A 288,358-nucleotide genomic window follows, 5' to 3' on the forward strand; every position below is an offset into this window, starting at 1 on the left:
GTATGAGAGAGGCTATGTATGTATGTATGTATGTATGTATGTATGTATGTGAGAGGCAGTGTATGGATGTATGAGAGAGGCTATGTATGTATGAATGAGAGAGGCAGTGTATGTATGTATGTATGTATGTATGAGAGAGACAGTGTATGGATGTATGGATGTGAGAGGCAGTGGATGTATGTATGTGAGAGGCAGTGTATGGATGTATGTATGTATGTATGTATGTATGTATGTATGTATGAGAGAGGCTATGTATGTATGTATGTATGTATGTATGTATGTATGTATGTATGTATGTGAGAGGCAGTGTATGTATGTATGTATGTATGTATGTATGAGAGAGGCTGTGTATGTATGTATGTATGTATGTATGTATGTATGTATGAGTGAGGCAGTGTATGGATGTATGTATGAGTGAGGCAGTGTATGGATGTATTTATGAGAGAGGCAGTGTATGGATGTATGAATGAGAGGCAGTGTATGGATGTATGTATGAGAGAGGCTATGTATGTATGTATGTATGTATGTATGTATGTATGTATGTGAGAGGCAGTGTATGTATGTATGTATGTATGTATGAGAGAGGCTGTGTATGTATGTATGTATGTATGTATGTATGTATGTATGTATGAGAGAGGCAGTGTATGGATGTATGTATGTACGTATGAGAGAGGCAGTGTATAGATGTATGGATGAGAGGCAGTGTATGGAAGTATGTATGAGAGAGGCTATGTATGTATGTATGTATGTATGTATGTATGTATGTATGTGAGAGGCAGTGTATGTATGTATGAGAGAGGCTGTGTGTGTGTATGTATGTATGTATGTATGTATGTATGAGAGAGGCAGTGTATGGATGTATGTATGAGAGAGGCAGTGTATGGATGTATGTATGAGAGAGGCAGTGTATGGATGTATGGATGAGAGGCAGTGTATGGATGTATGTATGAGAGAGGCTGTGTATGTATGTATGTATGGATGTATGTATGTATGTATGTATGTATGAGAGAGGCAGTGTATGGATGTATGGATGAGAGGCAGTGTATGGATGGATGTATGGATGTATGTGAGAGGCAGTGTATGTATGTATGTATGTATGTATGTATGTATGTATGAGAGAGGCTGTGTATGTATGTATGTATGTATGTATGTATGAGAGAGGCAGTGTATGGATGTATGTATGAGAGAGGCAGTGTATGGATGTATGGATGAGAGGCAGTGTATGTATGTATGTATGTATGTATGTATGTATGTATGTATGTATGTGAGAGGCAGTGTGTGGATGTATGTGAGAGGCAGTGTATGAGAGACAAAATCAAATAGAAAAAGATAGGCAACTGGGTAGGGTGCCAGGATCTGGGAAGGGGGTACCCATCAAATAATTAAGGATGTCTTTGAGAGATACATCCTTGTTGTAGTCAATGCAGTCAGACGACTGAGAAACGTATAATACTCTGCCTAATCACTTTCACCTTACTGACTGGGAAAGTGGGTAATTGATAGTGTTGGGGGGCAGTAGGGAGATGTTTTGCCTAGGGTACCAAGAAACCTTGCACCGGCCCTGCCTGTAACACAGTCTGTTGAGATGATCATTTCTCTCCGAGGCTCTGACTGTCTAGTGGTGGGCAGATGTGGAGGCTGTTACCTGGGAGTTACTGAGCTTCCTCAGTGGTAAATGTATTATAGCGCCACGCATTGTGTCACTATAACACTTCCCGCTTCACGTCATTACCGAGACGAAGCAGGAGGGGACATCGGCCAGACGTATAAACAGTTTGCCTGCTAAAGCGCGCTACCCCCTCTGGCGATGTTCCCCTGAGCGTACAGCTGACGCGCTGTGTCTCCCTGCCGGGCTGGCACCACTGTGCATGAGCGGGCTCTCGCTACTCACGCGAGATCCCCTGCGCAGTCTGTAGCCGGCGCCCGCCACAGCCAGGGACAGCTCTGCCACTGCTGTGTTGTATGGGCATTGCCACCTGCAGCTGTTGATGTCAACACATACATTACATTACATGCGCTACAGTTAGGGAGCCCCTGGCAATATCGCTGTCACCTTTGCTGCATATGACCGCTGCAGCCCACCGTACCGACCAATCAGCTTCTAACTGCCATGTTACAGGCTCTGAACAAATAGAAAATATTCCACTGCGCTTAAAGTCTCCCAGTTGTAATCAGGTGTTCTAATATTTCCACAATATATAAACAACACAGGAATTGTTATATAAAAATATTCCTTTTACTTGGTATAGTCAAATATACATATACAAATGGAGCCACACTCATCTAGCCTTCTCTGCTGCACCATGGTGCACCAAGGCTAATTAGCATAAGGCTTTCATCTATTGTTCTCAGCTGCAATGCAATACAGAGAGAACAATACAGCAGGGGATTAAGTCATTACAGCAGGGGATTAAGGGGGTCATTCCGAGTTGTTCGCTCGCTAGCAGTTTTTATCAGCCGTGCAAACGCATTGTCGCCGCCCACTGGGGAGTGTATTTTCGCTTTGCAGAAGTGCGAACGCTTGTGCAGCAGAGCGCCTGCAAAATCTTTTTGTGCAAAACAAGACCAGCCCTGTAGTTACTCTTCGTGTGCGCTGATTCTAATGATGGAGGGACGGCTTTTGACATCACACACCTGCACAGCGTTCGCCGAGCCACACCTGCGCTTTCCCCAACACGCCTGTGTTTTTCTAAGCACTCCCTGAAAACGGTCGGTTGCCACCCAGAAACGCCCACCCCATGTCAATCTTCCTGCATTCGGCCGTGCGACTGAAAGCTTCGCTAGAACCTGTGCCAAACCACGATGCGCTTTGTACCCGTACGTCGCGCGTGTGCATTACGGTGCATACGTATGCGCAGATTAGCCGTTTTTTTTCACTGTTCGCTGCGCTGCGAACAACGTCAGCTAGCGATCAACTCGGAATGACCCCCTAAGTCCGACAGCACTGGTTCAGATAAACCTAATAAATGGATAGATAAGCAGGGCTCCATCTGTATTAAAAAAAACACACACAAAAATATATAAAAAACAAATCAATCACATAGGCACATATATGGTATTAAAATTCTTTTGAAGATATCTTTCTTACAGCGCTGTTGTAGTATCTTTATAAAGTGGCTTATTAGTGCAGCATACTGATTCTGAACATATAACACAGTCCCAGGTATTCCTGTTTAAATGGTCCTTTTATTTTTCACTGGCGTCTCAGTGTAATGATATAACTTTTAAACAGTCACATGGGCTCTTATAAAAAGATAAAGGCTTTCACTTAGGGTACTTATATGGAGAGTTAGCCTGTACTGTATATGATCGCCTTTTGTAAATGACCCCACAATCATACCATTGGTGATCTCACCCCTTTGCATGTGGCAGTCCGGTTTCCCAGCCAGAGACAGATTACTGCCTGGGCTCCTGGATTGATGTAAATAGGTCCGGGTGTCTGCTCGTAGCTGGTAATGTCAGGGGTTACCACAGTGTGAAGATGGTTGTTTATCCGGCGTGATGCACATTTAACACTGGAGCTCTGTCCCGGAAGTGACTGGTGGAAATGACGTATTAACGCGTTTTGTCTCCTAGTAATGGGAGACCTTCTCATGTCTTGATGTATTAATGCATTTCATCTCCTAATAACGGGAGACTTTCTCAACGCCGGAGCTCCGTACCGAAGTGACAGGCGGAAATGACATATCAACACGTTTCATCTCCTAGTAACAAGAGACTTTCTCAACGCCGGAGCTCCATACCAGAAGTGACAGGCGGAAATGACATATCAACGCATTTCATCTCCTAGTAATGGGAGACTTTCTAAATGCCGGAGCTCCATACCAGAAGTGAAAGGTGGAAATGACATATCAACGCGTTTCATCTCCTAGTAAAAGGAGACTTTCTCAACGCAGGAGCTCCATGCCAGAAGTGACAGGCGGCAATGACATAACGCATTTCATCTCCTAGCAATGGGAGACTTTCTCAACGCCGGAGCTCCATACCAGAAGTGACAGGCGGAAATTACATATCAACGCATTTCATCTCCTAGCAACGGGAGACTTTATCAATGCTGGAGCTCCATACCAGAAGTGACAGGCAGAAATGACATATCAACGCGTTTCATCTCCTAGTAACGGGAGACTTTCTCAACCCCGGAGCTCCATACCAGAAGTGACAGGCGGAAATGACATATCAACGTGATTCATCTCCTAGTAACGGGAGACTTTCTCAACGCCGGAGCTCCATACCAGAAGTGACAGGCGGAAATGACATATCAACGCATTTCATCTCCTAGTAACTGGAGACTTTCTCAATGCCGGAACTCCATACCAAAAGTGACAGGCGGAAATGACATATCAACGCGTTTCATCTCCTAGTAATGGAAGACTTTCTCAACGCCGAAGCTTCGTACCAGAAGTGACAGGCGGAAATTACTAATCAACGCGTTTCATCTCCTAGTAACGAGAGACTTTCTCAATGCCGGAGCTCCGTACCAGAAGTGACAGGCGGAAATGACATATCAACGCATTTCATCTCCTAGCAACGGGAGACTTTCTCAACGCAGGAGCTCCATGCCAGAAGTGACAGGCGGCAATGACATATGAACGCATTTCATCTCCTAGCAATGGGAGACTTTCTCAATGCCGGAGCTCCATACCAGAAGTGACAGGTGGAAATTACATATCAACGCACTTCATCTCCTAGCAACGGGAGACTTTATCAATGCTGGAGCTCCATACCAGAAGTGACAGGCAGAAATGACATATCAACGCGTTTCATCTCCTAGTAACGGGAGACTTTCTCAATGCTGAAGCTCCATACCAGAAGTGACAGGCGGAAATGACATATCAACGTGTTTCATCTCCTAGTAACGGGAGACTTTCTCAACGCCGGAGCTCCATACCAGAAGTGACAGGCGGAAATGACATATCAACGCATTTCATCTCCTAGTAACGGGAGACTTTCTCAATGCCAGAACTCCATACCAAAAGTGACAGGCGGAAATGACATATCAACGCGTTTCATCTCCTAGTAATGGAAGACTTTCTCAACGCCGAAGCTTCGTAAAAGAAGTGACAGGCGGAACTTACTAATCAACGCGTTTCATCTCCTAGTAACGAGAGACTTTCTCAACGCCGGAGCTCCGTACCAGAAGTGACAGGCGGAAATGACATATCAACACATTTCATCTCCTAGTAACGGGAGACTTTCTCAATGCCGGAGCTCCGTACCAGAAGTGACAGGCGGAAATGACATATCAACGCATTTCATCTCCTAGCAACGGGAGACTTTCTCAATGCCGGAGCTCTATACAGAAAGTTACAGGTGGAAATTGCATATCAACACATTTCATCTCCTAGTAACAGGAGACTTTCTCAATGCCGGAGCTCCGTACCGGAAGTTACAGGTGGAAATGATATATGCGTTTCATAGTAGTAACGGGAGACCTTCTCATGTCTTGATGTATTAATGTGTTTCATCTCCGAGCAATGTGAGACTTTCTCAATGCCAGAGCTCCGTACCGGAAGTTACAGGTGGAAATGATATATCAACGCGTTTCATCTCCTAGTAGCAGGAGACTTTCTCAATGCCGGAGCTCTGTACCAGAAGTTAAAGGTGGAAATTACATATCAACACGTTTCATAGTAGTAACGGGAGACCTTCTCATGTCTTGATGTATTAATGTGTTTCATCTCCGAGCAACGGGAGACTTTCTCAATGCTGGAGCTCCATACCAGAAGTGACAGGCGGGAATGACATATCAAAGCGTTTTGTCTCCTAGCAACGGGAGACTTTTTCATGTCTCTTGACGCATTATACAGGTACAATGTTTGAATTGCATTTCTTGGGCCATAAAGTTTCTGAAGGTGATCAATACATTTTGGACCTTCCCACCAGCTAGGCGTATTGCATATATATTTCTTTTTTGATTGTGGTTATTTAAAACTGAATGCAACTATGGATGTTAGGGAATAATTTAGGTACAAGGTAAACCATCGGTCTTAAGGGCTTCTGTTTTTTTTCCAGATACCATCAGATTGTGGGGGGCATGTATGAATCCTTGGAGAGAGATAAAGTGGAGAAGAGGCCTCCAGCAGCCAATTAACTTGTACATCTGTCCCGTTTTCTGTGCTTGCTGAAAGCCAGTGGCTGCATCCTTGGACCTAGCGTCACCTGGCACGGACCCGTATCAGCCCCATTGTCACTGGTAACAGAACACCTGTGTGGAGTTGCTTGCTGGTCTCATCTAGCCCAGTAGTAATTACTACTACCCCCCGAATGGCAAACAGGAGCCAGACATGGCCGTAGCGTGTGGCGTCTTGTGGCGCGTGCGCTGTATGGAACCTTACAAGGTGGCGTGTACATTCGCCCAAGGGTTTTCGTCTAGTGCGATAAGGGTCGGGATGTACTAAGGTCAGAAATGCTGGCCAAATTGAGTTTTCAGAGTTTTGGTCACATTTCCATATGTACCAAGCTCCGGAATGCGATAAATTCTGGAGCTTGGACCTGGCAAGCGACATTAACTGTAGCCTATGGGCTTCTTTTTGCATTTCTCTCTGGGAGGGATTCAATCAGATCCCTCCCAGCACCCCCCCCCCCCCCCCCCTCCCCTGCAATGCCTGTGTCATTTTTCGCATGGACAGAGATGCCGCTGGGTCCTAAACCCAGAAGTCCAGTGATCGCAAAGGGCAGCTATTATCGGTAGACCTTTCCTTTGTGATACTAATCATACCTCTAGGTGCATACCGCCATTATCGGCACCTGTGTGTACGTGGCGGGATGCAGGTGAATTGTTCCCTTTTTTATTTTCTTTGATTAGTGTTTGCGGCAGCATTGAGAGCCCCTTGTACCTGCGGACGCTGAATATAAGATGCTCTCTTTGTTTAGGAGCTTGGCTTTAGCAGCCGTGATCCGCCACTTGGCGACCGGTCAGACTGGCAAACGAACAGTCCCCTCTGACCAAGGTGTAACAGAGACCACTGTCGGAGAGACACATTCTGGGCAGACGAGGAACTCCGAGGGAGACCATAAATGTAAACAGAGACAGCCACTGGGGGGAAGGGGGGGATGATGCCTTCTGAGTGTCCCGTCAAACTTTTATAGGCCAATTCTGTAATTTATGTCCCGAGAAGAGGCTTAGCGGCATCCTGTCGTAACAGTCGCCCATTAATCCGTCTCCGTCCTCCTGTTTCTGGAACATCCCGCAGGAGGCGCCTGGCTTCTTGTCCAAGTGACAACTGGTCATCGCCATGTCCTCATCTCCATTCTTTCAGGGACGTGGGACTCACCAAAGGAGTCCAGATGAAGTCAGGACTCCTGGAGAGAGAGAGAGAGGGGGGAGCAAGCCATTTCTGGTGGCACTTGGAACAGAGGCGGCTTATAATTCTTAGCAGGTGTGCCGAGGCGCTTGGCAGGCCGCGCTCCTTCGCTTCTGTTGGAGCTGCCTGTCTTGTATTCCTATTTACCAGCTCTCCCCATGAAAGGGCTGCTGTCAGCAAGGATCCTGAAATCACGTCTTCTCAGAGTAGTCAGTGCTCCAAGGGGCCGGGAGCCAGGGGCTGAGTAGTAGAGTCGCTTAACGAGCTCTCTGTGTGATTCATGTTTACCCCCAAAGACAACTAATTAACCTGCGCGGTGACGGTAGATTTGCAGCCAAAGACAGTTCTCTTTTTAACGTTTAATTATGCAATTTATAGAGTGCTTTTAACAACATTATCCCAAGACATAACGGCCATAAAACACACACACACACACACACACACACACACACACACACACACACACACACACACACACACACACACACACACACACACACACACACTCTTTCATTACATAGAAGGCTTAAAGTCTAGGAAAATTGGCCACAGCTCGGTATGGTTCAGCGCTATGATGAGGTTCAACAATGCAGAGAGAGAGAGAGAGAGAGAGAGAGGGAGCAGTCTCGTAGCTGCTGGGAATGTATCATGCGGAGAAGATAATTGGTACATGTGTTACCCATCACGGGGAATGAGTTGGTGGTCTCATTCCCAAATCCACATAAACCAGATTATGCGTATGCAGCACTTTATAAGAATTAAAGGTCTACCGTCCATTCACTGACACCAGCCAATCAATATCCGTACATGGGGGATATGTATCAAGCCTTGGAGAGAGATAAGAGGGTCATTCCGACCCATTTGCACGCAGCGGCTTGTCGCTGCAGTGCGAACGGGTCTGGAATGCACACGTGTCGTTGCCCGGTGACAGGGGTCGCCGGATTATGTCACGCTCAACGAAGAAAGCGGTCGCAGAGCCGACCGCAAGAAGATTGACAAAAATAAGGCGTCACCAGACCGTTGACGGCCGTTTTAGGGGAGTGTAGAAGAAAACGCAGGTGTGGCCAGGAGAACGGAGGGCGGATGTCTGACGTCAAAGACGGCTCCAGCATCGCAGAGATCGTCGCACAGGGCTAGTCATGTATTTCTTGAAAATTTTTTAGCTTAGCAGGACTGCACAACTGATCGCACCCCTGCTAAGCTAAAATACACTCCCCCATAGGCGTGGACTAGTTGATCGCAGCAGCAGCAAAAAGTTGCTGGCTGCGTTCAACTCAGAATGACCATCAAGGTACCAGCCAATCAGTTCCTAACTGCCACGCCACAGGCTGCGTTTGAAAAATGACAGTTAGGAGCTGATGGGTTGGTACTTTATCTCTCTCCAGTTTATCTCCAAGGCTTGATACACCTCCCCTTCAAGTAATTTGGGTGTTACACATTCTGGACGTCAGTTTTAATAAATGTTGTTTTATTTGTCATGCTCATTTACAAAAAGAAAATCAAATAAAGTCAGATAAAAAAAAATTATAATTTTTTTTAAAGTTTTTTTTTATACTTGAGAAATAATTGAAATACCGTAAGCATGCGATTCCCACACCAAAATGTGCAGTCGCAATGGGCGCTGACCTACAGAGTCTAAAATTATTTTTATTACATGTCACTATGTTCTCAATATGTTTTTCTATTTGGCTGAATAGCGGGCAGGAGCCAACATCCCTTTGTGAATTGTGATGTGCGATTGGGATTCCCAAGCTTTTGCCTACCTACAGTAGTGATACATAAGGAGCCACTTTCTTGTGCTTCTCTAAAACGGCAGTTGTCAATTACTGTATATCTAGTTTTTTGTGGTTTTTTTTTTAGCATGTTCCGTTGGTTCTGCGTTTTTTCCCAGCACAGCGCAGAAGGGTCGCCGCACTCAGAAACCCCCCCTAAGTGCGCCACTGTACAGTACAGTTATGTATTACAATAATAAGAGTAGTGGATGTAGGGCCTAATTCAGAGCTGATCGCGCCTCTGTGAATTTGTAGAGGTCTGCGATCAGATAGTCGCTGCCCAGACAGACTGAAACACCAGCCCGTGCAAGTCTGCGTACGCCATGCAAAAAGCTTTGCAAACGCCGGTCAGCTGCAAATCCGTTCGCAACTCACTCACCATCTAATTATTTTTCCAGTCTGTGCAGTGTGTGCGTAGCCCAGGACTTACTCCTACAGTGCGATACAAACACAGGCTGATCGGGGCCGGAGCTGACGTCACACACCCGCCCTGAAAACGCTTGGGAACGCCTGCGTTTTTCCCGACACTCCCAGAAAATGGTCAGTTACCACCCTTATACGTCAGCTTCCTGTCAATCAACCTGCGTACGAGTAGCATTCAAAAAAGACGCAGGAATTTTTTGCAGTTTGGCCTAACGCCTGCGCATTACAATCCGTACGCATGCGCAGTTGTTCGATAATCAGACACAGAGACGGAGAGCAAAGTCAGAGAACAAGCTTGGTCAGTGCATTGAGAAGCAACAAGGAACTAGGGGGAGATGTATTAAGCCTTGAAGAAAGATAACGTGGAGAGAAATAAAGTACCAACCAATCAGCTCCTAACTGCCACGTTGCAGGCTGCGTTTGAAAAATGTGCAGTCCAGCCCCCCCCCCCCCCCCCTTTTTTCTACTATATTTGTGTATATATTGTACACTGGAAGGCAAGGCTTCCTTCCTCTGGTATTGGCACTCCTCCCATTCACCCTCAGGTGATTTAATTAGCTGGGCTCCTGCATTTCAGGTCACACATTGATAAGGCCCTATTTAGAGGTAAGTCCTGTATACATTTATAGAATGTGATAGTATTAGGAATGTTAGGGACCCATGTGATGAAGTCACCAGGTCGCGGTACATGGGCCTGCATATTTGCGCAAATGTGTGCTAAGAACTTCAATTATACCACATGTTAATTGTGAGGATTTATTTAAATTATTTTCACTTTCAGTGTTGTTAGTGCTAGGAGTGTGCGTCTGCATCTCTCTTCCCCCAGCATAGTATTAGAAGCCTCAGCATGATAGCGCCTCTTGATATCTTTAGTAATAGGATGTGCAGTCCAGGTCCCCCCCTTTTGCGTTTGAAAAATGACAGGAGCTGACTGGCTGGTACTGTGGGATCTATGGGGGTCATTCCGAGTTGATCGCTCGCTGCCGTTTTTTGCAGCACAGCGAACAGGTTACTACTGCGCATGCCTATGCACCGCAATGCGCACGTGCGTCGTACGGGTACAAAGCAGATCGTTGCCGGGCGATGGATTTAACGAAGAATCCATTCGCACAGCCGATCACAAGGAGTTTGACAGGAAGAGGGTGTTTGTGGGTGTCAACTGACCGTTTTCTGGGAGTGGTAGGAAAAATGCAGGCGTGTCCAGGCGTTTGCAGGGCAGGTGTGTCGTCAATTCCGGGACCAAAAAGACTGAAGTGGTCGCAAGGGCTGAGTAAGTCCAGAGCTACTCAGAGACTGCAAAAAACTTTTTTGTCCCGCTCGGCTGCACACGCATTCGCACACTTGGAAAGTGAAAACACACTCCCCTGTGGGCGGCGACTATGCGTTTGCACGGCTGCTAAAAGTAGCTAGCGAGCGATCAACTCGGAATGACCCCCAAGCCTTGGATGGAGATAAAGTGGACGGTGATAAAGTACCAGCCAATCAGCTCCTAACTGTCATTTTTCAAAACACAGCCTGTAACATGGCAGTAAGGAGCTGATTGGCTGGTGTGACATAGGGAGAACCTCTCAAATACGCCCTTTGTACAGTTCCAGTACTGCGTAAGAGAATGACGCTTCCTGGCAGTGACGGGACGCTTATATTAATAGCACCTACAGGCCGGGGTATGATGCGCTGAATGTCGGCTGAAGGAGTTGTGTAACTCGGGTCAGGTTTCCAGGGCTGACGTAACCGGCGTTCTCCGCATGCCAAGGAAGTGTCACAGGGGCACTTGTCTCAAGCAGGGCCCCGCTGACAGAGTGGGCGCACTGACTGACATGCCATCCCAGCAGGGTATGATGTATAAAGGTCACTGAGTAAACTTCTCCCCCGTCACGTTACAGCTCTGCCCGTGTGCTGCCAGGGTGATAAAACACCTGACGGCTTGTTCCCAGCCGCATAATGAGCCCTTTAAGTGAGGCTGAACATGAACATGAGATGTGTGATGCGTCTGTGCACGCCGGGGAAAGTGATTCATGGGGGTATTTTGCTGAGAACCGTCTCTTCTACAGTCTCGGGGGTGTGAGGGGTCTATGAAATGGTCGCAACAAAAATCTGCGGATTAGAAAATTCAAGAACAATAACAGACATTTATTATGTCCGAGTGGGAAACAATTGGGCATCAATTTGCGGCCAATTGCAAAGTGGCGACTACCCTGTGCTATGTGCCGGTTGGCACCTGCCGCAAACTGTATACCAATACAGTACAAAACGCAAACACTAACACTCAAAACACACTCAAAACACCAATCGGCGTTCATCAACATAATCATTTTACGCAATTTGCACCTACCCCTTACCAACCACAAATAATTTAGGGGGTTATTCAGGTCTGTCCGCAATATTTAGAAGTGCGCAGTACAGAATACCGATGTGTCGCGCATTGCCCAACCGTCGGACCTGTACTACCACTGGGGTCCGTTGATTGACAGTCTGCAGCTGCTTGGGGGCGAGAAGGGGGCGGGCGACGGCAGCCGTTTCACAAAACACAGTTGCTTCGCATTCGTTTTGTGGGAGTACCGAGGCCAGGGTCTCCCTCCTTCAATTTATTTTAAATAGTAAACCCCCCCCACAACATCGATTTGGCGCCACTGACTGTTTATATGCCCCAATTTGCTTTTGTTCTCAACTGCGCCAACACAACCCCTTACTGTACTCAACCGATGTTAGAACACCCCATCTCGCCCCTGTCCGGACGCTACAGATGCGGGCCGGGGTAAGCGGCAGGACCAACCTGCCCTGCACTGACATTTCAGAGCACACGCAGAGCGTATTTTCTCTTCATCATGGCCTCCGACTGTCATCCTGCGCTTTCTCTGCGTCCATACCTGGGTTAGGAAAGCTTGATAGCTGTATATTCCATTATGCTGCCACAGCCAGTTCTCCTACACATCCCGCCTAATAAGCATGGAGGAGAGATGGGCGGAGTTGAAGCAATATTTGATGTGGATCCCAGGCAAGTGTCTTACAGAGGAGCAAAGTTGCACTGACAGAATCTATGAGTGACGTGTGTGCTTTGCTTTATGTCCTGCGCACGTAGCTTCTTTGAACCTGGGGTGGGGACACCCTACGATGCCAAGAAGTTGTTTCTAAACGTTGTTCCCATTTATTTTGTATATCTTTTACATCAGGGTGTAGTGCGTACAGGACTCATCCGTCTTCATACTAGAGATTTACTGATCAGACCATCAACATGGCAGATGTACCATCAAATGGTCTGATCAATAAATCTCTAGGATGAAGACGGGTGAGCGCTCCCATCTTTATCATGTTTATATTGGAGGGGAATCATTCTTTGGATCATTTCCACATTGGATGTCACCCCAGCCAATAATTTATTATTATTATTATCCTTAATTTATTTGGCGCCACAAGGGTTCCACAGCGTCCAATCACAGAGTACATAAACAAATAATCAAAACAGGAAAACAGTGACTTACAGCTGAAGACAATATAGGACAAGTACAGGGTTAATAAACATAGCTACATCAGCAGATGACACTGGAATAAGTATCCAGGGCCGGCAAGAGAAATCTTGGGGCCCGGTACACCAATTTCTCCGGGGCCCCCCACCCTGCCTTGACTCCCCCCCCCTTATAAAGCACAAAGTCGCTGTAAAAAAATTATATATATATATATATATACAAATAGAGAATTCAGCACTCACTATAGCAAGCTCACTTGTCCTCACAACATCAATAAATAAATGATGGGGGTTTAGTTAGTGAATTGGCCAATGCACGGAAGCCTGCATACCGCTCCACGGTACCCCACCTACATGCAGGTCCTACACTATCACAAAGCCTTAAGAATTAAAACCTGGCAACTGTATCACATAATATAACTGCAAATATGCCCACTAAGTTTAATGTATGCCTGTCACATGGGTTCACTACGGGTGGCCGGCGGTCGGCTCCCGGCGACCAGCATCCCGGCGCCGGGAGCCCGACCGCCGGCTTACCGACAGCTTGGCGAGCGCAAATGAGCCCCTTGCGGGTTCGCTGCGCTCGCCACGCTACGGGCACGGTGGCGCGCTACGCGCGCCACACTATTTTATTCTCCCTCTATGGGGGTCGTGGACCCCCACGAGGGAAAATAAGTGTCGGTAAGCCGGCGGTCGGGCTCCCGGCGCCGGTATACTGAGCGCCGGGAGCCCGACCGCCGGCAAACAGAAGACCACCCTGTCACATATCTAGTGGCTTTTAAAGGCATACTAGTCACCTGACACAGCCGGTAAATTACTAAGGAGCAGCTGACACAGGTTTAGAACAATTGAGATTACACAGGGGTGCATGAAAAGGCCTGTGACCATGGTTAAAAAGAGTTAACCAAAGATTAACCCCATAATAGTGTAGTGTAGGACCTGCATGTAGGTGGGGTACCGTGGAGCGGCATGCTCCTATGAGTGGTGAGTGCAGACACTGCACCCCGCTTCTGGGGTAGCGAGTGCTGTGGTTTTCTATATTTGTTTGTATATTATGGGGTTAATCTTTGGTTAACTCTTATTAACCATGGTCACAGGCCTTTTCGTGCACCCCTGTGTAATCTCAATTGTTCTAAACCTGTGTCAGCTGCTCCTTAGTAATTTACCGGCTGTGTCAGGTGACTAGTATGCCTTTAAAAGCCACTAGATATGTGACAGGCATACATTAAACTTAGTGGGCTTGCTATGGTGAGTGCTGAATTCTCTATTTGCATGTATTTGGGTAGGTGGCCATGGGCTGCATGCACCCCACCCTATGAGTGGTGAGTGCAGACACTGCACCCCGCTTCTGGGGTAGCGAGTGCTGTGGTTTTCTATATTTGTTTATATATATATATATATATATATATATATATATATATACACACGCACGCACACACACACACACACACACACACACACACACACTGTATATATATAAAATATACAGTATATATATTATAATTTATACATATATATATATATATATATATATATATATATACACACATATATATATATGTATGTATATATGCAATAAAATGGACTCCGGCACTTGGATATGTCCCTTGCACGGGACTGTCTTGCTCAGGTGCCCTCCTCCGTGGACAGCGTCCACCTTACATATGAACAGTGAAAAACGAGGCGGCACTCAGAGGCTTCAGAAAAGCAGCAAACTTTGTATTAGTGCAGATCAACGTTTCGGGGTCTCCCCCTTCGTCAGGATTAGTGCAAATTGCACTAATCCTGACGAAGGGGGAGACCCCGAAACGTTGATCTGCACTAATACAAAGTTTGCTGCTTTTCTGAAGCCTCTGAGTGCCGCCTCGTTTTTCACTGTTCATATGTATATATATATATATATATATATATATATATATATATATATATATATATATATATATATATATATATGTGGTCCTTGTATGGGCGGCATACAAGGACCATATACACAGATGCAGATCTGAGGGGAGGGCACCGGAGCAAGGTGAACGGAAGTCCGGAGTGCCAGGGACATTTTTTGCATATATATATATATATATATATACACACACACACACACACACACACACACACACACACACACACACACACACACACACACACACACACACCTCACCATACACACATTTATATAGAATAATATGGCAGTACCTTGACATAGTATACAGTATGACGGGCTGTGAGGGTGCCATCCAGGCACGTAGGGAGCAGGGTTGGACAGAGGTAGTGCTGCGGGCAGCTGCTATAAGGAGCCCTGACTCACACAGTCAGTGTAGCCTGTGTTTGCTGCTCTGCTGCCCGGCTCTTCAGCGGCAGCAGCAGCAGATCGTCAGACAGGGACGGGGCGGCAGAGAGGCATGCCGCAAGCATAATGAAGGCAACAAAGCGAAGACCAACCAGACCAAGCAAGTGATGGGGCCCCCCTGAAGCTCGGGGCCCGGGAGGGTTGTCCCCTTTGACCCCCCCTATCACCGGGCCTGTAAGTATCAGGTGGCAGAAGACTGATGGATTTGATGCAGTTGAAGATTATTAAAGTTAGAAAAAGGATAATCAAATGAGGGAAGAGGGCCCTGCTCGTGAGGGAAGGGGTAGGCAGACAGGGGTGACACAGATGGGGTACATAGAGAGCGTGGAACAGAGGGTTAGGATGAGATTTGGCTGGGTTTGGTGAAGAAGTGGGTCTTAAGAGCCCGTTTGAAGTTCTGTAGAGAGGTGGAGAGTCTGAGGGGGAGAGGTAGGGAATTCCAGAGTAAGGGAGCAGCACGTGAAAAATCTTGGAGGTAGGAGTGGGAGGAAGTAATCCGTAGGCAGGAGAGGCGACGTGCATTAGCAGAGCAAAGAGGACGGGTGGGAGAGTAAAGGGAGATAAGGTCAGAGATGTAGATGGGAGAGGAGTGGGTGAGGGCTTTGTAAGTGAGTGTAAGAAGCTTGAATTGGATTATGAAAGGGAAGGGGAGCCAGTGAAGGTCTAGTAAGAGAGGAGAGGTAGACGTAGTGCATTTGGAGAGGAAAATGAGCCGGGCAGCAGCATTGAGGATAGATTGGAGTGGAGAGAGGTATCTGTCAGGAATGCCAGTCAGGAGGAGATTACAGTAGTCCAGTATGGAGATGACCAGTGAGTGGATAAGGGTCTTAGTAGCATCCTGGGTCAGAAAGGGTCTGATCCTGGAAATAATTTTTAGATGAAAATGGCAGGTTTGTGAGAGGTGCTGAATGTGTAGTGTGAAGGAGAGGGAGGAGTCAAGGATTACTCCAAGACATTGCACTTGGGGGCTAGAGGAGATAGTAGTGCCATCAATAGATAATGAGATTGTAGGAGGTGAGGTTATGCAGGAGGGAGGGAAGATGATCAGCTCAGTCTTAGACATGTTAAGTTTAAGAAAGCGCTGGGACATCCAGGAAGAGGTAGCAGAGAGAGAGAGTTGGAGATACGAGTGAGGAGAGCCGGGGAGAGATGAGGGGAGGAAAGGTAGATTTGAGTGTCATCAGCATAGAGATGATATTGGAAATCAAAAGAACTAATGAGCTTACCTAGTGAGGACATATAGAGAGAGAAAAGAAGAGGACCAAGGACAGAACCTTGGGGTACACCTACAGTTAGTGGAAGTGAGGGGGAGGTGGAGTCATGAGAAGAGACAGAGAATGAACGGTCAGAGAGGTAGGAGGACAGCCAAGAGAGGGCAGTATCACCCAGACCAATGGAGTGAAGGATTTGCAGTAGGAGAGGGTGGTCCACAGTGTCAAAAGCAGCAGAGAGATCAAGAAGAATAAGTAGAGAGTAGTGGCCCTCAGATTTAGCAGCATGGAGGTCATTGCAGACTTTTGTAAGGGCAGTTTCAGTGGAGTGGAGAGAACGGAAGCCAGACTGGAATGGGTCAAGCAGTGAGTGTGAGGAAAGAAAGGACGTAAGGCAGTTGTAGACAATACGCTCAAGGAGTTTGGAGGCAAAAGGGAGAAGAGAGATGGGTCGATAGTTGGAGAGGGTGTTTGGATCAAGGGTAGGTTTTTTTAAGAACAGGGGAGACAAGAGCATGCTTGAAGGCAGAGGGGACAGTGCCTGATGAGAGGGAGAGATTGAGAAGGTGGGAAAGATGGGAACAGGCAGAAGGAGAGAGGTAGCGGAGGAGGCGGGAGGGAATAGGGTCAAGTGGGGAGGTGGTGAGGGGAGAGGAACGAATGAGAGCCATGACTTCCTCACCAGATGCATGGGAGAAAGATGTCAGAGTTGGTGAGAGGGACAGGGAGGGGTGGTAAGAGATGGGAGAAGGCTTGTTGCTGACAGTCTGGTGTACTGTGATGTCCTGACGTATGGAGTCGATTTTGGATGTGATAACATCAAGCACCTAGCCGTGCAGTCTCCATTTGCAAACATTTGGGATACAAAATGGGTCATTCTGAAGAGCTCAGTGACTTCCAGCGTGGTACTGTGATAGGACACCACCTTTGCAATAAGATGTTTCATGACATTTGTTCGCTTCCCTGGGGATGTGCGGTGCAACTAGCTACTTCATTAGCTGGGCTCCGGTCACTGGCATGGAGAAGGCACCTGTCAAATCCCATGTTGATGTGTTCTGGGATTGAGGATTGAGGATGTTGCCAAGGAAACCCAGCGGCTGCAAGGTACAGGCCACCGGGACCTCAGCACTGGTGAGCGCATGTTATATTGTGACGCACAGTGAAAACTCAAATTAAAAGTGGTCAGGGGATACTGCTGTTCAACAGGTCGTCAGATGCATTTAACAATCTGACCAAGACATCACATCTTCTTTCCTCATTGAATGGACCTTACTCGGGATTTAAACCATCAGATCCATGATCTCCCCAATTAAACACATTACAGGTTTCTGGGGAACATGGGGCGTGGCGGATGCTCCGGCAGTAGTTGGACCTATCAGTGTGGGACATGGGGGGGTGAGCTAACCAGGCCGCCAATATCAGATGTTTGCAACTTGGTGGAGCTGGGACTTGGGGCGCCTATTTTTCCAACTTCCCTTATGGAAAGCTGGCTACGCTACTGCTTGGGGAATGTCTCTGGTAACGCCAGGCAAGGCAGCAGGAGAGAGAATCTTCTACGCAGCCCCTTACACGACAGGTGAAATCTTCAGAAGAGTTCATTTTATGTTTGGTCTCATACATCAGACTGTTTATTTAGGGAAGAATGACTGCGAGTGACGTTCTCTTCTACTTTGAAGTACAGTCAGGTTATATTTCGTATATTAATGCACTGCATCCAGTGGGGAAATGAACAAATCTAATATTAAGTAAGTCATACTTAATGAACAGCGATCCTTATTAACCCTATTATTCTGTAGAGTATTGCAGTGCTACTAACGAATATGCCATTGGTATTTAACATTATTTACCCTTACGATGTCCAGAAACGTCTTCCTCCTCTCCGGCACCATCCACACTGTTACTGAAGGCCAATGTCTGCCAGCCACAGGCTGTTGTGTCATGTGCATGTGCAACGGCCAATCTACAGCCATAGGCTTTCATCCGGAGGGGACTAGGCAACGCCTGCCTGTCTAGGCTGAAGATGGAACTCCTCTTGGTGGGTCCCCAGTGCCACTTTATCACTATCACCATCATGGGACTGATTCTGACCTGGGAACAAGTCCAAATGCAGATGGATCCCGCAGATGGAACTGATCTATCTTCTGGGAATGTCATGGGAGTGTGGCCCGACTTCTATGCTCACGTGTGACGTGCAGACGGAGATGCGCTTAGACGGATCTCCTGAACAGGGGCGTAAATGGAATGTAGTGGACCCCATAGTATAATTTTCAAAGGTCCTCTGGTTCCGACCTGCCACGATCAATGACTTCTGCAACTGTTACTAAACGTCTGACACGGCATGATTCAGAGATGGACAGAGGTTCAGTGCCTCATGCAAGCAGCATTGCCTTTCCATCCCATCTCTAGGAGGGACATGCAGGAAATGTCTCAACGATGGCTTCACCCACCTATAGTCATCCCTGCTTTCCTATTTATTGGGCTATAGGCCAATCAGAGCCTGGGAGCAGTGATTTGCGGGTGTCGGGGGAAGGGGGATGAAGCTGTGCTTCATGTCCTGACACCTAGTTGAAAAAAAACAACCTTTGGCTGGTTTTGTACCATGGATGGCAGGAAACCATCTGGTTCTCCTACATTAATGGTAGAAGTATTCACCATCGGGTACATACCATCGACGACTGTTTTTTTTTTTTTGTTGTTTTTTTACTTTGATGGTCAACCCTAATTAGCGGAAACCCTCACGAGCTTACTTCGCTCGCCACGCTTCGGACACGGTGGCTCGCTGTGCTACTGATGCGCTTGAATCACCCCTTTGTGATCCTGCCCCGGGGTCAGTACTTGTTACCCCAGATGTATGTCATCCACAGGGCTATGGAATGGAAGCTGGCTGACGGCTTTTTCTACATGACTAACGGGTGTTTGGACCACCTCGTTTTCTTGTTCCAATTCTAATCTCTCTTCCAGTCTAAACTGGGAAATAGATGTTTATTATTGAAGCTGCCCAGAAATAGTTGACTGGTTGAACCCCGTGGTCAGACAGAGACTGTGCAGAGGACTTGGGTTTGGGGTTTTTACTGGCACCGTGGACTTGTTCCTTGTTGCAGGTAACATAAACCTATAACTCTCCCTCTGTCTCACACGTGGGGCGAGCCGGCCGGCAGTAATGAAAGGCATGCATGCAACCAGCGACTGGTGTGGGCTGGACCCATCTGGTTTCATGTAAGAGGAATTTATTAGGCCTGGCTGGTATATGGCTTCCCTTAAAATCAGCAGGATGGTTATTAGTCTGGGAGGAGGTATTTTCAGGCTTTAGTTAAAGAGGGTTTTGTATTGAGTCAATTAGACAGTGATCTGTTTTCTCTGTTCTCTCCATAAAACAGAAATACTAATGAGCAATGGACACGGCTTCACCTCTAGTTATAGCTCACGGTGGTACAGTGTTTGTTTTTCTTATCAATACACCTTACCAAATGCATGATATAGCGCACACTGGGAGCGTCCCTCTGGGAGAGGCCCATCAGAGCAGGTAGGTTACACTGATGCTCACAGTGATATGCATGAAGACTAATAATATAATTTATGGGTTAGACGCCATAATTTATACTCGGAGCTCCATTCTCCCGCACGTGTGTCTGCCTGTACAATGGCCCTCATTCCGAGTTGTTCGCTCGCTAGCTGCTTTTAGCAGCAGTGCAAACGCAAAACCGCCGCCCTCTGGGAGTGTATCTTAGCTTAGCAGAAGTGCGAGCGAAAGGTTAGCAGTTCTGCTATTAAACATTTTCATGCAGTTTCTGAGTAGCTCCAGACCTACTCCTACCTTGCGATCACTGCAGACAGTTTAGTTCCTGTTTTGACGTCACCAACACGCCCTGCGTTCGGCCAGCCACTCCCCCGTTTCTCCAGGCACGCCTGCGTTTTACTCTGACACGCCTGCGTTTTTTAGCACACTCCCGGAAAACGGTCAGTTACCTCCCAGAAACACCCACTTCCTGTCAATCACTCACCGATCAGCCAAGCGACTGAAAAGAGTCGCTCGGACTTGTGTAAAACTGCATAGTTTTGTGTGAAAGTACTTCGCGCGTGCGTACTGCGGCCCATACGCATGCGCAGAACAGCCGAATTTTAGCCTGATCGCTGTGCTGCGAAAATCGGCAGCGAGCGATCAACTCGGAATGAGGGCCAATGTCGTTATTCACTGGACAGATCTGCATTACAGAACACATTATCCAACAACCAGCATAAATATAGTCTACCTATTACTGCTACATCTACTATAGCGGCTACCTACAGATGTGTCCTCATACAACCAGCCTCAATACACCATGTAATGCCAGACGCCTGGAGCCAGTGAGTCGCCAGGTCCTATGTGACTGTCTGCGCCAAGCGTCTTTTCAAATCTGTTTACCTGAAAATGCGTCCAGAGACTGCACAGATTAATTTGATAATGTGACAGTTGTGTATCGTTGTGTGACTGGGTCTGAACATGGACTATAATGGAACTTGGCGTGGAAAGAAGCCACAGCCTCTGCGTTGTAGCCCTTCACATACTGATTCAGACTCTTTCCTTTAGCCTCTCCCTCCTCCCGTCACCCCCTCCCTGTTTCACGGCCATTCTTACCAAGTGCAACTTTTACCCTCTTGGCCAACTCTTACTCTCCTCATACCTCTCTCCCACCACCAACCTCTCTTGCACCCATCTTTCTCCATCTACCACACCTCCCTCACCTCTGCCCTTGATGCTGGCTCCTTGGCTGTTCTTCTCCTGCAGCTCAGTACTTCCTCGCACTAAACAGCCTCTGAATACTTCCTTTCTCCCTCAAATTCATCCTCCTACTTGGCATCCAAGATTGACACAATTTGCAAGGACATCTCATCCCTCCGACTATCCATCCCTTACCAAATTGTCTTCCTTCTCCCTCACCACTAAGAAAGTGTAAGTCTGTGTTTTTGATCACCTCACATTTCCACTTTCTCCATGGACCCCTCAAGCCTGCTCTCATCTGCCAATTTGTTCAACCTGTTCCTCTCATATGGCATTACCCCCTCCTCACTTAATCACACAGACTTGATTTACTCATCCTTAAAAAACCTTCACTTGACCCCAACTCTCTTTTTAAACCCAATCTTTCTTCACCTTTTTGTCTCCATGCTCCTTGGGAGGATTGTTTATCTCCAACTCACCACATTCCTCTCTTCCCATTAACTTCTTCCCATGACCCTCTTCAATCTGATTTCTGTCCCCCTTCACTCTACAGAAATCACTCTTACTAAGGTCACCAATGACCTTCTCACTGCCTTGTCTAAAAGTCACTTATCTATTCTCGTCCTTCTCAAGCTCTCTGCTGCCTTTGACAAAGTCAATCACTTGCTTCTCTTTCAAACTCTCCATTCTGTTGGTCTCAGTGATTCTGTCCTCTCCTAGTTCGTCTTACTTCACTGAAAGTTATTTTCAGTCTCTACCTCTATCTCCGTCTCCCCCTTCCGCTATCTGTCACTGTTTCCAAGGTAGGGACTTTTACCAGAGAGATTATGTAAATGGGCATGTGGTACAAATCTGTGAGGGTGTAGACTCTCAGGTAACCATCCAAGCATCACTCAGTTTTGGCAGGAGTCCAAGGAGATGCTGCCCCCCAACGCTTTTCACAAATGTGTCCGGAGGAGGAAACATTCTCAAAACGCGATGGAAGCAACAACTCCTTGGACTTCTAAAACTGAGGGACTATAGTATTTTCCTGATTAAATGATGACTGGATGGTAACCTGAGAATATGGAACCTCAGTTTTATACCAGATACCCGTTTACATCATCTCTCTGGTAAAAGTCCTTAGTTTGGACAACCCTATTACCGCACTGATACTTGACTTGTATTGGATTGTTTATTTTACTTTTTATATAGGTTATTGCTGGTTATTTCCTCCTGGATGTCCCAGCGCTTTCTTAATCGTAACATGTCTAAGACTGAGCTGATCATCTTCCCATCTTCCTAAATACCCTCACCTCCCACAACTTCATTATCTATTGACAGCACCACCATCTCCTCTACCTATGAGTGCGATGTCTTGGAGTTATTCTTGACTCCTCCCTCTCTTTCAAACCACACATTCAGTACCTTTCAGCAGTTCTGCCATTTTCAACTCAAAAAATATCTTCAGGATCAAGCCTATTCTCGCCCTGGAGGCAACAAAGGCCCTCATCCACTCACAGGTCCTCTCCAGACTGATCTACTGTAACTTCCTCTTATCTGACCTCCCTGCCTCCGACCTCTCTCCTCTCCAACCTGTCCTCAATGCTGTTGACCAGCTCATCTTCCTTTACAAATGTACTACGTCGGCCTCCCAGATACTCCAAGCCCTACACTGGCTCCCCTATCTCTTCAACCCAACACACTCAATTACAAAGCCCTCTCCCAATTCTCTCCTATGCACACCGCTGATCTCATCTCCCACCCACTTAGCTCCACCCATGAATGCCGACTCTAATGCCAACTGATTACTGCCTCCCACCTCCAAGATTTTGCCCAAGGTGCTCCTCACCTCTGGAATTCTCTACCTCTCCCTATCAGACTCTCCACCTCTCTACAAAACTTCAAACGGGCTCTCAGGACCCACTTCTTCACCAGTGCCATCCAACTCTCATCCTAACCGACTGCTCCATGCTTACTGTCTACCCCATCTGCGTCACCCGTTTGTCTTCCTCTCCCCTCATATGCTTTTCCTCCCCCTACTTATATCATCATCTCCTCCCCACTTCCTACAATGGCACCTAACCCTTGGGTTCTGCCACCATGCTTCTTCTTTGGGTACTATGACCGCTGCTGCAGAAATGTTTATAAACCATGACCATGTCCTGCCTTGTTCTGTACTGTAAGGCACTTTGGACCCCTTGTGGTGCCATATAAAGGATAATAAATAATAATAAAAATTTTATTTTTCATCTTTTACTATTGTCTCATAGTGCATGTACAGTATGGTTACATACTAAAGTAGATCTGACCAGAAAAGTGTCAGCTCCCGCAAATCTACATATATATATATATATATATATATATATATATATATATATATATACACATTACAAGCCTCTGTACGGAACCACTGTCCGCGACACTCCCCAGGCGCCACGTTAGATATACAAGGAGGTTCAATGGCGTTAACAAACCTATTTATTTCCAGATACGCTTCTCCTGTGGTGAGTGGTTAAATGACCCGGAGTGTCCAATCTCACGGTGAAAACATCCCGTACGGTAGAAAGTGAAAACATCATGCAATTAGAATAGATTAATAGTTACTTTATTATAAATCCTTTAGACAAACACAACATTCATAAACGAGAAAAAAAATTATTCAGAAAATATTTTAATTAGATCTTTTCAGACAGAAATAGATATCAAAATAAATAGATTTGCTTTGTCAAGGTCGGCTAGGCACAGTTTGTTTTCTAAAAGACTGGAAATCCAGCACAGCGGCCAGTGGCGTCACCTACGTCTCCACCTGGACTTTCCTGCAGCCGCCTCTCCCTCAGGAAGTCCCCCTCTCCCACCGGTATAATGTAGTAGGTGATGTTGGTTACACATATACATCTGAGCTTGGGACACTGTACAGCAATGAAGAACACACTAGCATGACTTTATCCAGGGGCACCCAGGCTCCAGACACAACTGTTGGTCTCCAAAACCGTGGGGGATTCTCGCTGTGCGCTGTACTGAAGTGTGGCATATACAGAGAACCTTTATAGATTTGTATTTTTTAAATGTTACAGTGCTTTGCATGGATGTCAGAACGGCCATTGCTTCCGCAGGAAATCACGTCTTGGTTACTCTCTAGAGGCTGACATATATCTTATAAAGTCTTCTCCACAACATAAATCATTGATCGGTGTTAAGTAAATCAACTACCCTTAGAGCATATCCATTATTAGGTCTCCTGAAGAAGGGCACCCACGGGTCTACGCGTAATAATATTACTTTTACAGGGGGATCAGAAGTGCATGGCTCGAGGCAGTAGGAGACCCCCTAACTCCCCCCCCCCCATCCCTTAGGCTATCACTGGGGCTCTTTGCCATCCTGATGAATTGGGCTAAGTACCAAGACTGGGACACCCACATTTATCACCCAGTATAATAGATAAGAGGCAGCTAGTGTATTCCTTGATTCAATCTTGTCTAATCAAAACCCATAAATTTAGATCCACCCACACACTAGGAACGACCACCATGAGATGATCTGGGGGTAACCCGGACCCCTCTACACCACCGCACGCTGACTGCTGGCCCACTACCGAAGGCAACACAGCCCCCGCATCCCCTGTGATCCTAGCATAATACAGTATATGTCACATACATCAATGACCCGATATAATCGCTTTGATGGAACATAAAAGCATATGAGAACATACCAACATACCCTGCACCAATGTTTGGTACTTTTATAAAGAGGGACCAATGGGGAAAATATGTTTTGAGAACGTATTTTCATTTGAAGGGCCCCATCCGTCCGTTATGAAAACCAGTCAGATATTATATCCGTTATATGTCCCGAGCCTGGTAAAAGAACAGACACACTTTATTTACACTCATTTTAAGGTGGCCACTGTGCTGTCCTATGGCAGGAGAGAAGGTTCTATTATATTATATTATGGGGCGTACTGCTGGCAATGACTCTCACAGCCTCAGTAAAGGTCTCTTTTGTGCTTGATAATCAATACAGTGCAGCATACATCTATACTGAGCGTTAGTGTGTGCGGTATTAATATCAGGCGGGCGATAACGTTCTTGTGTTGGGTTTCCCCGCGGGAAGGTAATGTTATAATTCTGCGATAAGCGGATACTGCGCGTGAAGTGAGAGACGGTAACTTCACCTTATTTACAAAGGCACGGCTGTGTGGCTAAGACATTAGTAGGTCGCTTTAGTTGAGCACCATAAGGTAAGGGCGCCACTGGGAAGTGCGCGGTCAGGGTCCCGCCGCTGGAACCTGCTGTGCGCTCTGCGTGGAGACGCGTTACGATGAGCACAATTGCATTATGTATAAATATTTATATCTCCCAATTCCAGCTCAGCAGGAAGTCAATAGAAGCAAAGGTGTCCCCCCCCCACCCCCACACCGGAGGAGGAAGATCTGGAGAGGGCACACATTGCAGGGGGCACGGACTGTTTCCAGTAACACCATCCTCTTACTCCCAGAGTATCTGGCTGGACCGCAGTCCCTTTTGGTCTCTGGTAAAGTGACCCGGTGTCAGGACGGCAGCCATCTTGTTGCGCTGCAGCCTCTCTGTCTCTCTGGGGTCTGACCGCCTGGCATGTCGCATTGGGTAATCTTTTGGCAGTAGCATTTCTCATCTCTTCATTTCTGGGCTGTCTGGCGTTGGTGGAGGTTCCTGTACCCGCTACAAGGCCTCAGTCTGTATCTCGGAGATCTCCGTCATGTTCAGATCAGGAGGCTGGGGCCTGAAGATGTTCCACTGACCTGGCCATGGAGAAGAAAGAAAGTCACTTGTAGTATAGATCTGGACATAGGGTGCAAGAGCCAAAGATGTCTCTGGTCGCATTCTACGTGTGCGGCCCTTTCTGTATCATGTGACGCAAGCACGGGCCGGCCGAACACAGGAGGGGTATACGCAATAGCCTGCAGGTTGCAGGCAGCTGCCAGATTTCTGAGGTTTAGCTGCTATAACAAAAGCTGCAATTTTGTATTTTTTTTTTTTTTTTTGGGGGGGGGGGGGGGGGGAGGGGAATGGCCACCAGCGTTCTTTTACCATCTTTTTTAAAAAAGTGCCACTTAAAGTATGGCGGCTAGACCTCCGAAATCTCGCAGCTGCCTGCAACTTGGGGCAATTGCATTTAATGATTGAAATTCATTTTAATGTATGATGTGCATTAATCCTTAATTCGCTTTGGGAAGTGCATCGCCATTATTTTCCTAACCCTACGCTCATCTGTACAGACTAAAGGACTGATGCAGCGACGGTGCACATGCGTCCAAAAATTACCTTAAAAAAGAGTCAGACATGTTACGCGACGCGTCCAGTGCTGCGTCACCACGGGACGTGCCAGGTTTACCTCAGGCGTACTCTCACCCACATACGCTGACACCCAACCAGGTCATAAGCACAGGGGAAAAAAATGTTTAATATTTGCTTTAATAGCGAAACAAAAACACCTCTACCGTACAATACAGAAGATGTGATCCTCCTTATTGTGAATGAATGAAAGTTGCAAAAAAATTCCCTCCCCCCACCTCAAAATCATATAAATATGGACCATGAACGCATGAAGACAGGGCCCATCAGCTTCTGAGGTGAATCTGCAATCAGCCAATCAGAAGCTAGCTTGTGCCGGAGGCTATTATCAGTGTGAATGTGCAACAGCCTTCAGGCAACACTATGGGCATAGCTATCGCGGGTGCCGTTGCTATGTGGCCCCGAAGCTTACTGGGCCCCAGAACCAGGTCATAAAGCTTCCTACCAAGCTCCCTGAATTGCCCACTAAGGGGCACTGTAACGTGGCACAATCTGAACTGGGCACGGTAATGTGGAGTAACATGAACTGGAAGGTACTGTAATGTGGCAATATGAACTCGGGCACTGTAATGTGGCAATATGAACTCGGGCACTGTAATGTGGCAATATGAATGGAGGGCACTGTAATGTGGCAATATGAATGGTGGACACTACAGTGTGGCATAATATATAACTGGGGTTACCATAATGTACCATATTATGTTTGGGGGCACTTTATTGTGGCATAATATACACCGGGGACACTGCTTGGCGTAATATGAACTGGGCGCGCTGTGTTACATAATGTGCACTGGCAGCACTACCATGAACGACTGCTGTGCGGAGAGGTGTCTCTTTAGAAGCCCCTTCCTGATGTTGCTATGGGGCCTGCAATGTTGCTATGGGGCCCGCAAAGTTCTTGCTACACCCATGGGTAGCGCCCATCAATGCGGCCACTGGCAGGTCCATCTGCGTCTCCGTGCTGGCCTGATTTTGCTCGCAGTCATGCGGACACACCCTTACTGTACTCAGCCTATAGGAGCCCATCCCATCTCAGCCGTTCCCCAGCCTGGTGAAAGCCGGTGCAAGCGCCAGATGCTAACCAAGGGGAGAGTTATCAAAGCTTGGAGAGCGATAACCAATCAAATTCTTATTTCTGTTTCAGACATGCTCAGTGGCTGTCGCAGACCCTCCCTGCGATCTCTCCTTGTCCCTATAATAAGGAATCCACAGAGGGGATCCAGTGGATTTAGGTAGCTCTAGATGGTATGGGCCTTTGCCAGAAGATACATATAGTGCGACTTATATTTTATAGTCTCTTAATGAATGTCTCTGCCTTCGACCCGGCTCGGGTTGCCATGCACATTCCTGCCACGGAGCCCCAGGCTTGAGTGCCCCGAACCGAGGGTGTGCACAGGGGGCAGCCTGAGCAAAGGGGAGTATAGCATACCGACTGACCCTTTACCGCCCCATTTGAAGAAAAAAATACAAATGATACTCTGGTGCGGAAACTAAGAGGAACCTGTAACGGAAACGTCTGCACATGATCGGAACTGACATGAGGTGAAAAAAAAGCCTCTCCTGAAAAGATATATCCGTATGGGGTGCAATGGGACAGGAAATAAAGGAGAGGGGCAATTAAAAACAAGATTTGTGGTAAGAACATGCCGTTGTTAAATCTCTTTCTGCGAGGTACACTGGGTTCCACAGGGAATAACATTGGGGTGTAGAGTAGGATCTTGATCCGAGGCACTAACAGGCTAAAAGCTTTGACTGTTCCCAGAATGCATAGCGCCGCCTCCTCTACAACCCCGCCTCCATGCACAGGAGCTAAGTTTTGTTAACCAGTCCAATGCAGTAGCAGGTAAAAGAGATGACAACCGTTAGTAGCCACATGCACCACACTCTCACGACAGGAGAAGGTGTCAGCGGCTAATGCCATACAAACCCAAAGAAGCTAAGAGCGTCAGGGTGGGCGCCCTGTGGAACCCAATGTATCTCGCAGAAAGAGATTTAACAAGGGTAAGTTCTTACCATAAATCTCCTTTTCTGCAGCGGGGTACACTGGTATTCCACAGGGAATAACATCGGGGATGTCCTAAAGCAGTTCCTCATGGGAGGGGATGCACTGTAGCGGGCACAAGAACCCGGCGTCCAAAGGAAGCATCCTGGGAGGCGGATGTATCAAAGGCATAGAACCTTATGTGTTCACTGAGGACCACGTAGCCACCTTGCACAATTGTTCAAGGGTCGCACCACGGCGGGCCGCCCAAGAAGGTCCAACAGACCGAGTAGAATGGGCCTTGATAGTCGCAGGAGCTGGACGACCAGCCTGTACATAAGCATGTGCAATCACCATTCTAATCCATCTGGCCAGGGTCTGCTTGTGAGCAGGCCAGCCACGTTTGTGAAAACCAAATAGTACAAAGAGAGAATCAGACTTCCTAATGGGAGCTGTCCTCTTCACATAGATACGGAGAGCCCGTACCACATCCAAAGACCGCTCTTTGGAAGACAATTCAGGAGAGACAAAGGCCGGAACCACAATCTCCTGATTAAGGTGGAAAGAAGACACCACCTTAGGTAGATACCCGGGAAGTGTTATCTGAAAAATCAGATAGGGGGACCTACAAGACAAGGCACCCAAATCCGACATCCGTCTAGCAGAGGCAATAGCCAGTAGAAACAATACCTTAAGAGAATGCCTCCAGAACCACCGACAAATCCCAAGGAGCCACAGGCGGGATGTAAGGAGGTTGAATCCGTAACATACCCTGAGTGAATGTATGAACATCGGGTAGAGTCGCAATTTTTCTCTGGAACCAAACCGACAAGGCAGAAATATGAACCTTGATGGAGGCCAAACGAAGGCCTAAGTCAAGGCCCTGTTGAAGAAAGGCCAAAAGTTTGTCCGAACTATACTTGTAAGCGTCATGATTGTTAGTGGCGCACCAAGCAAAGTAAGAATTCCAGACCCTATGATAAATCCGAGCAGAAGCCGGTTTACGGGCCTTCAACATGGTTTGAATAACCTCCTCAGAAAATCCTTTGGCCCTCAGAACCGATGCTTCAAGAGCCACGCCGTCAAAGCCAACCGGGCCAAATCCTGATATACACAGGGGCACTGAACGAGGAGATCTGGGCGCTGCGGAAGTAAAGGGGACGCTCTATCGAGAGACCCTGAAGATCTGAGAACCTATGCCGTCTGTGCCATGCTGGAGCGATCAGAAGTAGGATTCCTCCTTCTTGCTTGAACTTCCTTATTACTCTGGGCAGGAGGGAACATGTATGGCAGCCGAAAGTTCCATGGAATTGCCAGTGCGTCCACGAATGCTGCATGAGGATCCCTTGTCCTTGCTCCGAAGACCGGAACCTTGTGATTGTGTCAAGACACCATCAGATCCACATCTGGTAGGTCCCACTTCTCCACTAGGAGTTGAAATACTTCTGGATGGAGGCTCCACTCTCCGGCGTGTACGTCCTGACGACTGAGGAAGTCCGCTTCCCAGTTTAGGACCCCCAGAATGAAAACTGCCGATAGGACTGGCAGATGGCTTTCAACACACTGAAGAATCCTTGATACTTCCCTCATTGCCATGCGGCTTCGAGTGCCGTCTTGATGATTTGTGTACGCCACCGTGGTGGCGTTGTCCGACTGTACTTGAACAGGTCTGTTCTGTACTAAATGCTGGGCCAAGTTCAGTGCATTGAACACTGCCCGCAATTCCAGAATGTTTATCGGGAGGACTCCTCACTGGTCCACCGACCCTGAAGGGAGTGTTGCTCCAACACCGCGCCCCAACCTCTCAGACTGGCATCCGTCGTCAGAAGGACCCAGTTGGAGATCCAGAAGGGACGACCCCTGCTCATTCGGTTTCGGGACTAGGAACAGCGGTGAATAGTACCCCTTACCTCTCTGAGTCAGAGGCACCTGTACCACCACTCCTGTGTCCAGGAGGGACTGTACCACCGAATGAAGAGTTTTTGCCTTCACCTGATCCGAAGTTTGTCAGGCAATATCAAAGAGGGGGACGATTCTTGAAGGATATGGCGTAACCGTGAGTGACGACTTCCCGTAGCCAGGCGTCGGAAGTGGTCCCTAGAAGTCGGCCTCCCACCCTGGGCTCCCCCAGAGGGAGGCCCGCCCCGTCATGCAGCAGGCTTGTCAATTTTGGAAGCAGGCTGACGGGCAGCCCAGGCCCGTTTAGGTTTGGACTTAGTGGTTTTGGAAGTGCAAACCTTTTGCTTTACCTGAAGGACGAAAGGAGCGAAAGGAAGTACTCTTAACCTTCGGCACCGAAGGAGCAGTACTAGGTAGACACACTGTTTCAGCAGAAGCTAAATCAGCCACTATCTTGCTGAGGTCCTCTCCAAAAAGAATGTCTCCCTTAAAAGGGAGCACCTCCAGGGTTTTCTTTGAATCCAGATCCACAGACCAGGACCGTAACCAGAGAATCCAGAGAGCCAAAATGGACGTAGTAGAAGCCTTGGCCGCCAGAATACTGGCATCAGAAGCCGCCTCCTTAATGTAATGAGATGCTGTGACAATATACGAGAGACATTGTCTAGCATTATCAGAAAAGTTGGACGGCAGCTCCGCTTCCACCTCCTGAGCCCACGCTTCAATAGCTTCAGCAGCCCAAGTAGCTGCAATAGTGGGCCAATGCACAGCTCCTGCTAGGGTGTAAATCGCCTTTAAGCAACCCTCCACACGCTTATCCATCGGCTCTTTCAGAGAAGTGACGGCAGTTACAGGCAGAGCTGAGGATACCACCAGCCACGCCACTTGCGAATCCACCGGCGGGGGTGTTTCCCAATTTTTACTTATCTCCGCAGCAAGGGGATAGCGAGCTAGCATCTTCTTGTGAGGTGTGAATTTCTTTCCCGAATTTTCCCAGGATTCCTGACGTATGTCAACTAAATGATCAGAGTGAGGTAAAACTTGTTTAACAACCTTCTGATGTTTAAACCTGTCCGGTTTCTTAGAGGTAGCATCAGGCTCTGGGTCATCAGTAATTTGAAGAATTAGTCTAAAAGCCTCCAATAAGTCAGGAACATCCACCTGTGAGACAGATTCCCCATCAGAAGTATCTGGATCAGTGTCTGTGGGGTCAGTATACACGCCATCCTCATCAGACAAGGTGTCTGGGACGTGGGTGGATTGTGAGGAAGTAATGGGCCGCTTAGAGGACCCCTTGGTCTTAGGCGGGCGAGAGTTAGCTTTCTGTTTAGTCAGTGAGTGGTTCAATTGCTGTAACTGAGTGGACAGGTGATCTGCCCATGGCGGATTAACCACAGGGACAATATGCGGTTGTACCGGCACGTGCGGTCCCATAGGGGGCGTAAGTCTAGTTAACAGCGTACTTAATAATGTGGAAAAAGTAGCCCAAGGTGGTTCATTATGAACCCCCGTTGCTACGGTCCAACTGGGGGGTAAGGAACCCCCAGAACCTGAACCGTCTGCTGCTATATTTTCCTCAAACGTGTCTGCAGCGTCACCACCACGCACTGTGGGATCAGCCCCAGCTCCGTCGCCCCTTGTAGCTGACATATCTGAAAGCTCAATTCAAGGCAACCCAGTACAATATCAGCAGTACAACACCTGACAAGAACCCCCTGTGTAGTGTATTAGCACAAACAGAGAGTTCCAGAGGTATATGGTGACTACAAATCACAGAGAAAAATACACAATAAGTATATCTTGTGAAACACCTATATTAAATAATAACCCTGACGCACTTAGCCCCCTCAGGTTACAGAATACAGGGATAGCAATCTGAGTGAGATACACGAAATGGAGGTCACACAGCAGCTATATGCACACACATAGTCACATTGTACAATGCAGAAATTATGACATGCAATAAAACTGCACTGTACTAGCAATACAGAGTAATACTAAGTATAGCTATACACTCAATAGATATAACATTGCACAGTAAAGACTGGATGTATATCACAGGGTACTTGTACTAAATAACCCTAACTAAATGCACTCTTTCTTAATTAACACTGGGGGTCATTCCGAGTTGATCTCTAGATGTTTTCAGTCGCTGCACAGCGATCAGGCAAAAAATCGGCACCTCTGCGCATGCGGCGCAATGCGCACGCGCGTCGTACTATTACAACGAAGGATGTAGTTTCACACAAGGTCTAGCGAAGCTTTCAGTCGCACTGCTGGCCGCAGAGTGATTGACAGGAAGGGGGCGTTTCTGGGTGTCAACTGACCGTTTTCAGGGAGTGTTCGGAAAAACGCAGGCATGCCAGGAAAAACGCAGGCGTGGCTGAGCGAATGCAGGGCGTGTTCGTGACGTCAAAACAGGAACTGAATACTCTGAAGTGATCGCAAGCGCTGAGTATGTCTGGAGCTACTCTGAAACTGCACAAAATTATTTTGTAGCCGCTCTGCGATCCTTTCGTTCGCACTTCTGCTAAGCTAACATACACTCCCAGTGGGCGGTGGCATAGCGTTTGCACGGCTGCTAAAAACTGCTAGCGAGCGATCAACTCGGAATGACCACCACTGTCAGCAGACATGTAGAATACTTAAGTGTCCTGTAAAATGCACAGCGCTGACATGCAGGCGACTTTACAGAGGAGGATTTGCCCAAACAGTCCCAGGATCAGCTCAGCTTGTCTTAATGGCGCCCAAACGCTGACAGGGAGTGAGGGAGAGAGAGATGCAGCTTCAGGGTGGGAACATTTACTCTAAATGGCGCCCTGGGGATGGGGGAGGGGCTACAGGTCAAAGCCTTATCCCCTTGATGGACTTCACCACCGGGTACTGTGGGCCATATAAAAACGTTTTTTAGTAAAACCGACCTGTGCCCTTGCCCTGGTGGTCTAGTGGGGTCCCTGTACTGCCACAGTGTCCACACCAGCGCGCGCGGTCCGCCTACCACCGGCCGCGCCCGATCGCAGTTACCAGTGGGTCCCGCCTGAGGGACCCTCTTACCTCCTCCCTAAGTGCGGCCACGCGATCCAGGAGAGCTGCGGTGGTGTGTGTGTGCCTGACTGAAGAAAACCGGAGCCTCCGCTGTAAGTACCCGGCAACCAGGCCGCGGGAGTATACAGCGCCGCTGGGGAAGGTGATGGAGCTGCAGCAGGAGATGTCAGAATGACATCTAACACAGTCAGTGTCTCTGCTGCAGCCCTTGAAGTCTTCAAATTTCACTTAGAAAAGCTCTTCTGAGGGCCGCTGGAGCAGCCCTGCCTATTGTATGCCTGCACTGCAGGAACCAACTACAAAACTGAGCTCCTGTGCACGGAGGCGGGGTTATAGAGGAGGCGGCGCTATGCATTCTGGGAACAGTCAAAGCTTTTAGCCCGTTGGTGCCTAGGATCAAGATCCTACTCTACACCCCGATGTTATTACCTGTGGAACCCAGTGTACCCCGCTGCAGAAAAAAAAAATTGCCATGAGATCCTAAGGTCTGATTCTCGCTATCCGATTCGCTCTGTATATTTGGATAACTGCACAGTGCTACCCCTATAATATCTTCGGCACATGTTACCCTGTTGTGCAGTTGTCATTGGGTGACATGACATTGAGAAAGAGGGGCATGATATGGTACAATAAGACGTAAAGGGGTCCGGGGGTGGTTGAAACCTTCTTCAGTTACACACCTGCGTTCCAGCAACGAGAGTATTTATTATTATTCAGTGAATATAATCCCGCGTGCGATCTACAGTACATCTAAGACAAGCACACTGGTTTTTTCATCCCGCTATGTGACTTGGCAGCTCCGGCCCCACCAGGCCTGGCACACAACCGTCCGCATCTAGGGTTTTTTTTTTTTTTTATGACTTTTTTGGCTGCTAAACATTTACAAGTCGTGTCATGAAATTCTCACTCCGTGTAGCCAGAGCTCCAGTAAAAAAAACAGAGTCTGATTTATGAGCGGCAGCAGAGAAGACTCCACACTTAGTCCAGACTTCCTTATACTTCATAAGGGACCAATAAAGCTCTGCGAAGAGGACTGTGGTTACCCACCATAAATCAGAGCTCTGCAGCGCGAATGATGTCACTTCAAAATCACAAACATCACCGCGCTTGGTGCTCAGAAGAAGCAGAATAGGTGTCCCCAGTCCGCAGCGCGTCACAAACCATCGCAGCCCAACCGCGCTACTAAGCCATGGTTTGGCAATGCCCAATGGCCTGCATCACCCCAACCCCTGGGCTCTGTGATGGACCGATTTCATCTGGCAGGTGCGGCGGTGCACTTCACTTTGTGGAAGCAGTGCAGAGCCCGCCTTGCATTTTATGGTCCGGACACGACTCTTGTGGTGGAGAGGGCACATATTCTGGGGTGTGACGCACAATCCTGGCCGTTGCTCCAGCGCCATCCCTACTGTTCATCACCGCTGTGCCTGACGCAAGTGTGTGCGCAGCAGCGTATAGTTCTACATGAATAAGTAAGACGCACATTTTGAGCGAGAAAGACACTCGGGGGCGGCTGAGTCGCACAGAACCTGGCGCACCGAGAGGGGCGACCCCAGCTGCCGCCAATCAGTAAAGACAACTTCCAGGGCACAAAAAAAGAAATAACATGTAACGCCAGCCTCCAGCGCAAACAGGCTTCCCTGTTACTGCGTCACCTGATTGGAGATGTGCCACGGCCAATCAGCTGCTGCGTTCACAACTCTCCCATCCGTGGCGCAACTAATACTGCAGAGTACCCAGTCCTGCAGCGCCTCTCGTTTGTTATAAAATAAACCCAAAACATTGGCTTACAATGAATATTCTATGCCCGGGCAATAAGGGAAGCGTCAATGGTGCCAATCACAAGTAGATCACCATGGCCCACTGGCACTTTGCCCATATGCACCAACTTTGTCCCCCCCCGCAGGCGCATGTTCGCAAATGCAAGAATCTCGCCCTTACTCGTAGCGTATGTTAGAATGCCGGTCTCCCCCCCCCCACGCTCGCTTGCTCCCCTCTCCCATCCCCACATCTGCATGTGTCCCATAATCCTTCATGCCTGCCTTGGCGCACATGTAAGCTCCTGCATTTCTGAGCATCTGCAAAAACGATTTCAGAGCCGCCGCGATAACTGGCGCCATTACTTCATTGTGCGTCACCCCACAATCTACCTAATCCGCAAACATACCTGTACACAGGGGGGGTCTGCAGACACGAAGCAAAGGATATTGGTGGTCATTCCGAGTTGATCGCAGCCAGTAACTTTTCGCTGCTGCTGCGATCAACTAGTCCACGCCTATGGGGGAGTGTGTTTTAGCTTAGCAGGGCTGCGATCGCCGCCCTCCATTCTCCTGGACACGCCTCCGTTTTCCTCACCACTCCCCAAAAACGGCTCCAAACGGTCTGGTGACGCCTTCTTTCTGTCAATCTTCTTGTGGTCGGCTCTGCGACCGCTTTCTTCGTAGGACGCAACGTAACCCGGCGACCCCCGTCGCTGGGCAACGACGCGCATGCGCAATGCGCCCACCGCGCATGCGCATTCCAGACCCGTTCGCACCGCAGCGACAAACCGCTGCGTGCGAACGGGTCGGAATGACCTCATCAGGCGGCACAAAACTCATTTCCAGCAGATCACGGGTTAAACTGTGACAAATACCTAAACGCCCAACTCAATTCAAAAGTGTTACTTGCGTAAGAAACTGGACATATATTTATCTATGAAAGGGCACGGGGGAAAATAACAGCGAGGAGACGAGGGAACATAAACTAATAAATGTGGTAGGAAAAGCCAAAGGACATCGGAATCTCCACACTTGGGAGGTCTCTTCTCACCGCAGGGTGATAAACATTCCAGGCGGAGAGCATCATCGTAACAAAGGATTGGGGGGTACTGCGGCTCGGGCCGCTCCACACACGGGGGGCGACTGGGTAGAATAAGGAAACCCGGAGGTACAATCACCTCGGTACCTGTCTGCTTCGCTTCTTCCTCGCCGCAACCAACAGCCCCCTCCTCACACGCCGTGGCCCCAGAATATCAGGCTGGGGTGGATTAGGAACGGGACTGGTAGAATCTTCCTGATCACCCATACAATTCAGGGCGGGGGTGGGCTGGGCAGGGGGGCAGTGTGCCATCTGCCCCCTGGGCCAGTGCAATTTAAGTGTTCCAGGGCCATTTTTGCATTGTATTCCCAGTGAAAAGCTGGGCCACTTCCTTGAGTCTGCCCCCCCAGGCTGAAAGTTGCCAGCCAGCCCCTGATTCAAGGCAGGGAGGGAAATACCATACAATCTGCCCCACAGTGCACGGATTGCCCCCTCCCCACCGCTCTCTCCCATGCAAACAATCCTGTCCCACAAAGTACAATCTTGGCGCACTCATCTCACACTCAGAAAGGTAGGAACAACCCGAAGTGGCTCAGCACCTCCCATCGCAGGGTGTGCCTCCCTGTAAGCCTGTGACATCTCCAGACAGCGTTTATCTTTTAAGAACTACAGATGGGTCCTCCGTTATATTGACTGTTTCTGAACCTAGACGGAGGTGTAGGTTGCTGAGTTTAATCACGGACAGGCGCGTTGAGGCGCGACTAGATACTCAGCATGCAATACACATCTCCACCACTGGGTGGCTAATGCTCCACTAATCCAGTATTTTAGTTTGAATAGCGGCGGATTGATCTACAGTACAAGCTCTGGCAAATGGTCAGTGACGACTGTAATGTTAATATACAGTCCTGTACTGCATACTGTACACACAGATGGTGACCAATGGTCAGACGGAGAGAGTAAAAAAAAAAAAAATAGTTTATTCAGATGCAAACGAACGTGTTAGGTGTATAGTTATAGGTGACCAATAGGTGGTTTATAGAGAAGCACCCCAATATATTACTAATCTGTAACCCATCAGCAGAGGGCGCTCTGCAAGCAGGTCTACTTATAGCAACCTATTAACGCGCTGGGTCAACATGAAATAACAGTGTGGTGTTCTCAGGGTTTAGGGCCCAGAACATCTGCCCACCCCCCCCCCAAGGGCCTGTCCCATCCTGCCCTCTTCTGGCGCACACCCAACAAGTCATGTTTTAACCACTTAAATGGCTAATATTTTTTCCAAAAAACATTCAGAAATTTTTTTTGTTTTTTTCCTGACATATCCAAATAATTTTATTTAAAAGAATTTAGTAACTTTTTAAAAAAACAGAAATCGATACAAACAGCAATGGGCGATATAGATATCGGACCATTGATGATCGGCCCATCGGGTGAGGAGCTGCTTTTTTACGTTTCACCAGCGGCTGCTAATCTCTGGGACGCCCGGGTTGGTCGGTCCAGAGCTTGGCAGGCAATGGGGGAGGGAACCAGGAAGCAGAAGGGCCAGGGGTCACTCTGAGAGTGGCAGCTGCCGGAAGGCTGTCTTCCAGCAGCCACACAGTGGGCGTTTCTGACTGGTCGCATCTGATGGTACACCGGACTGTGTTTATTACGCGTGGCCCTTCTATATTACAGGTGCCTGCCAAAGTAATTAAATTACACAACAATGCCTCATCGCCGGGTTCTCCAAGGTGATAGCAACATCAAGTTTTGTGATCAACTGAACTCCTCCCTGATTCCGCCACATTGCACCCCATAAAATAAAATAATAATAAAAAAGACGTCACAAAACAGGATTTACGCTGCGATTTGCACTTTTCTACGGTTGTGAATGAGCCCTGATATGCAGATTGTAATTTACCTTCACTAGTTCTGGTCACCAGACGGAAGTGCTCCGACTCTTGTTTGAAGTCCTGTTTTGCCACCTTCTTAATCTGGATTAGATGGAATATCCCTGTAGGGAACACCAGAAAGAAGATGACTATGGGATGACAGTGGATGTACAATCGCTCACAGACTGTAGTGTAGAATTATCTGGAGGTGGATGAAGAATGAGGGATGAGGGGAAGGGGGGCTGTATCAAGCCTTGGAGAGTGACAAAGTGGAGAAGTTCCCAAAAGCAACCATTAAGGGTCTAACTGTCCTTTCAAAGACTGTGCTAGATAAAAGGGTTTTATTTAGGAATCGTCAGTTCTACAACCCGGCACTTCTAATATAATCCCAAAATGAATAGGGCAATGCTTTCACTAGCGCCCACGGGATTAATAGGGCAATGCTTTCACTAGCGCCCCCGGGATTAATAGGGCAATGTTTTCACTAGCGCCCCCGGGATTAATAGGGCAATGCTTTCACTAGCGCCCCCGGGATTAATAGGGCAATGCTTTCACTAGCGCCCCCGTGATTAATAGGGCAATGCTTTCACTAGCGCCCCCCGGGATTAATACGGCAATGCTTTCACTAGCGCCCTCTGGGATTAATAGGGCAATGCCTCCACTAGCGTCCCCGGGATTAATAGGGCAATGCTTCCACTAGCGCCCCCGGGATTAATAGGGCAATGCTTTCACTAGCTCACCCGAGATTAATAGGGCAATGCTTTCACTAGGCCCCCCGGGATTAATAGGGCAATGCTTTCACTAGTGTCCCGGGATTAATAGGGCAATGCTTTCACTAGTGCCCCCGGGATTAATAGGGCAATGTTTCCAATAGCGTCCCCGGGATTAATAAGTCAATGCTTCCACTAGCCCCCCCGGGATTAATAGGGCAATGCTTCCACTAGCGCCCCCGGGATTAATAGGGCAATGTTTCCAATAGCGTCCCCGGGATTAATAGGGCAATGTTTCCACTAGCCCCCCGGGATTAATAGTGTAATGCTTCCACTAGCGCCCCCGGGATTAATAGGGCAATGCTTTCACTAGCGGCCCCAGGATTAATAGGGCAATGCTTCCACTAGCGCCCCCGGGATTAATAGGGCAATGTTTCCAATAGCGTCCCCGGGATTAATAGGGCAATGTTTCCAATAGCATCCCCGGGATTATTAGGGCAATGTTTCCACTAGCCCCCCTGGGATTAATAGGGCAATGCTTCCACTAGCGCCCCCGGGATTAATAGGGCAATGTTTCCAATAGCGTCCCCGGGATTAATAGGGCAATGCTTTCACTAGAGCCCCCGGGATTAATAGGGCAATGCTTTCACTAGCGTCCCCGGGATTAATAGGGCAATGCTTTCACTAGCGTCCCCGGGATTAATAGGGCAATGCTTTCACTAGCGGCCCCAGGATTAATAGGGCAATGCTTTCACTAGCGCCCCCCGGGATTAATAGGGTAATGCTTTCACTAGCGCCCCCGGGATTAATAGGGTAATGCTTTCACTAGCGCCCCCGGGATTAATAGGGCAATGCTTTCACTAGCATCCCCGGGATTAATAGGGCATTGCTTCCACTAGCGTCCCCGGGATTATTAGGGCAATGTTTCCACTAGCTTTCCCTGGGATTATTAGGGCAATGTTTCCACTATCCCCCCTGGGATTAATAGGGCAATGCTTTCACTAGCGCCCCCGGGATTAATAGGGTAATGCTTCCACTAGCGTCCCCGGGATTATTAGGGCAATGTTTCCACTAGACCCCCGGGGATTAATAGGGCAATGCTTTCACTAGCGCCCCCAGGATTAATAGAGCAATGCTTTCACTAGCGCCCCTGGGATTAATAGGGCAATGCTTTCACTAGCGCCCCCGGGATTAATAGAGCAATGCTTTCACTAGCGCCCCCGGGATTAATAGGGCAATGCTTTCACTAGCGCCCCCGGGATTAATAGGGCAATGCTTTCACTAGCGCCCCCGGGATTAATAGGGCAATGCTTTCACTAGCGCCCCCGGGATTAATAGGGCAATGCTTTCACTAGCGCCCCCGGGATTAATAGGGCAATGCTTTCACTAGCGCCCCCGGGATTAATAGGGCAATGCTTTCACTAGCGCCCCCGGGATTAATAGGGCAATGCTTTCACTAGCGCCCCCGGGATTAATAGGGCAATGCTTTCACTAGTGCCCCCGGGATTAATAGGGCAATGCTTTCACTAGCGCCCCCGGGATTAATAGGGCAATGCTTTCACTAGCATCCCGGGATTAATAGGGCAATGTTTCCACTAGCTCCCCGGGATTAATAGGGCAATGCTTTCACTAGCGCCCCCGGGATTAATAGGGCAATGCTTTCACTAGCGCCCCCGGGATTAATAGGGCAATGCTTTCACTAGCGTCCCCAGGATTAATAGGGCAATGCTTCCACTAACGCCCCCTGGATTAATAGGGCAATGTTTTCACTAGCGTCCCCGGGATTAATAGGGCAATGCTTCCACTAACGCCCCCGGGATTAATAGGGCAATGCTTCCACTAGCGTCCCCGGGATTATTAGGGCAATGCTTCCACTAGCGCCCCCGGGATTAATAGGGCAATGTTTCCACTAGTGTCCCCGGGATTATTAGGGCAATGCTTCCACTAGCGTCCCCGGGATTAATAGGGCAATGCTTCCACTAGCGTCCCCGGGATTAATAGGGCAATGCTTCCACTAGCGTCCCCGGGATTAATAGGGCAATGCTTCCACTAGCGTCCCCGGGATTATTAGGGCAATGCTTCCATTATCGTCCCCGGGATTATTAGTGCAATGCTTCCACTAGCGTCCCCGGGATTAGTAGGGCAATGCTTCCACTAGCGTCCCCGGGATTAATAGGGCAATGCTTCCACTAGCGTCCCCGGGATTATTAGGGCAATGCTTCCACTATCGTCCCCGGGATTATTAGTGCAATGCTTCCACTAGCGTCCCCGGGATTAATAGGGCAATGCTTCCACTAGCGTCCCCGGGATTAATAGGGCAATGCTTCCACTAACGCCCCCTGGATTAATAGGGCAATGTTTTCACTAGCGTCCCCGGGATTAATAGGGCAATGCTTCCACTAGCGCCCCTGTGGCCGGAGAGACCAACCAGCCACACGTGCGGCACTGAAGGGGTTAACCCCTAGTGCCCGGTGCCCTTAACAGGACAATGGGCGCTTGGCGCCACTTTAAAACTGTGCACTGGTGCTAAGCGCCATCTTTAAATATAGTGTGGGTGCTAGGCACCGGGTATTTAAGAATATATTTAATACTGTGTTTTCACCAATGTTATATTTAAGGCAATAGGCACAGTTGTAAGATTGCACATTTACATTGCAGCAAATGCCAGCACTTAGAAGGAATGTGTAAACTGTGTTGGTTTTAAAATGCATTTACGTTTGAGGACAAATGGCTTGGAAGCTTCTCACCTAGGAATTGAGATGCTGATGACCCTGGCACCTGGAAAGGGGTGTATATAGACAAGCCATTTCTTTGAGATTGAGATGTGTCTCTGTGTAACTTTATAGTCACATGCAGGTGAAAGGATTTGTTGCTGTCTTCTCTGAATATTGAGTGAACTGGGTTTGCATGGAGATGTTAGAGAGACAGGAACATGTTAATCAGATTGTCAGTGGCGTCACAAGGCGGGTGCGGGGGGTGCGGCCCGCACCCGGGTGTGACACCTGGAGGGGGTGACACCAAATGTCAGCTCCTCCGTAGTGACAGGAGCCAGGTGCTGCAGTGTGAAATTCCGCTACAGCACCCGGCTCCTGTCATAGCAGAGGAGCCGACAGCACACTGAGACCGTCTCTGGGGGAAGCCCAGCATCTCCGGAGATGCTGGGCACGCCCCCAGAGTGACGATGCCAGTATCCCCGCGAAGCCACGCCCCCTAGCTGTAAGGCCACGCCCCCTTTTTTTGCCGCGATCGCGGCAGTACATCAGGGGTGCGCACCGGGTGTCACCACACCTGGTGACGCCTCTGCAGATTGTGTTTTACAAATGCAAACTAGTGGGTATTGTGTAACAACAGTTTGATGTAACATTTCTTAGGCTGCATTATGTGTGATGCAGATTATGTTTAATTTACAGTATAAGAACGTTGTCTATGTGTGAGAGGGTGAATGCAATTGAAATGCAAGTTACATTTACATTTGTGAAAGAGACAGGAACATGATAATCAGATTGTGTTTGGGAAAGCCACTGGTTTGGTTATATATGAAGAGGAGCAGGAATGTGCGTTATCTAATTCTTAACTTTTGAAATGTAAACTTGTATTTCTTTATATTTTCTGCAATAACCTGATTGGTTGGAGAAGACAGGGAGGGCTTACCCCCCTGTGGTACTGTGTGTAGAACTGGGATAAAAAGAGGATGCCTGTGAGCCTCCAGGTGTATTGTAACATCTTCTTCTGCTGAAAAGATCTTGATTGTATGCTGTTGCCCCTAGCAATAGGGAGAAGCCTTTTTAAAGGTTATTTGAGCAATAAACACCTTTGCCTCAAGAAGACTGCTTCATCTTGTGACCAACAGGGTTAGGCCAAACCTAGCCCCGTTCTCCGGCTGTCCAGGGAAGCACCTGACGTCTCCAAGCTCCGCCTTCCGCCAGCTACCGGTAGAGGCCTAGCAAGTGGCTAGTGGGGATTCGTCGACACCACACAGGTGTGGTAAAGCAGTGCGTCGGCACATACAGAGCAGAACCGTGGTTCCAAACGCCACGGCAGGTTAGGAGTTTGGTGGTGGCAGCGAGAACCCGCCCACAGCGCAGTGGGTGGAGTCAGTAACAGGCGGTTACTGACGGTAAGCGGGAATCCCCTATGTGGTCAGGCCTCGTGCGGCTTGACCTTCCATTCTGTGCGCAGTCAACGGGACGCGGAAGCTGCGAGTGCTTCCGTACGGTATCGTCCTGTCACAGAAATTGGTGGCATAGTGGTGGGATAATCCCAGGCGGCTTTTCATCACCCGATTGGAGAAGCCGAGTTACTCAGGAGAGGAGTAACTGCAGCGCAGGAGAACGCACAAGATGGCGGAATTCAGCGGAATGTCCAAGGAGGATCTGGAGATCGTATGCCAGGGGAAGGGTGTGGAAATCCCTTCCAACGCGTCCAGGAGCGTCATGCAGGCGGCGCTCAGGAGCTGGGAGGAGTCTCATCGGGTGGAGGTGGAAAGCACTGACGGCGTCAGCATCGCAGAGGACGGCCCACCAGTGGACCTTCGTGAGGAACCGGTGAGAACCACAAGCCCCGCCCTCTCTCACAGCAGCAATGTTTCCCAGCAATCCCTAGCAGGGCCAGGATCCCAACGTCCCAGGGGGGGCGACCCGGATACCCTAGCAGATCGGCTAGCGGAATTGGGGGAAAGGGCAACGGAGCAAGAACGCATGCTTGTCATCCGGATGTGGCATGCGGAGCGGGCACCACAGGCCGTGGTACCCCGGGAGCCGTTGTCAGCTGTTGTACACAGATCGGGACGCATTCAGTTTGCCAAGTTTGCAGACAGTGATGGGGACATTGATGGACATTTACAAGTTTTTGAAAGGACTTGCAAACTACATGATCTACCCAAGTCGGAGTGGGTGAGACACCTTGTGCCCACTCTGCATGGAGAGGCCTTGGAGGCCTATCGAGGAGTGGCGACGGAGGACTGTGGGAACTACGACGAAGTCGAGAAGGCCCTCCTCCAGCGATTCTTCATCACTCCCGAGTCTTACAGGAAGAAATTCAGAGACTTGCCTAAGAATCCTAGCAGCACACATGAACAGTTCGCCACCCAGCTGCGGCAGTACGTGGTGAAGTGGGTGAAGGATTCGGAAGCCACTACATGGGACGCACTGATCGACCTGATCTGCAGGGAGCAGTTCTACCGCAGGTGCGCCCAAGAAGTGAAGGAGTGGGTGCTAGATCGGGAGCCACCCAGCTTAAAAATGGCTGCCCAATTAGCCGACAAATATGTGGCAATTCGGCCACGGGGGCAGAAGCGCCCCGCCAGCAGCCAGCTCCAACAGACTGTACCACCAAGGGGACCCCCCTCTTCAGCTCATCACCCCCAAAGACAAGCATCTTCCAACCCGGGTGCTCTTGGCCAGCAACCGCACCGCAGTGTCCCTGCAACTGATCAGAGATCATCGGTGCCACGACTGGAGAAGAAGTGCTACGGCTGTGGGAAAATCGGACATCTGAGGATGAACTGTCCTGCATCCCAAGCACCCCAGACTCGTGCCCCAAATCCGAGTGCTGGAGCCCGGCTCGCTTGTTTGACGAGAGGAGATGAGCCTACAGAGACTGTTCCCCCTCCAGTCAGTCCGATGGAGTGTGGCGAGAGACAGGTGCACTCTGCGGAGAGAGTCACCTGCATGGCCAAACAGCCCCTACACAACCTGTGGAGGCACCTGCAGCCAGTCCACGTGGGACCCCTGCAGGGAGAAGGCCTAAGAGACTCTGGGGCCTCAATCACTGTGGTGAGCCCCCACCTTATAGATCCTGCTGCAGTATTGCAGGGTCGCACTGCCACGATCACCCTGGCAGAAGGAACAGAAAAAGCGGTTCCCATGGCAAGAGTCTACCTGGACTGGGGAGCTGGACCAGAGTTGCGAGAAGTTGCCGTCATGGATGGTCTCCCAACTGATGTGGTCCTAGGAAATGACCTGGGTGGTGGGATCGTCACTACGTTTGTTGGCGCCATTCCCCGGAGTCAAGTTCCAAACCCACCGTTGACATCAGCTACTCCAGCACAGCCCAGCCCAGAGGAAAAGACTACAGCTGCTAGACAACTGCCAGCACAGCCAACCACAGCATCAACCAGCCCAGAGGAAAAGATTACAGCGGCTAGATCAGCACATCGACCCCGCATGCCTTTTGCCTCTGGTATGCCTACGTCCCCTAGCAACGCAGAGGATGTCGGTTCCAGTTCGTGTGATCCTGTGGGGGTGCCCAATGATGCTCCTGACCCAAGTGGTTTGCCAACTCCGGCGGTGAGTATGAGAAACCACACTGACTTTTCCATGACTGACCCCTACCAGACTGACCCTAGTAATCCCCACCTAGATCCCCCTGTAGAGTGTCCCAATTTAGGAGAGATTGAGGGCCACAGGCAGGAGTTTAGGGAGGTTCAACTCTCCGACCCATCCCCGAAAGGCATGAGGCGCCACTCTGGCAGCGGCCTTGACAGTGTTGGGGCGGGGAGTTTGACCTGGCGGGAAGGGTTACGGTACAGGGTAGCCAGGAAAGTGGGAGGGGATAGACCAGATAGGGAATGTGTCCAACTTGTCCCCCCAGGGAACGTTCCTGCGCAACCGGTGTCGGTTGCCAGCGAAACCCCTTTGGACAGTAACCCGGAGACAGACCGTACCCTGAAGTGCCTGACACAGAGCTTACCCTGGTCTGGAATGTCGGATGACGCCCAGACCAACTGTAAGGCTGGTGCCATGCGTTGGCAGCCGGGGCACTCCAGCGTTTGTGTTGTCTCTGGGCCTCTGCCCATAGGAGAAACCTTGCAGCAAGTTGCTGTGGACATAGCAGGTCTCCTGCCTGTGCACAGTAGATCGGGGAAGACGCGCAGCCTCCCTGTGGTGGATGCCACACAGGATCCAGAGACTGGTGGTCTGGCCGCCATCACTGTGGCACAGGTAGCGGACGAGGAGGGAAGAGTAGGCCTAGGTGACAGGGTAGGTTTCCCGAGTCATAGGTCGACAGAGGAGGATTGGAGGGCAGGTCTGACAGTTAGGGCAGACAGTTGCCAGATAGGTATGACGGAGGTGCAGTGCCTGGGGCACCATGTGGGAGGAGACAGGGGTAGGCCCAAGCCAGAGGGGGTGGAGGCAACCAGAGGCTGTCCCCGACCCACATCACCCAGACCGGTACTGACCTTAGAACCTGTAAGGCCCTACGGACATGTTGTCATTGACTTTTGTCCTGTAGTGAACCCCTTGACAGAGATGGCTAGGAAGGGCATTCCCAAGTCAGTGGACTTTGCACCCGCTTGCGAGTTGGCATTCCAGTCATTGAAGGAGGCTCGGGTACCCGCTCCAGTGCTGATGGCGCACATTCTTGACCAGGACTGTGTGTTACGAACTATTGCACCACTGCACGGACTGGGAGCTGTACCAAGCCAGAAAGAGCCATATGGGCAGGAGCACCCTGTGGCCTGGTTGAGCAGTATACTGCTATTGTGGGAGGTGGGGTATGCCCCAGTTGGGACACCGTGGGTGGCACTTGTTTGTAACCAGCCCCCCGCCGTGGTGACTTACCACCCACCTGTTAGGTGGCTGCAACCTACCTTGAGGAAATTTGACAGACTTTTGTGGTGGAGCCTTGAACTTGGACTTCAGGTGGACTATTTGAACATTGTGCACACACGAAGAGAGGCCCACTACACTATGGATGAACTGTCTAGGCCAGAGCCTACACATCCCAGGTAGCGTGCTCTTTACCCCAACGGACTGCGGGACCAGGACCCAAATCGTTGGGACATGGGTCCCTGGTTGACCCGCTTGAATGGGGGGGGAGGAGTGTGGCCGGAGAGACCAACCAGCCACACGTGCGGCACTGAAGGGGTTAACCCCTAGTGCCCGGTGCCCTTAACAGGACAATGGGCGCTTGGCGCCACTTTAAAACTGTGCACTGGTGCTAAGCGCCATCTTTAAATATAGTGTGGGTGCTAGGCACCGGGTATTTAAGAATATATTTAATACTGTGTTTTCACCAATGTTATATTTAAGGCAATAGGCACAGTTGTAAGATTGCACATTTACATTGCAGCAAATGCCAGCACTTAGAAGGAATGTGTAAGCTGTGTTGGTTTTAAAATGCATTTACGTTTGAGGACAAATGGCTTGGAAGCTTCTCACCTAGGAATTGAGATGCTGATGACCCTGGCACCTGGAAAGGGGTGTATATAGACAAGCCATTTCTTTGAGATTGAGATGTGTCTCTGTGTAACTTTATAGTCACATGCAGGTGAAAGGATTTGTTGCTGTCTTCTCTGAATATTGAGTGAACTGGGTTTGCATGGAGATGTTAGAGAGACAGGAACATGTTAATCAGATTGTGTTTTACAAATGCAAACTAGTGGGTATTGTGTAACAACAGTTTGATGTAACATTTCTTAGGCTGCATTATGTGTGATGCAGATTATGTTTAATTTACAGTATAAGAACGTTGTCTATGTGTGAGAGGGTGAATGCAATTGAAATGCAAGTTACATTTACATTTGTGAAAGAGACAGGAACATGATAATCAGATTGTGTTTGGGAAAGCCACTGGTTTGGTTATATATGAAGAGGAGCAGGAATGTGCGTTATCTAATTCTTAACTTTTGAAATGTAAACTTGTATTTCTTTATATTTTCTGCAATAACCTGATTGGTTGGAGAAGACAGGGAGGGCTTACCCCCCTGTGGTACTGTGTGTAGAACTGGGATAAAAAGAGGATGCCTGTGAGCCTCCAGGTGTATTGTAACATCTTCTTCTGCTGAAAAGATCTTGATTGTATGCTGTTGCCCCTAGCAATAGGGAGAAGCCTTTTTAAAGGTTATTTGAGCAATAAACACCTTTGCCTCAAGAAGACTGCTTCATCTTGTGACCAACAGGGTTAGGCCAAACCTAGCCCCGTTCTCCGGCTGTCCAGGGAAGCACCTGACGTCTCCAAGCTCCGCCTTCCGCCAGCTACCGGTAGAGGCCTAGCAAGTGGCTAGTGGGGATTCGTCGACACCACACAGGTGTGGTAAAGCAGTGCGTCGGCACATACAGAGCAGAACCGTGGTTCCAAACGCCACGGCAGGTTAGGAGTTTGGTGGTGGCAGCGAGAACCCGCCCACAGCGCAGTGGGTGGAGTCAGTAACAGGCGGTTACTGACGGTAAGCGGGAATCCCCTATGTGGTCAGGCCTCGTGCGGCTTGACCTTCCATTCTGTGCGCAGTCAACGGGACGCGGAAGCTGCGAGTGCTTCCGTACGGTATCGTCCTGTCACAGCCCCCGGGATGAGTACCTGATGGGGAACTCTTAAAAGGTCACTTTCTAAGGCCAGCTGTAGGAGTGGGATAACATATCGACTATAGGGATAAAGGTCAGACGTGGACTCACCTTTCACCATCTTCCAGACATATATCTCCACGTCCTCCGACGCTTCCTTCTCGATGGCGATTTTGCGGAGGTTTTCCTTCTGGCTCCCCGTGCTGGGGGACATGTACATGTAGACCAGGATCTTGTTTGGGTTTTTAAGGCACCTGGTGATGGTGACCTCCGTGGTGGGTTTGACTTTGTCCTCTGCAAGGGAAACGAGGAGAAGCGCAGGATGAGACAGGAGGTGTACAATACATGGCAGGGAACCTAACAGCCTGCGCCGAGGAGAGGAGAGAACGCCACATTCCGGCCACCTGTGGACCTCTGGGGAATAACGGGTCCAGTCAGAGAGGTGGGTACAGTAAAATATTTCCTTAATGTCCCTCCTATTAGTAATTTGGGAACTAATTGTTCACACAATTTATCCCTCACCTACACTCTTACAACACGGCACAGACCGCAACTGTTGTTCATAAATATGATGTATATACTAGGGCAATATATGTGCTTCCCATCTCCTCATTAGTCTCCATGCCAGATTTGGGGGTGAAGTATCAAGCCTTGGAGAGTGATAAAGTACCATCCAATCCATTCCTAGCTGTCATGATACAGGCTGCATTTGAAAAATTACAGGTAGGAGCTGAATGGTTGATACTTTACCTCTCTCCACGTTATCCCTCTCCAAGGTTTGCTATGGTTTGGGTACGGGATACCGACAGTCAGGATGCCAGTGATTAGAATACAGACACCAGCATCCCGACTGCAATAATCCCGACGGGTGTGAGCAACTAAACTAAACCTAACCCTTACCTTACCCCTAACCCTTCCCCACCCATGAAGCCTGACCCTAAACCTCCCCCCCACAGCCTAACCATCCCCACACTGCCTAACCCTCCCTTCTCACTGCCTTACCCTACCGCCCCCCCTCCCCCCCTGCAGCCTAACCCTCCCACCCCCCCACCCCACGGCCTAACCATCCCCACACTGCCTAACCCTAACCCTCCCACCCCCCACCCCCACCCCACGGCAACCTAACCCTCTCCCTAGTGTCTAACCTCTAACCTTTCCTTCCCTCCCCCCCTCCCTGGTAGCATAACCTAGCCCTCTCCCTAGTCCCTAACCCCACTCCCCCCCTGCAGCCTAACCCTAACTCAATCTCCCCCCCCCGGCAGCCTAACCCTAACTCAATCCCCCCCCTTCCCCCGGCAGCCTAACCCTAACTCAATCCCCCCCCCCCCCCCCCCCGGCAGCCTAACCCTCTCCCTACTGTCTAACCCCCCCCCCCAACATAACTCTTTCCCTAGCGACTAACCCTAACCCCCCTCCCCTCCGGCAGCCTAACCCTCTCCCTAGTGTCTAACCTCTAACCCTCCGTCTGCCAGCCCAACCCTAAATTTCTCCCTAGTGTCTAACCCTAATCCCCCCCCCCCCCCCCACTGGCAGCCTAACCTAACCCTCTCCCTAGTGCCTAACCCTAATCACCCTCACCTGCAGCCTAACCCAAACCCTCTCCCTAGTGCCTAACCTAACCCTCCCCACCCCCCCACGCCCCCCGGCAGCCAAACCCTCTCCCTAGTGACTGACACCCCCCCACCCCCGGCAGCCTAACCCCAGCCCTCTCCCCGGCAGCCTAACCCTAACCCTCCCCCAGCAGCCTAACCTTAAACCTCCCCGGCATACTTACATTTGGAATTATGGAGTCGGCACTCTATCAGGTGTCGGGATTCTGGTGTCGGTCCTCTGACCACTGGCATCCCATCTGTCAGAATGCCAACTACATCCCATTTGATATATCTCCCCCTTGCTGAAACACTGGTTGCTAGACTGAGTGACAGGCGGCTCTGAATAGTGGGAAGTATAGTTATGGCCGCTCTGTATACACTAAGTGTATCTATAAAATAGGTTGGGGTATATGGAGTTCGCGCTATTATAGGAGATACCATAACCCTGGCACTCACTGCCCTGAGCCATTACATTATCACACACGGATAAGACTGACAAGAGGCTTTACTAGGACATTAATGCATTATGGGACAGAGACACACAATATATAATAACATATTAATTATACGCGGCGGAGTCAGTGCGCCGGTCCTCACCCTGGCACATCTTGCAGCACTTCCCGTCCACCTTCTCCGGGTGCTCACACGCATATTCCTCCGGACAGGTCACTCGCTGACAGTCCTGGTTGCCGTCCTTACACGTGCACAGTATACATGGGATTGCGCCAAAGGCTCGGAACACCGGGTGCCAGACCTCTCCGTGGGAATAAGTCTTACCGTTATATATACAGGCTGGGGGGAGAGAGTCCTCAGGTCACAACCAGTTCCACACAGTGCGGTGAATGCCGCAACATAAAAACAGCCCCCATACAGTCATCCCGTCACACAGTGTGGGGCTCAGGGGCAATCTCCCGGGCACCTTTATTGTCAGTTGAATAATCAGCCAAAGACGTTAAATCAAAAATATAACTTTCATAACATATAACAAATATAGTGGCCCATTTATCAACGAGTGATAAAACTCATTGCGAATGATAACCCTCGTTGTGTATGATAAACGGTGCTCCAGCCAATCAGCTCCTAACTGTCATGTGTCCAGCTCCTAACTGTCATGTGTTTGAAAAAGGGCAGTTGGGAGCTGATTGGCTGGACCACCATATATCGTAAACAACAAGTTGTATCATTCACAGCGAGTTTTATCACTCATTGATACATGGGCCTCTCAATAACTATACTGCAAAGGTGGCCCTATGCTGCACGCTAACTGTGTAAACCAGCCAATCAAACCACCCATCCTGATCACAGCCTAAGAACATCTGAAGAAGGGTCTGGACGGCCTGGTCTGATCCACCCAACCATCAGTCAGCCAACGTCATGCTGTGACCAGAGATTGCCTCCATACATTATGGAGGGCGTGGACGCACTACTATTACCGGACCAACACTCCTCACCTAATCCGTGTCGGCTACACCGACATATAATAGTCTATGGCCAGCTATGGAGAGTTCATAGTTGTGTGGGGAAGGGAAGGGTTAGGGAACATCTCAATGACCAACCTCTATTGTATGCAATGGTACCATTAGTACTGTCTGTAACTGAAATCACGATGTATCTATTAAATTATTATAAAGAAGAACAAAAAAGAAGGAAAAAAAAAAAGAAGGAAAAAAAAACAATAGAAGAAGAAGAAGGAAGAAAAAAGAAGAAGAAGAAGAAGAAGGAAGAAGAAGAAAAGAAGAAGAAAATGAAGAAGGAAGAAGAAGAACAGAAGAAGATGAAGAAGGAAGAAAGAAGATGATGAAGAAGAAGGAAGAAGAAGAAAAGAAGAAGATGAAGAAGAAGAAAGAAGGAAGAAGAAGGAAGAAGAAGATGAAGAAGAAGAAAGAAGGAAGAAGAAGAAAATGAAGAAGAAGGAAGAAGAAGAAAAGAAGAAGATGAAGAAGAAGGAAGAAAGAAGATAATGAAGAAGAAGAAGAAGAAGGAAAAAGAAGAAAAGAAGAAGATGAAGAAGAAGGAAGAAAGAAGAAGAAGAAGGAAGAAAGAAGAAGAAAAGAAGAAAAGAAAAAGAAGAAGGAAGAAGAAGAAAAGAAGAAGATGAAGAAGGAAGAAAGAAGAAGAAGATAAAGAAGGAAGAAGAAGAAAAGAAGATGAAGAAGAAGGAAGAAGAAGAAAAGAAGAAGAAAATGAAGAAGGAAGAAGAAGAAAAGAAGAAGATGAAGAAGGAAGAAAGAAGAAGAAGATGAAGAAGGAAGAAGAAGAAAAGAAGATGAAGAAGAAGGAAGAAAGAAGAAGATGAAGAAGAAAAGAAGAAGAAGAAAGAAGAAGAAGAAGGAAGAAAGAAGATGAAGAAGAAAAGAAGGAAGAAGAAGAAAAGAAGAAGGAAGAAAGAAGAAAGAATAGAGCTTACCCTTTTTGTGCTTTTCTTTCATGAGTATTTTCACAGTCGTCCCCCCGCCACCTCCTTTCTGCTTGAAGCTGCGTGGGTTGAACCCCAGGGAGGAGCTGATGGCTGTGGATTCTGTTGCCCCCAGCGATTTCTTGTTCAGCAGGTCGCTCAGACACTGCTCGTGTGAGTGTCTCTGTGTGAGAGAAACAAACACCGCTTTACAATGCAGAAAGAGCAGACGGGCTGTGGGGCGAGTGGAGCCGCAGGTGCCATTCACTAATAGGTGCTGATCTATTCCCATGGGGGAAGGTGTGATGTTGCCGGCTGGAAAATGTGCACAGCTCTACAGAAACCACATCTCCGTCTCCCATGAAAGGCTCATTCTTCTCCCTGTATATATTATGTAATATCCCAGATGGTCTGGGACAGGGGTGATGTCATCTGTCTGTTTATATTCCAGTAGATACATATATATCTATATATATCTATATATATCTATATATATATATATATATATATAAAACGGGTAAGAATTTAGTGGTATTTAAAGGTTGAAGTACATTTATATAGTAAAAAAGAGTTCCTATGTACATGCGTATGCAACAGGAATGTATTTACTTTCGCCAAATGTGGAATGTTCCAGAAAACACCACAAAATCATGTTCTTAAACCTGGGAGTTTCAGCCCTGAGATATCAGCCTGTCTGGTAACCTGAGGACATAGGGGGTCATTCCGAGTTGTTCGCTCGTTATTTTTTTCTCGCAACGGAGCGATTAGTCGCTAATGCGCATGCGCAATGTCCGCAGTGCAACTGCACCAAGTAAATTTACTATGCAGTTAGGTATTTTACTCACGGCATTACGAGGTTTTTTCTTCGTTCTGGTGATCGGAGTGTGATTGACAGGAAGTGGGTGTTTCTGGGCGGAAACTGGCCGTTTTATGGGTGTGTGTGAAAAAACGCTACCGTTTCTGGGAAAAACGCGGGAGTGGCTGTAGAAACGGAGGAGTGTCTGGGCGAACGCTGGGTGTGTTTGTGACGTCAAACCAGGAACGACACTGACTGAACTGATCGCAGATGCCGAGTAAGTCTGGAGCTACTCAGAAACTGCTAAGAAGTGTCTATTCGCAATTCTGCTAATCTTTCGTTCGCAATTTTGAGAAGCTAAGATTCACTCCCAGTAGGCGGCGGCTTAGCATGTGCAAAGCTGCTAAAAGCAGCTTGCGAGCGAACAACTCGGAATGACCCCCATAATCTTTCATTCTATTTCTAAAACATTGGGGTATATTTACTAAGCTCCCGATTTTGACCGTTTTTGACCGATTAGTGTTTTTTCTTCTAAGTGTCATCTCGGGAATTTACTAAACTCAAATCTCAGCAGTGATGAGGTCATTCGTATTTTTTTGGAAGTCAAAGAAAAAAAATACGAATGAATACACCATCGGTCAAATACGCCTGTTATTTGATACAACTCGGTAATTTACTAAAAATTCTAAATCACAAACACTGCCGGCAATAGCCAAACACTGCCGTGAAAAAATACAATTCGTAAAAAAAAGCAGTTTTCAAATAGACCTGCTTTTTTTTACCGTGTTCTGATAGTCATGCACGGATCCATGAGATCCATGCATGTTTATCAGTGGGAAAGGGTGGGAAAGTGTTAAAAATCACGAAAAAAATTGCGTGGGGTCCCCCCTCCTAAGCAAAACCAGCCTCGGACTCTTTGAGCCGGTCCTGGTTGAAAAAATATAGGGAAAAAATTGACAGGGGTTCCCCCATATTTGAACAACCAGCACCGGGCTCTGCGCCTGGTCCTGGTGCAAAAAATACAGGGGACAAAAAGCGTAGGGGTCCCCCGTATTTTTTTAACCAGCACCGGGCTCCACTAGTCAGAGAGATAATGCCACAGCCGGGGGACACTTTTATATAGATTCCTGCGGCCCTGGCATTAAATCACTAACTAGTCACCCCTGGCCGGGGTACCCTGGAGAAGTGGGGACCCCTTAAATCAAGGGGTCCCGCCCCTCCAGCCACCCAAGGGCCAGAAGTGAAACCCGAGGCTGTCCCCCCCCATCCAAGGGCGGCGGATGGGGGGGCTGATAGCCAAGTGTAAAAATGTAGAATATTGTTTTTTGTAGTAGAACTACAAGTCCCAGCAAGCCTCCCCCGCAAGCTGGTACTTGGAGAACCACAAGTACCAGCATGCGGGGGAAGAAACGGGCCCGCTGGTACCTGTAGTTCTACTACAAAAAAAAAATTACCCAAATAAAAATAAGATTTTACTTACCGGTAAATCTATTTCTCGTAGTCCGTAGTGGATGCTGGGGACTCCGTAAGGACCATGGGGATAGACGGGCTCCGCAGGAGACATGGGCACTTTAAGAAAGAATTTAGGTTCTGGTGTGCACTGGCTCCTCCCTCTATGCCCCTCCTCTAGACCTCAGTTAGAGAAACTGTGCCCAGAAGAGCTGACAGTACAAGGAAAGGATTTTGGTAATCCAGGGCAAGATCCATACCAGCCACACCAATCACACCGTATAACATGTGATAACAACCAGTTAAAAGTATGACAAATAACAGAGCATCAGGTCAACCCCTGATGCAACCATAACTTAACCCTTATTGAAGCAATAACTATATACAAGTATTGCAGAAGAAGTCCGCACTTGGGACGGGCGCCCAGCATCCACTACGGACTACGAGAAATAGATTTACCGGTAAGTAAAATCTTATTTTCTCTAACGTCCTATTGGATGCTGGGGACTCCGTAAGGACCATAGGGATTATACCAAAGCTCCCAAACGGGCGGGATAGTGCGGATGACTCTGCAGCACCGATTGAGCAAACAATAGGTCCTCCTCAGCCAGGGTATCAAACTTGTAGAACTTTGCAAAAGTGTTTGAACCTGACCAAGTAGCCGCTCGGCAAAGTTGTAATGCCGAGACCCCTCGGGCAGCCGCCCAAGAAGAGCCCACCTTCCTAGTGGAATGGGCCTTAACTGATTTTGCCAGCGGCAATCCAGCCGCAGAATGAGCCTGCTGAATCGTGTTACAGATCCAGCGAGCAATAGTTTGCTTAGAAGCTGGAGCACCAAGCTTGTTGGATGCATACAGGATAAACAACGACTCTGTTTTCCTGACCCTAGCCGTTCTGGCTACGTAAACCTTCAAAGCCCTGACCACATCAAGCAACTCGGAATCCTCCAAGTCACGTATAGCCACAGGCACCACAATAGGTTGGTTCATATGAAAAGATGAAACCACTTTTGGCAGAAATTGTGGACGAGTCCTCAATTCCGCTCGATCCATATGAAAAACCAGATAGGGGCTTTTATGTGACAAAGCCGCCAACTCTGACACCCGCCTGGCTGAAGCCAAGGCTAACAGCATTACCACCTTCCACGTGAGATATTTTAACTCCACCGTTTTAAGTGGTTCAAACCAGTGGGATTTCAGGAAACTTAACACCACGTTAAGATCCCAAGGTGCCACTGGAGGCACAAAAGGAGGCTGAATATGCAGCACTCCCTTTACAAATGTCTGAAATTCTGGTAGAGAAGCCAACTCCTTTTGAAAGAAAATGGATAGGGCCGAAATCTGGACCTTAATGGAGCCCAATTTTAGACCCAAATTCACTCCTGACTGCAGGAAGTGAAGGAAACGGCCCAGCTGGAATTCCTCCGTAGGAGCATTCCTGGCCTCACATCAAGAAACATATTTTCGCCATATACGGTGATAATGTTTAGCTGTCACGTCCTTCCTAGCCTTTATCAGCGTAGGAATGACCTCATCCGAAATGCCCTTTTCTGCTAGGATCCGGCGTTCAACCGCCATGCCGTCATACGCAGCCGCGGTAAGTCTTGGAACAGACAGGGCCCCTGTTGCAGCAGGTCCTGTCTTAGAGGAAGAGGCCAATCTGGAACAATGAGGATTGTTCTCAATCCTCTTTTTCTTATTATCCTCAGCACCTTGGTTATGAGAGGAAGAGGAGGAAATACATAGACTGACTGGAACACCCACGGTGTCACCAGGGCATCCACAGCTACTGCCTGAGAGTCTCTTGACCTGGCGCAATACCTCTGTAGCTTTTTGTTGAGGCGGGATGCCATCATGTCCACCTGTGGCAGTTCCCACCGACTTGTAACCTGTGCGAAGACTTCCTGATGAAGTCCCCACTCTCCTGGGTGGAGGTCGTGCCTGCTGAGGAAGTCTGCTTCCCAGTTGTCCACTCCCGGGATGAACACTGCTGACAGTGCGCTTACGTGATTCTCCGCCCATCGAAGAATTCTGGTGGCTTCTGCCATTGCCACTCTGCTCCTTGTGCCGCCTTGGCGGTTTACATGAGCCACTGCGGTGATGTTGTCTGACTGAATCAGAACCGGTTGGTCGCGAAGCAAGTCCTCCGCTTGACGCAGGGCGTTGTATACGGCCCTTAGTTCCAGGATGTTGATGTGAAGGCAAGTCTCTTGACTTAACCACAGACCTTGGAAATTTCTTCCCTGTGTGACTGCTCCCCAACCTCGGAGGCTTGCGTCCGTGGTCACTAGGACCCAGTCCTGAATGCCGAACCTGCGGCCCTCGAGAAGGTGAGCACTCTGCAGCCACCACAGGAGTGACACCCTGGCCCTGGGGGATTGGGTGATTAACCGATGCATCTGAAGATGTGATCCGGACCACTTGTCCAGTAAGTCCTATTGAAAAGTCCTCGCATGGAACCTGCCGAAGGGAATGGCCTCGTATGATGCCACCATCTTTCCTAGGACTCGAGTGCAGTGATGCACTGACACCTGTTTTGGTTTTAATAGGTTCCTGACCAGGGTCATGAGTTCCTGAGCTTTCTCTATCGTTAGATAAACCCTTTTCTGGTCTGTGTCCAGAATCATGCCCAGGAAAGGCAGACGAGTTGTAGGAACCAACTGCGACTTTGGAATATTCAGAATCCAGCCGTGTAGCCGTAACACTTCCAGAGAATGTGATACGCTGTTCAGCAACTGCTCTCTTGATCTCGCTTTTATGAGGAGATCGTCCAAGTACGGGATAATTGTGACCCCTTGCTTCCGCAGGAGTACCTTCATTTCCGCCATTACCTTGGTAAATATTCTCGGTACCGTGGATAGACCAAACGGCACCGTCTGAAATTGGTAATGACAATCCTGTACCACAAATCTGAGGTACGCCTGATGAGGTGGATAAATGGGGACATGAAGGTGTGCATCCTTTAAGTTCAGAGACACCATAAAATCCCCCCCTTCCAGGCTTGCGATGACCGCTCTCAGTGATTCCATCTTGAACTTGAACATGTTCAGGGATTTTAAATTCAATATGGGTCTGACCGAACCGTCCGGTTTCGGGACTACAAACATGGTCGAATAATAACCCCTTCACTGTTGAAGGAGGGGAACCTTGACGACCACCTGTTGAAGATACAATTTGTGAATTGCCATTAACACTATTTCCCTCTCGTGGAGGGAAGCTGGTAGGGCCGATTTGAGGTATCGGTGAGGGGGCATCTCCTCGAATTCCAGCTTGTATCCCTGAGACACAATTTCTATTGCCCAGGGATCCACCTGGGAGTGAACCCACTTGTGGCTGAAATTTCGAAGACGTGCCCCCACCGGGCCTAGCTCCGCCTGTGGAGCCCCAGCGTCATGCGGTGGATTTTGTAGAGGCCGGGGAGGACTTCTGTTCCTGGGAACTAGCTGTATTGTGCAGCTTCTTTCCTCTGCCCCTGCCTCTGGCAAGAAAGGACGCACCTCGGACTTTCTTGTTTCTTTGTGATCGAAAGGACTGCATTTGATAATACGGTGCTCTCTTAGGCTGTGAGGGAATATTAGGCAAAAAATTTGACTTTCCAGCTGTAGCTGTGGAGACCAGGTCCGAGAGACCCTCCCCAAACAATTCCTCACCCTTGTAAGGTAAAACCTCCATATGCCTTTTTGAGTCGGCATCACCTGTCCATTGCCGAGTCCACAGGATCCTTCTGGCAGAAATTGACATAGCATTTATTCTAGAACCCAGTAGACTAATGTCTCTTTGAGCATCTCTCATATATAGGACAGTGTTTTTAATATGCCCCAGGGTCAATAATACAGTATCCTTGTCTAAGGTATCAATTTCCTCAGATAAGGTATCCGTCCATGCCGCTACAGCGCTACACACCCAGGCCGACGCGATTGCCGGCCTCAGTAAGGTACCTGAATGTGTATAAATGGACTTCAGGGTAACCTCCTGTTTGCGATCCGCAGCATCCTTGAGGGTAGCCGTATCCTGTGACGGCAGGGCTACCTTCTTGGATAAGCGTGTTAAAGCTTTGTCCACCCTAGGGGAGGATTCCCAGCGTAACCTGTCCGTTGGCGGGAAAGGATACGCCATAAGAATCCTTTTGGAAATCTGCAGTTTTTTATCTGGAGATTCCCAAGCCTTTTCACATAACTCATTCAGCTCGTGAGAGGGGGGAAAGGTTACCTCCGGCTTCTTTCCCTTATACATATGCACCCTCTTGTCGGGACTGGGGTTTCCTCTGTGATGTGCAACACATCCTTAATTGCTATAATCATATAACGGATGGATTTAGCCAATTTTGGCTGTAACTTTGCATCATCGTAATCGACACTGGAGTCAGAATCCATGTCGGTATCTGTGTCAACAATTTGGGATAGTGGGCGCTTCTGATACCCTGACGGCCCCTGCGATATAGGATCAGGCACGGGTTGAGACCCTGACTGTCCCGAGGCATCAGCTTTGTCTAACCTTTTATGCAAGGAATTAACATTATCATTTAAAACCTTCCACATATCCATCCAATCCGGTGTCGGCGCCGTCGGCGGAGACACCACATCCATTTGCTCCCGCTCTGCTTCTACATAGCCTTCCACATCAGACATGTCGACACAAGCGTACCGACACACCACACACACAGGGAATGCCCTTTCTGAAGACAGTTCCCCCACAAGGCCCTTTGGAGAGACAGAGAGAGAGTATGCCAGCACACACCCCAGCGCTATATAACCCAGGAATAACACAGTAACTTAATGTTAACCCAGTAGCTGCTGTTATATTGTCTTTTGCGCCAAATTATGTGCCCCTCCCCCCCTCTCTTTTTAACACCCTTCTACCGTGTATCTGCAGGGGAGAGCCTGGGGAGCTTCCTCTCAGCGGAGCTGTGGAGAAAAATGGCGCTGGTGAGTGCTGAGGAAGAAGCCCTGCCCCCTCGGCGGCGGGCTTCTGTCCCGCTTAAATATACAAATCTTGGCGGAGGCTTATACATATATACAGTGCCCAGCTGTATATATGCTTAACTTTTGCCAAAAAAGATCCCCAATGCTGCCCAGGGCGCCCCCCCTGCGCCCTGCACCCGTACAGTGACCGGAGTATGTGTAGGTGTGTGGAGCAATGGCGCACAGCTGCAGTGCTGTGCGTTACCTCAGTGAAGATCACGGAGTCTTCTGCCGCCTGTGAAGTCTTCTTTGCTTCTCATACTCACCCGGCTTCTGTCTTCCGGCTCTGCGAGGGGGACGGCGGCGCGGCTCTGGGACCGGACGGCGAGGGTGAGATCCTGCGTACGATCCCTCTGGAGCTAATGGTGTCCAGTAGCCTAAGAAGCAGGACCTAGCTTCAGAGAGCAGGGCTGCTTCTCTCCCCTCTGTCCCACGATGCAGGGAGTCTGTTGCCAGCAGATCTCCCTGAAAATAAAAAACCTAACAAAATACTTTCTCACAGCAAACTCAGGAGAGCTCACTGAAAAGCACCCAGCTCGTCTGGGCACAGTATCAAACTGAGGTCTAGAGGAGGGGCATAGAGGGAGGAGCCAGTGCACACCAGAACCTAAATTCTTTCTTGAAGTGCCCATGTCTCCTGCGGAGCCCGTCTATCCCCATGGTCCTTACGGAGTCCCCAGCATCCACTAGGACATTAGAGAAAACAGTACACACACACCGTGATAGTAAAACTTTATTACATACATGCATACCGACACACACATACTTACCTATGTTGACACGAGGCTCGGTCCACTTCTCCATGTAGAATCCACAGGGTACCTGTGAATAAAATTATACTCACAACAATCCAGTGTAGCTTCTGTCATCTTCTACTTGTAATCCACGTACTTGGCAAAAAAACAAACCGACAAACCCGAACCACGCACTGAAAGGGGTCCCATGTTTACACATGGGACCCCTTTCCCCGACTGCCGGGACCCCCTGTGACTCCTGTCAAAGAGGGTCCCTTCAGCCAATCAGGGAGCGCCACGTCTTGGCCCTCTCCTGATTGGCTGTGCACTCCTGAGCTGTCAGTCAGGCAGCGCACGGCAGAGATACAATGTTGCGCATAGGCGCTCCATTGTATCCAATGGTGGGAACTTTGCGGTCAGTGGTTGACCGCGAGTAACCTCAACCGCTGACCGCAAAGTTCCCACCATTGGATACAATGGAATGCCTATGCGCTACATTGTATCTCTGCCGTGCGCTGCCTGACTGACAGCTCAGGAGCGCACAGCCAATCGGGAGAGTGCCAAGACGTGGCGCTCCCTGATTTGCTGAAGGGATCCTCTTTGACAGGAGTCACGGGGGGTCCCGGCAGTCGGGGAAAGGGGTCCCATGTGTAAACATGGGACCCCTTTCAGTGCGTGGTCCAGGTTTGTCGGTTTGTTTTTTTGCCAAGTACATGGATTACAAGTAGAAGAGGACAGAAGCTACACTGGAATGTTGTGAGTAGAATTTTATTCACAGGTACCCCGTGGATTCCACATGGAGAAGTGGACCGAGCCTCGTGTCCACATAGGTAAGTATGTGTGTGTCGGTATGCATGTATGTAATAAAGTTTTACTATCACGGTGTGTGTGTACTGTTTTTATTTGGGTATTTTTTTTGTAGTAAAACTACAGGTACCAGCAGGCCCGTTTCTTCCACCGCATGCTGGTACTTGTGGTTCTCCAAGTACCAGCTTGCGGGGGAGGCTTGCTGGGACTTGTAGTTCTACTACAAAAAACAATATTCTACATTTTTACACTTGGCTATCAGCCCCCCATCCGCCGCCCTTGGATGGGGGGGACAGCCTTGGGCTTCACCCCTGGCCCTTGGGTGGCTGGAGGGGGGTGACCCCTTGATTTAAGGGGTCCCCACTCCTCCAGGGTACCCAGGCCAGGGGTGACTAGTTAGTGATTTAATGCCAGGGCCGCAGGGACCTATAGAAAAGTGTCCCCCGGCTGTGGCATTATCTCTCTGACTAGTGGAGCCCGGTGCTGGTTCAAAAAATACGGAGGACCCCTACGCTTTTTGTCCCCTGTATTTTTTGCACCAGGACCAGGCGCAGAGCCCGGTGCTGGTTGTTCAAATATGGGGGAACCCCTGTCAATTTTTTCCCCATATTTTTGCTACCAGGACCGGCTCAAAGAGCCCGAGGCTGGTTTTGCTTAGGAGGGGGGACCCCACGCAATTTTTTCCGTGATTTTTAAAATTTTTATTTTTTTTATAAAGGTGCACAATGAAGCCCAGCATGGATCTCACAGATCCGGCCTAGATTCATTGTGTTAATGTCGGCAGTGTTTTACTATTCACTCCCGTAAACCACTGGCCGAAATTACGAACGACATCGGAAAAAACGAAAATGCAGAATATGACAGCATAGTAAATGTGGTGTAAAAAATTCAAAAAGTTGCAAATTCACACATTCGATGTCATTCGTGTTTAATCTCCCTCCAAATCGACACAAATACGAATTTTAGTAAATAATAAATATACCCCATTGAGTCTCATTGTTCATAAAAGGTACTCACTGCTTATTGCAGACATGGTTTAGGCGGCCATGGGCTGATCCAATATTTATGAGAACGCAGCCTATCCAGTCACTAGGAGCCAGTGACATCACTGAGAGTGCAGCCTATCCAGTCACTAGGAGCCAGTGACATCACCTACTGTGCAGCATATCCAGTCACTAGGAGTCAGTGACATCACTGAGAGTGCAGCATATCCAGTCACTAAGAGCCAGTGACATCGAAGAATTCAGTCTATGCATTTACTAGGAGCCAGTGACATCACTGAGAGTGCAGCCTATACAGGCACTAGGAACCAGTGACATCACTAAGAATGCAACATACGGTATTCATACACTAGGATCCAGTGACATCACGGAGACATATCATAACCAATATTTATGACATACAAACTCTAAGTCAACTGATATGCTGTATTCTTGGAAATACTAGCTGCCACATTTCCAGATACTGTTAGGATCTCCTGCTCTGTGCTGCCACGTCGCCATGGCAACCGGGAGGCAAGTGTTAGCGAAGTAATCTGAGGTTTTTACTGTGTAGTGGTTACAGGCTCTGTGCACGGCAGGGAATCCGGCGCTGGTTTTGTGCTCACAGTCTGTGAGGTCTGAGTGGGGCGTGGACAGCACCTGCTATATAAACCATCCTCTCAGGCTAGGCAAATGCTGCTGAATCTTTGTTTGTTAGTCAGTTCCAGAGAGTTAGCTAGTACTGTGTGACTTTGTATTTACTTGTTGCTTACTGCGAATAGGCCTTGGGATTCGGTACTTCATTCTGCCAATCCGGACCTAGCAGTAAGACTGGAGTCAGTTGTTTGACCTGCTGGGGTTCTTTTGCTATTCTGTGAACCCAGCAGGTTTGCGGCTGTACTCTCAGACCTGCTTGCTTAATCCTCCCTCACTGTGCAGGGCGTCCAGGTGTCAGTTTAGTGGCAGTAAGCTGAACCTGTGCCCTGCAAGTGGGGGTTAGGATTGTGGATACTCTCCTTGTGTCTATATTTCTATCTCTGACCAAGGAGTTTATTCCCACACCCGTTGGTAACCCTTTGGGGTTTTTTCTGTTGCTCTTAGCAACATCATTTCAGGTGCTCCACATGTTAAATCACTACACATCGCTTCATTGTCCGCTCTATTCCATCTGAGCATTCCTGACACTAGGGAGACACCCAATTCCTGAGCCTTTGGGCTTCTCCGTTCACTTTGTGTTTATTAGTTATTCCATCACCTTCTGTGTATGTTATGTTATACTGTCTGTGAGTTCGTTTGCTTTGCTTCCCTCTCTGTTCATACACCGGTATACTCCTGTTAGCACTGGTGTGCGTAACATATTCAGCAGCCTTACTCCTGTTGAAATTTTGTGGGAATATGGAGCATACCCCTCAAAATACTTTGCAACAGGTGGTCGATCAGGTGCAGGTCCTGACACGACAATTTAATGAGATGTCCATTAAAATGAACACCCCGCAGGCCGCTAGCGGAGCTCCCGCAGCAGCAGCGGCAAGTTCAGGGGTTAAGGAGCCGAAAGTAAATCTCCCGGATCGTTTTTCTGGAGATCGCTCGCAGTTCTTTTGTTTCAAGGAGAGCTGTAAGCTATATTTCAGGCGTAGGCCCCAGTCTTCTGGGTCGGAGATTCAGCGGGTGGGCATGGTGATTTCCTTGCTACAAGGAGACCCACAGGTCTGGGCATATGGGTTACAGCCTGACTGTCCGTCGCTTAAAAGTGTTGATGCTTTTTTTATGGCACTGGGCATTTTGTATGATGACCCTGACAAGATGGCTTCAGCCGAGGCTCAGATTACGGTTCTTAAGCAAGGGCGACGGCCAGCTGAGGTTTATAGTACGGAGTTTCGGAGGTTGGCTCATGATACCCAGTGGAATGACCCAGCCCTGAGAAACCAGTACCGAAGGGGCCTTTCTGACCAGATAAAGGACCAACTGGTACAATATCCCTCGCCTGATAGCTTAGATCAGCTCATGCAGTTATCCATCCGGGTGGATAGATGGCTGAGAGAGCGTAGGCTTGAAAGGGAGACCGCAGTTTCCTTTTTTCCCAAGGGAACCTCAGACTCTGAGGAATATTCCGAGGAGCCTATGCAGATTGGGGCTACCCGCCTCTCCTCGCGTGAGAAGACGCGTAGGACACAGCAGGGTTTGTGTTTGTACTGTGGGAATAAAGGTCATGTTGTAGTATCATGCCCAGAAAAAACGGAAAACTTCAGGGCCTGAGGGTGATGGGAAATATCCTGTCAGGCCGGAAGTCAGAATTTCCTAAAAAGACTTTTCTCATTCCGGTGACTTTGGAGATCCTCGGTCAAACTGTCAAGACTGAGGCCTTTGTTGACAGTGGGGCCGATGGGGTTTTCATGGACCGTCAATTTGCCCTGGAACACTCTGTTCCCTCAGTACCTTTGGCATCAGAGATTGAGATCTGTGGGTTAAACGGGGAACCATTGTCCCAGGGTAAAATTACCTCCTGCACCAGCCAAATTCCTTTGTTTATTGGAGCCACACACTCTGAAAAATTGTCTTTTTATGTGACTGTCTGTTCTTTTGCCCCATTGGTTTTGGGGTTACCCTGGTTAAGGGCCCATAACCCTCAATTTGACTGGGTCTCTGGGGAGATTCTTAGTTGGCGTAGTGATTGTTTCAGGAGTTGCTTGAGCCTTCCAGTCAGGCTCTCGCAGCTAAGTTTGCCAGGATTGCCAGGATGTTATGCAGATTTTGCGGATGTGTTCTCCAAAAAAGTTGCGGAGGTACTACCTCCCCATCGCCCCTATGACTGTGCCATTGATTTGTTGCCGGATGCTAAGCTTCCCAAGAGCAGATTGTACTCCCTGTCACGTCCTGAGACTCAGGCTATGGCAGAGTACATTCAGGAGAACTTGGCTAAGGGATTTATCAGACCCTCACAGTCCCCAGTTGGGTCGGGGTTCTTTTTCGTGGGTAAAAAGGACGGTTCGTTGCGACCCTGCATCGACTTCAGGGAATTGAACCGTATCACGATTAAAAACTCGTACCCACTGCCTCTCATTTCGGTTTTGTTTGACCAGCTTCGTACTGCCACCATTTTTTCTAAGATTGACCTACGCGGTGCTTACAATCTAATCCGAATAAGAGAGGGGGATGAATGGAAGACTGCCTTTAATACCCACTCAGGGCATTATGAATATTTGGTGATGCCTTTTGGGCCCTCTAATGCCCCGGCAGTCTTCCAGGAATTCATGAACGATGTGCTCAGGGAATATTTGGATAGATTCTTAGTTGTTTATCTAGATGACATCCTAATCTTCTCTCATTCCCTGGAGGAACATCGGAAGCATGTACGCTTAGTCCTCCAGAAACTCAGAGACCACCAGCTTGGGGCGAAGCTGGAGAAGTGCGAGTTTGAAGTCCAGCAAATCGCATTTCTAGGGTATATTATCTCCTCAGAAGGTTTCCAAATGGAGGGTTCTAAGGTACAGGCAGTCCTGGATTGGGTGCAGCCCACTAGTTTGAAGGCGCTTCAGCGTTTTCTGGGCTTTGCGAATTTTTATAGACGGTTTATCGCTGGATTTTCGTCTATAGTGGCCCCCTTGGTGGCACTCACTAAGAAAGGGGCGGATGTTGCTCACTGGTCTTGTGAGGCCAAAGCGGCCTTTGCCCGTCTCAAAAGGGCATTTGTCTCGGCCAAGGTGCTGCGACACCCAGATCCAGAGCGTCCTTTTGTGGTAGAAGTGGATGCCTCCGAGATAGGTATTGTCTCAGATGGGGGTGTCTGATAATCGCCTTCATCCCTGTGCTTACTTTTTCCGTAAATTTTCGTCTGCCGAGATGAATTATGATGTGGGTAACCGGGAATTGTTGGCTATAAAGGATGCACTCGGGGAGTGGAGACACTGGCTTGAGGGGGCTAAGTTTGTGGTCTCAATTCTCACCGACCATAAGAATCTGGCATATTTAGAGTCAGCGAAGCGGCTCAATGCCAGGCAGGCATGATGGGCTTTGTTTTTTGCTCGCTTTAATTTTTTGATAACATATCGCCCTGGGTCAAAAAACATCAAGGCTGATGCGCTCTCGCGGAGTTTTGCTCCAGTTCAAGAGACCACCGAGGAGCCATTGCCCATTGTGTCCCCATCATGTATTAAAGTGGGCATTACCCAGGACCTCTTGTCATTAGTCCTTAGAGCACAGGAGCAGGCTCCTCCAGACCTTCCGGTAGGTCTCTTGTTTGTGCCTCCTAGGTTAAGACAGCGAGTGTTCCTGGAATTCCATGCCAAGAGGTCGGCAGGGCATCCGGGTATTGCCAGAACTCGGGAGTTGCTGTCTAGGGCGGTGTGGTGGCCCTCGGTGGCTAGGGATGTGGATCAGTGGGTTCGGGCATGTGACGTTTGTGCCCGAAATAAAACTCCTAGAGGGGTTCCTGTCGGCCCATTACATCCACTCTCTATTCCGTCTAAGCCATGGACCCACATTTCCATGGATTTTGTGGTGGACTTGCCCAAATCCTCGGGGATGACAGCCATTTGGGTTGTCGTTGACAGGTTTTCGAAGATGGCGCATTTCGTTCCACTGGTTGGGTTGCCATCGGCCAGACGCCTGTCTGAGTTATTTATGCAGCATGTTGTGCGCCTCCACGGGTTGCCACTTGATGTGGTCTCTGACCGTGGATCCCAGTTTGTGGCCAAATTCTGGAGGGCATTTTGTTCTGATCTCCAGATTTCTGTGAGCTTGTCGTCAGGCTACCATCCACAGTCTAATGGGCAGACTGAGAGGGTGAACCAGTCCTTGGAGCAGTTCCTCAGGTGTTATGTCTCCAAGTGTCATACTGACTGGGTTGCTCATCTGTCCATGGCGGAGTTTGCCTATAACAACGCGGCTCACTCTGCTACAGGGATCTCTCCCTTCCTTTGTGTGTATGGGCATCATCCTAAGGCCAATTCTTTTGACCCCCTGGATTCCACGTCTGGTGGTTCCTCTGTTGTTTCGGTCCTTAGGGGTATTTGGAGGAAAGTGAAGAAAGCCCTTGTGTCTGTGTCATTAGTGACCAAAAGGGTTTTTGATAAGCGGAGAAGACCCTGCAGCTTCAAATTAGGAGACTTCGTCTGGTTGTCCACCAAGAATTTGAAGTTGAGACAGCCATCTCATAAGTTTGGCCCCTGGTTCATCGGCCCTTATAAGATCACCAGGGTTATCAATCCGGTGGCATTTCAGTTAGATCTGCCCCGTTCATTGGGTATCAATAAAACATTTCATTGTTCCCTTTTAAAACTGGCGGTTAGTAATCCTTCTTCCAGTGGAAGACCTTCTCCTCTTCTGATACGGGGTCAGAGGGAGTTTGTGGTTGAAATGGTTCTTGACTCCAAGATGGTTCGGGGTCGGCTGTCATTTTTGGTGCACTGGAAGGGGTATGGCCCGGAGGAGCGGTCGTGGGTGCGCAGTTGTGATCTTCATGCCCCCAGACTGATACGCTCTTTCTTCTCGCAGTTCCCCGATAAACCCGGTGGTAGGGGTTCTTTGACCCCTCGTCAGAGGGGGGGGTACTGTTAGGATCTCCTGCTCTGTGCTGCCACGTCGCCAAGGCAACCGGGAGGCAAGTGTTAGCGAAGTAACCTGAGCGCAGCTGATACTCCGGTCCGGGTTTTTACTGTGTAGTGGTTACAGGCTCTGTGCACGGCAGGGAATCCGGCGCTGGTTTTGTGCTCACAGTCTGTGAGGTCTGAGTGGGGCGTGGACAGCACCTGCTATATAAACCATCCTCTCAGGCTAGGCAAATGCTGCTGAATCTTTGTTTGTTAGTCAGTTCCAGAGAGTTAGCTAGTACTGTGTGACTTTGTATTTACTTGTTGCTTACTGCGAATAGGCCTTGGGATTCGGTACTTCATTCTGCCAATCCGGACCTAGCAGTAAGACTGGAGTCAGTTGTTTGACCTGCTGGGGTTCTTTTGCTATTCTGTGAACCCAGCAGGTTTGCGGCTGTACTCTCAGACCTGCTTGCTTAATCCTCCCTCACTGTGCAGGGCGTCCAGGTGTCAGTTTAGTGGCAGTAAGCTGAACCTGTGCCCTGCAAGTGGGGGTTAGGATTGTGGATACTCTCCTTGTGTCTATATTTCTATCTCTGACCAAGGAGTTTATTCCCACACCCGTTGGTAACCCTTTGGGGGATTTTCTGTTGCTCTTAGCAACATCATTTCAGGTGCTCCACATGTTAAATCACTACACATCGCTTCATTGTCCGCTCTATTCCATCTGAGCATTCCTGACACTAGGGAGACACCCAATTCCTGAGCCTTTGGGCTTCTCCGTTCACTTTGTGTTTATTAGTTATCCCATCACCTCCTGTGTATGTTATGTTATACTGTCTGTGAGTTCGTTTGCTTCGCTTCCCTCTCTGTTCATACACCGGTATACTCCTGTTAGCACTGGTGTGCGTAACAGATACTGATATTGTCTCACTTTAGAAACGTTATAAAATAAGTAATTCAGATCATCAGAAGTCTATTGTAATGAATAATACACACCTATCGTCACTGTGAGTAGCACTGCTTCTCAATGTAGTGAGCAGTGATAGAGATAGTCACTGAGCCCTTCTTCCAAACGTTACTGTGAGGAGCACTGTTTCACAATGTAATGAACAGTGATAGAGTTAGTCACTGAGCTCCTCCAATTGTCACTGTGAGGAGTACTGCTTCACAATGTAATGAGCAGTGACAGATTTAGTCACTGAGTGCCTCCTCCTAACATCACTCTGAGGAGCACTGCTTCACAATGTAATGAGCAGTGACAGAGTTAGTCACTGAGTTCCTCCTCCTATTATCACTGTGAGGAGCACTGCTTCACAATGTAAAGAGCAATGATAGAGTTAGTCACTGAGCCCTTCTTCCTAACGTTACTGTGATGAGTACTGCTTCACAATGTAATGAGCATTGATAGTCACTGCGTTCCTCCTCCTATCGTCACTGTTAGGGGCGCTGCTTCACAATGTAATGAGCAGTAATAGAGTTAGTCACTGAGTGCCTCCTCCTATCGTCACTGTGAGAAGCACTGCTTCACAATGTAATGAGCAGTGATAGAGTTAGTCACTGAGTTCCTCCTACTATCGTCACTGTGAGGAGCACTGCTTCACAAACTAATGAGCAGTGATAGAGTTAGTCACTGAGTGCCTCCTCCTATCGTCATTCTGAGTAGCACTGCTTCACAATGTAATGAGCAATGATAGAGTTAGTCGCTGAGCCCTTCTCCCTAATGTCACTGTGAGGAGCACTGCTTCACAATGTAATGAGCAGTGATAGAGTTAGTCACTGAGTTCCTCCTCCTATCGTCACTGTGAGGAGCACTGCTTCACAATGTAATGAGCAATGATAGAGTTAGTCACTGAGCGCTTCTTCCTAACGTCACTGTGAGGAGCACTGCTTCACAATGTAATGAGCAGTGATAGAGTTAGTCACTGAGTTCCTCCTCCTATCATCACTGTGAGGAGCACTGCTTCACAATGTAATGAGCAGCGATAGAGTTTGTCAATGAGTTCCTCCTCCTATCGTCACTGTGAGGAGCACTGCTTCACAATGTAATGAGCAATGATAGAGTTAGTCACTGAGCGCTTCTTCCTAACGTCACTGTGAGGAGCACTGCTTCACAATGTAATGAGCAGTGACAGAGTTAGTCACTGAGTTCCTCCTCCTATCATTACTGTGAGGAACACTGCTTCACAATGTAATGAGCAGTGATAGAGTTAGTCACTGTGTTCCTCCTCCTATCGTCACTGTGAGGAGTCTGCTTCACAATGTAAAGAGCAATGATAGAGTTAGTCACTGAGCCCTTCTTCCTAACGTTACTGTGATGAGTACTGCTTCACAATGTAATAAGTGGTGAACGAGTTAGTCACTGAGTTCCTCCTCCTATCGTCACTGTGATGAGTACTGCTTCACAATGTAATAAGCGGTGATAGAGTTAGTCACTGAGTGCCTCCTCCTATCGTCACTGTGATGAGTACTGCTTCACAATGTAATAAGCGGTGATAGTTAGTCACTGAGTGCCTCCTCCTAACATCACTCTGAGGAGCACTGCTTCACAATGTAATAAGCAGTGACAGAGTTAGACACTGAGCTCCTACTTCAATGGTCACTGTGAGGAGCACTGCTTCACAATGTAATGAGCAGTGACAGAGTTAGTGACTGAGTTCCTCCTCCTATCATCACTGTGAGGAGCCCTGCTTCACAATGTAATGAGCAGGGATAGAGTTAGTCACTGTGTTCCTCCTATCGTCACTGTGATGAGTACTGCTTCACAATGTAATGAGCAGTGATAGAGTTAGTCACTGAGCTCTTCTTCCTAACGTTACTGTGATGAGTACTGCTTCACAATGTAATAAGCGGTGATAGAGTTAGTCACTGAGTTCCTCCTCCTATCGTCACTGTGATGAGTACTGCTTCACAATGTAATAAGCGGTGATAGAGTTAGTCACTGAGTTCCTCCTCCTATCATCACTGTGATGAGTACTGCTTCACAATGTAATAAGCAGTGACAGAGTTAGACACTGAGCTCCTCCTTCAATTGTCACTGTGAGGAGCACTGTTCCACCATTTAATGAAGGGGAGAATGGCATTCACAAAGTGACAATGAAGAAGGGCCTGGAATCACTGTGAGGAGCTCATTTCTAAACAGAATTTAGCATATTTGTGTCACAAATTGTATTCCAGTATGCACAGATAGATGTGGGGAGGACATGACATGAACAGTCAGTGTCTAAACAAGAAGGAAATGTAAGGTCACGTACAACACCTCTGTTTAACTGCAGGGGTTCCTCTTCCACCGAGCGCTCATGGGATCCATCTGTAAAACACATTGTGTATGACGCACGGGTGACAGAAATAAACTGGCATTATACAGACTCGCACTAATGTACAGCCGCATCACTTACTAAGTGTATACGGTGTTAAGGTGCATACACACTAGGCGATATTTGAAACACTGTCGCTCATTTTCACCCTTCTGAGCGATATCGTTTGTAATATCGCCCAGTGTGAACGCTGCAAACGAACAATCGTTAGTCTTTTGTAAAAAATCACTCAGTGTGTACGCTCAATATCATTTGTTTGGGACTCCAAGAAGTTCAAGGGAAATCGATCAATGATATCGTTCGTGGAGCATATCGTCTAGTGTATACGTACCATTAGAGTTTACTGTACCTATTGATTCATGTCAACAATTGTGGGATAGAATTTCCCAGAAATATGGTAGTTTGCGGTAAGCAACACCTGAATAATTTTCTGAATAATGAAAGCTGTAGTGAAACTGAAGAGGGGTCAAATCATTAAAGAACATACGTAATGAGTTTGATCCTATGATCCTAGCTGCAAGGCTAAAAGCACTTGTTCCACTCCTACATCACCCCAATATAACTGTCCCATACCTTGTACCCCAATTTCCTGCATTTTTTCGCTCCAAAAATAATAATTAAAAACATCTAAGTGCCTAATTAGTCGTTAAGGGTGGGGTGTCGCAGAGTTTGTGGACCAGGGGTGTCATTCCGAGTTGTTCGCTAGTGAAAAATGTTCGCAGCGCAGCGTTTACGTGAAAAATCGGCACTTCTGCGCATGCGGCGCAGTGCGCACGAACGACGTACTTTCACAACGGGCAATGTATTTTTACACAAGGTCTAGCGACGCTTTTCAGTCGCAATGTCAGCCGCAGAGTGATTGACAGGAAAGGGGCGTTTCTGGGTGTCAACTGACCGTTTTCAGGGAGTGTTCGAAAAAACGCAGGCGTGCCAGGAAAAACGAAGGCGTGGCTGGCCGAACACAGGGCGTGTTTGTGACGTCAAATCCGGAACTGAACGGTCTGAAGTCATCGCAAGCGCTGAGTAGGTCTAGAGCTACTCTAAAACTGCATAATTTGTTTTTTTGTAGCCGCTCTGCGATCCTTTCGTTCGCACTTCTGCTAAGCTAAAATACACTCCCAGTGGGTGGCGGCTTAGCGTTTGCACGACTGCTAAAAACTGCTAGCGAGCCATCAACTCGGAATGACGCCCCAGATCCCAACTATTTACAGTACCTTAGAATTTTCCCCAACTTTTTACCTGCTCAGAGGCGGTGAAAGGAGATTTGCATTAAAACCTATGGAGAATTATCGCAGGTAATTTTTTACGGACAATTGAATAGCAGCTTTTTTTTTGTGAGACGTGATAAAAGCTCAGTTTTCAGTGCAAAAACAGGATTTTGCGGACAATTGAATATCCCCCTATGTGTGATGTTACTTAGTAATACGCAAGCCCCTTACCTCGGCACACCGGGCAGCACGAATCCGTCACGGTGAGAGGAGAGGCGCACACCAGCTCTGGACAGGTCACCAAACCGCAGTAAATCTGACCATCCTAGAATGGAAGAGATAAGTCTGATATTTCATCAACCAGTGATTCCCTGCAGTTACTAAGAAGCTCCTGATACTTATGTATGACAAGCTAAACCCACCCGATTAGGGTGACAAACCCTATGGCGTCTAAACCTGCAGCGAACAACCACAATATCGAGCAATCGGAAACATGTAGCCACATCACACAGATCCTCTTGCTTAGACACCGTGCCCAATGAACAGAAAGCAAAAATTTGGATTGACAATTTGATTTGTTTTCTGCCAATCCAATCGGACATTGATTACGTCTGTCAAACACACACACCGGACACAATTAGGATCAAAGGGGCTCAGCGGGAACTGGAGGGACCACCGAGAGGCCGGTGTCTGATAGGGATGGATATCGGAACCCCACCATCAAAATTAGCTAGGCTTCCGCCATCAAATCATTCGATGTGATGGTAATTTACCATCGTATCAAAAGGATTAAATAGAAAAAAAAAAGTCATATGATTTATGCATGCGCAAAAATCTGCAGCGTGTCCCAGTGTAAACATCGGAACACCATCAAATGTATACCATTCGATGGCTGCAAACATCGGAAAGCCGCCATTGAATGGTAAAAACACTATATTCGTATATGGATTAGCATATGGATCTAGCTTTGTGTCATTTTGCATTTGTGAGTGATTTGAATCCTGTTTTTTAGAATAAGAGATTTATTTTGAAAGCATAAAAAAATGCAAAGTGGGTACAGTACTAAGAAAGAAAAACCCAAATATTTTTTTCCTAATGCCAAACCCGTGTGAATCTTCATACTTGCAGTATGATCTGGGTGTGACGCAGAACCTGGGATTTTTTTGCAATATAAATCAATGTGTTGAGTTACCATAAGAAAAAGTTTGTGACCCTATAGTTTTTGTTCAGTTCAGAAAAGATAAACAAAGGAAATAAAATAAAATTGTTTTCATGAAAAGAGAAAGACTACGGCCCTCATTCCGAGTTGTTCGCTCGTTCTTTTTCATCGCAGCGATTTTCCGCAAACTGCGCATGCGCAATGTTCGCACTGCGGCTGCGCCAAGTAAATTTGCTATGCAGTTAGGTATTTTACTCACGGCATTACGAGGTTTTTTCTTCGTTCTGGTGATCGTAATGTGATTGACAGGAAGTGGGTGTTTCTGGGCGGAAACTGGCCGTTTTATGGGTGTGTGTGAAAAAACGCTACCGTTTCTGGGAAAAACGCGGGAGTGGCTGGAGAAACGGGGGAGTGTCTGGGCGAACGCTGGGTGTGTTTGTGACGTCAAACCAGGAACGAAACTGACTGAACTGATCGCACTGGAAGAGTAAGTCTGGAGCTACTCAGAAACTGCAAAGAAATTTCTATTCGCAATTTTGAGAATCTTTCGTTCGCAATTTTGATAAGCTAAGATTCACTCCCAGTAGGCGGCGGCTTAGCGTGTGCAAAGCTGCTAAAAGCAGCTAGCGAGCGAACAACTCGGAATGAGGGACTACATACAAGCGTCTGACATACTCAGGTTCAACGTAGAGAGATGCAAAACCAAAGCTGGATCCTGCAGCCTGGAAATAAAGCACATATGTCGCAATGAGGAGATTAGGGTCTAATTCAGAGCTGATGGCTCCTTTGCGAATTTGCAGAGGTTTGCGATCGGACGGTTGCAGCTCAAACAGAGTGAAAATCCGCCCCGGGCAAGTCTGCGTACGCCGTACAAAAAGCTTTGCAAACGCCGGTCAGCTGCAAATCCGTTTGCAACTCACTCACCATCTAATGATTTTTCCAGTGTGTGCAGTGTGTACGTAGCCCAGGACTTACTCCTACAGTGTAATAGAATCAGGCTGATCGGGGCCGGAGCTGACGTCACACACCCGCCCTGAAAACGCTTGGGAACGACTGCGTTTTTCCTGACACTCCCAGAAAACGGCCAGTAATCACCCCCAAACGTCCACTTTCTGTCAATCAACTTGCGTACTCCTAGCGATCAAAAAAGATGCTGATTTCTTTTGAAGTTTGGCCTTACATGTGCGCATTACGATCCGTACGCATGCGCGGCCGATCGATAATCGTCCGCCTTGCAAATTCGCACAACGGCGATCAGATCTGAATTAGGCTCCTAAATTGCCTGTTCTATGTTGGTGAAGACCCCTTACAATGAATTGCGCTGCCAAGTGACGTATCAGAGGAGACATTTAAATTACAAAAAGAGAATGAATCTAAAATGATTTGTGGTTGGTGCAAATGTGTGTTGTTGGGACAGCTTTAAGAAGACAATGGGCCTAATTCAGACCTGATCGCAGCAGCAAAATCTTTCTCTAATGGGCAAAACCATGTGCACTGCAGGTGGGGCAGATGTAACATGTGCAGAGAGAGTTAGATTTGGGTGGGTTATATTGTTTCTGTGCAGGGTAAATACTGGCTGCTTTATTTTTACACTGCAATTTAGATTTCAGTTTAAACACACCCCACCCAAATCTAACTCTCTCTGCACATGTTACATCTGCCCTCCCTGCAGTGCGCATGGTTTTGCCCATTAGAGAACAATTTTGCTGCTGCGATCAGGTCTGAATTAGGCCCTATGTGACAATGAAAGAGTTTGATCGTATGAACCAAGCTCTACATTAAATAATTTTGGGTTATTTGCAGAAAAACAATGCTTAGAAAGGTGTTCTTTAAAACAGAAGTTGGGTGAAGAGAAAACAGTGCATAGAAAAACTACTTCAATCTTACAGAGTGACTTCTCATTTTGTGTAATATAAAATATAAGAGAGTTTTGAAAAAACAGACTTTTTTTTTATTAAAAAGTAAATTATCATCGGCACTTACACCTAACCCATGCTATTACAGGTGAAGGAGATGAATATGGCACCCACAATTAGGGAGGCCAATCCCGGGATCGGGATCGGCGGGATCCCGGGATTTAGGCCCAAAAACGTCCGGGATTCAATCCTGGGATTGGAAGCTCCAATCCCGGGGATTGAGGGATCAACGTTGAGCGTCCTCAGGACACTCAAACGCTGCCCGGCTCCCTCCTCTCAGCTCCCCCTGCGCAGCGTGACCTGTGCCTGTGAGGTCACGCTGTGCTGTCAGCAGCCGCAGAGCAGGAAGATACGGCGGTATTCACCCGCCGCCTCCTCCCGGCTCCCCCTACACTTACCCGCCGCCTCCTCCCGTCTCCTCCTGCACTTACCCGCCGCCTCCTCCCGGCTTCCCTGCAATTAACCACCGGCTCCCCTGCACTCCCCCGCCGCCTCCTCCTCACCAGCTACCCGGCTGTGCAAGTTTGTACTTTTTTAAATGTCTGCGGGGCAGGTGGGGTGGGGCGGGGAGGGGCGTGGGGGATGGCCGGAAACAGTTGAAAGCCAATCCTGGGTATCCCGGGATTGACCATTTTTCAATCCCGATACCCGGGATTGAAAAAATGGCCCGGGATTGGCCTCCCTACCCACAATGCATACGTATTATGGTGAGAGGGCTTGTGTCTCACCACAATTGCCCACATTCTGGTGGTAGCAGCTCCCACCAAGGGAGAAGAAAGCAAGGTCTGCATATTCTGCACCTGTAGGGGAGGTTTATAATTCCAGGCTTTCGGTATTGCACAGCTGCAGCTGGAGAAACAGAGGTCCGGGTTTTCCAGCTCACCCAGAGACAGCAGGAAGTCAGGTGCAGAGATGGGTTAAAACTTCCAAACACCCACAGTGCATTGCATTGATGCCTGTTAGGGGTCAGTGAGCAGGGATCAGTTTATAGCGCCAGGGACTGTGGACATTGGGGGTAATTCCAAGTTCATCGCAGCAGGAAGTTTGTTAGCAGTTGGGCAAAACCATGTGCACTGCAGGGGAGGCAGATATAACATGTGCAGAGAGAGTTAGATTTGGGTGGGTTATTTCTGTGCAGGGTAAATACTGGCTGCTTTATTTTTGCACTGCAAATTAAATTGCATATTGAACACATCGCACCCACATCTAACTCTCTCTGCACATGTTACATCTGCCCCACCTGCAGTGCACATGGTTTTGCCCAACTGCTAACAAAATTCCTGCTGCGATCAACTTGGAATTTCCCCCCATTGTCCATGCCGGAAAGCATAACATTTGTGGCTGCAAGCCACTACAGAGCACTGATGACTGGGCACAAGAAGTGCTAGGACTTTTATGTTTGGGTTTCATTTTTCTGTATGTACCTGTGTGACCAGGTCCAAGCCTGAATATACTCTGCACAGTGTCTGCTACCAGTAAAGACACTGTGTTGTAACCAGAAAACCTGTCTGAGAGTCCTTATTTCATGTACCAGTGTTACAGTATGATTAATATATGAAGCTAGCTACACAACAATGACACACACATGACAGAACTGCACACGTTCACATCGTTGCCACGCAGAAATACCCACGTAGCAACTGCAGAGAAGCGCATGACCCTGAATTGCACATATATTCATAAAGGCACATATGCATCCCACGGCACACGAGGAGACTGGCAGTTGCCTTGAGGTATGTAAAGAAAGAGCAAGAATTGTTTGTTTTGGATCAAAAACTTGTATTTGTTTAGCAAGAAATAAAGACAGTAAGTGGTCAGCTCAGACAGCCCCAGGGGGGAGAGTTGTGCTTTGGAAACAACGCCAGACGAACCGCAGGACACGATCGGTGGCACACTGAGGACACTATCGGTGGCACACAGAGGACACAATCGGTGGCACACAGAGGATACGATCGGTGGCACGCAGAGGACACGATCGGTGGCACATAGAGGACACGATCGGTGGCACACAGAGGACACTATCGGTGGCACACAGAGGACACTATCGGTGGCACACAGAGGACACTATCGGTGGCACACAGAGGATACGATCGGTGGCACGCAGAGGACACGATCGGTGGCACACAGAGGACACTATCGGTGGCACACAGAGGACACAATCGGTGGCACGCAGAGGATACAATCGGTGGCACGCAGAGGACACGATCGGTGGCACACAGAGGACACTATCAGTGGCACACAGAGGACACTATCAGTGGCACACAGAGGACACTATCGGTGGCACGCAGAGGATACGATCGGTGGCACACAGAGGACACTATCAGTGGCACACAGAGGACACTATCGGTGGCACGTAGAGGACACGATCGGTGGCACAGAGGACACGATTGGTGGCACACAGAGGACACTATCGGTGGCACACAGAGGACACTATCAGTGTTACATTGAGGACACTATTGGTGGCACATAGAGGACACGATGTGGCCCTCAATGTCTGCAGGAAAAGAGTAGAGAGAATCCCTGAGTGAGGTGGAATACATAAAAGAATGTCTCCGGACAGAAGCCGGTTCTGGTGATAAAGCTCCGCTCTTGGCTTGAACTAATATGGAATTAGAAAGTCTTAACAAAGAACTCCATTATGGGAAGTAAACTTGGAAAGCGCTAAAGATAAAAGCCTAAGTCCGGGAGTGTGTAGAGAAGACGTGTCGCTGAGGAGCGTTCCGTCTGCTGGAGCTGTCACAACAGATGAAAGTGAAAATAGGAAAAAGGCAACAAATCTCTGGAGTGAGCGAAACGCGCTAGCAATGAGGCAAAGGTCATACTAGAAGCAGGGCCGGTTCTGGCGCTCTGAGCGCCCCGGGCGGCAATAGGGGGCGTGGCTTCGTACAGGGGGCGTGGTCATTTACGCCCCCTGTACAGACTGAAATGATGTGCGGTGCGCGATGACGTCATCGTACACCACACAGTAAAGGACCTCTCCACGAAGGGAAACTAGACGCGGCCAGCGGCAGCAGGCGGGCAGTGGGGGGCACACAGCAGCAGCGGATCTTGCCCTGGTGCGGCGCCCTCCGGATGGCGCCCTCCGGAAGGCAGCGCCCCGGGCAAAAGTCCTGCTTGCCCATGGCAAGATCCGCTACTGACTAGAAGACAAGATGGCGGGCCCCATGGCAGGTCCACAGATGACAGACAAAATATGAAAAGTCACCCACAGGTTGTTCGCTCGCTAGCAGTTTTTAGCAGCCGTGCAAACGCTATGCCGCCGCCCACGGGGGAGTGTATTTTCGCTTTGCAGAAGTGCGAACGCCTGTGCAGCAGAGCGCCTGCAAAATCTTTTTGTGCAAAACAAGACCAGCCCAGTAGTTACTCTTCGTGTGCGTTGATTCTAAAGACGGAGGAACGGCTTTTGACGTCACACACCCGCCCAGCGAACGCCCAGCCACGCCTGCGTTTTTTCTGCCACGACTGCATTTTTCTAAGCACTCCCTGAAAACGGTCGGTTGCCACCCAGAAACGCCCCCTTCACGTCAATCTTCCTGCGTTCGGCCGTGCGACTGGAATGTTCGTTACACTCTGTGCAAACCCACGATGCTCATTGTACCCGCATGCGCAGAAATCCCGATTTTTAGCCTGATCGCTGCGCTGCGAACAACGTACAGAAATTACAGACGTGCAAAGCCTCAAATGAGCAACAGACACATGGAAATGAGACCACCAGATGGCAGGAGAACCAGGATGGTCTTCAATGTGTGGGTAGACCCTGGAAGAGTAATAGGAGGAAGATTTTCACATGGATGGCCAAGTCCCAAAGATGTCCGCCCCAGAGGTGGTCAGCTGGTTGTGAGATGTGCAGTGGTTTCGGGGCATTGTGGTGTTAGTCACCTACTACATATCTGGGGATACATTTACTAAAGGTCCATTTTTTTTAAAAAAGTTTGATTTTGACCTTTAGTAAATTTACCCCCCCTGGAGTCTTGCATCCTCCCCCACAGCATCACCTGTCTACTGTAAACCCGCGGCCCTCCAGCTGCTGTGAAACTACACATCCCAGCATGCACTGCAACAGTTTTGCTGTTAAAGCATGCTGGAAAGTGTAGTTCCAAAGCAGCTGGAGGGCTGCGTGTTTAATACCCCTGTATTGGAGTGTCAGCTCAAAGGGCTAAAGGACAGTAACCTAACCAATCAAAGCCACCTAGTATATTACACACAGTAAGTAATTGCCATTGTTTATTCAGGCAGCGCGGTTGCTGCGCTGTATCTAGAGAATGAAACAGTTATGTTTGGATTGTTGCTAATTACACATGGCCATATTCGCTGAAATGTCATGCACACAGTAACACAGCAGAAGAGGGTCTGTAAGGAAGAGAAGCGGGACGGTTGGCCTGTGGCCCAAATAATTCCCGGGGTTGATCAAATACAGTGTGAGTATTACAAGGTGTAATTATCCCGGCGTTAGATCTGTGCGGGCAGGCGCAGGGGGAGCAGACACTTGCTGACCGCTGCCCTCTAGTCCTGGACGGGTCACACAAGCTGCCCTTATTTCGGCATCTCACAGCCTGCATTCATCAGCGGGGGAGGGTGGTGAGGATCCCGGCTGCTGCTGAGCACCTTCAGCCTGAACGCTCCGCTTGTCTCCGACCCATTACGGCAGATCTCGTTTCTCCGTTCCCTCGTGTATACAATAAAAATCCTAAATATCGCTCATAAAGTCAACCAGAAACTTGTAAAAGGGCTAATATACACAGCCAGGCTCACACTTTCCTGGAACAGAAAGACAGAGGAACTACTTGGAACTGACCAAGTCTGGGTTACACAAATATTGTGGGCTGCGGAGAAGCTCAACCATTGCTGAAATAACAGGGTGCTTTCAGGATGACGACATCTCCCTGCTTTCCTGGCTCAAAGGTCACTAGCCTTTCTATAGATCAGGGATGAGGAACCTTTGGCCCTCCAGCTGTTGTTGAACTACACATCCCAGCATGCCCTGCAACAGCTTTAGCATGACCAAATAGCAAAACGGTAGCAAGGCATGCTGGTATGTGTAGTTCAACAACAGCTGGAGGCCCAAAGGTTCCTCATCCCTGCTGTAGATGCTTAAGACAGAGGCAGGCAACTGATGACTCTCTGGCTGCAGTGGGACCACAAGTTGCAGCATCCCCCTGATACCTGATCTATAAACGTTATCTACAACTGATCCGAGAAATCCTACCAGTCTCCATTCCCGCTCTATAACCCTGGAACCTAAGAGGCACCCGCTCACCTGGTCAGTGAAGGTAAAGCCAACCCTTTGCTGGTTTGGTGAAGATGAGGATGTCCACCAGAAAACCGAGACCTCTAGCCTACCAGATCTGCATTTAGGGTCAGTTTGGGACTGCTGAGTTAGCGTTATTTATCTGGGGGGGCTGTAGCGGCCCAGGAATGGCTCACACACCGCTACAATGGGTAGGAAGTAGCAGCCACACATGATTAGGCAGCTTCTTCTCCAATACTGGGCAGCTCATGGACATCATTCATAGGCTGGAGGGCCACCTCGTCCAAAAGTAGATCTGTACCCCCTCTACAGAAATACAGCTCTTTTGTAATAAAGAGAGGCACAGTCACCGCAACTACGGTGCGACACAACTCAGATGGCTTCACCACTGTGGTGTGTGGACTCGCATTAAGGGCTGATACATGGATTATGTTTGCATGCAGGGTAAATACCGGCAGCTGTTGCATGTAGCCCACAGATGCTGGGCAGCTTGATTATTACACTGCAGTTTGGACACCCCCTTTCCCAAATCCCAGGGATCAGTCTTAATGGATGCAAATGTCGACACAAGGCATTCCGGTGCAGAAACTGCGCGGTGACAATGTGATGGTAGGTAACCACCCTGACTAGTAGGAGAGACCTGGGCGTGTGGCGGTCCAACCTCACAATCAGACCCTCAGTCCCCTGTGTTACACTAGTTCTGTTGGTCGGTGACCTGTAGCCCACCCATAACTCAAATTCAGGATCAGAGTTCTGCAATATTTCCATACACGTACCCGCAGCACAATTACTGCCCTGCACAATGCTTTTCTTTTCCATTTCAATTATCTGAGCCAACGGTTCTCAAACTCCGTCCTCAGGACCCCACACAGGTCACCCGGCAGGTGCGCGGAATATGAACAGGAAAACGTGAACTGTGTGGGGTCCTAAGGACCGAGTTTGAGAACCTGTCATCTAAACATACAATTCTACCGAAAATAGTTTGTCACTCACTGGGGGGGGGTGGGGGGGTAAGGTGCATCAAACCTCTGAAAAAATATTGCCCATAGCAATAAATCAGCCATGTCATACAGAGGATAAGGGCGAGGTAAAGTGTCTCCACCCCCTACACACAGTGGAGGCAGCCATTTTGTGTTTGGAAATCATGAGAATAAGGCCCGTAGGTTCAATAGGAACCAGAAGCATCACTGAGGCATGAGGTACAGAGTGAACTGTTATAACACCCCTCCCATCATCTATGCATGCCATATCAGGCCAAAATAAGTCCGTCCCAAATACGCCCCAAAACACCCACTTTTAGTTCACCCATTTCCACAAAGGCTCCACCCATTACGATTCAGGACTGTCCTGCTGAAATCTGTACAGTCAGGAGGGGGGAGGGGGTTACCATGACATGAATATTTCCCCAAGGCTCCTCTGTGGACTAGTGGACTATAAGAGAGACCAACAACATCCAACACATGTCACTATGGGGGGGGGGGATGTATCAAGGCTTGGAAAGTGATAAAGCGGAAAGAGATAAAGTACCAGTAAATCGTCTCCCGACGTTTTTCAACCGAATTCCGTAACATGGCACTTAGGAGCTGACTGGCTGGCACTTTATCTCTCTCCAAGGTTTGACACACCTCCCCCCATGCGTTGTATGACATACTCCAGTCAGGCATTAGCAGGCATGCGTGTTAGTGACACTGCCGGGCACACGGTAAGGGTGCGGGTACAGAACATACTGAGCAGCTGCACTGTACACACTGGTTGGACTGCCGGGACGGGAACAGCTCGTGGGTGGTGAACATCTCGCCCTGCTGGTAGGTTGTCCCGTTGTGCTGGCACACCTTGGCTGGAGCGCGTAGTCCGGAGGGAGAGTGCGGCTCTGCAGAAAGGAAACACAGCGGGGCTGGGGTTAGTCAGCGCACAAAACCACCGGCTGACGCAGCGCAGATTGCCTGGCCGGCGGCCCATCCAGAACACAGCGGCAGCTAGGGTTACCACTTCATCCCTTTAATTACACAGGTTCTGTGGCTGGCTGACCTCAAGACTCCATTTTACCCTGTTTTCATCAGCCACAGAACCTGTGTAATTAATGTGGCCAGAATGAAAGGGATGAGGCGGTAACCCTAGCGACAGCCACGTGAGCAGCAGTAATCTCTAGTAGGGTCTGGTGACATCTGTGCAGAGGAATAGGAACGAGCCCTTTTCTTGCTGGGCTCTGTCCAGACAAATGGTCCAAGTATTCCGCCTGTTCTATGGGGGTCATTCCGGGTTGATCGCTAGCTGAAAATGTTCGCTGCGCAGTGATGATGCAAAAAAAGGCACTTCTGCGTATGCGGCGCACTGCGCACGCGCGACGTACTTTCACAACGAACGACGTAGTTTCACACAAGGTCTAGCAAAGCTTTTCAGTCGCACTGCTGGCCGCAGAGTGATTGACATGAAGAGGGCGTTTCTGGGTGTCAACTGACCATTTTCAGGGAGTGTTCGAAAAAACGCAGGCGTGCTAGGAAAAACGCAGGGCTTGTTTGTGACGTCAGAACAGGAATTGGACAGTCTGAAGTCATCGCAAGCGCTGAGTATGTCTGGAGCTACTCTGAAACTGCACAAAATTATTTTGTAGCCGCTCTGCGATCCTTTCGTTCGCACTTCTGCTAAGCTAAAATACACTCCCAGTGGGCGGCGGCATAGCGTTTGCACGGCTGCTAAAAACAGCTAGCGAGCGATCAACTCGGAATGACCCCCTATATACTGTACATAACGTATGTGCTGAGGGTGACAGTGTTATCGCTGACCCTCCCTCTCTCACACTACATCAGTGATGAGACATAGGCCCAGATTTATCAAGCCTTGGAGACAGATAAATTGCACGGTGATAAACGTACCAGCCAATCAGCTCCCAACTGTCATTTACAGGCTGTGGTTGAAAAATGACAGTTAGGAGCTGATTGCTTGGTACTTTATCACCGTGCAATCTATCACTCTCCAACGTGTAATAAATCTGGGCCACTGACTATAATTTAACGCTCATTCACACCGGATCAAATTTTGGCTCTGACATTATATGGTTATGAGCCGCAGATTAGGGACCTCTTCCTATATACATAGTAATATGAGTACCTTATATAGTACTGCTGCTGTAATAATGAGAGGGACCAGGTAATCATTTCTCTAGGTCAAGCCTGGCCAACCTGTGGCTCTCCAGCTGTTGTGAAACTACCCTGCCACAGTTTTGCTACTAGGAAATGCTAAAACTGTGGCAAGGCATTCTGGGATGTGTAGTTTCACAACAGCTGTAGAGCCACAGGTTGGTCAGGCCTGCTCTAGGTATTTTCCAAACTGTGTTTTCTTACCCCATGGTACCCAGTACATTTATTCTGACGCACTCACCGCTGATCAACACAAAATGTGCAAATTAGAAAACCCGGACAACTGTACAGATTTTTATTAACTACAAATCCTAAGCAGAAAATAATGGATTGTAGTAGTTCTCCCTTTTCTTGGGCGAAGCACCTTTATCTGCAATGTTTTCCCATTCATTGCGTCACTGTTTGAGCTTCATCAGGCTGAACGAGGGAGAGTTAAGCAATCTGCAAAGCATTTCACAGGCACCTGATGGTATTTGGGACTGGACTTTATCTCGGTAGCCAGGTCAGAGAGCCGCCTCGGGGTCCAAACACAGCAGTGGCCCCTATCAGTCCTCAGGATCTCAGTAGCCTGCGGCAGGTAACAGGTTGTAGAATCTGCACATATGTGGGCTATCGGGACGTGACCCCGTGACCCCTACGTGGCACTTGCTGTATACAGCTGGAGTAAAAATCTCCCAAAACCTAAATCTCTTGCAGACTGCAGCAGGGTTCCCAAAATATAAAAAAACATGAAAATGCTAATATCCAGTTAGCGAAATATGCCTCAAATATTTGTCTATTGATTGCTTAATTTTTTTCATCTCTGTTTTCACAAGTTCTGCGGACCCTAAAGCTGATATGTACCTCCATGATATTGTGGTACCTTTACTACAGTATGTTGTTTTGGTAGAGAAAATGTTCTTCTATTTTTCTTTCAATCGATACAATTCTTTGTTGTGAATGTTCTCTTATCTTCATGAGGAAGCTCTGGATTGAAAATGCACTAATATATGCTATGGTTAGTTATAGTAATTGTTTTTTCATTTGCAAATAGGAGAACGCTTCAGAGCCGTCTCTTTATGTGCCATTATTATATCCTATTCTGTGCGCGGCAGTGGTGAGAATTCCTGCACAAATCCAGTTGGATTCCACGATGTATGAAAATAAAAGGACGTGAATACTTTTTGTCGGCACAGTATATGCCAGGTGTGCGTCTGAAGCGGACTTACCTACACAACGCGGGCAGCACTGCTGGGGGTCAGTGACTGTGTGGACACAATGAAGGACTGGACACTTTATCCTGTAGCAGCTGACGCTTCCGCCCTAGATAACACAAAGTATATAAATAACGCAAAATATACAATAAACTCTGTCTATACTAAGTATCCATTATATCAGCTACAGTACATGTATAGTGACATCTCTACGCAAAGTCACTCTGTAATAACTCTTTGTACACTAAGACTGTAGCTGCTCTACTCATAACGGGGCAGATCTATAAAGCCTCAGGGTGTATTCTGCATTTTAAATGTGATGCATCCCGCTAATGATCACATGCACATCAGCGGTTATTAACGCCATACACCTGACGATTTAAGCAAAGGGCAGCTCTCCCGATAAGGACTATCCTTCGTGGCCTGGAGAATTCGACTTTATGACCCGGGAGTCCCTCTGCGCAGGTATTGTCTGAAGCATGTCCTGCAGGGTACACTGGGCGGAATCCGACTGGATTTAGGGATGGCCATCGGCGTGTTTTATCATCCATGGTTAAACTGAGGGTGGACATCGATGGTTTCATCCACCAATGGTCATCCCTGTTCTTTCACTGATTGGCCCGCAGGCCGATCACAGCCTGGGGTCAGGACTTCATGGTTGTCAGACGGCGTGGCTATACCCTGTGTCCCAGCACTCGTAGGAAAATTAAAATAAACATCTGATGGTTTTATACCATCGATGGCACAAAACCCTTTGGGTCTTATTTTTTTCCTACGAGTGCTGGGACACAGGGTATAGCCCCGCCCCCTGACAGCCATAAAGTCCTGACCCCAGGCTGTGATTGGCCTGCGGGCCAATCAGTGAAAGATGGCCAATCAGTGTGCCATCGATGGCAAAAGTATTTGACATTGGGCATACACCATCGATGATTTTGAATCATCGATGGTCGATGGTTATCCCTAAGTGGATCCCTCTCTGTGCAAAATGCCAAAAGAAGCACAGGACTCTAAGGGGGAGATTCAAATGTTTGAAAAGTCAGTTGGGAGTCTGTTTTTTCCTATCTAATAGACAGGAAAAAACAGACACCCAACCGACTTTTCAAACATTTGAATCTCTCCCTAAGAGCTATAGCCTATATAATAAAAGGCTGATGTGCTCCTCACCTCTATGGGGGGAATTCAAGTATTATGCCACTATATGGTACCTGACGGAGCAATTCAAGTCTTTCTTCGTACGAGCGCGCAGAGCCGCCTGCACCGACATCACTGTGATGTTGTGCCGTCATTTTGACGGACAGGTAATTAGTATCTGAATAATACTGGAGTATAATACGCCGGCTACAACTTAATGCATAGTACAAGTGAAGCCAATTTTGGGATAAAAACATGACGTCCAAACGAAGGGGTCCGCACAGCTGGCAGAGCGAGGACACCTTTCAGCACGCTCCCCGCAAGAACCCCCCCAGGGTGTGGGCAAGACTGACATCCCCGTCTCATGAACAGGTCCATTCTCCAAACACGACGTCCCAGCCAGCTCCGTCCCCCTCCGTGGGAGAATCCCAGGCCGCCGTCGCCGCTGACAATGGGGCAATGTATGCCTGAAATATTAGCAGGTAATACTCTGCTGAGAATTATTAAGTGAAGGTAATTAATCTGTCTGGGGAGTGGGAGCCAGGTGACGTCAGCTGCGTCTGGGGGAAGGGGGGGTGCTGCTGTCACAGGCAGCCGGCGGCCGTGCCAGTGTCATCTGAACACTTGACGCGGGCCCAGATGTGTAAGCTGTGCGTTACATCTTTATCAATTAGCTGGTAAGTGGCCTGCGCCCTGGGAAACCGCCGCCCGCTCTGGAGCCTATGAAAGAGCCCTTGTTACAGGCGGAGAGACGCGACTGGGGCGCGGGAACAGTGGTCAGGGAAAAGGATTAGTAACAAAAATGTTATAGCTTATAAAAGGACTTAACAACGCGTCACGAAACCCTTCACTGCTGCCGAATAATAGGCCTGTGTGCTGCTGTAACGCAGTCCTCTTTACTGGGACTTAACACTGTCACTGCTGGAGGCATGTCAAGGCATAGTGTGTCCCTAGCAAAAACCAAACGCAGTGTAATTTACTGTACTGCCAGGACGTCTCCCCTCTCCAGACTTCAGCCGCTGCGGTCACAATTTTTGCTTTTTTTTTTTTTTCCAATTCAACTTAAAGCGTAACAAACAATCCTTCACTGCGCTAATGTCAGGGATAAAACTATTCGAAACAACTTAAACGGTAGCGAAAGGCCCTATTACACCTGAAATATGACGGTAAAACGCCAAGAGGTAATAATGCAGCAAAACCGCAGATCTCAGCTGCGACGTAGCCTCATGAAATGGCGTACACTGGGCCTAATTCAGATGTGGTTGGACATGCAGCTAATACGCCGAACAGTCTGCTGTCGTTTGGGGGGCGGCGACGGCCTCCGTTCCCTAAAACGCTGTGTGAGAGCGACAAAGTCAGGATCTCCATCAGAAGACGGAGGTTTCCTGGCGGCCTCTATGTTGGATATGCGGTGCTGGTTTGCATCACGCAGCTGGCTGATGGGTAATGCGGCCAGCCACGCTGTCACAGATGATCCGATCCTGCGTCATAGGACCCAGCGCAAGCAAGAGGCGTGATCTTTCCGTCTGCATTACCATGAACATTCCCGCTGCGAGTCTCCTGTTCCGCCACCTCCCGAAGGTTCTCTATTTTACCCAGCTGGTGGCTGTGGCTGGTGGCTGTGGCGGCCAATGCAAGACTCTGATCTCATTGTCATATTCATGGTACCAGGAGATGACATGCCGCGCTGGAAGTGGGAACAGAGGACGGGAAGACTGCGGCCATGAAGGGATGTGTCTGGTCAGCAACAATAACCAGAGGCGGCATTTACACAATGCTCAGTTACAGCAGTACTTGGCGAGGGCGCCTGTACCACACTTCTGTAAGGGCGTCCGTAGCGCCACATTGGCGAGGGGATGTCACATCCATGGACAGACTGACAACCGCCACACTTACCTCAGAACAGGTGCAGCGGATGCAGTACACGAGACCCTGAGGCTCCAGGTAAGGGTGCCAGCTCTCTCCTGCTCCATACTTCTTCCCATGGAATATGCAGAACATGTCCGGACCTGGAAGCAGAGAGCAGACGCGTAACGCTAGAGGATGTCATGTGATAAATGGGAACAGTTTGAGCATATACATACGGGGTGAGGAGCACGGTGTGACAGATGCTCCACCACAGGTAGCAATTCTACAATAGTACTCTTGTCTCAAAGGAAATGGTACAAAATCCCAGATCAAGCACACGGCGTGGCATGAGGCATGGTGCGGCTCACTCATGTCAGACCTCCGCCTTGTTTACAAATGATATATGTAGACATTGGACACTGCACCCCCAACATGACCTGACCGCTGGACATGACCATAATACATCTATTACACCATATACAGACATAGGACACTACACCCCAACATGACCTGACCACTGGCCATGACCATAATACATCTATTACACCCTATACAGACATAGGACACTACACCCCCAACATGACCTGACCACTGACCATGACCATAATACATCTATTACACCCTATACAGACATAGGACACTACATCCCCAACATGACCTGACCGCTGGACATGACCATAATACATCTATTACACCCTATACAGATATAGGACACTACACCCCCAACATGACCTGACCACTGACCATGACGATAATACATCTATTACACCCTATACAGACATAGGACACTACACCCCCAACATGACCTGACCACTGACCATGACCATAATACATCTATTACACCCTATACAGACATAGGACACTACACCCCCAACATGACCTGACCACTGACCATGACCATAATACATCTATTACACCCTATACAGACATAGGACACTACATCCCCAACATGACCTGACCGCTGGAAATGACCATAATACATCTATTACACCCTATACAGACATAGGACACTACACCCCCAACATGACCTGACCACTGACCATGCCCATAATACATCTATTACACCCTATACAGACATAGGACACTACACCCCAACATGACCTGACCACTGGACATGACCATAATACATCTATTACACCCTATACAGACATAGGACACTACACCCCCAACATGACCTGACCACTGACCATGACGATAATACATCTATTACACCCTATACAGACATAGGACACTACACCCCCAACATGACCTGACCACTGACCATGACCATAATACATCTATTACACCCTATACAGACATAGGACACTACACCCCAACATGACCTGACCACTGACCATGACCATAATACATCTATTACACCCTATACAGACATAGGACACTACATCCCCAACATGACCTGACCGCTGGACATGACCATAATACATCTATTACACCCTATACAGATATAGGACACTACACCCCCAACATGACCTGACCACTGACCATGACGATAATACATCTATTACACCCTATACAGACATAGGACACTACACCCCCAACATGACCTGACCACTGACCATGACCATAATACATCTATTACACCCTATACAGACATAGGACACTACACCCGAACATGACCTGACCACTGACCATGACCATAATAAATCTATTACACCGTATACAGACATAGGACACTACACCCCAACATGACCTGACCGCTGGACATGACCATAATACATCTATTACACCCTATACAGACATAGGACACTACACCCCAACATGACCTGACCGCTGGACATGACCATAATACATCTACTACACCCTATACAGACATAGGACACTACATCCCCAACATGACCTGACCACTGGACATGACCATAATACATCTATTACACCCTATACAGACATAGGACACTACACCCCCAACATGACCTGACCACTGACCATGACCATAATACATCTATTACACCCTATACAGACATAGGACACTACATCCCCAACATGACCTGACCGCTGGAAATGACCATAATACATCTATTACACCCTATACAGACATAGGACACTACACCCCCAACATGACCTGACCACTGACCATGCCCATAATACATCTATTACACCCTATACAGACATAGGACACTACACCCCAACATGACCTGACCACTGGACATGACCATAATACATCTATTACACCCTATACAGACATAGGACACTACACCCCCAACATGACCTGACCACTGACCATGACCATAATACATCTATTACACCCTATACAGACATAGGACACTACACCCCAACATGACCTGACCACTGACCATGACCATAATACATCTATTACACCGTATACAGACATAGGACACTACACCCCAACATGACATGACCGCTGGACATGACCATAATACATCTATTACACCCTATACAGACATAGGACACTACACCCCAACATGACCTGACCGCTGCACATGACCATAATACATCTATTACACCCTATACAGACATAGGACACTACACCCCAACATGACTTGACCGCTGGCCATGACCATAATACATCTATTACACCCTATACAGACATAGGACACTACACCCCCAACATGACCTGATCACTGGCCATGACCATAATACATCTATTACACCCTATACAGACACAGGACACTACACCCCAACATGACCTGACCACTGACCATGACCATAATACATCTATTACACCGTATACAGACATAGGACACTACACCCCCAACATGACCTGACCACTGTACATGATCATAATACATCTATTACACCCTATACAGACATAGGACACTACACCCCCAACATGAGCTGACCACTGGCCATGACCATAATACATCTATTACACCCTATACAGACATAGGTGACTACGCCCCAACATAACCTGACCGCTGGACATGACCATAATACATCTATTACACCCTATACAGACATAGGACACTACACCCCAACATGACCTGACCACTGACCATGACCATAATACATCTATTACACCGTATACAGACATAGGACACTACACCCCCAACATGACCTGACCGCTGGACATGACCATAATACATCTATTACACCCTATACAGACATAGGACACTACACCCCAACATGACCTGACCACTGACCATGACCATAATACATCTATTACACACTATACAGACAGGACACTACACCCCCAACATGACCTGACCACTGACCATGACCATAATACATCTATTACACACTATACAGACAGGACACTACACCCCCAACATGACCTGACCATGACCATAATACATCTATTACACCCTATACAGACATAGGACACTACACCCCCAACATGACCTGACCGCTGGACATGACCATAATACATCTATTACACCCTATACAGACATAGGACACTACACCCCCAACATAACCTGATCACTGGCCATGACCATAATACATCTATTACACCCTATACAGACATAGGACACTACACCCCAACATGACCTGACCACTGACCATGACCATAATACATCTATTACACCGTATACAGACATAGGACACTACACCCCCAACATGACCTGACCGCTGGACATGACCATAATACATCTATTACACCCTATACAGACATAGGACACTACACCCCAACATGACCTGACCGCTGGCCATGACCATAATACATCTATTACACCCTATACAGACATAGGACACTACACCCCCAACATGACCTGATCACTGGCCATGACCATAATACATCTATTACACCCTATACAGACATAGGACACTACACCCCCAACATGACCTGACCGCTGGACATGACCATAATACATCTATTACACCCTATACAGACATAGGACACTACACCCCAACATGACCTGACCACTGACCATGCCCATAATACATCTATTACACCCTATACAGACACAGGATACTACACCCCCAACCACTGGCCGTGACCATTATACATCTATTACACCCTATACAGACACAGGAGACTACACCCCAACATGACCTGACCACTGGCCATGACCATAATACATCTATTACACCCTATACAGACATAGGACGCTACACCTCCAACATGACCTGACCACTAGCCATGACCATAATACATCTATTACACCCTATACAGACATTATATACTACACCCCAACATGACCTGATCACTGGACGTGTCCATAATACATCTATTACACCCTATACGGACACAGGACACTACACCCCCAACATGACCTGACCACTGGACATGACCATAATACATCAATTACACCCTATACAGACATAGGACACGATAGCCCCAACATGACCTGACCACTGGCCATGACCATAATACATCATTTACACCCTATACAGACATAGGACACTATTCCCCTACATGACCTGACCACTGGATATGACCATAATACATCTATTACACCCTATACAGACATAGGACACTACACCCCAACATGACCTGACCGCTGGACATGACTATAATACATCTATTACACTCTATACAGACACAGGATACTACACCCCCAACATGACCTGACCACTGGCCATGCCCATAATACATCTATTACACCCTATACAGACACAGGATACTACACCCCCAACCACTGGCCGTGACCATAATACATCTATTACACCCTATACAGACACAGGAGACTACACCCCAACATGACCTGACCACTGGCCATGACCATAATACATCTATTACACCCTATACAGACATAGGAAACTACACCACCAACATGAGCTGACCTCTGGCCATGACCATAATACATCTATTACACCCTATACAGACACAGGACACTACACCTCAACATAACCTGACCTCTGGCCGTGACCATAATACATCTATTACACCCTATACAGACACAGGATACTACACCCCCAACATGACCATAATACATCTATTACACTCTATACAGACATAGGACACTGCACCTCCAACATGACCATAATACATCTATTACACCCTATACAGACACAGGACACTACACCCCCAACATGGCCTGACCACTGGCCATGACCATCATACACCTATTACACCCTATACAGACATAGGACACTACACCCCAACATGACCTGACCACTGGCCATGACCATAATACATCTATTACACCCTATACAGACATAGGACACTACACCCCAACATGACCTGACCGCTGGACATGACCATAATACATCTATTACACCCTATACAGACATAGGACACTACACCCCAACATGACCTGACCACTGGCCATGACCATAATACATCTATTACACCCTATACAGACATAGGACACTACACCCCAACATGACCTGACCACTGGCCATGACCATAATACATCTATTACACCCTATACAGACATAGGACACTACACCCCAACATGACCTGACCGCTGGACATGGCCATAATACATCTATTACACCCTATACAGACATAGGATACTACATCCCCAACATGCTGACCACAGGCCGTGACCATAATACATCTATTACACCCTATACAGACATAGGACACTACACCACAACATGACCTGACCACTGGCCATGACCATAATACATCTATTACACCCTATACAGACATAGCACACTACACCCCCAACATGACCTGACCACTGGCCGTGACCATAATACATCTATTACACCCTATACAGACATAGGACACTACACCCCAAGATGACCTGACCACTGGACATGACCATAATACATCTATTACACCCGATACAGACATAGGAAACTACACCCCAACATGACCTGAACACTGGACATGACCATAATAATAAGATTTTATTTACAGGTAAATCTATTTCTCGTAGTCCGTAGTGGATGCTGGGGACTCCGTAAGGACCATGGGGAATAGACGGGCTCCGCAGGAGACATGGGCGCTTTAAGAAAGAATTTAGATTCTGGTGTGCTCTGGCTCCTCCCTCTATGTCCCTCCTCCAGACCTCAGTTAAAGAAACTGTGCCCGGAAGAGCTGACAGTACAAGGAAAGGATTTTGGGAATCCAGGGTAAGACTCATACCAGCCACACCAGTCACACCGTATAACTTGTGATAAACTTACCCAATCAACAGTATGAACAATCACAGAGCATTAGATAAACTCTGATGCAACTATAACATAACCCTTATTTAAGCAATAACTATATACAAGCATTGCAGAAGAAGTCCGCACTTGGGACGGGCGCCCAGCATCCACTACGGACTACGAGAAATAGATTTGCCGGTAAGTAAAATCTTATTTTCTCTAACGTCCTAGTGGATGCTGGGGACTCCGTAAGGACCGTGGGGATTATACCAAAGCTCCCAAACGGGCGGGAGAGTGCGGATGACTCTGCAGCACCAAATGAGCAAACACAAGGTCCTCCTCAGCCAGGGTATCAAACTTGTAGAACCTTGCAAAGGTGTTTGAACCTGACCAAGTAGCCGCTCGGCAAAGCTGTACTGCCGAGACCCCTCGGGCAGCCGCCCAAGAAGAGCCCACCTTCCTTGTGGAATGGGCCTTAACTGATTTAGGCAGCGGCAACCCAGCCGCAGAATGAGCCTGCTGAATCGTGTTACAGATCCAGCGAGCAATAGTTTGCTTTGAAGCAGGCGCCCCAAGCTTGTTGGAAGCATACATGATAAACAAAGATTCTGTTTTCCTGACCTTAGCCGTTCTGGCTACATAAACCTTCAAAGCCCCGACCACATCCAGTGACTCGGAATCCTCCAAGTCAGTAGTAGCCACAGGCACCACAATAGGTTGGTTTATATGAAAGGATGAAACCACTTTCGGCAGAAAATGTGGGCGGGTCCGCAATTCTGCTCTATCCGCATGGAAAACCAGATAAGGGCTTTTATGTGACAAAGCCGCCAATTCTGACACACGCCTAGCCGAAGCCAAGGCTAATAGCATGACCACCTTCCACGTGAGATATTTTACTTCCACCGTTTTGAGTGGTTCAAACCAGTGTGATTTCAGGAAACTCAACACCACGTTAAGATCCCAAGGTGCCACTGGAGGCACAAAAGGGGGCTGAATATGCAGCCCTCCCTTTAAAAACGTCTGAACTTCAGGCAGAGAAGCCAGTTCTTTTTGAAAGAAAATTGATAAGGCCGAAATCTGAACCTTAATGGAACCCAATTTAAGGCCCAAAGTCACTCCCGACTGTAGGAAGTGAAGGAAAAGGCCCAGCTGGAATTCCTCTGTAGGGGCATTCCTGGCCTCACACCAAGCCAAATATTTTCGCCATATACGGTTATAATGTTGAGCCGTCACATCCTTCCTAGCCTCTATCAGCGTAGGAATGACCTCATCCGGAATGCCTTTTTCTGCTAGGATCCGGCGTTCAACCGCCATGCCGTCGAACGCAGCCGCGGTAAGTCTTGGAACAGACAGGGCCCCTGTTGCACAAGTCCTGTCCTAGAGGCAGAGGCCACGGGTCCTCTGTGAGCATTTCTTGCAGATCTGGATACCAAGTCCTTCTTGGCCAATCCGGAACAAAGAGTATTGTTCTCACTCCTCTTTTCCTTATGATTCTCAGCACCTTGGGTATGAGAGGAAGAGGAGGAAATACATAGACCGACGGGAACACCCACGGTGTCACCAGTGCATCCACAGCTATCGCCTGAGGGTCTCTTGACCTGGCGCAATATCTCTGCAGCTTTTTGTTGAGGCGGGATGCCATCATGTCCACCTGTGGCAGTTCCCACCGACTTGCAATCTGCATGAAGACTTCTTGATGAAGTCCCCACTCTCCCGGGTGGAGGTCGTGCCTGCTGAGGATGTCTGCTTCCCAGTTGTCCACTCCCGGAATGAACACTGCTGACAGTGCACTTACGTGATTCTCCGCCCAGCGAAGAATTCTGGTGGCTTCTACCATCGCCACCCTGCTCCTTGTGCCGCCTTGGCGGTTTACATGAGCCACTGCGGTGATATTGTCTGACTGAATCAGAACCGGTTGGTCGCGAAGCAGGGACTCCGCTTGACGTAGGGCGTTGTATATGGCCCTTAGTTCCAGGATATTGATGTGAAGGCAAGTCTCCTGACTTGACCCCAGCCCTTGGAAATTTCTTCCCTGTGTGACTGCCCCCACCCTCGGAGGCTTGCATCCGTGGTCACCAGGACCCAGTCCTGAATGCCGAATCTGCGACCTTCGAGAAGGTGAGTACTCTGCAGCCACCACAGGAGAGACACCCTGGCCCTGGGGGATAGGGTGATTAACCGATACATCTGAAGATGTGATCCTGACCACTTGTCCAGTAAGTCCCATTGGAAGGTCCTCGCATGGAACCTGCCGAAGGGAATGGCCTCGTATGATGCCACCATCCTTCCGAGGACTCGAGTGCAGTGATGCACTGACACCTGTTTTGGTTTTAATAGATTCCTGTCCAGTGTCACGAGCTCCTGAGCTCTCTCTATCGGGAGATAAACCCTTTTCTGGTCTGTGTCTAGGATCATGCCTAGGAGAGGCAGATGAGCTGTAGGAACCAACTGCGACTTTGGAATATATAGAATCCAGCCGTATTGCCGTTACACTTCCAGAGAAAGTGATACGCTGTTCAGCAACTGCTCTCTTGATCTTGCTTTTATGAGGAGATCGTCCAAGTACGTGATAATAGTGACACCTTGCTTCCGCAGGAGCACCATAATTTCCGCCATTACCTTGGTGAATATTCTCAAGGCCGTGGAGAGACCAAACGGCAACGTCTGAAATTGGTAATGACAATCCGTACCGCAATTCTGAGGTACGCCTGATGAGGTGGATAAATGGGGACATGAAGGTATGCATCCTTTATGTCCCGAGTCACCATAAAATCTCCCCCTTTCAGGCTTGCAATGACCGCTCTTAGCGATTCCATCTTGAACTTGAACCTTTTCAGGTATATGTTCAGGGATTTTAAATTCAATATGGGTCTGACCAAACCGTCTGGTTTCGGGACTACAACATGGTCGAATAATAACCCCCTCCTTGTTGAAGGAGGGGAACCTTGACCACCACCTGTTGAAGATACAATTTGTGAATTGCAGTTAACACTGTTTCCCTCTCGCGGGGGGAAGCCGGCAGGGCCGTCGGTGAGGGGGCATCTTCTCAAAGTCCAGCTTGTATCCCTGAGACACAATATCTATTGCCCAGGGATCTAACAGGGAGTTAACCCACTTGTGGCTGAACTTACGAAGGCGTGCCCCCACCGGGCCTAGCTACGCCTGTGGAGCCCCAGCGACATGCGGTGGATTTTTGTAGAGGCTGGGGAGGACTTCTGTTCCTGGGAACTAGCTGTGTTGTGCAGCTTCTTTCCTCTGCCCCCGCCTCTGGCAAGAAAGGACGCACCTCGGACTTTCTTGTTTATTTATTGGAAAGGCTGCATTTGATAATGTCGTGCTTTCCTAGGCTGTGCAGGAATATAAGGCAAAATATCAGAATTACCAGCTATAGCTGTGGAGACCAGGTCCGAGAACCCTTCTCCACACAATCCTCAGCCTTCCATATGCCTCTTAAGTCGGCATCATCTGTCCATTGCATATTCTACAGGACACATCAAGCAGAAATCGACATAGCTTTGACTCTAGGACCCAGTATACTCATGTCTCTTTGGGCATGCTTTATATATACATATCTCTTAAGACAGCATCTTTAATATATATATATATATCTCTATATATACATATATATCTATATACATACTAGGGTCTCAATCTCTGCTGATAAGGTACCTGTCCACGCTGCCACAGCGCTATAAACCCATGCCGACACAATCGCCGGTCTGAGTAGTGTACCAGAAAGTGCACGCTATCTACAGGATCCCTGAGAATAGCTTGACACCCTAGGGGAAGATTCCCATCATATCCTGGCCCTAGTGGGGAAAGGATACTGCCTGAGAATTCTTTGAGGGAAACTGCAGTCTCTTGTCTGGAGATTCCCGCTCTTTTTCATCATGAGAGGAGGGAAATTTACCTCAGCTTTCTTCCCCTTAAACATGTGTACTCTCGTGTCAGGGACAGATGAGTCATCAGTGATATGCAAATCATCTTTTATTACAATAATCATATATTGAATACTTTTCTGCCATTTTGGCTGTAACTTTGCATTTTCGTAGTCGACACTGGAGTCAAACTCCGTGTCGATTTCAGTGTCTATTATTTTGGATAGTGAGCATTGAGAGACTCTGAAGGTCTCTGCGACATAGGGACAGACATGGGTAGATTCCCTGTCTGTTCTCTAATCTTTTGTGCAATAAATTCACCTTAGCACTTAATTACACATATCCAAACAGGTGTCGGAGTTGTCGACGGAGACACCCTCTCACACACATATTTGCTCCATCTCCTCCTTAGGGGAGCCTTTTACCTCAGACATGTCGACACACATGTACCGACACACCACACACTCAGGGAATGCTCATCTGAAGACAATTCCCCCATAAGGCCCTTTGGAGAGACAGAGAGAGAGTATGCCAGCACACACCCCAGCGCTATTAACCCAGGAATAACACAGTAACTTAATGTTAACCCAGTAGCTGCTGTTTATATTGATTTTTGCGCCTAATTATGTGCCCCCCTCTCTTTTCACCCTCTTCTACCGTGTAACTGCAGGGGAGAGACTGGGGAGCTTCCTCTCAGCGGTGCTGTGGAGAAAAAACATGGCGCTGGTGAGTGCTGAGGAAGAAGCCCCGCCCCTTCGACGGCGGGCTTCTGTCCCGCTTTCATGTACAATTTTGGCGGGGGCTCATACATATATACAGTGCCCAACTGTATATTATGCAAACTTTTGCCAAAGAGGTCTATAATTGCTGCCCAGGCCCCCCCCCCCCCCCCCCCCCCCCCCCCTGCGCCCTGCACCCTTACAGTGACCGGAGTATGTGGGTGTAGTGTGGGAGCAATGGCGCACAGCTGCAGTGCAGTGCTGTGCGCTACCTCATATGAAAACTGGAGTCTTCTGCCGCCGATTTCGAAGTCTTCTTGCTTCTTTCACCCGGCTTCTGTCTTCCGGCTCTGCGAGGGGGACGGCGGCGCGGCTCCGGGATCGGACGACAAACGGTGAGATCCTGTGTACGATCCCTCTGGAGCTAATGGTGTCCAGTAGCCTAAGAAGCAGGACCTATCTTCAGAGAGTAGGGCTGCTTCTCTCCCCTCAGTCCCACGATGCAGGGAGTCTGTTGCCAGCAGAGCTCCCTGAAAATAAAAAACCTAACAAAATGCTTTCTTATAGCAAGTTCAGGAGAGCTCACTAAGTAGCACCCAGCTCGTCCGGGCACAGATTCAAACTGAGGTCTGGAGGAGGGACATAGAGGGAGGAGCCAGAGCACACCAGAATCTAAATTCTTTCTTAAAGTGCCCATGTCTCCTGCGGAGCCCGTCTATTCCCCATGGTCCTTACGGAGTCCGCAGCATCCACTAGGACGTTATAGAAACATCTATTACACTCTATACAGATATAGGACACTACACCCCCAACATGACCTGACCACTGGACATGACCATAGTACATCTATTACACCCTATACAGACATAGGACACTACACCCCAACATGACCAGACCACTGGACATGACCATAATACATCTATTACACCGTATACAGACATAGGACACTACACCCCAACATGACCTGACCACTGACCATGACCATAATACATCTATTACACCCTATACAGACATAGGAAACTACACCCCAAAATGAGCTGACCTCTGGCCATGACCATAATACATCTATTACACCCTATACAGACACAGGACACTACACCCCAACATAACCTGACCTCTGGCCATGACCATAATACATCTATTACACACTATACAGAAACAGGATACTACACCCCCAACATGACCATAATACATCTATTACACTCTATACAGACATAGGATACTGCACCTCCAACATGACCATAATACATCTATTACACCCTATACAGACATAGGACACTACACCCCAACATGACCTGACCACTGGCCATGACCATAATACATCTATTACACCCTATAAAGACATAGGACACTACACCCCAACATGACCTGGCCACTGGCCATGACCATAATACATCTATTACACCCTATACAGACATAGGACACTACACCCCAACATTACCTGACCGCTGGACATGACCATAATACATCTATTACACCCTATACAGACATAGGACACTACACCCCCAACATGACCTGACCATGACCATAATACATCTATTACACCCTATACAGACATAGGATACTACATCCCCAACATGACCTGACCACTGGCCGTGACCATAATACATCTATTACACCCTATACAGACATAGGACACTACACCACAACATGACCTGACCACTGGCCATGACCATAATACATCTATTACACCCTATACAGACATAGGACACTACACCCCCAACATGACCTGACCACTGGCCGTGACCATAATACATCTATTACACCCTATACAGACATAGGACACTACACCCCAACATGACCTGACCGGTGGCCGTGACCATAATAAATCTATTACACTCTATACAGACATAGGACACTACACCCCAACATGACCTGACCACAGGCCGTCACCATAATACATCTATTACACCCTATACAGACACAGTACACTACACCCCAACATGACCTGACCACTGGACATGACCATAATACATCTATTACACCCTATACAGACATAGGACACTACACCCCAACATGACCTGACCACTGGCCATAATACATCTATTACAGCCTATACAGACATAGGATACTACATCCCCAACATGACCTGACCACTGTATATGACCATAATACATCTATTACACTTTATACAGACATAGGACACTACACCCCCAACATGACCTGACCACTGGCCATGACCATAATACATCTATTACACCCTATACAGACATTGGACACTGCACCCCCAACATGACCTGACCGCTGGACATGACCATAATACATCTATTACACCCTATACAGACATAGGACACTACACCCCAACATGACCTGACCACTGACCATAATACATCTATTATACCCTATACAGACATAGGACACTACACCCCAACATGACCTGACCACTGACCATGGCCATAATACATCTATTATACCCTATACAGACACAGGACACTACACCCCAACATGACCTGACCACTGGACATGACCATAATACATCTATTACACCCTATACAGACATAGGACACTACACCCTACAACATGACCTGACCACTGGCAATGACCATAATACATCTATCAGACCCTATACAGACATAGGACACTATACCCCCAACATGACCTGACCGATGGCCATGACCATAATACATCTATTACAGTCTATACAGACATAGGACACTACACCCCAACATGACCTGACCACTAACTATGACCATAATACATCTATTATACCCTATACAGACATAGGACACTACACCCCAACATGACCTGACCACTGGCCATGACCATAACACATCTATCAGACCCTATACAGATATAGGACACTGTACCCCCAACATGACCTGACCACTGGCCATGACCATAATACATCTATTACACCCTATACAGACATAGGACACTACACCCCCAACATGACCTGACCAATGGCCATGACCATAATACATCAATTACACTCTATACAGACATAGGACACTACACTCCAACATGACCTGACCACTGGACATGACCATAGTACATCTATTACACCCTATACAGACATAGGACACTACACCCCCAACATGACCTGAATGCTGCCCATGACCATAATACATCTATTACACCCTATACAGACATAGGACACTACACCCCCAACATGACCTGACCACTGGCCGTGACCATAATACATCTATTACACCCTATACAGACATAGGACACTACAACCCAACATGACCTGACCGCTGGACATGACCATAATACATCTATTACACCATATGCAGACATAGGACACTACACCCCAACATGACCTGACCAGTGGACATGACCATAATACATCTATTACACCCTATACAGACATAGGACACTACACCCCCAACATGACCTGACCACTGGCCATGACCATAATACATCTATTACACCCTATACAGACATAGGACACTACACCCCAACATGACCTGACCACTGGACATGACCATAATACATCTATTACACCCTATACAGACATAGGACACTACACCCCCAACATGACCTGACCACTGACCATGACCATAATACATCTATTACACCCTATACAGACACAGGACACTACACCCCAACATGACCTGACCACTGGACATGACCATAATACATCTATTACACCCTATACAGACATAGGACACTACACCCCCAACATGACCTGACCACTGGACATGACCATAATACATCTATTACACCCTATACAGACATAGGACACTACACCTCCAACATGACCTGACCACTAGCCATGACCATAATACATCTATTACACCCTATACAGACATAGGACACTACACCCCAACATGACCTGACCGCTGGCCATGACCATAATACATCTATTACACCCTATACAGACATAGGACACTACACCCCAACATGACCTGACCACTGGCCATGACCATAATACATCTATTACACCCTATACAGACATAGGACACTACACCCCAACATGACCTGGCCACTGGCCATGACCATAAAACATCTATTACACCCTATACAGACATAGGACACTACACCCCCAATATGACCTGACCACTGGCCATGACCATAATACATCTATTACACCCTATACAGACATAGGACACTACACCCCAACATGACCTGACCACTGACCATAATACATCTATTATACCCTATACAGACATAGGACACTACACCCCAACATGACCTGACCACTGACTATGACCATAATACATCTATTATACCCTATACAGACATAGGACACTACACCCCAACATGACCTGACCACTGGCCATGACCATAATACATCTATCAGACCCTATACAGATATAGGACACTGTACCCCCAACATGACCTGACCACTGGCCATGACAATAATACATCTATTACACTCTATACAGACATAGGACACTACACCCCAACATGACCTGACCACTGGCCATGACCATAATACATCTATTACACCCTATACAGACACAGGACACTACACCCCAACATGACCTGACCACTGGCCATGACCATAATACATCTATTACACCCTATACAGACATAGGACACTACACCCCAACATGACCTGACCACTGGCCATGACCATAATACATCTATTACACCCTATACAGACATAGGACACTACACCCCCAACATGACCTGACCACTGACCATGACCATAATACATCTATTACATCCTATACAGACATAGGACACTACACCCCCAACATGACCTGACCACTGGCCATGACCATAATACATCTATTACACCCTATACAGACATAGGACACTACACCCCAACATGACCTGACCACTGACCATGACCATTATACATCTAATACACCCTATACAGACATAGGACACTACACCCCAACATGACCTGACCACTGGCCATGACCATAATACATCTATTACACCCTATACAGACATAGGACACTACACCCCAACATGACCTGACCACTGGCCATGACCATAATACATCTATTACACCCTATACAGTCATAGGACACTACACCCCCAACATGACCTGTCCACTGACCATGACCATAATACATCTATTACACCCTATACAGACATAGGACACTACACCCCCAACATGACCTGTCCACTGACCATGACCATAATACATCTATTACACCCTATACAGACATAGGACACTACACCCCCAACATGACCTGACCACTGGCCATGACCATAATACATCTATTACACCCTATACAGACATAGGACACTACACCCTCAACATGACCTGACCACTGGCCATGACCATAATACATCTATTACACCCTATACAGACTATGATAGAGAGAGATAAAGTGTTGGTGTAGTGGTCTGAAAGGACTCTGCTTATTGTGAGATGTATCAGCCTGGCCTATGATGGAGAGATAGTTTCCGGAGAGTTGTAAGAGGAGCTTTTCCCTTGTGATCTCTGAACCGGCCATGAGCCAGTACAGGTCGCCATCCCCAGGTTCGGTAATAAAGACAACTTTATCCCCACAATATTCATTTCTGCGCAAATATTTCCACAGAATATCCTTTCTGTGAGGTTGTGGAAATTATTTCCAAAAATTGGTGCCTGGCGGGGTGAGTGCTACAGTTTATCAGGTGGGATAATGTGAGGGCGAGAAGATGAGTTCTGTAATCCAGGGACCATAGGAAATAATTCCACAGGGAACAGCATTTATAATCCACGGAGACACGATTCACTGCAATCCACAGGGAGACATGGGAAGAAATCACAGGTCGGGTTGCAGGAATTATAATCTGTGAAACATTTACATTTGTAATTGTAAAGAAGATGCTACAGTATAACCAAAGACCAAATGTAATAATCCATAGCGTAAGAAGGTCCATGTCCTGTACTGATCGGCGCCACAACATTGCTTTATTCCAACACGGGCCCAGCAAGGTAGTACATTTAATCTAACTCAGAGGTTCTCAAACTCGGTCCTCGGGGGCCCACACAGTGCATGTTTTGCAGGTCTCCTCACAGAATCACAAGTGAAATAATTAGCTCCACCTGTGGACCTTTTAAGATGTGTCAGTGAGTAATTAATACACCTGTGCACCTGCTGGGTTACCTGCAAAACATGCACTGTGTGGGCTCCCGAGGACCGAGTTTGAGAACCTCTGATCTAACTCATCGGGGTTGGTAGTCTTCAGCTGCCCATGTGATAGATTTTGATAAATGTAGGCGCTAAGTGGTGACTTTTATATCGGTGCAACATTTACATTTGTAATTGTAAAAAAGCTGCTACAGTATAACCAAAGACCAAATGTGATAATCCATAGCGTGAGAAGGTCCATGTCCTGTACTGATTGAAGTCACAACACTGCTTTATTCCAACATGGGCCCGGCGAGGTGGTATGCTTACTCTAACCCATCGGGGACTGTAATCCTCAGCTATCCCATGTGATATGTTTTGATAGGTATCCGGACTCCAGGTCGACAGCACAAAGGTCGACACACCTTAGGTCAAAGCCAATTGGTCGACACACCTTAGGTCGACATGGACAAAAGGTCGACATGGACAAAAGTCGACAGGAACAACGTCGACATGGAAAAAGGTCGACATGAGTTTTTCACGATTTTTTTCTTTTTGTGAACCTTTTCATACTTAACGATCCACGTGGACTACGATTGGAACGGTAAAGTGTGCCGAGCGAAGCGGTAGCGGAGCGAAGGCACCATGCCCGAAGCATGGAGAGGGAAGCGAGCCATGCGAGGGGACGCGGTGCACTAATTGGGGTTCCCGGTCACTCTACGAAGAAAACGACACCAAAAAAACATAAAAAACTCATGTCGACCTTTTTCCATGTCGACCTTGTTCCTGTCGACCTTTTGTCCATGGCGACCTTTTGTCCATGTCGACCTAAGGTGTGTCGACCAATTGGCGTCGACCTAAGGTGTGTCGCCCTTTGTGCTGTCGACCCTCAGTCCCAGACCCGTTTTGATAAATGCAGGTGATAAGTGGTGACTTTTATATCGGTGCGATGAGAAATCATATTTAATAGATAAACCCAAGAATTCGCCACAATCTCTCACAGATGTACAGTCAAAGCAGCCAACTGTGCCAGCTCAAAATGGCCAGGTAGGTGTATTCACTGTCACAGCATGACACATTCAGGCGGTATATACAATTTTCCAATACGGTTTGTGGTGGTAATACGCCCTGCAAATTGCATTGTTGGGGATAATAATAATAATAATAATAAAAAATATGCCCCACAACAGTAAATAGTGATTCAATGAAACATCTTAGAACAAATTAGACACAAACAAAGTCTTCAAGCTCAGGATCCGCCATCCTCATGTGAAATCCTCGCAGGGACCATCTACCCAGACGGGGTCCAGACTGAGCCCACCCAGCCCTCAGCACTGTCCCAGCGAGCCTTTGGATGGGCTGCGGTAAGCACGGCATTCCTCTCTGCCTGCAGCTTCCCATGGATTCACCTTCATCAATAACAGGACGCTCACAAAAGTCCTGTGTGTTTTCCTTCAAGCGCGTTTACTGAGCTCGGTTCCATTAAGCAGGGCCGGGCCAAAGGCAATAATAATATGTTGTGCTGGAGAGAGAGCGCATTCCCAACGCCTCCACTTCATGTGGGGAGATTATATTATCTTATATTATGGCACAAAGCGGCTCGCCATGTACTAAGCCTCGAAAAGTGATACATTTCACAGTGATAAAGTACCAGCCAATCCGCTCCTAGCTGCCATGTTACAGGCTGCTTTTGAAAAATGGCAGCTAGGAGCGGATTGGCTGGTGCTTTATCACTGTGAAATGTATCACTTTTCGAGGCTTAGTACATCTGGCCCTATATAACAGCCGCCAGGGCAAGTACTACAGAGTGACGTTTTGGCTGCCTACTCCTGGTCAACATGTAGGTACAGTAGTAACAAAATCAATTTTTTTTTAAAACTAACGAGGTAACAAATACACCCCTCAGATCAAAGATTTAAACCTGCAGCTCACTGGCTGCAGTGGAACTACAAGTATCGGCAGGACAGCCCAATGGGCACATAGGAAAATGAGACTGTAAGTTCCGCCGGGGAAGCCGGCGATGTGAATGAAAGCTACAGTGCTGTGTAATATGGTGGAGCTATATAAAGAAACAGCAGTAGGCAGGGGCCTGCTGGGACTTGCAGTTCCACAAAACTTGGGAGAGCTGCAAATGATGCATGACATCACCAGAGAGGATTTTGTTCTGCTCCTCAGGCTCTATACAACCATGACGGAACAGCAGGCCCTGAAGATGAAGTATCTGGAAGGTTAGGAACCCCTGACCATAAACCCCTTCCACTGCTGTAGGCGCTTTGGATTATTAACTAGTTTGTAAATACACATCTTGGTAAAATGGGTTATAAAGCCTTGGTTGGACAGAAGTTCGGGATGGGGGAGGAACAAGGAGGCCAGCCGGCCATCAGCCTAAGGGAGCACAACAACAGGGGCATCAATCACTCCTAAAGCTCCCACGGGTGATGTCAAAATATCTTTTCCGCAGAAATAGCAGGAGTGGAATAACTGTAATAGTGACTGTGCTGGGACTTACAGTACACCTGCAGCCATCGTGCAATACAAGACCTAAGAACATATTTAAATACTCACAGATTGGTACTACACGGGGTACCGTGGGGGAAAAGTCGTTTCATGTTTATTTTATGTTTTTGCAAAATATAACGTTTTCAAAATATAAAGTTGTCGCTCGTACGTGAATTGCTGCGCTGGCAGCAGCTGGCAGGCTCAGCGTTTTTCCCCCCACTACAAGCCAAAAATAAAATGAGAGTTCGTTTTTCAGCCCTTTTCATTAAACTCTGCAATAAAACACACAAGGCTCTGCTATACCTGCAAGTTCTTTCACAGCAACGTCACTGTGTGTACCACTAAATGGATGGCAGACAGTGCCGACTATAGGATAGCGCCATTCCATGTATACTGCCCAGGGGGTCCGTGAGAAACAGGAGGTCTCTATAGTGTAAGAGATATGGGAGCAGCAGCGGCTCTGGGCGTTTCATGTATGCAAATCTAACCAATTTTACATTGGTCAGTAGTAAGCAATTAGAGGAGCAGCGTACCGTCTTATTCTTACAATTCAGCACCAGTCGCATCAGAAGCTGCTCACAATATACTAGAGACCCCAGGCTACGACTTTAGCGCACAGGAACTTGTGTAACACATGTATAAAGTCGCAGATGAAGCACAACGGACCTTGGAGTGAGAAAAAGCCGCAGCCGCTGCATCGGAGTCGGTTACTCACATTAAGACTCAGTCTCCGTTGGGTGTACAAATGTCACACATCACACTGATCGGTGTACGCCAGCAATGTACTATCGGTATGTCATTCCCACTTGTTTTATTTATGAGAATAAGAAGAACATTTAGAGCCAAAAAAGACATTCGGTGCGGCTGGGTAGCTGGGGACCGGAGCGGTTTTGGCACTACTGAAGCCACAGTAATAAAGGACACATCTGTACTACTACTAAGATACACACCGTAAGCAAACCTGTATCAATTGACATGGCTTCAGCTCGCCCCCCTCCAGATCTGTGCCCCCCATCCACACACATTACCTGCTCCCATTCCGAGTTTGTGCAGCAAGCGTCCACTGACGACTCCCCTCTTCAGGTTGTTTATCAGATTCCCAAATCGTTCTCTTACCAAATCTAGGCGACTCTATCCTGTTGCCTCGCCTACACAGATCACACAAAACTTACATGTGTTCTCCTTCTATACTCATATACCCACTGACCCGCAAAATGACTGGATCACACAGCCCCACATGGCACTGAGGCTGGACCGACATGCAATATGTGACACACAACATCATATAACAGACCACCATTGTATTGTAGGTTGTAAGCACAGGAGAAACCCACAATGCAGTAGGGACATACTAACCCCCGCCCCCATAAACCTACCCTTTCCCTCCTTCCCCCCCCCCCCCCTCTGCACACTGATCAAGTTCCGCCCCCAACTTTGCTCCACACGCACACACACTGGATGGTGCACACATGGGCTGGCAATTATTTATTAACAGTTGTGTATAGTATACAGGAGCTGGTCCAGGTGCGGTTGGATGTAGCATAATTAGCAGCAGTGACGCTTACATATGGTAATGCAGCAGGAGGCATCTGGTCTAAGTAGACGCTTCCTGCGTGCATGTGTAATCCAGTGCTGCATCTGAGGAACACCTGTGGCATCATAAGCCAACTGCGTGACCCTGGCGTTATGCAGAACGGCCGTCGCAGCACCGTCACTCAGGTCAGGAAATGTCCTGCCTTGGCACTCCCACAAAATGGAGGAGACCCGCCGTGACTGACATTGCCACCCCTCCCCACCCACAAATGGTTGTAGACTGTTATTCACATGACCTGTGCAGCCGCTTTGCAAGCACGTTACCTCAGTACGTTACCTGCGCATGCGCAATATATCAAACATACGTACACACTGCAACTTTTCCTGATTACCGACCAAAATCTCAACCCTAGTGCGAGTATATTTCATTGTGCTTACAGTTGGGAACACAGCAGTAATACCACAAGACTGGGTAAATAGCAGACAGAGAGGGAGGAGGGCCCTGCTTGCAAGCCTACATTTCTTGGATTCATGAGTTTCCCTGGGAAATGGGGTACACTGACACACAAGTGGGCAGAACAGCCTATGAGTGCAGGTTTGCACTTTTGCAGTCTTGGGGGGGTAATTCAGATCTGATCGCAGCAGCAAATTTGTTAGCAGATGGACAAAATCTAATCTAACTCTCTCTGCACATGTTATATCTGCAGTGCACATTGGGGGTCATTCCGAGTTGATTGCTCGCTAGCTGTTTTTAGCAGTCGTGCAAACACACAGTCGCCGCCCATAGGGGAGTGTATTTTCGCTTTGCAAGTGTGCGAACGCCTGTGCAGCCGAGCTCTGCAAACACATTTCGTGCAGTTTCTTAGTAGGTCTGAACTTACTCAGCCCTTGTGATCACTTCAGTCTTTTTGGTCCCGGAATTGACACCCATTCTGCAAACGCCCGGACACGCCTGTGTTTTTCCAAACACTCCCAGAAAACGGTCAGTTGACACCCACAAACGCCTTCTTTCTGTCAATCTCCTTGCGATCGGTTGTGTGAATGGATTCTTCATTAAATCCATCGCTCAGCAATGATCCGCTTTGTACCCGTACGACGCGCCTGCGCATTGCGGTGCATATGCATGCGCAGTAGTGACCTGATCACTGCGCTGCAAAAAACTGCAGTGTGCGATCAGGTCGGACACTGGTTTTTAGGTCCCATGGTTTTGCCCAACTGCTAACAAATTTGCTGCTGCGATCAACTCTGAATTAGTAGCTCTGTTACACCCAGTGGACTCTGTCTGCTGCACCTGATGTAATTGTAACACTATAGCAGTAAGTGAGTCAGTGTGTTCCCCACACACATCTGTTCCCTATTACAGCAGCCTCCTGGGCAGCCAGAGGTTTGCAGCAGTTACACAGAACCATGGACAGCGAACAGCGCAGCTTCCTGTGCCAGCCCGGGCAGCCAGACCTGCGCGGGGATCTGCCGGAACCGTCACTGGCTATCAGGGGGCTGCTCGTGTCTGTGATTGTTACCCCGCATCATCCAATCAGGTGTGAGGAACACAGGGGTGTTATCTCCCCAGCTGATTGGACAGGATGGAGAAGAACTTGTAGAACCCTGTGTGAAGAAGGTTCCAGTATGTAAATGTTCACCAATTATTTGTGGCTTTCACAGGATACACAAATTCTATTAAAATTGTAATTTAACCTAAATAATGGCAAACGGCGATGTTATTTACCATAACGCACAACTATCCTCTCTGTAGGATAACAGATGTATGGACATATGCTGCAGAACAGTGGATATGTGACACCATGTAGCCTACAGGTCATCATCACACTGTGGGCCTAATTCAGATCTGATCGCAGCAGCAAATTTGTTATCAAATGGGCAAAACCATGTGTACTGCAGGTGGGGCAGATGTATGAATGCCCCCATTCTCTCTCTCCTGCCCCTAGTCTCTCTCCTGCCCCTCTGCTCTTCTCCCATCTTGGTCTCAGTTATTGTTACATCTCACAGTCCCTCCTCCCCTGGGTGCCCGTTGCCATCCAGTTGTTGTGCCGACCAATCAGTGGCTGTGTTGCGTACATTGCACCTTATTCGAGGTTGATTGCAAAACAACATTTTCCTCTAATGGGCAAAACCATGTGCACTGCAGGGGGGGCGGATGTAACATGTGCAGAGAGAGTTAGATTTGGGTGGGGTTATATTGTTTCTGTGCAGGGTAAATACTGGCTGCTTTATTCTTACACTGCAATTTAGATTACAATTTGAACACACCCCACCCAAATCTAACTCTCTCTGCACATGTTACATCTGCCCCACCTGCAGTGCACGTGGTTTTGCCCAACTGCTAACAAATTTGCTGCTGCGATCAGGTCTGAATTAGGCCCTATATCACTATGGCATAATCACATGGGTTGTAGGGTGGGGTATGCGTTAGGTTGTACACACTGTTGTCACGTGAGGAGTCTCAGTGCCATAGTGAAAGGGATATGACCGGCTGTAAGTGGAACTGATCTCCTAACCTCCTTCTCTTTTAAAGCTTGTCCACAAACTGACTAAAAATATTTATGCCGGTCATTCTCACCAGACATAGAGATCGGGCTATACAAAATGCTGGTCATTCCCTCCACACACGGAGCTCCGCCTTTGCAAGACGCTGGTCAGTCTCTCCAGGCACAGATATCCGCCTACACAAGATGCTAGCAGAGGTGGATTTAGGCATCATGGGGTCCTAGGCAAAACACAGATTTGGGGCCCCCCTTCTCAAATAATCCAAACACCCCCCCTCTTCCAGTCAGTGTATGCCAAATCTCCCACAAAAAGGGGCAGGTCTTGTAGGGAAGGGGCGTGACCACACAATAGTATTCCCAATACACATTTTGCCAGAGAGTAGTGCCCCTGGATTCTGCAACACCAGCACGCCTACACACTATACGCTAAATGCATTGATCACCCGATAATTGGCTGATCGTCAGATTGGCATGTAGCGTGCAGCCGGCGTAACCAACCAGTGAGCCCAAACACCGCGCTGCATGACACCACCATGCAAAAAGAGAATCACATCAATTCTGTGTATATAGGCCCTCATTCCGAGTTGTTCGCTCGCTAGCTGCTTTTAGCAGCTTTGCACACGCTAAGCCGCCGCCCTCTGGGAGTGAATCTTAGCATAGCAGAATTGCGAACAAAAGATTAGCAGAATTGCGAATAGAAATTACTTTGCAGTTTCTGAGTAGCTCCAGACTTAAGGTGTGTACACACGGTAAGATATTTTCTTCCGATTCTGACTATATAGTCAGAATCGGAAGAAAAGATAGTGCAGATCGCAAGGTGACAGTCACCTTGCGATCCCGATCCGATGCCGATGCGCGGCCCCGCGCGGTCGGCATCGGCAGAAAAAATAGGCTGTGCAGGCAAGTCAATCCTGGCTATCTCTATAGAAGAGATAGTCAGGATTGACATCGCACATAGCCAGCATCGCAAGCACACTCATTATGTGCTTGCGATACTGGCTAAGTGCCGACCCGGCCCCCTGTCGCACGGTGAGAATCGGATAAGTCCGAATCTCACCGTGTGTATGCACCCTTACTCTGCCACTGCGATCAGCTCAGTCAGTTTCGTTCCTGGTTTCACGTCACAAACACACCCTGCGTTCGCCCAGACACTCCCCCGTTTCTGCAGACACTCCCACGTTTTTCCCAGAAATGCCAGCGTTTTTTTGCACACACCCAGAAAACGGCCAGTTTCCGCCCAGAAACACCCACTTCCTGTCAATCACAGTACGATCGCCTGAACGATGAAAAATCCTCGTTATGCCGTGAGTAAAATACCTAACTTTTGAGTAAAATAACTAAGCGCGTGCGCTCTGCGAACCTTGCGCATGCGCAGTTAGCGACTAATCGCAATATACCGAAAATCGGCAACGAGCGAACAACTCGGAATTACCACCATAGACCCTTAGGGCATAGTATACGTATTTTGCCAGCATTGATAGGAAATAGACATTTTAGATAAGTCAAACTCGTAGAGTTCTACCATTGCACTTCAGAGTACTATGCCTGACAAGAGCACAGAATATTTGGGTTTTCACCCTCTAGAGAGGTATCATAATTATATGCCAATGTCTTGCACTGGCAGGCTTTCTGTTTTTACTACAGCTTCCGATTATGTGTCTAACAATAATGTCAAAAGACTTTGCCAACTTCATCTGTTTAAAATATAAAGATGCCCAAAATTAGTTGTAAAGGGTGACAATCAACAACAGTGACAGGGTCAATCAATACAGTGCTTGGGATACTAAGGTGACTTGACAACAGAGCTTACACTCTGCCTGCCTATTTATAGCATAGGGGTCATTCCGAGTTGATCGCTAGCTGCCGTTGTTCGCTGCGTAGCAATCAGTGAGAAAAATGGCTAATCTGCGCATGCACAAGAAAAAGGTAGCGCTTGTAGGTCACAAACAAGAGAGGTAGGTCAGAACATCAACACAGTTTAATAAAAAGAATGATGAGCAAATGGATTGAAATGCTGGAAGTGAGCACGAACAGCAGATCTCACCGTTTCAACTTTTTCAAGGTTGTGTGAACGCAACGAAATGCGTCGGTTCGATCAGCATTTCAATCCATTGGAAGATCGAACTATCTTCATATCGCCAACCAAGGGAAAGCATTTTGCGGATACCTACCGCTCAAACGCCTTGAGAATCGCTGGTGGTAACTATTGCATACAGTTGTGTAATATACGGGCCTATTGGGACCAAGGAGACTGTCTATTGGAACAGGTTCATTGAACTTCCTATAACCTACTTCCACTCTGGAATTGAGAGGAGCACGGCTCACTTCATATACCTACTTTTTTAAGATACCGTATATATAATTTTTTTATATATGTATATTTTATACATTTTTATACATTTTGTTCATCATTCTTTTTATTAAACTGTGTTGATGTTCTGACCTACCTCTCTTGTTTGTGACCTACAAGCGCTACTATTTTCTTGTATATTTGATATTCTTGGGGTCTGACCAACCCCTTTGTGATGGGCTGCTGTGTTGAACCTCCCCACCCAGCGCCAGGAGCTAATTACCCTAGGGTAGTTTCTCTCTTCTTGTAATCTGCGCACGCATATGCTCCGCAATGCGCACGCGCATCGTACGGGTACAAAGTCCATTGTGGTTTTGCACTGGTTCTAGCGATGATTCCCATCGCACAGCCGGCCGCAAGGTGATTGATAGAAGGAGGGCATTTCTGGGTGTCAACTGACCGTTTTCAGGGAGTGCTTAGAAAAATGCAGGCGTGGCAGAAAAAATGCAAGCGTGGCTGGGCGAACGCTGGGCGGGTGTGTGACGTCAAAAGCCGTCCCTTCGTAGTTAGAATCAACGCACACGAAGAGTAACTACAGGGCTGGTCTTGTTTTGCACAAAAAGGTTTGCAGGCGCTCTGCTGCACAGGCGTTCGTACTTCTGCAAAGCGAAAATACACTCCCAGTGGGCGGCGACAATGCATTTGCACGGCTGCTAAAAACTGCTAGTGAGCCATCAACTCGGAATGACCCTCTTAATCCCATAACTCATGGTCTCTTGCTAATGATTCCACATCCTCATTATGTCAGCCTCCTGGTATAGCCACAACACACAGTATACTGCAGGAGACTAGCTACTGTGGCACTACAAAACGCAGCATGCCCTGCACCACCACTGTGCAATCACAGCCTTTGCCAGGCAGGCACCTTCAGAGTTTCACATCTGCCTACTCATAGATACAGAATTATAGGAAAATCCCCAACCAACTGAAATCGGAGTGAGTCCCTCAAACAGCCCTCAAAGTGTACCGTCACCCTCATTTCCCCAGCATGGAGCTGTGGAGGCTGCAGGAGGTGGGAGCAGGCCACTGTCACCCTCTTCTGCAGCTGTAGAGCTAAGCCCCTAGTCTGTCCACAATGGGATTGCACTCCGCACAACAGTGATCAAACTCAAAATAAACCTAATGCTTCCAACAGCCCTTGCCGGTGCAGTATAAAAGTGGCTACTGCCGAGATTCCGCCCTGTTGTGGGTCCTAAGCTGCCACTTTGGCTGCATAGTGGCAAATCTGCTACTGAATGCTGGTCATGTACTCCAGACATGGAGATTAGCCTACACAAGATGCTGGCCATTCTCTCCAGACAAGGAGATCCACCTATACAAGATGCTGGTCATTCTGTCCAGACATGGAGCTCCGCCCACACAAGATGCTGGCCATTCTGTAAAGGAAAAGAGATCGGACGATACAAGATGCTGGCCATTCTGTCCAGACACAGAGATCCACCTAAACAAGATGCTGGTCATTCTGTCCAGACATAGAGATCCACGTATACAAGATGCTGGTCATTCTGTCCAGACATAGAGATCCACATATACAAGACGCTGGTCATTCTGTCCAGACATAGAGATCCACCTACACAAGATACTGGTCACTCTGTTCAGACATGGAGATACACCTTCACAAGATGCTGGCCATTCTCTGCAGACATGGAGATCCACCTATACAAGATGCTGGTCATTCTGTCCAGACATAGGGATCCACATAGACAAGATGCTGGCCATTCTGTCCAGACATAGAGATTCACCTATACAAGATGCTGCCCATTCTCTTCAGACATGGAGATCCAGCTATATCAGATGCTGGTCATCCTGTCCAGACATGGAGCTCCGCCCACACAAGATGCTGGCCATTCTGTAAAGGAAAAGAGATCCACCTATACAAGATGCTGGCCACTCTGTCCAGACATGGAGATCCACCTATACTATATGCTGCCCATTCTATCCAGACATAGAGATCCACCTATACAAGATGCTGGCCATTCTCTCCAGACATAGAGATCCACCTATACAAGATGCTGGCTATTCTCTCCGGAAAAGGAGATCCACCTATACAAGATGCTGGTCATTCTGTCCAGACATAGAGATCCACCTATACAAGATGCTGGCTATTCTCTTCAGACATGGAGATCCACCTATACAAGATGCTGGCCATTCTCTTCAGACATGGAAATCCACCTATACAAGATGCTGGTCATTCTGTCCAGACATGGAGCTCCGCCCACACAAGACACTGGTCATTCTGTCCAGACATAGAGATCCACCTATACAAGATGTTGGCCATTCTCTTTAGACATGGAGATCCACCTATACAAGATGCTGGTCATTCTGTCCAGACATGGAGCTCCGCCCACACAAGATGCTGGCCATTCTGTAAAGGAAAGGAGATCGGACGATACAAGATGCTGGCCATTCTCTTCAGATATGGAGATCCACCTATACAAGATGCTTGCCATTCTGTCCAGACATAGAGATCCACCTATACAAGATGCTAGTCATTCTCTCCAGACATGCAGATTGGATAATACAAGATACTGGCTATTCTCTCCAGAAATGGAGCTCTGCCCACAAAAGATGCTGGCCATTCAGTACAGACATGAAGATCTACCTATACAAGACGCTGACCATTCTCTCCAAACATGGAGATCCACCTATACAAGATGCTGGTCATTCTATCCAGCCACGGAGATCTGCCTATACAAGATGCTAGTCATTCTATCCAGTCATGGAGATCTGCCTATACAAGATGCTGGTCATTCTCCCCAGACATGGCGGAACTGCTATCTCCTACAAAATGGCCGCTCCCTGTCAATCATTTGGGAATGATTCCTCACTGCAATTGATGTGCTGCACATGCACAGACCACCGATATTCGCTCAATTCCGTGACCCTCTGAATATCGTACAACTATGAATCAATGTCAGGAAAATCTCCCCGGCAGACAAAGCACTCACTATCCTTACAGCGACACAATTAGTACGCAAATCTCTATACGGCTCCTTTATAAATGGAGAAAAATGCAAGTGTGTGATTTAATGAGCCATTGTTTGGGTGACTACACCGGTTGTTTTTCCACAAAGCGCAGGAATTAGTAGGTCCAGATGGCGGCATCTGCCAGGGTGCACCCCCTCCCAGGTCCCGGAGTGGGAGTGGCATGACGATGCCTTGTCTCCCTCCAGAGGCCTCCAAAGAGCAGAACAGCGGCCTAGGGAGGGTGATCTGGGCTGGCCGAGCACACCTTACTGGAGGAACACAGAAGATACAGTCAGAAGGGTTGGACCCATATATGCTTGAAAGGGGGTCTGTGCCTCTTCCGGAGCCCATGGAGGCTGCACCGTCACCACGAGACCGGATAAAGCAGTGTTCCGTCCCTAGTGCAGATGGGTGTTTCGGGTGGAGGATGCGCACTGAAACATTTCATATTGGGCCACTTACAAAAACATGTATCTTATGTTGTGAGGAAAGATCTTCATATGAACATCACGGAGTGGACAGTGTGTATTTTGGGAAGTGTTATCCTCATAGTCTGGGAGGGGGTATAAAGCTCTATTACCGGCCCTGCAATAACCAATGATTGTCACATGAACTGGAAGGCGACGGTGAAAATCGTCCCACAGTACGGTATGCTGGCCATAGTGTGACCTTACCAAATTCAACCGGACACAAATGGAACTCATTGTAGTAAATGGCGGACAAGGCCATGGAATATCCAATCTACCAAGAGACACAGTTAACTGCGAATAGTTCAAGATATTGAAGAAATTTGCAAAAGAAAAACACGATGCCTCGCTGGGTGCAATAAATACTACTCCACCTGCAGGCCAGACCTCCAGCATTAGATGACTGCTTGAGGAGCGAGTCAGACCCAACTGCGGGATACGTGGGTCAGATGTCTACTACCTCCAGGAGCAGCAGCCTCATTTGATTGTGTGAACACGGCCTTGTGTGTTATTCATACAGCATGTGACTCACTGCTCCTTTAGCATCAGAGGAGACCACACAACGGCCTTCCTTGGAAGCTGTAAAACGTCATTAACAGACAATAAAGACCCAAAAAGTGGCAGGAAACAGCCTCCTACATTGTCGGCCTCCAGAAGATCCTCTTTGACTTTTTCCTGGCAAAATAATACAGATTACTGGTTACGGAGCGAGACTTATTATTGTATCGCTTTCCTGTGGCGTCACCGTATGGTGTTATTGGTAATAATAAGTCAATGAAGTCCCCAAGGAGGTATAGATAATACATAGGCTGAGAAAGGATGAATCAGATAGGGTTTTATTTTTATTTCTGAAATGTATTTAACCACAGAGAGATGTCATCCTCCATCTGCTATTAATGAATCATACAGCCCCTAGTTATCATACATCTAATAACCGTCTATTACACAGAGAAAGCAATGTACACTGTGTCACCCTGAGACGGGACAAATAGCTCAGGTATTGCTAATAAACAAAACCTATCTGGGGTTTATCAATAACTACAATAAAATCAATGTAGTTATATGGTGACCATGCAAAATACTCTTCAGTGCCTTTCATACATGTATTTATATGATCAGGCAGATGTTTATGAGATATAGGGGTCTATGGTGGTCATTCTGAGTTGATCACTCGCTAGCAGTTTTTAGCAGCCGTGCAAACGCTATGCCGCCGCCCACTGGGAGTGTATTTTAGCTTAGCAGAAGTGCGAACGAAAGGATCGCAGAGCGGCTACAAAGTTTTTTTGTGCAGTTTTAGAGTAGCTTCAGACCTACTCAGCGCTTGCGATGACTTCAGACTATTCAGTTCCTGTATTGACGTCACAAACACGCCCTGCGTTTGCCCAGCCATGCCTGCGTTTTTCCCTGTCACGCCTGCGTTTTTCCAAACACTCCCTGAAAACGGTGGACGGAGATAAAGTACCAGCCAATCAGCTCCTGTCATTTTTCAAACACAGCCTGTAACACGGCAGTTAGGAGATGATTGGCTGGTACTTTATCTCTCTCCAAGGCTTAGTAAATAGACCCCACACTCCTGCTCAGAACTGCTCTCAGACAAGGTGTATGCAGAGGATAAAAGCTGCATTGTATGGCGGGGTAATAATATAAATAGCGCTTACCTCATAATACAGATACATACAATGACTGTAAAATAAATATAAGGGACAGACTGGTCTTTATAATCCAGTGAGTCAGTATAATATCACGTATAGGGTGAGGTGCGTTTTGGAGAGGTGACCCATTCAGCAGAGTGCGGGCTGTGTCACTACCCAGGACACAATGCAGGGGGTGGCACCAGCTGAGCTGTGAGTGAGTGGGGGGGGGGGGGGGGGGGGCGCACAGGCCAGTCCTGAGGAAGTGGACGGTATATATGTGAAACGCGTCACAGCAATACTTATGTGAGATCTGACAGGGTCACCACTCATTTCCAAAGTGCAGAAAACATAAACTGAGGGTACATTTATCTAAAAAGATTATCTAGTACTTCGGTTAGTGCCGGAGGAACATCACTTTGTTTTGGCATGCAGTCCTTTTGTCGACATTCACATGTCAACAGTCAAAGGTCGACACCATAATGTCAACATGGTTTAAATGTTGACACCTACACAATGCTGACAATAGATATTTTAGTGTTAGGCTGAAATTTTAGTGTTAGAAATTTTATCCGTCGACATTGGTGTCTAAATAATGAATGTCGGCAAAACATATCAGACCGCTTTGTATTCACTTTACCGATCACAGATCCAATCCTCTCCCCTCCCCCACTTTAGAAGCCAATGTAAGCCGGTGGGGAAAGGGCTTGTGCCTGAATAGACCCCCATCCAACAAGGTAAAAGGGGGGATATTAATGTTATAGGGACTGGTGGCAGTGGTGGGCACGAAAATTATTTGGGGGCTTAGAAATGAATGTTGTGGCTCCTAGTTGAGGGGAAACATCTATTTATTAAATCTGAATGGCCGTAATTTAATGTTGAGGCTGGTTGGGATGTAATAGGTCTATTTATTAAGGTAAGTAGAGCAGCGCCTATCCATCATCCATACATTCCAGAATCCAGCCAGGCCGCAACCACGCTGAGGACACCAGCAGCAGTGACAGCTGAGAGACGGGCACACTCCGCCTGCTGCTGCCATCCTGGTGGGAGAGTCCCTGGACTATGCCACACACCCCAATGCCCTGCCCTGTAAGGGGGGAGGCCTGTGCACCCAACAGTGGGGTGTGCTGCATTTCCCATCTGTCTGAAGGGGAAAGGGAGGGGACGGGAGCAACAACATGGGTGAGACGGCCATTAAGAGAGTAAATGTGTAAGGACTAAGGGGTACATTTATGAAATGGTAAAGATGCGGTCTTTAACAGCGTGGTTTTGCTTTGTTCCAACTATTAACACTGGGCCACGGACATAAATGAATATGCAGGTGGTGGTGGTGGCAAACAGCACTTTATAGAAACTGTGCCGCCCACTGATACTATGCCGCCATCACAAATCTCATTAGTATTGCCACATGCACCAGCCTCACGCTAGGTGCAAGAGATGCATCAGGAATCGGCTTCCCTTCCCCATACGCACGACTCAGAATCACACTCTCACAAATCGGGGTGGCTACGTGGAATGGCGCCGTCACCGCCCAGTTCCCGCCCTGAAACTCCCTATTCTCAGAAAGATAGATCTGGCCAAATTCAGTGCGACGCAGAAGAGGACAGACGCACTGTACAAGCAAAATGCGTAAATTCCCTCCCGCACATGCGCTGTACGGACTCGCTGTATGCGTCCGTGACTCAGAATCAGAGCGACAGAAGAGGATGTGCAAATAAATACGCCAATGACGGGTTTTATCACCGGCCAGTTATCGGAAACACCTTGGCGTGGCGGCTGAGTGACGCTGGTGGCAATGGTTTCCTGCCCATGAGACCACCCACTGCTGGCGGCATCCGTAGGTGCAGATTACATGTGTAGCCGCTGAGAATCCTGCTCTAGTGTCTGCATTTAATGGGTCTCACTGCGCCACCGCGTACACCTGCAGCGCACTGGACTGAGAGCCGTATTCAGAGCTATTCGCACGCAGCAGCTGTGTCCACCGGATCTACGCACGCACACTGGCGATAGAGTGCATGTGCGACCCTTCACCATGTGGCCGCATACCTGAAGGACGTTGCCGCAAGTTTGACAGCAGGGGGCAGTGACACGGCATTGCTGGCAAAAAGGGGGGGGGGGGTGTCGGGAGAGTTTCCAGAGCAGCTGCATGATGTCACACGCAGCCGCTCCGAGAAAAAAAATGTCACCACACCGCCCGCCTGCGCAGGGGTCGACCTTAAATCAATGTGTTGGCATATGCGATCAGTGTTGTGCAGGACGGCTCTTGCGATCAGAGCTGTCCTTCGCCACGCGCTGCGGCTGATGGACTTTCGGGTCCATGACCCGGGTGTCGATCTGGGCATGTGCAGACCAGCGGTGGCTATGGGGAATGTTGGGAAGGTTCCGTGATGGAACTCTCTCCGCATCACATTGCGGAAGAAGCTCCACAGGCTTCTACAGGGTAACGCCAGCAAAAGCTGGCCTTACCCTGCGCAACGGAGACCCGGCGGACGGAGGTAAGTACATACGAAAATCCGCATTTTTACTTTAGTACTGCCCGTCCACAATAATGTAAGTCTGGCTACTTCACACTTGTCCATCCAGCATCGACAAGTTAAAAGGGAACACCTTATACTTTCTCAGCCGGTGTGAGCGTCATCTAGCGGTGCGGACTGCCATAGAACCAGCGGACCCCCCGGGCGTTAAAGAGCACATGGCGGTTATAGTGCTACACAACTGGAAGGGTATTGTACGCACATGCTCAGGGGCGTATCTACGGAGGAGGGGACCCGTGTGCAGTCTCCACGTGTGGCCCCCTCCTCCCCCTCCGTAGCCGGCAGCGCAGTTATTGCTCTGAGTACTAGAGAGACTCTGGCACTGTGCCGGCTACGGAGGAGGAGGGGACCCACACGCGGAGACGCTGATGGACACCAGAAAGGTCAGTATAGACGAAATGGGTGTAGTGTGCGCGGTGTGGGCCCCCTCCGGCCCCAGGGGCCCGTGTGCATCCATTATAGATATTCCAACGCACATACTATCTATTTTAATGTGGGCTTCATATTGACATTCCTATACGGCTCTGAATAACTAATCTTACTGTCAGCGGTTCCCAAACTTTTCTGAATCTCGGCCAAAAGTTTCTTAATGAGAAATTTAGAAAGAAATAATAAATGAAGCACCTTGGGGCAGATGTATTAAGCCTGGAGAAGTGATAAAGCAGTGATAAGTGCAAGGTGGTAACGCACCAGCCAATCAGCGCCAATATGTAAATCGACAGTTAGGAGCTGATTGGCTGGTGCGTTATCACCTTCCATTTATCACTGCTTTTTTCACTTCTCCAGGGTAATACATCTGCCCCATTGTGTTTCTCTGTCACCCTTAGGATCACTTGTGGGGTGAGGGACAGGATTTGCTTCTGTTTGTGCACATATTATATGACTGCAGCCGCCAGCACTGGTTTTGCCTATTATATTGACCATACGTAATTTTAATTGGTCCTGAACCACCAACCCAGGGCACCCCTGCAAGTCTCCGGAGGCACCCCAGGGAGCCACGGCACACAGTTTGGGAACCTCTGGTCTATGTAGTGTTTTACTTGTATCTATTTTATGAAACGCTGTTACTATATTATATGGGTTGGATTTCTATTAGCTACAGAGTTGGTAAAAGGCGCTATTATACTATAGTTGCCTTTAGTGCATATTAGATTTTTTATTAAAGGGGAATTGGTTTGATCCCCCTAGATACCAACCTTCCAAATTCTGAAAACACCGGCCCTGATTCGGATGTAGGTGGTCATTCCGAGTTGTTCGCTCGCTGCTATTTTTAGCAGAATTGCTAATAGGCTAAAATCCGGTAGTTCTGCGCATGCGTATGCACAGCAGGGCGCACGCACTAAGCAATTTTACACGAAACTATGCTATTTTACTCACGGGCGAACAAAGCTCTTCAATCGCTCTGCTGATCGTAGTGTGATTGACAGGAAGTGGGTGTTTCTGGGCGGAAACTGGCCGTTTTCAGGGAGTGTGCTAAAAAAACGCAAGCATGCCAGGTAAAAACGCAGGAGTGTCTGGAGAAACGGGGGAGTGGCTGGCCGGACGCTGGCCGTGTTTGTGACGTCAAACCAGGAACTAAACGGACTGAGGTGATGGCAATCTAGGAGTAGGTCTGGAGCTACTCAGAAACTGCAAGGAAATACTTAATACCAGAACTGCTAATCTTTCGTTAGCAATTCTGCTATGCTAAGATACACTTCCAGAGGGCGGCGGCTTTGCGTTTGCATTTCTGCTAAAAGCAGCTAGCGAGCGAACAACTCGGAATGACCACCGTAAACAGAGCGCCGTCCTGTGCCGCCAAGTAACAATTATCGGTACATTGCATACACGCAGGACCCGTTCTGCACATGTGTGAACGTCCTGCAATACAGGACGGCAGGAGACTGTCAGTGATTGACAATCTGCTGGCATTTGTGGGTGGGGTCCGCGACGGCCTCTGCTTCCCAAAAACGGAGGTGTGTCGCCGCCGTTTAGGGAGAAGGAAGATTTCCTGGTCTCTGCGTTGGGCGGCTTACATGTCTGTGCTGTACTGATTGGGCACGCTGTACCTGCCAGCCTGTGAGGGAATGCTCTGTGTAGAGACCCAGGTTGGTAGATACTTACAAACACTTGACATAAAGATAGCCGGGAAAGCTTCGTAGCCCTGCTGCTGTAACGTCTGCTGTATGGATGCAGCGAAAAATCGAATGGAATGAATGCATGCATGAAATCAGCGTCACCTCGGAGTTAAACCATAACTGTGATACAGAAAAGGTGTGTAAGAGCGCACCCTGCTGGCTGTGCTGTGCACCTGCACCTAGTATGCTCCTAACAGGCATTCTCCAGCACAGGGAGCACAGACCGAGATGCTGGATCAGTAGATGGGCTCAGCAAGGAAAGAGAGACGGGATTGAGCCACTTCCAGGAACACCCTGGATAATGTCCTGTTTGCGGTCGCTGAGATTAGGAGCTCAGAGTCTGGGGCAGATCAGTACCCGTCTTCTGGTGGGAAGTTTATGGAGAAGAAGGCTGCCAATAATGAGAGCATCTGAGGGTAGATCCACTCCGCCAGAGATCATATCCAACCAATGAAATGAGGCAGCGAGCTATGCAGCCGCTTTTACACTGGTGCTTGGTGCAAGTGCTCGAATACACAATTACTTGTTCAAATCAATGATAATAGGGTGCACAAGAGCTGACAATCGCCCTGGGTACACTTTCCCGTCTCCTGCACTGTCCAGCAGATTCCCTGATTGTTTAAAATTGCCGGCAGATTTATCAAGCCTTGGAGAGAGATAAAGTACCTGCCAATTCATAGAGAGTGCTAGATGCATGACAGAAGGTGATTGGGTGCTTTGCGGAAACTCTCCATTTTATCTGTCTCCGTGACTTGATACATCTCCTCCGTGTACGTTGCCTTTCGGCGGGTGAAATGCTTCGCAGCTGAATGGAGCACTGTGGACAAAGCTCCAGAACATCGGTGGTTCTGCTGCCAAGATAGCCCGGCTGCACCAGTTTAGACGTGGCTTACAGGAAATAATATGGTGAGGCGGCATCACCTAGCACCGACGTTAGCTCCACCTCCACAAACTGTAGGCATTCCCTGGATGTATGATGGGGAACACACAGCGGATCTGGTTATCTCTGGTATCTGCCGTGGTTCTTTCATAACCAGAAAATGTGACCACACACAATATAAACTTACACCGGTTGATAGGGCCGGAGCTGCCGCCAGACACCCGCCCTGAAAACGCTTGGACACGCCTGCGTTTTTCCTGACACTCCCAGAAAATGGGCAGTTACCACCCCAAAACGGCCGCTTCCTGTCAATCACTTTGTGTACACCTATCGATCTAAATTTATGCACCATTCTGTTGTTGTTTGCCATCGCGCCTGCGCATTGCGGTGCATACACATGCGCAGTCATTCGGTAATCGGCCGCTGTGCGATTTCACACAACAGCGTTCAGGTCTGAACCGGGCCCGCAGTGTGACCTCACACAATTGTGACTTTTAACCAACACAAGAAAAGTACAAAACATCTTACAGTTCAGGTTACCGCCAAGGAAGGGTTAAATTCTAAACCGCGTTCTACAGTAAATACCATGCTCTACGCTTCATCATTTGTAGCCGCCTGAAACGTGCCCCAGGCTGGGATCAGCAGACCGCCAGGCTCCAGGCGCGCCAGGTTGTGTTTGATATAACTGGATTAGATGTAAGCAGGACACCTCTCCCAACAGGCTATTACTAAACACTGGGACGTGTGGTTCTCCTTTATTCCTCATATGGGCAACGCTGTGCGCACTCAGGACGGAATAGCGCGCTGCGTCCTGTAAGCAGAGTCATTGTTTTACTGTAACTCAGGGGGAAAATATTCATAAAAGGGGTCTGACGTTGTGTATGGTCACAGGAGCCTGACTGAGGGGAGCTACAGCGTCACATCATTAGTCACATGATCTGTCCTACCGTATACTGCTTATCACCTCATAACGTCTGGGAAATGACGGGGTCGCACAACTTATAAAAGTACATAAACAGAGTTGTCATAATAAAAGGGAAAACATTTTTTATTATTCATTACCAGTTATTTATATAGCGCACACATATTCCACACTGCTCAGAATGTCACAGGAACCCCAATAGCTGGAATCCTGATTGACCTCTACCGGGAAGTCCTCATTTGGTTAGGCTGCGGGGAAGGGAGGGTTAGGGATAGGCTGCAGGGAAGGGAGGGTTAGGGTTAGGCTGCAGGGAAGGGAAGGTTAGGGTTAGACTGCGGGAAGGGGGGGTTAGGGTTAGGCTGCGGGGAAGGGAGGGTTAGGCTGCGGGGAAGGGTTAGGCTGCGGGTAAGGGAGGGTTAGGGTTAGACTGTGGGAAATAGAGGGTTAGGGTTAGGCTGCGGGGAAGGGTTAGACTGCGGGGAAGGGAGGGTTAGGGTTAGGCTGCAGGAAGGGTGGTAATGGTTAGGCTGCGGGGAAGGAAGGGTTAGGGTTAGGCTGCGGGGAAGGAAGAGTTAGGGTTAGGATGCGGGGAAGGAAGGGTTAGGCTGCGGGGAAGGAGGGTTAGGCTGTGGGGAAGGGAGGGTTAGGGTTAGGCTGCGGGGAAGGGTTAGGGTTAGGCTGCGGGGAAGGAAGGGTTAGGGTTAGGCTGCGGGGAAGGAAGGGTTAGGCTGCGGGGAAGGAAGGGCTAGGGTTAGGCTGCGGGGAAGGGAGGGTTAGGGTTAGGCTGCGAGGAAGGGAGGGTTAGGGTTAGGCTGCGGGGAAGGGAGGGTTAGGGTTAGGCTGCAGGAAGGGTGGTTAGGATTAAACTGCAGGGAAGGAAGGATTAGGGTTAGGCTGCGGGGAAGGAAGGGTTAGGCTGCGGGGAAGGAAGGGTTAGGGTTAGGCTGTGGGAAATGGAGGGTTAGGGTTAAGCTGCGGGGAAGGGTTAGGGAAGGGAGGGTTAGGCTGCAGGTAGGGAGGTTAGGGTTAGGCTGCGGGAAGGGAGGGTTAGGGTTAGGCTGTGGGAAAGGGTTAGACTGCAGGGAAGGGAGGGTTAGGCTGCAGGTAGGGAGGTTAGGGTTAGGCTGCGGGAAGGGAGGTTAGGGTTAGTCTGCGGGAAGGGAGGTTAGGGTTAGGCTGCGGGAAGGGAGGTTAAGGTTAGGCTGCAGGAAAGGGGGTTAGCATACTTGCCTCAGGATCTCTGCTTTGGGATACCGATGTCGTTCATATGACCGATGGCATCCCATCCGCCGGGAAATTTTATGTATTCCGTCCATATTAGTCTCCCCACCTAATCAGGTGACATTCTGGCGGTTAGATCCAGCTACAGTATAGACGCCTTTGAATAGGAGAACCAATTAACCTACCAGTATGTTTCTGGAGTGTAGGAGGAAACCAATGCAAACATGGGGAGAATATACAAACTCCACACAGATGAGGCTTTGGTTATTAATTGAACTCCTGACCTCATGACTGTGAGGCAGTAGTGCTGGCCACCAACCAACTGTGCTGTCAGACAATGGGCTGAGCAAGTTTATTAAAAGGGATGTAGCCAAAATATCGACAATTATTTATTAACAGTTTCTTATATAGACAATTCCGTTCTACAATTGGAAACTACAGTGAAAAAACAAGACTAGGTAATAACAGACCGTCATAGAGGTAGGAAGGCCCTGCTCGCAGGCTTACACAAGGGTAGGTTCTATCTACTGCATAAAGGTCCACCAGATTGCAAAGGTTCTTCGTGGGCTGTATGATACGGTCCCATAATGATGTTGGCCTGGGGTCAGGAGGATGGGAAAGTGAAGAACAGGTAACCGTGAGGCTATGTGTGGACCATACAGTAGGGAAATAATTGGAAAGGAAAGGTTATGACAGTTATGTGGGCGGTTCGGGAATTTGATAAGCTGCCTGAAGAGGTGAGTTTTCAGGAAACGCTTGAAGGTTTGGACACTAGTCTTATTGTGCATGGGACGGTATTCCACGGAGTGGGTGCAGCCCAAAGAAAGTCCTGCAATCATGAATGGGAGTGAATAATGAATGTGGATGAGAGATGTAGATCTTGAGAAGAGCAAAGAGGTTGGGTTGGGAGATATTTTGAGATAAGAGAAAGTCAACAGTTATGATATCAACATCGTTAAAATGCTGACAGTGAACATGTCGGCATATGCATAATATTGATGTGTTTTCAATGTTAACATGTGAAATGTCATCATTCTCCATGGTCTGGCAGTGTAGGGTTAAAGCAAAGGCTACAGTTGGAGAGGGTTAGGTTTAGGCTATGGCTACGGGAGGGATGGTTAGGGTTAGGCTACAAGAGGAGAGGGTTAGGCTATTGTTTAGGAGGGTTAGGTTATGGGTTGGGAGTGTTAGGGTTATGCTATGGGATAGGAGGGTTAGGCAATGGCAGGGGAGGTTAGGGTTAGGTTATGGGAGAAGAGGGTTATGGTTAGGCTATGGGAGGAGAGAGTTACGGTTAGGCTACGAGAGGAGAGGGGTAGGGTTAGGCTATGGGCTGTGAGGGTTAGGGTTAGGCTATGGGGTGGGAGGATTAGGTTTAGGCTATAGGAGGAGAGGGTTAAGGTTTGGCTATGAGAGGGGAAGGTTAGGGTTAGGCTATGTGAGGGGAAGGTTAAGTTTAGGCATGGGAGGAGAGGGTTAGGGTTAGGCTATAGGAGGAGGGTAAGGGTTAGGCTATAGGAGGATAGGGTTAGGTTACGGAAGGAGAGGGTTAGAGTTTGGCTATGGGAGGGGAGGATTAGGGTTAGGCTATGGTAGGAGAGGGTTAGGGTAAGGCAATGGGAGGGGAGGGTTAGGCTGTGGGATAGGATTGTTAGGGATACGCTACAATAGGAGAGAGTTACGGTTAGGCTATGGGAGGAGAGGGTTAGCGTTAGGCTACGGGAGGGAAGGTTAGGGTTAGGCTATGGGAAGGGAGGTTAGGGTTAGGCTACGGGAGGGGAGGTTAGGGTTAGGCTATGGGAAGGGAGGTTAGGGTTAGGCTATGGGAGGGGAGGTTAGGGTGAGGCTATGGGAAGGGAGGTTAGGGTTAGGCTATGCGAAGGAAGGTTAGGATAAGGCTATGGGAGGGGAGGATTAGACTGTGGGATAGAATTGTTAGGGATACGCTACAATAGGAGAGAGTTACTTACAGTTAGGCTATGGGAGAAGAGGGTTAGCGTTAGGTTATGGGAGAGGAGGATTAGGCTATGGGAGGGGAGGTTAGGGTTAGGCTATGGGAGGGGAGGTTAGGGTTAGGCTATGGGAGGGGAGGTTAGGGTGAGGCTATGGGAGGGGAGGGTTAGGCTGTGGGATAGGATTGTTAGGGATATGCTACAATAGGAGAGAGTTACGGTTAGGCTATGGGAGGAGAGGGTTAGCGTTCGGCTATGGGAGAGGAGGGTTAGCGTTCGGCTATGGGAGAGGAGGGTTAGGCTACAGGAGTGGAGGGTTAGGTTACGAGAGGGGAGGTTAGGGTTAGGCTATGAGAGGGGAAGTAAGGATATAGGAGGGGAAGTTAGGGTTAGGCTATGGGAGGGAAGGTTAGGGTTAGGCTATGGGTGGAGAGGTTAGGATGAGGCTATGGGAGGGGAGGTTAGGGTTAGGCTATGCAAAGGGAAGTTAGGGTTAGGCTATGCAAAGTGAGGTTAGGGTTAGGCTATACAAAGTGAGGTTAGGGTTAGGCTATGCAAAGGAAGGTTTGGGTTAGGCTATGCAAAGGGAGGTTAGGGCTAGGCTATGGGAAGGGAGGTTAGGGTTAGGCTATGGGAAGGGAGGTTAGGGTTAGGCTATGCAAAGGAAGGTTAGGGTTAGGATATACGAAGGGAGGTTAGGGTTAGACTATGCAAAGGGAGGTTAGGGTTAGGCTATGGGAAGGGAGGTTAGAGTTAGGATATGGGAGGTTAGGGTTAGGCTATGAGAAGAGATACTGTAGCTAGGGTTAGGCTATGGGAGTGGAGGTAAGGGTTAAGCACTAGGGGAGGGTTATTGTTAGGCACTAGGGAGAAGTTAGGCTACGGGAGGAGAAGTAAGGGTTCGGCACTAGGGGGAGGTTCAGGGTTAAGTTATGGGAGGGGAGGTAACAGGCATTAGGGGGGTTTAGGGTAAAGCTATGGGAGGTAACAGGCATTAGGGGTAGGTTCATGGTAAGGCTACAGGAGGGGAGGTAAGGGTTAGGCACCGGGGGAGGTTAGGCTATGGGAGGGGTGGTTAGGGTTAGGCTGTGGGAGGGGAGGTAAGGGTTACTAGGGGTAGGTTCGGGGTTAGGCTACGGGAGGGGTGGGTTAGGGTAAGGCACTAGGGGTAGGTTCAGGGTTAGGCTATGAGAGGGGAGGTAAGGGTTAGGCACTAGGGGAAGGTAAAGGGGGTTCTGGTCTCTAGGTCGACAGTAAGTAGGTCGACCACTATTGGTCGACAGTAACTAGGTCGACAGGGTCTCTAGGTCGACATGTTCTAGGTCGACAGGTGAAAATGTCGACATGAGTTTTTCAAATTTTTGGTCTTTTTTTGAACTTTTTCATGCTTAACGATCCATGCAGACTACGATTGGGAATAGTAACTTGTGCCAAGTGCAGCGAGCCATGTGAGCAGACACGGTGCACTAATTGGGGTTCCTGGTCACTGGGGGTCATTCCAAGTTGATCGCTCGCTAGCAGTTTTTAGCAGCCGTGCAAACGCATAGTCGCCGCCCACCGGGAGTGTATTTTCGCTTTGCAGAAGTGCGAACGCCTGTGCAGCAGAGCGCCTGCAAAAACATTTTGTGCAAAACAAGACCAGCCCTGTAGTTACTCTTTGTGTGCATTGATTCTAACGTTGGAGGGTTGGCTTTTGACGTCACACACCCGTCCAGCGTTCGCCCACCCACGCCTGCGTTTTCACCGGCATGCCTGCGTTTTTCCAAACACTCCCTGAAAACGGTCAGTTGACACCCAGAAACGCCCCCTTCCTGTCAATCTTCTTGCGTTCTGCCGTGCGACTTAAAGCTTCGATAGAACCTGTGCAAAACCACAAAGGTCTTTGTAACCATACGTCGCGTGTGCGCACTGCGGTGCACATGTATGCGCAGAAATGCCAATTTTTAGCCTGATCGCTGCTCTGCGAACAACGGCAGCTAGCGATCAACTTGGAATGACCCCCACTGTACAGAGAAAACGACACCAAATTAATATTTTTTTTAAACTCATGTCTACCTTTTGACCTGTTGACCTAGACCAGTGGCTTTCAGATGTGCCACCAGAGATTCCCTGCCCGTCATCACGCCGGTGAACTTTGGCAACGCACCATGACACATCGCCCGCCCGCCGCCGCCAGCCAAGTGCTGCTCCCTGCTGCACCTCACTACTCACGGCTGCATTAACTCCTGCCGGCTGACGCTGAGGGAGGGAGAGGCAAAAGGATAAGTAATATTGAAACCTACAGGTATGGACCAGTGTATTTGTATTCATTTTACAGTAATAGCTGTGTGAACAGTGTGCGGAATTAATGTGGGGGCCAATATGTGTAATTACTGTGTGCTTTTAGCAGCATTGCACACGCTAGGCCGCCGCCCTCTGGGAGTGTATCTTCGCTTAGCAGAATTGCGAATGAAAGATTAGCAGAATTGCGAATAGAAAATTCTTTGCAGTTTCTGAGTAGCTCCAGACCTACTCCTAGACTGCGATCACCTCAGTCTGTTTAGTTCCTGGTTTGACGTCACAAACACGCCCTGCATTCGGCCAGCCACTCTCCCGTTTCTCCAGACACTCCTGCGTTTTTGCGTGGAAGCCCTGCGTTTGTTAGCACACTCCCGGAAAACGCTCAGTTGCCGCCCAGAAACACCCACTTCCTGTCAATCACACTACGATCACTTCAACAATGAAAATTCTTCGTTCGGACGTGAGTAAATCTACTAAGTTTTGTGCTAAAATACTTAGCGCATGCGCACTGCGTACCGTGCGCATCTTTGCCTTAATCGCTCCGTTGCGAAAATCTGCAATGAGCGAACAACTCGGAATGACCCCCATGGTACGCAGAGCGCATGCGCTAAGTTATTTTACACAAAACTTAGTAGATTTGCTGGTGTTCGTGCTGCGCTTTTCAGTCGCACTGCAGATCGGTGAGTGATTGACAGGAAAGGGGCATTTCTGGGTGGTAACTGAGCGTTTTCCGTGAGTGTGCTAAAAAACGCAGGCGTGCCAGGGAAAAACGCGGGAGTGTCTGGAGAAACGGGGGAGTGGCTTGCCGAACGCAGGGCGTGTTTGTGACGTCAAACCAGGAACTAAACGGACTGAGCTGATCGCAATCTGTGAGTAGGTCTGGAGCTACTCAGAAACTGCAAGGAAATACTTAATATCAGAATTGCTAATCTTTCATTCGCAATTCTGATATGCGAAGATACACTCCCAGAGGGCGGCGGCCTAGCGTGTGCAATGCTGCTGAAAGCAGCTAGCGAGTGAACAACTCGGAATGAGGGCCATAGTGTGTAATTACTGTGGGGGGACAATATGTGTAATTACTGTGGGGGGACAATATGTGTAATTATTGTGGGGGGACAATATGTGTAATTACTGTGGGGGGACAATATGTGTAATTAATGTGGGGGGACAATATGTGTAATTACTGTGGGGGGACAATATGTGTAATTATTGTGGGGGGACAATATGTGTAATTACTGTGGGGGGACAATATGTGTAATTACTGTGGGGACCAATGTGTGTTTTAATTCCCCATGTGGGCCAAAGTGTGTGTTTTGGGGGGGGGGGGGGGGTTTGGTTTCTGGGGTACTGATGGTGTGTCTTGGCAATTTTAGAATTTTGTTTGGCGTGCCCCGAATTGAAAAAGGTTGAAAATCATTGACCTAGACCCTGTCGACCTAGAGACCCTGTCGACCTAGTGACTGACGACCAGTAGTGTTCGACCTAGTTACTGACGACCTTGCATACCACACCCGGTAAGGGCTAGGCGGTAGAGGTTAGGGTTAGTGATACCTCCGGTTTCCTCATCAGCTGACCGTTGGACCTGGAACACTCCACTGGAACCGCCGGACCTACCGTATCAGGTAAGTCACTGGAAGACCACCAGGGGTGTTTTGTCAACGTTCTAATCCTATCATTTCTTCAGTGTTGAAATGGCGAGTACGGCGGTATTATGACCATGTCGGCACTCTCATGTCCACATTATGAATGTTGACAAAATATACCACACCCTAATAAAACGCTAGATTGTATTTATTGAGGAGAATTATAATAGTCCAAGAAATAAGGGACATACCAGTAACGTATGACATCTATATACATTATTGGGGGTCATTCCGAGTTGTTCGCTCGGTAAAAATCTTCGCATCGCAGCGATTTTCCGCTTAATGCGCATGCGCAATGTCCGCACTGCGTCTGCGCCAAGTAATATTGCTATGAAGTTAGGTATTTTTACTCACGGCATTTTCATCGTTCTGGCGATCGTAATGTGATTGACAGGAAGTGGGTGTTTCTGGGCGGAAACAGGCCGTTTTATGGGCGTGTGGGAAAAAACGCTGCCGTTTCCGGAAAAAACGCGGGAGTGGCCGGAGAAATGGGGGAGTGTCTGGGCGAACGCTGGGCGTGTTTGTGACGTCAAACCAGGAACGATAAGCACTGAACTGATCGCAGATGCCGAGTAAGTCTGAAGCTACTCAGAAACTGCTACGAGATGTGTAATCGCAATATTGCGAATACATCGTTCGCATTTTTAAGATGCTAAGATTCACTCCCAGTAGGCGGCGGCTTAGCATGAGCAAATCTGCTAAAATCCGCTTGCGAGCGAACAACTCGGAATGAGGGCCATTATTCCTCCAATCCCCCCCTCACCTGTGAGCATGAAGCATGGACGCTACAGAATGCAGAACGCTGACATACATAATCAGCTCCAAACTGTCAACACATGACAGGTGCTGAACACATGACTGTTGGGAGCTGATTGGCTGGAGCACCATTTACCATACGCAATGAGTTTTATCATTCACAACGATATATTGTATATATATATATATATATATATATATATATTGCTGGGTGCATACAGTATTACCGGTGTAAAACTTTATACAGTATATAAATATATACAGTATATATAACGGCAATCTCTTATGGCGACAAGGCCGCTTTAAATACCAGTAACTTGCTGCAGAAAGGCTCCGTCTGTGAGCTGCGGAGCACAGGAGACCGTCAGGGCTCTGCTATGAGATAAGTGACAGCTGTAAGACGTCCGGCTTCGGCAGCAGCTGGTGAGGCCAGCGCCGCACTGAGGCAAATGGGTTAAAGCAGGTGTTACCATTAGCATGAGATTTACATGGGAATGACAGCAGAGCTGGAACGGAGCGCGTCCTGAAAGCCATCACCCAGCCTCCCACAGCAGCCGCGTCTGTCCCATTCGTCGCAGGCGAGGGGAAACGCTGAGGTACACCGTGCTGGACACTAACGGACATAGGTGGTCATTCCGAGTTGATCGCACGTAGCAACTTTTTGCTGCTGCTGCGATCAATAGTCCACGCCTATGGGGGGAGTGTATTTTATCTTAGCAGGGTGTGATCGCTTGTGCAGCCCTGCTAAGCTAAAAAAGTTTTGTGTAAAAGAAGACTAGCCCTGGACATAATTACCCTGTGCGACGGTCTTTGCGATGCTGGAGCCGCCTTTGACGTCAGACATCCGCCCTCTGTTCTTCTGACCACGCCTGCGTTTTCTCCACCACTCCCCGAAAACGGTGACGCCCAGGAACGCCTTCTTTCTATCAATCTTCTTGCGGCCGCTGCTGCGACCGCTTTCTTCGTAATCCACACCGTAACTCGGCGACCCCTGTCACCGGCCAACGACGCGCGTACGCAGTGCGCACGCGTATTCCGGACCTGTTCGTACAGCAGCGACAAACCGATGCGTGCGAACGGGTCGGAATGACTCCCAGTGACCGGGAACCCCAATTAGTGCACCGTGTCCCCCCCCGCATGGCTTGCTTTGCTCGCCATGCTTCGGGCAAGGTACCTCGCTTCGCTACCACCTTTTGACCTGTCAACCTAGAACATGTTGACCTAGAGACCCCGTTGACCTAGTTACTGTCGACCAATAGTGGTCGACCTAAGTGTGATTGACCTAGAGACCGGATAGCGTAGAAGTGAGGATGTTGCCCGTAGCAACCAACCAGAATCTAGCTATTATCTTTTAGAGGTGCTAGATAAATAAGTAGAATTTGATTGGTTGCTATGGGCATGTAAACTGGCACTTTAGTAAATATACCTCTGGACCTCTGTCCTCTCCCGACCATACCTGTTCTCATTCAGTGATCCTTTGGAGCCTGATCCTGAGTATCAGGCGGCGACATACTGTAGGTGTATGCAATGCATACTTACCTACTCTCCTGGAACTTCCAGGAGACTCCCCTTTTTGTGGGTAGTTCCACAGACCCCTGGTAGAGTGGATGTATGTCCCACATCCCGCTCACTTCCTAATGAAGCGAAGTAATATGACTGATCAGAAAAAGAGAAAAGAAGACTCTTTTGTGGGCGCACTCTTATATGTATGTGTATAGAAGTCTCAGAAGAAACAAATGATAAAAATTATATTCAAATTTTATTAACAACAATCGGTAAAATGGTAGTAGAGTATACTGTCAACATTTTTCAAAAAGAGGAGGGGGGGGGGTTAGAAAAAAGGGAACACAGAACAAATTCTTTTACAGTGTAAATACTGAGTAATAGTTCTGGACTGCCTGGGTACAAAAATGCAAATAACAGCTGGAGGCCTGAAAAAAATCTCTATAAGGATTCTAGGTAGGTATGTAAATAAAATTATAGGGATATTGGGTTGATGATAAGTCAGCTAGATCTCTTATGAATAATAATAAAGAGACAGATGGGGTAGATAAAGATGGAATGAGCAAGATGAATCTGCTGTCAGTGTTAGACGCTGTGTAATCTCAGTAACTACTGTATCCCGTATTCGTGACATGCCTGGACCCTGATACGGACATCCTTTGTGAACACTGCATTTTGCCGCATACCAGTGACTGATCGCCCCTACCATTCCGGGTAACATCTGTACAATTATAGTATATTCCTTGTATATCTATTGGTATTCATTTTTTGATGCTCGCTTTATATACTATTCACAAAACCTGTTTACATCAGATTATAAAAGTATCTGTCTCTTAGACAGTCGGCACTTAGCGGCACCTTATTATTATTTTTTGACATACGATATTGCTGAGCTACAATGGGTTACCAGAGCTATGTTCAGTTATAAATCTGACATATTTATTGGCTCAGTATTTTTTCGTATTTTTTCAAATTTTTCTTCTTCTTTTTCTTCCTTCTTTGCTTACTGCCTTTCCTCTAATCCACCTGGAACAAAGATTTGTAGTAGCATTTTCCACTATTCTTATTATGTAAAGGATCTCTGCAGTTCTGACAACAGTGAGACATAACAAGTCCTAATTTATTTATTATAAGAACTGTTGTCTCTTATATGTTACTATTTTCGAATCTTCCCACTTTATATCACTTTGAGACAAATGACATCAATCTGATAGCATCAAACAGATGTTTTTGCATGGTTTAAATCATCCTAACTTTCTGTTATTTTTTACAATCTGCTTTCTACAACATTAAGTATTAATATCACAGGTACCATCAGCACCCTGCAATTAGCAGCTTATCGACAAAACTACCTTAGACCAGCATTGTTCCTTTCCTTCCCCCCCCCCCCCCCCCCACCCTCCCTTTCCAACTTTCTTTAATTTCAGGACTCTCACCACTGATTCAGGGGTAATTACCCCTGTCTAACATTGGCAGCAGATCCCCTATTTTCTTCTCCAATCTATATCTACTCTTTTTCTTCTCCATTTCGTGAACTCTCATCAGTGATTCCCGAGCCTTCGATATCAAATATCTCTTTTACTTTCATACCACACTGGCAACGCCCGAATCCTTCCGATCTTGGAAGCTAAGCAGTGTCGGGCTGGGTTAGTACTCAAGTGGGAGACTCTTGAGGAATACTCAGTTTAGTAGAAGTTTCTGGACGGTTTAGCTCAGCGTCTAACACTGACAGCAGATTCATCTTGCTCATTCCATCTTTATCTACCCCATCTGTCTCTTTATTATTATTCATAAGAGATCTAGCTGACTTATCATCAACCCAATATCCCTATAATTTTATTTACATACCTACCTAGAATCCTTATAGAGATTTTTTTCAGGCCTCCAGCTGTTATTTGCATTTTTGTACCCAGGCAGTCCAGAACTATTACTCAGTATTTACACTGTAAAATAATTTGTTCTGTGTTCCCTTTTTTCTAACCCCCCCCCTCCTCTTTTTGAAAAATTTTGACAGTATACTCTACTACCATTTTACCGATTGTTGTTAATAAAATTTGCATATAATTTTTATCATTTGTTTCTTCTGAGACTTCTATACACATACATATAAGAGTGCGCCCACAAAAGAGTCTTCTTTTCTCTTTTTCTGTTGCATGTTTCATTACTGACTCAGGGTGCACCACCAAATTTAAGATTAAATTAGAAAACATTGGTTTTCTCTTTGTACTCATTATATTTTGGTCTTAATAATATCTATTGGATACATCATTATCTTCCAGTGCGGTATACCCCCGATACATTTATGTAATATGACTGATCGCAAGACGGAAGGCAGGGAGTGGGGCAGATGTTGCGAACGGCGCCATTTTGGCCTCACCTCCTCTTTGCAGTCCTGCAATTCGCAGGATTATGTTGCGATGGGGGCGGGACTTAATGTCACAAAGCGCCCAGTCTCCTCACTGTTTTTACGTCCGCAGCCGCCAACGACAGTACCGGCAGTTACACCCTCCGTGAGACCCACCGGACACGGGTGTCCTTCCCTGCGCACCGCTGCACATGCGCAGTTTGGTACCGTTTGGCAGATGCGGTCGGATACGGAGCTGCCTCCGTCTCACATGTCTCTGCATTCAGTACGGCACACTAGCCAGAAACCCTTCAGGGATCAGACACGCAGTAACGTATAAAATAACAATGCCACTACGGACCATACAAGCATATATTGCACTACAAGATAATGGGGCAGATGTATTAACCTGGAGAAGTGATAACCTAGTGATAAATGCAAGGTGATAAAGGCAGCAGCCAATCAGCTCCTAACTGTTAATTTACATATTGGAGCTGATTGGCTGGTGCGTTTATCACCTTGCACTTATCACTCGTTTATCACTTCCTTATGCCTTCTCCAGGTTAATACATCTGCCCCTTTGTGGTCTATTTACTAACCCTTGGATGTAGATACAGTGGAGAGAGATAAAGTACCAGCCAATCAGCTCCTAACTGCCATGGTCACAGGCTGGGTTTGAAAAATGATAGCTAGGGGCTGATTGGCTGGTAATTTCTCTCCGTCCACTTTATTTCCATCCAAAGCTTAGTACATAGACCCCATATGTTCTTTCGTGATTTCTGGGATTGTTAACCATAAGCCATAAATCCTGTGCAGTACCACGAGGGGTTAAGCCAGAGGAGCTTGCTGCAGTTTTACAGATGCGTGGAACCAAACTTCTGGCGCCGGTTATGTGAGCCGCATCTCTTTGAAATCACATCCCCCAAGAGCGTCCATCGGTGGGGGGGGGGGGGGGGGGGTAGCCCTGTCTGGTCACCTCGGCTGCTGGACGGAGTTAACCCTATGCTGCCTGACAGAGTCCCCCAGCACACACTGGGTGAAGGTGGCTAGCCGGGGAATGGTTGCAGCCTGCGATGGGTACAGAGCAGCGATACAAAGGGGCTTATTCACAAGGTGCTGGTATACCTACCGCCAGCGGAGACGGGATTGGCATATGAAGCCAAATAAGGCACAGGCTGAAATGTTACATACAGTCCACCCGCAGCTATAGAGTAAGAGTAGTAAGAGTTACACACAGCCATCCGCAGCTATAGAGTAAGAGGAGTAAGAGTTACACACAGTCCACCCCCAGCTATAGAGTAAGAGGAGTAAGAGTTACACACAGTCCATCCACAGCTACAGAGTAAGAGGAGTAAGAGTTACACACAGTCCATCCACAGCTATAGAGTAAGAGGAGTAAGAGTTACACACAGTCCATCCGCAGCTATAGAGTAAGAGGAGTAAGAGTTACACACAGTCCATCCGCAGCTATAGAGTAAGAGGAGTAAGAGTTACACACACCCATCCGCAGCTATAGAGTAAGAGGAGTAAGAGTTACACACAGTCCATCCACAGCTATAGAGTAAGAGGAGTAAGAGTTACACACACCCATCCGCAGCTATAGAGTAAGAGGAGTAAGAGTTACACACACCCATCCGCAGCTATAGAGTAAGAGGAGTAAGAGTTACACAAAGTCCATCCGCAGCTATAGAGTAAGAGGAGTAAGAGTTACACAAAGTCCATCCGCAGCTACAGAGTAAGAGGAGTAAGAGTTACACACACCCATCCGCAGCTATAGAGTAAGAGGAGTAAGAGTTACACACAGTCCATCCACAGCTAAAGAGTAAGAGGAGTAAGAATTACACACACCCATCCGCAGCTATAGAGTAAGAGGAGTAAGAGTTACACACACCCATCCGCAGCTATAGAGTAAGAGGAGTAAGAGTTACACGCAGGCCACCCGCAGCTATAGAGTAAGAGGAGTAAGAGTTACACACAGTCCATCCACAGCTATAGAGTAAGAGGAGTAAGAGTTACACACACCCATCCGCAGTTATAGAGTAAGAGGAGTAAGAGTTACACACAGTCCATCCACAGCTATAGAGTAAGAGGAGTAAGAGTTACACACAGTCCATCCGCAGCTATAGAGTAAGAGGAGTAAGAGTTACACACACCCATCCGCAGCTATAGAGTAAGAGGAGTAAGAGTTACACACAGACCATCAGCAGCTATAGAGTAAGAGGAGTAAGAGTTACACACAGTCCATCCGCAGCTATAGAGTAAGAGGAGTAAGAGTTACACACAGTCCACCCCCAGCTATAGAGTAAGAAGAGTAAGAGTTACACACAGTCCATCCGCAGCTATAGAGTAAGAGGAGTAAGAGTTACACACAGTCCATCCGCAGCTATAGAGTAAGAGGAGTAAGAGTTACACACAGTCCACCCCCAGCTATAGAGTAAGAGGAGTAAGAGTTACACACAGTCCATCCGCAGCTATAGAGTAAGAGGAGTAAGAGTTACACACACCCATCCACAGCTATAGAGTAAGAGGAGTAAGAGTTACACACAGACCATCCGCAGCTATAGAGTAAGAGGAGTAAGAGTTACACACAGTCCACCTACAGCTATAGAGTAAGAGGAGTAAGAGTTACACACAACCATCCGCAGCTATAGAGTAAGAGGAGTAAGAGTTACACACAGTCCACCTACAGCTATAGAGTAAGAGGAGTAAGAGTTACACACAACCATCCGCAGCTATAGAGTAAGAGGAGTAAGAGTTACACACAGTCCACCTACAGCTATAGAGTAAGAGGAGTAAGAGTTACACACACCCATCCGCAGCTATAGAGTAAGAGGAGTAAGAGTTACACACAGTCCATCCGCAGTTATAGAGTAAGAGGAGTAAGAGTTACACACACCCATCCGCAGCTATAGAGTAAGAGGAGTAAGAGTTACACACACCCATCCGCAGCTATAGAGTAAGAGGAGTAAGAGTTACACACAGTCCATCCGCAGCTATAGAGTAAGAGGAGTAAGAGTTACACACAGTCCATCCACAGCTATAGAGTAAGAGGAGTAAGAGTTACACACAGTCCACCCCCAGCTATAGAGTAAGAGGAGTAAGAGTTACACACAGTCCACCCCAGCTATAGAGTAAGAGTAGTAAAAGTTACACACAGTCCATCCACAGCTATAGGGTAAGAGGAGTAAGAGTTACACACACCCATCCGCAGCTATAGAGTAAGAGGAGTAAGAGTTACACACAGCAATCCGCAGCTATAGAGTAAGAGGAGTAAGAGTTACACACAGTCCATCCGCAGCTATAGAGTAAGAGGAGTAAGAGTTACACACAGTCCATCCGCAGCTATAGAGTAAGAGGAGTAAGAGTTACACACACCCATCCGCAGCTATAGAGTAAGAGGAGTAAGAGTTACACACAGTCCATCCACAGCTACAGAGTAAGAGTAGTAAGAGTTACACACAGTCCATCCGCAGCTATAGAGTAAGAGGAGTAAGAGTTACACACAGTCCATCCACAGCTATAGAGTAAGAGGAGTAAGAGTTACACACAGTCCATCCACAGCTATAGAGTAAGAGGAGTAAGAGTTACACACAGTCCATCCACAGCTACAGAGTAAGAGTAGTAAGAGTTACACACAGTCCATCCGCAGCTATAGAGTAAGAGGAGTAAGAGTTACACACAGTCCATCCACAGCTATAGAGTAAGAGGAGTAAGAGTTACACACAGTCCATCCACAGCTATAGAGTAAGAGGAGTAAGAGTTACACACACCCATCCGCAGCTATAGAGTAAGAGGAGTAAGAGTTACACACAGTCCATCCACAGCTACAGAGTAAGAGTAGTAAGAGTTACACACAGTCCATCCACAGCTACAGAGTAAGAGGAGTAAGAGTTACACACAGTCCATCCGCAGCTATAGAGTAAGAGGAGTAAGAGTCACACACAGTCCATCCACAGCTATAGAGTAAGAGGAGTAATAGTTACACACAGTCCATCCACAGCTATAGAGTAAGAGGAGTAAGAGTTACACACACCCATCCGCAGCTATAGAGTAAGAGGAGTAAGAGTTACACACAGTCCATCCACAGCTATAGAGTAAGAGGAGTAATAGTTACACACAGTCCATCCGCAGCTATAGAGTAAGAGGAGTAAGAGTTACACACAGTCCATCCACAGCTACAGAGTAAGAGTAGTAAGAGTTACACACAGTCCATCCGCAGCTATAGAGTAAGAGGAGTAAGAGTTACACACAGTCCATCCACAGCTATAGAGTAAGAGTAGTAAGAGTTACACACAGTCCATCCGCAGCTATAGAGTAAGAGGAGTAAGAGTTACACACAGTCCATCCACAGCTATAGAGTAAGAGGAGTAAGAGTTACACACAGTCCACCCACAGCTACAGAGTAAGAGTAGAAAGAGTTACACACAGTCCATCCGCAGCTATAGAGTAAGAGGAGTAAGAGTTACACACAGTCCATCCGCAGCTATAGAGTAAGAGGAGTAAGAGTTACACACAGTCCATCCGCAGCTAGAGTAAGAGGAGTAAGAGTTACACTCAGTCCATCCACAGCTATAGAGTAAGAGGAGTAAGAGTTACACACACCCATCTGCAGCTATAGAGTAAGAGGAGTAAGAGTTACACACAGTCCATCCACAGCTATAGAGTAAGAGTAGTAAGAGTTACACACAGTCCATCCACAGCTATAGAGTAAGAGAAGTAAGAGTTACACACAGTCCATCCACAGCTATAGAGTAAGAGGAGTAAGAGTTACACACACCCATCCACAGCTATAGAGTAAGAGGAGTAATAGTTACACACAGTCCATCCACAGCTATAGAGTAAGAGGAGTAAGAGTTACACACACACCCATCCGCAGCTATAGAGTAAGAGGAGTAAGAGTTACACACAGTCCATCCGCAGCTATAGAGTAAGAGGAGTAAGAGTTACACACAGTCCACCCACAGCTACAGAGTAAGAGTAGTAAGAGTTACACACAGTCCATCCGCAGCTATAGAGTAAGAGGAGTAAGAGTTACACACAGTCCATCCACAGCTATAGAGTAAGAGGAGTAAGAGTTACACACAGTCCATCCACAGCTACAGAGTAAGAGGAGTAAGAGTTACACACAGTCCATCCACAGCTATAGAGTAAGAGGAGTAAGAGTTACACACAGTCCATCCGCAGCTATAGAGTAAGAGGAGTAAGAGTTACACACAGTCCATCCATAGCTACAGAGTAAGAGGAGTAAGAGTTACACACAGTCCATCCACAGCTATAGAGTAAGAGGAGTAAGAGTTACACACAGTCCATCCGCAGCTATAGAGTAAGAGGAGTAAGAGTTACACACAGTCCATCCACAGCTATAGAGTAAGAGGAGTAAGAGTTACACACAGTCCATCCGCAGCTATAGAGTAAGAGGAGTAAGAGTTACACACAGTCCATCCGCAGCTATAGAGTAAGAGGAGTAAGAGTTACACACACCCATCCGCAGCTATAGAGTAAGAGGAGTAAGAGTTACACACAGTCCATCCGCAGCTATAGAGTAAGAGGAGTAAGAGTTACACACACCCATCCGCAGCTATAGAGTAAGAGGAGTAAGAGTTACACACAGTCCATCCGCAGATATAGAGTAAGAGTAGTAAGAGTTACACACAGTCCATCCGCAGATATAGAGTAAGAGTAGTAAGAGTTACACACAGTCCATCCGCAGATATAGAGTAAGAGGAGTAAGAGTTACACACAGTCCATCCGCAGATATAGAGTAAGAGTAGTAAGAGTTACACACAGTCCACCCGCAGCTATAGAGTAAGAGTAGTAAGAGTTACACACAGTCCATCCACAGCTATAGAGTAAGAGGAGTAAGAGTTACACACAGTCCATCCGCAGCTATAGAGCAAGAGGAGTAAGAGTTACACACAGTCCATCCACAGCTATAGAGTAAGAGTTGCACACAGGAGCATCACATCACAATTTAGAGACTGATAGCAAACATCATACATTCAACTATGTTATAAAGGTCGCTCTGGGATACAGGTCGCTATGGGATACAGGTCGCTATGGGATACAGGTCGCTATGGGATACAGGTTACTATCGGGTACAAGTCGCTATGGGATAGAGCTCACTATCGGGTACAGGTCGCTATGGGATACAGGTCGCTATGGGATACAGGTTACTATCGGGTACAAGTCGATATGGGATAGAGCTCACTATCGGGTACAGGTCGCTATGGGACACAGGTCAATATGGGGTACAGGTCACTATCGGGTACAGGTCGCTATAGGATACAGGTCGCTATGGGACACAGGTCAATATGGGGTACAGGTCACTATCGGGTACAGGTCACTATAGGATACAGGTCGCTATCGGATACAGGTCGCTATGGGACACAGGTCAATATGGGGTACAGGTAACTATCAGGTACAGGTCACTATAGGATACAGGTCGCTATCGGATACAGGTCGCTATGGGATACAGGTCACTATCGGGTACAGGTCGCTATGGGATACAGGTCGCTATGGGATACAGGTCACAATCGGGTACAGGTAGCTATCGGGTACAGGTTGCTATCGGTTACAGGTCAATATAGGGTACAGGTCACTATCGGGTATAGGTCGTTATGGGACACAGGTTAATATGGGGTATAGCTCGCTATGGGATACAGGTCACTATGGGACATAGGTTGCTATGGGATACAGGTCGGTATCGGGTACAGGTCACTATGGGATACAGGTAATTATGGGATACAGGTCGTTATGGGATACAGGTCGGTATGGGGTACAGGTCTCTATGGGATACAGGTCTCTATGGGATACAGGTCACTATCGGGTACAGGTCACTATGGGATACAGGTTATTATGGGATACAGGTCATTATGGGATACAGGTCACTATCGGGTACAGGTCACTATGGGATACAGGTCATTATGGGGTACAGGTCATTATGGGATACAGGTCACTATGGCAGGCCTGGCCAACCTGTGGCTCTCCAGCTGTTGTGAAACTAGAAGTCCCAGCATGACATTCTACACTTTTGCTATTAGGAAATGCTAAAACTGTGGCAGAGCATGCTGGGATGTGTAGTTTCACAACAGCTGGAGAGCAACAGGTTGGCCAGGCCTGCACTATGGGATACAAGTCGTTATGGGATACAGGTCACTATGGGATACAAGTCGTTATGGGATACAGGTCACTATGGGATACAGGTCACTATGGGATACAGGTCACTAGGGGATACAGGTCACTATGGGATACAGGTCACTAGGGGATACAGGTCACTATGGGATACAGGTCTCTATGGGATACAGGTCACTATGGGATACAGGTCACTATGGGATACAGGTCACTATGGAGTACAGGTCACTATGGGATACAGGTCACTAGGGGATACAGGTCACTAGGGGATACAGGTCACTATGGGATACAGGTCATTATGGAGTACAGGTCACTATGGGATACAGGTCACTATGGGATACAGGTCACTATGGAGTACAGGTCACTATGGGATACAGGTCACTATGGGATACAGGTCACTATGGAGTACAGGTCATTATGGAGTACAGGTTACTATGGGATACAGGTCACTATGGGATACAGGTCACTATGGAGTACAGGTCATTATGGAGTACAGGTCACTATGGGATACAGGTCACTATGGGATACAGGTCACTAGGGGATACAGGTCACTATGGGATACAGGTCACTAGGGGATACAGGTCACTATGGGATACAGGTCTCTATGGGATACAGGTCACTATGGGATACAGGTCACTATGGGATACAGGTCACTATGGAGTACAGGTCACTATGAGATACAGGTCACTAGGGGATACAGGTCACTAGGGGATACAGGTCACTATGGGATACAGGTCATTATGGAGTACAGGTCACTATGGGATACAGGTCACTATGGGATACAGGTCACTATGGAGTACAGGTCACTATGGGATACAGGTCACTATGGGATACAGGTCACTATGGAGTACAGGTCATTATGGAGTACAGGTCACTATGGGATACAGGTCACTATGGGATACAGGTCACTATGGAGTACAGGTCATTATGGAGTACAGGTCACTATGGGATACAGGTCACTATGGGATACAGGTCACTATGGGATACAGGTCTCTATGGGATACAGGTCACTATGGGATACAGGTCACTATGGAGTACAGGTCACTATGGGATACAGGTCACTATGGAGTACAGGTCATTATGGAGTACAGGTCACTATGGGATATAGGTCACTATGGGATACAGGTCACTATGGGATACAGGTCACTATGGAGTACAGGTCACTAGGGGATACAGGTCACTAGGGGATACAGGTCACTATGGGATACAGGTCATTATGGAGTACAGGTCACTATGGGATACAGGTCACTATGGGATACAGGTCACTAGGGGATACAGGTCACTATGGGATACAGGTCACTATGGGATACAGGTCACTATGGAGTACAGGTCATTATGGAGTACAGGTCACTATGGGATACAGGTCATTATGGGATACAGGTCACTATGGGATACAGGTCACTATGGGATACAGGTCTCTATGGGATACAGGTCACTATGGGATACAGGTCACTATGGGATACAGGTCACTATGGAGTACAGGTCACTATGGGATACAGGTCACTATGGGATACAGGTCACTAGGGGATACAGGTCACTAGGGGATACAGGTCACTATGGGATACAGGTCACTATGGAGTACAGGTCACTATGGGATACAGGTCACTAGGGGATACAGGTCACTATGGGATACAGGTCACTATGGGATACAGGTCACTATGGAGTACAGGTCACTATGGGATACAGGTCACTAGGGGATACAGGTCACTATGGGATACAGGTCACTATGGGATACAGGTCACTATGGGATACAGGTCTCTAGGGGATACAGGTCACTAGGGGATACAGGTCACTAGGGGATACAGGTCACTAGGGGATACAGGTCACTATGGAGTACAGGTCACTATGGAGTACAGGTCACTAGGGGATACAGGTCACTATGGGATACAGGTCACTAGGGGATACAGGTCACTATGGGATACAGGTCACTATGGGATACAGGTCACTATGGAGTACAGGTCACTATGGGATACAGGTCACTATGGGATACAGGTCACTATGGGATACAGGTCACTAGGGGATACAGGTCACTATGGGATACAGGTCATTATGGGATACAGGTCATTATGGAGTACAGGTCACTATGGGATACAGGTCACTATGGGATACAGGTCACTATGGGATACAGGTCACTATGGAGTACAGGTCACTATGGGATACAGGTCACTATGGGATACAGGTCACTATGGAGTACAGGTCATTATGGAGTACAGGTCACTATGGGATACAGGTCACTATGGGATACAGGTCTCTATGGGATACAGGTCACTATGGGATACAGGTCACTATGGAGTACAGGTCATTATGGGATACAGGTCACTATGGGGTACAGGTCACTATGGGATACAGGTCACTATGGGATACAGGTCTCTATGGGATACAGGTCACTATGGGATACAGGTCACTATGGGATACAGGTCTCTAGGGGATACAGGTCACTAGGGGATACAGGTCACTATGGGATACAGGTCACTAGGGGATACAGGTCACTATGGGATACAGGTCACTATGGGATACAGGTCACTAGGGGATACAGGTCACTATGGGATACAGGTCACTAGGGGATACAGGTCGCTATGGGATACAGGTCACTATGGGATACAGGTCACTAGGGGATACAGGTCACTATGGGATACAGGTCACTATGGGATACAGGTCACTAGGGGATACAGGTCGCTATGGGATACAGGTCACTATGGGATACAGGTCACTATGGGATACAGGTCGCCACTATGGGATACAGGTCGCCACTATGGGATACAGGTCACTATGGGATACAGGTCACTATGGGATACAGGTCGCTATGGGATACAGGTCGCCACTATGGGATACAGGTCACTATGGGATACAGGTCACTATGGGATACAGGTCACTAGGGGATACAGGTCGCTATGGGATACAGGTCACTATGGGATACAGGTCACTAGGGGATACAGGTCGCTATGGGATACAGGTCACTATGGGATACAGGTCACTATGGGATACAGGTCGCTATGGGATACAGGTTGCCACTATGGGAGACAGGTCACTATGGGATACAGGTCACTATGGGATACAGGTCGCTATGGGATATGGGTCGCCACTATGGGATACAGGTCACTATGGGATACAGGTCACTATGGGATACAGGTCACTATGGGATACAGGTCGCTATGGGATACAGGTCGCCACTATGGGATACAGGTCACTATGGGATACAGGTCACTATGGGATACAGGTCACTAGGGGATACAGGTCGCTATGGGATACAGGTCACTATGGGATACAGGTCGCTATGGGATACCGGTCACTATGGGATACAGGTCACTATGGGATACAGGTCACTATGGGATACAGGTCGCTATGGGATACAGGTCGCCACTATGGGATACAGGTCGCCACTATGGGATACAGGTCACTATGGGATACAGGTCACTATGGGATACAGGTCGCTATGGGATACGGGTCGCCACTATGGGATACAGGTCACTATGGGATACAGGTCCCTATGGGATACAGGTCGCTATGGGATACAGGTCGCCACTATGGTATACAGGTCACTAGGGGATACAGGTCGCTATGGGATACAGGTCACTATGGGATACAGGTCGCTATGGGATACCGGTCACTATGGGATACAGGTCACTATGGGATACAGGTCGCTATGGGATACAGGTCGCCACTATGGGATACAGGTCACTATGGGATACAGGTCATTATGGAGTACAGGTCACTATGGGATACAGGTCGCTATGGGATACAGGTCGTTATGGGATACAGGTCACTATGGGATACAGGTCACTATGGGATACAGGTCACTATGGGATACAGGTCACTATGGAGTACAGGTCATTATGGAGTACAGGTCACTATGGGATACAGGTCACTATGGGGTACAGGTCACTAAGGGATACAGGTCATTATGGAGTACAGGTCACTATGGGATACAGGTCGCTATGGGAGACACTAGGGATATAGGCAGGACCGGGTTAAGGTTTGTGTGGGCCCCATAGCAACTAACTTGTGCCAATACAATTGTCAATATGATATGATATCCTGGTGATGTAATTACATCTTATAATTGGGGTCGATTCTATTCGGCAACTAATGAATAGCGCCGGGAATTAGCTCCCGACGCTATTCAATTCAGCAACTAATTACCTGCAATTGTCGGGAATTCTTCTCTCATCCCCGGGGGATGAGAAGAGAAACCCGACAAAAGTGCTGCCTCGCGGCCGGCGCGAGGCTGATTCTGTCGGGAATCAGCCTCGCGCCGGGGAGTTAAGTCGGAGAATGCCCGTTCTCCCGACAATTCAACCTGTTTTGTCGGCGAGAACGGGCCATCGCCGACGTAACTAGTTGCTGAATTGAATAGCGTCGGGAGCTAATTCCCGGCGCTATTCATTAGTTGCCGAATAGAATCGACCCCAATGTGTAAATACTCCCAGCACCACAATGTGCGATCACACTGCACTTCCCTTCAGTACGCCACACAGAATCCCCAGCTCACATGTGCCATAGTGCCCCCCACGCTGGTTGCTATAGAATACAGGTCACTATGGGATATTCAGCAAGTTGCTATAGGATACAGGTCACTATGGTGGACAAGCTGCTAAGGAGGACAGGTCACCATGTGGTACGGTTGCTATAGGATACAGGTCACTATGGTGGACAAGCTGCTATGGAGGACAGGTCACCATGTGGTACGGTTGCTATAGGATACAGGTCACTATGGTGGACAAGCTGCTATGGAGGACAGGTCACTATGTGGTACGGTTGCTATAGGATACAGGTCACTATGTGGTACGGTTGCTATAGGATACAGGTCACTGTGGTTGACAAGTTGCCATGGAGGACAGGTCACTATGTGGTACGGTTGCTATAGGATAAAGGTCACTATGGTGGACAAGCCGCTATGGAGGACAGGTCACTATGTGGTACAGTTGCTATAGGATACAGGTCACTATGATGGACAAGCTGCTAGAGGACAGGTCACTATGTGGTACGGTTGCTATAGGATACAGGTCACTATGGTGGACAAGCTGCTAGAGGACAGGTCACTATGTGGTACGGTTGCTATAGGATACAGGTCACTATGTGGTACGGTTGCTAAAGGAAACAGGTCACTATGGTGGACAAGCTGCTATGGAGGACAGGTCACTATGTGGCACGGTTGCTATAGGATACAGGTCACTGTGGTTGACAAGTTGCTATGGAGGACAGGTCACTATGTGGTACGGTTGCTATAGGATACAGGTCACTGTGGTTGACAAGCTGCTATGGAGGACAGGTCACTATGTGGTACAGTTGCTATAGGATACAGGTCACTATGGAATCTGTAATGTAGGAAAGGCCACTATGGAATATACAGTAGGCGAGACCGCTATGGAGGACAGGTCACTCTGGGAAACAGGTTACTATGGACTATGTGATACGGTTGCTACAGGATACAGGTTCCTATGGGATACAGGTCAACATGAAAGGTAGGTCACCATGGGATACAGGCTGCTATGGAGGGCAGGTCGTTATGGAGATACAGGCCACTAGGTGATACAGCTGTTATAGGATACAGGTTGCCATGGGATATATGCTGCTATGGAATTCATGGTTCTATTTACTAAGCCTTGGAGAGAGATAAAGTGGATGGAGATAAAGTACCAGCCAATCAGCTCCTGTCATTTTTCAAACACAGCCTGTAACAGACAGTTAGGAGCTGATTGGTTGGTACTTTATCTCTCTCCGCTTTATCTCTCTCCAAGGCTTAGTACATCTCCCCCTCAGACTGCAATGGAGGATAGGTCACAATGGGATACAGGTCACTCTCAAATACATCAAAACCTCTTATTTACTTTCAGTGTCACAAATACTAATGGTGAGTACTCAGTCGCCCAACGCCGCAGGACATCGCACATCATCATTATACCATACAACGCCGCAGGACATCTCACCTCATCATTATACCATACAACACCGCAGGACATCTCACCTCATCATTATACCATACAACGCCGCAGGACATCGCACATCATCATTATACCATACAACACCGCAGGACATCGCACATCATCATTATACCAGACAACGCCGCAGGACATCGCACATCATCATTATACCATACAACGCCGCAGGACATCTCACCTCATCATTATACCATACAACACCGCAGGACATCTCACCTCATCATTATACCATACAACGCCGCAGGACATCGCACATCATCATTATACCATACAACGCCGCAGGACATCGCACATCATCATTATACCATACAACGCCGCAGGACATCTCACCTCATCATTATACCATACAACACCGCAGGACATCGCACATCATCATTATACCATACAACGCTGCAGGACATCGCACATCATCATTATACCATACAACGCCGCAGAACATCGCACATCATCATTATACCATACAACACCGCAGAACATCACACATCATCATTATACCATACAACGCTGCAGGACATCGCACATCATCATTATACCATACAACGCCGCAGGACATCGCACCTCATCATTATACCATACAACGCTGCAGGACATCGCACATCATCATTATACCATACAACGCCGCAGGACATCGCACATCATCATTATACCATACAACACCGCAGAACATCGCACATCATCATTATACCATACAACGCTGCAGGACATCGCACATCATCATTATACCATACAACGCCGCAGGACATCGCACATCATCATTATACCCTACAACACCGCAGGACATCGCACCTCATCATTATACCATACAACACCGCAGGACATCGCACATCATCATTATACCATACAGCGCCGCAGGACATCGCACATCATCATTATACCATACAACACCGCAGAACATCGCACATCATCATTATACCATACAACGCTGCAGGACATCGCACATCATCATTATACCATACAACGCCGCAGGACATCTCACCTCATCATTATACCATACAACGCTGCAGGACATCACACATCATCATTATACCATACAACACCGCAGGACATCGCACCTCATCATTATACCATACAACGCCGCAGGACATCGCACCTCATCATTATACCATACAACACCGCAGGACATCGCACCTCATCATTATACCATACAACGCCGCAGGACATCGCACCTCATCATTATACCATACAACGCTGCAGGACATCGCACATCATCATTATACCATACAACGCCGCAGGACATCGCACATCATCATTATACCATACAACGCCGCAGGACATCGCACATCATCATTATACCATACAACACCGCAGAACATCGCACATCATCATTATACCATACAACGCTGCAGGACATCGCACATCATCATTATACCATACAACGCCGCAGGACATCGCACATCATCATTATACCATACAACACCGCAGAACATTGCACATCATCATTATACCATACAACGCTGCAGGACATCGCACATCATCATTATACCATACAACGCCGCAGGACATCGCACATCATCATTATACCATACAACACCGCAGAACATCGCACATCATCATTATACCATACAACGCCGCAGGACATCGCACATCATCATTATACCATACAACGCTGCAGGACATCGCACATCATCATTATACCATACAACACCGCAGAACATCGCACATCATCATTATACCATACAACACCGCAGGACATCGCACATCATCATAATACCATACAACACCGCAGGACATCGCACATCATCATTATACCATACAACACCGCAGGACATCGCACATCATCATTATACCATACAACGCCGCAGGACATCGCACATCATCATTATACCATACAACGCTGCAGGACATCGCACATCATCATTATACCATACAACGCCGCAGGACATCGCACATCATCATTATACCATACAACGCCGCAGGACATCGCACATCATCATTATACCATACAACGCCGCAGGACATCGCACATCATCATTATACCATACAACGCCGCAGGACATCTCACCTCATCATTATACCATACAACGCTGCAGGACATCGCACATCATCATTATACCATACAACACCGCAGGACATCGCACATCATCATTATACCGTACAACGCCGCAGGACATCGCACATCATCATTATACCATACAACACCGCAGGACATCTCACCTCATCATTATACCATACAACGCCGCAGGACATCGCACATCATCATTATACCATACAACGCTGCAGGACATCGCACATCATCATTATACCATACAACGCCGCAGGACATCTCACCTCATCATTATACCATACAACGCTGCAGGACATCGCACATCATCATTATACCATACAACACCGCAGGACATCGCACATCATCATTATACCATACAACGCCGCAGGACATCTCACCTCATCATTATACCATACAACGCTGCAGGACATCGCACATCATCATTATACCATACAACGCCGCAGGACATCGCACATCATCATTATACCATACAACACCGCAGGACATCTCACCTCATCATTATACCATAAAACGCCGCCGGACATCGCACATCATCATTATACCATACAACGCCGCAGGACATCGCACATCATCATTATACCATACAACGCTGCAGGACATCGCACATCATCATTATACCATACAACGCCGCAGGACATCTCACATCATCATTATACCATACAACGCTGCAGGACATCGCACATCATCATTATACCATACAACGCTGCAGGACATCGCACATCATTATACCATACAACGCCGCAGGACATCTCACTTCATCATTATACCATACAACGCTGCAGGACATCGCACATCATCATTATACCATACAACGCCGCAGGACATCGCACATCATCATTATACCATACAACGCCGCAGGACATCGCACATCATCACTATACCATACAACGCCGCAGGACATCGCACATCATCATTATACCATACAATGCCGCAGGACATCGCACATCATCATTATACCATACAACGCCGCAGGACATCGCACATCATCATTATACCATACAACGCCGCAGTACATCGCACATCATCATTATACCATACAATGCCGCAGGACATCGCACATCATCATTATACCATACAACGCTGCAGGACATCGCACATCATCATTATACCATACAACGCCGCAGGACATCGCACATCATCATTATACCATACAACGCCGCAGGACATCTCACATCATCATTATACCATACAACGCTGCAGGACATCGCACATCATCATTATACCATACAACACCGCAGGACATCTCACATCATCATTATACCATACAACGCTGCAGGACATTGCACATCATCATTATACCATACAACGCCGCAGGACATCTCACCTCATCATTATACCATACAACGCTGCAGGACATCGCACATCATCATAACATACAACGCCGCAGGACATCGCACATCATCATTATACCATACAACGCCGCAGGACATCGCACATCATCATTATACCATACAACGCCGCAGGACATCGCACATCATCATTACACCATACAGCGCCGCAGGACATCTCACCTCATCATTATACCATACAACGCTGCAGGACATCGCACATCATCATTATACCATACAACACCGCAGGACATCGCACATCATCATTATACCGTACAACGCCGCAGGACATTGCACATCATCATTATACCATACAACACCGCAGGACATCTCACCTCATCATTATACCATACAACGCCGCAGGACATCGCACATCATCATTATACCATACAACGCTGCAGGACATCGCACATCATCATTATACCATACAACGCCGCAGGACATCTCACCTCATCATTATACCATACAACGCTGCAGGACATCGCACATCATCATTACACCATACAACACCGCAGGACATCGCACATCATCATTATGCCGTACAACGCCGCAGGACATCGCACATCATCATTATACCATACAACACCGCAGGACATTGCACATCATCATTATACCATAAAACGCCGCAGGACATCGCACATTATCATTATACCATACAACGCCGCAGGACATCTCACTTCATCATTATACCATACAACGCTGCAGGACATCGCACATCATCATTATACCATACAACGCCGCAGGACATCGCACATCATCATTATACCATACAACGCAGCAGGACATCGCACATCATCACTATACCATACAACGCCGCAGGACATCGCACATCATCATTATACCATACAATGCCGCAGGACATCGCACATCATCATTATACCATACAACGCCGCAGGACATCGCACATCATCATTATACCATACAACACCGCAGGACATCGTACATCATCATTATACCATACAACGCTGCAGGACATCGCACATCATCATTATACCATACAACGCTGCAGGACATCGCACATCATCATTATACCATACAACGCCGCAGGACATCGCACATCATCATTATACCATACAACGCCGCAGGATGTCGCACATCATCATTATACCATACAACACCGCAGGACATCTCACCTCATCATTATACCATACAACGCCGCAGGACATCGCACATCATCATTATACCATACAACGCCGCAGGACATCGCACATCATCATTATACCATACAACGCCGCAGGACATCGCACATCATCATTATACCATACAACACCGCAGGACATCGCACATCATCACTATACCATACAACGCCGCAGGACATCTCACCTCATCATTATACCATACAACGCCGCAGGACATCGCACATCATCATAACATACAACGCCGCAGGACATTGCACCTCATCATTATACCATACAACACCGCAGGACATCGCACATCATCATTATACCATACAACGCTGCAGGACATCGCACATCATCATTATACCATACAACGCCGCAGGACATCTCACCTCATCATTATACCATACAACGCTGCAGGACATCGCACATCATCATTATACCATACAACACCGCAGGACATCGCACATCATCATTATACCATACAACGCTGCAGGACATCGCACATCATCATTATACCATACAACGCCGCAGGACATCGCACATCATCATTATACCATACAACGCCGCAGGACATCTCACATCATCATTGCACCATACAACGCTGCAGGACATCGCACATCATCATTATACCATACAACACCGCAGGACATCTCACATCATCATTATACCATACAACGCTGCAGGACATTGCACATCATCATTATACCATACAACGCCGCAGGACATCTCACCTCATCATTATACCATACAACGCTGCAGGACATCGCACATCATCATAACATACAACGCCGCAGGACATCACACATCATCATTATACCATACAACACCGCAGGACATCGCACATCATCATTATACCATACAACGCCGCAGGACATCGCACATCATCATTATACCATACAACGCCGCAGGACATCGCACATCATCATTATACCATACAACGCCGCAAGACATCGCACCTCATCATTATACCATACAACGCTGCAGGACATCGCACATCATCATTATACCATACAACGCTGCAGGACATCGCACATCATCATTATACCATACAACGCCGCAGGATATCGCACATCATCATTATACCATACAACACCGCAGGACATCTCACCTCATCATTATACCATACAACGCTGCAGGACATCGCACATCATCATTATACCATACAACGCTGCAGGACATCGCACATCATTATACCATACAACGCCGCAGGACATCTCACTTCATCATTATACCATACAACGCTGCAGGACATCGCACATCATCATAATACCATACAACGCCGCAGGACATCGCACATCATCATTATACCATACAACGCCGCAGGACATCGCACATCATCACTATACCATACAACGCCGCAGGACATCGCACATCATCATTATACCATACAATGCCGCAGGACATCGCACATCATCATTATACCATACAACGCCGCAGGACATCGCACATCATCATTATACCATACAACGCCGCAGGACATCGCACATCATCATTATACCATACAACGCCGCAGGACATCGCACATCATCATTATACCATACAACACCGCAGGACATCGCACATCATCATTATACCATACAACGCCGCAGGACATTGCACATCATCATTATACCATACAACGCCGCAGGACATCGCACATCATCATTATACCATACAACACCGCAGGACATCTCACCTCATCATTATACCATACAACGCTGCAGGACATCGCACATCATCATTATACCATACAACGCCGCAGGACATCTCACCTCATCATTATACCATACAACGCCGCAGGACATCGCACATCATCATTATACCATACAATGCCGCAGGACATCGCACATCATCATTATACCATACAACGCTGCAGGACATCGCACATCATCATTATACCATACAACGCCGCAGGACATCGCACATCATCATTATACCATACAACGCCGCAGGACATCTCACATCATCATTATACCATACAACGCTGCAGGACATCGCACATCATCATTATACCATACAACACCGCAGGACATCTCACATCATCATTATACCATACAACGCTGCAGGACATTGCACATCATCATTATACCATACAACGCCGCAGGACATCTCACCTCATCATTATACCATACAACGCTGCAGGACATCGCACATCATCATAACATACAACGCCGCAGGACATCGCACATCATCATTATACCATACAACGCCGCAGGACATCGCACATCATCATTATACCATACAACGCCGCAGGACATCGCACATCATCATTACACCATACAACGCCGCAGGACATCTCACCTCATCATTATACCATACAACGCTGCAGGACATCGCACATCATCATTATACCATACAACACCGCAGGACATCGCACATCATCATTATACCGTACAACGCCGCAGGACATTGCACATCATCATTATACCATACAACACCGCAGGACATCTCACCTCATCATTATACCATACAACGCCGCAGGACATCGCACATCATCATTATACCATACAACGCTGCAGGACATCGCACATCATCATTATACCATACAACGCCGCAGGACATCTCACCTCATCATTATACCATACAACGCTGCAGGACATCGCACATCATCATTATACCATACAACACCGCAGGACATCGCACATCATCATTATACCGTACAACGCCGCAGGACATCGCACATCATCATTATACCATACAACACCGCAGGACATCGCACATCATCATTATACCATAAAACGCCGCAGGACATCGCACATTATCATTATACCATACAACGCCGCAGGACATCTCACTTCATCATTATACCATACAACGCTGCAGGACATCGCACATCATCATTATACCATACAACGCCGCAGGACATCGCACATCATCATTATACCATACAACGCAGCAGGACATCGCACATCATCACTATACCATACAACGCCGCAGGACATCGCACATCATCATTATACCATACAATGCCGCAGGACATCGCACATTATCATTATACCATACAACGCCGCAGGACATCTCACTTCATCATTATACCATACAACGCTGCAGGACATCGCACATCATCATTATACCATACAACGCCGCAGGACATCGCACATCATCATTATACCATACAACGCAGCAGGACATCGCACATCATCACTATACCATACAACGCCGCAGGACATCGCACATCATCATTATACCATACAATGCCGCAGGACATCGCACATCATCATTATACCATACAACGCCGCAGGACATCGCACATCATCATTATACCATACAACACCGCAGGACATCGTACATCATCATTATACCATACAACGCTGCAGGACATCGCACATCATCATTATACCATACAACGCCGCAGGACATCGCACATCATCATTATACCATACAACGCCGCAGGATGTCGCACATCATCATTATACCATACAACACCGCAGGACATCTCACCTCATCATTATACCATACAACGCCGCAGGACATCGCACATCATCATTATACCATACAACGCCGCAGGACATCGCACATCATCATTATACCATACAACGCCGCAGGACATCGCACATCATCATTATACCATACAACACCGCAGGACATCGCACATCATCACTATACCATACAACGCCGCAGGACATCTCACCTCATCATTATACCATACAACGCCGCAGGACATCGCACATCATCATAACATACAACGCCGCAGGACATTGCACCTCATCATTATACCATACAACACCGCAGGACATCGCACATCATCATTATACCATACAACGCTGCAGGACATCGCACATCATCATTATACCATACAACGCCGCAGGACATCTCACCTCATCATTATACCATACAACGCTGCAGGACATCGCACATCATCATTATACCATACAACACCGCAGGACATCGCACATCATCATTATACCATACAACGCTGCAGGACATCGCACATCATCATTATACCATACAACGCCGCAGGACATCGCACATCATCATTATACCATACAACGCCGCAGGACATCTCACATCATCATTGCACCATACAACGCTGCAGGACATCGCACATCATCATTATACCATACAACACCGCAGGACATCTCACATCATCATTATACCATACAACGCTGCAGGACATTGCACATCATCATTATACCATACAACGCCGCAGGACATCTCACCTCATCATTATACCATACAACGCTGCAGGACATCGCACATCATCATAACATACAACGCCGCAGGACATCACACATCATCATTATACCATACAACACCGCAGGACATCGCACATCATCATTATACCATACAACGCCGCAGGACATCGCACATCATCATTATACCATACAACGCCGCAGGACATCGCACATCATCATTATACCATACAACGCCGCAAGACATCGCACCTCATCATTATACCATACAACGCTGCAGGACATCGCACATCATCATTATACCATACAACGCTGCAGGACATCGCACATCATCATTATACCATACAACGCCGCAGGATATCGCACATCATCATTATACCATTCAACGCCGCAGGACATCTCACCTCATCATTATACCATACAACGCTGCAGGACATCGCACATCATCATTATACCATACAACGCTGCAGGACATCGCACATCATTATACCATACAACGCCGCAGGACATCTCACTTCATCATTATACCATACAACGCTGCAGGACATCGCACATCATCATAATACCATACAACGCCGCAGGACATCGCACATCATCATTATACCATACAACGCCGCAGGACATCGCACATCATCACTATACCATACAACGCCGCAGGACATCGCACATCATCATTATACCATACAATGCCGCAGGACATCGCACATCATCATTATACCATACAACGCTGCAGGACATCGCACATCATCATTATACCATACAACGCCGCAGGACATCGCACATCATCATTATACCATACAACGCCGCAGGACATCTCACATCATCATTATACCATACAACGCTGCAGGACATCGCACATCATCATTATACCATACAACACCGCAGGACATCGCACATCATCATTATACCGTACAACGCCGCAGGACATTGCACATCATCATTATACCATACAACACCGCAGGACATCTCACCTCATCATTATACCATACAACGCCGCAGGACATCGCACATCATCATTATACCATACAACGCTGCAGGACATCGCACATCATCATTATACCATACAACGCCGCAGGACATCTCACCTCATCATTATACCATACAACGCTGCAGGACATCGCACATCATCATTATACCATACAACACCGCAGGACATCGCACATCATCATTATACCGTACAACGCCGCAGGACATCGCACATCATCATTATACCATACAACACCGCAGGACATCGCACATCATCATTATACCATAAAACGCCGCAGGACATCGCACATTATCATTATACCATACAACGCCGCAGGACATCTCACTTCATCATTATACCATACAACGCTGCAGGACATCGCACATCATCATTATACCATACAACGCCGCAGGACATCGCACATCATCATTATACCATACAACGCAGCAGGACATCGCACATCATCACTATACCATACAACGCCGCAGGACATCGCACATCATCATTATACCATACAATGCCGCAGGACATCGCACATCATCATTATACCATACAACGCCGCAGGACATCGCACATCATCATTATACCATACAACACCGCAGGACATCGCACATCATCATTATACCATACAACGCTGCAGGACATCGCACATCATCATTATACCATACAACGCTGCAGGACATCGCACATCATCATTATACCATACAACGCCGCAGGACATCGCACATCATCATTATACCATACAACGCCGCAGGATGTCGCACATCATCATTATACCATACAACACCGCAGGACATCTCACCTCATCATTATACCATACAACGCCGCAGGACATCGCACATCATCATTATACCATACAACGCCGCAGGACATCGTACATCATCATTATACCATACAACGCCGCAGGACATCGCACATCATCATTATACCATACAACACCGCAGGACATCGCACATCATCACTATACCATACAACGCCGCAGGACATCTCACCTCATCATTATACCATACAACGCCGCAGGACATCGCACATCATCATAACATACAACGCCGCAGGACATTGCACCTCATCATTATACCATACAACACCGCAGGACATCGCACATCATCATTATACCATACAACGCTGCAGGACATCGCACATCATCATTATACCATACAACGCCGCAGGACATCTCACCTCATCATTATACCATACAACGCTGCAGGACATCGCACATCATCATTATACCATACAACACCGCAGGACATCGCACATCATCATTATACCATACAACGCTGCAGGACATCGCACATCATCATTATACCATACAACGCCGCAGGACATCGCACATCATCATTATACCATACAACGCCGCAGGACATCTCACATCATCATTACACCATACAACGCTGCAGGACATCGCACATCATCATTATACCATACAACACCGCAGGACATCTCACATCATCATTATACCATACAACGCTGCAGGACATTGCACATCATCATTATACCATACAACGCCGCAGGACATCTCACCTCATCATTATACCATACAACGCTGCAGGACATCGCACATCATCATAACATACAACGCCGCAGGACATCACACATCATCATTATACCATACAACACCGCAGGACATCGCACATCATCATTATACCATACAACGCCGCAGGACATCGCACATCATCATTATACCATACAACGCCGCAGGACATCGCACATCATCATTATACCATACAACGCCGCAGGACATCGCACCTCATCATTATACCATACAACGCTGCAGGACATCGCACATCATCATTATACCATACAACGCTGCAGGACATCGCACATCATCATTATACCATACAACGCCGCAGGATATCGCACATCATCATTATACCATACAACACCGCAGGACATCTCACCTCATCATTATACCATACAACGCTGCAGGACATCGCACATCATCATTATACCATACAACGCCGCAGGACATCTCACCTCATCATTATACCATACAACGCTGCAGGACATCGCACATCATCATAACATACAACGCCGCAGGACATCGCACATCATCATTATACCATACAACGCCGCAGGACATCGCACATCATCATTATACCATACAACGCCGCAGGACATCGCACATCATCATTATACCATACAACGCCGCAGGACATCGCACCTCATCATTATACCATACAACGCTGCAGGACATCGCACATCATCATTATACCATACAACGCTGCAGGACATCGCACATCATCATTATACCATACAACGCCGCAGGACATCTCACCTCATCATTATACCATACAACGCTGCAGGACATCGCACATCATCATAACATACAACGCCGCAGGACATCGCACATCATCATTATACCATACAACGCCGCAGGACATCGCACATCATCATTATACCATACAACGCCGCAGGACATCACACATCATCATTATACCATACAACGCCGCAGGACATCGCACATCATCATTATACCATACAACGCCGCAGGACATCGCACATCATCATTATACCATACAACGCCGCAGGACATCGCACCTCATCATTATACCATACAACGCTGCAGGACATCGCACATCATCATTATACCATACAACGCTGCAGGACATCGCACATCATCATTATACCATACAACGCCGCAGGACATCGCACATCATCATTATACCATACAACGCCGCAGGATGTCGCACATCATCATTATACCATACAACACCGCAGGACATCTCACCTCATCATTATACCGTACAACGCCGCAGGACATCGCACTTCATCATTATACCATACAACGCCGCAGGACATCGCACATCATCATTATACCATACAACGCCGCAGGACATCTCACCTCATCATTATACCATACAACACCGCAGGACATCGCACATCATCATTATACCATACAACGCCACAGGACATCGCACATCATCATTATACCGTACAACGCCGCAGGACATCGCACATCATCAATATACCATACAACGCCGCAGGACATCGCACATCATCATTATACCGTACAACGCCGCAGGACATCGCACATCATCATTATACCATACAACGCCGCAGGACATCGCACATCATCATTATACCGTAAAACGCAGCAGGACATCGCACATCATCATTATACCATACAACGCCGCAGGACATCGCACATCATCATTATACCATACAACGCCGCAGGACATCGCACATCATCAGTATACCATACAACGCCGCAGGACATCGCACATCATCATTATACCATACAACGCCGCAGGACATCGCACATCATCAATATACCATACAACGCCGCAGGACATCGCACATCATCATTATACCATACAACGCCGCAGGACATCGCACATCATCATTATACCATACAACGCCGCAGGACATCGCACATCATCATTATACCATACAACGTCGCAGGACATCGCACATCATCATTATACCATACAACGCCGCAGGACATCGCACATCATCATTATACCATACAACGCTGCAGGATATCGCACATCATCATTATACCGTACAACGCCGCAGGACATCGCACATCATCATTATACGATACAACGCCGCAGGACATCTCACCTCATCATTATACCATACAACGCTGCAGGACATCGCACATCATCATAACATACAACGCCGCAGGACATCGCACATCATCATTATACCATACAACGCCGCAGGACATCGCACCTCATCATTATACCATACAACGCCGCAGGACATCGCACATCATCATTATACCATACAACGCCGCAGGACATCTCACCTCATCATTATACCGTACAACGCCGCAGGACATCGCACATCATCATTATACCGTACAACGCCGCAGGACATCGCACATCATCATTATACCATACAACGCCGCAGGACATCGCACATCATCATTATACCATACAACACCGCAGGACATCGCACATCATCATTATACCATACAACGCCGCAGGACATCGCACATCATCATTATACCATACAACACCGCAGGACATCTCACCTCATCATTATACCATACAACACCGCAGGACATCGCACATCATCATTATACCATACAACGCCGCAGGACATCGCACATCATCATTATACCATACAACGCCGCAGGACATCGCACATCATCATTATACCATACAACGCCGCAGGACATCGCACATCATCATTATACCGTACAACGCCGCAGGACATCGCACATCATCATTATACCATACAACGCCGCAGGACGTCGCACATCATCACTATACCATACAACGCCGCAGGACATCGCACATCATCACTATACCATACAACGCCGCAGGACATCGCACATCATCACTATACCATACAACACCGCAGGACATCTCACCTCATCATTATACCGTACAACGCCGCAGGACATCGCACATCATCATTATACCATACAACACCGCAGGACATCGCACATCATCATTATACCATACAACACCGCAGGACATCGCACATCATCATTATACCATACAACACCGCAGGACATCTCACCTCATCATTATACCATACAACGCCGCAGGACATCACACATCATCATTATACCATACAACGCTGCAGGACATCGCACATCATCATTATACCATACAACGCTGCAGGACATCGCACATCATCACTATACCATACAACGCCGCAGGACATCTCACCTCATCATTATACCATACAACGCCGCAGGACATCACACATCATCATTATACCATACAACGCCGCAGGACATCGCACATCATCAATATACCATACAACGCCGCAGGACATCGCACATCATCATTATACCATACAACGCCGCAGGACATCGCACATCATCACTATACCATACAACGCCGCAGGACATCTCACCTCATCATTATACCATACAACGCCGCAGGACATCGCACATCATCAATATACCATACAACGCCGCAGGACATCGCACATCATCATTATACCGTACAACGCCGCAGGACATCGCACATCATCATTATACGTAAAACGCAGCAGGACATCGCACATCATCATTATACCGTAAAACGCCGCAGGACATCGCACATCATCATTATACCACACAACACCGCAGGACATCTCACATCATCATTATACCATACAACACCGCAGGACATCGCACATCATCATTATACCATACAACACCGCAGGACATCGCACATCATCATTATACCATACAACACCGCAGGACATCGCACATCATCATTATACCATACAACGCCGCAGGACATCGCACATCATCATTATACCATACAACGCTGCAGGACATCGCACATCATCATTATACCATACAACGCCGCAGGACATCTCGCCTCATCATTATACCATACAACGCCGCAGGACATCGCACATCATCATTATGCCATACAATGCCGCAGGACATCGCACATCATCATTATACCATACAACGCCGCAGGACATCGCACATCATCATTATACCATACAACGCCACAGGACATCGCACATCATCATTATACCATACAACGCCGCAGGACATCGCACATCATCATTATACCATACAACGCTGCAGGACATCGCACATCATCATTATACCATACAACGCTGCAGGACATCGCACATCATCATTATACCATACAACGCTGCAGGACATCGCACATCATCACTATACCATACAACGCCGCAGGACATCGCACATCATCATTATACCGTACAACGTCGCAGGACATCGCACATCATCACTATACCATACAACGCCGCAGGACATCGCACATCATCATTATACGTAAAACGCAGCAGGACATCGCACATCATCATTATACGCAAAACGCAGCAGGACATCGCACAATATCATTATACCGTAAAACGCCGCAGGACATCGCACATTATCATTATACCATACAACACCGCAGGACATCGCACATCATCATTATACCGTACAACGCCGCAGGACATCGCACATCATCATTATACCATACAACGCCGCAGGACATCGCACATCATCATTATACCATACAACGCTGCAGGACATCGCACATCATCATTATACCATACAACGCCGCAGGACATCGCACATCATCATTATACCATACAACGCCGCAGGACATCGCACATCATCATTATACGTAAAACGCAGCAGGACATCGCACATCATCATTATACGTAAAACGCAGCAGGACATCGCACAATATCATTATACCGTAAAACGCCGCAGGACATCGCACATCATCATTAGACCATACAACGCCGCAGGAATTCGCACATCATCATTATACCATACAACGCTGCAGGACATCGCACATCATCATTATACCATACAACACCGCAGGACATCTCACCTCATCATTATACCGTACAACGCCGCAGGACATCGCACATCATCATTATACCGTACAACGCCGCAGGACATCCCACATCATCATTATACCATACAACGCCGCAGGACATCGCACATCATCATTATACCATACAACGCTGCAGGACATCGCACATCACCATTATACCATACAATGCCGCAGGACATCTCACATCATCATTATACCATACAACGCTGCAGGACATCGCACATCATCATTATACCATACAACGCTGCAGGACATCGCACATCACCATTATACCATACAATGCCGCAGGACATCGCACATCATCATTATACCATACAACGCCGCAGGACATCGCACATCATCATTATACCATACAACGCTGCAGGACATCTCACCTCATCATTATACCATACAACGCCGCAGGACATCGCACATCATCAATATACCATACAACGCCGCAGGACATCGCACATCATCATTATACCATACAACGCCGCAGGACATCGCACATCATCACTATACCATACAACGCCGCAGGACATCTCACCTCATCATTATACCATACAACGCTGCAGGACATCTCACCTCATCATTATACCATACAACGCCGCAGGACATCGCACATCATCACTATACCATACAACGCCGCAGGACATCTCACCTCATCATTATACCATACAACGCCGCAGGACATCGCACATCATCATTATACCGTACAACGCCGCAGGACATCGCACATCATCATTATACCATACAACACCGCAGGACATCGCACATCATCATTATACCATACAACGCCGCAGGACATCGCACCTCATCATTATACGTAAAACGCAGCAGGACATCGCACATCATCATTATACCGTAAAACGCCGCAGGACATCGCACATCATCATTATACCATACAACGCCGCAGGACATCGCACATCATCATTATACCATACAACGCCGCAGGACATCGCACATCATCATTATACCATACAACGCCGCAGGACATTGCACATCATCATTATACCATACAACGCCGCAGGACATCGCACATCATCATTATACCATACAACGCCGCAGGACATCACACATCATCATTATACCATACAACGCTGCAGGACATCGCACATCACCATTATACCATACAATGCCGCAGGACATCTCACATCATCATTATACCATACAACGCTGCAGGACATCGCACATCATCATTATACCATACAACGCTGCAGGACATCGCACATCACCATTATACCATACAATGCCGCAGGACATCGCACATCATCATTATACCATACAACGCCGCAGGACATCGCACATCATCATTATACCATACAACGCTGCAGGACATCTCACCTCATCATTATACCATACAACGCCGCAAGACATCGCACATCATCAATATACCATACAACGCCGCAGGACATCGCACATCATCATTATACCATACAACGCCGCAGGACATCGCACATCATCACTATACCATACAACGCCGCAGGACATCTCACCTCATCATTATACCATACAACGCTGCAGGACATCTCACCTCATCATTATACCATACAACGCCGCAGGACATCGCACATCATCACTATACCATACAACGCCGCAGGACATCTCACCTCATCATTATACCATACAACGCCGCAGGACATCGCACATCATCAATATACCATACAACGCCGCAGGACATCGCACATCATCATTATACCGTACAACGCCGCAGGACATCGCACATCATCATTATACCATACAACACCGCAGGACATCGCACATCATCATTATACCATACAACGCCGCAGGACATCGCACCTCATCATTATACGTAAAACGCAGCAGGACATCGCACATCATCATTATACCGTAAAACGCCGCAGGACATCGCACATCATCATTATACCATACAACGCCGCAGGACATCGCACATCATCATTATACCATACAACGCCGCAGGACATCGCACATCATCATTATACCATACAACGCCGCAGGACATCGCACATCATCATTATACCATACAACGCCGCAGGACATCGCACATCATCATTATACCATACAACGCCGCAGGACATCACACATCATCATTATACCATACAACGCCGCAGGACATCGCACATCATCATTATACCATACAACGCCGCAGGACATCGCACATCATCATTATACCATACAACACCGCAGGACATCGCACATCATCATTATACCATACAACGCCGCAGGACATCGCACATCATCATTATACCATACAACGTCGCAGGACATCGCACATCATCATTATACCATACAACGCTGCAGAACATCGCACATCATCACTATACCATACAACGCCGCAGGACATCGCACATCATCATTACACCATACAACGCCGCAGGACATCTCACATCATCATTATACCATACAACGCCGCAGGACATCGCACATCATCATTATACCATACAACGCCGCAGGACATCTCACCTCATCATTATACCATACAACGCCGCAGGACATCGCACATCATCATTATACCATACAATGCCGCAGTACATCGCACATCATCATTATACCATACAACGCTGCAGGACATCGCACATCATCATTATACCATACATCGCCGCAGGACATCGCACATCATCATTATACCATACAACGCCGCAGGACATCACACATCATCATTATACCATACAACGCCGCAGGACATCGCACCTCATCATTATACCATACAACGCCGCAGGACATCGCACATCATCAATATACCATACAACGCCGCAGGACATCGCACATCATCATTATACCATACAACACCGCAGGACATCGCACATCATCATTATACCATACAACGCTGCAGGACATCGCACATCATCATTATACCATACAACGCCGCAGTACATCGCACATCATCATTATACCATACAACGCCGCAGGACATCGCACATCATCATTATACCATACAACGCCGCAGGACATCTCACCTCATCATTATACCGTGCAACGCCGCAGGACATCGCACATCATCATTATACCGTACAACGCCGCAGGACATCCCACATCATCATTATACCATACAACACCGCAGGACATCGCACATCATCATTATACCATACAACGCTGCAGGACATCGCACATCACCATTATACCATACAATGCCGCAGGACATCTCACATCATCATTATACCATACAACGCTGCAGGACATCGCACATCATCATTATACCATACAACGCTGCAGGACATCGCACATCACCATTATACCATACAATGCCGCAGGACATCGCACATCATCATTATACCATACAACGCCGCAGGACATAGCACATCATCATTATACCATACAACGCTGCAGGACATCTCACCTCATCATTATACCATACAACGCCGCAGGACATCGCACATCATCAATATACCATACAACGCCGCAGGACATCGCACATCATCATTATACCATACAACGCCGCAGGACATCGCACATCATCACTATACCATACAACGCCGCAGGACATCTCACCTCATCATTATACCATACAACGCTGCAGGACATCTCACCTCATCATTATACCATACAACGCCGCAGGACATCGCACATCATCACTATACCATACAACGCCGCAGGACATCTCACCTCATCATTATACCATACAACGCCGCAGGACATCGCACATCATCAATATACCATACAACGCCGCAGGACATCGCACATCATCATTATACCGTACAACGCCGCAGGACATCGCACATCATCATTATACCATACAACACCGCAGGACATCGCACATCATCATTATACCATACAACGCCGCAGGACATCGCACCTCATCATTATACGTAAAACGCAGCAGGACATCGCACATCATCATTATACCGTAAAACGCCGCAGGACATCGCACATCATCATTATACCATACAACGCCGCAGGACATCGCACATCATCATTATACCATACAACGCCGCAGGACATCGCACATCATCATTATACCATACAACGCCGCAGGACATCGCACATCATCATTATACCATACAACGCCGCAGGACATCGCACATCATCATTATACCATACAACGCCGCAGGACATCACACATCATCATTATACCATACAACGCCGCAGGACATCGCACATCATCATTATACCATACAACGCCGCAGGACATCGCACATCATCATTATACCATACAACACCGCAGGACATCGCACATCATCATTATACCATACAACGCCGCAGGACATCGCACATCATCATTATACCATACAACGTCGCAGGACATCGCACATCATCATTATACCATACAACGCTGCAGAACATCGCACATCATCACTATACCATACAACGCCGCAGGACATCGCACATCATCATTACACCATACAACGCCGCAGGACATCTCACATCATCATTATACCATACAACGCCGCAGGACATCGCACATCATCATTATACCATACAACGCCGCAGGACATCTCACCTCATCATTATACCATACAACGCCGCAGGACATTGCACATCATCATTATACCATACAATGCCGCAGTACATCGCACATCATCATTATACCATACAACGCTGCAGGACATCGCACATCATCATTATACCATACATCGCCGCAGGACATCGCACATCATCATTATACCATACAACGCCGCAGGACATCACACATCATCATTATACCATACAACGCCGCAGGACATCGCACCTCATCATTATACCATACAACGCCGCAGGACATCGCACATCATCAATATACCATACAACGCCGCAGGACATCGCACATCATCATTATACCATACAACACCGCAGGACATCGCACATCATCATTATACCATACAACGCTGCAGGACATCGCACATCATCATTATACCATACAACGCCGCAGTACATCGCACATCATCATTATACCATACAACGCCGCAGGACATCGCACATCATCATTATACCATACAACGCCGCAGGACATCTCACCTCATCATTATACCATACAACACCGCAGGACATCGCACATCATCATTATACCATACAACGCAGCAGGACATTGCACATCATCATTATACCATACAATGCCGCAGGACATCGCACATCATCATTATACCATACAACGCCGCAGGACATCGCACATCATCACTATACCATACAACGCCGCAGGACATCGCACATCATCATTATACCATACAACACCGCAGGACATCGCACATCATCATTATACCGTACAACGCTGCAGGACATCGCACATCATCATTATACCATACAACGCCGCAGGACATCGCACATCACCATTATACCATACAATGCCGCAGGACATCTCACATCATCATTATACCATACAACGCCGCAGGACATCGCACATCATCATTATACCGTACAACGCCGCAGTACATCGCACATCATCATTATACCATACAACGCCGCAGGACATCGCACATCATCATAACATACAACGCCGCAGGACATCGCACATCATCATTATACCATACAACGCCGCAGGACATCGCACCTCATCATTATACCATACAACGCCGCAGGACATCGCACATCATCATTATACCATACAACGCCGCAGGACATCTCACCTCATCATTATACCGTACAACGCCGCAGGACATCGCACATCATCATTATACCGTACAACGCCGCAGGACATCGCACATCATCATTATACCATACAACGCCGCAGGACATCGCACATCATCATTATACCATACAACACCGCAGGACATCGCACATCATCATTATACCATACAACGCCGCAGGACATCGCACATCATCATTATACCATACAACACCGCAGGACATCTCACCTCATCATTATACCATACAACACCGCAGGACATCGCACATCATCATTATACCATACAACGCCGCAGGACATCGCACATCATCATTATACCATACAACGCCGCAGGACATCGCACATCATCATTATACCATACAACGCCGCAGGACATCGCACATCATCATTATACCGTACAACGCCGCAGGACATCGCACATCATCATTATACCATACAACGCCGCAGGACGTCGCACATCATCACTATACCATACAACGCCGCAGGACATCGCACATCATCACTATACCATACAACGCCGCAGGACATCGCACATCATCACTATACCATACAACACCGCAGGACATCTCACCTCATCATTATACCGTACAACGCCGCAGGACATCGCACATCATCATTATACCATACAACACCGCAGGACATCGCACATCATCATTATACCATACAACACCGCAGGACATCGCACATCATCATTATACCATACAACACCGCAGGACATCTCACCTCATCATTATACCATACAACGCCGCAGGACATCACACATCATCATTATACCATACAACGCTGCAGGACATCGCACATCATCATTATACCATACAACGCTGCAGGACATCGCACATCATCACTATACCATACAACGCCGCAGGACATCTCACCTCATCATTATACCATACAACGCCGCAGGACATCACACATCATCATTATACCATACAACGCCGCAGGACATCGCACATCATCAATATACCATACAACGCCGCAGGACATCGCACATCATCATTATACCATACAACGCCGCAGGACATCGCACATCATCACTATACCATACAACGCCGCAGGACATCTCACCTCATCATTATACCATACAACGCCGCAGGACATCGCACATCATCAATATACCATACAACGCCGCAGGACATCGCACATCATCATTATACCGTACAACGCCGCAGGACATCGCACATCATCATTATACGTAAAACGCAGCAGGACATCGCACATCATCATTATACCGTAAAACGCCGCAGGACATCGCACATCATCATTATACCACACAACACCGCAGGACATCTCACATCATCATTATACCATACAACACCGCAGGACATCGCACATCATCATTATACCATACAACACCGCAGGACATCGCACATCATCATTATACCATACAACACCGCAGGACATCGCACATCATCATTATACCATACAACGCCGCAGGACATCGCACATCATCATTATACCATACAACGCTGCAGGACATCGCACATCATCATTATACCATACAACGCCGCAGGACATCTCGCCTCATCATTATACCATACAACGCCGCAGGACATCGCACATCATCATTATGCCATACAATGCCGCAGGACATCGCACATCATCATTATACCATACAACGCCGCAGGACATCGCACATCATCATTATACCATACAACGCCACAGGACATCGCACATCATCATTATACCATACAACGCCGCAGGACATCGCACATCATCATTATACCATACAACGCTGCAGGACATCGCACATCATCATTATACCATACAACGCTGCAGGACATCGCACATCATCATTATACCATACAACGCTGCAGGACATCGCACATCATCACTATACCATACAACGCCGCAGGACATCGCACATCATCATTATACCGTACAACGTCGCAGGACATCGCACATCATCACTATACCATACAACGCCGCAGGACATCGCACATCATCATTATACGTAAAACGCAGCAGGACATCGCACATCATCATTATACGCAAAACGCAGCAGGACATCGCACAATATCATTATACCGTAAAACGCCGCAGGACATCGCACATTATCATTATACCATACAACACCGCAGGACATCGCACATCATCATTATACCGTACAACGCCGCAGGACATCGCACATCATCATTATACCATACAACGCCGCAGGACATCGCACATCATCATTATACCATACAACGCTGCAGGACATCGCACATCATCATTATACCATACAACGCCGCAGGACATCGCACATCATCATTATACCATACAACGCCGCAGGACATCGCACATCATCATTATACGTAAAACGCAGCAGGACATCGCACATCATCATTATACGTAAAACGCAGCAGGACATCGCACAATATCATTATACCGTAAAACGCCGCAGGACATCGCACATCATCATTAGACCATACAACGCCGCAGGAATTCGCACATCATCATTATACCATACAACGCTGCAGGACATCGCACATCATCATTATACCATACAACACCGCAGGACATCTCACCTCATCATTATACCGTACAACGCCGCAGGACATCGCACATCATCATTATACCGTACAACGCCGCAGGACATCCCACATCATCATTATACCATACAACGCCGCAGGACATCGCACATCATCATTATACCATACAACGCTGCAGGACATCGCACATCACCATTATACCATACAATGCCGCAGGACATCTCACATCATCATTATACCATACAACGCTGCAGGACATCGCACATCATCATTATACCATACAACGCTGCAGGACATCGCACATCACCATTATACCATACAATGCCGCAGGACATCGCACATCATCATTATACCATACAACGCCGCAGGACATCGCACATCATCATTATACCATACAACGCTGCAGGACATCTCACCTCATCATTATACCATACAACGCCGCAGGACATCGCACATCATCAATATACCATACAACGCCGCAGGACATCGCACATCATCATTATACCATACAACGCCGCAGGACATCGCACATCATCACTATACCATACAACGCCGCAGGACATCTCACCTCATCATTATACCATACAACGCTGCAGGACATCTCACCTCATCATTATACCATACAACGCCGCAGGACATCGCACATCATCACTATACCATACAACGCCGCAGGACATCTCACCTCATCATTATACCATACAACGCCGCAGGACATCGCACATCATCAATATACCATACAACGCCGCAGGACATCGCACATCATCATTATACCGTACAACGCCGCAGGACATCGCACATCATCATTATACCATACAACACCGCAGGACATCGCACATCATCATTATACCATACAACGCCGCAGGACATCGCACCTCATCATTATACGTAAAACGCAGCAGGACATCGCACATCATCATTATACCGTAAAACGCCGCAGGACATCGCACATCATCATTATACCATACAACGCCGCAGGACATCGCACATCATCATTATACCATACAACGCCGCAGGACATCGCACATCATCATTATACCATACAACGCCGCAGGACATTGCACATCATCATTATACCATACAACGCCGCAGGACATCGCACATCATCATTATACCATACAACGCCGCAGGACATCACACATCATCATTATACCATACAACGCTGCAGGACATCGCACATCACCATTATACCATACAATGCCGCAGGACATCTCACATCATCATTATACCATACAACGCTGCAGGACATCGCACATCATCATTATACCATACAACGCTGCAGGACATCGCACATCACCATTATACCATACAATGCCGCAGGACATCGCACATCATCATTATACCATACAACGCCGCAGGACATCGCACATCATCATTATACCATACAACGCTGCAGGACATCTCACCTCATCATTATACCATACAACGCCGCAAGACATCGCACATCATCAATATACCATACAACGCCGCAGGACATCGCACATCATCATTATACCATACAACGCCGCAGGACATCGCACATCATCACTATACCATACAACGCCGCAGGACATCTCACCTCATCATTATACCATACAACGCTGCAGGACATCTCACCTCATCATTATACCATACAACGCCGCAGGACATCGCACATCATCACTATACCATACAACGCCGCAGGACATCTCACCTCATCATTATACCATACAACGCCGCAGGACATCGCACATCATCAATATACCATACAACGCCGCAGGACATCGCACATCATCATTATACCGTACAACGCCGCAGGACATCGCACATCATCATTATACCATACAACACCGCAGGACATCGCACATCATCATTATACCATACAACGCCGCAGGACATCGCACCTCATCATTATACGTAAAACGCAGCAGGACATCGCACATCATCATTATACCGTAAAACGCCGCAGGACATCGCACATCATCATTATACCATACAACGCCGCAGGACATCGCACATCATCATTATACCATACAACGCCGCAGGACATCGCACATCATCATTATACCATACAACGCCGCAGGACATCGCACATCATCATTATACCATACAACGCCGCAGGACATCGCACATCATCATTATACCATACAACGCCGCAGGACATCACACATCATCATTATACCATACAACGCCGCAGGACATCGCACATCATCATTATACCATACAACGCCGCAGGACATCGCACATCATCATTATACCATACAACACCGCAGGACATCGCACATCATCATTATACCATACAACGCCGCAGGACATCGCACATCATCATTATACCATACAACGTCGCAGGACATCGCACATCATCATTATACCATACAACGCTGCAGAACATCGCACATCATCACTATACCATACAACGCCGCAGGACATCGCACATCATCATTACACCATACAACGCCGCAGGACATCTCACATCATCATTATACCATACAACGCCGCAGGACATCGCACATCATCATTATACCATACAACGCCGCAGGACATCTCACCTCATCATTATACCATACAACGCCGCAGGACATCGCACATCATCATTATACCATACAATGCCGCAGTACATCGCACATCATCATTATACCATACAACGCTGCAGGACATCGCACATCATCATTATACCATACATCGCCGCAGGACATCGCACATCATCATTATACCATACAACGCCGCAGGACATCACACATCATCATTATACCATACAACGCCGCAGGACATCGCACCTCATCATTATACCATACAACGCCGCAGGACATCGCACATCATCAATATACCATACAACGCCGCAGGACATCGCACATCATCATTATACCATACAACACCGCAGGACATCGCACATCATCATTATACCATACAACGCTGCAGGACATCGCACATCATCATTATACCATACAACGCCGCAGTACATCGCACATCATCATTATACCATACAACGCCGCAGGACATCGCACATCATCATTATACCATACAACGCCGCAGGACATCTCACCTCATCATTATACCGTGCAACGCCGCAGGACATCGCACATCATCATTATACCGTACAACGCCGCAGGACATCCCACATCATCATTATACCATACAACACCGCAGGACATCGCACATCATCATTATACCATACAACGCTGCAGGACATCGCACATCACCATTATACCATACAATGCCGCAGGACATCTCACATCATCATTATACCATACAACGCTGCAGGACATCGCACATCATCATTATACCATACAACGCTGCAGGACATCGCACATCACCATTATACCATACAATGCCGCAGGACATCGCACATCATCATTATACCATACAACGCCGCAGGACATAGCACATCATCATTATACCATACAACGCTGCAGGACATCTCACCTCATCATTATACCATACAACGCCGCAGGACATCGCACATCATCAATATACCATACAACGCCGCAGGACATCGCACATCATCATTATACCATACAACGCCGCAGGACATCGCACATCATCACTATACCATACAACGCCGCAGGACATCTCACCTCATCATTATACCATACAACGCTGCAGGACATCTCACCTCATCATTATACCATACAACGCCGCAGGACATCGCACATCATCACTATACCATACAACGCCGCAGGACATCTCACCTCATCATTATACCATACAACGCCGCAGGACATCGCACATCATCAATATACCATACAACGCCGCAGGACATCGCACATCATCATTATACCGTACAACGCCGCAGGACATCGCACATCATCATTATACCATACAACACCGCAGGACATCGCACATCATCATTATACCATACAACGCCGCAGGACATCGCACCTCATCATTATACGTAAAACGCAGCAGGACATCGCACATCATCATTATACCGTAAAACGCCGCAGGACATCGCACATCATCATTATACCATACAACGCCGCAGGACATCGCACATCATCATTATACCATACAACGCCGCAGGACATCGCACATCATCATTATACCATACAACGCCGCAGGACATCGCACATCATCATTATACCATACAACGCCGCAGGACATCGCACATCATCATTATACCATACAACGCCGCAGGACATCACACATCATCATTATACCATACAACGCCGCAGGACATCGCACATCATCATTATACCATACAACGCCGCAGGACATCGCACATCATCATTATACCATACAACACCGCAGGACATCGCACATCATCATTATACCATACAACGCCGCAGGACATCGCACATCATCATTATACCATACAACGTCGCAGGACATCGCACATCATCATTATACCATACAACGCTGCAGAACATCGCACATCATCACTATACCATACAACGCCGCAGGACATCGCACATCATCATTACACCATACAACGCCGCAGGACATCTCACATCATCATTATACCATACAACGCCGCAGGACATCGCACATCATCATTATACCATACAACGCCGCAGGACATCTCACCTCATCATTATACCATACAACGCCGCAGGACATTGCACATCATCATTATACCATACAATGCCGCAGTACATCGCACATCATCATTATACCATACAACGCTGCAGGACATCGCACATCATCATTATACCATACATCGCCGCAGGACATCGCACATCATCATTATACCATACAACGCCGCAGGACATCACACATCATCATTATACCATACAACGCCGCAGGACATCGCACCTCATCATTATACCATACAACGCCGCAGGACATCGCACATCATCAATATACCATACAACGCCGCAGGACATCGCACATCATCATTATACCATACAACACCGCAGGACATCGCACATCATCATTATACCATACAACGCTGCAGGACATCGCACATCATCATTATACCATACAACGCCGCAGTACATCGCACATCATCATTATACCATACAACGCCGCAGGACATCGCACATCATCATTATACCATACAACGCCGCAGGACATCTCACCTCATCATTATACCATACAACACCGCAGGACATCGCACATCATCATTATACCATACAACGCAGCAGGACATTGCACATCATCATTATACCATACAATGCCGCAGGACATCGCACATCATCATTATACCATACAACGCCGCAGGACATCGCACATCATCACTATACCATACAACGCCGCAGGACATCGCACATCATCATTATACCATACAACACCGCAGGACATCGCACATCATCATTATACCGTACAACGCTGCAGGACATCGCACATCATCATTATACCATACAACGCCGCAGGACATCGCACATCACCATTATACCATACAATGCCGCAGGACATCTCACATCATCATTATACCATACAACGCCGCAGGACATCGCACATCATCATTATACCGTACAACGCCGCAGTACATCGCACATCATCATTATACCATACAACGCCGCAGGACATCGCACATCATCATTATACCATACAACGCCGCAGGACATCGCACATCATCACTATACCATACAACGTCGCAGGACATCGCACATCATCATTATACCATACAACGCAGCAGGACATTGCACATCATCATTATACCATACAACGCCGCAGGACATCTCACCTCATCATTATACCATACAACACCGCAGGACATCGCACATCATCATTATACCATACAACACCGCAGGACATCGCACATCATCATTATACCATACAACACCGCAGGACATCGCACATTATCATTATACCATACAACACCGCAGGACATCACACATCATCATTATACCATACAACACCGCAGGACATCGCACATCATCATTATACCATACAACGCTGCAGGACATCGCACATCATCATAACATACAACGCCGCAGGACATCGCACATCATCATTATACCATACAACGCTGCAGGACATCGCACATCATCATTATACCATACAACGCCGCAGGACATCGCACCTCATCATTATACCATACAACGCCGCAGGACATCGCACATCATCATTATACCATACAACGCCGCAGGATATCGCACATTATCATTATACCATACAACGCCGCAGGACATCGCACATCATCATTATACCATACATCGCCGCAGGACATCACACATCATCATTATACCATACAACGCCGCAGGACATCGCACATCATCATTATACCATACAACGCCGCAGGACATCGCACATCATCATTATACCATACAACGCCGCAGGACATCGCACATCATCATTATACCATACAACGCTGCAGGACATTGCACATCATCATTATACCATACAACGCCGCAGGACATCGCACATCATCATTATACCATACAACGCTGCAGGACATCGCACATCATCATTATACCATACAACGCCGCAGGACATCGCACATCATCATTATACCATACAACGCCGCAGGACATCTCACCTCATCATTATACCATACAACGCCGCAGGACATTGCACATCATTATACCATACAACGCCGCAGGACATCGCACATCATCATTATACCATACAACGTCGCAGGACATCGCACATTATCATTATACCATACAACGCCGCAGGACATCGCACATCATCATTATACCATACAACGCCGCAGGACATCGCACATCATCATTATATCATACAACACCGCAGGACATCTCACCTCATCATTATACCGTACAACACCGCAGGACATCGCACATCATCATTATATCATACAACGCCGCAGGACATCGCACATCATCATTATACCATACAATGCCGCAGGACATCGCACATCATCATTATACCATACAACGCCGCAGGACATCGCACATCATCATTATACCATACAACACCACAGAACATCGCACATCATCATTATACCATACAACGCCACAGGACATCGCACATCATCATTATACCATACAATGCCGCAGGACATCGCACATCATCATTATACCATACAACGCCGCAGGACATCGCACATCATCATTATACCATACAATGCCGCAGGACATCGCACATCATCATTATATCATACAACGCCGCAGGACATCGCACATGGGGGGTCATTCCGAGTTGTTCGCTCTGTATTTTTTTCTCGCAACGGAGCGATTAGTCGCTAATGCGCATGCGCAATGTCCGCAGTGCGACTGCGCCAAGTAAATTTGCTATGCAGTTAGGTATTTTACTCACGGCTTATTCATCGTTCTGGTGATCGTAATGTGATTGACAGGAAATGGGTGTTTCTGGGCGGAAACTGGCCGTTTTATGGGAGTGTGCGAAAAAACGCTACCGTTTCTGGGAAAAACGCGGGAGTGGCTGGAGAAACGGAGGAGTGTCTGGGCGAACGCTGGGTGTGTTTGTGACGTCAAACCAGGAACGACAAGCACTGAACTGATCGCACTGGCAGAGTAAGTCTGGAGCTACTCAGAAACTGCTAAGAAGTGTCTATTCGCAATTCTGCTAATCTTTCGTTCGCAATTTTGATAAGCTAAGATTCACTCCCAGTAGGCGGCGGCTTAGCCTGTGCAAAGCTGCTAAAAGCAGCTTGCGAGCGAACAACTCGGAATGACCCCCATCATCATTATACCATACAACGCCGCAGGACATCGCACATCATCACTGTATGATATAATGGTAGCAGGCACTGTGTGTACTTATATCAGAGGCAGCAAGCTCCCTGCGTCTGTGTAACAGTATATCTGGTATCAGCCAGCGTGATAAACAGGGACACGATCACAGCCAGGGTTCTCATCCCACCCACTTAGTAAACCACCAGTGGAACTGCCCCTCAAATGGACCACACAGCATTGCAGAGCATGTTCTGCGACAGAGCCAAGTACACCGTACACTGCAGCCCTGGAGCGGAACAGACCACCTGTCTGTGAGTGGGACGCTGGGATTCCTTACAATGCAGAGCCTGCTAATGTGAGGTCCTGGGTGGGGGGACCCCCGGAGGCTGCCATTGTTCTGTAGGGATGTAGTCATGTGACCGGCGGTCGTTCTGTACAGTGGCTACACTGCAGGAGACTGGCACAGAGATTGCCAGCCAAGCCCAGGGCAAGACATTATACAAGTGCAGTATATAATCCATCTAGGGCTCATTCACACGGATGTGCTGGGAAGATGAATAAGACGCATGAACACTAATGTGCTGATGCATTGTGGTGATGCGTGTCCAACCTGGTTTCTGTGGGCTATTGGGACCAATATATAGAAACCAGGTATATATATATATATATATATATATATATAATACATACACACAAACACACCAATTAAAGTAGTAGTGCTACATTAGCTACAGTATGAAGCACTGATAAACTTTCTGACACATACTCATTACACTTACTGACACATTATACTCACTGAGCCTTTGTACATTTATTGACACATACTCACTGAGCCCTTGTACATTTACTGACACATTATATTAATTGAGCCCTTGTACATTTACTGACAAATTATACTCACTGAGCCCTTGTACATTTACTGACACATTATACTCACTGAGCCCTTGGACACTTACTGACACATTACTCACTGAGCCCTTGTACATTTACTGACACATTGTACTCGCTGAGCCCTTGTACATTTACTGACACATTACTCACTGAGCCCTTGTACATTTACTGACACATACTCGCTGAGCTCTTGTACATTTACTGACACATTATACACGCTGAGCCCTTCTACATTTACTGACACATTATATTCGCTGAGCCCTTGTACAATTACTGACATTATACTCACTGAGCCCTTGTACATTTACTGACACATTATACTCACTGAGCCTTTATACACTTACTGACACATTATACTCACTGAGCCCTTGTACACTTACTGACACATTATACTCACTGACACATTATACTCACTGAGCCCTTGTACATTTACTGACACATTATACTCGCTGAGCCCTTGTACATTTACTGACACATTATACTCACTGAGCCCTTGTACACTTACTGACACATTATACTCACTGACACATTATACTCACTGAGCCCTTGTACATTTACTGACACATTATACTCGCTGAGCCCTTGTACATTTACTGACACATTATACTCACTGAGCCCTTGTACACTTACTGACACATTATACTCACTGACACATTATACTCACTGAGCCCTTGTACATTTACTGACACATTATACTCGCTGAGCCCTTGTACATTTACTGACACATTATACTCACTGAGCCCTTGTACACTTACTGACACATTATACTCACTGAGCCCGTGTACATTTACTGACACATTATACTCGCTGAGCCCTTGTACACTTACTGACACGTTATACTCACTGAGCCCTTGTACATTTACTGACACGTTATACTCACTGAGCCCTTGTACACTTACTGACACATTATACTCACTGACACATTATACTCACTGAGCCCTTGTACACTTACTGACATATTATACCCACTGACACATTATACTCACTGAGCCCTTGTACACTTACTGACATATTATACTCACTGACACATTATACTCACTGAGCCCTTGTACATTTTCGTGACAGCACATACTGAACCTCTGTACATATCCTGCAATCTCATACTCATTAAGTATATCTACATTTACTGACATTCACTGAGTCCTTGTGCATTTACTGACATCACACACAAAGTAAATGCCACCTTGAGGACACTACAAGTTCACCGAATTCCAATAGATATGACACATAATACTTACTGATAACACATAATCACTGACCCACACCAGTAATCACTGTGCACTTCACTATTGAGTTCCCACATACAGAATACTCATACTGACAGCATCTACTCACTGAGCCACAGTACACCGACTGCTACCTTCTCACTGTGCCCCAATACACTCTGACAGCAGGTACTGAGCTCCAATGCACTCAGTGACAGCACCTCCTCACTGAGCCCTTCTACACTCACTAACACCTGCTCACTGATCCCCTGTACAATCATTTACATCTACTCACTGTGCCTCTGTACACTCACTGGCAGCACCTCCTTACTGTGCCCCGTCCACTCACTGACAGCACCTTCTCACTGAACCACTGTACACTCACTGGCAGCACCTCCTCACTGAACCCCTGTCCACTCACTGGCAGCACCTCTTCACTAAGCCCCTGTGCACTCACTGACAGCAGCCACTCGCTGAGCCCCTGTCCACTCACTGACAGCCCCTACTCACTGATCCCCTGTACAATCACTGTCACCTACCCACTGAGCCCTAATGCACTCACTGACAGCATCTCCTCACTGAGCCACTGTACACTCACTGGCAGCACCTCCTCACCGAGCCATGTACATTCACTGACAGCACCTCCTCACCGAGCCCCTGTGCACTCACTGACAGCACCTCCTCAATGAGCCCCCCTGTGCACTCACTGACAGCACCTCCTCACTGAGCCCCTGTGCACTCACTGACAGCACCTCCTCACTGAGCCCCTGTGCACCCACTATGCCCCAATGCACTGACAGCACCTCCTCACTGAGCCCCTGTGCACTCACTGACAGCACCTCCTCACTGATCCCCTGTGCACTCACTGACAGCACCTCCTCGCTGATCCCCTGTGCACTCAGTGGCAGCACCTTCTCACTGAGCCCCTGTGAACTCACTGGCAGCACCTCCTCACTGATCCCCTGTGCACTCACTGGCAGCACCTTCTCACTGAGCCCCTGTGCACTCACTGGCAGCACCTCCTCACTGATACCCTGTGCACTCACTGGCAGCACCTTCTCACTGATCCCCTGTGCACTCACTGGCAGCACCTCCTCACTGAGCCCCTGTGCACTCACTGACAGCACCTCCTCACTGATCCCCTGTGCACCCACTAAGCCCCAATACACTGACAGCACCTCCTCACTGAGCCCCTGTGCACCCACTATGCCCCAATACACTGACAGCACCTCCTCACTGAGCCCCTGTGCACTCACTGACAGCACCTCCTCACTGATCCCCTGTGCACTCAGTGGCAGCACCTCCTCACTGATCCCCTGTGCACTCACTGGCAGCACCTCCTCACTGATCCCCTGTGCACTCACTGGCAGCACCTCCTCACTGAGCCCCTGTGAGCTCCAGCACTGTGCAGCAGTGTACTCACGGGGTCTGGCTCTGGCTGCGGTGTGTCCGGCGATGCAGAGCAGAGAGAACACTCCCAGGATAACGCCGGCAGGGGACATGCTGCTTCCAGACACTCCGCTTCCCCAGCACTGACCCCGGGCTATAAGAGCTCTGCAGCCAGACGGAGTCAGCAGGACACAGCTACGTCAGGGTCTCCCCCAGCAGTACTCAGCCAGCCACCAGCAGGGGCGCCCCCTATAGCGCAGCACAGGAACTGCAGCATCCTGACCTGGGGACAGCGCTGTATTATAGCAGTAGGGGAACTACAAGTCTCAGCATTCCCTGGTGAGGCTGCTTGTGCCACCTCCACGGATTCTGTGGAACTACAAGTCGCAGGAGGGCACGTTCACACCATCTGGAATGCAGGTTTCCTGAGCCTGGTGTAGATGGAGTGTACAGGATCTGTATGTTGTGTACAGGGTGTCACTGAGGACTGGAGACTGGTATTCCCCTCTCTGCAGAACATTGCTCTGTCCCATCTACCCCGTGATATATCCTGCAGAGTATTACATTACTGACCGCTTACTGATCTGCAGAATATTGCTCTGTCCCATCTACCCCCTGACAGATACATAGTGATATATCCTGCAGAGTATTACATTACTGACCGCTTACTGATCTGCGGAACATTGCTCTGTCCCATCTACCCCGTGATATATCCTGCAGAGTATTACATTACTGACCGCTTACTGATCTGCGGAACATTGCTCTGTCCCATCTACCCCGTGATATATCCTGCAGAGTATTACATTACTGACCGCTTACTGATCTGCGGAACATTGCTCTGTCCCATCTACCCCGTGATATATCCTGCAGAGTATTACATTACTGACCGCTTACTGATCTGCAGAACATTGCTCTGTCCCATCTACCCCGTGATATATCCTGCAGAGTATTACATTACTGACCTCTTACCGATCTGCAGAACATTGCTCTGTCCCATCTACCCCGTGATATATCCTGCAGAGTATTACATTACTGACCGCTTACTGATCTGCAGAACATTGCTCTGTCCCATCTACCCCGTGATATATCCTGCAGAGTATTACATTACTGACCGCTTACTGATCTGCAGAACATTGCTCTGTCCCATCTACCCCGTGATATATCCTGCAGAGTATTACATTACTGACCGCTTACTGATCTGCAGAACATTGCTGTGTCCCATCTACCCTGTGATATATCCTGCAGAGTATTACATTACTGACCTCTTACCGATCTGCAGAACATTGCTCTGTCCCATCTACCCCCTGACAGATGCATAGTGATATATCCTGCAGAGTATTACATTACTGACCGCTTACTGATCTGCAGAATATTGCTCTGTCCCATCTACCCCGTGATATATCCTGCAGAGTATTACATTACTGACGCTTACTGATCTGCAGAACATTGCTCTGTCCCATCTACCCCGTGATATATCCTGCAGAGTATTACATTACAGACGCTTACTGATCTGCAGAACATTGCTCTGTCCCATCTACCCCGTGATATATCCTGCAGAGTATTACATGACTGACCGCTTACTGATCTGCAGAACATTGCTCTGTCCCATCTACCCCGTGATATATCCTGCAGAGTATTACATTACTGACCTCTTACCGATCTGCAGAACATTGCTCTGTCCCATCTACCCCGTGACAGGTACACAGTGATATATCCTGCAGAGTATTACATTACTGACCGCTTACTGATCTGCAGAATATTGCTTTGTCCCATATACCCCGACAGGTACACAGTGATATATCCTGCAGAGTATTAAATTACTGACCGCTTACTGATCTGCAGAACATTGCTCTGTCCCATCTACCCTCTGACAGGTACACCGTGATATATCCTGCAGAGTATTAAATTACTGACCGCTTACTGATCTGCAGAACATTGCTCTGTCCCATCTACCCCCTGACAGGTACATAGTGATATATCCTGCAGAGTATTACATTACTGACCTCATACTGATCTGCAGAACATTGCTCTGTCACATCTACCCCCTGACAGGTACATAGTGATATATTCTGCAGATTATTACATTACTGACCGCTTACTAATCTGCAGAACATTGCTCTGTCCCATCTACCCCATGATATATCCTGCAGAGTATTACATTACTGCCCTCATACTGATCTGCAGAACATTGCTCTGTCCCATCTACCCCCTAACAGGTACACAGTGATATATCCTGCAGAGTATTACATTACTGACTGCTTACTGATCTGTAGAACATTGCTCTGTCCCATCTACCCCCTGACAGGTACACAGTGATATAGCCTGCAGAGTATTACATTACTGACCTCTTACTGATCTGCAGAACATTGCTCTGTCCCATCTACCCCCTGACAGGTACACAGTGATATAGTCTGCAGAGTATTACATTACTGACCTCATACTGATCTGCAGAACATTGCTCTGTCCCATCTACCCCCTGACAGGTACACAGTGATATAGCCTGCAGAGTATTACATTACTGACCGCTTACTGATCTGCAGAACATTGCTCTGTCCCATCTACCCCCTAACAGGTACACAGTGATATATCCTGCAGAGTATTACATTACTGACCGCTTACTGATCTGCAGAACATTGCTCTGTCCCATCTACCCCCTGACAGGTACACAGTGATATAGCCTGCAGAGTATTACATTACTGACCTCTTACTGATCTGCAGAACATTGCTCTGTCCCATCTACCCCCTGACAGGTACACAGTGATATAGTCTGCAGAGTATTACATTACTGACCTCATACTGATCTGCAGAACATTGCTCCGTCCCATCTTCCCCCCGACAGGTGCATAGTGATATATTCTGCAGATTATTACATTACTGACTTCTCTAGTGATCTGCAGAACATTGCTCCGTCCCATCTTCCCCCTGACAGGTGCATAGTGATATATTCTGCAGATTATTACATTACTGACTTCTCTAGTGATCTGCAGAACATTGCTCCGTCCCATCTTCCCCCTGACAGGTGCATAGTGATATATTCTGCAGATTATTACATTACTGACTTCTCTAGTGATCTGCAGAACATTGCTCCGTCCCATCTTCCCCCTGACAGGTGCATAGTGATATATTCTGCAGATTATTACATTACTGACTTCTCTAGTGATCTGCAGAATTTTTCTTAGTTGCAGCTACTGTACATTATGAGAGATATAGTAGACAGGGTGATAAACTACAGCAGGTTATTAGTTACTGACTTCTCCAGCGATCTGCAGAACGTTACTCTTTCCCATTTACCCGCTGACACACATATGGGCCGGGATGTAATGATGTCCGGGTCCGGCGGCTGTACGGGAATGCCGGATGAACTAGGTTTTTTTTTAAAGGGGCAATCATGAATAAGGCATATGGGCCCTACACACTTAAAGATATCAATGAACCATATGAACGTTCTTGTTCATATGGTTCAGTGGGTAGGCGCCCCGCGCTCGTTCATCGTTGGTGCCGGGTCGCACATATATGCAGGCCAATATGGACAATCTCACCCACATTAGCATGCAGTGCTATAAAGCCGGGTGACGTGGGGAGTGAAGAAACTTCACTCCCCCCGTCACCACCCCCCTCCGCCGGCTTGCCCGTCGGCCACCTCGGCGGCACATCACCGTATATGTATGGCCCTTAAACCATACATAGTGATGTATTCTGCAGATTATTACATTACTGACCTCTCCGGGTCTGGGACTCAGGGTCAACACCAGTTAGGTCGACACCAATTGATCGACACACCTTAGGTCGACACCAGAAATAGGTTGACCTGAACAAGGTCGACATGAGTTTTTTATGTTTTTTTGGTGTTGTTTTCTCCGTAATGTGACCGGGGACCCCAATTAGTGCACCCTGTCCCCTCTCCTCACAGCGCTCAGCACAGGTTACCGATCCCAATTGTAGTCCACGTGGATTGCAAAGTGTGAAAAAGTGAAAAATTCAAGTCGACCTTTTGTCCACGTCGACCTATTCCAGGTGTCGATCTAAGGTGTGTCGACCAAGTGGTGTCGACCTAATTGGTGTCGACCTGGAGTCCGGATACCGACCTCTCCGGTGACTGCAGAACATTTCTCCATCTGTAGATGATGAAAGATGAGAGATACATTTTATCCGTAACGTTTGTAACCGTCTTCAGTTTTTATGGGCCCTACACATATAAAGATCCGCCGCCGAGCTGCCCGACGGCAGATACGGCCGACGGGCGACCCGGCGGTGGGGGGGGGGCAGTGACGGGGGGGAGTGAAGTTTCTTCACTCCCCCCGTCACCCGGCTCCATTGAAGCTGACGGGGCCGCACATCGTTCATCGCTGGAACCTCCACACTGAAAGATATGAACGGTATCTCGTTCAATAATGATCGAGATCGTTCATATCTTTGAGGAATATCGGCCAGTGTGTAGAGCCTATAAATGAGTGCAGTAATCTGCCCATGTCTGTATTACCCACTTTCTGCCTCCACTACGTCCATTTGTAATGTTTGAGCTTTTGCAAAACAACAAATAAGGGCCCTCATTCCGAGTTGTTCGCTCGCAAGCTGCTTTTAGCAGATTTACTCACGCTAAGCCGCCGCATACTGGGAGTGAATCTTAGCATCTTAAAATTGCGAACGACGTATTCGCAATATTGCGATTACACCTCTCTTAGCAGTTTCTGAGTAGCTCCAGACTTACTCGGCATCTGCGATCAGTTCAGTGCTTGTCGTTCCTGGTTTGACGTCACAAACACACCCAGCGTTCGCCCAGACACTCCCCCGTTTCTCCAGCCACTCCCGCGTTTTTCCCAGAAACGGTAGCGTTTTTTCACACACTCCCATAAAACGGCCTGTTTCCGCCCAGAAACACCCACTTCCTGTCAATCACATTACGATCGCCTGAACGATGAAAAAGCCATGAGTAAAATTCCTAACTTCATAGCAAATTTACTTGGCGCAGTCGCAGTGCGGACATTGCGCATGCGCACTAAGCGGAAAATCGCTGCGATGCGAAGAAATTTACAGAGCGAACAACTCGGAATGACCCCCAAGATGTATTAGCTGTCTTTTCATTCGGGTGTATTTGTTCTTGTTAATGTGCAGCAATACGGATGATTTTGTTTAGCCGCTTAGCACTGTGATAGAAAATCAATGAATCACTGTAGAAAACTATTATTGCTGCAGTTTCTTTATAAAAAAATAAAATAAAAATATTTGCTGATACTGACCAATGGTGAGACTTTGCTAAAGCTTAAGCTTACAGTCGACATTTGGGGCAGTATGGTGGCATAGTGGTTAGCATTACTGCCTCACATTTCTGGGGTCATGAGCTCAATTCCTGACCATGGGCCATCTGTGTGGAGTTTGTATTTTCTCCCCATGCTTGCGTGAGTTTCCTCCCACAATCCAAAAACATATCGGTAGGTTTATTGGTTCCTGACAAGTGACAATAGATTGATTAGTGTGTGTGTGTCTTTGTGAATATAGAGTGTAAGCTCCTCTGGGACAGGGACTGTTGTGAATGACTGATATATTCTCTGTAATGCGCTGCAGAATATGTGTGCGCTATATAAATAACTTAATATATCCCCTATCACATGAACACCATGTGTAGCGTTCATTTCATTAGAAGTCAGTGACCCTGCAAGTGTGTCTTTGGAGAGGGAGAAAACTGGAGCACCAGGTGGGGACATTAGGAGAACATACAAACTCCACACACCAAGGGACTTCAGCAAATAGCTCTGATATCTGGTGCGGACCATCCATTCCCGACAGCAAAGCCGCCTTCTTAAGTTCCTAGGTGGCTGTGGACCTGTATGATGTACCAAGCTCCAGAATGTGAAGATGGTGTTAGCTCATAGTAGCCCATAGGATACTACTGTATATCACAGATCCTCCGGATTCCTCTCTGTCGGTCCTCACTGATGCATGCGCAGACTGACAATGACGCATGTGCAGTACACGAACCGATGCCAAACATGGAAGCAGAGCAAAAATGTATCACTCTGTTTCCAGCTCTTCGCCAGGACGGATTCTTCTTGGAGATACTGTCCCGGTAAGAGAAACGGCATCTCCGACATCGCAAGTTTTCCTACGCACCTCTATGGGTGTGACCTTGTGATGCGGATGGACACAATGTGCCATTGCAGATTGGTGAATATACATATCCACGCACTCCGCCAAGCCATTAGATTGTAAGCTTTGTGGTACCACCACCTCCCTTGCCATGATTGCATTTGCCTACAAATGTGTCTGTCACAGGATTTCATGAAAACAATCTTCGTAATCTTAATGTACAAAGAGCCTCGCGCCTGAGGAAGGCGGTATGTACAGTAGATGTGACATTCCGCACGGACCCTCTAATAACTGTCTGTCTGTGCTAATACACTCTGCTGTCTGTTCTCTCAGCAGTCTCGCAGATACCAAGTCCTCTCCGTACTCCTCATTTTCAGCAATATGAATATGTTATTCAGAATCTACATTATTTGTGACGGCTGATCAAAGTGATGTCACCCGGCGCAAGTGTGCAGAGTTAGATTTGGGTGGGGGGGTGTTCAAGCTGAAATCTAAATTGCAGTGTAAAAATAAAGCAGCCAGTATTTACCCTGCACAGAAACAAAATAACCCACCCAAATCTAACTCTCTCTGCACATGTTACATCTGCCCCACCTACAGTGCACATGGTTTTGCCCATTAGAGGAAAATGTTGTTTTGCAATCAACCTTGTATTAGGCGCAATGTACGCAACACAGCCAGTGATTGGTCGGCACAACAACTGGATGGCAACGGGCACCCAGAGGAGGAGGTACTGTGAGATGTAACAATAACTGAGACAAAGATGGGAGAAGAGCAGAGGGGCAGGAGAGAGAGACTGGGGGCAGGAGAGAGAGACTGGGGGCAGGAGAGAGAGACTAGGAGCAGGAGAGAGAGACTAGGGACAGGAGAGAGAGACTGTGGGTAGGAGACAGCGAAGGGGGGCAGGAGAGAGAGACTAGGGGCAGGAGAGAGAGACTGGGGGCAGGAGAGAGAGACTAGGGGCAGGAGAGAGAGACTGGGGGCAGGAGAGAGAGAGACTGGGGGCAAGAGAGAGAGAGAATGGGGGCAAAAGAGAGAGAGAGAGACTGGGGGCAGGAGAGAGAGACTGAGGGCAGGTGAGAGAGACTGGGGGCAGGAGAGAGAGACTGGGGGCAGGAGAGAGTGAATGGGGGCAGGAGAGAGAGACTAGGGGCAGGAGAGAGAGACTAGGGGCAGGAGAGAGAATGGGGGCAGGAGAGGTAGACTAAGGTGGATGTGAATTAAAAAATCAAGTGTCTAGATAGACAGTCAATATGTCAACACCATATGGTCGACAGCAACTTAGTCGACAGGGTCTAAAGGTCAACAGTTAAATGGTCTACATGGATTTAGACCGACATGGTCAAAAGGTCGACAGGGTCAACATGCAAATAGTTGACACAAAAAAGGTAGACATATTATTTTGTTATTTTAACCCTAACCCTCCCCCTGGCACCCAACCCTCCCCCAAGTGCCTAACCCTAACCCTTAAAATCATGAAAAACAATGTCGACCTTTTTTTGTGTCAACCATTTGCATATCAACCTTTTGACCCTTTTTCTCTTACGTCCTAGGGGATACTGGGGTCCATTTAGTACCATGGGGTATAGACGGGTCCACTAAGAGCCTTGGGCACTTTAAGAATTTGATAGTGTGTGCTGGCTCCTCCCTCTATGCCCCTCCTACCAGACTCAGTTTAGAAAATGTGCCCGGAGGAGCCGGTCACGCTTAGGGAAGCTCCTGAAGAGTTTTCTGCATTTATTTTCTATTTGTTATTTTCAGGCTGGTCTGGTTGGCACCAGCCTGCCTGCTTCGTGGGACTTATGGGGGGGAATGGCCCAACCTCCTATAGGGTTAATGGTCCCGTTCCCCGCTGACAGGACATTGAGCTCCAGAGGAAACCATTCGCAGGCCTCACCACGGCGAGCCTACATTCCCGCAGCATGCCGCCACCCCTAGCAGCCAGAAGAAAGAAGAGTGGTGAGTGTTATGCCGGCGTCCCGGTTAGAGGGTCACTGGCTATTATGGCGGCATGAGGGTACGGAGCGCAGCGCTGAGGAGCAGACTGCGTCTCCAGGCTCAGATCAGCGCAGGCTGCACCGCTATGAGGGACGAGCTGAGTCATCCTATACAGTGCCCACACTGGCAAATCCGCTTACGGGGGCTATGTCCCACTGTTTAGGCATCTAAAACACCTCAGCCAGTATAAAATAAACCCGGGAAGATCGCGCGCCATTAACGGGGCGGGGCTTCACTATGAGCGGCTCACCAGCGCCATTTTCCCTCTGCAGTTCTACACAGACAGGCTGGCAGGGAAGCGCAGCTTCTCCAGAAGGACTCCAGCTTACCTCAGCGGTACCAGGGGGTCATAGTAAGGGGGGGAGCGGTATTAGAGTACTAAGCCCCTATCAGGGTACTTAGTCTGCGACCCAGCTAAGCTTGGCATTAGCACTAAGGGCGCAGTGTGGCTGGCTCCTGTATACTCTGTGTCTCCCTGGACGGGCTCTGTGTAGGTTAACTGTGTTTCTCTGACGTCCTAGTGGATGCTGGGTACTTCGTAAGGACCATGGGGTATAGACGGGCTCTGCAGGAGACTGGGCACTCTTAAAAGAAAGATTAGGTACTATATCTGGTGTGCACTGGCTCCTCCCTCTATGCCCCTCCTCCAGACCTCAGTTAGTATCTGTGCCCGGCCAGAGCTGGATGCACCCTAGGGGCTCTCCTGAGCTTCCTAGAAAAGAAAGTATTTGTTAGGTTTTTTATTTTCAGTGAGATCTGCTGGCAACAGACTCACTGCTACGTGGGACTGAGGGGAGAGAAGCGAACCTACCTGCTTGCAGCTAGCTTGGGCTTCTAAGGCTACTGGACACCATTAGCTCCAGAGGGATCGAACACAGGCCCAGTCCTCGGTCGTCCGGTCCCGGAGCCGCGCCGCCGTCCCCCTTGCAGAGCCAGAAGAACGAAGAGAAGTTGAAAATCGGCGGCTGAAGACTCCGGTCTTCATTAAGGTAGCGCACAGCACTGCAGCTGTGCGCCATTGCTCCCTTAGCACACCACACACTCCGGTCACTGATGGGTGCAGGGCGCTGGGGGGGGGCGCCCTGGGCAGCAATTAGATTATCTTACTTGGCGAAAAGCACATAATACAGTCTGATAAACTGTATATGTGCATTAACCCCCGCCATTAAAGTACATAAAAGGACAGAAGCCCGCCGCTGAGGGGGCCGGGCCTTCTTCCTCAGCACACCGGCGCCATTTTCTCTTCACAGCTCAGCTGGATGGAAGCTCCCCAGGCTCTCCCCTGCAGTATCCTGGTACACAAAGGGTAAAAAAGAGAGGGGGGGGCACATAAATTTAGGCGCAAAACTGTGTATATAAGCTGCTATAGGGGGAAAATCACTCAGTATAGTGTACATCCCTGTATTATATAGCGCTGTGGTGTGTGCTGGCATACTCTCTCTCTCTGTCTCTCCAAAGGGCCTGGTGGGGGAACTGTCTTCAAATAGAGCATCCCCTGTGTGTATGGTGTGTCGGTACGCGTGTGTCGACATGTCTGAGGTAAAAGGCTCCTCTAAGGAGGTGATAGAGCGGATAAGTGTGTGGGAGGGTGTCTCCGTCAACAACGCCGACACCTGTTTGGATATGTGTAAGTGCTGAGGTAAAATTATTGCACAAAAGGTTAGGGAACAGAAAGGAAATCTACCCTGGTCTGTCCCTATGTCACAGAGTCCTTCAGAGTCTCTCTATGCTCACTATCCAAAATAACAAAGTATCGACACGGAGTTTAACTCCACTGTCGACTACGATAATGCAAAGTTACAGCCAAGAGGGCTAAAATATATTCAATATATGATTATTGGAATAAAAGATGATTTGCATATCACTGATGACTCATCTGTCCCTGACACGAGAGTACACATGTTAAGGGGAAGAATGCTGAGGTAAATTTCCCTCCTCTCATGAGGAAAAAGAGCGGGAATCTCCAGACAAGAGACGGCAGCTTCCCACAAGAGAATTCTCAGGCTGTATCCTTTCCCCACTAGGGCCAGGATGTGTTGAGAATCTTCCCCTTGGGTGTCCTGTTTGCACTAGCTATTCTCAGGGATCCTGCAGATAGTGTGCACATTCTAGTATACTACCCAGACCGGCGATTGTGTCGGCATGGGTTTATAGCGCTGTGGCAGCGTGGACAGGTACCTTATCAGCAGAGATTGAGACCCTAGTATGCATATAAATATTTTAAGATGCTGTCTTAAGTGATAGATATATAATTATAAAGCATGCCCAAAGGGACATGAGTATACTGGGTCCTAGAGACAAAAGCTATGTCGATTTCTGCTTGACGTGTCCTGTAGAATATACATTGGACAGATGATGCCGACTTAAGAGGCATATGGAAGGCTGAGGATTGTGTGGAGAAAGGTTCTCGGGCCTGGTCTCCACAGCTATAGCTGGTAATTCTGATATTTTGCCTTATATTCCTGCACAGCCTAGGAAAGCACAACATTATTAAATGCAGCTTTTCGAATAAAGAAACAAGAAAGTCTGAGGTGCGTCCTTTCTTGTCAGAGCCGGGGGCAGAGGAAAGAAGCTGTACAACACAGCTAGTCCCCAGGAACAGAAGTCCTCCCCGGCCTCTACAAAAATCCACCGCATGTCGCTGGGGCTCCACAGGCGGAGCTAGGCCCGGTGGGGACACGCCTTCGTAAGTTCAGCCACAAGTGGGTTCACTCCCTGTTAGATCCCTGGGCAATAGAAATTGTATCGCAGGGATACAGGCTGGACTGTGAGAAGATGCCCCCTCACCGAGGGCCCGGCGGGCTTCCCCCCAAGAGAGGGAGCCAGTGTTAACTGCAATTCGTAAATTGTATCTTCAACAGGTGGTGGTCAAGGGTCCCCTCCTTCAACAAAAGGGTGTTATTATTCGACCATGTTATAATCCCGAAACCAGACGGTTCGGTTAGACCCATATTGAATTAAAATCCCTGAACATATACCTGAAAAGGTTCAGGTTCAAGATGGAATCGCTAAGAGCGGTCATTGCAAGCCTGAAATGAATCGGGACATAAGGGATGCATACCTTCGTGTCCCCATTTATCCACCTCATCAGGCGTACCTCAGAATTGCGGTACGGGATTGTCATTACCAATTTCACCAAGGTAATGGCGGATATGATGGTGCTCCTGCGGAAGCAAGGTGTCACTATTATCACATACTTGGATGATCTCCTCATAAAAGCGAGATCAAGAGAGCAGTTGCTGGACAGCGTATCACCTTCTCTGGAAGTGAAACGGCAACACGACTGGATTCTATATATTCCGAAGTCGCAGTTGGTTCCTACAGCTCATCTGCCTCGCCTAGGCATGATCCTAGACACAGACCAGAAGAGGGTTTATCTCCCGATAGAGAGAGCTCAGGAGCTCATGACACTGGTCAGGAATCTATTGAAAAACAAAACAGGTGTCAGTGCATTACTGCACTCGAGTCCTGGGAAGGATGATGGCATCATACGAGGCCATCCCCTTCGGCTGGTTCCATGCAAGGACAATGGAACTTACTGGACAAGTGGTCCGGATCACATCTTCAGATGCATCGGTTAATCACCCTATCACCCAGGGCCAGGGTGTCTCTCCTGTGGTGGCTGCAGAGTGCTCACCTTCTCGAGGGCAGCAGATTCGGCATTCAGGACTGGGTCCTGGTGACCACGGATGCAAGCCTCCGAGGGTGGGGGGCAGTTACACAGGGAAGAAAATTCCAAGGTTTGTGGTCAAGCCAACAGACTTGCCTTCACATCAATATCCTGGAACTAAGGGCCATATACAACGCCCTAAGTCAAGCGGAGTTCCTGCTTCGCGACCAACCGGTTCTGATCCAGTCAGACCGCAGGGGCTCATGTAAACCGCCAGGGCGGCACAAGGAGCAGGGTGGCGAGGGTAGAAGCCACCAGAATTCTTCGCTGGGCGGAGAATCAAGTAAGCGCACTGTCAGCAGTGTTCATTCCGGGAGTGGACACGACCTCCACCCGGGAAAGTGGTGACTTCATCAGGAAGTCTTCACGCAGTTTTGCAAATTGATGGAAACTGCCTCAGGTGGACTACATGGCGTCCCACCTCAATAAAAAGATAAAAAAGGTTTTACGCTGGGTCAAGGGACTCTCAGGCGATAGCTGTGGTCGCACTAGTAACACTGTGGGTGTTCCAGTCGGTCTATATATTCCCTCCTCTTCCTCTCAGACCCAAGGGCTGAGAATTGCAATAAACGGAGGAGTGTGAACAATATTCTTTGCTCCGGATTGGCCAAGAAGGACTCGGTACCCGGAACTGCAAGAAATGCTCTCAGAGGACCCATGGTCTCTGCCTCTCAGTCAGGACATGTTGCAACAGGGACCCTGTCTGATCCAAGACTTACCGCGGCTGCGTTGGACGGCATGGCGGTTGAACGCCGGATCCTAGCGGAAAAGGGCATTCCGGATGCAGTTATTCCTACGCTGATAAAGGCTAGGAAAGACGTGACAGCAAGACTTTTTCACTGTATATGGCGAAAATAGGTTGCTTGGTGTGTGGCCGGGAAGGCCCTACAGAGAAATTCCAGGGGGGGTCGATTCCTGCACTTCCTACAGTCAGGAGTGACTATGGGCCTAAAATTAGGATCCATAAAGGCCAAGATTTTGGCCCTATCCCTTTTTCTCTCAAAAAGAACTGGCTTCACTGCCTGAAGTTCGGACGTTGTTACAGGGGTGCTGCATATTCAGCCCCTTTTGTGCCTCCAGTGGCACCTTGGGATCTTAACGTGTGTTGGATTCCTAAAATCCCACTGGTTTGAGCCACTTAAGACCGTGGAGCTAAAATATCTCACGTGGAAAGTGGTCATGCTTTTGGCCTTAGCTTGGACTAGGCGTGTGTCAGAATTGGCGGCTTTGTCATGTAAAAGCCCATATCTGATCTTCCATATGGAAAGGGCAGAATGGAGGACTCGTCCCCAATTTCTCCCTAAGGTGGTATCATCGTTTCATTTGAACCAACCTGTTGTGGTGCCTGCGGCTACTAGGGACTTGGAGGATTCCAAGTTGCTGGACGTAATCCGGGCCCTGAAACTTTATGTTTCCAGGACGGCTAGAGTCAGAAAAACTGACTCGCTATTTATCCTGCATGCACCCAACAAGCTGGGTGCTCCTGCTTCAAAGCAGACTATTGCTCGCTGGATCTGTAGCACGATTCAGCTTGCACATTCTGCGGCTGGACTGCCGCATCCTAAATCAGTAAAAGCCCATTCCACGAGGAAGGTGGGCTCTTCTTGGGCGGCTGCCCGAGGGGTCTCGGCTTTACAACTTTGCCGAGCTGCTACTTGGTCGGGTTCAAACACTTTTGCAAAATTCTACAAGTTTGATACCCTGGCTGAGGAGGACCTTGAGTTTGCTCATTCGGTGCTGCAGAGTCATCCGCACTCTCCCGCCCGTTTGGGAGCTTTGGTATAATCCCCATGGTCCTTACGGAGTACCCAGCATCCACTAGGACGTCAGAGAAAATAAGAATTTACTCACCGGTAATTCTATTTCTCGTAGTCCGTAGTGGATGCTGGGAGCCCGTCCCAAATGCGGACTCTCTGCAATACATGTATATAGTTATTGCTTAACTAAAGGGTTATTGTATGAGCCATCTGTTGAGAGAGGCTCAGTTGTTGTTCATACTGTTAACTGGGTATAGTTATCACGAGTTGTACGGTGTGATTGTTGTGGCTGGTATGAGTCTTACCCTGGATTCCAAATCCTTTCCTAGTAATGTCAGCTCTTCCGGGCACAGTTTCCCTAACTGAGGTCTGGAGGAGGGGCATAGAGGGAGGAGCCAGTGCACACCAGATATAGTACCTAATCTTTCTTTTAAGAGTGCCCAGTCTCCTGCGGAGCCCGTCTATACCCCATGGTCCTTACGGAGTACCCAGCATCCACTACGGACTACGAGAAATAGAATTACCGGTGAGTAAATTCTTATTTTTAACCTCTTGTGTGTCTGTTTCACATTTACAATGTCAGGCAAGGAGTGTGTTTCATGCGGGTGGCCTTCAGTTTGCCGGTTCTCGGGGTCCCGGCGCACAGTATACCGGTGCCGGAATCCCGACAGCCGGCATACCAACACCGCTTCTCTCTCTTGGGGGTCAATAACTCCCCTGGAGGGAGAATAGATAGCGTAGCGCGCCACCGTACCCGCAGCGTAGCGAGCACAGCGAGCCCGCAAGGGGCTCATTTGCGCTCGCCACGCTGTCGGTATGCCGGTGGTCGGGATTCCGGTGCCGGTATGCTGTGCGCCAGGACATCGACAGCCGGCATACCATACTACACCCGTTTCATGCACGGCAGAGTGTCTTTCTTCCTCAGGGGGATCACTACAGTGTACTCGGGATAGTACACATTCTCAGGCTAGTGGGTCTGAACCAGTATGGTTGGATTCTATAAAAGGGATGATCTCACGGGTGTGGATCATTAGATCAACAGTGTCTAGGTCAACAATGTTTAGGTCAACCACTATAGGTCGAAAGTCAGTAGGTCAACAGGGTTGGAAGGTCGACAGGGTTTCTAGGTCCACATGTGCTAGGTCGACAGGTCAAAAGGTCAACATTAGTTTTGTTTTGTTTTGTTTTTGGGGGGGGGGTCGTTTTCTGCGTACAGTGACCGTGAAGCCGAATTAGTGCACCGTGGCCCCTCGCATGGCTCACTTCGCTCGCCATGCTTCGGGCAAGGTGCCTCGCTCCGCTACCGATTCGCTCGGCACAGATTACCATTCCAGTCGTAGTCCACATGGATCGTTAAGTATGAAAAAGTAAAAAAAAAAAATGTGAAAAACTCATGTCGACCTTTTAATCTGTCGACCTAGCACATATCGACCAAGAAACCCTGTCGACCTTCCAACTCTGTCGACCTAGTGGCTGTCGACCTATAGTGGTCGACCTAAACATTGTTGACCTAGACAGTATCGATCTTCAGACCGGATCCCGATCTCACATATTTTTAATAAATTATCCCATAATGAAAGAGAGACGAAATACTTAAGACATTCTGTGGATGACCGGATGACTAGAGATTCAGTTCCCATTCCGGCGTCTCAGACCCCTACCATTTGTCCGCAAAAGCATACATTGTCCCAGATCCTGCAGGCTGACACTGATGATGATGTATCGGACGCGGAGGGGGGGATGCAGCTCTGTCACAAGGAATACAGGCCCTGATAGAGGCTATTAGAGACGACCTGCACATTCCTGATAAGGTGACAGAGGAGGATGAGGAATCTTATTGTAATGTAAAAAAGAAATCCTCAGCTACTTTTCCTGCATCAAGAGTTGAATTCCCTATTTGAAGAGACTTGGGTTAATCCTGATGAGAAATTTCAGATCCCAAAAAGGTTACTCACATCCTTCCCTTTTCCTCAGGATGATGGGAAGAAATGGGAAAATCCACCGATTGTTGATGCATCGTATCTAGGTTATCACGTAAGATAATCTTACCTGTCCTGGGGCAGCATCCTTAAAGGACACGGCTGACCGCAAAATTGAGACCACTCTCAAATCTGTAATACAGCTACTAGGGTGGCCCGAAGACCCACTATAGCTTGTGCTTGGATCTCTAGGGCCATTGCAAATTGGTCAGGTAACCTAATTGAGGGATTAGATTACTTATCAACGGGGGAGGTAGTTTTACTCCTACAACATATACAGGACTCTTCAAATTTTATGGTGGAGGCCACAAAAGAAATAGGCTTGCTCAATGCACTCACCACTGCCATGGCAGTGCGAGCACGCAGCGGCTTATGGCTATGCCAGTGGACTGCGGATGCAGATTCCAGGAAAGGTGTGGAAAGCCTACCATTCACAGGTGAGGCCCTATTTGGAGATGAACTGGAAACGTGGATATCCAAGGCTACGGCAGGTAAGTCTACATATCTTCCTTCCGCAGCTCCCCCAGTTAGTAAGACCTACTCAGCTCCAACTTTGCAGTCCTTTCGGACTGCCAAATTTAAAAATAAAACCAGAGGTTCTTCTACAGCCTCCAGAGGCAATAGAGATAAACCCAGAAAACCAGCAACTGCAGGTTCACAGAAACAGATCTCAGGTTCTGTTTCCTCAAAGCCTTCAGCATGACGGTGGACCATACTGCCTGGAAGACAGGCAGGTGGGGGTCCAATTAAGAGATTTTAGTCACATATGGGCAACATCATGCCAGGATCCCTGGGTCAAAGATCTTATCACCCGGGGGTACAGGCTGGAGTTTCAGGAACTCCCACCTCACAGATTCTTCAAATCAGGCTTACCAGCTTCTCAGGAAGCAAGTATGACGTTACAGGAAGCAATTCAAAAACTGGTACAGACTCAGGTCATTGTTCCAGTTCCACCTCATCTGCGCAACAAAGGTTATTATTCCAACCTGTTTGTGGTACCGAAGCCAGACGGTTCGGTAAGACCCATTTTAAACCTCAAGTCACTGCACCCACACTTACGGGAATTCAAATTCAAGATGGAGTCTCTGAGAGTAGTGATCTCAGGTCTGGAGGAGGGGGAATTCCTGGTGTCTCTAGATATCAAGGATGCGTACCGTCATATTCCAATCTGGCCACCTCATCAGGCTTATCTAAGGTTTGCATTAGATGACTGTCACTATCAGTTCCAGGCCCTGCCATTTGGCCTCTCCACGGCACCAAGGGTGTTCACCAAGGTAATGGCAGAGATGATGTTTCTCCTCCGCAAACAGGGAGTGAACATAATTCTGTATCTGGACAATCTGCTGATAAAGGCACCATCCAGGGAGAGGTTGTTGGACAACATTGCCCTCTCAACTCGTCTACTCCTGGATCACGGGTGGATTCTGATCCTACCAAAATCTCACCTGGAACCAACACGGAGGCTTCACTTCCTGGGGATGATACTAGATACAGAGGCACAGAAGTTATTCCTTCCATTGGAAAAGGCTTTGGTAATCCAGTCGATGGTGTGGGATGTTCTGAAGCCAACCCGGATATCGGTGCATCTATGCATTTGCCTTCTGGGGAAGATGGTAGCCGCTTACGAGGCACTGCAGTATGGAAGGTTTCACGCAAAACCCTTCCAGCTGGATCTGTTGGACAAATGGTCCGGATCACATCTCCACATGCACCAGAAGATACGTCTGTTGCAAAGAGCCATGATTTCTCTTCTGTGGTGGCTTCAGACTTCTCACCTTACAGAGGGCCGAAGGTTCGGGATTCAAAATTGGATTCTGCTAACCACGGACGCAAGCCTCAGAGGTTGGGGAGCAGTCACCCAAGCGGAACAGTTCCAAGGAAAATGGTCAAGTCAGGAAACCATTCTCCCAATCAACATTCTGGAACTAAGGGCCATATTCAACGCCCTTCTACAGGCATCACATCTTCTTCAAGATCAAGCCATTCAGGTTCAGTCGGACAATGTGACGGCAGTAACGTACATAAACGGGCAGGGCTGAATGAAGAGCAGAGCAGCAATGTCAGAGGTAACAAGGATTCTCCCCTGGGCAGAAAGACACCCTGTGGCATTGTCGGCAATCTTCATTCCGGGAGTGGACAACTGGGAAGCAGACTTACTCAGCAGACACGACCTCCACCCGGGAGAGTGGGGCCTTCACCCGGAGGTGTTCGGGTGCCAGACACGTCGCTGGGGGGGTTCCTCAACTCGACATGACAGCCTCTCGTCTCAACAAGAAGCTCAAGCGGAGTTCCAGGTCGAGAGACCCACAGGCTGTGGCGGTGGACGCTCTGGTGACTCCATGGGTTTACCAGATGGTGTACGTGTTTCCACCACTTCCATTGATACCAAGAATTGTCAAAAGAATTAAAAGAGAAAAGATTCAAGCAATACTCAGTGCTCCAGACTGGCCGAGAAGGGCCTGGTACGCGGATCTACTGGAGATGGTCTTAAAGGACCCGTGGTCTCTACCTCTTCATGAAGATCTTCTGCAACAAGGGCCATTCATCTATCAAGACTTACCACGGCTACGTTTGATGGCATGGAAGTTCAGCATCAAATTCTAGACCGGAAAGAGATCCCGGACAGGGTTATTCCAACGTTGATCCAAGCCAGAAAGGGGGTAATGTCTAAACATTACCACTGTATTTGGAAAAAATACGTCTCTTGGTGTGAAAACAGGGAATTTCATGCAGTGGAATTTCAACTGGGACGTTTTCTCCTTTTCTGCAGTCAGGGGTGGACGTGGGCCTACGCTTGGGCTCCATAAAAGTCCAGATTTCGGCCTTGTCCATTTTCTTCCAGAAACAATTGGCTTCCCTCCTGGAGGTTCAGACGTTCTTGAAGGGTGTTCTGCACATCCAACTGCCCTTTGTGCCTCCCACGGCACCTTGGGATCTCAATGTGGTGTTGCTGTTTCTACAATCAGAATGGTTTGAACCCTTACAGGAGGGTGACGTGAAGTTTCTTACGTGGAAAACCGTCACACTGTTGGCCTTAGCTTCAGCAAGGCGTGTGTCGGAACTGGGGCGTTGTCTCACAAAAGCGCCTATTTGATTTTTCATGAAGATAGAGCTGAACTCAGAACTCGTCAGCAATTTCTTTCTAAGGTGGTGTCTGCGTTACATATCAACCAACCTATTGTGGTTCTGGTGGTTACCGACACCTCTGCTACTTCAAAGTCCTTGGATGTTGTGAGGGCTTTGAAGATCTACATGAAACAGACTGCTCGTCACAGAGAATCTGACTCGCTGTTCGTTTTCTATGATTCCAATTAAATTGGGTGTCCTGCTTCAAAGCAGTCTATTGCTCGCTTAATCAGGCTTACTATCCAGCATGCTCATCCTACGGCAGGTTTGCCAGTTCCAAAATCTGTACAGGCCCTCTCTACTAGGTCAGTGGGTTCTTCCTGGGTGGCTGCCCGGGGTGTCTCGGCTTTACAGCTCTGCCGAACAGCTACTTGGGCAGGTTCGAACATGTTTGCTAAGTTCTACAAGTTCGATACTTTGGCCTCTGAGAACCTTCAGTTTGGTCAATCAGTTCTGCAGGAACCTCAGCACTCTCACACCCGGTTTGGGAGCTTTGGTACATCCACATGGTACTAATGTGGACCCCAGTATGCTCTAGGACGCAAGAGAAAATAGGATTTTAATTACCTACCAGTAAATCCTTTTCTTGTAGTCCGTAGAGGATACTGGGTGCCCACCCAGTGCTTCATGTTTTCCTTCACTGTTACTTGTTAAGTACTGTTGTTGGTTGAGTTGTTGCTGTTCCTCATCAAGTTTGGTTAGCATGGTTTTCCTCTTGTTTTGTGTGTGCTGGTTCGAATCTCACCACTGTCCTTTAAATCCTTCTCTCAAAATATGTCCGTCTCCTCAGGCACAGTTTCCTAGACTGAGTCTGGTAGGAGGTGTAAATGCCAAATTGCTTTCTCACAAATATTTAAAATGCCCGCTCTAATATATATTGCAGACGCCAGGCGCATCTTATTACCATATACGATAAAAGTGTGCTGTACATCGCAAAACACTGCATCCCATAAGAGAAAACAATACACCCACACATTATCTGAGTTACAAAGCTCATTGATGTATATATTTGTTATTAAAAGGATATGGATTCAATATATTACAAAGTACAGTATACCTATTGACAATACTAAATTCCCTTGTCGTATAAACAACCCTTTATGAAGCTAAGAACACTGTACGCTGTTTACTTAAGAAGTACCGTAATGGTACGCTAGTTGCGTAACGATCGCTCAGCCGTAGGCGAGACGCTCAAGCGTCACGTTCGCTCACGGCCCAGCGATCACAGGACACGTTATTGGCTATGACTAGAGTAATGATTCGCTATGGCGTAGCGGACGCTCGAGACCACGAGGAGATCACCAGCGGCGCAGACGCTCACAACGCTATACCTTTATGTCTAAACCTTATACCAATGAAATACACGGAATACCTTAATGTGATTACAGGGTGTAAGTGCAACCTTGTGTAACCTGACTAACTACAAAGCTGCTTGAGCGTCACCGACGCTCAAGTGAACACTTAACACTATAGGAAATACACAGATACTGGTTTAGGGTCCAAAGCCTATTAACTGTATTATATCTAGTATACTTGTAAAAAGGGGATAACAGTACAAATGATACACTACAATATAACAAAGACTTCCTAACCAAAATACAATACTATCTAATACAATACAATACTAGTCTAGGGGAGATACGAGAGACAGAGAGAAGGGAAAGAGAGAGAGAGAGAGACGGAGAGAGATGAGAGAAATTGGCTCACAGGAAGACCATGATTACGGAGAGAAACTTACGCACAAGGGTAAACGATCGCATGCGCCTGGACATCCAGCACCCGATTTTCAGCAATGAGAACCGTTGAAGAGTGAGAGCTGGATGTGGTCGGCCTGCCTATTTATGCCCCACACACAATGCAATCTCATAGTCCCTACAATCCCATTGTCCATTGGATGAAGGAATTCGACCCTGTATCACAACAAAAGGTCATAGGTTGATTCATACAGGTGGGCTGTGACGATTTCAAACAGCTCAGGTGGGTGGGGAACTAGGTTTCCCGCCGCATACCTGAGTATGAGTAAATAGTAGAAATGGACATAAACTTCTTATGTCCATAACTATTCGCACGAGCGATTAATACGCTCCAAACCAACACCGGAATATTGCTAATTAAATACTCTTCCGATGGGTACCAAACACTGCTGTATGAGTCTTGTTAGACCCTTCGTACGATACAAAGAGGGATTACTTTAAACAGGGACCTTTTATATTAACCAAACTTTCAGAAACTATCAAAGGGATCATGATCTATAAACTACATTAATTGTGAAAATATGTAACGAATGAGTCGCACGCTACGACTACATAAACTCTACCGTAAATACGCATACCGCGCCTGCGAGTGCACGCTATTGCGGGTATGCGCCTTCACGGGAGAGCGTACGCATGCGCAGCACGGACCAGTGTGCGGTGCAAATATGGCAACGTGCATAGAGACATTTTTCTGACTTTGACAGTCCACCCTTTGGCAGTCAATAATAACTGCCACAAAACATTTAAGGAGAAAAATGCAAGTCAGGGGTTAATTGATTTCCATGGTTGGGTAAGGGAGGAGAGAGGAGAAGGTGTGAAGAGGGTATGACCTAGTGAGATAGCAGAAGCATGTGTGTATGAATCCATGTTTGGGGGGTCATGTATCATCGTGCCGTACGTGTTGTACATCAAGCTTCGAGGTATTGCGAAGTATACATTTGAATTCCTTCTTATCCTGTGGTACAGGTCTGTGGATGGGCTGTCAAACTTTACCGAGCTCTTTTCGGATTTTGAACAAAATGGGGAGCACATTTTAGTTGATGATACATGAATGGGGGAGGTATGTGGTTGCTGATATCTGTGCCTGTATTCCCTATCGTCTATGTGTGTCATTACCTGAGGGTTGTAGAGATGAAGATAAAGAACACTTATGGAAAATGCAATGATATTCTATGTCAGGGAAATGTACATCTGTCGTCGAAGTTGTGTTCGGTATCTGTTGAGAGTCGTCTTCTTTGCGCTGTATTGCTCCTTGGGCATGAGCAAATAGCTTTGTCTGAGCCATCAGATTTACAAAAAAAATGTTGGGCTAGCGTGAGTTTAAAAGTACTAGGGAAACTGGGGATCCATGGCAAAGTTCATCAAGTGTCCATTTCTCAAGTGGTCAAAACTTCATCTTTGGTGCTTGTCTGTTGTCTGTATAGCGTCTCGTCAACTTCCTCGTCCAAGGGGGTCTTTGTATCTTGGAGAAAAGCAGAAAAACAGGTGAAAGAAACGGACCGTATAATCGCATTTTCATCCCATCCTGGTTTCTATCATTGGGTCATAAATCAAATCCAGGTTAATTACAGTTTCCTCGCTCCTCAAGCTCATCACTCTTGTACTTTGTTTGCACCTCATTAAAGCCTGCCCGCATCTAAATATCAATCCAATCGATATAACGACACCCAAGATACATAGTAGAAACTTTCCAACATCCATTATGACTCCTTGAGCCCAGTCTCCTAAACCGGAGAACCAATTTCGCGGGTTCAACCATGACACCCAACCAGTCAGCTCATTACCTACAGCAGCAAGGGTGAGATTGTGTTTTCGACGAAATTCCCACTTTAATTGCAGAATATCGTCCATCTTTTGGTCTATGACCTCTACCGGATCCTCGGTGCTATTCGTGATATAAGTGCAACACTTTATGCCGTACTGTGTTGCCAATGTAACACAATATCCGCCTGTTACTGCTGTAAGATAATTAAGAACCATCCTATGCTGAACTAGTTCTGTTTTATAAGCTTGAAGTTCTCTTCCAGTGTATCTAAACGTGTCATCATACATTTCAGTGATATTATCTAACAAATTGGCGAGTGCGGAAATGTATCTATAATTCATCACTCCCCGAGCGGTACGAGTGAAATCTAACGCTACCAGAACCTGAATCCCGGTGGATTCATGGATAAGATCAGAGGCCGGATGCTCTAACCTTTCTGACAGTTGTCTTTTAACTCGGTGCTCGTAATGAGTGTGAGTATAAGGAGCTTGGGCACCACGGTGTATGTCCTTCATTTTGTCATGTGTAACAGTCATCACTTCAGGCAATACTTTTCCAATATAACACAATCCTTCAGAGTTTGGGGCAAGCCACTTGTACGCCTTTCTCCCGCATATGAAATATGCATCATCGGGGAGAACATATGGGACGGAGAAGGACATGACCAAGTTACAAACCTTCCAGGTGAAATCTCCTGACCCTAATTCTTCCATCTGCTTAATGCACGTATCAGTTTGTACGATATGTGCACAGTATCCTGGTGATACCTCTCCAACTCTAGTAATCCTATTTCCTAAGGTATATCGATACCGAAAAGATTTTCCTCTACTGGCTATGTGGCGTACCAGCTCTGTATCTGTAGGCATTCTATCTGCTCTGTGTGAAAAGGTCATGGTAAGGTTGCTCCATGACACTTCCCAATTTCCCGGTTTTCTGGGATTGGAGATATTGAAACATAAGAGGGACCTATCCACATGGTATTGGTGGAGCTTCAAACTAGGAGGGCTGGAGATATTAAACCTCCGGTCCACCGGTCTCCCACCACTTAGCTCAAGTACCTCCCCTAACGTTAAAGGAAATGGTACTAGCCCTGATTTGCTATGACCCTGAGGTACTTGAGAGCATACCCAACAATCTGTTTGGTTTAACACATTACCCACTAAAGAGTGATAGTCACTCAATGGATGCCGGTCTATATGGATATTAAAACTGGATTGGCATTTCTTTATGCATCCATCTTCAACCAGATTATCACAGAGCCTACAGATACAATTTTCTTCAGCTAACAATCCATCACAATTTCTTCTATCGGATCGTTTTCTGATACTCGCCTTTGCTTGTTGGTTTGGTTGATCTTGGAAAACTACGCCTCCATCATCATAATCGGAACCCATTCCAGAACCTCTCTCGACCTCTATGGTACTATCGCCGGAACAGACTGCTCTGGTCAACATCATGGTTAACATCAAAATCCGGATCACAGTCTCTTGGGGCAAGTCCATCTTTGAGGAGGAAATAGAGAAGAATGAGAAGGGGGAAAAAAGAAATTTCAAGGAAGAGGGGATGGGAAGTGGAGAAAAACAATAAAAGGGAGAAGGGAGTCGACAACTGCTTTCGGTCTTCAAGGCTCAGGTGCCGCCTCAGTCCTCCTGGAACAGACACTCCAGTGATACAACCTCTACCGTCTGTTCCTTATCACGGGACTTCTCTGGATCAGCAACCTTTTTGCAGTGGGATGAATGGACCCAAGTCTCTCTCTCAGCCACCTTCAATGCTGTGGTGCTAGTCAATAAGACCTGGTATGGTCCTTCCCATCTATCAATAAGACAACCTTAGTCTGGCATAATTGTAACTTGTCTTTGGAAACCTTGTGACCTGTGTCTGAAAGATGAAACAGGAGCTGTTTCGTATCCTTCAGAGATGCTTCCAGTGAATCTGAACACAGTAATAAATCGTCCACATACTGTATCAATACTGATCCACTGTCTGGTTGGAAAGACTGTAAACAATCATGCAAAGCCTGAGAAAATATACTTGGACTATCTATGAAACCTTGGGGTAGCCGAGTCCACGTGTATTGGACTCCTCTGTATGTGAATGCAAACAAATATTGGCTGTCAGGGTGCAGAGGTACCGAAAAGAAAGCGGAGCAGAGGTCAATAACAGTGAAAAATTTGGCAGTGGGAGGAATTTGCATTAGGATGACAGCTGGATTAGGCACTACGGGGAACTGACTCTCAACTATTTTGTTAATCCCCCTTAGATCCTGCACTAGCCTGTAACCCCTCCCCCCACTCTTTTTAACAGGGAAGATGGGACTATTGGCTGTGCTGGACGTTCTTACCAGAATGCCCTGTTGCAGCAAGCGTTCTATTACTGGGAAAACTCCTAACTCCACCTCTGGCTTCAGAGGATACTGTGGGATTTTTGGAGCTATCCTACCATCTTTTACTTGTACAACTACTGGAGCTACGTTTGCCATTAATCCAGTGTCCTGTCCATCTTTTGTCCAAAGTGACTCTGGTATCTGAGATGTCATCTCTTCTACTTGGGATGGGTTCCTATTTGTCATAATGGAATGTGACATTAATTTTGATGGGGAGTCTAACATGTCTCGTACCTCCTGAGCGTGATTCTCAGGAATGTCCAAGAATACACCTTCAGGAGTACAATAAATGACGCAACCCATTTTACATAGTAAGTCTCTCCCCAGGAGATTAGTTGGTGCCGATGCAGCCAGCAAAAAGGAATGCTTGGTATGCAAAGGCCCTATTGTAATCTCGGCTGGTTTGCTAACAGGGTAGTGCTGGACTACTCCTGTTACTCCCATGGCTGGAATTGTCCTACCAGTGGTTCTCATGCCCACTGTCGAATTTATCACTGACTTGGCCGCCCCTGTGTCTACAAGAAAGTTTAAAGTTTTACCAGCTACATTGATTGCAATCTCTGGTTCGCTTCCAAGACTGGCAATCAATTTAACTGGCTGCAGATTACAGGTGTGGCCACACCCCTATTGGGTATGCTGACCTCCCTGAATCCCATTGGCAGCAACTACTTGTGGGGGAGTTAGCTGGGAACTACCAGAGGCCTGCCAGTCTCTGTTCGGGGGATATCTTTTTGTTTCCCCTGTATGTGGCTCAAAACTCCGCCTCTGTGGACCCTGCTCCCAATGTCGTGTGTTGTGTTGTTGTCTAGGGGGTTGAAAAGATCTTTGTACATTCTTTGTTCTACATTCTCGTGCAAAGTGTCCCGGTCTGTTACAAGAAAAACATGTTATTACACTTGCCTTACCCACAGGATTCGGTGGTACATACGCAGGCTGCCTTGTGGTCAGCGCCTGTATACTTACGGACATCAACTTATCACTTTGCGACTCCCTGTGTCTAGTGATGTTTTTGTCGTGATCAACAGCAGCCTCTCTCAAGGTGGACACTGACAGACCTCGCCAACATGGTTGTGTGGTCTGTACCCTAGCTTTTAATGTTTCTTTCAAACCATCCATCAGTACAGATACTGCTACTTCTCGATGGTTTGGGTTGGTCTTAATGTCTTCTATACCAGTGTATTTTGCCATTTCTGATAGTGCCCGGTGGAAATATTCTGCTGCCGTTTCGGACTCCTTTTGCTTAATGGAAAATATTTTATTCCATTTAACAACGGCTGGGAAATACTCCTTTAGCTGTAAATTTATCCTTTTTACATTATCCTGGTCGTACACATCTGTAAGCGGTACATCTTTATCTAGTCCACAATCAGCCAAGAATTTAACTGAGTCGACATTGGAAGGTAAGCAAGCTCTTAGCACTATCTGCCAATCCTTATTATTGGGCTCTAAAGTGTTTCCTAGATCCCTGATGTATTTTTGGCTTGCCACTAAATCTTTTCTGGGGTCTGGGAATTCAGACACTATGGTCCTCAATTCCATTCTAGTGAACGGGCAATACATGGCAATGTTCCTGACGGGTGTGGCTCCTGATGCATCTGTTTTCCCATTGGGAACTACTATCACCTTTACAGGAGCAATTCTAACAGCCTCATTCTGCGTAGATTCTACAACTTGTGGTACAATTGTTTCAGTGTAGTGCATGGTGCCGTACTTACCCGTTGACACGACCTCACCTATCCCTCCGCTAGGGGCCTTAACTAATCTCGTGGGTGGTGCAGTTCCTACTGTGGTTTCTGATATGGTGGCCGCTAGAGAGAGCGCTGAAATTGTTGCCGAATCTTCTTCTTGATCACACTCCTGAGGAAGGTTCAAAACAGGGTACATCTTGCACGGGTTAATACTTGCATGAGTTATTTGGTTAACATCATTAACATTTACAGGGTTACTAAGAGTTTGTGTTTTACAACCCAGTGCGTTTCTCTCCGTAATCAGTTTCTCTCCTGCAATGTATGGTGGAGGTGGAGCTGTGGCTATCAGCTTCCTGACTGCCCCAGATCCCGCCGCCAGAGCCAAACCTCTCTGTATCTCACCTTCCTGGTGCCATAACTGTAAGTAATCATGATGCTGAATTCGTCTCTTTGATGATTTTACGAGACATATCCTCCTCCTTAAATTTTGTAACACGTCTGGACTGAAGCTACCTATTCTTGGGAATTTGTCCCTGTCTTGTACAGTCATTCTCTCCCATTCATCACATAAAGATTCTGTGTGACTTCCGTATTTTTCACACATGATGTACCTTGCCGACCCAACGGGTCGGTTCTCTGAATCAACCCGAACCGAGGTTGATCGCCCCCTACCTGAACAACTGGCCCCCATAATTCTGCAGGTGTTGCTTATTCCTCCTTGGATCTTTATCTCAAGGTTTTCAGCGAACCCTTACAAACAAACCAAGATGTCCTGGGCAGGCCGGCGGTGGCGGTTTACCGAGTACCCCACTCACTCGCCCACCTCGACCAATACGACCTGATCACACCGATATGGTGCTGGCGTACTCGATACAGGGCCCCTATGGAACCTTCTGTTTACTGGAACATATGAGGGTTACCCGCAGGACACTTACTCTTTCCAGTAAAGGTGGGGTTGTTAGATAGTTCCTGAGTGACCAGCGAACTTCCCTTCCAAAAATAAAAAATTACACAAATCACGTCAGAATGTACAGATAGCGTTTGTGACCACTTTACTCTAATGGTATTAGGTCAGATTACTAACTACTGCACACAATTACGTGCGGTCCAATCGTTCAGTACATAAGCACTACTTGTCATGTACTGAAAGATCAATGGAATCGATGTTTCCGGCCGCGATTCCTTCAGCAAGAGCTTATGGCCTATATGGGTTCTGCACCAACACCCCAGGCGTTGTGCCACTGGACTTTTATAGCGGACCTCTTTAGTACCTTACGACCTCCTGGTCTTGTTACCTTCTGTTAATGACCTCCTGGTCTGTTACCTTATGGTCCGCTATACTCTAATGCTCAAATATTATTTAACCAGGGATGCCTCCCTAGCCACCGTATATGTCACTTACACGTATGTCCCTTGACGAGTACCCGACTTTCCTTTTGGTTCAACCTCTTAAGTTATATAAACTTATGTAATAAAAACACACTCACTCAACACATGTACACTTTTGTTTCTATATCTATTTCTGCGCAGAAATTGTCTTCAGTCCAACAGTGTTACTAATTAGGAGCAGGATCTGTTAAACTAAATTTCAGATTTTCCAAAAATAGATTTGCGTTATTTACCGCTGTGCGTTACTTATCGCCTTTGCGCTAATTATCGCTTTGCGCTAATTCAACTTTTCGTGACTTGAGCTACGTTGCGTAACCAGACGCTACATTGCGTAATGTACGCTGCGTGCGTCTGCCGTTTGGATTGCGTACGCAAGTCTTTTGTTAGGGACACGTGTACGCAAAACAAAGATCCACCGTAACACAATTTCTACCTTTATCAATGTAGATGATCCCTGATCATCTACCGCACACCACACTGACTGTCTTATCTCCCAGACAAGCCGTGTGTTGGTCTATACTTTAACTATTACCTCTACTATGAAATAACAGCAAATCTCTTTTTGCACTTTCTATCAACTATAAAACTTGGCAAACAGGAATAGTGATATACGAAATTTGAAAAAGAAATGCAGATAAATGTATGCGTGCGTGTATACGCAAGACAGAAGAGAAATAAAACAGTTTTAAAAGACACAAGCGTTTTGTTCTTACTTCCGGTTCCCGGATTCCTTCAGCACTCTTTATCTAAGCGAAGCAGACGCTTATCCCGTCAGCACTGCGAGACAACCTCCTACCCTTTGCTGGGGGGATAATGTCTGCTGATCTACCTAGTGCAGATATGAGAAGGATAGGACGAGTCCCCAATTGACAATACTAAATTCCCTTGTCGTATAAACAACCCTTTATGAAGCTAAGAACACTGTACGCTGTTTACTTAAGAAGTACCGTAATGGTACGCTAGTTGCGTAACGATCGCTCAGCCGTAGGCGAGACGCTCAAGCGTCACGTTCGCTCACGGCCCAGCGATCACAGGACACGTTATTGGCTATGACTAGAGTAATGATTCGCTATGGCGTAGCGGATGCTCGAGACCACGAGGAGATCACCAGCGGCGCAGACGCTCACAACGCTATACCTTTATGTCTAAACCTTATACCAATGAAATACACGGAATACCTTAATGTGATTACAGGGTGTAAGTGCAACCTTGTGTAACCTGACTAACTACAAAGCTGCTTGAGCGTCACCGACGCTCAAGTGAACACTTAACACTATAGGAAATACACAGATACTGGTTTAGGGTCCAAAGCCTATTAACTGTATTATATCTAGTATACTTGTAAAAAGGGGATAACAGTACAAATGATACACTACAATATAACAAAGACTTCCTAACCAAAATACAATACTATCTAATACAATACAATACTAGTCTAGGGGAGATACGAGAGACAGAGAGAAGGGAAAGAGAGAGAGAGAGAGAGACGGAGAGAGATGAGAGAAATTGGCTCACAGGAAGACCATGATTACGGAGAGAAACTTACGCACAAGGGTAAACGATCGCATGCGCCTGGACATCCAGCACCCGATTTTCAGCAATGAGAACCGTTGAAGAGTGAGAGCTGGATGTGGTCGGCCTGCCTATTTATGCCCCACACACAATGCAATCTCATAGTCCCTACAATCCCATTGTCCATTGGATGAAGGAATTCGACCCTGTATCACAACAAAAGGTCATAGGTTGATTCATACAGGTGGGCTGTGACGATTTCAAACAGCTCAGGTGGGTGGGGAACTAGGTTTCCCGCCGCATACCTGAGTATGAGTAAATAGTAGAAATGGACATAAACTTCTTATGTCCATAACTATTCGCACGAGCGATTAATACGCTCCAAACCAACACCGGAATATTGCTAATTAAATACTCTTCCGATGGGTACCAAACACTGCTGTATGAGTCTTGTTAGACCCTTCGTACGATACAAAGAGGGATTACTTTAAACAGGGACCTTCTATATTAACCAAACTTTCAGAAACTATCAAAGGGATCATGATCTATAAACTACATTAATTGTGAAAATATGTAACGAATGAGTCGCACGCTACGACTACATAAACTCTACCGTAAATACGCATACCGCGCCTGCGAGTGCACGCTATTGCGGGTATGCGCCTTCATGGGAGAGCGTACGCATGCGCAGCACGGACCAGTGTGCGGTGCAAATATGGCAACGTGCATAGAGACATTTTTCTGACTTTGACACTATAGTTACAACTCATACAGTAAGCAGTTAATACATAGAGTTACATACAGTTACATTTACAGTTACATTTACAGTTACAGGCCAGCGATACAATACCATTCCCTTTATGCTTATGTTTCCCTCTCTCTCTGTGAATCATGCTGGGACTCCATCTTACTCTGAGACCAAACAAGAACTGCCTTCCTGTGTGATCAGCAATGTGTTTTCTAGTTTTGGGGGAGGGAACTTACTCTTATTCATGATGAGTCACTAGTCTCTTTGTATATGCTAATCAGGTTCAGCCTTGAAGACATCCAAAGGGGCTGGCCTGAGCTTCCTGTCCACGACCTGTTTGGAACATCTATTGTTCTAATAAAAGTGATTTTAGCTTTTATACTTTTAATCATAACTATCTGTCACAATGTCCTATAACTTAATAACAAGTATCAAATTAATCTACACACCAATCTGCTTGCTTCAATACCAAACATGACAGGTGTATCTGGTTTCATTCAACTAATACACATACATGACATTACTTCATTATATATCATTTTAAATCATCATGTCGTCTGACGCTTGATATTATTATAGTTATGTACTGTATGAACTAAGTGTTGAATCCATCTCTGTGGCATGTCTGTGTAAATGCGTGTGTTACCATATATTGCTGTGCTCGCTGCGCGTATTTGCAAGTTTAGCGACTCATAATGTGTGTAGTTTGTATGTTCTCTTTATGTAATATTTTTGACTTCGACAGTCCACCCTTTGGCAGTAAACAATAACTGCCATCAATTATTAACATAAGAAAAAAAATATTTCATACCATAATCGGTGACCTAGACACAAGTATGTATTAATTTCGCAAATCAGACACTTGACTATATTTGGTGAAGACAGGGATGAGCACGAGACATCCTCTATATGCACTCGGCGGTCACGGGACCACTGGTTGGGTGTGAGACAACATTCAACCTATAGAGTATGCTGGGACAGTGCTTTGGCCTATAATGTCTGATTTGCGATGAACATTTCACACATACATGTACCTACGTCTTTGTACCCTGATGTTTGGATTCGATTGAGGTTCTGCTGTGTAGATGAAGAAGACACAAACAAATCGTGACAGTGACATATAAAAGTTTTCATGATCTACATATTCCTATCATTTTCTGAACATTGTTTCCATTTCTGAAACGTATGCTAGGTCTGTTTAATCATTGAACAAGGGTTATAAGTAGTGTCCTTCCTAAATAACATAAACCTTCAGAGTTCGGGGAGAGCCACTCATAAACCTTTCTTCCACATATATTAATGAGCTCTTTATCTGTAATGTGTGAATAGCCATTGTCTGACTGTTCCTGATTACCTCTGAACTCCATAACTACTAGAACTTTGATTTTTCTCTGACTTTAACAAACTGATCGGCTAATCCTGGGATCCTATAAGGAAATCACTCCTTCCTACAGAACCAGTTCCAGTCCCACACTCGACTCCTCATAAAAAAAAACCTCGCAAAAATAGAATATCCTGAAAAAAAAATGAGAGAAAAGAGAAATAGAACAAAACAACTCTTGTTCATAACAAATCAATTACAATGACTGGTCTTTCTGCAATCCTTTGGTACGCTCAGGTAGTGTTCAACAGTGCCGCCTCTCAGTCTTCACGGAACAGAGTATCTGGTGATACTTTTGCGATCTCACTCTATTTACGAGTTCCTTCCGGACTACCGACTTTCCTGCAATGGGAATCATGGACCCAAGTCTCTCTCTCGGTTACTTTCACTGGGATAGTGCTGTCAACAAAACTTGGTATAGTCCTTCCCACCTGTCTATTAGGCAACCTGAGCGTAAGAACAATTACACAGTCTCTTGGTTCACAATCAAGACAGTTAGTATTTGGCATACCAGCAATCAACAGTTTCAAGTTCTTTTGTCAAGTTCTCAAATGCTGGCTCATCTCAATAAGGTACTGTACTGTCACCTCATTGGTGTATTTCTGATCATTGTGCGGATCAATCATGACATGAGGTTGTCTTCCAAAAACAACAAAAAAGACACAAATACCAAAACAAAAACAAATTTCGAAGAGGGTGATTCGTTGAGTGAAGATCTGGGAGTGGTTCCGAAGCTACATAATACTAGTGGCAGTATCTATGATCACAATAGTACAATTTCAAGCTTTGCTCCTACTTCTAGGGGTACCATTATCTACACACAAATTTCTGCACAATTTTTCTTTGCGGTAAACACAGCAGCATCCGTGGCGGCAGGAAATGCCTCTACCCAGTTTGAGAAAACATCAGTGCACACCAATACATAACAATGATTCCTAAAGGGTGTTAACTGTACGAAGTCGATTTGTATTTCCTGAAAAGATCCGTCTGCAGGAGGGATATGGGATGGCTCTGTTGGTATTGCTTTACCAATATTCTTCCTCAAGCAAGCAAGACAGGTCATTGCTCTCTTACCTACATGAGAATAGAATCCTGGCGCACACCAGTAGACTCTCATCAGCCTGCACCTACCCTCATTGCCTAGATGAGTCAGACCGTGTGCCATCTCAGCTAGACTTAGAAGGTATGCTTTGGGGGCTACTGGCTTACCGTGTCCACCTGCCCACAGTACTGAGGACTCCTGGCCATACCCCTTTGTCCTCCAGACTGCCTTTTCCTGTAGGGAACACAATTTTTGGTATCTTAATTTAACTATCGTGTGTTTGTAATGTAGAGTACCATGAGCATAACTCAAAAAAGGAAAAAGAAAAAAGAAACATCTCTAGATGAGAGAAAGAAGAAGAAAATGAAAAAGAAAATGTCAGGTTTGCCATTCACCAACAGGCATATCAGTGTCTATACAAAATTTCCCTTCACCAGTATTCCCATTCTCCACCCTTTGTGCATGACAAGGCACACTGCAGTAATACTGGTGTCATCGTGCTGTTGAGATATACTGGGTTCGGGCAGAACTCTGAAGGACCTAGGCATGTGGAGTTTGAACTGTAATTGGGTCCATGTATTGTACCACCCTGCGTGAACGCAAAAGACGAAGAGGAAACTGTAGAGAAACAGAATAGAGGTTGGTGACAGATGAGTTTGTAGAGGTGAAGAAGATTTTATAAAAATTTGACAACTGGATTGGGCACTATGGGGAAGTGATTCTCTACTTGGTCTATACCCCTTAAAAAAATTCTGTGTTTGTCGTATCACTATTGGGACTATCCCAGCCATCAATCCAGTGTCCTGTCCATCCTAAGTTCATAGGGAACCCGGTATCTGTGAGATAATTTCCTCTACCTGTGATGGACATGCATCTAGAACATCAGAATGCGACATTAGTCTTCAAGTTTTGTCAAAGGGTAATGTTGCATTTATTTTGTTCTTCCCATTAGCCGAATCTGTGTTTTCTATATGGCTTATGATTCCTTACTATATGTCCCTTGGTCACGTCTATGTGTTTAATAATGTGGCTTGTGTTTTCTGTCTAGGGGATCTATATTGACTATGTGTCCTACTACTCCCACAATCTCTGGCAAAATGCCCTTCCTTCCTACAAGTGTAACATATTATTGACCATTAGGGATCTGGGGTTTGGACTGATGGGTCTTTCCTGTATGTGCCAGTATACTTACTTACCGTCCTCAACCTCTCCACCTGTTGTTCTCTGCGCCTAGCACTATTCTTGTGATGTTCAATAGCACACTATCTAAGATTAGCTACTGTGACCCCTTTCCAATTTTGCAAAGAAGTCTGCACCCTGACACTCAATGCCTTATTGAGCCCGTCCATTTGCACGGAATCAGCCATCTCCCATTTGCCGAATTAGTGTTTACCAGTGGTCTTATCCAGATGGAGAGTTTTCTATTACTGCAAGAGACAAAAACAAAAAAAAAGTTTAACAAGCTTGTAGGTCATGCAAAGTATTTAATTCAATCCTTCTCATCCCGTATTAAGGGTCTGTACATGGTCCAACAAACATTTCCGAGCTAATTTTGACTAGGGGCATTACTAGGAATGAATACTTCTTATATGGTAACTGAAAGAAATACCCGGGGGTTACCTTGTCTCTGTCTGCTTTCCTACTGGCAAATACTAATGTGCGGACAGGTTTTTCTCCATTTCTGACGTTACTTTCTTTATTTTTTATTTTTTTATTTTTTTTACTATATATGTACACGAATGATACCATACTTACCTGTTTCACTGGTCACAGCCACTTCCCGCACAGGCTACTGCTCTTCTTTTACCGGTTGGATACTCCTCTGGGTGCATGAGAAATGGCTGAAAACAATCAGGTCACCTTCTCCTCCTAAATAAAACTTCAACATTTGTTAGTACATATATAGGTTACAGTCATATTTTTCATATTTTTATTCTTTTCTATAGTTTGTATGCTGGCCGTAACTGCTTCCACATCTACATATGGCGGTGTACTTGCATTCTCTTTTTTTTTTTCTTCCTACTTGTTTATTGTTGCTACAAGTTCAAACAGTTCTTATATTTCCATTCTTGTCTTATATGACTTTGGTTAGACATACCACCTGCAATACCTTAGGATCAAACTCACCAACCCCTCTTGCTGCCACAGGTTTAAATAATTTGTATGTCTGACCCTTTGTTTTTGGGACATATCCTTATCCTTAAGTTATTTATTTATTATTTATTTATTACCAGTTATTTATATAGCGCACACATATTCCGCAGCGCTTTACAGAGAATATTTGGCCACTCACATCAGTCCCTGCCCCAGTGGAGCTTAGAGTCTATATTCCCTACCACATATACACGCACACACATTCACATTAGGGTTAATTTTGTTGGGAGCCAATTAACCTACCAGTATATTTTTGGATTGTGGGAGGAAACCGCAGTACCCGGAGGAAACCCACGCAAGCACGGGGAGAATATACAAACTCCACACAGTTAGGGCCATGGTGGGAATCGAACCCATAACCTCAGTGCTGTGAGGCAATAATGCTAACCATTACACCGTCCATGCTGCCCACTGCAATACCTCTGGTACCACCCTAGGGAATGGTACCCTATTTTTGTCAGTCATACATAACCATTCATTGCATAAAACTTCTGTGTGTGAACCATCACTTAGACCACTTCAGATTTTTCACACATGACCTTCTCGGTCCTAACTCTTCTGCCTAAACCCTGCACAAACGTCTCTCACTTGAGCAACTGGCTCCCATATTTGTGGGTCTCTTTTAATAGCAAAAAAATATTCCCACAAACACCAAAATACTCAATGTAAGTAGACGGTGGAAGTATCTCCGAGTGCCTTCCACTCGCTCTCCGCCCACGTTGGCCAGTACTACGATACACTGTTGATAGCGAAGGCAATGTACCCAACTTAGGGCTCCTATCAGACCTTACAACACCGTAATTTCTTTTCGGTGGAAGTTCTGTTTGGAATATTTTCCTGAGAGAGGCAGCAAAAAATTCCTTTTCGGTATCTTTCAACTGGAATTGTTTGTAGGGTGAAAAACTGAGAAATTAGATAACTATCCTTCACCCTTTCCAGTGAAGCCCACCAGGGAGATTTCCCGATGTTGTCAAAGAAAAACCCCTTTGTCTATACAATCACGTCTGCGTATGCTCTTCCACAGCGCATATGACACAATGGTATCACGTTGTGCTGTGCGGAACACACGGACATGCGATGCAATAGCACAGCCTATAGATACTAGTTATCTATATGCCCTACGATTGCTGTAGACCACCTAGCCTAGACCACTCCAGACCACTTCAGTGTATGGGATCACTAAGATCACTTCAGACCACATCAGTTATAATCACGCAAGATTGCGAACCCTACGCAGCCGAGCCTCTACTAACCCGGTGTTACCACTTCAGACCACTTCTGACCACTTAGTTCTTGGGTTCAGCTCCACTCGCTCCGCTTTCACTCACTCAAATACACTTTGGTTTTTCTGTACAGAAAATATTTTCATTCAGATAGGCAGCTTTACCCCAGAGGCAATACAGTTTTTTAAACTAAATTTAGAGTAACCTGCTTTTGAAATCTGATAGTTATGTGCTATTGTATTAAATGTCTACTATCCCACCTTTGAACTAAACAACACTATTGTATAATTTGTACTTAGCGTACCGTGCGTGTCTCTTACACTGCGTGCGCAGTCCTTTACTTTGTCCGAGACACGTGTACAAAACCCTGCGTCCGCAATAAATCACACAGCTCTATAAATGTGAACAATACTAATTACTATTGCCCAATAGACACAACTTGTTCTGTATAAACTTTTATGCAGACCTGCGTTTGTGTCTTTACACTTACTTCCTTAAAATACTGTTATTTCAAATTTACCTATATAGCAACAAATGTATCCTATTTCGCACAGATCTATAATGACTCTAGCAATAATCAATAATTTAAATTATATGATTCAGATTGGATAGCTATCTTGCAGAACATACACTGATACAAATATACACATAATTATAATAATATTATATATATATGTACCATTCACTGGTTTCCTATGAGACACCTTACCTCTTATTTGCATATCAAAGCTATTTGCTTTTCCACTGCTAAAAAAAGCAGTTATACAGGTTAATTTGCATTTCAATGGCTATCTTATAGCAAGCAGATTCTACAAGTCTTGGAAGGAAAAAGAGAAAGAAAAAAAACCACACCTCTTTCTTTCCTTTTTCTATCTGTGCAATTTCTTTCTTTTTTTTTTTTTTTTTTTTACCAAGCCAAGCATTTATCTTACCATTTACTCTCACTAGACCCAATTGAAACTATTTGTAATTGACTATAGCATGGGTTAAATAAATGCATTGGTAACACATAAATGGTGTTTGATGTGACCAAGGAAAGCTGATTGTTCTGAGCAGAGTGAAAATCAGCTATTTAGAAAATGACCTTCCTAAAATGGCCACTCCTCCTCCCCTTCCACATGCATGAGGTTTACACAAAATGGTGGACAGGCCATGTGGTTAGTCCAAAATGGGGGACAGACCATGCGGCTTCCTTTGTCACAAAGAAATCACACATTATACAAGCACCAGAAGTTATTTTAGGCCTGAGTTTAAAAAAAAAACTATATCAAGGCTATGCAGCAACTTTTAAATGTACTTTTACCTACTTAACAGATAAACAATCCAATCTGAATCAAACACAATATGACTTATTTGAACTTTGTTTTGCAACAATAAAAATACACTTTAGCATCTTAAATATTATGAGAAACGCATTGTCCCTTGAAATTTCATATCATTGGCTTACTGATACCACAACAATACACGTGGATGTTATTTTCATCAGCTTCGCGATGAGTCCATCGGAGCCGGTCGATTACAGCCGCATTTGTAATGTACAGTGCATCATTAAGACCCTGATATCCCGTAAGAGCCCTCATCTGTAAATGCCAAATTGCTTTTTCACAAATATTTAAAATGCCCGCTCTAATATATATTGCAGATGCCAGGCGCATCTTATTACCATATACGATAAAAGTGCGCTGTACATAGCAAAACACTGCATCCCATAAGAGAAAACAATACACCCACACATTATCTGAGTTCCAAAGCTCATTGATGTATATATTTGTTATTAAAAGGATATGGATTCAATATATTACAAAGTACAGTATACTTATAGTTACAACTCATACAGTAAGCAGTTAATACATAAAGTTACATACAGTTACATTTACAGTTACATTTACAGTTACAGGCCAGCGATACAATACCATTCCCTTTATGCTTATGTCTCCCTCTCTCTCTGTTAATCATGCTGGGACTCCATCTTACTCTGAGACCAAACAGGAACTGCCTTCCTGTGTGATCAGCAATGTGTTATCTAGTTTTGGGGGAGGGAACTTACTCTCATTCATGATAAGTCACTAGTCTCTTTGTATATGCTAATCAGGTTCAGCCTTGAAGACATCCAAAGGGGCTGGCCTGAGCTTCCTGTCCACGACCTGTGTGGAACATCTATTGCTCTAATAAAAGTGATTTTAGCTTTTATACTTTTAATCATAACTATCTGTCGCAATGTCCTATAACTCAATAACAAGTATCAAATTAATCTACACACCAATCTGCTTGCTTCAATACCAAACATGACAGGTGTATCTGGTTTCGTTCAACTAATACACATACACGACATTACTTCATTATATATAATTTTAAATCATCATGTCGTCTGACGCTTGATATTATTATAGTTATGTACTGTATGAAATAAGTGTCGAATCCATCTCTGTGGCATGTCCGTGTAAATGCTTGTGTTACCATATATTGCTGTGCTTGCTGCGCGTATTTGCAAGTATAGCGACTCATAATGTGTGTAGTTTGTATGTTCTCTTTATGTCATATTTTTGACTTCGACAGAGGGGCACAGTGGGAGGAGCCAGCGCACACTATCAAATTCTTAAAGTGCCCAAGGCTCCTAGTGGACCCGTCTATAACCCATGGTACTAAATGGACCCCAGTATCCTTTATGGACTACGAGAAAAGGATTTACCGGAAGGTAATTAAAATCCTATTCTTTACCTATTGACCTTTGACCACCTACTGAATGTCTATTTACTGTCTATCCTCTATCCGGATACTGACTAAGTGTCAGGAGTGAGAGACTGAAGCTGGGTACACACTTGGCAATATCGCGAGTGGGTCGGTGGGTGTCTGTGACTGAGGTGGTTTACAGACATATCGCGTTGGTCCTGCAGCACAGCCAATGCTCGATATATACTGTATGATGATATAGTTATGCCAATTCAAATGCCCATCCAGCTGTGAAGCTAGGACGACACATCGAGCAGCCGATCGGTAGGTGTATGTGTTACCTGAATTGGCCACTCTGTCGGTGCGATGGTGGATCAGCCGTCAAACTGACTAGGTGTGTACCCAGCATAAGGGGCAAGAGAGAGAGACTGAAGGGCAAGAGTGAGAGACTAAGGAGCAAGAGCCTGAGGACCAGGAGAGAGAGGGACTGAGGAGCAGGAGAGAAAGAGACTGAGAGAGGGACTGAGGAGCAGGAGAGAGAGAGAGACACTGAGAGAGGGACTGAGGAGCAGGAGAGAGAGAATATAAGGAGCAGGAGAGAGACTGAGAGACTAAGGAGCAGGAGAGAGAGACTGAGGAGCAGGAGAGACAGAGGCTGAGAGAAGGACTGAGGAGCAGGAGAGAGAGAGATACACTGAGAGAGGGACTGAGGAGCAGGAGAGAGAGAATATAAGGAGCAGGAGAGAGAGACTAAGGAGCAGGAGAGACAGAGGCTGAGAGAGGGACTGAGGAGCAGGAGACAGAGAGACTAAGGAGCAGGAGAGAGACTGAGACCAAGGAGCAGGAGAGAGACTGAGAGAGAGACTAAGGAGCAAGAGAGAGTAAGATTGAGGAGAAGTAGAGAGAGAGACTAAGGAGCAGAAGAGAGAGACTGAGAGAGAGAGTCTAAGGAGCAGGAGAGAGACTGAGAGACTAAGGAGCAGGAGAGAGAGATTGAGGAGCAGGAGAGAGAGACTGAGAGAGAGACTAAGAAGCAGGAGAAAGAGACTGATAGAGAGAGAGACTAAGGAGCAGGAGAAAGAGACAGGGAGACTAAGGAGCAGGAGAAAGAGATTGAGAGAGAGACTAAGGAGCAGGAGAGAGAGACTGAGAGAGAGACTGAGGAGCAGGAGAGAGACTGAGAGAGAGAGAGAGAGAGAGAGAGACTAAGGAGCAGGAAAGAGAGACTGAGAGAGACTGAGGAGCAGGAGACAGAGAGAGAGACGCAGGAGAGAGACTAAGGAGCAGGAGAGAGAGACTGAGAGAGACTAAGGAGCAGGAGAGAGAGACTGAGGAGCAGGAGACAGAGAGAGAGATGCAGGAGAGACTGAGGAGCAGGAGAGGGACTGAGATAGAGAGACTAAGGAGCAGGAAAGAGAGACTGAGAGAGAGACTGAGGAGCAGGAGACAGAGACGCAGGAGAGAGAGAGAGAGACTAAGGAGCAGGAGAGAGAGACTGAGAGAGACTAAGGAGCAGGAGAGAGAGACTGAGAGAGACTAAGGAGCAGGAGAGAGAGACAGAGAGACTAAGGAGCAGGAAAGAGAGACTGAGAGAGAGACTGAGGAGCAGGAGACAGAGAGAGAGAGAGAGACGCAGGAGAGAGAGAGACTAAGGAGCAGGAGAGAGAGAGACTGAGAGAGACTAAGGAGCAGGAAAGAGAGACTGAGAGAGAGACTGAGGAGCAGGAGACAGAGAGAGAGAGAGACGAAGGAGAGAGAGAGAGACTAAGGAGCAGAAGAGAGAGACTGAGAGAGACTAAGGAGCAGGAAAGAGAGACTGAGAGAGAGACTGAGGAGCAGGAGACAGAGAGAGAGAGAGAGAGAGAGAGAGAGAGAGAGACGAAGGAGAGAGAGAGAGAGACTAAGGAGCAGAAGAGAGAGACTGAGAGAGACTAAGGAGCTGTTATGAGCCATGGTAGTGGCTCATTCCTGTTTTGCATTTTGGTTATGTATTTCATGTTATACTTCTGTTTCTGTTCCCCGTGGGTGTCATGGGGTGTCCGGAGCCCACCCTTAAGGTGAGGATACTGTTATGAACCACAAGTAGTGGTTCATTCCTGTTTTCCATTTATGTATTTTATGTTGTAGTTCTCTTGCAGGCCAGGATTTCCTTTGCTCTGGTTTAGAAAGACTCTTGTTGGCCGCCGGTGGCGAGTCTGTGTAATTGCAGCCTGTTTCCATGTGTTTAGCCTCACCTGTCTGTTAATTGCACCTGTCAGTTGTGCAGCAGGGCAGCTGCACAACTTAATTAATTAGGTTCTCTGCAGCTATTGGAGGGCTGCCTGTTATATTCTGTCTCAGTGCATTACACAGACGCCGGTGATAGTTTCTGTCTAGCTGCTTCCAGCCTTGTAGCATTCTGATCCAGTGTCTGATCCAGTGTCTGATCCAGCTTCTTGCCTTGAAGCGTTCCTGTCCTGAAGTCCAGTGGCTTTGTCTGTTCCTGATCCAGTATCCTGTTCCTTGGTGTCCACTGCTCAGTCGTTGGAACTCTGCCTGTCCTCCGGTCCTGAGAGCCTGTGTCAGCTACATTGGGGGTTCCTGTCCATTTGCCAGTATTTGTACCGGTTTCGTGAGTTCCGGCTTTGCCACGTCCGTCGGCCAAGGCCGCTGTATTCTTTAGTTATACTAGTTACTGGTGTTTTGCAGAGGGTTCTGCATATGCTGTCACCGCCGGTACACAACAGTATTGTGTCGGCGTGTGGACAGCATTTCCTTTGTTGTTGTTTATCCTGGCGGCTGTACCGCATATACGTTTAGTTTTAGGTCTCTTTGTAGCCCCTAGCTCTCAGTTTGGTTCAGTTAGAGGTCCCCTTGTTATCATCCCATCTCGGTTTATGCCTTGTCTCACAATAAGACCTGGGGGCATCGGAGTTGGGCAGACCTAATCCGCCCTTCAAACGCGGCTGCCGTAGGCCCAAGAAACCAGTCTCGCAGGCGTAAACTGACCACGTGGGTGAAACAACGGAGGTAGGCTGCTAGGGGCTATTACTACACCTTGCCTTTATTTCAGCGTCATGTTCTGGTGCTTTGGACTCAGTACGTAACACCTCTTTCGTTCTGAGCACCAAGAACGTAACAGGAGCAGGAGAGAGAGACTGAGAGAGACTAAGGAGCAGGAGAGAGAGACTGAGGAGCAGAAGAGAGAGAGACTAATGAGCAGGAGAAACAGAGAAACTAAGGAGCCGGAGAGAGGGACTGAGGAGCAGGAGAGACTGAGAGAGGGACTGATGAGCATGACAGAGAGACACACGAGAGAGACTGAGGAGCAGGAGAGAGAGACTGAAGGGCAATGGTGAGAGATTAAGGAGCAGTAGAGAGTGAGAGAGAGAGAGATAGAGACTGAGGAGCAGGAGAGGGTGACTGAGGAGCAGGAGAGATTGAGGAGCAGGAGAGAGAGAGTGAGAGAGGGACTGAGGAGCAGGAGAAAGAGACTGGATGAGAAACAGAGGAGCAGGAGAGAGAGACTGAGTGAGAGACAGAGGAGCAGGAAAGAGAGACTGAGAGACAGAGGAGCAGGAGAGAGAGATAGTAGTCCAGTAGACAGAAAGTAGAGATGGTAGTCCAGTAGACAGAGAGTAGAGATGGTAGTCCAGTAGACAGAGAACAGAGATAGTAGTCCAGTAGACAGAGAGAGACGGTAGTCCAGTAGACAGAGAAAAGAGATGGAAGTCCAGTAGATAGAGAAAATATATGTTAGTCCAGAAGACAGAAAGTACAGATGGTAGACAGAGAGTAGAGATGGTAGTCCAGTAGACAGAGGGTAGAGATGGTAGTCTAGTAGACAGAGAACAGAGATAGTAGTCCAGTAGACAGACAGTAGAGATGCTGGTCCAGTAGACACAGGATAGAGATGGTAGTCCAGTAGACAGAGAGTAGAGACGGTAGTCCAGTTGACAGAGGGTAGAGATGGTAGTCCAGTATACATTGAACAGAGATAGTACTCCAGTAGACAGAGAGCAGAGACAGTAGTCCAGTAGATAGAGAACATAAATGGTAGTCCAGAAGACAGAGAGTAGAGATGGTAGTCCAGTAGATAGAAAACATATATTGTAGTCCAGAAGACAGAGAGTGGAGATGGTAGACAGAGAGTAGAGATGGTAGTCCAGTAGACAGAGAACAGAGATAGTAGTCCAGTAGACAGAGAGCAGAGACGGTAGTCCAGTAGATAGAGAACATGCATGGTAGTCCAGAAGACAGAGAGTAGAGATGGTAGACAGAGAGTAGAGATGGCAGTCCAGTAGACAGAGGGTAGAGACGGTAGTCCAGTAGACAGAGATGGTAGTCCAGTAGACAGAGAACAGAGATGGTAGTCCAGAGGACAGAGAGCAGAGACGGTAGTCCAGTAGATAGAGAACATAAATGGTAGTCCAGAAGACAGAGAGTAGAGATGGTAGTCCAGTAGATAGAAAACATATATGGTAGTCCAGAAGACAGAGGGTGGAGATGGTAGACAAAGAACAGAGATAGTAGTCCAGTAGACAGAGAGTAGAGACGGTAGTCCAGTAGATAGAGAACATGCATGGTAGTCCAGAAGACAGAGAGTAGAAATGGTAGTCCAGTAGACAGAGAACAGAGATGGTAGTCCAGTAGACAGAGAGCAGAGACGGTAGTCCAGTAGATAGAGAACATATATGGTAGTCCAGAAGACAGAGAGTAGAGATGGTAGACAGAGAGTAGAGGTGGTAGTCCAATAGACAGAGGGTAGAGATATCAGTCCAGTAGACAGAGAATAGAGACGGTAGTCCAGTTGACAGAGAGTAAAGATGGTAGTCCATGAGACAGAGAACAGAGATGTTAGTGCAGTAGACAGAGAGCAGAGATGGTAGTCCAGTAGATAGAGAACATATATGGTAGTCCATAAGACAGAGCATAGAGATGGTAGACAGAGAACAGAGACGGTAGTCCAGTAGACAGAGAGTAGAGATGGTAGTCCAGTAGACATTGAACAGAGACGGTAGTCCAGTAGATAGAAAACATGCATGGTAGTCCAGAAGACAGAGAGTGGAGATGGTAGACAAAGAACAGAGATGGTAGTCCAGTAGACTGAGAGAAGAGACGCTAGTCCAGTAGATAGAGAACATGCATGGTAGTCCAGTAGACAGAGAACAGAGATGGTAGTCCAGTAGGCAGAGAATAGAGATGGTAGTCCAGTAGACAGAGAGCAGAGACGGTAGTCCAGTAGACAGAGAGTAGCGATAGCAGTCCAGTAGACAGAGAGCAGAGATGGTAGTCCAGTAGATAAAGAACATATATGGTAGTCCAGAAGACAGAGAGTAGAGATGGTAGAGAGTAGAGACGGTAGTCCAGTAGACAGAGAGTAGAGATGGTAGTCCAGTAGACAGAGGGTAGAGATGGTAGTTCAGTAGACATTGAACAGAGATAGTAGTCCAGTAGACAGAGAACAGAGATGGTAGTCCAGTAGACAGAGAGTAGAGATGGTAGTCCAGTAGACAGAGAGTAGAGATGGTAGTCCAGTAGACCGAGATGTCCAGTAGACAGAGAGTAAAGATGGTAGTCCAGTAGACAGAGAGTAGAGATGGTAGTCCAGTAGACAGAGATGTCCAGTAGACAGAGTAGACAGAGAGTAGAGATGGTAGTCCAGCAGACAGAGAGTAAAGACGGTAGTCCAGTAGACAGAGAGACGATAGTCCAGTAGTCAAAGAACAGCGATGGTAGTCCAGTAGATAGAGAACATATATGGTAGTCCAGAATACAGAAAGTACAGATGGTAGACAGAGAGTAGAGATGGTAGTCCAGTAGACAGAGAGTAGAGATGGTAGTCCAGTAGACAGAGAACAGAGATAGTAGTCCAGTAGACAGAGAGCAGAGACAGTAGTCCAGTAGACAGAGAGCAGAGACAGTAGTCCAGTAGACAGAGAGAGTGAGAGACGGTAGTCCAGAAGACAGAGACTAGAGGCTGTAGACAGAGAGTAGAGGTGGTAGTCCAGTAGACAAAGAGTAGAGACGGTATTCCAGTAGACAGAGTGTAGAAATGGTAGTCCAGTAGATAGAGAGCAGAGATGGTATTCTAGTAGATTGAGAACATGTATGGTAGTCCAGAAGACAGAGAGTAGAGATGGTAGTCCAGTGGACAGAGAGTAGAGATGGTAGTCCAGTGGACAGAGAGTAGAGATGGTAGTCCAGTGGACAGAGAGTACAGATGGTAGTCCAGTAGATAGAGAGTAGAGATGGCAGTCCAGTAGACAGAGAACAGAGATGGTAGTCCAGTATACAGGGAGTGGAGATGGTAATCCAGTATATAGAGAACATACATGGTAGTCCATAAGACAGAGAGTAGAGATGGTAGACAGAGGACAGAGACAGTAGTCCAGTAGACAGAGAGTACAGATGGTAGTCCAGTAGGTAGAGAACATATATGGTAGTCCAGAAGACAGAGAGTAGAGATGGTAGACAGAGAGCAGAGATGATAGTCCAGTAGACAGAGAGTAGAGATGGTTGTAGAGTGGACAGAGAAAGATTTGGTAGTCCAGTAGACAGAGAACACAGATGGTAGTCCAGTAGATAGAGAACATATATGGTAGTCCAGAAGACAGAGAGTATAGATGGTAGACAGAGGACAGAGACAGTAGTCCAGTAGACAGAGAGTACAGATGGTAGTCCAGTAGGTAGAGGACATATATGGTAGTCCAGAAGACAGAGAGTAAAGATGGTAATCTGGAAGACAAAGAGTAGAGACAGCCCAGTAGCTAGAGAATAGATATAGTAGTCCATTAGACACAGAGTAGATATAATAGTCTAGTAAACAAAAAGTAGAGTTAATAGTCCAGTAGATAGAGGGTAGAGATGGTAATCTAGTAGACAGTAAACAAAGATGGTAGTCCAGTAAACAAGAGAAGAGATAGTCCAGTAGACAGAGCATAGAGATTGTGGTCCAGTAGACAGAGAGTAGAGATGGTAGTCCAGCAGACAGAAAGCAGAGATGTTAGTCCAGTAGACAGAGAGTAGAGATGGTAGTCCAGTAGACAGAGAGTAGAGATGGTAGTCTAGTAGACAGATAGTAGAGACAGAAGTCCAGTAGACAGAAAACAGAGATGGTAGTCCAGTAGATCGAGAACATATATGGTAGTCCAGAAGACAGAGAGTAGAGATGGTAGTCCAGTAGACAGAGAGTAGAGATGGTAGTCCAGTAGACAGAGAGTAGAGATGGTAGCCCAGTAGACAGAGAGTAGAGATGGTAGTTCAGTAGACAGAGAATAGAGACAGTAGTCCAGTAGACAGCAGAGATTGTAATTCAGCAGACATTGTACAGAGATGGGCCTAATTCAGATCTGTTCACTCGCTAGCGTTTTTCACTGTGCAGTGATCAGGTAACTACTGCGCATGCATATGCACCGCAATGCGCAGGCGCGCCATATGGTTACAAAGCAGATCGCTGTTGTGCACTGGACTATCATATATGTTTTCTATCTACTGGACTACCGTCTCTGTTCTCTGTCTACTGGACTGCTATCTCTACTCTCTGTCTATTGGACTACCATCTCTACTTTCTGTCTACCATCGCTACTCTCTGTCTTCTGGACTACCATATATGTTCTCTATCTACTGGACTACTGTCTCAGCTCTCTGTCTACTGGACTACCATCTCTGTTCTCTGTCTACTGGACTACCATCTCTGTTCTCTGTCAACTGGACTACCATCTCTATTCTCTGTCTACTGGAGTACCTTCTCTACTCTCTGTCTACCATCTGTACTTTCTGTCTTCTGGACTAACATATATGTTCTCTATCTACTGGACTTCCATCTCTATCTACTGGACTATCGTCTCTCTATCTACTGGACTACCGTCTCTGCTCTCTGTCTACTGGACTACTATCTCTGTTCTCTGTCTACTGGACTACCATCTCTACTCTCTATCTACTGGACTACCGTCTCTGCTCTCTGTCTACTGGACTACTATCTCTGTTCTCTGTCTACTGGACTACCATCTCTACTCTCTGTCTACTGGACTACTGTCTCTATTCTCTGTCTATTGGACTATCGTCTCTACTCTGTCTACCATCTGTACTTTCTGTCTTCTGGACTAACATATATGTTCTCTATCTACTGGACTACCATCTCTGTTCTCTGTCTACTGGACTACCGTCTCTCTCTGTCCACTGGACTACCATCTCTGTTCTCTGTCTACTGGACTACCATCTCTATTCTCTGTCTACTGGACTACTGTCTCTTCTCACTGTCTAATGGACTACCATCTCTACTCTCTGTCTACCATCTCTACTTTCTGTCTTCTGGACTACCATATATGTTCTCTGTCTACTGGACTACCGTCTCTCTCTCTGTCTACTGGACATCTCTGTTCTCTGTCTACTGGACTACCATCTATGTTCTCTGTCTACTGGACTACCATCTCTACTCTCTGTCTACTGGATTAGCGTCTCTACCCTCTGTCTACTGGAGTACCTTCTCTACTCTCTGTCTACCATCTGTACTTTCTGTCTTCTGGACTAACATATATGTTCTCTATCTACTGGACTTCCATCTCTATCTACTGGACTACCGTCTCTCTCTATTTACTGGACTACCGTCTCTGCTCTCTGTCTACTGGACTACTATCTCTGTTCTCTGTCTACTGGACTACCATCTCTACTCTCTGTCTACTGGACTACCATCTCTATTCTCTTTCTACTGGACTATCGTCTCTACTCTGTCTACCATCTGTACTTTCTGTCTTCTGGACTACCATATAAGTTCTCTATCTACTGGACTACCATCTCTGTTCTCTGTCTACTGGACTACCGTCTCTCTCTGTCCACTGGACTACCATCTCTGTTCTCTGTCTACTGGACTACCATCGCTATTCTCTGTCTACTGGACTACTGTCTCTACTCGCTGTCTAATGGACTACCATCTCTACTCTCTGTCTACCATCTCTACTTTCTGTCTTCTGGACTACCATATATGTTCTCTGTCTACTGGACTACCGTCTCCCTCTCTGTCTACTGGACATCTCTGTTCTCTGTCTACTGGACTACCATCTTTACTCTCTGTCTACTGGACTACCATCTCTACTCTCTGTCTACTGGATTAGCGTCTCTACCCTCTGTCTACTGGAGTACCTTCTCTACTCTCTGTCTACCATCTGTACTTTCTGTCTTCTGGACTAACATATATGTTCTCTATCTACTGGACTTCCATCTCTATCTACTGGACTACCGTCTCTCTCTATTTACTGGACTACCGTCTCTGCTCTCTGTCTACTGGACTACTATCTCTGTTCTCTGTCTACTGGACTACCATCTCTACTCTCTGTCTACTGGACTACCATCTCTATTCTCTTTCTACTGGACTATCGTCTCTACTCTGTCTACCATCTGTACTTTCTGTCTTCTGGACTACCATATAAGTTCTCTATCTACTGGACTACCATCTCTGTTCTCTGTCTACTGGACTACCGTCTCTCTCTGTCCACTGGACTACCATCTCTGTTCTCTGTCTACTGGACTACCATCGCTATTCTCTGTCTACTGGACTACTGTCTCTACTCGCTGTCTAATGGACTACCATCTCTACTCTCTGTCTACCATCTCTACTTTCTGTCTTCTGGACTACCATATATGTTCTCTGTCTACTGGACTACCGTCTCCCTCTCTGTCTACTGGACATCTCTGTTCTCTGTCTACTGGACTACCATCTTTACTCTCTGTCTACTGGACTACCATCTCTACTCTCTGTCTACTGGATTACCATCTCTGTTCTCAGTCTACTGGACTACCGTCTCTAATCCCTGTCTACTGGACTACCGTCTCTACTCCCTGTCTACTGGACTACCATCTCTACTCTCTGTCTACCATCTGTACTTTCTGTCTTCTGGACTACCATATTTGTTCTCTATCTACTAGACTACCATCTCTGTTCTCTGTCTACTGGACTACAGTCTCTCTCTCTCCTGGCCTACCATCTATACTCTCTGTCTACTGGACTACCGTTTACACTCTCTGTCTACTGGTCATCTCTGTTCTCTGTCTACTGGACTACCATCTTTACTCTGTGTACTGGACTACCATCTTTACTCTGTCTAGTGGACTACCATCTTTACTCTGTCTAGTGGACTACCATCTTTACTCTGTCTAGTGGACTACCATATCTACTCTGTCTAGTGGACTACCATATCTACTATGTCTAGTGGACTACCATATCTACTCTCTGTCTACCATCTGTACTTTCTGTCTTCTGGACTACCATATATGTTCTCTATCTACTGGACTACCATCTCTACTGTCTCTTGGATTTATCAATCGCAGCTGCTATCATTCTTGTCTCCTCGATCCACTGAGCCAGGTATATATTGATAGATGATCTTGACATATCAGTTGTATTGATGTCACTGTACGTTACATTCCCCTCAGGGCAGTTTACCCATCTACTGTCCTCCTGGAACATGCCAGCTGTGATTAATCGTTTAATGAAGCGTTTAGTCCAGACAATCTATATTTAGGAGACATCACAATCGGGGAAAGTGCAGCTGATAGATGGCAGCAAGAGTGAGACAATAATAAATTCCATGTAATGTATAAGGGGAGTGCCATGGTATGCTTGCCTTGGCTATCACCCGCCTTTCATGTCCCGTCTCTGTCCGTGGTACTGAAAAGGAAGATGGGGCACTGAAGGTCACAGATAATCTCATTCTACCAGTCATATAATAGCATGGCACCGTACTATTCAGGGCAGCACCCATCTAGAACCCATCCCTAGACACCTTCTACTGGAACAAGTCTGTAGCCCTCTCAAACTCTGCACTTCTCAATATAGACCTAAATCTCTCTCCTTTCTTCACAGGCATTGGGCTAAAATTACTAAGATTGGAGTTCTATTTAAGATGGGATCAGATTCTACCTCTCATTTATCTAGCACTCTCTAAAAGATAATATCTGGAATCAGATTGGTTGCTATGGGCAACATCCCATCTTAAATAGAACTCCCCTCTTAGTAAATGTACCCCTTTGTCTGTTATGTCCAGTGTCATCCTATGTAGTGTAACTAAAATGGGTGTGTTATGACTTGATGACAGGGTCGATCTGTCAATTTGCAGCATGTGTCGACATGGTGAAGTATCAACAAAAACCGTCCCTGGAGGACTAGTGGCTTGTTACCTTCTCCTGGATGCAGCGGCGTCTCCAGTATCTACTGCCAGGTCCCGTCAGTGCAGTGACAGCAACTTCTGGCGCGGACCTCTGACGCTCCTGCATTCCGCTGAGTATTTTTCACCCTATCCCTAGCCCTCCTGATGACGTCTAACCCTAACTGTTGACATACTCAGAATAGCTGCCTCATCTGGATCTTTCGTGGGTAGGATGAATAATGGTTGGATATGACCCAAAATTGCTGCCAGACCTTTGTATTATACTTATGGTTTCTGTATTTTATCCAAATCTTAACCTCTGTACTATGTTCATGGTATCTGTAAAACGCCTCGAGTTCTACTACAGAAAAGTGCTATATAAATACAATTATATTTATTCATTATTAATTATTCACCTATGAAGCAGAATAATCAAAGGATCCACAAAGGATCCATTTCATGCACTATGATCCGATTCCACTCCCTTGACAAATTACATTGGTGGTCATTCCGAGTTGTTCGCTCGCAAGCTGCTTTTAGCAGCTTTGCACACGCTAAGCCGCCGCCTACTGGGAGTGAATCTTAGCATAGTAAAATTGCGAACGAAAGATTAGCAGAATTGCGAATAGACACTTAGCAGTTTCTGAGTAGCTCGAGACTTACTCGGCTACTGCGATCAGTTCAGTCAGTTTCGTTCCTGGTTTGACGTCACAAACACACCCAGCGTTCGCCCAGACACTCCCCCGTTTCTTCAGACACTCCCGCGTTTTTCCCAGAAACGGCAGCGTTTTTTCACACACACCCATAAAACGGCCAGTTTCCGCCCAGAAACACCCACTTCCTGTCAATCACATTACGATCACCAGAACGAAGAAAAAACCTCGTAATGCCGTGAGTAAAATACCTAACTGCATAGCAAATTTACTTGGCGCAGTCGCAGTGCGAACGTTGCGCATGCGCAATTAGCGGAAAATCGCTGCGATGCGAAGAAAATTACCGAGCGAACAACTCGGAATGAGGGCCATTGTTCGTCTGTCTTTTTGTATAATTAGATTGTAAGCTCCTGTGGCAATCTTCCATATATTTATTGTGGAGTATCTGAACATTTTTTTTTTTTTTGCTTGCATTAGAATGATTTCAGCGCTGTGACATTAGTAACTGGAGTTCGGAGGTGGAGTCTGTTGTTGATCTTGGGTTTTCTGAGGTTGCTTTGACACCACGTTGTCAGTGGAGCTGAGATCAGACTGGAACGCTCAGTACATGTTATTTATCATTTTAGTGTAGCTTTGCTCCCGAGCTTTGTTTGGTCGTCCTTCTGCTGATCAGTTTTACTGCAGTAATTACTGTCTGATATTGCTGAAGAATTCCCTGAATGTTTATGTTTTTTACGTTTTTTTGCTTAAAGTGAAACTATAATACAGTTTAGAAAATCATCGCCACACACTGCCATATTTCTATGAAAGATCCCTACAGTACATCTCAAGTCACTGACTTGAAGCAACAGCTGGAATGCATTGCTAGCAGTAATATAGACAACAGTATTATGCTGAGGAGATATGACCACTGCAAGACAAAAGAAATGAGCAAACACAATAGTGCCATGGAAAGTTCTGTAATTCCACGCCCCATAAATCGCTCGCAGGAAGGACAGAGTAGGGATGGACACCAGAAGCTCGGCACTGAATAGTTGCTGGGTTTCCAAGATCAAATCCACCGATGCAATGGCTTCTATATCAATCGATCCATCGCATCGCTACCGTACGATGCTATAACCATTGATGGTTTTACAATGTGCATGCAAAAAAGCAACCATTAGATGGGCATCGGAAAGCTGCATCTGATGGCTGGCAACCATCGAATACCATTGAAATAACTTCCATTGAATCGGGAACATTGAAGGTTGTTAACCATCGCCTTCCAAAGTCCATCCCTGGGGCAAAGCTCCCAGATCTAGCTCCCAGGTGAACTCTGAACTATGGAAAGGTAACCCAAAGCTTGAGGACCCAGGAAAATGAGCATAAAGTACTCTATACTCGGAAAAGGCCATTCGTGGCTTATGGTACGCCATAGCACTAATGTAACTTATATTCCCTGCGAGGCGCTGCATCATTGGTATGTGATATATACATAGCTTCAGACATTGATAATTATAGGATAAAAAGCATTATTAGAATGAACTTTGGGGGTCATTCCGAGTTGATCGCTAGCTGAAAATGTTCGCTGCGTAGCGATGATGGAAAAAAAAGGCACTTCTGCGTATGCGGCGCAATGCGCACGAGCAATGTATTTTCACAACGGCCGATGTAGTTTAACACAAGGTCTAGCAACGCTTTTCAGTCGCACTGGTGGCCGCAGAGTGATTGACAGGAAGTGGGCGTTTCTGGGTGTCAACTGACCATTTTCAGGGAGTGTTCGGAAAAACGCAGGCGTGCCAGGAAAAACACAGGCGTGGCTGGGCAAACGCAGGGCGTGTTTGTGACGTCAAAACAGGAACTGAACAGTCTGAAGTGATCGCAAGCGCTGAGTATGTCTGGAGCTACTCTGAAACTGCACAATTTTATTTTGTAGCCGCTCTGCGATCCTTTCGTTCGCACTTCTGCTAAGCTAAAATACACTCCCAGAGGGCGGCGGCATAGCGTTTACACGGCTGCTAAAAATAGCTAGCAAGCGATCAACTCGGAATGACGCCCCATGTTACACCCTAATTAAAGTTGTCTCCACTTTTATATACATTAATGGAGGGCAGTAAAGGAGGAGCTTGTGGTGATTGGAATAGGAGGGACACTGCGGACATCCTCTTCTGCGCACATCTGGCCCAACTCCCAATGTACGACGGGTAACGCCATACGGCGGGACAAATTCTGGCTCGCACGCCCCGCTGATGTCGGAGGCAGTGTGGCTAATTTTTTCTTCTGCGCATTCAGCTGAAAAAAGGGGGTGAGTCGGTGCCGTTTTTCTGGCCGGCTGCGTGACAAGAAAATGGCGTCAGTGAGTCTACCGTTGCAGCTAGATTGCGCTGGCAAGGGTCTGCTATAGTTTCATGCGATCACAATCTAATTGCAGGGCGGTTGCGATCACATGGCGGGGCGGACCTTCCCACACTGAGTGGCCTTGCCCTGCGTTGGGCGGTCCCCAAGTGAGATTTTTTTCAGTCACACTTTCTGCTAAGTTTGCAGAAACTGCAACTGACGCGGAATAGGGCCCAGAGTCGGAGCGTTAGGTGAGGGGCACAGGAGACGCCCTGCTATCAGCACGGATAGAGAGATCACCCGGGTTCATGCGGTGCCAGCCTGAGAGTGGGATCAAGAGGCGGCCACCGGCTGCTATACTGTGCTGCTGTCAGGTCTGTACTGAGAGTGGGATCAGGAGGCGGCCCCCGGCTGCTATACTGTGCTGCTGTCAGGTCTGTACTGAGAGTGGGATCAGGAGGCGGCCACCGGCTGTTATACTGTGCTGCTGTCAGGTCTGTACTGAGAGTGGGATCAGGAGGCGGCCACCGGCTATTATACTGTGCTGCTGTCAGGTCTGTACTGAGAGTGGGATCAGGAGGCGGCCACCGGCTATTATACTGTGCTGCTGTCAGGTCTGTACTGAGAGTGGGATCAGGAGGCGGCCACCGGCTGTTATACTGTGCTGCTGTCAGGTCTGTACTGATAGGGGGATCAGGAGGCGGCCACCGGCTGCTATACTGTGCTGCTGTCAGGTCTGTACTGAGAGTGGGATCAGGAGGCGGCCACCGGCTGCTAAACTGTGCTGCTGTCAGGTCTGTACTGAGAGTGGGATCAGGAGGCGGCCCCCGGCTGCTATACTGTGCTGCTGTCAGGTCTGTACTGAGAGTGGGATCAGGAGGCGGCCACCGGCTGCTATACTGTGCTGCTGTCAGGTCTGTACTGAGAGTGGGATCAGGAGGCGGCCACCGGCTGCTATACTGTGCTGCTGTCAGGTCTGTACTGAGAGTGGGATCAGGAGGCGGCCACCGGCTGCTATACTGTGCTGCTGTCAGGTCTGTACTGAGAGTGGGATCAGGAGGCGGCCCCCGGCTGCTATACTGTGCTGCCGTCAGGTCTGTACTGAGAGTGGGATCAGGAGGCGGCCACCGGCTGTTATACTGTGCTGCTGTCAGGTCTGTACTGAGAGTGGGATCAGGAGGCGGCCCCCGGCTGTTATACTGTGCTGCTGTCAGGTCTGTACTGAGAGTGGGATCAGGAGGCGGCCCCCGGCTGCTATACTGTGCTGCTGTCAGGTCTGTACTGAGAGTGGGATCAGGAGGCGGCCCCCGGCTGTTATACTGTGCTGCTGTCAGGTCTGTACTGAGAGTGGGATCAGGAGGCGGCCACCGGCTGCTATACTGTGCTGCTGTCAGGTCTGTACTGAGAGTGGGATCAGGAGGCGGCCCCCGGCTGCTATACTGTGCTGCTGTCAGGTCTGTACTGATAGGGGGATCAGGAGGCGGCCACCGGCTGCTATACTGTGCTGCTGTCAGGTCTGTACTGAGAGTGGGATCAGGAGGCGGCCCCCGGCTGCTATACTGTGCTGCTGTCAGGTCTGTACTGAGAGTGGGATCAGGAGGCGGCCCCCGGCTGTTATACTGTGCTGCTGTCAGGTCTGTACTGATAGGGGGATCAGGAGGCGGCCACCGGCTGCTATACTGTGCTGCTGTCAGGTCTGTACTGAGAGTGGGATCAGGAGGCGGCCCCCGGCTGTTATACTGTGCTGCTGTCAGGTCTGTACTGAGAGTGGGATCAGGAGGCGGCCACCGGCTGTTATACTGTGCTGCTGTCAGGTCTGTACTGAGAGTGGGATCAGGAGGCGGCCACCGGCTGCTATACTGTGCTGCTGTCAGGTCTGTACTGAGAGTGGGATCAGGAGGCGGCCACCGGCTGCTATACTGTGCTGCTGTCAGGTCTGTACTGAGAGTGGGATCAGGAGGCGGCCACCGGCTGCTATACTGTGCTGCTGTCAGGTCTGTACTGAGAGTGGGATCAGGAGGCGGCCACCGGCTGCTATACTGTGCTGCTGTCAGGTCTGTACTGAGAGTGGGATCAGGAGGCGGCCACCGGCTGCTATACTGTGCTGCTGTCAGGTCTGTACTGAGAGTGGGATCAGGAGGCGGCCACCGGCTGTTATACTGTGCTGCTGTCAGGTCTGTACTGAGAGTGAGATCAGGAGGCGGCCCCCGGCTGTTATACTGTGCTGCTGTCAGGTCTGTACTGAGAGTGGGATCAGGAGACGGCCACCGGCTGTTATACTGTGCTGCTGTCAGGTCTGTACTGAGAGTGGGATCAGGAGGCGGCCCCCGGCTGTTATACTGTGCTGCTGTCAGGTCTGTACTGAGAGTGGGATCAGGAGGCGGCCCCCGGCTGCTATACTGTGCTGCTGTCAGGTCTGTACTGAGAGTGGGATCAGGAGGCGGCCCCCGGCTGCTATACTGTGCTGCTGTCAGGTCTGTACTGAGAGTGGGATCAGGAGGCGGCCCCCGGCTGTTATACTGTGCTGCTGTCAGGTCTGTACTGAGAGTGGGATCAGGAGGCGGCCACCGGCTGTTATACTGTGCTGCTGTCAGGTCTGTACTGAGAGTGGGATCAGGAGGCGGCCCCCGGCTGTTATACTGTGCTGCTGTCAGGTCTGTACTGATAGGGGGATCAGGAGGCGGCCACCGGCTGCTATACTGTGCTGCTGTCAGGTCTGTACTGAGAGTGGGATCAGGAGGCGGCCACCGGCTGCTATACTGTGCTGCTGTCAGGTCTGTACTGAGAGTGGGATCAGGAGGCGGCCCCCGGCTGCTATACTGTGCTGCTGTCAGGTCTGTACTGATAGTGGGATCAGGAGGCGGCCCCCGGCTGCTATACTGTGCTGCTGTCAGGTCTGTACTGATAGGGGGATCAGGAGGCGGCCACCGGCTGCTATACTGTGCTGCTGTCAGGTCTGTACTGAGAGTGGGATCAGGAGGCGGCCCCCGGCTGCTATACTGTGCTGCTGTCAGGTCTGTACTGATAGGGGGATCAGGAGGCGGCCCCCGGCTGCTATACTGTGCTGCTGTCAGGTCTGTACTGAGAGTGGGATCAGGAGGCGGCCCCCGGCTGTTATACTGTGCTGCTGTCAGGTCTGTACTGAGAGTGGGATCAGGAGGCGGCCACCGGCTGTTATACTGTGCTGCTGTCAGGTCTGTACTGATAGGGGGATCAGGAGGCAGCCACCGGCTGCTATACTGTGCTGCTGTCAGGTCTGTACTGATAGGGGGATCAGGAGGTGGCCACCGGCTGTTATACTGTGCTGCTGTCAGGTCTGTACTGTACTGAGAGTGGGATCAGGAGGCGGCCACCGGCTGTTATACTGTGCTGCTGTCAGGTCTGTACTGATAGGGGGATCAGGAGGCGGCCACCGGCTGCTATACTGTGCTGCTGTCAGGTCTGTACTGATAGGGGGATCAGGAGGCGGCCACCGGCTGCTATACTGTGCTGCTGTCAGGTCTGTACTGAGAGTGGGATCAGGAGGCGGCCACCGGCTGCTATACTGTGCTGCTGTCAGGTCTGTACTGAGAGTGGGATCAGGAGGCGGCCCCCGGCTGTTATACTGTGCTGCTGTCAGGTCTGTACTGAGAGTGGGATCAGGAGGCGGCCCCCGGCTGCTATACTGTGCTGCTGTCAGGTCTGTACTGAGAGTGGGATCAGGAGGCGGCCACCGGCTGTTATACTGTGCTGCTGTCAGGTCTGTACTGATAGGGGGATCAGGAGGCGGCCCCCGGCTGCTATACTGTGCTGCTGTCAGGTCTGTACTGAGAGTGGGATCAGGAGGCGGCCCCCGGCTGCTATACTGTGCTGCTGTCAGGTCTGTACTGAGAGTGGGATCAGGAGGCGGCCCCCGGCTGCTGTACTGTGCTGCTGTCAGGTCTGTACTGAGAGTGGGATCAGGAGGCGGCCCCCGGCTGTTATACTGTGCTGCTGTCAGGTCTGTACAGAGAGTGGGATCAGGAGGCGGCCCCCGGCTGTTATACTGTGCTGCTGTCAGGTCTGTACTGAGAGTGGGATCAGGAGGCGGCCACCGGCTGCTATACTGTGCTGCTGTCAGGTCTGTACTGAGAGTGGGATCAGGAGGCGGCCCCCGGCTGCTATACTGTGCTGCTGTCAGGTCTGTACTGAGAGTGGGATCAGGAGGCGGCCACCGGCTGTTATACTGTGCTGCTGTCAGGTCTGTACTGAGAGTGGGATCAGGAGGCGGCCCCCGGCTGCTATACTGTGCTGCTGTCAGGTCTGTACTGAGAGTGGGATCAGGAGGCGGCCACCGGCTGCTATACTGTGCTGCTGTCAGGTCTGTACTGAGAGTGGGATCAGGAGGCGGCCACCGGCTGCTATACTGTGCTGCTGTCAGGTCTGTACTGAGAGTGGGATCAGGAGGCGGCCACCGGCTGTTATACTGTGCTGCTGTCAGGTCTGTACTGAGAGTGAGATCAGGAGGCGGCCCCCGGCTGTTATACTGTGCTGCTGTCAGGTCTGTACTGAGAGTGGGATCAGGAGGCGGCCCCCGGCTGTTATACTGTGCTGCTGTCAGGTCTGTACTGAGAGTGGGATCAGGAGGCGGCCACCGGCTGCTATACTGTGCTGCTGTCAGGTCTGTACTGAGAGTGGGATCAGGAGGCGGCCCCCGGCTGTTATACTGTGCTGCTGTCAGGTCTGTACTGAGAGTGGGATCAGGAGGCGGCCACCGGCTGCTATACTGTGCTGCTGTCAGGTCTGTACTGAGAGTGGGATCAGGAGGCGGCCACCGGCTGCTATACTGTGCTGCTGTCAGGTCTGTACTGAGAGTGGGATCAGGAGGCGGCCCCCGGCTGTTATACTGTGCTGCTGTCAGGTCTGTACTGAGAGTGGGATCAGGAGGCGGCCCCCGGCTGTTATACTGTGCTGCTGTCAGGTCTGTACTGAGAGTGGGATCAGGAGGCGGCCACCGGCTGCTATACTGTGCTGCTGTCAGGTCTGTACTGAGAGTGGGATCAGGAGGCGGCCCCCGGCTGTTATACTGTGCTGCTGTCAGGTCTGTACTGAGAGTGGGATCAGGAGGCGGCCACCGGCTGCTATACTGTGCTGCTGTCAGGTCTGTACTGAGAGTGGGATCAGGAGGCGGCCACCGGCTGCTATACTGTGCTGCTGTCAGGTCTGTACTGAGAGTGGGATCAGGAGGCGGCCCCCGGCTGTTATACTGTGCTGCTGTCAGGTCTGTACTGAGAGTGGGATCAGGAGGCGGCCCCCGGCTGTTATACTGTGCTGCTGTCAGGTCTGTACTGAGAGTGGGATCAGGAGGCGGCCCCCGGCTGTTATACTGTGCTGCTGTCAGGTCTGTACTGAGAGTGGGATCAGGAGGCGGCCACCGGCTGCTATACTGTGCTGCTGTCAGGTCTGTACTGAGAGTGGGATCAGGAGGCGGCCCCCGGCTGCTATACTGTGCTGCTGTCAGGTCTGTACTGAGAGTGGGATCAGGAGGCGGCCACCGGCTGCTATACTGTGCTGCTGTCAGGTCTGTACTGAGAGTGGGATCAGGAGGCGGCCACCGGCTGCTATACTGTGCTGCTGTCAGGTCTGTACTGAGAGTGGGATCAGGAGGCGGCCCCCGGCTGCTATACTGTGCTGCTGTCAGGTCTGTACTGAGAGTGGGATCAGGAGGCGGCCCCCGGCTGCTATACTGTGCTGCTGTCAGGTCTGTACTGAGAGTGGGATCAGGAGGCGGCCCCCGGCTGTTATACTGTGCTGCTGTCAGGTCTGTACTGAGAGTGGGATCAGGAGGCGGCCACCGGCTGCTATACTGTGCTGCTGTCAGGTCTGTACTGAGAGTGGGATCAGGAGGCGGCCCCCGGCTGTTATACTGTGCTGCTGTCAGGTCTGTACTGATAGGGGGATCAGGAGGCGGCCACCGGCTGCTATACTGTGCTGCTGTCAGGTCTGTACTGAGAGTGGGATCAGGAGGCGGCCCCCGGCTGCTATACTGTGCTGCTGTCAGGTCTGTACTGATAGGGGGATCAGGAGGCGGCCACCGGCTGCTATACTGTGCTGCTGTCAGGTCTGTACTGATAGGGGGATCAGGAGGCGGCCACCGGCTGCTATACTGTGCTGCTGTCAGGTCTGTACTGATAGGGGGATCAGGAGGCGGCCACCGGCTGTTATACTGTGCTGCTGTCAGGTCTGTACTGATAGGGGGATCAGGAGGCAGCCACCGGCTGCTATACTGTGCTGCTGTCAGGTCTGTACTGATAGGGGGATCAGGAGGTGGCCACCGGCTGTTATACTGTGCTGCTGTCAGGTCTGTACTGTACTGAGAGTGGGATCAGGAGGCGGCCACCGGCTGTTATACTGTGCTGCTGTCAGGTCTGTACTGATAGGGGGATCAGGAGGCGGCCACCGGCTGCTATACTGTGCTGCTGTCAGGTCTGTACTGATAGGGGGATCAGGAGGCGGCCACCGGCTGCTATACTGTGCTGCTGTCAGGTCTGTACTGAGAGTGGGATCAGGAGGCGGCCACCGGCTGCTATACTGTGCTGCTGTCAGGTCTGTACTGAGAGTGGGATCAGGAGGCGGCCCCCGGCTGTTATACTGTGCTGCTGTCAGGTCTGTACTGAGAGTGGGATCAGGAGGCGGCCCCCGGCTGCTATACTGTGCTGCTGTCAGGTCTGTACTGAGAGTGGGATCAGGAGGCGGCCACCGGCTGTTATACTGTGCTGCTGTCAGGTCTGTACTGATAGGGGGATCAGGAGGCGGCCCCCGGCTGCTATACTGTGCTGCTGTCAGGTCTGTACTGAGAGTGGGATCAGGAGGCGGCCCCCGGCTGCTATACTGTGCTGCTGTCAGGTCTGTACTGAGAGTGGGATCAGGAGGCGGCCCCCGGCTGCTGTACTGTGCTGCTGTCAGGTCTGTACTGAGAGTGGGATCAGGAGGCGGCCCCCGGCTGTTATACTGTGCTGCTGTCAGGTCTGTACAGAGAGTGGGATCAGGAGGCGGCCCCCGGCTGTTATACTGTGCTGCTGTCAGGTCTGTACTGAGAGTGGGATCAGGAGGCGGCCACCGGCTGCTATACTGTGCTGCTGTCAGGTCTGTACTGAGAGTGGGATCAGGAGGCGGCCCCCGGCTGCTATACTGTGCTGCTGTCAGGTCTGTACTGAGAGTGGGATCAGGAGGCGGCCACCGGCTGTTATACTGTGCTGCTGTCAGGTCTGTACTGAGAGTGGGATCAGGAGGCGGCCCCCGGCTGCTATACTGTGCTGCTGTCAGGTCTGTACTGAGAGTGGGATCAGGAGGCGGCCACCGGCTGCTATACTGTGCTGCTGTCAGGTCTGTACTGAGAGTGGGATCAGGAGGCGGCCACCGGCTGCTATACTGTGCTGCTGTCAGGTCTGTACTGAGAGTGGGATCAGGAGGCGGCCACCGGCTGTTATACTGTGCTGCTGTCAGGTCTGTACTGAGAGTGAGATCAGGAGGCGGCCCCCGGCTGTTATACTGTGCTGCTGTCAGGTCTGTACTGAGAGTGGGATCAGGAGGCGGCCCCCGGCTGTTATACTGTGCTGCTGTCAGGTCTGTACAGAGAGTGGGATCAGGAGGCGGCCACCGGCTGCTATACTGTGCTGCTGTCAGGTCTGTACTGAGAGTGGGATCAGGAGGCGGCCACCGGCTGCTATACTGTGCTGCTGTCAGGTCTGTACTGAGAGTGGGATCAGGAGGCGGCCACCGGCTGTTATACTGTGCTGCTGTCAGGTCTGTACTGAGAGTGAGATCAGGAGGCGGCCACCGGCTGTTATACTGTGCTGCTGTCAGGTCTGTACTGAGAGTGGGATCAGGAGGCGGCCCCCGGCTGCTATACTGTGCTGCTGTCAGGTCTGTACTGAGAGTGGGATCAGGAGGCGGCCACCGGCTGCTATACTGTGCTGCTGTCAGGTCTGTACTGAGAGTGGGATCAGGAGGCGGCCCCCGGCTGTTATACTGTGCTGCTGTCAGGTCTGTACTGAGAGTGGGATCAGGAGGCGGCCCCCGGCTGTTATACTGTGCTGCTGTCAGGTCTGTACTGAGAGTGGGATCAGGAGGCGGCCACCGGCTGCTATACTGTGCTGCTGTCAGGTCTGTACTGAGAGTGGGATCAGGAGGCGGCCCCCGGCTGTTATACTGTGCTGCTGTCAGGTCTGTACTGAGAGTGGGATCAGGAGGCGGCCCCCGGCTGTTATACTGTGCTGCTGTCAGGTCTGTACTGAGAGTGGGATCAGGAGGCGGCCCCCGGCTGTTATACTGTGCTGCTGTCAGGTCTGTACTGAGAGTGGGATCAGGAGGCGGCCACCGGCTGCTATACTGTGCTGCTGTCAGGTCTGTACTGAGAGTGGGATCAGGAGGCGGCCCCCGGCTGCTATACTGTGCTGCTGTCAGGTCTGTACTGAGAGTGGGATCAGGAGGCGGCCACCGGCTGCTATACTGTGCTGCTGTCAGGTCTGTACTGAGAGTGGGATCAGGAGGCGGCCACCGGCTGTTATACTGTGCTGCTGTCAGGTCTGTACTGAGAGTGGGATCAGGAGGCGGCCCCCGGCTGCTATACTGTGCTGCTGTCAGGTCTGTACTGAGAGTGGGATCAGGAGGCGGCCCCCGGCTGCTATACTGTGCTGCTGTCAGGTCTGTACTGAGAGTGGGATCAGGAGGCGGCCCCCGGCTGCTATACTGTGCTGCTGTCAGGTCTGTACTGAGAGTGGGATCAGGAGGCGGCCCCCGGCTGTTATACTGTGCTGCTGTCAGGTCTGTACTGAGAGTGGGATCAGGAGGCGGCCACCGGCTGCTATACTGTGCTGCTGTCAGGTCTGTACTGAGAGTGGGATCAGGAGGCGGCCCCCGGCTGTTATACTGTGCTGCTGTCAGGTCTGTACTGATAGGGGGATCAGGAGGCGGCCACCGGCTGCTATACTGTGCTGCTGTCAGGTCTGTACTGAGAGTGGGATCAGGAGGCGGCCCCCGGCTGCTATACTGTGCTGCTGTCAGGTCTGTACTGATAGGGGGATCAGGAGGCGGCCACCGGCTGCTATACTGTGCTGCTGTCAGGTCTGTACTGAGAGTGGGATCAGGAGGCGGCCCCCGGCTGCTATACTGTGCTGCTGTCAGGTCTGTACTGATAGGGGGATAACTGATAGAACTTGGCTCAGAGGAGTCTGACGTAACAGAAGAACAATGTTCCCCTCACAATGGATCTCAGGTCAGCGGTCAGGCCTGGCTGAGCTCAGACAGTATGATCGCCCACGCAGCCTCCTCCCTGTGCCCACACCAACTGGGCACAGATTGATTGACTTGTCCTCTACGTTATACAACAGGATTATCCAGAGATCATGTCGGCATTGACGCCGTGTCAGCAGTCCTATTGTCAAGGCATGGACACACTTGTGGCTAAATACAATTGTTAGATTTTATTTATTAGGTGACACGAGGGAGTATATTTACTAAAACTCAATTTGGATCGATGTTTGGTTGATTTTGTGTCTCTGGGTGTAAATCACACATTTACTAACAGATGGTTTTTGACCGGGCCGTAACTAGGTGTGTGCAGAAGGTGCGTTGCCCACAGCGCATTTGCCCACACCTTCTACATACACCCCAAGTGGCTGCATAATCTCCCTGCTGACAGCCGCTCCTCCCGTTCCTGCTCCCCTATGCGCTCTTCCAGCATCTGGTGCCCGCAGCCACAAGCTCCAACTAGCGGAAGCCTTTGCCACATAGTCAGTGGCAGCGCTGGGTACCAGTAAATCCCCCGTGTCCTGCGCTCCCGCGGTCCGCCCCCTCTCCTGGTCCCCGTGTGCTGTGCTCCCGCGACTCGCCCCCTCTCCTGGTCCCCGTGTGCTGCGCTCCCGCGGCCCACCCCTTCTCCTGGTCCCTGTGTACTGCGCTGCCGCGGCCCGTCCCCTCTACTGGTCCCCGTGTGCTGCGCTCACGCACCCCATCCCCTCGCCTGGTCCCCATGTGCAGCGCACGCACAGCCCATTCCCTCTCTTGGCCTGCAGTGTAATGTACAAAGGAAGCACTGGGTCAGGAGCCGGCAGCGGTACCGGAAGAAAGAGAAATCATGTAAGTGGCTGCCTACACACTACACTACATTACACTACAGTACACTACACTACAGTACATTACACTACAGTACACATTACATTACAGTACATTACATTACACTACAGTACACTACACTACAGTACACATTACACTACAGTACACTACACTAAAGTACATTACACTACAGTACACATTACAGTACATTACATTACACTACAGTACACTACACTACAGTACACATTACACTACAGTACACTACACTAAAGTACATTACACTACAGTACACATTACATTACAGTACATTACATTACACTACAGTACACTACACTACAGTACACATTACACTACAGTACACTACACTACAGTACATTACACTACAGTACACATTACATTACAGTACATTACATTACACTACAGTACACTACACTACAGTACACATTACACTACAGTACACTACACTAAAGTACATTACACTACAGTACACATTACATTACAGTACATTACATTACACTACAGTACACTACACTACAGTACACATTACACTACAGTACACTACACTACAGTACATTATACTACAGTACACTACACTACACTACACATTACACTACAGTACACATTACATTACACTACATTACACTACAGTACATTACACTACAGTCCACTAGACTACAGTACACATTACACTACAGTACACATTACACTACAGTACACTACACTACAGTACATTACACTACAGTACACTACACTACATTACACTACAGTACAGATTACACTACAGTACATTACACTACAGTACACTACACTACAGTACACACTACACTACAGTACACTACACTACAGTACACTATACTACAGTACACTACACTACACTACAGTACACATTACACTACAGTACACTACACTACAGTACACTACACTACAGTACACATTATACTACATTACATCACAGTACACATTACACTACATTACACTACAGTACACATTACACTACAGTACACATTACACTACATTACACTACAGTACATTACACTACAGTACACTACACTACAGTACATTACACTACAGTACACATTACATTACAGTACATTACATTACACTACAGTACACTACACTACAGTACACATTACACTACAGTACACTACACTACAGTACATTATACTACAGTACACTACACTACACTACAGTACACATTACACTACAGTACACATTACACTACACTACATTACACTACAGTACATTACACTACAGTCCACTAGACTACAGTACACATTACACTACAGTACACATTACACTACAGTACACTACACTACAGTACATTACACTACAGTACACTACACTACATTACACTACAGTACAGATTACACTACAGTACATTACACTACAGTACACTACACTACAGTACACACTACACTACAGTACACTACACTACAGTACACTATACTACAGTACACTACACTACACTACAGTACACATTACACTACAGTACACTACACTACAGTACACATTATACTACATTACACTACAGTACATTACAATACAGTACACTACAGTACACATTACACTACAGTACACATTACACTACATTACACTACAGTACATTACACTACAGTACACTACACTACAGTACACATTACACTACAGTACACATTACACTACAGTACATTACACTACAGTACACATTACACTACACTACATTACACTACAGTACATTACACTACAGTCCACTATACTACAGTACACATTACACTACAGTACACATTACACTACAGTACACTACACTACAGTACATTACACTACAGTACACTACACTACAGTACACTACAGTACATTACACTACAGTACACTACACTACAGTACATTACACTACAGTACAGATTACACTACAGTACATTACACTACAGTACACTACACTACAGTACACACTACACTACAGTACACTACACTACAGTACACTATACTACAGTACACTACACTACACTACAGTACACATTACACTATAGTACACTACACTACAGTACACTACACTACAGTACACATTACACTACAGTACATTACAATATAGTACACTACACTACAGTCCACTATACTACAGTACACATTACACTACAGTACACATTACACTACAGTACACTACACTACAGTACATTACACTACAGTACACTACACTACAGTACACTACAGTACATTACACTACAGTACACTACACTACAGTACATTACACTACAGTACAGATTACACTACAGTACATTACACTACAGTACACTACACTACAGTACACACTACACTACAGTACACTACACTACAGTACACTATACTACAGTACACTACACTACACTACAGTACACATTACACTATAGTACACTACACTACAGTACACTACACTACAGTACACATTACACTACAGTACATTACAATATAGTACACTACACTACAGTACACATTATACTACAGTACACATTACACTACATTACACTACAGTACATTACACTACAGTACACATTACACTACATTACACTACAGTACATTACACTACAGTACACTACACTACAGTACACATTACACTACAGTACACATTACACTACACTACATTACACTACAGTACACATTACACTACACTACAGTACACTACACTACAGTACACATTACACTACATTACACTACAGTACACTACACTACAGTACACATTACACTACAGTACACATTACACTACAGTACACTACACTACACTACACGTTACACTACAGTACACATTACACTACATTACACTACAGTACATTACACTACAGTACACTACACTACAGTACACATTACACTACAGTACACATTACACTACACTACATTCCACTACAGTACACTACACTACAGTACACTACAGTACATTACACTACAGTACACTACACTACAGTACACATTACACTACACTACATTACACTACAGTACATTACACTACAGTACACATTACACTACAGTACATTACACTACACTACAGTACACATTACACTACAGTACACTACACTACAGTACACACTATACTACATTACACTACAGTACACTACACTACAGTACACACTATACTACATTACACTACAGTACACTACACTACAGTACACATTACACTACAGTACACATTACACTACAGTACACTACACTACAGTACACATTACACTACAGTACACTACACTACAGTACACACTATACTGCATTACACTACAGTACACTACACTACAGTACACATTACACTACAGTACACATTACACTACAGTACACTACACTACAGTACACATTACACTACAGTACACTACACTACAGTACACATTGCACTACAGTACACTACACTACAGTACACACTACATTACACTACAGTACACTACACTACAGTACACACTACACTACATTACACTACAGTACACTACACTACAGTACACATTACACTACAGTACACTATACTACAGTACACTACAGTACACTATACTATAGTACACTACACTACAGTACACATTACACTACAGTACACTACAGTACACTATACTATACTATAGTACACTACACTACAGAAAACTACAGTACACTATACTATAGTACACTACACTACATTACACTACAGTACCCTATACTATACTATACTACATTACACTACAGTACACTATACTACAGTACACTGCTGTACACTATACTACACTACAGTGCACTACATTACACTACACTACATTACACCATAAGGGTAGGGGGGATGTAAACTGCTCTACCTGCCGTAATGTGTAAAAGGGGGACTCTACCTGCCATAATGTGTAAAAGGGGACTATTACTGCCGTACTGTGTAAAAGGGGACTCTGCCTGGAGTAATGTGTAAAAGGGAACTCTACCTGCCGATATGTGTAAAAGGGGACTCTACCTGCCGATATGTGTAAAAGGGGACTATTACTGCCGTACTGTGTAAAAGGGGACTCTGCCTGGAGTAATGTGTAAAAGGGAACTCTACCTGCCGATATGTGTAAAAGGGGACTATTACTGCCGTACTGTGTAAAAGGGGACTCTGCCTGGAGTAATGTGTAAAAGGGAACTCTACCTGCCGATATGTGTAAAAGGGGACTATACCTGCCGTACTGTGTGAAAGGGGACTCTGCCTGGAGTAATGTGTAAAAGAGGACTATTCCTGGAGTTATGTGTAAAATGGGACTCTACCTGGAGTCATGTGTAAAAAGAGACTCTACCTGGAGTAATGTGTAAAAGGGGAATCTACTTGGCGTAATGTGTGACAGGGGCTGTACCTGGTGTAATGTGTGTAAGTGGCGCTACTGTGCGCCGTCATTTGAATAATGGAGATCACTGTGCAGCGTAATATGAATTGGTATTATTTTGTGGCTATGCCTCTTCCCCATTAAATGTGGGGGGGTCGCTGATGCTGTTTCTTGCACACAGCGCTAAAATGTCTAGTTACGGCACTGGTTTTTGACATTTTTTTTAAACAATGTAAAAAATCATCTGTTGGTAAATGTTTGATTTACACCCTGAAACACAAAATCGACCAGACATCGACACAAATCAACTTTAAGTAAATATACCCCAAGCTGTCAGCAGCTGTGTAACGGGGTAAACATCAAAGCATCACAAAATAAAAGGAACAAAGCATAAGTGTGATACACAACAACTATAGTGTAAGTACTTAAGTGCAAATAAGGAAGCCGACAGCCTCGCCGGGCCCCGGTAATGAGGTGGGGGCGAGACTGCAGCCGCAAAGTGGGCACACGCACTGCAGGGGGAGCGCTGGGCGGTGAATGGCGGGCGGCAGCAAGGGGAGAGAGGATTGACTGACTTCAGCCTCTCTCCAGCGCAGCATACAGCAGCGTGTGCTGTGGAGAGACAGTCCTCTCTCCCTTGCACACAAAACCTCTGCAATAGGGGGGTAGCGGGACCCAGTCCCTTGCCGGGCACCTCCACCAGGCCCAGGTTCGGGTAAAGAGTACCCGTTCACCCCCCGTCTCGGTGCCACTGAGTGCAAAGCATAATACAGACTGGCTAGTACAAGTCACAGTGGCTAGTGTAGATAGAAGGTCAGGTCCGCGCCACTTCTCCATACAGAGGTATCTAGTCTTTAGTATATTATCTAGTTGTTAGTAATATTATAAGTTTTATGTTGATTTCTTATATTTTCTCAGTGTACTGTTAGAGTTCAAAAGTATCTTGGTGTATAATACAGTATTTCTAATTTATAGCATGTTTCCATATCTACAGAAGTCGGCAGCAACTAGTGAAACGCGTAATACTGAAGTTGACATAAGCTTATTGTCACGATCCGGGTAACTAGACACACTTACTTACCATCCAAGTGCCTTCTGAGACTCTCCCTGCGCTCCAAACCTGGATTCAATCTGCGCTGTCTGCGTGCAACACCCTGCACGCCATCTCCACTGTCTCTCCTCAGCGATCCCGGCGACGCTGACATGAAAGTTGTCCAGCATGTCCCTCCTGTCCTAGTGGATGGCGTCTCCTGCTCTCCCCGGCCTCTGTCGCCACCGCCATTACTACAAGCTTGCACATGCTGTTTACAAACAGACTTTTCCCTCCAGAGCCAAACATGTGAGCAGCCATGTTTGGGTTAATCACATGACTCTCTACAGCCAATCCGCTGTACACTGAATCCTCTCTAATTGCTCAGTCAATCCCTGCTTCCCAGCAGGTATAAATATCCTGAACCAAGGCTTCCTGTTGTCAGTGCTATGGTTGTCTAACCCAGTGTTGGAGGGCTTTATGGTCTGTGGTTGTTCCTGCTTGCTGTCTCCAGGTATTCCAGCTCCTGTGACCTTGCTCCACTTAAAGAGACCTGCACCAGTTTCCATGCTGCGGTGCAGCCTGACTCCAGCAGTGTTTCCAGCTACCAGCGGTGTTTCTACGTTGTTTCCAGTCACCAGTGGTGTTCCCACATCGTTTCCAGTCACCAGTGGTGTTCCCACATCGTTTCCAGTCACCAGTGGTGTTCCCACATCGTTTCCAGTCACCAACAGTGTTCCCGCATCGTTTCCAGTCACCAGCGGTGTTCCCACATCGTTTCCAGTCACCAGCGGTGTTCCCACATTGTTTCCAGCTACCAGCGTGAGTAAAATACCTAACTTTTGTGTAAAATAACTAAGCGCATGCGCTCTGCGAACATTGCGCACACGCAGTTAGCGGATAATCGCAGTATAGCAAAAATCGGCTACGAGCGAACAACTCTGAATCACCCCCAGTGTTCCCACATCTTTTCCAGCTACCAGCGGTGTTCCCACATCGTCCCACATCGTTTCCAGCTACCAGCGGTGTTCCCACATCATTTCCAGCTACCAGCGGTGTTCCCACATCGTTTCCAGCTACCAGCGGTGTTCCCACATCGTTTCCAGCTACCAGCGGTGTTCCCACATCGTTTCCAGCTACCAGCGGTGTTCCTACATCGTTTCCAGCTACCAGCTGTGTTCCCACATCGTTTCCAGCTACCAGCGGTGTTCCCACATCGTTTCCAGCTACCATTGGTGTTCCCATATCATTTCCAGCTACCAGCGGTGTTCCCACATCATTTCCAGCTACCAGCGGTGTTCCTACATCGTTTCCAGCTACCAGCGGTGTTCCCATATCATTTCCAGCTACCAGCGGTGTTCCTACATCGTTTCCAGCTACCAGCGGTGTTCCCACATCGTTTCCAGCTACCAGCGGTGTTCCCACATCATTTCCAGCTACCAGCGGTGTTCCTACATCGTTTCCAGCTACCAGCGGTGTTCCCATATCATTTCCAGCTACCAGCGGTGTTCCTACATCGTTTCCAGCTACAAGCGGTGTTCCCACATCGTTTCCAGCTACCAGCGGTGTTCCCACATCGTTTCCAGCTACCAGTGGTGTTCCCACATCGTTTCCAGCTACCAGCGGTGTTCCCACATCGTTTCCAGCTACCAGTGGTGTTCCCACATCGTTTCCAGCTACCAGCGGTGTTTCTACATCGTTTCCAGCTACCAGCGGTGTTCCTACATCGTTTCCAGCTACCAGCGGTGTTCCTACATTGTTTCCAGCTACCAGCAGTGTTCCCACATCGTTTCCAGCTACCAGCGGTGTTCCTACATCGTTTCCAGTAACCAGCGGTGTTCCCGCATCGTTTCCAGCTACCAGCGGTGTTCCCACATCGTTTCCAGCTACCAGCGGTGTTCCCACATCGTTTCCAGTAACCAGCGGTGTTCCTACATCGTTTCCAGTAACCAGCGGTGTTCCCACATCGTTTCCAGCTACCAGCGGTGTTCCTACATCGTTTCCAGCTACCAGCGGTGTTCCTACATCGTTTCCAGCTACCAGCTGTGTTCCCACATCGTCCCACATCGTTTCCAGCTACCAGCGGTGTTCCCACATCGTTTCCAGCTACCAGCGGTGTTCCTACATCGTTTCCAGCTACCAGCGGTATTCCCACATTGTTTCCAGCTACCAGCGGTGTTCCTACATCGTTTCCAGCTACCAGCGGTGTTCCCACATCGTTTCCAGCTACCAGCGGTGTTCCCACATCGTTTCCAGCTATCAGCGGTGTTCCCACATCGTTTCCAGCTACCAGCGGTGTTCCTACATTGTTTCCAGCTACCAGCGGTGTTCCTACATTGTTTCCAGTTACCAGCAGTGTTCCTACATCAGTTCCAGCTACCAGCGATGTTTCTACATCGTTTCCAGTGACCAGCAGTGTTCCTACTTTGTTACCAGTCAGTGTTCCTACATCGTTTCCAGTAACCAGCGGTGTTCCTACATCGTTTCCAGCTACCAGCGGTGTTCCCACATCGTTTCCAGCTACCAGCGGTGTTCCCACATCGTCCCACATCGTTTCCAGCTACCAGCGGTGTTCCCACATCGTTTCCAGCTACCAGCGGTGTTCCTACATCGTTTCCAGCTACCAGCGGTGTTCCCACATTGTTTCCAGCTACCAGCGGTGTTCCTACATCGTTTCCAGCTACCAGCGGTGTTCCCACATCGTTTCCAGCTACCAGCGGTGTTCCCACATCGTTTCCAGCTATCAGCGGTGTTCCCACATCGTTTCCAGCTACCAGCGGTGTTCCTACATCGTTTCCAGCTACCAGCGGTGTTCCTACATTGTTTCCAGCTACCAGCAGTGTTCCCACATCGTTTCCAGCTACCAGCGGTGTTCCCATATCATTTCCAGCTACCAGCAGTGTTCCTACATCATTTCCAGCTACCAGCGATGTTTCTACATCGTTTCCAGTGACCAGCAGTGTTCCTACTTTGTTACCAGTCAGTGTTCCTACATCGTTTCCAGTAACCAGCGGTGTTCCTACATCGTTTCCAGTAACCAGCGGTGTTCCCACATCGTTTCCAGCTACCAGCGGTGTTCCTACATCGTTTCCAGTGACCAGTGGTGTTCCCACATCGTTTCCAGCTACCAGCAGTGTTCCCACATTGTTTCCAGCTACCAGCGGTGTTGCCACATCGTTTCCAGCTACCAGCGGTGTTCCCACATCGTTTCCAGCTACCAGCGGTGTTCCTACATCGTTTCCAGCGACCAGCGGTGTTCCCATATCGTTTCTAGCTACCAGCGGTGTTCCCACATCATTTCCAGCGAACAGCGGTGTTTCTACATCATTTCCAGTGACCAGCAGTGTTCCTACATAATTTCCAGCTACCAGCGGTGTTCCCATATCGTTTCTAGCTACCAGCGGTGTTCCCACATCATTTCCAGCGAACAGCGGTGTTTCTACATCATTTCCAGTGACCAGCAGTGTTCCCACATCGTTTCCAGCTACCAGCGGTGTTCCCATATCGTTTCCAGCTACCAGCGGTGTTCCCACATCATTTCCAGCGACCAGCGGTGTTCTACATCATTTCCAGTGACCAGCAGTGTTCCTACTTTGTTACCAGTCAGTGTTCCTACATCGTTTCCAGTAACCAGCAGTGTTCCTACATCGTTTCCAGTAACCAGCGGTGTTCCTACATCGTTTCCAGTAACCAGCGGTGTTCCCACATCGTTTCCAGCTACCAGCAGTGTTCCCACATTGTTTCCAGCTACCAGCGGTGTTTCTACATCGTTTCCAGCTACCAGCGGTGTTCCTACATCGTTTCCAGCGACCAGCGGTGTTCCTACATCATTTCCAGTGACCAGCAGTGTTCCCACATCGTTTCCAGCTACCAGCGGTGTTCCCATATCGTTTCCAGCTACCAGCGGTGTTCCCACATCATGTTCCTACTTTGTTACCAGTCAGTGTTCCTACATCGTTTCCAGTAACCAGCGGTGTTTCTACATCGTTTCCAGTAACCAGCGGTGTTTCTACATCGTTTCCAGCTACCAGCGGTGTTCCTACATCGTTTCCAGCGACCAGCGGTGTTCCTACATCATTTCCAGTGACCAGCAGTGTTCCCACATCGTTTCCAGCTACCAGCGGTGTTCCCATATCGTTTCCAGCTACCAGCGGTGTTCCCACATCATGTTTCTACTTTGTTACCAGTCAGTGTTCCTACATCGTTTCCAGCTACCAGTGGTGTTCCCACATCGTTTCCAGCTACCAGCGGTGTTCCTACATCGTTTCCAGCTACCAGTGGTGTTCCCACATCGTTTCCAGCTACCAGCGGTGTTCCTACATCGTTTCCAGCTACCAGCGGTGTTCCCACATCGTTTCCAGCTACCAGCGGTGTTCCCATATCGTTTCCAGCTACCAGCGGTGTTCCCACATCATGTTTCTACTTTGTTACCAGTCAGTGTTCCTACATCGTTTCCAGCTACCAGTGGTGTTCCCACATCGTTTCCAGCTACCAGCGGTGTTCCCACATCGTTTCCAGCTACCAGCGGTGTTCCTACATCGTTTCCAGCTACCAGTGGTGTTCCCACATCGTTTCCAGCTACCAGCGGTGTTCCTACATCGTTTCCAGCTACCAGCGGTGTTTCTACATCGTTTCCAGCTACCAGCGGTGTTCCCACATCGTTTCCAGCTACCAGTGGTGTTCCCATATCATTTCCAGCTACCAGCGGTGTTCCCATTTCATTTCCAGCTACCAGTGGTGTTCCCACATCGTTTCCAGCTACCAGCGGTGTTCCCACATCGTTTCCAGCTACCAGCGGTGTTCCCACATCGTTTCCAGCTACCAGCGGTGTTCCTACATCGTTTCCAGCGACCAGCGGTGTTCCTACATCATTTCCAGCTACCAGCGGTGTTCCCATATCGTTTCCAGCTACCAGCGGTGTTCCCACATCATTTCCAGCGACCAGCGGTGTTCCCACATCGTTTCCAGTGACCAGCGGTGTTCCTACTTTGTTACCAGTCAGTGTTCCTACATCGTTTCCAGTAACCAGCGGTGTTCCTACATCGTTTCCAGTAACCAGCGGTGTTCCTGCATCGTTTCCAGTTACCAGCGGTGTTCCTACATCGTTTCCAGTAACCAGCGGTGTTCCTACATCGTTTCCAGTTACCAGCGGTGTTCCTACATCGTTTCCAGTAACCAGCGGTGTTCCTACATCGTTTCCAGTTACCAGCGGTGTTCCTACATCGTTTCCAGTAACCAGCGGTGTTCCTGCATCGTTTCCAGTAACCAGCGGTGTTCCTGCATCGTTTCCAGTAACCAGCGGTGTTCCTACATCGTTTCCAGTAACCAGCGGTGTTCCTGCATCGTTTCCAGTAACCAGCGGTGTTCCTTTATCGTTTCCAGTAACCAGCAGTGTTCCTACATCGTTTCCAGTAACCAGCGGTGTTCCTACATCGTTTCCAGTAACCAGCGGTGTTCCTGCATCGTTTCCAGTAACCAGCGGTGTTCCTGCATCGTTTCCAGTAACCAGCGGTGTTCCTACATCGTTTCCAGTTACCAGCGGTGTTCCTACATCGTTTCCAGTAACCAGCGGTGTTCCTGCATCGTTTCCAGTAACCAGCGGTGTTCCTGCATCGTTTCCAGTAACCAGCGGTGTTCCTACATCGTTTCCAGTAACCAGCGGTGTTCCTGCATCGTTTCCAGTTACCAGCGGTGTTCCTACATCGTTTCCAGTAACCAGCGGTGTTCCTGCATCGTTTCCAGTAACCAGCGGTGTTCCTTTATCGTTTCCAGTAACCAGCAGTGTTCCTACATCGTTTCCAGTAACCAGCGGTGTTCCTACATCGTTTCCAGTAACCAGCGGTGTTCCTGCATCGTTTCCAGTAAGCAGCGGTGTTCCTGCATCGTTTCCAGTAACCAGCGGTGTTCCTGCATCGTTTCCAGTAACCAGCGGTGTTCCTGCATCGTTTCCAGTAACCAGCGGTGTTCCTACATCGTTTCCAGTTACCAGCGGTGTTCCTACATCGTTTCCAGTAACCAGCGGTGTTCCTGCATCGTTTCCAGTAACCAGCGGTGTTCCTGCATCGTTTCCAGTAACCAGCGGTGTTCCTACATCGTTTCCAGTAACCAGCGGTGTTCCTGCATCGTTTCCAGTTACCAGCGGTGTTCCTACATCGTTTCCAGTAACCAGCGGTGTTCCTGCATCGTTTCCAGTAACCAGCGGTGTTCCTTTATCGTTTCCAGTAACCAGCAGTGTTCCTACATCGTTTCCAGTAACCAGCGGTGTTCCTACATCGTTTCCAGTAACCAGCGGTGTTCCTGCATCGTTTCCAGTAAGCAGCGGTGTTCCTTTATCGTTTCCAGTAACCAGCAGTGTTCCTACATCGTTTCCAGTAACCAGCGGTGTTCCTACATCGTTTCCAGTAACCAGCTGTGTTCCTGCATCGTTTCCAGTAACCAGCGGTGTTCCTACATCGTTTCCAGTAACCAGCGGTGTTCCTGCATCGTTTCCAGTTACCAGCGGTGTTCCTACATCGTTTCCAGTAACCAGCGGTGTTCCTGCATCGTTTCCAGTTACCAGCGGTGTTCCTACATCGTTTCCAGTAACCAGCGGTGTTCCTGCATCGTTTCCAGTAACCAGCGGTGTTCCTGCATCGTTTCCAGTAACCAGCGGTGTTCCTACATCGTTTCCAGTAACCAGCGGTGTTCCTGCATCGTTTCCAGTTACCAGCGGTGTTCCTATATCGTTTCCAGTAACCAGCGGTGTTCCTGCATCGTTTCCAGTAACCAGCGGTGTTCCTACATCGTTTCCAGTAACCAGCGGTGTTCCTGCATCGTTTCCAGTAACCAGCGGTGTTCCTTTATCGTTTCCAGTAACCAGCAGTGTTCCTACATCGTTTCCAGTAACCAGCGGTGTTCCTACATCGTTTCCAGTAACCAGCGGTGTTCCTGCATCGTTTCCAGTAACCAGCGGTGTTCCTGCATCGTTTCCAGTAACCAGCGGTGTTCCTACATCGTTTCCAGTTACCAGCGGTGTTCCTACATCGTTTCCAGTAACCAGCGGTGTTCCTGCATCGTTTCCAGTAACCAGCGGTGTTCCTGCATCGTTTCCAGTAACCAGCGGTGTTCCTACATCGTTTCCAGTAACCAGCGGTGTTCCTGCATCGTTTCCAGTTACCAGCGGTGTTCCTACATCGTTTCCAGTAACCAGCGGTGTTCCTGCATCGTTTCCAGTAACCAGCGGTGTTCCTTTATCGTTTCCAGTAACCAGCAGTGTTCCTACATCGTTTCCAGTAACCAGCGGTGTTCCTACATCGTTTCCAGTAACCAGCGGTGTTCCTGCATCGTTTCCAGTAAGCAGCGGTGTTCCTGCATCGTTTCCAGTAACCAGCGGTGTTCCTGCATCGTTTCCAGTAACCAGCGGTGTTCCTGCATCGTTTCCAGTAACCAGCGGTGTTCCTACATCGTTTCCAGTTACCAGCGGTGTTCCTACATCGTTTCCAGTAACCAGCGGTGTTCCTGCATCGTTTCCAGTAACCAGCGGTGTTCCTGCATCGTTTCCAGTAACCAGCGGTGTTCCTACATCGTTTCCAGTAACCAGCGGTGTTCCTGCATCGTTTCCAGTTACCAGCGGTGTTCCTACATCGTTTCCAGTAACCAGCGGTGTTCCTGCATCGTTTCCAGTAACCAGCGGTGTTCCTTTATCGTTTCCAGTAACCAGCAGTGTTCCTACATCGTTTCCAGTAACCAGCGGTGTTCCTACATCGTTTCCAGTAACCAGCGGTGTTCCTGCATCGTTTCCAGTAAGCAGCGGTGTTCCTTTATCGTTTCCAGTAACCAGCAGTGTTCCTACATCGTTTCCAGTAACCAGCGGTGTTCCTACATCGTTTCCAGTAACCAGCGGTGTTCCTGCATCGTTTCCAGTAACCAGCGGTGTTCCTACATCGTTTCCAGTAACCAGCGGTGTTCCTGCATCGTTTCCAGTTACCAGCGGTGTTCCTACATCGTTTCCAGTAACCAGCGGTGTTCCTGCATCGTTTCCAGTTACCAGCGGTGTTCCTACATCGTTTCCAGTAACCAGCGGTGTTCCTGCATCGTTTCCAGTAACCAGCGGTGTTCCTGCATCGTTTCCAGTAACCAGCGGTGTTCCTACATCGTTTCCAGTAACCAGCGGTGTTCCTGCATCGTTTCCAGTTACCAGCGGTGTTCCTATATCGTTTCCAGTAACCAGCGGTGTTCCTGCATCGTTTCCAGTTACCAGCGGTGTTCCTGCATCGTTTCCAGTAACCAGCGGTGTTCCTGCATCGTTTCCAGTAACCAGCGGTGTTCCTTTATCGTTTCCAGTAACCAGCAGTGTTCCTACATCGTTTCCAGTAACCAGCGGTGTTCCTACATCGTTTCCAGTAACCAGCGGTGTTCCTGCATCGTTTCCAGTAACCAGCGGTGTTCCTGCATCGTTTCCAGTAACCAGCGGTGTTCCTTTATCGTTTCCAGTAACCAGCAGTGTTCCTACATCGTTTCCAGTAACCAGCGGTGTTCCTACATCGTTTCCAGTAACCAGCGGTGTTCCTGCATCGTTTCCAGTAAGCAGCGGTGTTCCTTTATCGTTTCCAGTAACCAGCAGTGTTCCTACATCGTTTCCAGTAACCAGCGGTGTTCCTACATCGTTTCCAGTAACCAGCGGTGTTCCTGCATCGTTTCCAGTAACCAGCGGTGTTCCTACATCGTTTCCAGTAACCAGCGGTGTTCCTGCATCGTTTCCAGTTACCAGCGGTGTTCCTACATCGTTTCCAGTAACCAGCGGTGTTCCTGCATCGTTTCCAGTTACCAGCGGTGTTCCTACATCGTTTCCAGTAACCAGCGGTGTTCCTGCATCGTTTCCAGTAACCAGCGGTGTTCCTGCATCGTTTCCAGTAACCAGCGGTGTTCCTACATCGTTTCCAGTAACCAGCGGTGTTCCTGCATCGTTTCCAGTTACCAGCGGTGTTCCTATATCGTTTCCAGTAACCAGCGGTGTTCCTGCATCGTTTCCAGTTACCAGCGGTGTTCCTTTATCGTTTCCAGTAACCAGCAGTGTTCCTACATCGTTTCCAGTAACCAGCGGTGTTCCTACATCGTTTCCAGTAACCAGCGGTGTTCCTGCATCGTTTCCAGTAACCAGCGGTGTTCCTTTATCGTTTCCAGTAACCAGCAGTGTTCCTACATCGTTTCCAGTAACCAGCGGTGTTCCTACATCGTTTCCAGTAACCAGCGGTGTTCCTGCATCGTTTCCAGTAACCAGCGGTGTTCCTGCATCGTTTCCAGTAACCAGCGGTGTTCCTACATCGTTTCCAGTTACCAGCGGTGTTCCTACATCGTTTCCAGTAACCAGCTGTGTTCCTGCATCGTTTCCAGTAACCAGCGGTGTTCCTGCATCGTTTCCAGTAACCAGCGGTGTTCCTACATCGTTTCCAGTAACCAGCGGTGTTCCTGCATCGTTTCCAGTTACCAGCGGTGTTCCTACATCGTTTCCAGTAACCAGCGGTGTTCCTGCATCGTTTCCAGTAACCAGCGGTGTTCCTTTATCGTTTCCAGTAACCAGCAGTGTTCCTACATCGTTTCCAGTAACCAGCGGTGTTCCTACATCGTTTCCAGTAACCAGCGGTGTTCCTGCATCGTTTCCAGTAAGCAGCGGTGTTCCTGCATCGTTTCCAGTAACCAGCGGTGTTCCTGCATCGTTTCCAGTAACCAGCGGTGTTCCTGCATCGTTTCCAGTAACCAGCGGTGTTCCTACATCGTTTCCAGTTACCAGCGGTGTTCCTACATCGTTTCCAGTAACCAGCGGTGTTCCTGCATCGTTTCCAGTAACCAGCGGTGTTCCTGCATCGTTTCCAGTAACCAGCGGTGTTCCTACATCGTTTCCAGTAACCAGCGGTGTTCCTGCATCGTTTCCAGTTACCAGCGGTGTTCCTACATCGTTTCCAGTAACCAGCGGTGTTCCTGCATCGTTTCCAGTAACCAGCGGTGTTCCTTTATCGTTTCCAGTAACCAGCAGTGTTCCTACATCGTTTCCAGTAACCAGCGGTGTTCCTACATCGTTTCCAGTAACCAGCGGTGTTCCTGCATCGTTTCCAGTAAGCAGCGGTGTTCCTTTATCGTTTCCAGTAACCAGCAGTGTTCCTACATCGTTTCCAGTAACCAGCGGTGTTCCTACATCGTTTCCAGTAACCAGCGGTGTTCCTGCATCGTTTCCAGTAACCAGCGGTGTTCCTACATCGTTTCCAGTAACCAGCGGTGTTCCTGCATCGTTTCCAGTTACCAGCGGTGTTCCTACATCGTTTCCAGTAACCAGCGGTGTTCCTGCATCGTTTCCAGTTACCAGCGGTGTTCCTACATCGTTTCCAGTAACCAGCGGTGTTCCTGCATCGTTTCCAGTTACCAGCGGTGTTCCTACATCGTTTCCAGTAACCAGCGGTGTTCCTGCATCGTTTCCAGTTACCAGCGGTGTTCCTACATCGTTTCCAGTAACCAGCGGTGTTCCTGCATCGTTTCCAGTAACCAGCGGTGTTCCTGCATCGTTTCCAGTAACCAGCGGTGTTCCTACATCGTTTCCAGTCACCAGCGGTGTTCCTGCATCGTTTCCAGTTACCAGCGGTGTTCCTATATCGTTTCCAGTAACCAGCGGTGTTCCTGCATCGTTTCCAGTTACCAGCGGTGTTCCTGCATAGCCTTTAGCTCACCATCGGTGCTCCAACATTGAACTCTATCATCATCGGTGTCTCAGCATCGAACTCTGTCACTATCGGTGAGTTCCACTGTATTCTCACCATCTGTGCCAGTTCACCCAGCATCCTCGGCGGTCCTCCAGCTCTCAGCTTACCTTGGTGCTCTACCATCGACTCCAGCTTCCAGTGTGTCATCCTCTGGTCAGTACAGTGGTTAGCTGTTACCTCTATGGACAATGCCATCTCAGTGTCTTCCAAGACCGTGCCATATTGACGTCATACTACACCAAACAGCATACTGTACTTGTTACTATGGTATCTGAGGAACTGTGCTGCTATAATAATTACACTGCTGAGCGTTGCGTCTTTCACCAAACTGCCGCTGTGATTACTGAACTGTGTGCACAATACAGAACTGGACCTACACACCTCTGTCGTCTTGGTCGCGCCTTCGGGCGTCTGTGCAAAGGGTGGGTATGGGACTCATGGTCGACAGTGTCTAGGTCGACACCCATTAGGTCGACACCTGATGGTGGACAGTGGCTATGTCGACACTAGAGATAGGTCGACATTACCATTAGGTCAACATGAAAAAAGATCGGCATGAGTTTTCCATGTTTTTTTTTTTGTGCCGTTTTCTTCGTAAAGTGACCGGGAACCCCAATTAGTGCACCGTGTCTCCTCGCATGGCTCGCTTCATTCGCCAAGCTTCGGGCAAGGTGCCTCGCTCTGCTACCGCTGCGCTCGGCACAGGTTACCGTTCCCAATTGTAGTCCACGTAGATCGTAAAGCATGAAAGAGTCCAAAAAAAAGAAAAAAAAAGGTGAAATACTCAAGTCGACCTTTTTGCATGTCGACCAATTCACTGTGGTGTCGACCCAGAGTCCGGACACCGCTAAGGGTACCCTACACGAGGAATCCCACCCAGGTTCACATCCACGTCAGCCCCTACGCCTGAGGTTTCCCCAGGTCAGCCTCGGCCCCCAGGCGTGACACTTATGAGATGTCACCTGCTATGGTACCTCCGATATGGAAGATATAATACAGACATATACTTGTGTCGGACCGTTCCCTTTCACTTTTATCACTATTGTAGAAAGACAGAGTGTAGGAACATCGGATTCAATATAGATAGCCCCCCTGCACCCAAGAGGTAAAGACTTTTTTTTACCAGGGAAGTTTAGGCCAACTCTAGGAAGATGATCCTGTACCTGACATATGTTCCAGCAAACAGTGGCTGACGGAGGACAGAGCACCGGTGACACGGGTGGACTAATTCAGAGGTGGTCATCGGAGCGGCTGTGTCTAATGGCGGTCACCTGGCTGCAACTTTAGGGCAGACCTTCTTGGGTGTACATTAGTGTGGCTAATTGATCCCTGGGGGCGTAATTCAATTGTCCCCAATGGCTGGCACTATCGGGGATTTGGTTCACCGGCCCAGAGGCAGGAGAATCAAAATTGCTGATAAGTGCAGTGTTTCTGCAGCCGTGATCGGTAAAACATATGGATCTGGGAACTTATCCCGGGGATCCTGTGTGTTTTTGCACAAAAACCAGGTGAATTCTTGTGCAAAAAAACCCCCCAGACATTAATTGAATTGCCCCCCAAAAAATGTAGCAAAAAATTGCGACAAAAGCATGTTTTTTTTTACCCAAAACCTTACCGCAGCTAATTGAATTCCCCCCTAGTTTTTTTTCTTTTCTGTAACTTTTTATTGATTTTCAATGAAAGTATCATTCAGTACCACTGCGCATGTGCAGAAGGCCCCAGCGCTGGTTAGTGAAGCGTATGTTACTGCCGCCAGCCAACAACGATAAAAAATAATCTTCACGCTTGGAAAAAGAGGGTGTGGCCTTACAGCAAGGATCATGGACTTGCATACCTCCCAACTTTTGATTGTTGGGGGTCGGGACAAGCCTTGCCACAGTGGGCGGAAAGGGGGTGGGGCCTTGAGTGGAGGGGGTGGGGACTTGTGCCGTGACCCCGTTTCCATCATTTCGGCTCCACTCCTTGCACTGATAGATGCCATGCACAAAGTGATCACTGGCTGCTTTGCAGAGCAGAGGTAATCACTGCAGCCCGCGTGTGGGACAGTTGGGAAGTATGGACTTGTGCTAAATGCCACAGCCACAAGCCACGCCCATTTCCATCATGCTGGGGGCGTGTCTAGGCACTGCACGCATGCACACAACATCTATACATCTCGTGCTCTGCAAAGTAGAACAGCGGGTAAGAGGGGAGCCCCCCCAATTTTCCTCCCACTGCGGGACACGGAGGCTTGTGGGTGGGACGGCGATGTCCCACCAAAATCTGGATGGATGGAATGCCTACATGGACCATCCCAATCCAATCCTTGGTGCAACAGCTCTCAGTGCCCGTCATATTGGCGAGCAGCCAGTGTCACTAAGGGGGAGGAGACCGGGAGCACGGGGTGGTAAGGATAGTGTAGGAGAAATACAAGAGGGCGGAGGGCCCTGCCGAGAGTTTACATTCTAGGGGGCGGGATAAACAGGTGGATGGTGCTCGGAAGGAGATAAAGTGGGTAGGAGGAGGGAGTGAGAGAGGAGGGCTGGTAGGCTATAGTGAAGACGGTATCCGTTCACATGGTCGACCATGTTATGGTCGACAGTCATTAGGTCGACCACTATTGGTCGACATTGACATGGTCGACATGGACACATGGTCGACACATGGAAATGGTCGACACATGAAAGGTCGACACGTGAAAAGGTCGACATGAGTTTTTTTACTTTTTCTTCTTTTGGGGAACTTTTCCATACTTTACGATCCACATGGACTACGATTGGAACGGTAAAGTGTGCCGAGCGAAGCGGTAGCGGAGCGAAGGCACCATGCCCGAAGCATGGCGAGCGAACGCGGTGCACTAATTGGGGTTCCCAGTCACTTTATGCAAAAAACGACACCAAAAAAAGTAAAAAAACTCACGTCGACCTTTTCATATGTCGACCTTTCATGTGTCGACCATGTGTCCATGTCAATGTCGACCAATAGTGGTCGACCTAATGACTGTCGACCATAACATGGTCGACCATTCATACCGGAACCAGTGAAGACGTGCCTTTAGGGAACGTGTAAAGCTAGCGGGAGTGTCACGAGAGAGAGTTTCAGAGGACGGAAGCAGAACCTTGGAGGCAGGCATGGGAGGAGGTGACCAGAGCGGGGATCAGAGAGGGCGGGAGACACGTGCAGTGTGACAACCTGCAGGATTTACCCGCAAAATGGACTAGCGTGCCTCTCTCCATCAGGCACCATAGTGTTGATCAAAGCGACGTTACCTATGACTCGCAATGCTATCCGCAGAGCTTGCATTGAATACACGTTGCATTTTGTGCATCCGCTGTTCTTACAGACCCTGTGGACAGTGACCTTACACATTGATAAATGGGTTCTGCACATTCCCTGTGTCGTGGTCCCAGCTGCCAAGTGTGTGTTGTGCATCACCTGCCGCAGTCCCAGCTCCCACACACACACACTCCGGGTCTCCAGCCCAAATCTGCAGATTGCATCTGAGCCGGCACGGTAATACCTGACCTTATTTAGAGACTTGCGGAGACAGAGGCTGGCGCGCGGCCAATCACGTCAGTTTCCAGCAGTGATGCTAATCCAGAGTCCTGGCGTGAGTAGCGTTTGCAGGCAGCGGCGGTGTCGTGTTGTGTGTGTCTCAATTATCTCGGACGCTGCACAGCGTATCGGGAGACGCGTGAGTGCTCATTAATGGCAGGGTGGGGAAGGGGGTGCCCTCAAACCTTTTAATATCTGCCGTGTGGTTACATTGTTCCCCTGGCAGAGGGATAATACAACAAATGCGCTTTCTATGAAGAAAAATATTTAAAAAAAAAATAAATAAAAAAGTTATTTACGTAGTTTGATTTTCTTTCTTCTTTTCAATGCTCAGAGCTGATGCTGCGTCGTCTGTGTCTACGGGCCCGATTCACGCTTGGAAGGAATTGCGCAGGCGGCGTCTGTAGGAGATAGACGCCTTCTGTTAGCATCAGCGAGAATGCAGCCTCAGATCATTTTCTTCACCATCAGTCGCTATTTGCGATGGTTACAGGCGCCGGCCAGCCTGCATAAGCGTACTCAGGCTGGCCGTAGGATCATCAGGGTTCAGGAAGTCTGCGTCCTACGATGCCAATCAGCTCCAATATGTAAATTGGCAGTTAGGAGCTGATTGGCTGGTGCGTTATCACCTTGCACTTATCACCGCTTTATCACTTCTCCAGGCTTAATACATCTGCCCCTTAGTTTGTTACACATACAGGGCCGGATGTACTAAAGGAAAAATGCTGTAAAACTCCGAAAACGGGGGTTTTACAGCATTTTCAAATGTACTAAGATCCTACCGCCGGTTTTTCGCCATCCAGGGTATCGCCATCTCTGGGCTTCTTATCGCCGACCGCTGCAACCCGCCGCAGACGCCTCCCCCCTCCCCCCCGGCATACCTTCCTCCAGGCAGCCCTGGTACCGGAAGGTAATCTCCTCCTCCCCCTAGGGGGGAGGAGGACGCGCCGGGGACAGCCTGCTGCTGCTTTCCAGCGTGCGAGCAGTGTGGAGACCCCTGGGAGGTGACGGAGACCCCCCACAGACCACCTCACAGGTATCGTGGGGGGCCTCCGTCACCGCATTGCGATATTGACCGCATATGTTAGTACATAGGCGATCAACATTGCTGCGATAAGCGGCGAGGGGCGGCGATGTATCTTAATACATCCCACCCACAGTATCCCCACATGCTCTCTTATGCGTATAAACAGTCGCTTCCCATGTTAGGAGGGAGGTGTCTCTCTATCTTACATCATCCTGACATACTAGCCTTTTAGTGCTTGCTGACTGCTTGCAAAAATGTCATCTTAACTGGCATGCTGTGCTTTTACATTTCGGCTTTTTGGACTTTATTCAGTAAGGATTGTAATTTCTGCTAAAAAGCAGTCACTGCGATCAATTAGTTGCCGCCCAGAAATGTAGAAAAAAACGGCCATTGCAGAAATTGTGATGGCATCGCAACGGGAGTCATTCCGAGTTGTTCGTTCGCTAGCAGATTTTAGCAGCTTTGCACACGCTAAGCCGCCGCCCTCTGGGAGTGTATCTTAGCTTAGCAGAATTGTGAACGAAAGATTAGCAGAATTGCGAATAGAAAATTCTAAGCAGTTTCTGAGTAGCTCGAGACTTACTCCTACACTGCGATCAGCTCAGCCCGTTTCGTTCCTGGTTTGACGTCACAAACACGCCCTGCGTTCGGCCAGCCACTCCCCCATTTCTCCAGACACTCCCGCGTTTTATCCTGGCACGCCTGCGTTTTTCCGCACATTCCCAGAAAACGGGCAGTTGCCGCCCAGAAACACCCACTTCCTGTTAATCACACTCCGATCACTTCAACGATGAAAATTCTTCGTTCGGACGTGAGTAAATCTACTAAGTTTTGTGCTAAAATACTTACCGCATGCACATTTTCGCCTTAATCGCTCCGTTGCGAAAATCGGCAACGAGCTAACAACTCAGAATGACCCCCAAAATGCGGGCTGATGGCAAAACCATACGCAGTTCCTGGAACATCGAAGATTTTTCCTATCCACACCAGACAAGGTTGTCCACAATTCTTCCGACACAAAAGGCTGGACGTGGTCATTGCTGACGTCAGAGACCCTCCTTAAAAACACCTGGGCACGCCTGGGTTTTTTCAGACACACCCAGAAAATGGCGGGCTTCCGCCCAGAAACGCCGGCTTCCTGTCAGTCAGACAGCGGCTATATTGCGATCATGATGTGTCGCTATTTGTACTCGCACATTGCTGCGCATCTGCCGTCATTCGATAATTGGACGGATTGCGAATCGCTAATTTTGCAATCCTTACTGAATGAGGCCCATTGTCTGGTGTGAGGTTCTGTTCGGTCAGGACCCTGTCCTAACGTTGTGTGATGGGGTTTCAGCGGTCTATAAGGAACTGGGGAGATACTGCGGTGCTGTAGGAAATAAGGGTCAGCCGCCAAAAAAATGGCTTCATATGGAATTTTTGCAGTTTACTCGTCTTTTACAGCAGATGAACTATGATTGTTTTTGACAAAAATGTTTTTCTAAATTTTTTTTTTGTACTAAAAGAAAACCGTTAATGTAAGTAGAAATCTGGTTGTGATCTCTATTCAGCGTAATTGTGCATTTGTGAACCTGTCTCTCCTACGCAGAGACATTGGGGGTCATTCAGACCCGATCGGAAGCCGCCTTTTTTCGCAGCCGTGCGCTCGGGTCTGAACAGCGCATGCGTGCGGTCCGCAATGCGCAGGTGCGTCACCGGCCGGCGATGGGGGTTGCCGGGCAGCGACGGATGTAATGAAGAAAGCGATCGCACCGGTGATCGCAAGAAGATTGACAGGCAGAAGGCGTTCATGGGCGGCGACTCACCGTTTTCTGGGAGTGTCCAGGAAAACTCAGGCGTGCCCGGCCGTTTCCGGGGAGGGTTCCTGACATCAGCTCCGTCCAGGATCTTCGCAGCGGGTGAGTAAGTCCTGGGCTGAGCAGAAACTGCGCACTGCAGAGCCCATCGCACCCCTGCACAGCGATTACCCCCTCCCCTGTAGGCGGCGATTACCTGGTTGCAGCAGTGCAAAAAACAGCCTGCGTGCGACCGGGTCTGAATTAGGCCCATTATCTGATGTCTCCCTGGGGTAGCGGTGCAGCAGATTTATTCAGGATAGCAAGTACGTATAAGGAGCAGTAGGAAACAAGGATCTAGTGATCTCCTGAGAGGGTGATCTACTATATGATCCTACTAAACTGTCTGACACGCACAATGAGGGTTGCATGGGGCACTGCTTTGCCACTGGGGTACCCCAGGTGGGCGAAGCATCGGCTGAGTAATGCATGTCTTCTAATGCTCATTTATTTATTACAGTAACTCGGGAATAAATATGGCAGTGTGCGGTGGACAACTCCTGAATGGTTTTCAGAGTACAAAAGGTTGACAGGTTCAAATGGTGGATATGACAGTGCTCGACCCACATATTGGTGGTCATTCCGAGTTGTTCGCTCTGTAATTTTCTTCGCATCGCAGCGATTTTCCGCTAATTGCGCATGCGCAATGCTCGCACTGCGACTGCGCCAAGTAAATTTGCTATGCAGTTAGGAATTTTACTCACGGCATTACGAGGTTTTTTCTTCGTTCTGGTGATCGTAATGTGATTGACAGGAAGTGGGTGTTTCTGGGCGGAAACTGCCCGTTTTATGGGTGTGTGTGAAAAAACGCTGCCGTTTCTGGGAAAAACGCGGGAGTGGCTGGAGAAACGGATGAGTGTCTGGGCGAACGCTGGGTGTGTTTGTGACGTCAAACCAGGAACGAAACGGGTTGAACTGATCGCAGTGTAGGAGTAAGTCTGGAGCTACTCAGAAACTGCTAAGAAGTGTCTATTCGCAATTCTGCTAATCTTTCGTTCGCAATTTTACTATGCTAAGATTCACTCCCAGGAGGCGGCGGCTTAGCGTGTGCAATGCTGCTAAAAGCAGCTTGCGAGCGAACAACTCGGAATGAGGGCCAGTGTGTTTTTTCATCCTTAGATACTATGTTACATGTGGTCAACACAACTTTTTTAAGGGTTTTTTGCATTTTTTTTTTCAACTCTTTCATACTTTACCATCCATGTGGACTACAATTGTGAACAGTAACCTGAGCGAAGGGGACGCGGTACACTAATTGGGGTTCACTAATCAGAGTTCCTGGACACTAAAAAAAAGTTGTCAACTTTTTTCCATGTTGACCTTTTCATGTGTCAACCTTTTGTGCCTGTGTCGACCTTTGTGGAGTCGACCATTCTCCATGTCAACCTTTTCTACCAGGCGACCTCTTCCATATGGGGTTAACTTATCGACGGTCAGCCTAATTAGGGTCGACCTTATGATCAATACCTGCGATGTGTTGGGGGGGAGCCTGTCACACCTGTACATAAATCCAGAGGGGCCTTTACCCAGGGCCTGAGTTATGGGGGGCACGCCATTCATGAACGGCTGGGATATTTCCCTGATTCTCAAGTGTGAAATCGTGTAATTGCCGGTGTAAGCATTCCCCTTGTGTACTTCTGTGCCACGGACTGAGCAAGCCCTGCAACGCCCACTCTGAATGTCCGAGTAATGCGCAAGTGCACTGGGGATCTGATTACGCCACCACCGGTGGCAGCATCAACTGGCGCCGAGTCTCCCTTGTAACTTTCTAAAGTTACGGTATGGCCACTGCGAAAGAGATCACATCCGCATACTGAGACACTCCCACAGCGCACACAGGACTCCTGCGCGCTGTAACGCCTGCTCTCTCGTCTCCATCTCAGCCAGGGAGTGAGTCTGAGCGTCCGCTTTACAGCCCACTCACTGCCCTATGGTAACGCTGGTCTCCAGCCATGTGTGCTGGGTCACTGTGTGCCTGCATGCAGACGGCCGGCCCACCCACTGTTTTTCCACCCGCATTTGTCATCACTAGTATCTGGAAGTACACCGAGCCCACGCCAAGTGCTGAAGATCCTCCTGAACAGGTGTCCGACCTTCGCCCGCACTCACAGCGTTCCTGAGGCGGATCACTTCCAGAAAGGCCTGTTTCGTGGAAAGGGTGTTCCGTCAACGGGTGGCTCAATCCGTCTGCATTTGCAACCTCCGGCCGTGTGTGGGTGCATGGCGCGGCAGGCGGTGAAGCGTGTGCAGTTAGCAGATATCTGCTAGATCTGTCTGCAGCGCAGGTGCCGTTGTCAATAATGTAGGGAGTGCAGTGCCCACACTGCACCCATATTTAATAATGACCACCTACAGTCCCACGCTGGCAGAACTGCAGAAATCACAGGGAAAATGGCGCTGTGGGCGGTTCCCAAGCGATTTGTGCATGTGCTGTAGAAAAATCACCCGCGCCGCGTGACCGGAGACCTGCGCAGTGCCGGAGTCTACTCATCCGTGCAGCTGGCTAGTGAGGAGGGGGCCCAGATGGAGACTGCGCACAAGCCCCCTCCTCTATTAATTTATCCCAGGTCTCTATATGTAATCCCAAGTGTTCAGATGTGACTGCAGCTGTATCACCGTCCCTACACGCACCTGAAGTCACCTACTGTACCTATCTAGGCTGTGTACACATCGCTCGGTGCCACGTCCTCTGTGATGGGGCCCTGACAACGCCAGGTGCATACACACGATTTCTGCTGCAACCGGGGGGGGGGGGGGGGGAGGGGGGTAGTGGGGCCATGCTATATTCGCAAGCATGGTCCTCGTAAGCAGGTCCAACATGCGATGCAGGATACGTCCTGCAGGAGCGAACATCGTATCCAGGCCCTCATTCCGAGTTGTTCGCTCGGTAAACTTTTTCGCATCGCAGCGATTTTCCGCTTGGTGCGCAGGCGCAATGTCCGCAGTGCGACTGCGCCAAGTAAATTTGCTATGCAGTTAGGAATTTTACTCACAGTTTTTTCTTCGTTCTGGTGATCGTAATGTGATTGACAGGAAGTGGGTGTTTCTGGGCGGAAACTGGCCGTTTTATGGGAGTGTGTGAAAAAACGCTACCGTTTCTGGGAAAAACGCGGGAGTGGCTGGAGAAACGGAGGAGTGTCTGGGCGAACGCTGGGTGTGTTTGTGACGTCAAACCAGGAACGACAAGCACTGAACTGATCGCAGATGCCGAGTAAGTCTGGAGCTACTCAGAAACTGCTAAGAAGTGTCTATTCGCAATTTTGAGAATCTTTCGTTCGCAATTTTAAGAAGCTAAGATTCACTCCCAGTAGGCGGCGGCTTAGCGTGTGCAAAGCTGCTAAAAGCAGCTTGCGAGCGAACAACTCGGAATGAGGGCCCCAGTATTGTGCATATCAGCCGGCCAATACCATCCATATCGTATGTGATAATGCATCGTGTGTACGCACCCTTATTGCTCTTTCAGTGTCCGCGTCTCTGGATCCACCTCCTCTTCACTTCCCAGCTCTAGTACCGCAAGGCTCGGTCTTGGGTCCTCTGGTTTTCTCAAAGTAATAATCTCTTTCAGATTTACATACCGTCTGTACGCAGATGATACTCAAATCTACCTATCCTCCCCTGATTTGTCACCATCTGTATTGGGCCGTGTCACTGAATACCTTTCTGCCATTTCATCTTGGATGACATCTCGCCGCCTCAAACTTAATATTTCCAAAACAGAATTAATTATATTTCCACCGGCCAATAGTAGTTTCCAACCTGATGGGGGTCATTCCGAGTTGTTCGCTCGTTATTTTTTTCTCGCAACGGAGCGATTAGTCGCTAATGCGCATGCGCAATGGCCCTCATTCCGAGTTGTTCGCTCGCAAGGCGATTTTAGCAGTATTGCACACGCTAAGCCGCCGCCTACTGGGAGTGAATCTTAGCATCTTAAAATTGCGAACGATGTATTCGCAATATTGCGATTACACACCTCGTAGCAGTTTCTGAGTAGCTCCAGACTTACTCGGCATCTGCGATCAGTTCAGTGCTTGTCGTTCCTGGTTTGACGTCACAAACACACCCAGCGTTCACCCAGACACTCTTCCGTTTCTCCGGCCACTCCTGCGATTTTTCCGGAAACTGTAGCGTTTTTTCCCACACGCCCATAAAACGGCCTGTTTCCGCCCAGTAACACCCATTTCCTGTCAATCACATTACGATCGCCTGAGCGAAGAAAAAGCCGTGAGTAAAAATCCAAACTTCATAGCAAATTTACTTGGCGCAGTCGCAGTGCGGACATTGCGCATGCGCACTAAGCGGAAAAATGCTGCGATGCGAAGAAATTTTCCGAGCGAACGACTCGGAATGACCTCCAATGTCCGCAGTGCGACTGCGCCAAGTAAATTTGCTATGCAGTTAGGTATTTTACTCACGGCATTACAAGGTTTTTTCTTCGTTCTGGTGATCGTAATGTGATTGACAGGAAGTGGGTGTTTCTGGGCGGAAACTGGCCGTTTTATGGGGGTGTGCGAAAAAACGCTACCGTTTCTGGGAAAAACGCGGGAGTGGCTGGAGAAACGGAGGAATGTCTGGGCGAACGCTGGGAGTGTTTGTGACGTCAAACCAGGAACGACAAGCACTGAACTGATCGCAGATGCCGAGTAAGTCTGGAGCTACTCAGAAACTGCTAAGAAGTGTCTATTCGCAATTTTGCTAATCTTTCGTTCGCAATTTTGATAAGCTAAGATACACTCCCAGAGGGTGGCGGCTTAGCGTGTGCAAAGCTGCTAAAAGCAGCTAGCGAGCGAACAACTCGGAATGAGGGCCGATATCTCTATCACTGCTGAGAACTCGGCAATCATCCCTACCCCACAAGCTCGCTGCCTAGGTGTCATTCTTGACTGAACTGTCCTTTGTTCCCCACATTCAATCTGTCTCATGATCATGTTACATACATCTAAGAAACATATCCAAAATACGACCATTCCTTACACAAGACACAGCAAAAACTAATCCATGCTCTCATTATCTCCCGCATTGATTACTGTAATAGTCTCCTGACCGGTCTTCCCAAACATTAGGGGGTCATTCTGACCCGATCGCACGCTGCAGTTTTTCTCAGCGTAGCGATCGGGTCAGAACCACGCATGCTCCGGCACGTGCCCACTCGTCGCTGTGCTACAATCGCCTCTGCCTGATTGACAGGCAGAGGCGGTCGATGGGCGGGAGGGGGCGAAACGGCGGCATTTGCCCGCCGTTTCTTAGGCGCGGTCCGGCCAATGCAGGCGTGGCCGGACCGTGCAGGGAGCGATCCGCAGCGGCTGCGTGACATAACACGCAGCAGCTGCGGGCCGGGGAGCGAAGAGTATCTCACGGCCAGCACGCTAAAGCTGCGCTGGTCAGGAGCTACTCCTGAAGTGCAAAGGCATCGCCGCTGTGCAATGCCTTTGCACTTCTGCCGGGGGGGGAGGGGCGGCACTGACATGCGGGGTGGGATAGCTCTGTGCTGGGCGTCCCCCCGCATGTCTGAGTTCAGGATTGTAGCTTCGATCAACTCGGAATGACCCCCGTAGGCCCTCATTCCAAGTTGATCGCACGTAGCAACTTTGTGCTGCTGCTGCGATCAACTATTTTATCATAGCAGGGCTGCGATCGCTTGTGCAGCCCTGCTAAGCTAAAAACGTTTCTCACAAATCAAGACCTGCCCTGGACATACTTACCCTGTGCGACGGATCCAGCGATCACGGTCACGGCTTTGATGTCAGACATCTGCCCTCCGTTCACCTGGACACGCCTGGGTTTTTCTTACCACTCCCCGAAAACGGCCTCCAACGGTCAGTTGACGCCCCGGAATTCCTTCCTGCAGCCAATCTTCTTGCGGTCTCCGCTGCGACCACTTTCTCCGCTGTCAGCGGGGCAACGACGCACGTGCGCATTCCATACCCGATCGCACCGCTGCGAGGAAGTGCAACGTGTGATCCGGTCGGAATGAGGGCCATAGGCTCTCACCACTACAATCCATTCTGAATGCAGCTGCGAGGCTAATCTTTCTCGCTAGACGTTCTTCTTCTGCAGATCCGCTCTGTCAGTCCCTCCATTGGTTACCTGTATTCTACCGCACTCAATATAAAATACTGGGCAGATGTATTAACCTGGAGAAAGCATAAGGAAGTGATAAACCAGTGATATGTGCAAGGTGATAAACGCACCAGCCAATCAGCTCCAATATGTAAATTAACACTTAGGAGTTGATTAGCTGGTGCCTTTATCACCTTGCACATATCACTGGTTTATCACTTCCTTATGCCTTCTCCAGGTTAATACATCTGCCCCAATATCTCCCAACCCAACCTCTCTGCTCTGCACAAGATCTGTGTCTCTCATCCACATGCATTACTTTTTCCCACTCAAAATTACAGGACTTTATCTGGACTGCACCCACTCTGTGGAATGCCCTCCCACGCACAATAAGACTCACCTCTAGTCTCCAAACCTTTAAACGTTGCCTGAAAACTCACCTCTTCAGACAAGCCTATCACATTCCAGACCCACCCACATAACCTTCAGTGCTTCCCTATCCAGTTACATCTTATCTGCACAGGCCACACATATACTCACATATTTTGTCTTTCTTCACTTTCCCATCCTCCTGACCCCAGGCCAACATTGCTGGGTGATCATATCACATACCTCCCAACTTTCTTCTCCTGGGAAGCGGGACACTCGCGCGGCGAAGCCGCGCGCGCTCCCGAAAAGGGGGCGTGGCCTACGAAAAGGGGGCGTAGTTTCGCGGGATGACCCGCGATCGCGAGTCACGCCCCCGTTTTCGTCACTGAGGGGGCATGCCCAGCGCTCTGTGAGCCGCTGGCATGCTCCCTATCCCTCCGTCTGCACTGAATAGACGCTGTGCGCATGCGCACAGCGTCTATTCACCGCTGCTCTGCTAAGCAGGGCAGCGGGTGACAGAGCCTCCCAACTGCCCCCCCCACCGCGGGACACTGCGGCCCGCGGGTGGGACAGCGGGACAGTCCCCAAAAAACGGGACTGTCCCACGAAAATCGGGACAGTTGGGAGGTATGATATCATACAACCCATAAAGAACCTTTGAAATCTTGCAGGACCATTATGCAATAGGTGGCATCTATCCCTGTGTATCTATGCCTATTTCCTTATAGAGTGTAATGTTGCGAGCAGGGCTTCCTACCTCTATGTCTGTCTGTTATTACCCAGTTTTGTTTTATAACTGTTGTTCTAATTGTAAAGTGCAATGGAATATGCTGTGCTATATAAGACACTGTTAATAAATAAATAAGTCACACCTCTTGCAGTGTCTTACAGGCCGGATGTGAGACTGTAGAGCTGCTGTCACATCCGCTGCCCTGTGTATCAACCCACTGTCCTGTACGCAGGAAGACTACAAGCCTGTCAGTCCCTCTCTGCCTGTTCAGCCAGAGAAGCTGCAACGTGCTGCAGAGGGGGGCGGGGGGCTCACGGTGGGTATAAGTAGCATATAATAAGTATAAATGCTCCAGTTATTGCACGTATACTGCTCAGCTATTACTACACAGCCTTTGATCTATATATAACTAATTGCTCCGTTGCAGTGGTGAATAGCTGTGCGCTGAATTATTTTAATATAGAAACATAGAATGTGACGGCAGATAAGAACCACTTGGCCCAGCAAGTCTGACCACTTTTTTTTTATCATTTAGGTAATCTCATCCTGGTCCCTTTATGACCTTTTGGTTCCGGCAGTGCATCTGTAAGAATGAGAAAATAGGATTTTAATACCTACCGGTAAATCCTTTTCTCCTAGTCCGTAGAGGATGCTGGGAACTCCAAAATGACCATGGGGTATAGACGGGATCCGCAGGAGACATGGGCAAACTGAAAAGACTTTGACTGGGTGTGAACTGGCTCCTCCCTCTATGCCCCTCCCCCAGACCTCAGTTATAGGAACTGTGCCCAGGAGAGACGGACATTTCGAGGAAAGGATTTTTGTTAAACTAAGGGCGAGAAACATTCCAGCTCACACCATACACACCGTACAACCGGAGTAGCAGGAAACCAGATAACAGTATGAACTAACAACAGTAACAAGCTGAATATAACTGATACACAAACCACGTGTAACCGAAAATAACCAGTAACATTACAACCGCAAGTAACAGTCCGCACTGGGACGGGCGCCCAGCATCCTCTACGGACTAGGAGAAAAGGATTTACCGGTAGGTATTAAAATCTTATTTTATCTTACGTCCTAGAGGATGCTGGGGACTCCAAAAGGACCATGGGGTCTATACCAAAGCTCCAGACCGGGCGGGAGAGTGCGGACGACTCTGCAGCACCGATTGAGCAAACATGAGGTCCTCCTCAGCCAGGGTATCAAACTTATAGAACTTAGCAAAAGTGTTTGAACCCGACCACGTAGCTGCTCGGCAAAGATGAAGTGCCTAGACCCCTCGGGCAGCCGCCCAAGATGAGCCCACCTTCCTGGTAGAATGGGCCTTTACTGACTTCGGCAACGGCTGCCCAGCCGAAGAATGAGCGTGCTGAATCGTATTACAAATCCAGCATCCAATAGTCTGCTTAGAAGCAGGATTTCCAATCTTGTTGGAAGCATACAGGACAAACAGAGCCTCTGTCTTCCTAGTAAAAGCCGTTCTGGCGACATAAATTTTCAAAGCTCTTACAACATCAAGATATTTTGGGACCGCCACAGCATCCGTAGCCACAGGTACCACAATAGGTTGGTTTATGTGAAACGAAGAAACCACCTTCGGCAGAAATTGTTGACGAGTCCTCAATTCCGCTCTATCCACATGAAAAATCAAATATGGGCTCTTGTGAGACAAAGCCGCCAACTCGGACACTCGTCTGGCAGACGCCAAAGCCAAAAGCATGACCACTTTCCAAGTGAGAAACTTTAACTCAACCTTACGCAAAGGTTCAAACCAGTGAGACATAAGAAACTGCAACACCACTTCAAGATCCCACGGCGCCACGGGTGGCACAAATGGAGGATGGATATGCAGCACTACCTTCACGAAAGTCTGAACCTCAGGAAGGATGGCCAATTCTTTTTTTTAAAGAAAATAGATAAAGCCGAAATCTGCACTTTGATGGAACCCAATTTCAGGCCTGCATCCACGCCTGCCTGCAAAAAAATGGAGGAAACGACCCAAGTGAAACTCCTCCGCAGGAGCTGCTTTGGTTTCACACCACGACACATGCTTTCTCCACATACGGTGATAATGTTTTGCCGTAACCTCCTTCCTAGCTTTAAGGAGAGTGGGGATGACCTCCCCGGGAATACCTTTCCGAGCTAGGATTTGGCGCTCAACTTCGACGCCGTCAAACGCAGCCGTGGTAAGTCCGGAAACACGCAGGGCCCCTGCAGTAACAGGTCCTCTCTTAGAGGAAGCGGCCAAGGATCTTCTACAAGAAATTCCTGAAGATCCGGATACCAGGCCCTCCGTGGCCAATCTGGAACGACGAGTATTGCCTGAACCCTTGTTCGTCTTACGATCCTCAGCACCTTTGGAATGAGAGGAAGCGGAGGGAACACATACACCGACTGAAACACCCACGGAGTTACCAGGGTGTCCACTGCACTGGCTTGGGGGTCCGTTGACCTGGAACAATACCTCGGTAGCTTCTTGTTGAGGTGAGACGTCATCATGTCTATTAGAGGAATTCCTCAACGCCTTGTCACTTCTGCAAATACCTCTTGATGAAGAGCCCACTCTCCCGGATGGAGATCGTGTCTGCTGAGGAAGTCTGCTTCCCAGTTGTCCACGCCCGGGAGGAAGACTGCTGACAGAGCGCTCACGTGCTGTTCCGCCCAGCGAAGAATTCTTGTGGCCTCCGCCATTGCTGCCCTGCTCCTTGTTCCGCCTTGGCGGTTTACGTACGCCACCGCAGTTATGTTGTCCGACTAGATCAGGACAGGGAGACCCTGAAGAAGGTTCTTCGCTTGCAGGAGGCCGTTGTAAATGGCTCTTAACTCGAGGACATTTATGTGGAGACAAGCTTCCTGGCTTGACCACTTTCCCTGGAAACTTCCTCCTTGCGTGACTGCGCCCCAGCCTCGGAGACTTGCATCTGTGGTCAGCAGGACCCAGTTCTGGATTCCGAATTGGCGCCCCTCTAGAAGGTGAGAACCTTGCAGCCACCACAGGAGAGAAATCCTGGCCCTGGAAGATAGACTTATTATCCGGTGCATGTGCAGGTGAGACCCGGACCATTTGTTCAGCAGATCCCACTGAAACACCCGGGCATGAAACCTGCCAAACGGAATGGCTTCGTAAGCCGCAACCATCTTCCCTAGCACTCGAGTGCATTGATGAATCGACACACTTGTCGGCCTCAGAAGCTCCCTGACCATGGTCTGGATTTCCAGAGCTTTGTCCTCCGGAAGAAACACTCTCTGTAGCTCCGTGTCTAGGATCATGCCCAGGATTTGCAGCCGAGTGAACGGGATCAATTGAGACTTTGGCAAATTCAGAATCCAACCGTGATGTCGCAGAACCGACAGGGAGAGATCCAGACTTCTTAACAACTGTTCCTTTGACCTCGCCTTTATCAGGAGATCGTCCAAGTACGGGATAATTGTGACCCCTTGCTTGCGAAGGAGAACCAAAATTTCCGCTATTACCTTGGTGAAAACCCTCGGGGCCGTGGAAAGCCCAAACGGCAACGCCTGAAATTGGTAATGACAATCCTGCACCGCAAACCTCAGGAAGGCCTGATGAGGAGGGTCTATCGGAACGTGTAAGTAAGCATCCTTTATGTCGACTGACGCCATAAAATCCCCCCCTTCGAGGCTGGAGATCACAGCTCGAAGAGACTCCATCTTGAACTTCAAAATTTTCAAGTATGGATTGAGGGATTTCAGGTTCAGAATCGGTCTGACTAAGCCGTCCGGCTTCGGTACGACAAAGAGGCTCGAATAGAACCCTTCCCCCCGTTGGGACAGGGGAACCGGCACAACGACCCTCTGTTGACACAGCTTTTGTATCGCAGCATTTACCACTTCTCTTTCTGGAAGAGAAACCGGCAAGGCCGACACGAAAAAGCTGCGGGGGGGGGGGCATCTCCTGAAACTCCAGTTTGTACCCTTGGGACACTATGTCTAAGACCCAAGGATCCAGGGCCGATTGAAACCAGACCTGACTGAAGAATCGGAGACGGCCCTCCACCGGTACGGACTCCCGCAGGGGAGCCCCAGCGTCATGCGGTGGATTTGGTAGAGGCAGGGGAGGACTTTTGGTCCCGGGAGCCTGACACGGCTGGCGACTTCTTTCCCCTTCCTCTACCCTTTGAAGCAAGGAAGGACGAGCCCTTTACTTTTTTGTATTTATTAGGCCGAAAGGATTGCATCTGATGATGGGGCGCCTTTTTCTGTTGTGTGGGAACATAAGGAAGAAAAGATGATTTACCCGCAGTAGCGGTAGACACCAGGTCAGCAAGGCCGTCACCAAACAAGACACTACCTTTAAAAGGGAGAGCTTCCATATTCTTCTTGGAGTCGGCATCAGCATTCCATTGATGAATCCACAGCGCCCTCCTGGCCGAGACCGCCATGACATTGGCTCTTGATCCCAAGAGGCCAACATCCCTCGCCGCATCCTTTAGGTAATCTGCAGCGTCCTTGATATAACCAAGAGTCAAAAGAATGTTATCCTTATCAAGGGTATCCATATCAGAAGCCAAATTATCAGCCCACTTAGCAATAGCACTACTCACCCATACCGACACCACAGCAGGTCTGAGCAATGCACCAATATTAACGAAAATGGACTTCAATGTCGTCTCCAGCTTGCGATCCGCTGGATCCTTGAGAGCAGCTGTGTAAGGAGACGGAAGCGCCACCTTATTGGACAATCGGGATAGAGCCTTGTCCACATTGGGAGACGACTCCCATTTTTCCCTGTCGTCAGAGGGGAAAGGATATGCCATCAAAATTCTCTTGGGAATCTGCCATCTTTTGTCAGGCGACTCCCAAGCCTTTTCACAAAGCGCATTCATTTCATGAGAAGGGGGAAACTTCACCTCAGGCCTTTTCCCTTTAAATAAGCAAACCCTTGTGTCAGGAACAGCAGGTTCCTCAGCAGTAGCGGATCTTGCCACGGGCAAGCAGGACTTTTGCCCGGGGCGCCGCCATCCGGAGGGCGCCGCACCGTGGCAAGATCCGCCACTGCTGCCCGCTGTGTCCCCCGTCCGCCTCCGCTGCCGTCCCCGTCCGCCTCCTGTGAAGGGAACTAGACGCTATGCGTCTAGTTTCCCTTCGTGGAGAGTAACTTTGCTGAGCGGTGCGCGATGAAGTCATCGCACACCGCACAGCAAAGGTCCTCTCCACGAAGGGAACTAGACGCATAGCGTCTAGTTTCCCTTCGTGGAGAGGACCTTTTGCTGTGCGGTGCGCGATGACGTCATCGCGCACCGCTCAGCATTCAAGCGGCGCTAGCAATGTACAGGGGGCGTAACTGACCACACACCCTGTATTAGGCCACACCCCTTTTCCTGCCCGGGGCGCCCTTGAACCGGCCCTGTTCCTCAGATATATGTAAAACATCTTTGATGGCTACAATCATGTACTGAATACTCCTAACAACCCTCGGATGTAAAGAAGCCTCATTGAAATCGACATCGGAATCAGAGTCCGTGTCGGTATCCGTATCTGCCATCTGGGTAAATGAACGCTTTTGTGACCCTGAGGTGGCCTGTACCTGAGATAAAGCGTCCTCCATGGATTTTCTCCATGCTTGTGTCTGAGAATCAGATTTATCCAGCCTCTTAGACAATAAAGCCACATTTGCATTCAGTGTACTCAGCATAGTCACCCAATCAGCAGTCGGCTGTGCCGACAGAGTCATTCCCAAATCCCTCAATGCGCCCCCAGTAACAACCTCCGGGGAGGAACACTCAGCCTCAGACATGTCGACACGTAGTACCGACACACCCACACCGGCCAAAAACAAGGGGACAGACCCACACGGAAGCCCGTAGAGAGAAACACAGAGAGAGTATGCCAGCTCACACCCCAGCGCCCATATACTACAAAGAAATAATATATGTGTCTAGCGCTGCAATATATTATAAGAAGCACCAAAATTCATGTGCCCCCCCCCCCCCCCCCCCCCCCGTTTTGCTCCCTTGTTACTTGAAGGAGCTGGGAGGTCCGGGCCAGCGTCACTGTAGCGGCTGTGGAGAGAGAGAAAATGGTGCTGGTGAGCTGTGTGGCTAAGCCCCGCCCCTTCCCGACGCGCTATAGTCCCGCTCAATTTTGAATTTTTTATACTGGCGGGGGTATGGAATACGGTGCCCGGGCACCGAATATGCATTCTGTCAATTCATTGACCCTCAGTAACTGCTGCCCAGGGTGCTTCCCCCCAGCGCCCTGCAACCTGTGAGTGCCGTTGGTGATGTGTGTGGGAGCATGGAGCGCAGCGCTACCGCTGCGCTGCACCGTTACTGAAGTCTTCTGCTGTCTGAAGTCTTCGGTTCTTCTATTACTCACCCGGCTTCTTTCTTCTGGCTTCTGTGAGGGGGGTGACAGCGCGGCTCCGGGAACAAGCAGCTAGGCGAACCAAGTGATCGAACCCTCTGGAGCTAATGGTGTCCAGTAGCCTAAGAAGCAGAGCCTTAAACTAAGAAGTAGGTCTGACTTCTCTCCCCTCAGTCCCACGATGCAGGGAGCCTGTAGCCAGCAGGTCTCCCTGATAATAAAACACCTAACAAAAGTCTTTCCAGAGAAAGTCAGGAGAGCTCCCCTAGTGTGTGTCCAGTCACTCCTGGGCACAAAGTCTAACTGAGGTCTGGGGGAGAGGCATAGAGGGAGGAGCCAGTTCACACCCAGTCAAAGTCTTTTTTTAGTGTGCTCATGTCTCCTACGGATCCCGTCTATACCCCATGGTCCTTTTGGAGTCCCCAGCATCCTCTAGGACTTATGAGAAATACAAATAAAAGTAACTTCTCTGTCACCAAGATTAGAAGCATTGAGTCATGACTGTCGGCTGCTCTACTTTAAGGCAATTTTTATTATAATCTCATATTAGCATAATCTGCTTTCATTCTGTGTGCGGAAATCAATACTAGGGGATGTGACAGAGCCGGCCCTAACCAATATGATGCCCTAGGCAAGATTTTGGCTGGTGCCCCCTAGCACCACCGCTGGTTCCGCCTCCTTCCCAGCACCATCACCCCTCACCCATAGCAATCCTTATTTTGGTGTTTGTACCCCCTATATTTTAAATAGGAACAGCTCGCAGATTTGGCACACAGCCCAAAAAGGGGTGTGTTTTTGCTGGCAAGGGGCATGGCCACACAATAGTAACCCCAATTCCAATTACGCCACACAGTACTGCAACTTTATTCACATTTGATCATGCGATAGTGTCCATAATTCATATTACATCACACAGTAGTATCACTTTACCTTATAAACGTTACTCCTCACAGTAGAGCCCCTTATTCACATTACATCACACTGAATTGCTCCTTATTCACATTACACCACACCCTACTGCTCTTTATTCACATTAGATGACACAGTAGTGCCCTTTCTATACGCAACGCCACATAGTAGAGCACCTTATACATATAATGCCACACATTAGTAATGCATTTATACACATAATTCCACACAGTAATGCCCCTTACACATATGAGACACATTATTAATGTCCTTGTAAACATAATGTGCCTTACACATTATGACAACCTTTATTAATGCCCTTTTACACATAATGTCCCTTACATATATATGCTGCACATTAATGCCCTTATACACATAATGACAAACACAATGCCCCCTACACATATGCCGCACATTATTAATGCCCTTATACACATGACACACAGTGCCCCCTACACATATGCCGCACATTATTAATGCCCTTATACACATAATGACACGCATAGCGCCCCTTATACATATGTTGCACATTATTAATGCATTTTTACATGACACACATGCTTCTTACACATATTCTGAACACTACTGCACAACCAACCCACTCACATGCACACAGCAATCACACTGCCACTAACACTGTGACCTCTGCCTCTGCTTGGATACAGATGTGTCCTCATAAATCTTGCCTCAATGCTAATGTCGGGCACCTTTTTTTTTAAATGAAAATGCATCTTATTTGCATTGCTATGTGGCTAGGATGCACAATCCACTTCTGCTGATTAAAATGATATGCAGCATGCCTATATACTATGTGAGACTGTGGCTGTATCTGCATATGAAATGCTACACACAGAATATAGGCATGTCGCATATCATTTTAATCAGCAGAAGCTGCTGATGCCACTAGGCATATCAAATGCCCTAGGCAATTGCCTAGTTTGCCTATGCCTATGGCCGGCTCTGGGATGTGATGTTAGTGTATTAATATTTGTAGACACTCCCTTACTAATAGGTGTAAGCCTGAATCTTCAGTGATGGTCCCTGGTACCAGGGTGATGCTGGGAAGTGGGTGGTCCAGTGTGGAGTGTGCCTGGAGTTGGTGATGAATAAAACAGCACAGCAGTGAACTCACATGTCTCTGTGTCCTGATGACTGGATTTACAAACATATGAACAAAACATGGTGTCAGAAGAAGTTTAACTTGGACTGCTAGTGCTCTCAGAGTGTGAATCTTGCAGAAGTCTGTAAGGCTGTGATACAAAGTGTCTGCAAAGCCTGCCGTGTGCTCCTCTCTTCAAACAGTGAGTAACCATGGATAAACTAGCTCCTCCAACCGGCATGCTGATGTCTGGTAACCTGTCTGAAAACTGGAAAAGATTTAAGCAAAGGTTTAATATATATCTTGCTGCATGTGGAGCTGATACAGAGGCTGACAAAACAAAGGCATCCATTTTCCTCCATGTGATAGGAGAGGATGTGCTGGACATTTATAATAGTTTTCAGTTTGCTGAGGGGCAGAATATGGTGCTATCTTCTATAATGCAAAAGTTTGAAGATTACTTTGTGCCAAGGAAAAATGTGACATATGAAAGATATAAGTTTTTCACATGTGATCAGAAGTCTGGAGATGGATTTGATCAGTATGTTACAGAGCTGCAATCACTCAGTAAAACCTGTGAGTTTGGTGATTTAAAGGATTCACTGATTAGAGATCGTATTGTCTGTGGAATACCTGAAGATGGACTCAGAGAGAGATTGCTGAGAGAGCAAGACCTAACACTAGAAAAGGCAGTGACTATGTGTAGATCTGCAGAAATAACTAGATTTCAAGCCAAAAAGTTACACAAGGAAGCTGATGTGCATGTAGTGCAGAAAACAGAGCCATGCAAACCTCCATTCTCGAGAATGAAGCAGTCTAAGCCACAGTCTAACAAGGAAATGTGTAGTAGATGTGGAAATGCTCACAATCCTAAAATGTGCCCTGCTTATGGTAAAACCTGCATGAAATGTGGTAGACTTAATCACTTTGCCAAATGCTGTAAAATTAAAAGAAAACAACCAAAGTGCATGCTGTTAAACAGAGGAATTCTTTGTGGATTGCATTGAACTTTGCAGTGCAGATAAGAAAGAATGGATTGTCCCTTTAACTGTGAACGAGATTGTCATTCCCTTTAAGCTTGATACTGGTGCGCAGGTGAATTTAATATAATTTCAAGACTATAAGACTTTTAGAGTAAAACCTAAAATTCACCCAGCCAAAGTGAACGTTACAGGGTACACTGGGGAGGAAATTCCTGTGAAAGGTACATGCTTAGTGACACTGAAATATAAGGGACAACAGTTTAAAACATCTCTACTGATTGTGGATAAAAATGTGCAACCGATTCTAGGATTAAGTTCCTGTGAGAAACTAAGCTTGCTAAAGAAAGTTTTTATGGTGACATCACAAGTAGAAGATGACTGCAAATCGATGTTTACAGAATACAGAGACTTGTTTGAAGGTCTAGGTTGTTTGCCTGGAGAGCATAAAATAAATATAGACACGCAAGTTTCTTCAGTGATACACCCCTGTAGAAAAGTGCCGTTTGCACTGAGGGAAAAACTGAAACAAGAGTTAAATCGCATGGAAGCCTTGGGTGTGATACAGAAAGTTGATGAGCCTACTGAATTGGTAAGCTCCTTAGTAATTGTTGAAACGAAAAATGGACAACTCTGAATATGTCTAGACCCCGGAGATTTAAACAAAGCTATTAAATAAGAACATTTCAAACTACCAACCAGAGATGAAATCATGTCGCAATTTGCGGGAGCAAAATGGTTCAGTAAATTGGACGCATCTACAGGATTCTGGCAAATGAAGCTAGATGAGGCCAGCTCAAAGCTTTGTACATTTAATACACCAGAAGGTCGATACAGATTTCTTCGACTACCATATGGAATATTGTCTGCTCCAGAAGTATATCACAAAAAGATACACATGATTTTTGAACATATTCCAGGTGTTGAAACAATGATGGATGACATTATTGTCTGGGGATCTACAAAGGAAGAACATGATTCTAGATTGAGACAAGTAATGGAACTTGTCAAGAAAGTGAATCTAAAGCTAAACAAGGACAAATGTGAATTTGGCGTGAATACACTTACCTTTATGGGCGACGTGGTCTCGGATCAAGGTGTAAAACCAGACCCAAGGAAAATATCAGCCATAGTGAACATGGAACGTCCTAACAACAAAGACGATGTCAGAAGATTCCTAGGAATGATTACTTACTTAGGAAAGTTTATTTCTCATCTCTCTGAACGAACAGCCTCTCTTAGATGGTTGTTGGACAAAGATAACAAGTGGATGTGGTCACATGAACAAGAAGAAAGTTGGCAAAACTTGAAACAGATCATTACAGAGCAACACGTGCTAAAATTCTTTGATCCTGCGAAAAGAATAAGAATTTCAGCAGATGCTTCACAATTTGGCCTAGGCTCAGTGCTGTTACAGGAACATGAGGATACATGGCAACCAGTAATCTATGCATCCAGAGCACTGACAAGTGCTGAAACAAGGTATGCTCAGATAGAAAAAGAACTTCTAGCGATCACATATGCATGTGAGCGATTTCATCAGTTTGTGTATGGTCAAACAATTACAGTGGAAACTGACCACAAGCCATTGATAGCTATCATGACTAAATCATTACATGACTGTCCCATGAGAATTCAATGAATGCTTATCAGACTACAGAAATATGATATACACCTGCTGTACTGTCCCGGCAAATACATGTACATTGTTGATACACTTTCTCGTGCTGTGGACAAAAGTGAAGGTTCCAAAAGTCTGATGGATGAAGAGATAGAAGCCTATGTTAATTTGATCATAGCTTCTCTACCAGTGTCTCTTGCAAGACAAGAACAGATTAGGAAAGAAACTGAGACAGATGACACAATGAAAGTGTTGAAAGATATCATTCTGAAAGGTTGACCAGCAGAAAAACATGCGTGCCCGCTGTCTATCCATGATTATTGGATGTACCGCAGTGACCTTACAGTTGTCGATGGTATTATTTACAAAGGAAATAGGTTTGTCATACCTGCACGACTAAGAAAAACTATGCTGTGCAAGATACATGAAGGCCACTTAGGAGAAGAAAAATGTAAGCAGAGAGCGCATAAAGTTATGTATTGGCCAAGAATTAACCAAGACATAGCATAGACTACAGCTACATGTGAATTATGTCTTACGTATAAACCGAAACAACAAGTCGAGCCACTGAGTCCTCATGCAGTGCCAGAGAGACCGTACCAGAAAGTTGGCGCAAATTTGTTTGATTGTAATGGGAAAACGTACATTGTAAGGACTGATTATTACTTTAACTACCCTGAGGTGAAGACACTACATACAACTACTAGTAAAGCCGTAATCAATTGCATGAAGTCAGTCTTTGCAAGGCATGGTGTTCCTATGGAAGTGTTCACTGACAATGGTCCTCAGTTTTCCAGTGCTGAATTTAGACAATTTGCTGATGAGTGGGAATTTGTCCATACTACGTCAAGTCCCCACTATCCACGCTCAAATGGGTTGGTGGAAAGTTCAGTAAAAACTGTAAAGAGTCTCATGAAAAAAGCTCAAGAAGGTAAAGAAGATTTCTACAAAAGTCTTTTAATCTACCGCAGTACACCTTTACAGAATGGACTTTCTCCTGCACAAATGCTGATGGGAAGGAGGATTAGAGTAAATCTCCCGATACATGATGAACTGCTTAATACACATAACTCAGCGTTGGTCAGACTGAGTAAGGAACGTCAACAGGCGAAATAGAAACTGTTCCATGACAGGCGAATAAAAAGCTTATCTGATCTAAAATCGGGTGACCAAGTCCGTCTCAGAGATCACGAGAAAGATATTTGGGTGCAGAAAGGTATTGTGCAAGCACACGTAGCACCAAGATCTTATACTATATGTACAGAGCGTGGAACGGAAGTAAGAAAAAATCGGGTGGATTTAAGAGCTCAACCTAACCATAATGAAGGCAACATGACTGAAGAATACCCTTCATCTGACATGTATGATGATCCTGATAATGGTGAACAAACCACGATTCTAAAAAGGTCCAACATGGTCGATGAAACACAGACTGTGT

General features: G+C 47.8%; 1 protein-coding gene and 1 pseudogene across 1 annotated transcript; one reads left to right on the forward strand and one right to left on the reverse strand.

Annotated features, from left to right (window-relative positions):
* Nucleotides 1-23,809: 23,809 nt before the first annotated feature.
* On the reverse strand, nucleotides 23,810-184,108 carry CHRDL2 (chordin like 2). The gene is made up of 11 exons (XM_063950930.1): nucleotides 183,962-184,108; nucleotides 87,567-87,679; nucleotides 84,555-84,648; nucleotides 81,937-82,079; nucleotides 72,118-72,211; nucleotides 70,616-70,671; nucleotides 52,120-52,291; nucleotides 50,310-50,504; nucleotides 48,232-48,414; nucleotides 38,156-38,248; nucleotides 23,810-25,978 (listed from the first exon to the last, which is right to left on the reverse strand). Exons 1-11 carry the CDS (start codon nucleotides 184,038-184,040, stop codon nucleotides 25,899-25,901), a joined length of 1,302 nt encoding a protein of 433 aa, XP_063807000.1. The 5' UTR covers nucleotides 184,041-184,108; the 3' UTR covers nucleotides 23,810-25,898.
* Nucleotides 135,351-135,469, forward strand: LOC135052554 (5S ribosomal RNA; annotated as a pseudogene).
* Nucleotides 184,109-288,358: the final 104,250 nt, after the last annotated feature.

Source organism: Pseudophryne corroboree, chromosome 2 (assembly GCF_028390025.1).
Source record: "Pseudophryne corroboree isolate aPseCor3 chromosome 2, aPseCor3.hap2, whole genome shotgun sequence".
Lineage (NCBI taxonomy): Eukaryota > Metazoa > Chordata > Amphibia > Anura > Myobatrachidae > Pseudophryne > Pseudophryne corroboree.

Bases quoted from the DNA above. Each gene is read 5' to 3' on its own strand.
- CHRDL2 (XM_063950930.1), bottom strand. From the start codon at position 184,040: ATGTCCCCTGCCGGCGTTATCCTGGGAGTGTTCTCTCTGCTCTGCATC. The intron at 72,212-81,936 runs GTATGTTCTGTA...CTTCCATTCTAG, and splicing joins GTGTACAGTGCAGCTGCTCA to GATGGTCAGATTTACTGCGG. The intron at 38,249-48,231 runs GTGAGTCCACGT...TGTTCCCTACAG, and splicing joins TGTCTGGAAGATGGTGAAAG to GGATATTCCATCTAATCCAG.